This window comes from Dipodomys spectabilis, unplaced genomic scaffold (assembly GCF_019054845.1).
Source record: "Dipodomys spectabilis isolate Male_0828 unplaced genomic scaffold, ASM1905484v1 ptg000092l, whole genome shotgun sequence".
NCBI classification, from domain to species: domain Eukaryota; kingdom Metazoa; phylum Chordata; class Mammalia; order Rodentia; family Heteromyidae; genus Dipodomys; species Dipodomys spectabilis.
Genome location: NW_024870769.1, coordinates 15248164 through 15495335, shown reverse-complemented (window position 1 = coordinate 15495335; position 247172 = coordinate 15248164). Strand labels below are relative to the sequence as shown.

The following is a 247172-nucleotide window of genomic DNA, read 5'->3' as shown; positions in this document are numbered from 1 at the left end:
CAATGACCCTGCAGTTACACACCGCCTTGCCAACACACACCCTAGGAAGCACAAGGGAGATGGGTTGGAAGCTGTTGGAGTTGCCACCTTGAGAAGACACGAGGTGAAGAAGAAGCCTGGCAGTCAGAAGAAGCAGTTGGCCACCAGGGCTGGAATGCTCAGTCCCCGCAACGAAGTACGGGTGGGAGGGTTGGCATGGGAGCTGGGCTGTGCTCAGAAGGACAGAGGCCCAGGGGGCCTTGTGCAGCCACCTCCAATGTATGCAAGCCATCCCCACCCTGTGGGATCTAGTGAAGCCTGGAATTAAGTTCGGTGCAGGCACACACACACACACACACAGAGAGACAGAGTGAGAGAGAGAGAGAGAGAGAGAGAGAGAGAGAGAGAGAGAGAGAGAGAGAGAGAGATGGGAGAGAGAGAGAGAGAGGAAAGACAGAGCAATTGGTTTAGGGAGAGAATCAGCCCTCCCTTCGCGCAAACACAGAGTCACAGTGGTTTCAGGAGGCTGGCAAGGCTAGATTGGATGGACAGAAAGAGGACAAGGCACCAGCCTCACGCCCGTGCTTTCCCACACTGGGGACCTCCCATTCCATGTACCGTCCAAGGGAGTCCTGTCCTCCCTGGTTTTCCTTGCCGGGTTGGGGCCCTGGTGGCATCTAGAGACCTGCTGTGCAGGTCTTGATCAGAGGTTGGGCTGAAGGGTCCAATTAGGTGTTAGGGCGGGGGGTTCCGTTGGGCTTCAGCTTTTGGCTGTGAATTGGTGTCAGCATTGGCCTTAGGCTTGGGTTAGGTGAGGTTTAGGGAAGAGGTGGGGGACAGGGGTCAGGTGCGATTTCAGTATGGAAGATGGGGTTAGGGTGAGACTTGGGATAGGTTTGAGCTTAGGTGTAGACCTACTCCATGGGGTTGAGGGTTTGGGTGAGGGTTACTGGTGGGGTGAGGAATGGGCCTGTCCTGAGGACAGTTGTGGACCAGGTTTCTGGGTTAGGTGGTTCTGCACCGGCACTAGAGAGGTGACTTCCAGGATGCTCTGCAAAGCCCAGGCCTCTGCTGAGTGCATGGCCGGTGAGGGCAAAGCGAGGTGAGGGAGGGAGGGAGGCAAGCGCAGTGAGATGCAAAGCATCGGGAAGCAGCCAAATGCACAGCCATGCACCGAGAGATGGAAGCGGTCCCTCAGTAGCCTGGCGGCCGGAGAAGACAGGTGGGGAGCCTTGCAAGTGCACTTGCCTTAAGCGCTTGAATGTGCAAGGCTGACGCAGGCAGGCTGTGGGGGTAGGAGGGCAGGGCAGTGAGTCGCTGGGAAATCGGCCCGGTCTCCTTCTGGGCATTAGTGCGTGTGTGGGGGAAGGTTGGGTGGAAGGGGGGGGAGAGAGCGCTTGGGCGGCGAGAGCAGCAGGCTCGGCTTGCTGGCAGAGGCTGCGGTCCGTGCGTTGGTGCGAGCGTGCTCCGATGCAGTTGTGCGAGCAGGCAGGCGCAGCAGGTGTGTGTGAGGCGAGAGCCCCAGGCAGAGGCTGGCGGAGAGCGTGGAGAGCGGAGGCTGCAGAGGCGGCGAGCAGCATTTGGGGCTGCGCGCGCAGCGGCAGCAGGCGTCTACGGCCATACCACCCTGAACGCGCCCGATCTTGTCTGATCTCGTGAAGCTAAGCAGGGTCGGGCCTGGTTAGTACTTGGATGGGAGACCGCCTGGAAATACCGGGTGCTGTAGGCTTTTGCCTCCACCCGGCCCGGGGGCCGCCCCGGCCTTCCACCTCTCCACGCCCACCCCAGGCCTACTGCCTCCTCCGCCCCCCTCCGCCGCCGCCCTCCACCCCCCCCACCCCCCCCCCCCGCCCTCTTCTTTCATCCAAGCCAGCCCACCTTAGTCTGCTTCTTCACAACCCCAGCCCGCACCGCTCAGCCTGCCTTCTGCACACTTTCCCCACACATGCTCACACACCCCTCCTGGCACGCTGACTCCCTCACAGTCACAATCACAATCACCTGCTCCACACACACTCAAACCCTAGCTCCACTGTGCTCACAGCCCTGCCTAGGGAGCCCCTGCCCACCCCACACACTCTGACCACACCGCAGGCCCGTGCCACACCCCGCACTTCCGCACGGTGGCGCACTCACACCCATCCCACTGCTCTTGCCAGGCTCACTGGTTTCTCGCTTCTGGCTGCAAGCACATCTAGCCTGTGGCCAGCAGCTCCCCGGCCGGACCCGTTACCCACCCATCCACTCAGCCACTCCACCCGCCCCTCTACTGCCTGGCATGACTTCCTGTGGTACCTGAGGGGCTTCTTTGTGGCTTTGCCCAACCTTCTCTATGTGGGATGCCTACTCCTTGAATAGATGAATTGCTATCACTGAAATGAGGCTTGGCTCAAGTGTTCCAAGAAAGCCTTTCCTGCCTGCCTGCCTGCCTGCCGGCCTGCTTGCCTGTGGACTTTCCTAGCAGCTTGAAGACCCTGAGCTTCAATGCCAGGACAGACTAGCCAAGAGAAGGAGGGACACAGAGAAGCATAGAGCACACTCCAGCCATTTGCTTGACTAGAAAGCTGAGGCTCCTGGTATGCCTGCCATCTTGTTGAGCCCATGCACAAGCCCCCAGGAGGAGTCTCTGCTGTCAGCACATCCAGCAGGCAGACTAGACGGAGAGATTCCAGAGCCTCGCTGGGTGCCTACATGCGTTGCAGTGGGGAGGAAGGAGGGCTGGGACACAGTGTCTCCCCCTGGGAAGCACATACTGCAAAGTGGGATCCCACTTTGCAGGGTGAGAGGTGCGGGCTGCTGTTGTGAAGAAGAACCCCAGTGATTTGGGATCCTTGGGGGAAGGAGCCCAATGACCCTGCAGTTACACACCGCCTTGCCAACACACACCCTAGGAAGCACAAGGGAGATGGGTTGGAAGCTGTTGGAGTTGCCACCTTGAGAAGACACGAGGTGAAGAAGAAGCCTGGCAGTCAGAAGAAGCAGTTGGCCACCAGGGCTGGAATGCTCAGTCCCCGCAACGAAGTACGGTGGGAGGGTTGGCATGGGAGCTGGGCTGTGCTCAGAAGGACAGAGGCCCAGGGGGCCTTGTGCAGCCACCTCCAATGTATGCAAGCCATCCCCACCCTGTGGGATCTAGTGAAGCCTGGAATTAAGTTCGGTGCAGGCACACACACACACACACACACAGAGACAGAGTGAGAGAGAGAGAGAGAGAGAGAGAGAGAGAGAGAGAGGAGAGAGAGAGAGAGAGAGATGGGAGAGAGAGAGAGAGAGAAAGACAGAGCAATTGGTTTAGGGAGAGAATCAGCCCTCCCTTCGCGCAAACACAGAGTCACAGTGGTTTCAGGAGGCTGGCAAGGCTAGATTGGATGGACAGAAAGAGGACAAGGCACCAGCCTCACGCCCGTGCTTTCCCACACTGGGGACCTCCCATTCCATGTACCGTCCAAGGGAGTCCTGTCCTCCCTGGTTTTCCTTGCCGGGTTGGGGCCCTGGTGGCATCTAGAGACCTGCTGTGCAGGTCTTGATCAGAGGTTGGGCTGAAGGGTCCAATTAGGTGTTAGGGCGGGGGGTTCCGTTGGGCTTCAGCTTTTGGCTGTGAATTGGTGTCAGCATTGGCCTTAGGCTTGGGTTAGGTGAGGTTTAGGGAAGAGGTGGGGGACAGGGGTCAGGTGCGATTTCAGTATGGAAGATGGGGTTAGGGTGAGACTTGGGATAGGTTTGAGCTTAGGTGTAGACCTACTCCATGGGGTTGAGGGTTTGGGTGAGGGTTACTGGTGGGGTGAGGAATGGGCCTGTCCTGAGGACAGTTGTGGACCAGGTTTCTGGGTTAGGTGGTTCTGCACCGGCACTAGAGAGGTGACTTCCAGGATGCTCTGCAAAGCCCAGGCCTCTGCTGAGTGCATGGCCGGTGAGGGCAAAGCGAGGTGAGGGAGGAGGGAGGCAAGCGCAGTGAGATGCAAAGCATCGGGAAGCAGCCAAATGCACAGCCATGCACCGAGAGATGGAAGCGGTCCCTCAGTAGCCTGGCGGCCGGAGAAGACAGGTGGGGAGCCTTGCAAGTGCACTTGCCTTAAGCGCTTGAATGTGCAAGGCTGACGCAGGCAGGCTGTGGTGGTAGGAGGGCAGGGCAGTGAGTCGCTGGGAAATCGGCCCGGTCTCCTTCTGGGCATTAGTGCGTGTGTGGGGAAGGTTGGGTGGGGAAGGGGGGAGAGAGCGCTTGGCGGCGAGAGCAGCAGGCTCGGCTTGCTGGCAGAGGCTGCGGTCCGTGCGTTGGGTGCGAGCGTGCTCCGATGCAGTTGTGCGAGCAGGCAGGCGCAGCAGGTGTGTGTGAGGCGAGAGCCGCAGGCAGAGGCTGGCTGAGAGCGTGGAGAGCGGAGGCTGCAGAGGCGGCGAGCAGCATTTGGGGGCTGCGCGCAGCGGCAGCAGGTGTCTACGGCCATACCACCCTGAACGCGCCCGATCTCGTCTGATCTCGGAAGCTAAGCAGGGTCGGGCCTGGTTAGTACTTGGATGGGAGACCGCCTGGGAATACCGGGTGCTGTAGGCTTTTGCCTCCACCCGGCCCGGGGGCCCCGCCCCGGCCTTCCACCTCTCCACGCCCACCCCAGGCCTACTGCCTCCTCCGCCCCCCCCTCCGCCGCCCGCCCTCCACCCCCCCCACCCCCCCCCCCCCCCCCCCCCCCCCCCCGCCCTCTTCTTTCATCCAAGCAGCCCACCTTAGTCTGCTTCTTCACAACCCCAGCCCGCACCGCTCAGCCTGCCTTCTGCACACTTTCCCCACACATGCTCACACACCCTCCTGGCACGCTGACCTCCCTCACAGTCACAATCACAATCACCTGCTCCACACACACTCAAACCCTAGCTCCACTGTGCTCACAGCCCTGCCTAGGGAAGCCCCTGCCCACCCCACACACTCTGACCACACCGCAAGGGCCCGTGCCACACCCCGCACTTCCGCACGGTGGCGCACTCACACCCATCCCACTGCTCTTACCAGGCTCACTGGTTTCTCGCTTCTGGCTGCAAGCACATCTAGCCTGTGGCCAGCAGCTCCCCGGCCGGACCCGTACCCACCCATCACTCAGCCACCTCCCACCCGCCCCCCTCTACTGCCTGGCATGACTTCCTGTGGGTACCTGAGGGGCTTCTTTGTGGCTTTGCCCAACCTTCTCTATGTGGGATGCCTACTCCTTGAATAGATGAATTGCTATCACTGAAATGAGGCTTGGCTCAAGTGTTCCAAGAAAGCCTTTCCTGCCTGCCTGCCTGCCTGCCGGCCCTGCTTGCCTGTGGACTTTCCTAGCAGCTTGAAGACCCTGAGCTTCAATGCCAGGACAGACTAGCCAAGAGAAGGAGGGACACAGAGAAGCATAGAGCACACTCCAGCCATTTGCTTGACTAGAAAGCTGAGGCTCCTGGTATGCCTGCCATCTTGTTGAGCCCATGCACAAGCCCCCAGGAGGAGTCTCTGCTGTCAGCACATCCAGCAGGCAGACTAGACGGAGAGATTCCAGAGCCTCGCTGGGTGCCTACATGCGTGCAGTGGGGAGGAAGGAGGGCTGGGACACAGTGTCTCCCCCTGGGAAGCACATACTGCAAAGTGGGATCCCACTTTGCAGGGGTGAGAGGTGCGGGCTGCTGTTGTGAAGAAGAACCCCCAGTGATTTGGGATCCTTGGGGGAAGGAGCCCAATGACCCTGCAGTTACACACCGCCTTGCCAACACACACCCTAGGAAGCACAAGGGGAGATGGGTTGGAAGCTGTTGGAGTTGCCACCTTGAGAAGACACGAGGTGAAGAAGAAGCCTGGCAGTCAGAAGAAGCAGTTGGCCACCAGGGCTGGAATGCTCAGTCCCCGCAACGAAGTACGGTGGGAGGGTTGGCATGGGAGCTGGGCTGTGCTCAGAAGGACAGAGGCCCAGGGGGCCTTGTGCAGCCACCTCCAATGTATGCAAGCCATCCCCACCCTGTGGGATCTAGTGAAGCCTGGAATTAAGTTCGGTGCAGGCACACACACACACACACACACAGAGACAGAGTGAGAGAGAGAGAGAGAGAGAGAGAGAGAGAGAGAGAGAGAGAGAGAGAGAGAGAGATGGGAGAGAGAGAGAGAGAGAAAGACAGAGCAATTGGTTTAGGGAGAGAATCAGCCCTCCCTTCGCGCAAACACAGAGTCACAGTGGTTTCAGGAGGCTGGCAAGGCTAGATTGGATGGACAGAAAGAGGACAAGGCACCAGCCTCACGCCCGTGCTTTCCCACACTGGGGACCTCCCATTCCATGTACCGTCCAAGGGAGTCCTGTCCTCCCTGGTTTTCCTTGCCGGGTTGGGGGCCCTGGTGGCATCTAGAGACCTGCTGTGCAGGTCTTGATCAGAGGTTGGGCTGAAGGGTCCAATTAGGTGTTAGGGCGGGGGTTCCGTTGGGCTTCAGCTTTTGGCTGTGAATTGGTGTCAGCATTGGCCTTAGGCTTGGGTTAGGTGAGGTTTAGGGAAGAGGTGGGGGACAGGGGTCAGGTGCGATTTCAGTATGGAAGATGGGGTTAGGGTGAGACTTGGGATAGGTTTGAGCTTAGGTGTAGACCTACTCCATGGGGTTGAGGGTTTGGGTGAGGGTTACTGGTGGGGTGAGGAATGGGCCTGTCCTGAGGACAGTTGTGGACCAGGTTTCTGGGTTAGGTGGTTCTGCACCGGCACTAGAGAGGTGACTTCCAGGATGCTCTGCAAAGCCCAGGCCTCTGCTGAGTGCATGGCCGGTGAGGGCAAAGCGAGGTGAGGGAGGGAGGGAGGCAAGCGCAGTGAGATGCAAAGCATCGGGAAGCAGCCAAATGCACAGCCATGCACCGAGAGATGGAAGCGGTCCCTCAGTAGCCTGGCGGCCGGAGAAGACAGGTGGGGGAGCCTTGCAAGTGCACTTGCCTTAAGCGCTTGAATGTGCAAGGCTGACGCAGGCAGGCTGTGGGGTAGGAGGGCAGGGCAGTGAGTCGCTGGGAAATCGGCCCGGTCTCCTTCTGGGCATTAGTGCGTGTGTGGGGAAGGTTGGGTGGAAGGGGGGAGAGAGCGCTTGGCGGCGAGAGCAGCAGGCTCGGCTTGCTGGCAGAGGCTGCGGTCCGTGCGTTGGTGCGAGCGTGCTCCGATGCAGTTGTGCGAGCAGGCAGGCGCAGCAGGTGTGTGTGAGGCGAGAGCCGCAGGCAGAGGCTGGCTGGAGAGCGTGGAGAGCGGAGGCTGCAGAGGCGGCGAGCAGCATTTGGGGCTGCGCGCAGCGGCAGCAGGCGTTCTACGGCCATACCACCCTGAACGCGCCCGATCTCGTCTGATCTCGGAAGCTAAGCAGGGGTCGGGCCTGGTTAGTACTTGGATGGGAGACCGCCTGGGAATACCGGGTGCTGTAGGCTTTTGCCTCCACCCGGCCCGGGGGCCCGCCCCGGCCTTCCACCTCTCACGCCCACCCCAGGCCTACTGCCTCCTCCGCCCCCCTCCGCCGCCGCCCTCCACCCCCCCCCACCCCCCCCCCCCCCCGCCCTCTTCTTTCATCCAAGCCAGCCCACCTTAGTCTGCTTCTTCACAACCCCAGCCCGCACCGCTCAGCCTGCCTTCTGCACACTTTCCCCACACATGCTCACACACCCTCCTGGCACGCTGACTCCCTCACAGTCACAATCACAATCACCTGCTCCACACACACTCAAACCCTAGCTCCACTGTGCTCACAGCCCTGCCTAGGGAGCCCCTGCCCACCCCACACACTCTGACCACACCGCAGGCCCGTGCCACACCCCGCACTTCCGCACGGTGGCGCACTCACACCCATCCCACTGCTCTTACCAGGCTCACTGGTTTCTCGCTTCTGGCTGCAAGCACATCTAGCCTGTGGCCAGCAGCTCCCCGGCCGGACCCGTACCCACCCATCACTCAGCCCACTCCACCCGCCCCTCTACTGCCTGGCATGACTTCCTGTGGGTACCTGAGGGGCTTCTTTGTGGCTTTGCCCAACCTTCTCTATGTGGGATGCCTACTCCTTGAATAGATGAATTGCTATCACTGAAATGAGGCTTGGCTCAAGTGTTCCAAGAAAGCCTTTCCTGCCTGCCTGCCTGCCTGCCGGCCTGCTTGCCTGTGGACTTTCCTAGCAGCTTGAAGACCCTGAGCTTCAATGCCAGGACAGACTAGCCAAGAGAAGGAGGGACACAGAGAAGCATAGAGCACACTCCAGCCATTTGCTTGACTAGAAAGCTGAGGCTCCTGGTATGCCTGCCATCTTGTTGAGCCCATGCACAAGCCCCCAGGAGGAGTCTCTGCTGTCAGCACATCCAGCAGGCAGACTAGACGGAGAGATTCCAGAGCCTCGCTGGGTGCCTACATGCGTGCAGTGGGGAGGAAGGAGGGCTGGGACACAGTGGTCTCCCCCTGGGAAGCACATACTGCAAAGTGGGATCCCACTTTGCAGGGTGAGAGGTGCGGGCTGCTGTTGTGAAGAAGAACCCCCAGTGATTTGGGATCCTTGGGGGAAGGAGCCCAATGACCCTGCAGTTACACACCGCCTTGCCAACACACACCCTAGGAAGCACAAGGGAGATGGGTTGGAAGCTGTTGGAGTTGCCACCTTGAGAAGACACGAGGTGAAGAAGAAGCCTGGCAGTCAGAAGAAGCAGTTGGCCACCAGGGCTGGAATGCTCAGTCCCCGCAACGAAGTACGGTGGGAGGTTGGCATGGGAGCTGGGCTGTGCTCAGAAGGACAGAGGCCCAGGGGGCCTTGTGCAGCCACCTCCAATGTATGCAAGCCATCCCCACCCTGTGGGATCTAGTGAAGCCTGGAATTAAGTTCGGTGCAGGCACACACACACACACACACAGAGACAGAGTGAGAGAGGAGAGAGAGAGAGAGAGAGAGAGAGAGAGAGAGAGAGGAGAGAGAGAGAGAGATGGGAGAGAGAGAGAGAGAGAGAAAGACAGAGCAATTGGTTTAGGGAGAGAATCAGCCCTCCCTTCGCGCAAACACAGAGTCACAGTGGTTTCAGGAGGCTGGCAAGGCTAGATTGGATGGACAGAAAGAGGACAAGGCACCAGCCTCACGCCCGTGCTTTCCCACACTGGGGACCTCCCATTCCATGTACCGTCCAAGGGAGTCCTGTCCTCCCTGGTTTTCCTTGCCGGGTTGGGGCCCTGGTGGCATCTAGAGACCTGCTGTGCAGGTCTTGATCAGAGGTTGGGCTGAAGGGTCCAATTAGGTGTTAGGGCGGGGGGTTCCGTTGGGCTTCAGCTTTTGGCTGTGAATTGGTGTCAGCATTGGCCTTAGGCTTGGGTTAGGTGAGGTTTAGGGAAGAGGTGGGGGACAGGGGTCAGGTGCGATTTCAGTATGGAAGATGGGGTTAGGGGTGAGACTTGGGATAGGTTTGAGCTTAGGTGTAGACCTACTCCATGGGGTTGAGGGTTTGGGTGAGGGTTACTGGTGGGGTGAGGAATGGGCCTGTCCTGAGGACAGTTGTGGACCAGGTTTCTGGGTTAGGTGGTTCTGCACCGGCACTAGAGAGGTGACTTCCAGGATGCTCTGCAAAGCCCAGGCCTCTGCTGAGTGCATGGCCGGTGAGGGCAAAGCGAGGTGAGGGAGGGAGGGAGGCAAGCGCAGTGAGATGCAAAGCATCGGGAAGCAGCCAAATGCACAGCCATGCACCGAGAGATGGAAGCGGTCCCTCAGTAGCCTGGCGGCCGGAGAAGACAGGTGGGGAGCCTTGCAAGTGCACTTGCCTTAAGCGCTTGAATGTGCAAGGCTGACGCAGGCAGGCTGTGGGGTAGGAGGGCAGGGCAGTGAGTCGCTGGGAAATCGGCCCCGGTCTCCTTCTGGGCATTAGTGCGTGTGTGGGGAAGGTTGGGTGGAAGGGGGGGAGAGAGCGCTTGGCGGCGAGAGCAGCAGGCTCGGCTTGCTGGCAGAGGCTGCGGTCCGTGCGTTGGTGCGAGCGTGCTCCGATGCAGTTGTGCGAGCAGGCAGGCGCAGCAGGTGTGTGTGAGGCGAGAGCCGCAGGCAGAGGCTGGCGAGAGCGTGGAGAGCGGAGGCTGCAGAGGCGGCGAGCAGCATTTGGGGCTGCGCGCAGCGGCAGCAGGCGTCTACGGCCATACCACCCTGAACGCGCCCGATCTCGTCTGATCTCGGAAGCTAAGCAGGGTCGGGCCTGGTTAGTACTTGGATGGGAGACCGCCTGGGAATACCGGGTGCTGTAGGCTTTTGCCTCCACCCGGCCCGGGGGCCCGCCCCGGCCTTCCACCTCTCCACGCCCACCCCAGGCCTACTGCCTCCTCCGCCCCCCTCCGCCGCCGCCCTCCACCCCCCCCCACCCCCCCCCCCCCCGCCCTCTTCTTTCATCCAAGCCAGCCCACCTTAGTCTGCTTCTTCACAACCCCAGCCCGCACCGCTCAGCCTGCCTTCTGCACACTTTCCCCACACATGCTCACACACCCTCCTGGCACGCTGACCTCCCTCACAGTCACAATCACAATCACCTGCTCCACACACACTCAAACCCTAGCTCCACTGTGCTCACAGCCCTGCCTAGGGAGCCCCTGCCCACCCCACACACTCTGACCACACCGCAGGCCCGTGCCACACCCCGCACTTCCGCACGGTGGCGCACTCACACCCATCCCACTGCTCTTGCCAGGCTCACTGGTTTCTCGCTTCTGGCTGCAAGCACATCTAGCCTGTGGCCAGCAGCTCCCCGGCCGGACCCGTACCCACCCATCACTCAGCCACTCCACCCGCCCCTCTACTGCCTGGCATGACTTCCTGTGGGTACCTGAGGGGCTTCTTTGTGGCTTTGCCCAACCTTCTCTATGTGGGATGCCTACTCCTTGAATAGATGAATTGCTATCACTGAAATGAGGCTTGGCTCAAGTGTTCCAAGAAAGCCTTTCCTGCCTGCCTGCCTGCCTGCCGGCCTGCTTGCCTGTGGACTTTCCTAGCAGCTTGAAGACCCTGAGCTTCAATGCCAGGACAGACTAGCCAAGAGAAGGAGGGACACAGAGAAGCATAGAGCACACTCCAGCCATTTGCTTGACTAGAAAGCTGAGGCTCCTGGTATGCCTGCCATCTTGTTGAGCCCATGCACAAGCCCCCAGGAGGAGTCTCTGCTGTCAGCACATCCAGCAGGCAGACTAGACGGAGAGATTCCAGAGCCTCGCTGGGTGCCTACATGCGTGCAGTGGGGAGGAAGGAGGGCTGGGACACAGTGTCTCCCCCTGGGAAGCACATACTGCAAAGTGGGATCCCACTTTGCAGGGTGAGAGGTGCGGGCTGCTGTTGTGAAGAAGAACCCCCAGTGATTTGGGATCCTTGGGGGAAGGAGCCCAATGACCCTGCAGTTACACACCGCCTTGCCAACACACACCCTAGGAAGCACAAGGGAGATGGGTTGGAAGCTGTTGGAGTTGCCACCTTGAGAAGACACGAGGTGAAGAAGAAGCCTGGCAGTCAGAAGAAGCAGTTGGCCACCAGGGCTGGAATGCTCAGTCCCCGCAACGAAGTACGGTGGGAGGGTTGGCATGGGAGCTGGGCTGTGCTCAGAAGGACAGAGGCCCAGGGGGCCTTGTGCAGCCACCTCCAATGTATGCAAGCCATCCCCACCCTGTGGGATCTAGTGAAGCCTGGAATTAAGTTCGGTGCAGGCACACACACACACACACACACAGAGACAGAGTGAGAGAGAGAGAGAGAGAGAGAGAGAGAGAGAGAGAGAGAGAGAGAGAGAGAGAGATGGGAGAGAGAGAGAGAGAGAGAAAGACAGAGCAATTGGTTTAGGGAGAGAATCAGCCCTCCCTTCGCGCAAACACAGAGTCACAGTGGTTTCAGGAGGCTGGCAAGGCTAGATTGGATGGACAGAAAGAGGACAAGGCACCAGCCTCACGCCCGTGCTTTCCCACACTGGGGACCTCCCATTCCATGTACCGTCCAAGGGAGTCCTGTCCTCCCTGGTTTTCCTTGCCGGGTTGGGGCCCCTGGTGGCATCTAGAGACCTGCTGTGCAGGTCTTGATCAGAGGTTGGGCTGAAGGGTCCAATTAGGTGTTAGGGCGGGGGTTCCGTTGGGCTTCAGCTTTTGGCTGTGAATTGGTGTCAGCATTGGCCTTAGGCTTGGGTTAGGTGAGGTTTAGGGAAGAGGTGGGGGACAGGGGTCAGGTGCGATTTCAGTATGGAAGATGGGGTTAGGGTGAGACTTGGGATAGGTTTGAGCTTAGGTGTAGACCTACTCCATGGGGTTGAGGGTTTGGGTGAGGGTTACTGGTGGGGTGAGGAATGGGCCTGTCCTGAGGACAGTTGTGGACCAGGTTTCTGGGTTAGGTGGTTCTGCACCGGCACTAGAGAGGTGACTTCCAGGATGCTCTGCAAAGCCCAGGCCTCTGCTGAGTGCATGGCCGGTGAGGGCAAAGCGAGGTGAGGGAGGGAGGGAGGCAAGCGCAGTGAGATGCAAAGCATCGGGAAGCAGCCAAATGCACAGCCATGCACCGAGAGATGGAAGCGGTCCCTCAGTAGCCTGGCGGCCGGAGAAGACAGGTGGGGAGCCTTGCAAGTGCACTTGCCTTAAGCGCTTGAATGTGCAAGGCTGACGCAGGCAGGCTGTGGGGTAGGAGGGCAGGGCAGTGAGTCGCTGGGAAATCGGCCCGGTCTCCTTCTGGGCATTAGTGCGTGTGTGGGGAAGGTTGGGTGGAAGGGGGGGAGAGAGCGCTTGGCGGCGAGAGCAGCAGGCTCGGCTTGCTGGCAGAGGCTGCGGTCCGTGCGTTGGTGCGAGCGTGCTCCGATGCAGTTGTGCGAGCAGGCAGGCGCAGCAGGTGTGTGTGAGGCGAGAGCCGCAGGCAGAGGCTGGCGAGAGCGTGGAGAGCGGAGGCTGCAGAGGCGGCGAGCAGCATTTGGGGCTGCGCGCAGCGGCAGCAGGCGTCTACGGCCATACCACCCTGAACGCGCCCGATCTCGTCTGATCTCGGAAGCTAAGCAGGGTCGGGCCTGGGTTAGTACTTGGATGGGAGACCGCCTGGGAATACCGGGTGCTGTAGGCTTTTGCCTCCACCCGGCCCGGGGGCCCGCCCCGGCCTTCCACCTCTCCACGCCCACCCCAGGCCTACTGCCTCCTCCGCCCCCCTCCGCCGCCGCCCTCCACCCCCCCCCACCCCCCCCCCCCACCCGCCCCTCTTCTTTCATCCAAGCCAGCCCACCTTAGTCTGCTTCTTCACAACCCCAGCCCGCACCGCTCAGCCTGCCTTCTGCACACTTTCCCCACACATGCTCACACACCCTCCTGGCACGCTGACTCCCTCACAGTCACAATCACAATCACCTGCTCCACACACACTCAAACCCTAGCTCCACTGTGCTCACAGCCCTGCCTAGGGAGCCCCTGCCCACCCCACACACTCTGACCACACCGCAGGCCCGTGCCACACCCCGCACTTCCGCACGGTGGCGCACTCACACCCATCCCACTGCTCTTGCCAGGCTCACTGGTTTCTCGCTTCTGGCTGCAAGCACATCTAGCCTGTGGCCAGCAGCTCCCCGGCCGGACCCGTACCCACCCATCACTCAGCCACTCCACCCGCCCCTCTACTGCCTGGCATGACTTCCTGTGGGTACCTGAGGGGCTTCTTTGTGGCTTTGCCCAACCTTCTCTATGTGGGATGCCTACTCCTTGAATAGATGAATTGCTATCACTGAAATGAGGCTTGGCTCAAGTGTTCCAAGAAAGCCTTTCCTGCCTGCCTGCCTGCCTGCCGGCCTGCTTGCCTGTGGACTTTCCTAGCAGCTTGAAGACCCTGAGCTTCAATGCCAGGACAGACTAGCCAAGAGAAGGAGGGACACAGAGAAGCATAGAGCACACTCCAGCCATTTGCTTGACTAGAAAGCTGAGGCTCCTGGTATGCCTGCCATCTTGTTGAGCCCATGCACAAGCCCCCAGGAGGAGTCTCTGCTGTCAGCACATCCAGCAGGCAGACTAGACGGAGAGATTCCAGAGCCTCGCTGGGTGCCTACATGCGTGCAGTGGGGAGGAAGGAGGGCTGGGACACAGTGTCTCCCCCTGGGAAGCACATACTGCAAAGTGGGATCCCACTTTGCAGGGTGAGAGGTGCGGGCTGCTGTTGTGAAGAAGAACCCCCAGTGATTTGGGATCCTTGGGGGAAGGAGCCCAATGACCCTGCAGTTACACACCGCCTTGCCAACACACACCCTAGGAAGCACAAGGGAGATGGGTTGGAAGCTGTTGGAGTTGCCACCTTGAGAAGACACGAGGTGAAGAAGAAGCCTGGCAGTCAGAAGAAGCAGTTGGCCACCAGGGCTGGAATGCTCAGTCCCCGCAACGAAGTACGGTGGGAGGGTTGGCATGGGAGCTGGGCTGTGCTCAGAAGGACAGAGGCCCAGGGGGCCTTGTGCAGCCACCTCCAATGTATGCAAGCCATCCCCACCCTGTGGGATCTAGTGAAGCCTGGAATTAAGTTCGGTGCAGGCACACACACACACACACACACAGAGACAGAGTGAGAGAGAGAGAGAGAGAGAGAGAGAGAGAGAGAGAGAGAGAGAGAGAGAGAGATGGGAGAGAGAGAGAGAGAGAAAGACAGAGCAATTGGTTTAGGGAGAGAATCAGCCCTCCCTTCGCGCAAACACAGAGTCACAGTGGTTTCAGGAGGCTGGCAAGGCTAGATTGGATGGACAGAAAGAGGACAAGGCACCAGCCTCACGCCCGTGCTTTCCCACACTGGGGACCTCCCATTCCATGTACCGTCCAAGGGAGTCCTGTCCTCCCTGGTTTTCCTTGCCGGGTTGGGGCCCTGGTGGCATCTAGAGACCTGCTGTGCAGGTCTTGATCAGAGGTTGGGCTGAAGGGTCCAATTAGGTGTTAGGGCGGGGGTTCCGTTGGGCTTCAGCTTTTGGCTGTGAATTGGTGTCAGCATTGGCCTTAGGCTTGGGTTAGGTGAGGTTTAGGGAAGAGGTGGGGGACAGGGGTCAGGTGCGATTTCAGTATGGAAGATGGGGTTAGGGTGAGACTTGGGATAGGTTTGAGCTTAGGTGTAGACCTACTCCATGGGGTTGAGGGTTTGGGTGAGGGTTACTGGTGGGGTGAGGAATGGGCCTGTCCTGAGGACAGTTGTGGACCAGGTTTCTGGGTTAGGTGGTTCTGCACCGGCACTAGAGAGGTGACTTCCAGGATGCTCTGCAAAGCCCAGGCCTCTGCTGAGTGCATGGCCGGTGAGGGCAAAGCGAGGTGAGGGAGGGAGGGAGGCAAGCGCAGTGAGATGCAAAGCATCGGGAAGCAGCCAAATGCACAGCCATGCACCGAGAGATGGAAGCGGTCCCTCAGTAGCCTGGCGGCCGGAGAAGACAGGTGGGGAGCCTTGCAAGTGCACTTGCCTTAAGCGCTTGAATGTGCAAGGCTGACGCAGGCAGGCTGTGGGGTAGGAGGGCAGGGCAGTGAGTCGCTGGGAAATCGGCCCGGTCTCCTTCTGGGCATTAGTGCGTGTGTGGGGAAGGTTGGGTGGAAGGGGGGAGAGAGCGCTTGGCGGCGAGAGCAGCAGGCTCGGCTTGCTGGCAGAGGCTGCGGTCCGTGCGTTGGTGCGAGCGTGCTCCGATGCAGTTGTGCGAGCAGGCAGGCGCAGCAGGTGTGTGTGAGGCGAGAGCCGCAGGCAGAGGCTGGCGAGAGCGTGGAGAGCGGAGGCTGCAGAGGCGGCGAGCAGCATTTGGGGCTGCGCGCAGCGGCAGCAGGCGTCTACGGCCATACCACCCTGAACGCGCCCGATCTCGTCTGATCTCGGAAGCTAAGCAGGGTCGGGCCTGGTTAGTACTTGGATGGGAGACCGCCTGGGAATACCGGGTGCTGTAGGCTTTTGCCTCCACCCGGCCCGGGGGCCCGCCCCGGCCTTCCACCTCTCCACGCCCACCCCAGGCCTACTGCCTCCTCCGCCCCCCTCCGCCGCCGCCCTCCACCCCCCCCCACCCCCCCCCCCCCCCGCCCTCTTCTTTCATCCAAGCCAGCCCACCTTAGTCTGCTTCTTCACAACCCCAGCCCGCACCGCTCAGCCTGCCTTCTGCACACTTTCCCCACACATGCTCACACACCCTCCTGGCACGCTGACTCCCTCACAGTCACAATCACAATCACCTGCTCCACACACACTCAAACCCTAGCTCCACTGTGCTCACAGCCCTGCCTAGGGAGCCCCTGCCCACCCCACACACTCTGACCACACCGCAGGCCCGTGCCACACCCCGCACTTCCGCACGGTGGCGCACTCACACCCATCCCACTGCTCTTACCAGGCTCACTGGTTTCTCGCTTCTGGCTGCAAGCACATCTAGCCTGTGGCCAGCAGCTCCCCGGCCGGACCCGTACCCACCCATCACTCAGCCACTCCACCCGCCCCTCTACTGCCTGGCATGACTTCCTGTGGGTACCTGAGGGGCTTCTTTGTGGCTTTGCCCAACCTTCTCTATGTGGGATGCCTACTCCTTGAATAGATGAATTGCTATCACTGAAATGAGGCTTGGCTCAAGTGTTCCAAGAAAGCCTTTCCTGCCTGCCTGCCTGCCTGCCGGCCTGCTTGCCTGTGGACTTTCCTAGCAGCTTGAAGACCCTGAGCTTCAATGCCAGGACAGACTAGCCAAGAGAAGGAGGGACACAGAGAAGCATAGAGCACACTCCAGCCATTTGCTTGACTAGAAAGCTGAGGCTCCTGGTATGCCTGCCATCTTGTTGAGCCCATGCACAAGCCCCCAGGAGGAGTCTCTGCTGTCAGCACATCCAGCAGGCAGACTAGACGGAGAGATTCCAGAGCCTCGCTGGGTGCCTACATGCGTGCAGTGGGGAGGAAGGAGGGCTGGGACACAGTGTCTCCCCCTGGGAAGCACATACTGCAAAGTGGGATCCCACTTTGCAGGGTGAGAGGTGCGGGCTGCTGTTGTGAAGAAGAACCCCCAGTGATTTGGGATCCTTGGGGGAAGGAGCCCAATGACCCTGCAGTTACACACCGCCTTGCCAACACACACCCTAGGAAGCACAAGGGAGATGGGTTGGAAGCTGTTGGAGTTGCCACCTTGAGAAGACACGAGGTGAAGAAGAAGCCTGGCAGTCAGAAGAAGCAGTTGGCCACCAGGGCTGGAATGCTCAGTCCCCGCAACGAAGTACGGTGGGAGGGTTGGCATGGGAGCTGGGCTGTGCTCAGAAGGACAGAGGCCCAGGGGGCCTTGTGCAGCCACCTCCAATGTATGCAAGCCATCCCCACCCTGTGGGATCTAGTGAAGCCTGGAATTAAGTTCGGTGCAGGCACACACACACACACACACACAGAGACAGAGTGAGAGAGAGAGAGAGAGAGAGAGAGAGAGAGAGAGAGAGAGAGAGAGAGAGAGATGGGAGAGAGAGAGAGAGAGAAAGACAGAGCAATTGGTTTAGGGAGAGAATCAGCCCTCCCTTCGCGCAAACACAGAGTCACAGTGGTTTCAGGAGGCTGGCAAGGCTAGATTGGATGGACAGAAAGAGGACAAGGCACCAGCCTCACGCCCGTGCTTTCCCACACTGGGGACCTCCCATTCCATGTACCGTCCAAGGGAGTCCTGTCCTCCCTGGTTTTCCTTGCCGGGTTGGGGCCCTGGTGGCATCTAGAGACCTGCTGTGCAGGTCTTGATCAGAGGTTGGGCTGAAGGGTCCAATTAGGTGTTAGGGCGGGGGTTCCGTTGGGCTTCAGCTTTTGGCTGTGAATTGGTGTCAGCATTGGCCTTAGGCTTGGGTTAGGTGAGGTTTAGGGAAGAGGTGGGGGACAGGGGTCAGGTGCGATTTCAGTATGGAAGATGGGGTTAGGGTGAGACTTGGGATAGGTTTGAGCTTAGGTGTAGACCTACTCCATGGGGTTGAGGGTTTGGGTGAGGGTTACTGGTGGGGTGAGGAATGGGCCTGTCCTGAGGACAGTTGTGGACCAGGTTTCTGGGTTAGGTGGTTCTGCACCGGCACTAGAGAGGTGACTTCCAGGATGCTCTGCAAAGCCCAGGCCTCTGCTGAGTGCATGGCCGGTGAGGGCAAAGCGAGGTGAGGGAGGGAGGGAGGCAAGCGCAGTGAGATGCAAAGCATCGGGAAGCAGCCAAATGCACAGCCATGCACCGAGAGATGGAAGCGGTCCCTCAGTAGCCTGGCGGCCGGAGAAGACAGGTGGGGAGCCTTGCAAGTGCACTTGCCTTAAGCGCTTGAATGTGCAAGGCTGACGCAGGCAGGCTGTGGGGTAGGAGGGCAGGGCAGTGAGTCGCTGGGAAATCGGCCCGGTCTCCTTCTGGGCATTAGTGCGTGTGTGGGGAAGGTTGGGTGGAAGGGGGGAGAGAGCGCTTGGCGGCGAGAGCAGCAGGCTCGGCTTGCTGGCAGAGGCTGCGGTCCGTGCGTTGGTGCGAGCGTGCTCCGATGCAGTTGTGCGAGCAGGCAGGCGCAGCAGGTGTGTGTGAGGCGAGAGCCGCAGGCAGAGGCTGGCGAGAGCGTGGAGAGCGGAGGCTGCAGAGGCGGCGAGCAGCATTTGGGGCTGCGCGCAGCGGCAGCAGGCGTCTACGGCCATACCACCCTGAACGCGCCCGATCTCGTCTGATCTCGGAAGCTAAGCAGGGTCGGGCCTGGTTAGTACTTGGATGGGAGACCGCCTGGGAATACCGGGTGCTGTAGGCTTTTGCCTCCACCCGGCCCGGGGGCCCGCCCCGGCCTTCCACCTCTCCACGCCCACCCCAGGCCTACTGCCTCCTCCGCCCCCCTCCGCCGCCGCCCTCCACCCCCCCCACCCCCCCCCCCACCCGCCCTCTTCTTTCATCCAAGCCAGCCCACCTTAGTCTGCTTCTTCACAACCCCAGCCCGCACCGCTCAGCCTGCCTTCTGCACACTTTCCCCACACATGCTCACACACCCTCCTGGCACGCTGACTCCCTCACAGTCACAATCACAATCACCTGCTCCACACACACTCAAACCCTAGCTCCACTGTGCTCACAGCCCTGCCTAGGGAGCCCCTGCCCACCCCACACACTCTGACCACACCGCAGGCCCGTGCCACACCCCGCACTTCCGCACGGTGGCGCACTCACACCCATCCCACTGCTCTTGCCAGGCTCACTGGTTTCTCGCTTCTGGCTGCAAGCACATCTAGCCTGTGGCCAGCAGCTCCCCGGCCGGACCCGTACCCACCCATCACTCAGCCACTCCACCCGCCCCTCTACTGCCTGGCATGACTTCCTGTGGGTACCTGAGGGGCTTCTTTGTGGCTTTGCCCAACCTTCTCTATGTGGGATGCCTACTCCTTGAATAGATGAATTGCTATCACTGAAATGAGGCTTGGCTCAAGTGTTCCAAGAAAGCCTTTCCTGCCTGCCTGCCTGCCTGCCGGCCTGCTTGCCTGTGGACTTTCCTAGCAGCTTGAAGACCCTGAGCTTCAATGCCAGGACAGACTAGCCAAGAGAAGGAGGGACACAGAGAAGCATAGAGCACACTCCAGCCATTTGCTTGACTAGAAAGCTGAGGCTCCTGGTATGCCTGCCATCTTGTTGAGCCCATGCACAAGCCCCCAGGAGGAGTCTCTGCTGTCAGCACATCCAGCAGGCAGACTAGACGGAGAGATTCCAGAGCCTCGCTGGGTGCCTACATGCGTGCAGTGGGGAGGAAGGAGGGCTGGGACACAGTGTCTCCCCCTGGGAAGCACATACTGCAAAGTGGGATCCCACTTTGCAGGGTGAGAGGTGCGGGCTGCTGTTGTGAAGAAGAACCACCAGTGATTTGGGATCCTTGGGGGAAGGAGCCCAATGACCCTGCAGTTACACACCGCCTTGCCAACACACACCCTAGGAAGCACAAGGGAGATGGGTTGGAAGCTGTTGGAGTTGCCACCTTGAGAAGACACGAGGTGAAGAAGAAGCCTGGCAGTCAGAAGAAGCAGTTGGCCACCAGGGCTGGAATGCTCAGTCCCCGCAACGAAGTACGGTGGGAGGGTTGGCATGGGAGCTGGGCTGTGCTCAGAAGGACAGAGGCCCAGGGGGCCTTGTGCAGCCACCTCCAATGTATGCAAGCCATCCCCACCCTGTGGGATCTAGTGAAGCCTGGAATTAAGTTCGGTGCAGGCACACACACACACACACACACAGAGTGAGAGAGAGAGAGAGAGAGAGAGAGAGACAGAGACAGAGACAGAGAGAGAGATGGGAGAGAGAGAGAGAAAGACAGAGCAATTGGTTTAGGGAGAAAATCACCCCTCCCTTCGCGCAAACACAGAGTCACAGTGGTTTCAGGAGGCTGGCAAGGCTGGATTGGATGGACAGAAAGAGGACAAGGCACCAGCCTCACGCCCGTGCTTTCCCACACTGGGGACCTCCCATTCCATGTACCGTCCAAGGGAGTCCTGTCCTCCCTGGTTTTCCTTGCTGGGTTGGGGCCCTGGTGGCATCTAGAGACCTGCTGTGCAGGTCTTGATCAGAGGTTGGGCTGAAGGGTCCAATTAGGTGTTAGGGCGGGGGTTCCGTTGGGCTTCAGCTTTTGGCTGTGAATTGGGGTCAGCATTGGCCTTAGGCTTGGGTTAGGTGAGGTTTAGGGAAGAGGTGGGGGACAGGGGTCAGGTGAGATTTCAGTATGGAAGATGGGGTTAGGGTGAGACTTGGGATAGGTTTGAGCTTAGGTGTAGACCTACGCCATGGGGTTGAGGGTTTGGGTGAGGGTTACTGGTGGGGTGAGGAATGGGCCTGTCCTGAGGACAGTTGTGGACCAGGTTTCTGGGTTAGGTGGTTCTGCACCGGCACTAGAGAGGTGACTTCCAGGATGCTCTGCAAAGCCCAGGCCTCTGCTGAGTGCATGGCCGGTGAGGGCAAAGCGAGGTGAGGGAGGGAGGGAGGCAAGCGCAGTGAGATGCAAAGCATCGGGAAGCAGCCAAATGCACAGCCATGCACCGAGAGATGGAAGCGGTCCCTCAGTAGCCTGGCGGCCGGAGAAGACAGGTGGGGAGCCTTGCAAGTGCACTTGCCTTAAGCGCTTGAATGTGCAAGGCTGACGCAGGCAGGCTGTGGGGTAGGAGGGCAGGGCAGTGAGTCGCTGGGAAATCGGCCCGGTCTCCTTCTGGGCATTAGTGCGTGTGTGGGGAAGGTTGGGTGGAAGGGGGGAGAGAGCGCTTGGCGGCGAGAGCAGCAGGCTCGGCTTGCTGGCAGAGGCTGCGGTCCGTGCGTTGGTGCGAGCGTGCTCCGATGCAGTTGTGCGAGCAGGCAGGCGCAGCAGGTGTGTGTGAGGCGAGAGCCGCAGGCAGAGGCTGGCGAGAGCGTGGAGAGCGGAGGCTGCAGAGGCGGCGAGCAGCATTTGGGGCTGCGCGCAGCGGCAGCAGGCGTCTACGGCCATACCACCCTGAACGCGCCCGATCTCGTCTGATCTCGGAAGCTAAGCAGGGTCGGGCCTGGTTAGTACTTGGATGGGAGACCGCCTGGGAATACCGGGTGCTGTAGGCTTTTGCCTCCACCCGGCCCGGGGGCCCGCCCCGGCCTTCCACCTCTCCACGCCCACCCCAGGCCTACTGCCTCCTCCGCCCCCCTCCGCCGCCGCCCTCCACCCCCCCCCCCCCTCTTCTTTCATCCAAGCCAGCCCACCTTAGTCTGCTTCTTCACAACCCCAGCCCGCACCGCTCAGCCTGCCTTCTGCACACTTTCCCCACACATGCTCACACACCCTCCTGGCACGCTGACTCCCTCACAGTCACAATCACAATCACCTGCTCCACACACACTCAAACCCTAGCTCCACTGTGCTCACAGCCCTGCCTAGGGAGCCCCTGCCCACCCCACACACTCTGACCACACCGCAGGCCCGTGCCACACCCCGCACTTCCGCACGGTGGCGCACTCACACCCACCCCACTGCTCTTGCCAGGCTCACTGGTTTCTCGCTTCTGGCTGCAAGCACATCTAGCCTGTGGCCAGCAGCTCCCCGGCCGGACCCGTACCCACCCATCACTCAGCCACTCCACCCGCCCCTCTACTGCCTGGCATGACTTCCTGTGGGTACCTGAGGGGCTTCTTTGTGGCTTTGCCCAACCTTCTCTATGTGGGATGCCTACTCCTTGAATAGATGAATTGCTATCACTGAAATGAGGCTTGGCTCAAGTGTTCCAAGAAAGCCTTTCCTGCCTGCCTGCCTGCCTGCCGGCCTGCTTGCCTGTGGACTTTCCTAGCAGCTTGAAGACCCTGAGCTTCAATGCCAGGACAGACTAGCCAAGAGAAGGAGGGACACAGAGAAGCATAGAGCACACTCCAGCCATTTGCTTGACTAGAAAGCTGAGGCTCCTGGTATGCCTGCCATCTTGTTGAGCCCATGCACAAGCCCCCAGGAGGAGTCTCTGCTGTCAGCACATCCAGCAGGCAGACTAGACGGAGAGATTCCAGAGCCTCGCTGGGTGCCTACATGCGTGCAGTGGGGAGGAAGGAGGGCTGGGACACAGTGTCTCCCCCTGGGAAGCACATACTGCAAAGTGGGATCCCACTTTGCAGGGTGAGAGGTGCGGGCTGCTGTTGTGAAGAAGAACCCCCAGTGATTTGGGATCCTTGGGGGAAGGAGCCCAATGACCCTGCAGTTACACACCGCCTTGCCAACACACACCCTAGGAAGCACAAGGGAGATGGGTTGGAAGCTGTTGGAGTTGCCACCTTGAGAAGACACGAGGTGAAGAAGAAGCTTGGCAGTCAGAAGAAGCAGTTGGCCACCAGGGCTGGAATGCTCAGTCCCCGCAACGAAGTACGGTGGGAGGGTTGGCATGGGAGCTGGGCTGTGCTCAGAAGGACAGAGGCCCAGGGGGCCTTGTGCAGCCACCTCCAATGTATGCAAGCCATCCCCACCCTGTGGGATCTAGTGAAGCCTGGAATTAAGTTCGGTGCAGGCACACACAGACACACACACAGAGAGAGTGAGAGAGAGAGAGAGAGAGAGAGAGAGAGAGAGAGAGAGAAAGACAGAGAGAGAGATGGGAGAGAGAGAGAGAGAGAAAGACAGAGCAATTGGTTTAGGGAGAGAATCACCCCTCCCTTCGCGCAAACACAGAGTCACAGTGGTTTCAGGAGGCTGGCAAGGCTGGATTGGATGGACAGAAAGAGGACAAGGCACCAGCCTCACGCCCGTGCTTTCCCACACTGGGGACCTCCCATTCCATGTACCGTCCAAGGGAGTCCTGTCCTCCCTGGTTTTCCTTGCTGGGTTGGGGCCCTGGTGGCATCTAGAGACCTGCTGTGCAGGTCTTGATCAGAGGTTGGGCTGAAGGGTCCAATTAGGTGTTAGGGCGGGGGTTCCGTTGGGCTTCAGCTTTTGGCTGTGAATTGGGGTCAGCATTGGCCTTAGGCTTGGGTTAGGTGAGGTTTAGGGAAGAGGTGGGGGACAGGGGTCAGGTGCGATTTCAGTATGGAAGATGGGGTTAGGGTGAGACTTGGGATAGGTTTGAGCTTAGGTGTAGACCTACGCCATGGGGTTGAGGGTTTGGGTGAGGGTTACTGGTGGGGTGAGGAATGGGCCTGTCCTGAGGACAGTTGTGGACCAGGTTTCTGGGTTAGGTGGTTCTGCACCGGCACTAGAGAGGTGACTTCCAGGATGCTCTGCAAAGCCCAGGCCTCTGCTGAGTGCATGGCCGGTGAGGGCAAAGCGAGGTGAGGGAGGGAGGGAGGCAAGCGCAGTGAGATGCAAAGCATCGGGAAGCAGCCAAATGCACAGCCATGCACCGAGAGATGGAAGCGGTCCCTCAGTAGCCTGGCGGCCGGAGAAGACAGGTGGGGAGCCTTGCAAGTGCACTTGCCTTAAGCGCTTGAATGTGCAAGGCTGACGCAGGCAGGCTGTGGGGTAGGAGGGCAGGGCAGTGAGTCGCTGGGAAATCGGCCCGGTCTCCTTCTGGGCATTAGTGCGTGTGTGGGGAAGGTTGGGTGGAAGGGGGGAGAGAGCGCTTGGCGGCGAGAGCAGCAGGCTCGGCTTGCTGGCAGAGGCTGCGGTCCGTGCGTTGGTGCGAGCGTGCTCCGATGCAGTTGTGCGAGCAGGCAGGCGCAGCAGGTGTGTGTGAGGCGAGAGCCGCAGGCAGAGGCTGGCGAGAGCGTGGAGAGCGGAGGCTGCAGAGGCGGCGAGCAGCATTTGGGGCTGCGCGCAGCGGCAGCAGGCGTCTACGGCCATACCACCCTGAACGCGCCCGATCTCGTCTGATCTCGGAAGCTAAGCAGGGTCGGGCCTGGTTAGTACTTGGATGGGAGACCGCCTGGGAATACCGGGTGCTGTAGGCTTTTGCCTCCACCCGGCCCGGGGGCCCGCCCCGGCCTTCCACCTCTCCACGCCCACCCCAGGCCTACTGCCTCCTCCGCCCCCCTCCGCCGCCGCCCTCCACCCCCCCCCCCCCCCGCCCTCTTCTTTCATCCAAGCCAGCCCACCTTAGTCTGCTTCTTCACAACCCCAGCCCGCACCGCTCAGCCTGCCTTCTGCACACTTTCCCCACACATGCTCACACACCCTCCTGGCACGCTGACTCCCTCACAGTCACAATCACAATCACCTGCTCCACACACACTCAAACCCTAGCTCCACTGTGCTCACAGCCCTGCCTAGGGAGCCCCTGCCCACCCCACACACTCTGACCACACCGCAGGCCCGTGCCACACCCCGCACTTCCGCACGGTGGCGCACTCACACCCACCCCACTGCTCTTGCCAGGCTCACTGGTTTCTCGCTTCTGGCTGCAAGCACATCTAGCCTGTGGCCAGCAGCTCCCCGGCCGGACCCGTACCCACCCATCACTCAGCCACTCCACCCGCCCCTCTACTGCCTGGCATGACTTCCTGTGGGTACCTGAGGGGCTTCTTTGTGGCTTTGCCCAACCTTCTCTATGTGGGATGCCTACTCCTTGAATAGATGAATTGCTATCACTGAAATGAGGCTTGGCTCAAGTGTTCCAAGAAAGCCTTTCCTGCCTGCCTGCCTGCCTGCCGGCCTGCTTGCCTGTGGACTTTCCTAGCAGCTTGAAGACCCTGAGCTTCAATGCCAGGACAGACTAGCCAAGAGAAGGAGGGACACAGAGAAGCATAGAGCACACTCCAGCCATTTGCTTGACTAGAAAGCTGAGGCTCCTGGTATGCCTGCCATCTTGTTGAGCCCATGCACAAGCCCCCAGGAGGAGTCTCTGCTGTCAGCACATCCAGCAGGCAGACTAGACGGAGAGATTCCAGAGCCTCGCTGGGTGCCTACATGCGTGCAGTGGGGAGGAAGGAGGGCTGGGACACAGTGTCTCCCCCTGGGAAGCACATACTGCAAAGTGGGATCCCACTTTGCAGGGTGAGAGGTGCGGGCTGCTGTTGTGAAGAAGAACCCCCAGTGATTTGGGATCCTTGGGGGAAGGAGCCCAATGACCCTGCAGTTACACACCGCCTTGCCAACACACACCCTAGGAAGCACAAGGGAGATGGGTTGGAAGCTGTTGGAGTTGCCACCTTGAGAAGACACGAGGTGAAGAAGAAGCCTGGCAGTCAGAAGAAGCAGTTGGCCACCAGGGCTGGAATGCTCAGTCCCCGCAACGAAGTACGGTGGGAGGGTTGGCATGGGAGCTGGGCTGTGCTCAGAAGGACAGAGGCCCAGGGGGCCTTGTGCAGCCACCTCCAATGTATGCAAGCCATCCCCACCCTGTGGGATCTAGTGAAGCCTGGAATTAAGTTCGGTGCAGGCACACACAGACACACACACAGAGAGAGTGAGAGAGAGAGAGAGAGAGAGAGAGAGAGAGAGAGAGAGAGAAAGACAGAGAGAGAGATGGGAGAGAGAGAGAGAGAGAAAGACAGAGCAATTGGTTTAGGGAGAGAATCACCCCTCCCTTCGCGCAAACACAGAGTCACAGTGGTTTCAGGAGGCTGGCAAGGCTGGATTGGATGGACAGAAAGAGGACAAGGCACCAGCCTCACGCCCGTGCTTTCCCACACTGGGGACCTCCCATTCCATGTACCGTCCAAGGGAGTCCTGTCCTCCCTGGTTTTCCTTGCTGGGTTGGGGCCCTGGTGGCATCTAGAGACCTGCTGTGCAGGTCTTGATCAGAGGTTGGGCTGAAGGGTCCAATTAGGTGTTAGGGCGGGGGTTCCGTTGGGCTTCAGCTTTTGGCTGTGAATTGGGGTCAGCATTGGCCTTAGGCTTGGGTTAGGTGAGGTTTAGGGAAGAGGTGGGGGACAGGGGTCAGGTGCGATTTCAGTATGGAAGATGGGGTTAGGGTGAGACTTGGGATAGGTTTGAGCTTAGGTGTAGACCTACGCCATGGGGTTGAGGGTTTGGGTGAGGGTTACTGGTGGGGTGAGGAATGGGCCTGTCCTGAGGACAGTTGTGGACCAGGTTTCTGGGTTAGGTGGTTCTGCACCGGCACTAGAGAGGTGACTTCCAGGATGCTCTGCAAAGCCCAGGCCTCTGCTGAGTGCATGGCCGGTGAGGGCAAAGCGAGGTGAGGGAGGGAGGGAGGCAAGCGCAGTGAGATGCAAAGCATCGGGAAGCAGCCAAATGCACAGCCATGCACCGAGAGATGGAAGCGGTCCCTCAGTAGCCTGGCGGCCGGAGAAGACAGGTGGGGAGCCTTGCAAGTGCACTTGCCTTAAGCGCTTGAATGTGCAAGGCTGACGCAGGCAGGCTGTGGGGTAGGAGGGCAGGGCAGTGAGTCGCTGGGAAATCGGCCCGGTCTCCTTCTGGGCATTAGTGCGTGTGTGGGGAAGGTTGGGTGGAAGGGGGGAGAGAGCGCTTGGCGGCGAGAGCAGCAGGCTCGGCTTGCTGGCAGAGGCTGCGGTCCGTGCGTTGGTGCGAGCGTGCTCCGATGCAGTTGTGCGAGCAGGCAGGCGCAGCAGGTGTGTGTGAGGCGAGAGCCGCAGGCAGAGGCTGGCGAGAGCGTGGAGAGCGGAGGCTGCAGAGGCGGCGAGCAGCATTTGGGGCTGCGCGCAGCGGCAGCAGGCGTCTACGGCCATACCACCCTGAACGCGCCCGATCTCGTCTGATCTCGGAAGCTAAGCAGGGTCGGGCCTGGTTAGTACTTGGATGGGAGACCGCCTGGGAATACCGGGTGCTGTAGGCTTTTGCCTCCACCCGGCCCGGGGGCCCGCCCCGGCCTTCCACCTCTCCACGCCCACCCCAGGCCTACCTCCGCCGCCGCCCTCCACCCCCCCCCCCCGCCCTCTTCTTTCATCCAAGCCAGCCCACCTTAGTCTGCTTCTTCACAACCCCAGCCCGCACCGCTCAGCCTGCCTTCTGCACACTTTCCCCACACATGCTCACACACCCTCCTGGCACGCTGACTCCCTCACAGTCACAATCACAATCACCTGCTCCACACACACTCAAACCCTAGCTCCACTGTGCTCACAGCCCTGCCTAGGGAGCCCCTGCCCACCCCACACACTCTGACCACACCGCAGGCCCGTGCCACACCCCGCACTTCCGCACGGTGGCGCACTCACACCCACCCCACTGCTCTTGCCAGGCTCACTGGTTTCTCGCTTCTGGCTGCAAGCACATCTAGCCTGTGGCCAGCAGCTCCCCGGCCGGACCCGTACCCACCCATCACTCAGCCACTCCACCCGCCCCTCTACTGCCTGGCATGACTTCCTGTGGGTACCTGAGGGGCTTCTTTGTGGCTTTGCCCAACCTTCTCTATGTGGGATGCCTACTCCTTGAATAGATGAATTGCTATCACTGAAATGAGGCTTGGCTCAAGTGTTCCAAGAAAGCCTTTCCTGCCTGCCTGCCTGCCTGCCGGCCTGCTTGCCTGTGGACTTTCCTAGCAGCTTGAAGACCCTGAGCTTCAATGCCAGGACAGACTAGCCAAGAGAAGGAGGGACACAGAGAAGCATAGAGCACACTCCAGCCATTTGCTTGACTAGAAAGCTGAGGCTCCTGGTATGCCTGCCATCTTGTTGAGCCCATGCACAAGCCCCCAGGAGGAGTCTCTGCTGTCAGCACATCCAGCAGGCAGACTAGACGGAGAGATTCCAGAGCCTCGCTGGGTGCCTACATGCGTGCAGTGGGGAGGAAGGAGGGCTGGGACACAGTGTCTCCCCCTGGGAAGCACATACTGCAAAGTGGGATCCCACTTTGCAGGGTGAGAGGTGCGGGCTGCTGTTGTGAAGAAGAACCCCCAGTGATTTGGGATCCTTGGGGGAAGGAGCCCAATGACCCTGCAGTTACACACCGCCTTGCCAACACACACCCTAGGAAGCACAAGGGAGATGGGTTGGAAGCTGTTGGAGTTGCCACCTTGAGAAGACACGAGGTGAAGAAGAAGCCTGGCAGTCAGAAGAAGCAGTTGGCCACCAGGGCTGGAATGCTCAGTCCCCGCAACGAAGTACGGTGGGAGGGTTGGCATGGGAGCTGGGCTGTGCTCAGAAGGACAGAGGCCCAGGGGGCCTTGTGCAGCCACCTCCAATGTATGCAAGCCATCCCCACCCTGTGGGATCTAGTGAAGCCTGGAATTAAGTTCGGTGCAGGCACACACACACACACACACACAGAGAGAGTGAGAGAGAGAGAGAGAGAGAGAGAGAGAGAGAGAGAGAGAGAGAGAAAGACAGAGAGAGAGATGGGAGAGAGAGAGAGAGAGAAAGACAGAGCAATTGGTTTAGGGAGAGAATCACCCCTCCCTTCGCGCAAACACAGAGTCACAGTGGTTTCAGGAGGCTGGCAAGGCTGGATTGGATGGACAGAAAGAGGACAAGGCACCAGCCTCACGCCCGTGCTTTCCCACACTGGGGACCTCCCATTCCATGTACCGTCCAAGGGAGTCCTGTCCTCCCTGGTTTTCCTTGCTGGGTTGGGGCCCTGGTGGCATCTAGAGACCTGCTGTGCAGGTCTTGATCAGAGGTTGGGCTGAAGGGTCCAATTAGGTGTTAGGGCGGGGGTTCCGTTGGGCTTCAGCTTTTGGCTGTGAATTGGGGTCAGCATTGGCCTTAGGCTTGGGTTAGGTGAGGTTTAGGGAAGAGGTGGGGGACAGGGGTCAGGTGCGATTTCAGTATGGAAGATGGGGTTAGGGTGAGACTTGGGATAGGTTTGAGCTTAGGTGTAGACCTACGCCATGGGGTTGAGGGTTTGGGTGAGGGTTACTGGTGGGGTGAGGAATGGGCCTGTCCTGAGGACAGTTGTGGACCAGGTTTCTGGGTTAGGTGGTTCTGCACCGGCACTAGAGAGGTGACTTCCAGGATGCTCTGCAAAGCCCAGGCCTCTGCTGAGTGCATGGCCGGTGAGGGCAAAGCGAGGTGAGGGAGGGAGGGAGGCAAGCGCAGTGAGATGCAAAGCATCGGGAAGCAGCCAAATGCACAGCCATGCACCGAGAGATGGAAGCGGTCCCTCAGTAGCCTGGCGGCCGGAGAAGACAGGTGGGGAGCCTTGCAAGTGCACTTGCCTTAAGCGCTTGAATGTGCAAGGCTGACGCAGGCAGGCTGTGGGGTAGGAGGGCAGGGCAGTGAGTCGCTGGGAAATCGGCCCGGTCTCCTTCTGGGCATTAGTGCGTGTGTGGGGAAGGTTGGGTGGAAGGGGGGAGAGAGCGCTTGGCGGCGAGAGCAGCAGGCTCGGCTTGCTGGCAGAGGCTGCGGTCCGTGCGTTGGTGCGAGCGTGCTCCGATGCAGTTGTGCGAGCAGGCAGGCGCAGCAGGTGTGTGTGAGGCGAGAGCCGCAGGCAGAGGCTGGCGAGAGCGTGGAGAGCGGAGGCTGCAGAGGCGGCGAGCAGCATTTGGGGCTGCGCGCAGCGGCAGCAGGCGTCTACGGCCATACCACCCTGAACGCGCCCGATCTCGTCTGATCTCGGAAGCTAAGCAGGGTCGGGCCTGGTTAGTACTTGGATGGGAGACCGCCTGGGAATACCGGGTGCTGTAGGCTTTTGCCTCCACCCGGCCCGGGGGCCCGCCCCGGCCTTCCACCTCTCCACGCCCACCCCAGGCCTACTGCCTCCTCCGCCCCCCTCCGCCGCCGCCCTCCACCCCCCCCCCCGCCCTCTTCTTTCATCCAAGCCAGCCCACCTTAGTCTGCTTCTTCACAACCCCAGCCCGCACCGCTCAGCCTGCCTTCTGCACACTTTCCCCACACATGCTCACACACCCTCCTGGCACGCTGACTCCCTCACAGTCACAATCACAATCACCTGCTCCACACACACTCAAACCCTAGCTCCACTGTGCTCACAGCCCTGCCTAGGGAGCCCCTGCCCACCCCACACACTCTGACCACACCGCAGGCCCGTGCCACACCCCGCACTTCCGCACGGTGGCGCACTCACACCCACCCCACTGCTCTTGCCAGGCTCACTGGTTTCTCGCTTCTGGCTGCAAGCACATCTAGCCTGTGGCCAGCAGCTCCCCGGCCGGACCCGTACCCACCCATCACTCAGCCACTCCACCCGCCCCTCTACTGCCTGGCATGACTTCCTGTGGGTACCTGAGGGGCTTCTTTGTGGCTTTGCCCAACCTTCTCTATGTGGGATGCCTACTCCTTGAATAGATGAATTGCTATCACTGAAATGAGGCTTGGCTCAAGTGTTCCAAGAAAGCCTTTCCTGCCTGCCTGCCTGCCTGCCGGCCTGCTTGCCTGTGGACTTTCCTAGCAGCTTGAAGACCCTGAGCTTCAATGCCAGGACAGACTAGCCAAGAGAAGGAGGGACACAGAGAAGCATAGAGCACACTCCAGCCATTTGCTTGACTAGAAAGCTGAGGCTCCTGGTATGCCTGCCATCTTGTTGAGCCCATGCACAAGCCCCCAGGAGGAGTCTCTGCTGTCAGCACATCCAGCAGGCAGACTAGACGGAGAGATTCCAGAGCCTCGCTGGGTGCCTACATGCGTGCAGTGGGGAGGAAGGAGGGCTGGGACACAGTGTCTCCCCCTGGGAAGCACATACTGCAAAGTGGGATCCCACTTTGCAGGGTGAGAGGTGCGGGCTGCTGTTGTGAAGAAGAACCCCCAGTGATTTGGGATCCTTGGGGGAAGGAGCCCAATGACCCTGCAGTTACACACCGCCTTGCCAACACACACCCTAGGAAGCACAAGGGAGATGGGTTGGAAGCTGTTGGAGTTGCCACCTTGAGAAGACACGAGGTGAAGAAGAAGCCTGGCAGTCAGAAGAAGCAGTTGGCCACCAGGGCTGGAATGCTCAGTCCCCGCAACGAAGTACGGTGGGAGGGTTGGCATGGGAGCTGGGCTGTGCTCAGAAGGACAGAGGCCCAGGGGGCCTTGTGCAGCCACCTCCAATGTATGCAAGCCATCCCCACCCTGTGGGATCTAGTGAAGCCTGGAATTAAGTTCGGTGCAGGCACACACAGACACACACACAGAGAGAGTGAGAGAGAGAGAGAGAGAGAGAGAGAGAGAAAGACAGAGAGAGAGATGGGAGAGAGAGAGAGAGAGAAAGACAGAGCAATTGGTTTAGGGAGAGAATCACCCCTCCCTTTGCGCAAACACAGAGTCACAGTGGTTTCAGGAGGCTGGCAAGGCTGGATTGGATGGACAGAAAGAGGACAAGGCACCAGCCTCACGCCCGTGCTTTCCCACACTGGGGACCTCCCATTCCATGTACCGTCCAAGGGAGTCCTGTCCTCCCTGGTTTTCCTTGCTGGATTGGGGCCCTGGTGGCATCTAGAGACCTGCTGTGCAGGTCTTGATCAGAGGTTGGGCTGAAGGGTCCAATTAGGTGTTAGGGCGGGGGTTCCGTTGGGCTTCAGCTTTTGGCTGTGAATTGGGGTCAGCATTGGCCTTAGGCTTGGGTTAGGTGAGGTTTAGGGAAGAGGTGGGGGACAGGGGTCAGGTGCGATTTCAGTATGGAAGATGGGGTTAGGGTGAGACTTGGGATAGGTTTGAGCTTAGGTGTAGACCTACGCCATGGGGTTGAGGGTTTGGGTGAGGGTTACTGGTGGGGTGAGGAATGGGCCTGTCCTGAGGACAGTTGTGGACCAGGTTTCTGGGTTAGGTGGTTCTGCACCGGCACTAGAGAGGTGACTTCCAGGATGCTCTGCAAAGCCCAGGCCTCTGCTGAGTGCATGGCCGGTGAGGGCAAAGCGAGGTGAGGGAGGGAGGGAGGCAAGCGCAGTGAGATGCAAAGCATCGGGAAGCAGCCAAATGCACAGCCATGCACCGAGAGATGGAAGCGGTCCCTCAGTAGCCTGGCGGCCGGAGAAGACAGGTGGGGAGCCTTGCAAGTGCACTTGCCTTAAGCGCTTGAATGTGCAAGGCTGACGCAGGCAGGCTGTGGGGTAGGAGGGCAGGGCAGTGAGTCGCTGGGAAATCGGCCCGGTCTCCTTCTGGGCATTAGTGCGTGTGTGGGGAAGGTTGGGTGGAAGGGGGGAGAGAGCGCTTGGCGGCGAGAGCAGCAGGCTCGGCTTGCTGGCAGAGGCTGCGGTCCGTGCGTTGGTGCGAGCGTGCTCCGATGCAGTTGTGCGAGCAGGCAGGCGCAGCAGGTGTGTGTGAGGCGAGAGCCGCAGGCAGAGGCTGGCGAGAGCGTGGAGAGCGGAGGCTGCAGAGGCGGCGAGCAGCATTTGGGGCTGCGCGCAGCGGCAGCAGGCGTCTACGGCCATACCACCCTGAACGCGCCCGATCTCGTCTGATCTCGGAAGCTAAGCAGGGTCGGGCCTGGTTAGTACTTGGATGGGAGACCGCCTGGGAATACCGGGTGCTGTAGGCTTTTGCCTCCACCCGGCCCGGGGGCCCGCCCCGGCCTTCCACCTCTCCACGCCCACCCCAGGCCTACTGCCTCCTCCGCCCCCCTCCGCCGCCGCCCTCCACCCCCCCCCCCCCCGCCCTCTTCTTTCATCCAAGCCAGCCCACCTTAGTCTGCTTCTTCACAACCCCAGCCCGCACCGCTCAGCCTGCCTTCTGCACACTTTCCCCACACATGCTCACACACCCTCCTGGCACGCTGACTCCCTCACAGTCACAATCACAATCACCTGCTCCACACACACTCAAACCCTAGCTCCACTGTGCTCACAGCCCTGCCTAGGGAGCCCCTGCCCACCCCACACACTCTGACCACACCGCAGGCCCGTGCCACACCCCGCACTTCCGCACGGTGGCGCACTCACACCCACCCCACTGCTCTTGCCAGGCTCACTGGTTTCTCGCTTCTGGCTGCAAGCACATCTAGCCTGTGGCCAGCAGCTCCCCGGCCGGACCCGTACCCACCCATCACTCAGCCACTCCACCCGCCCCTCTACTGCCTGGCATGACTTCCTGTGGGTACCTGAGGGGCTTCTTTGTGGCTTTGCCCAACCTTCTCTATGTGGGATGCCTACTCCTTGAATAGATGAATTGCTATCACTGAAATGAGGCTTGGCTCAAGTGTTCCAAGAAAGCCTTTCCTGCCTGCCTGCCTGCCTGCCGGCCTGCTTGCCTGTGGACTTTCCTAGCAGCTTGAAGACCCTGAGCTTCAATGCCAGGACAGACTAGCCAAGAGAAGGAGGGACACAGAGAAGCATAGAGCACACTCCAGCCATTTGCTTGACTAGAAAGCTGAGGCTCCTGGTATGCCTGCCATCTTGTTGAGCCCATGCACAAGCCCCCAGGAGGAGTCTCTGCTGTCAGCACATCCAGCAGGCAGGCTAGACGGAGAGATTCCAGAGCCTCGCTGGGTGCCTACATGCGTGCAGTGGGGAGGAAGGAGGGCTGGGACACAGTGTCTCCCCCTGGGAAGCACATACTGCAAAGTGGGATCCCACTTTGCAGGGTGAGAGGTGCGGGCTGCTGTTGTGAAGAAGAACCCCCAGTGATTTGGGATCCTTGGGGGAAGGAGCCCAATGACCCTGCAGTTACACACCGCCTTGCCAACACACACCCTAGGAAGCACAAGGGAGATGGGTTGGAAGCTGTTGGAGTTGCCACCTTGAGAAGACACGAGGTGAAGAAGAAGCCTGGCAGTCAGAAGAAGCAGTTGGCCACCAGGGCTGGAATGCTCAGTCCCCGCAACGAAGTACGGTGGGAGGGTTGGCATGGGAGCTGGGCTGTGCTCAGAAGGACAGAGGCCCAGGGGGCCTTGTGCAGCCACCTCCAATGTATGCAAGCCATCCCCACCCTGTGGGATCTAGTGAAGCCTGGAATTAAGTTCGGTGCAGGCACACACACACACACACACAGAGAGAGAGAGAGAGAGAGAGAGAGAGAGAGAGAGAGAGAAAGACAGAGAGAGAGATGGGAGAGAGAGAGAGAGAGAAAGACAGAGCAATTGGTTTAGGGAGAGAATCACCCCTCCCTTCGCGCAAACACAGAGTCACAGTGGTTTCAGGAGGCTGGCAAGGCTGGATTGGATGGACAGAAAGAGGACAAGGCACCAGCCTCACGCCCGTGCTTTCCCACACTGGGGACCTCCCATTCCATGTACCGTCCAAGGGAGTCCTGTCCTCCCTGGTTTTCCTTGCTGGGTTGGGGCCCTGGTGGCATCTAGAGACCTGCTGTGCAGGTCTTGATCAGAGGTTGGGCTGAAGGGTCCAATTAGGTGTTAGGGCGGGGGTTCCGTTGGGCTTCAGCTTTTGGCTGTGAATTGGGGTCAGCATTGGCCTTAGGCTTGGGTTAGGTGAGGTTTAGGGAAGAGGTGGGGGACAGGGGTCAGGTGCGATTTCAGTATGGAAGATGGGGTTAGGGTGAGACTTGGGATAGGTTTGAGCTTAGGTGTAGACCTACGCCATGGGGTTGAGGGTTTGGGTGAGGGTTACTGGTGGGGTGAGGAATGGGCCTGTCCTGAGGACAGTTGTGGACCAGGTTTCTGGGTTAGGTGGTTCTGCACCGGCACTAGAGAGGTGACTTCCAGGATGCTCTGCAAAGCCCAGGCCTCTGCTGAGTGCATGGCCGGTGAGGGCAAAGCGAGGTGAGGGAGGGAGGGAGGCAAGCGCAGTGAGATGCAAAGCATCGGGAAGCAGCCAAATGCACAGCCATGCACCGAGAGATGGAAGCGGTCCCTCAGTAGCCTGGCGGCCGGAGAAGACAGGTGGGGAGCCTTGCAAGTGCACTTGCCTTAAGCGCTTGAATGTGCAAGGCTGACGCAGGCAGGCTGTGGGGTAGGAGGGCAGGGCAGTGAGTCGCTGGGAAATCGGCCCGGTCTCCTTCTGGGCATTAGTGCGTGTGTGGGGAAGGTTGGGTGGAAGGGGGGAGAGAGCGCTTGGCGGCGAGAGCAGCAGGCTCGGCTTGCTGGCAGAGGCTGCGGTCCGTGCGTTGGTGCGAGCGTGCTCCGATGCAGTTGTGCGAGCAGGCAGGCGCAGCAGGTGTGTGTGAGGCGAGAGCCGCAGGCAGAGGCTGGCGAGAGCGTGGAGAGCGGAGGCTGCAGAGGCGGCGAGCAGCATTTGGGGCTGCGCGCAGCGGCAGCAGGCGTCTACGGCCATACCACCCTGAACGCGCCCGATCTCGTCTGATCTCGGAAGCTAAGCAGGGTCGGGCCTGGTTAGTACTTGGATGGGAGACCGCCTGGGAATACCGGGTGCTGTAGGCTTTTGCCTCCACCCGGCCCGGGGGCCCGCCCCGGCCTTCCACCTCTCCACGCCCACCCCAGGCCTACTGCCTCCTCCGCCCCCCTCCGCCGCCGCCCTCCACCCCCCCCCCCCCCGCCCTCTTCTTTCATCCAAGCCAGCCCACCTTAGTCTGCTTCTTCACAACCCCAGCCCGCACCGCTCAGCCTGCCTTCTGCACACTTTCCCCACACATGCTCACACACCCTCCTGGCACGCTGACTCCCTCACAGTCACAATCACAATCACCTGCTCCACACACACTCAAACCCTAGCTCCACTGTGCTCACAGCCCTGCCTAGGGAGCCCCTGCCCACCCCACACACTCTGACCACACCGCAGGCCCGTGCCACACCCCGCACTTCCGCACGGTGGCGCACTCACACCCACCCCACTGCTCTTGCCAGGCTCACTGGTTTCTCGCTTCTGGCTGCAAGCACATCTAGCCTGTGGCCAGCAGCTCCCCGGCCGGACCCGTACCCACCCATCACTCAGCCACTCCACCCGCCCCTCTACTGCCTGGCATGACTTCCTGTGGGTACCTGAGGGGCTTCTTTGTGGCTTTGCCCAACCTTCTCTATGTGGGATGCCTACTCCTTGAATAGATGAATTGCTATCACTGAAATGAGGCTTGGCTCAAGTGTTCCAAGAAAGCCTTTCCTGCCTGCCTGCCTGCCTGCCGGCCTGCTTGCCTGTGGACTTTCCTAGCAGCTTGAAGACCCTGAGCTTCAATGCCAGGACAGACTAGCCAAGAGAAGGAGGGACACAGAGAAGCATAGAGCACACTCCAGCCATTTGCTTGACTAGAAAGCTGAGGCTCCTGGTATGCCTGCCATCTTGTTGAGCCCATGCACAAGCCCCCAGGAGGAGTCTCTGCTGTCAGCACATCCAGCAGGCAGGCTAGACGGAGAGATTCCAGAGCCTCGCTGGGTGCCTACATGCGTGCAGTGGGGAGGAAGGAGGGCTGGGACACAGTGTCTCCCCCTGGGAAGCACATACTGCAAAGTGGGATCCCACTTTGCAGGGTGAGAGGTGCGGGCTGCTGTTGTGAAGAAGAACCCCCAGTGATTTGGGATCCTTGGGGGAAGGAGCCCAATGACCCTGCAGTTACACACCGCCTTGCCAACACACACCCTAGGAAGCACAAGGGAGATGGGTTGGAAGCTGTTGGAGTTGCCACCTTGAGAAGACACGAGGTGAAGAAGAAGCCTGGCAGTCAGAAGAAGCAGTTGGCCACCAGGGCTGGAATGCTCAGTCCCCGCAACGAAGTACGGTGGGAGGGTTGGCATGGGAGCTGGGCTGTGCTCAGAAGGACAGAGGCCCAGGGGGCCTTGTGCAGCCACCTCCAATGTATGCAAGCCATCCCCACCCTGTGGGATCTAGTGAAGCCTGGAATTAAGTTCGGTGCAGGCACACACACACACACACACAGAGAGTGAGAGAGAGAGAGAGAGAGAGACAGAGAGAGAGAGACAGAGACAGAGAGAGAGATGGGAGAGAGAGAGAGAAAGACAGAGCAATTGGTTTAGGGAGAGAATCACCCCTCCCTTCGCGCAAACACAGAGTCACAGTGGTTTCAGGAGGCTGGCAAGGCTGGATTGGATGGACAGAAAGAGGACAAGGCACCAGCCTCACGCCCGTGCTTTCCCACACTGGGGACCTCCCATTCCATGTACCGTCCAAGGGAGTCCTGTCCTCCCTGGTTTTCCTTGCTGGGTTGGGGCCCTGGTGGCATCTAGAGACCTGCTGTGCAGGTCTTGATCAGAGGTTGGGCTGAAGGGTCCAATTAGGTGTTAGGGCGGGGGTTCCGTTGGGCTTCAGCTTTTGGCTGTGAATTGGGGTCAGCATTGGCCTTAGGCTTGGGTTAGGTGAGGTTTAGGGAAGAGGTGGGGGACAGGGGTCAGGTGCGATTTCAGTATGGAAGATGGGGTTAGGGTGAGACTTGGGATAGGTTTGAGCTTAGGTGTAGACCTACGCCATGGGGTTGAGGGTTTGGGTGAGGGTTACTGGTGGGGTGAGGAATGGGCCTGTCCTGAGGACAGTTGTGGACCAGGTTTCTGGGTTAGGTGGTTCTGCACCGGCACTAGAGAGGTGACTTCCAGGATGCTCTGCAAAGCCCAGGCCTCTGCTGAGTGCATGGCCGGTGAGGGCAAAGCGAGGTGAGGGAGAGAGGGAGGCAAGCGCAGTGAGATGCAAAGCATCGGGAAGCAGCCAAATGCACAGCCATGCACCGAGAGATGGAAGCGGTCCCTCAGTAGCCTGGCGGCCGGAGAAGACAGGTGGGGAGCCTTGCAAGTGCACTTGCCTTAAGCGCTTGAATGTGCAAGGCTGACGCAGGCAGGCTGTGGGGTAGGAGGGCAGGGCAGTGAGTCGCTGGGAAATCGGCCCGGTCTCCTTCTGGGCATTAGTGCGTGTGTGGGGAAGGTTGGGTGGAAGGGGGGAGAGAGCGCTTGGCGGCGAGAGCAGCAGGCTCGGCTTGCTGGCAGAGGCTGCGGTCCGTGCGTTGGTGCGAGCGTGCTCCGATGCAGTTGTGCGAGCAGGCAGGCGCAGCAGGTGTGTGTGAGGCGAGAGCCGCAGGCAGAGGCTGGCGAGAGCGTGGAGAGCGGAGGCTGCAGAGGCGGCGAGCAGCATTTGGGGCTGCGCGCAGCGGCAGCAGGCGTCTACGGCCATACCACCCTGAACGCGCCCGATCTCGTCTGATCTCGGAAGCTAAGCAGGGTCGGGCCTGGTTAGTACTTGGATGGGAGACCGCCTGGGAATACCGGGTGCTGTAGGCTTTTGCCTCCACCCGGCCCGGGGGCCCGCCCCGGCCTTCCACCTCTCCACGCCCACCCCAGGCCTACTGCCTCCTCCGCCCCCCTCCGCCGCCGCCCTCCACCCCCCCCCCCCCCCCGCCCTCTTCTTTCATCCAAGCCAGCCCACCTTAGTCTGCTTCTTCACAACCCCAGCCCGCACCGCTCAGCCTGCCTTCTGCACACTTTCCCCACACATGCTCACACACCCTCCTGGCACGCTGACTCCCTCACAGTCACAATCACAATCACCTGCTCCACACACACTCAAACCCTAGCTCCACTGTGCTCACAGCCCTGCCTAGGGAGCCCCTGCCCACCCCACACACTCTGACCACACCGCAGGCCCGTGCCACACCCCGCACTTCCGCACGGTGGCGCACTCACACCCACCCCACTGCTCTTGCCAGGCTCACTGGTTTCTCGCTTCTGGCTGCAAGCACATCTAGCCTGTGGCCAGCAGCTCCCCGGCCGGACCCGTACCCACCCATCACTCAGCCACTCCACCCGCCCCTCTACTGCCTGGCATGACTTCCTGTGGGTACCTGAGGGGCTTCTTTGTGGCTTTGCCCAACCTTCTCTATGTGGGATGCCTACTCCTTGAATAGATGAATTGCTATCACTGAAATGAGGCTTGGCTCAAGTGTTCCAAGAAAGCCTTTCCTGCCTGCCTGCCTGCCTGCCGGCCTGCTTGCCTGTGGACTTTCCTAGCAGCTTGAAGACCCTGAGCTTCAATGCCAGGACAGACTAGCCAAGAGAAGGAGGGACACAGAGAAGCATAGAGCACACTCCAGCCATTTGCTTGACTAGAAAGCTGAGGCTCCTGGTATGCCTGCCATCTTGTTGAGCCCATGCACAAGCCCCCAGGAGGAGTCTCTGCTGTCAGCACATCCAGCAGGCAGGCTAGACGGAGAGATTCCAGAGCCTCGCTGGGTGCCTACATGCGTGCAGTGGGGAGGAAGGAGGGCTGGGACACAGTGTCTCCCCCTGGGAAGCACATACTGCAAAGTGGGATCCCACTTTGCAGGGTGAGAGGTGCGGGCTGCTGTTGTGAAGAAGAACCCCCAGTGATTTGGGATCCTTGGGGGAAGGAGCCCAATGACCCTGCAGTTACACACCGCCTTGCCAACACACACCCTAGGAAGCACAAGGGAGATGGGTTGGAAGCTGTTGGAGTTGCCACCTTGAGAAGACACGAGGTGAAGAAGAAGCCTGGCAGTCAGAAGAAGCAGTTGGCCACCAGGGCTGGAATGCTCAGTCCCCGCAACGAAGTACGGTGGGAGGGTTGGCATGGGAGCTGGGCTGTGCTCAGAAGGACAGAGGCCCAGGGGGCCTTGTGCAGCCACCTCCAATGTATGCAAGCCATCCCCACCCTGTGGGATCTAGTGAAGCCTGGAATTAAGTTCGGTGCAGGCACACACACACACACAGAGAGAGAGAGAGAGAGAGAGAGAGAGAGAGAGAGAGAGAGAGAGAGAGAAAGACAGAGAGAGAGATGGGAGAGAGAGAGAGAGAGAAAGACAGAGCAATTGGTTTAGGGAGAGAATCACCCCTCCCTTCGCGCAAACACAGAGTCACAGTGGTTTCAGGAGGCTGGCAAGGCTGGATTGGATGGACAGAAAGAGGACAAGGCACCAGCCTCACGCCCGTGCTTTCCCACACTGGGGACCTCCCATTCCATGTACCGTCCAAGGGAGTCCTGTCCTCCCTGGTTTTCCTTGCTGGGTTGGGGCCCTGGTGGCATCTAGAGACCTGCTGTGCAGGTCTTGATCAGAGGTTGGGCTGAAGGGTCCAATTAGGTGTTAGGGCGGGGGTTCCGTTGGGCTTCAGCTTTTGGCTGTGAATTGGGGTCAGCATTGGCCTTAGGCTTGGGTTAGGTGAGGTTTAGGGAAGAGGTGGGGGACAGGGGTCAGGTGCGATTTCAGTATGGAAGATGGGGTTAGGGTGAGACTTGGGATAGGTTTGAGCTTAGGTGTAGACCTACGCCATGGGGTTGAGGGTTTGGGTGAGGGTTACTGGTGGGGTGAGGAATGGGCCTGTCCTGAGGACAGTTGTGGACCAGGTTTCTGGGTTAGGTGGTTCTGCACCGGCACTAGAGAGGTGACTTCCAGGATGCTCTGCAAAGCCCAGGCCTCTGCTGAGTGCATGGCCGGTGAGGGCAAAGCGAGGTGAGGGAGGGAGGGAGGCAAGCGCAGTGAGATGCAAAGCATCGGGAAGCAGCCAAATGCACAGCCATGCACCGAGAGATGGAAGCGGTCCCTCAGTAGCCTGGCGGCCGGAGAAGACAGGTGGGGAGCCTTGCAAGTGCACTTGCCTTAAGCGCTTGAATGTGCAAGGCTGACGCAGGCAGGCTGTGGGGTAGGAGGGCAGGGCAGTGAGTCGCTGGGAAATCGGCCCGGTCTCCTTCTGGGCATTAGTGCGTGTGTGGGGAAGGTTGGGTGGAAGGGGGGAGAGAGCGCTTGGCGGCGAGAGCAGCAGGCTCGGCTTGCTGGCAGAGGCTGCGGTCCGTGCGTTGGTGCGAGCGTGCTCCGATGCAGTTGTGCGAGCAGGCAGGCGCAGCAGGTGTGTGTGAGGCGAGAGCCGCAGGCAGAGGCTGGCGAGAGCGTGGAGAGCGGAGGCTGCAGAGGCGGCGAGCAGCATTTGGGGCTGCGCGCAGCGGCAGCAGGCGTCTACGGCCATACCACCCTGAACGCGCCCGATCTCGTCTGATCTCGGAAGCTAAGCAGGGTCGGGCCTGGTTAGTACTTGGATGGGAGACCGCCTGGGAATACCGGGTGCTGTAGGCTTTTGCCTCCACCCGGCCCGGGGGCCCGCCCCGGCCTTCCACCTCTCCACGCCCACCCCAGGCCTACTGCCTCCTCCGCCCCCCTCCGCCGCCGCCCTCCACCCCCCCCCCCCCCGCCCTCTTCTTTCATCCAAGCCAGCCCACCTTAGTCTGCTTCTTCACAACCCCAGCCCGCACCGCTCAGCCTGCCTTCTGCACACTTTCCCCACACATGCTCACACACCCTCCTGGCACGCTGACTCCCTCACAGTCACAATCACAATCACCTGCTCCACACACACTCAAACCCTAGCTCCACTGTGCTCACAGCCCTGCCTAGGGAGCCCCTGCCCACCCCACACACTCTGACCACACCGCAGGCCCGTGCCACACCCCGCACTTCCGCACGGTGGCGCACTCACACCCACCCCACTGCTCTTGCCAGGCTCACTGGTTTCTCGCTTCTGGCTGCAAGCACATCTAGCCTGTGGCCAGCAGCTCCCCGGCCGGACCCGTACCCACCCATCACTCAGCCACTCCACCCGCCCCTCTACTGCCTGGCATGACTTCCTGTGGGTACCTGAGGGGCTTCTTTGTGGCTTTGCCCAACCTTCTCTATGTGGGATGCCTACTCCTTGAATAGATGAATTGCTATCACTGAAATGAGGCTTGGCTCAAGTGTTCCAAGAAAGCCTTTCCTGCCTGCCTGCCTGCCTGCCGGCCTGCTTGCCTGTGGACTTTCCTAGCAGCTTGAAGACCCTGAGCTTCAATGCCAGGACAGACTAGCCAAGAGAAGGAGGGACACAGAGAAGCATAGAGCACACTCCAGCCATTTGCTTGACTAGAAAGCTGAGGCTCCTGGTATGCCTGCCATCTTGTTGAGCCCATGCACAAGCCCCCAGGAGGAGTCTCTGCTGTCAGCACATCCAGCAGGCAGGCTAGACGGAGAGATTCCAGAGCCTCGCTGGGTGCCTACATGCGTGCAGTGGGGAGGAAGGAGGGCTGGGACACAGTGTCTCCCCCTGGGAAGCACATACTGCAAAGTGGGATCCCACTTTGCAGGGTGAGAGGTGCGGGCTGCTGTTGTGAAGAAGAACCCCCAGTGATTTGGGATCCTTGGGGGAAGGAGCCCAATGACCCTGCAGTTACACACCGCCTTGCCAACACACACCCTAGGAAGCACAAGGGAGATGGGTTGGAAGCTGTTGGAGTTGCCACCTTGAGAAGACACGAGGTGAAGAAGAAGCCTGGCAGTCAGAAGAAGCAGTTGGCCACCAGGGCTGGAATGCTCAGTCCCCGCAACGAAGTACGGTGGGAGGGTTGGCATGGGAGCTGGGCTGTGCTCAGAAGGACAGAGGCCCAGGGGGCCTTGTGCAGCCACCTCCAATGTATGCAAGCCATCCCCACCCTGTGGGATCTAGTGAAGCCTGGAATTAAGTTCGGTGCAGGCACACACACACACACACACAGAGAGTGAGAGAGAGAGAGAGAGAGAGACAGAGAGAGAGAGACAGAGACAGAGAGAGAGATGGGAGAGAGAGAGAGAAAGACAGAGCAATTGGTTTAGGGAGAGAATCACCCCTCCCTTCGCGCAAACACAGAGTCACAGTGGTTTCAGGAGGCTGGCAAGGCTGGATTGGATGGACAGAAAGAGGACAAGGCACCAGCCTCACGCCCGTGCTTTCCCACACTGGGGACCTCCCATTCCATGTACCGTCCAAGGGAGTCCTGTCCTCCCTGGTTTTCCTTGCTGGGTTGGGGCCCTGGTGGCATCTAGAGACCTGCTGTGCAGGTCTTGATCAGAGGTTGGGCTGAAGGGTCCAATTAGGTGTTAGGGCGGGGGTTCCGTTGGGCTTCAGCTTTTGGCTGTGAATTGGGGTCAGCATTGGCCTTAGGCTTGGGTTAGGTGAGGTTTAGGGAAGAGGTGGGGGACAGGGGTCAGGTGCGATTTCAGTATGGAAGATGGGGTTAGGGTGAGACTTGGGATAGGTTTGAGCTTAGGTGTAGACCTACGCCATGGGGTTGAGGGTTTGGGTGAGGGTTACTGGTGGGGTGAGGAATGGGCCTGTCCTGAGGACAGTTGTGGACCAGGTTTCTGGGTTAGGTGGTTCTGCACCGGCACTAGAGAGGTGACTTCCAGGATGCTCTGCAAAGCCCAGGCCTCTGCTGAGTGCATGGCCGGTGAGGGCAAAGCGAGGTGAGGGAGGGAGGGAGGCAAGCGCAGTGAGATGCAAAGCATCGGGAAGCAGCCAAATGCACAGCCATGCACCGAGAGATGGAAGCGGTCCCTCAGTAGCCTGGCGGCCGGAGAAGACAGGTGGGGAGCCTTGCAAGTGCACTTGCCTTAAGCGCTTGAATGTGCAAGGCTGACGCAGGCAGGCTGTGGGGTAGGAGGGCAGGGCAGTGAGTCGCTGGGAAATCGGCCCGGTCTCCTTCTGGGCATTAGTGCGTGTGTGGGGAAGGTTGGGTGGAAGGGGGGAGAGAGCGCTTGGCGGCGAGAGCAGCAGGCTCGGCTTGCTGGCAGAGGCTGCGGTCCGTGCGTTGGTGCGAGCGTGCTCCGATGCAGTTGTGCGAGCAGGCAGGCGCAGCAGGTGTGTGTGAGGCGAGAGCCGCAGGCAGAGGCTGGCGAGAGCGTGGAGAGCGGAGGCTGCAGAGGCGGCGAGCAGCATTTGGGGCTGCGCGCAGCGGCAGCAGGCGTCTACGGCCATACCACCCTGAACGCGCCCGATCTCGTCTGATCTCGGAAGCTAAGCAGGGTCGGGCCTGGTTAGTACTTGGATGGGAGACCGCCTGGGAATACCGGGTGCTGTAGGCTTTTGCCTCCACCCGGCCCGGGGGCCCGCCCCGGCCTTCCACCTCTCCACGCCCACCCCAGGCCTACTGCCTCCTCCGCCCCCCTCCGCCGCCGCCCTCCACCCCCCCCCCCGCCCTCTTCTTTCATCCAAGCCAGCCCACCTTAGTCTGCTTCTTCACAACCCCAGCCCGCACCGCTCAGCCTGCCTTCTGCACACTTTCCCCACACATGCTCACACACCCTCCTGGCACGCTGACTCCCTCACAGTCACAATCACAATCACCTGCTCCACACACACTCAAACCCTAGCTCCACTGTGCTCACAGCCCTGCCTAGGGAGCCCCTGCCCACCCCACACACTCTGACCACACCGCAGGCCCGTGCCACACCCCGCACTTCCGCACGGTGGCGCACTCACACCCACCCCACTGCTCTTGCCAGGCTCACTGGTTTCTCGCTTCTGGCTGCAAGCACATCTAGCCTGTGGCCAGCAGCTCCCCGGCCGGACCCGTACCCACCCATCACTCAGCCACTCCACCCGCCCCTCTACTGCCTGGCATGACTTCCTGTGGGTACCTGAGGGGCTTCTTTGTGGCTTTGCCCAACCTTCTCTATGTGGGATGCCTACTCCTTGAATAGATGAATTGCTATCACTGAAATGAGGCTTGGCTCAAGTGTTCCAAGAAAGCCTTTCCTGCCTGCCTGCCTGCCTGCCGGCCTGCTTGCCTGTGGACTTTCCTAGCAGCTTGAAGACCCTGAGCTTCAATGCCAGGACAGACTAGCCAAGAGAAGGAGGGACACAGAGAAGCATAGAGCACACTCCAGCCATTTGCTTGACTAGAAAGCTGAGGCTCCTGGTATGCCTGCCATCTTGTTGAGCCCATGCACAAGCCCCCAGGAGGAGTCTCTGCTGTCAGCACATCCAGCAGGCAGGCTAGACGGAGAGATTCCAGAGCCTCGCTGGGTGCCTACATGCGTGCAGTGGGGAGGAAGGAGGGCTGGGACACAGTGTCTCCCCCTGGGAAGCACATACTGCAAAGTGGGATCCCACTTTGCAGGGTGAGAGGTGCGGGCTGCTGTTGTGAAGAAGAACCCCCAGTGATTTGGGATCCTTGGGGGAAGGAGCCCAATGACCCTGCAGTTACACACCGCCTTGCCAACACACACCCTAGGAAGCACAAGGGAGATGGGTTGGAAGCTGTTGGAGTTGCCACCTTGAGAAGACACGAGGTGAAGAAGAAGCCTGGCAGTCAGAAGAAGCAGTTGGCCACCAGGGCTGGAATGCTCAGTCCCCGCAACGAAGTACGGTGGGAGGGTTGGCATGGGAGCTGGGCTGTGCTCAGAAGGACAGAGGCCCAGGGGGCCTTGTGCAGCCACCTCCAATGTATGCAAGCCATCCCCACCCTGTGGGATCTAGTGAAGCCTGGAATTAAGTTCGGTGCAGGCACACACACACACACACACAGAGAGTGAGAGAGAGAGAGAGAGAGAGACAGAGAGAGAGAGACAGAGACAGAGAGAGAGATGGGAGAGAGAGAGAGAAAGACAGAGCAATTGGTTTAGGGAGAGAATCACCCCTCCCTTCGCGCAAACACAGAGTCACAGTGGTTTCAGGAGGCTGGCAAGGCTGGATTGGATGGACAGAAAGAGGACAAGGCACCAGCCTCACGCCCGTGCTTTCCCACACTGGGGACCTCCCATTCCATGTACCGTCCAAGGGAGTCCTGTCCTCCCTGGTTTTCCTTGCTGGGTTGGGGCCCTGGTGGCATCTAGAGACCTGCTGTGCAGGTCTTGATCAGAGGTTGGGCTGAAGGGTCCAATTAGGTGTTAGGGCGGGGGTTCCGTTGGGCTTCAGCTTTTGGCTGTGAATTGGGGTCAGCATTGGCCTTAGGCTTGGGTTAGGTGAGGTTTAGGGAAGAGGTGGGGGACAGGGGTCAGGTGCGATTTCAGTATGGAAGATGGGGTTAGGGTGAGACTTGGGATAGGTTTGAGCTTAGGTGTAGACCTACGCCATGGGGTTGAGGGTTTGGGTGAGGGTTACTGGTGGGGTGAGGAATGGGCCTGTCCTGAGGACAGTTGTGGACCAGGTTTCTGGGTTAGGTGGTTCTGCACCGGCACTAGAGAGGTGACTTCCAGGATGCTCTGCAAAGCCCAGGCCTCTGCTGAGTGCATGGCCGGTGAGGGCAAAGCGAGGTGAGGGAGGGAGGGAGGCAAGCGCAGTGAGATGCAAAGCATCGGGAAGCAGCCAAATGCACAGCCATGCACCGAGAGATGGAAGCGGTCCCTCAGTAGCCTGGCGGCCGGAGAAGACAGGTGGGGAGCCTTGCAAGTGCACTTGCCTTAAGCGCTTGAATGTGCAAGGCTGACGCAGGCAGGCTGTGGGGTAGGAGGGCAGGGCAGTGAGTCGCTGGGAAATCGGCCCGGTCTCCTTCTGGGCATTAGTGCGTGTGTGGGGAAGGTTGGGTGGAAGGGGGGAGAGAGCGCTTGGCGGCGAGAGCAGCAGGCTCGGCTTGCTGGCAGAGGCTGCGGTCCGTGCGTTGGTGCGAGCGTGCTCCGATGCAGTTGTGCGAGCAGGCAGGCGCAGCAGGTGTGTGTGAGGCGAGAGCCGCAGGCAGAGGCTGGCGAGAGCGTGGAGAGCGGAGGCTGCAGAGGCGGCGAGCAGCATTTGGGGCTGCGCGCAGCGGCAGCAGGCGTCTACGGCCATACCACCCTGAACGCGCCCGATCTCGTCTGATCTCGGAAGCTAAGCAGGGTCGGGCCTGGTTAGTACTTGGATGGGAGACCGCCTGGGAATACCGGGTGCTGTAGGCTTTTGCCTCCACCCGGCCCGGGGGCCCGCCCCGGCCTTCCACCTCTCCACGCCCACCCCAGGCCTACTGCCTCCTCCGCCCCCCTCCGCCGCCGCCCTCCACCCCCCCCCCCCCCCGCCCTCTTCTTTCATCCAAGCCAGCCCACCTTAGTCTGCTTCTTCACAACCCCAGCCCGCACCGCTCAGCCTGCCTTCTGCACACTTTCCCCACACATGCTCACACACCCTCCTGGCACGCTGACTCCCTCACAGTCACAATCACAATCACCTGCTCCACACACACTCAAACCCTAGCTCCACTGTGCTCACAGCCCTGCCTAGGGAGCCCCTGCCCACCCCACACACTCTGACCACACCGCAGGCCCGTGCCACACCCCGCACTTCCGCACGGTGGCGCACTCACACCCACCCCACTGCTCTTGCCAGGCTCACTGGTTTCTCGCTTCTGGCTGCAAGCACATCTAGCCTGTGGCCAGCAGCTCCCCGGCCGGACCCGTACCCACCCATCACTCAGCCACTCCACCCGCCCCTCTACTGCCTGGCATGACTTCCTGTGGGTACCTGAGGGGCTTCTTTGTGGCTTTGCCCAACCTTCTCTATGTGGGATGCCTACTCCTTGAATAGATGAATTGCTATCACTGAAATGAGGCTTGGCTCAAGTGTTCCAAGAAAGCCTTTCCTGCCTGCCTGCCTGCCTGCCGGCCTGCTTGCCTGTGGACTTTCCTAGCAGCTTGAAGACCCTGAGCTTCAATGCCAGGACAGACTAGCCAAGAGAAGGAGGGACACAGAGAAGCATAGAGCACACTCCAGCCATTTGCTTGACTAGAAAGCTGAGGCTCCTGGTATGCCTGCCATCTTGTTGAGCCCATGCACAAGCCCCCAGGAGGAGTCTCTGCTGTCAGCACATCCAGCAGGCAGACTAGATGGAGAGATTCCAGAGCCTCGCTGGGTGCCTACATGCGTGCAGTGGGGAGGAAGGAGGGCTGGGACACAGTGTCTCCCCCTGGGAAGCACATACTGCAAAGTGGGATCCCACTTTGCAGGGTGAGAGGTGCGGGCTGCTGTTGTGAAGAAGAACCCCCAGTGATTTGGGATCCTTGGGGGAAGGAGCCCAATGACCCTGCAGTTACACACCGCCTTGCCAACACACACCCTAGGAAGCACAAGGGAGATGGGTTGGAAGCTGTTGGAGTTGCCACCTTGAGAAGACACGAGGTGAAGAAGAAGCCTGGCAGTCAGAAGAAGCAGTTGGCCACCAGGGCTGGAATGCTCAGTCCCCGCAACGAAGTACGGTGGGAGGGTTGGCATGGGAGCTGGGCTGTGCTCAGAAGGACAGAGGCCCAGGGGGCCTTGTGCAGCCACCTCCAATGTATGCAAGCCATCCCCACCCTGTGGGATCTAGTGAAGCCTGGAATTAAGTTCGGTGCAGGCACACACAGACACACACACAGAGAGAGTGAGAGAGAGAGAGAGAGAGAGAGAGAGAGAGAGAGAGAAAGACAGAGAGAGAGATGGGAGAGAGAGAGAGAGAGAAAGACAGAGCAATTGGTTTAGGGAGAGAATCACCCCTCCCTTCGCGCAAACACAGAGTCACAGTGGTTTCAGGAGGCTGGCAAGGCTGGATTGGATGGACAGAAAGAGGACAAGGCACCAGCCTCACGCCCGTGCTTTCCCACACTGGGGACCTCCCATTCCATGTACCGTCCAAGGGAGTCCTGTCCTCCCTGGTTTTCCTTGCTGGGTTGGGGCCCTGGTGGCATCTAGAGACCTGCTGTGCAGGTCTTGATCAGAGGTTGGGCTGAAGGGTCCAATTAGGTGTTAGGGCGGGGGTTCCGTTGGGCTTCAGCTTTTGGCTGTGAATTGGGGTCAGCATTGGCCTTAGGCTTGGGTTAGGTGAGGTTTAGGGAAGAGGTGGGGGACAGGGGTCAGGTGCGATTTCAGTATGGAAGATGGGGTTAGGGTGAGACTTGGGATAGGTTTGAGCTTAGGTGTAGACCTACGCCATGGGGTTGAGGGTTTGGGTGAGGGTTACTGGTGGGGTGAGGAATGGGCCTGTCCTGAGGACAGTTGTGGACCAGGTTTCTGGGTTAGGTGGTTCTGCACCGGCACTAGAGAGGTGACTTCCAGGATGCTCTGCAAAGCCCAGGCCTCTGCTGAGTGCATGGCCGGTGAGGGCAAAGCGAGGTGAGGGAGGGAGGGAGGCAAGCGCAGTGAGATGCAAAGCATCGGGAAGCAGCCAAATGCACAGCCATGCACCGAGAGATGGAAGCGGTCCCTCAGTAGCCTGGCGGCCGGAGAAGACAGGTGGGGAGCCTTGCAAGTGCACTTGCCTTAAGCGCTTGAATGTGCAAGGCTGACGCAGGCAGGCTGTGGGGTAGGAGGGCAGGGCAGTGAGTCGCTGGGAAATCGGCCCGGTCTCCTTCTGGGCATTAGTGCGTGTGTGGGGAAGGTTGGGTGGAAGGGGGGAGAGAGCGCTTGGCGGCGAGAGCAGCAGGCTCGGCTTGCTGGCAGAGGCTGCGGTCCGTGCGTTGGTGCGAGCGTGCTCCGATGCAGTTGTGCGAGCAGGCAGGCGCAGCAGGTGTGTGTGAGGCGAGAGCCGCAGGCAGAGGCTGGCGAGAGCGTGGAGAGCGGAGGCTGCAGAGGCGGCGAGCAGCATTTGGGGCTGCGCGCAGCGGCAGCAGGCGTCTACGGCCATACCACCCTGAACGCGCCCGATCTCGTCTGATCTCGGAAGCTAAGCAGGGTCGGGCCTGGTTAGTACTTGGATGGGAGACCGCCTGGGAATACCGGGTGCTGTAGGCTTTTGCCTCCACCCGGCCCGGGGGCCGCCCCGGCCTTCCACCTCTCCACGCCCACCCCAGGCCTACTGCCTCCTCCGCCCCCCTCCGCCGCCGCCCTCCACCCCCCCCCCCCCCCCCCGCCCTCTTCTTTCATCCAAGCCAGCCCACCTTAGTCTGCTTCTTCACAACCCCAGCCCGCACCGCTCAGCCTGCCTTCTGCACACTTTCCCCACACATGCTCACACACCCTCCTGGCACGCTGACTCCCTCACAGTCACAATCACAATCACCTGCTCCACACACACTCAAACCCTAGCTCCACTGTGCTCACAGCCCTGCCTAGGGAGCCCCTGCCCACCCCACACACTCTGACCACACCGCAGGCCCGTGCCACACCCCGCACTTCCGCACGGTGGCGCACTCACACCCACCCCACTGCTCTTGCCAGGCTCACTGGTTTCTCGCTTCTGGCTGCAAGCACATCTAGCCTGTGGCCAGCAGCTCCCCGGCCGGACCCGTACCCACCCATCACTCAGCCACTCCACCCGCCCCTCTACTGCCTGGCATGACTTCCTGTGGGTACCTGAGGGGCTTCTTTGTGGCTTTGCCCAACCTTCTCTATGTGGGATGCCTACTCCTTGAATAGATGAATTGCTATCACTGAAATGAGGCTTGGCTCAAGTGTTCCAAGAAAGCCTTTCCTGCCTGCCTGCCTGCCTGCCGGCCTGCTTGCCTGTGGACTTTCCTAGCAGCTTGAAGACCCTGAGCTTCAATGCCAGGACAGACTAGCCAAGAGAAGGAGGGACACAGAGAAGCATAGAGCACACTCCAGCCATTTGCTTGACTAGAAAGCTGAGGCTCCTGGTATGCCTGCCATCTTGTTGAGCCCATGCACAAGCCCCCAGGAGGAGTCTCTGCTGTCAGCACATCCAGCAGGCAGACTAGACGGAGAGATTCCAGAGCCTCGCTGGGTGCCTACATGCGTGCAGTGGGGAGGAAGGAGGGCTGGGACACAGTGTCTCCCCCTGGGAAGCACATACTGCAAAGTGGGATCCCACTTTGCAGGGTGAGAGGTGCGGGCTGCTGTTGTGAAGAAGAACCCCCAGTGATTTGGGATCCTTGGGGGAAGGAGCCCAATGACCCTGCAGTTACACACCGCCTTGCCAACACACACCCTAGGAAGCACAAGGGAGATGGGTTGGAAGCTGTTGGAGTTGCCACCTTGAGAAGACACGAGGTGAAGAAGAAGCCTGGCAGTCAGAAGAAGCAGTTGGCCACCAGGGCTGGAATGCTCAGTCCCCGCAACGAAGTACGGTGGGAGGGTTGGCATGGGAGCTGGGCTGTGCTCAGAAGGACAGAGGCCCAGGGGGCCTTGTGCAGCCACCTCCAATGTATGCAAGCCATCCCCACCCTGTGGGATCTAGTGAAGCCTGGAATTAAGTTCGGTGCAGGCACACACACACACACACAGAGAGAGAGAGAGAGAGAGAGAGAGAGAGAGAGAGAGAGAGAGAGAGAGAGAGAGAGAGAGAGAAAGACAGAGAGAGAGATGGGAGAGAGAGAGAGAGAGAAAGACAGAGCAATTGGTTTAGGGAGAGAATCACCCCTCCCTTCGCGCAAACACAGAGTCACAGTGGTTTCAGGAGGCTGGCAAGGCTGGATTGGATGGACAGAAAGAGGACAAGGCACCAGCCTCACGCCCGTGCTTTCCCACACTGGGGACCTCCCATTCCATGTACCGTCCAAGGGAGTCCTGTCCTCCCTGGTTTTCCTTGCTGGGTTGGGGCCCTGGTGGCATCTAGAGACCTGCTGTGCAGGTCTTGATCAGAGGTTGGGCTGAAGGGTCCAATTAGGTGTTAGGGCGGGGGTTCCGTTGGGCTTCAGCTTTTGGCTGTGAATTGGGGTCAGCATTGGCCTTAGGCTTGGGTTAGGTGAGGTTTAGGGAAGAGGTGGGGGACAGGGGTCAGGTGCGATTTCAGTATGGAAGATGGGGTTAGGGTGAGACTTGGGATAGGTTTGAGCTTAGGTGTAGACCTACGCCATGGGGTTGAGGGTTTGGGTGAGGGTTACTGGTGGGGTGAGGAATGGGCCTGTCCTGAGGACAGTTGTGGACCAGGTTTCTGGGTTAGGTGGTTCTGCACCGGCACTAGAGAGGTGACTTCCAGGATGCTCTGCAAAGCCCAGGCCTCTGCTGAGTGCATGGCCGGTGAGGGCAAAGCGAGGTGAGGGAGGGAGGGAGGCAAGCGCAGTGAGATGCAAAGCATCGGGAAGCAGCCAAATGCACAGCCATGCACCGAGAGATGGAAGCGGTCCCTCAGTAGCCTGGCGGCCGGAGAAGACAGGTGGGGAGCCTTGCAAGTGCACTTGCCTTAAGCGCTTGAATGTGCAAGGCTGACGCAGGCAGGCTGTGGGGTAGGAGGGCAGGGCAGTGAGTCGCTGGGAAATCGGCCCGGTCTCCTTCTGGGCATTAGTGCGTGTGTGGGGAAGGTTGGGTGGAAGGGGGGGAGAGAGCGCTTGGCGGCGAGAGCAGCAGGCTCGGCTTGCTGGCAGAGGCTGCGGTCCGTGCGTTGGTGCGAGCGTGCTCCGATGCAGTTGTGCGAGCAGGCAGGCGCAGCAGGTGTGTGTGAGGCGAGAGCCGCAGGCAGAGGCTGGCGAGAGCGTGGAGAGCGGAGGCTGCAGAGGCGGCGAGCAGCATTTGGGGCTGCGCGCAGCGGCAGCAGGCGTCTACGGCCATACCACCCTGAACGCGCCCGATCTCGTCTGATCTCGGAAGCTAAGCAGGGTCGGGCCTGGTTAGTACTTGGATGGGAGACCGCCTGGGAATACCGGGTGCTGTAGGCTTTTGCCTCCACCCGGCCCGGGGGCCCGCCCCGGCCTTCCACCTCTCCACGCCCACCCCAGGCCTACTGCCTCCTCCGCCCCCCTCCGCCGCCGCCCTCCACCCCCCCCCCCCCCCCCGCCCTCTTCTTTCATCCAAGCCAGCCCACCTTAGTCTGCTTCTTCACAACCCCAGCCCGCACCGCTCAGCCTGCCTTCTGCACACTTTCCCCACACATGCTCACACACCCTCCTGGCACGCTGACTCCCTCACAGTCACAATCACAATCACCTGCTCCACACACACTCAAACCCTAGCTCCACTGTGCTCACAGCCCTGCCTAGGGAGCCCCTGCCCACCCCACACACTCTGACCACACCGCAGGCCCGTGCCACACCCCGCACTTCCGCACGGTGGCGCACTCACACCCACCCCACTGCTCTTGCCAGGCTCACTGGTTTCTCGCTTCTGGCTGCAAGCACATCTAGCCTGTGGCCAGCAGCTCCCCGGCCGGACCCGTACCCACCCATCACTCAGCCACTCCACCCGCCCCTCTACTGCCTGGCATGACTTCCTGTGGGTACCTGAGGGGCTTCTTTGTGGCTTTGCCCAACCTTCTCTATGTGGGATGCCTACTCCTTGAATAGATGAATTGCTATCACTGAAATGAGGCTTGGCTCAAGTGTTCCAAGAAAGCCTTTCCTGCCTGCCTGCCTGCCTGCCGGCCTGCTTGCCTGTGGACTTTCCTAGCAGCTTGAAGACCCTGAGCTTCAATGCCAGGACAGACTAGCCAAGAGAAGGAGGGACACAGAGAAGCATAGAGCACACTCCAGCCATTTGCTTGACTAGAAAGCTGAGGCTCCTGGTATGCCTGCCATCTTGTTGAGCCCATGCACAAGCCCCCAGGAGGAGTCTCTGCTGTCAGCACATCCAGCAGGCAGACTAGATGGAGAGATTCCAGAGCCTCGCTGGGTGCCTACATGCGTGCAGTGGGGAGGAAGGAGGGCTGGGACACAGTGTCTCCCCCTGGGAAGCACATACTGCAAAGTGGGATCCCACTTTGCAGGGTGAGAGGTGCGGGCTGCTGTTGTGAAGAAGAACCCCCAGTGATTTGGGATCCTTGGGGGAAGGAGCCCAATGACCCTGCAGTTACACACCGCCTTGCCAACACACACCCTAGGAAGCACAAGGGAGATGGGTTGGAAGCTGTTGGAGTTGCCACCTTGAGAAGACACGAGGTGAAGAAGAAGCCTGGCAGTCAGAAGAAGCAGTTGGCCACCAGGGCTGGAATGCTCAGTCCCCGCAACGAAGTACGGTGGGAGGGTTGGCATGGGAGCTGGGCTGTGCTCAGAAGGACAGAGGCCCAGGGGGCCTTGTGCAGCCACCTCCAATGTATGCAAGCCATCCCCACCCTGTGGGATCTAGTGAAGCCTGGAATTAAGTTCGGTGCAGGCACACACACACACACACACACAGAGAGAGAGAGAGAGAGAGAGAGAGAGATAGAGAGAGAGAGAGAGACAGAGAGAGAGACAGAGAGAGAGATGGGAGAGAGAGAGAGAGAGAAAGACAGAGCAATTGGTTTAGGGAGAGAATCACCCCTCCCTTCGCGCAAACACAGAGTCACAGTGGTTTCAGGAGGCTGGCAAGGCTGGATTGGATGGACAGAAAGAGGACAAGGCACCAGCCTCACGCCCGTGCTTTCCCACACTGGGGACCTCCCATTCCATGTACCGTCCAAGGGAGTCCTGTCCTCCCTGGTTTTCCTTGCTGGGTTGGGGCCCTGGTGGCATCTAGAGACCTGCTGTGCAGGTCTTGATCAGAGGTTGGGCTGAAGGGTCCAATTAGGTGTTAGGGCGGGGGTTCCGTTGGGCTTCAGCTTTTGGCTGTGAATTGGGGTCAGCATTGGCCTTAGGCTTGGGTTAGGTGAGGTTTAGGGAAGAGGTGGGGGACAGGGGTCAGGTGCGATTTCAGTATGGAAGATGGGGTTAGGGTGAGACTTGGGATAGGTTTGAGCTTAGGTGTAGACCTACGCCATGGGGTTGAGGGTTTGGGTGAGGGTTACTGGTGGGGTGAGGAATGGGCCTGTCCTGAGGACAGTTGTGGACCAGGTTTCTGGGTTAGGTGGTTCTGCACCGGCACTAGAGAGGTGACTTCCAGGATGCTCTGCAAAGCCCAGGCCTCTGCTGAGTGCATGGCCGGTGAGGGCAAAGCGAGGTGAGGGAGGGAGGGAGGCAAGCGCAGTGAGATGCAAAGCATCGGGAAGCAGCCAAATGCACAGCCATGCACCGAGAGATGGAAGCGGTCCCTCAGTAGCCTGGCGGCCGGAGAAGACAGGTGGGGAGCCTTGCAAGTGCACTTGCCTTAAGCGCTTGAATGTGCAAGGCTGACGCAGGCAGGCTGTGGGGTAGGAGGGCAGGGCAGTGAGTCGCTGGGAAATCGGCCCGGTCTCCTTCTGGGCATTAGTGCGTGTGTGGGGAAGGTTGGGTGGAAGGGGGGAGAGAGCGCTTGGCGGCGAGAGCAGCAGGCTCGGCTTGCTGGCAGAGGCTGCGGTCCGTGCGTTGGTGCGAGCGTGCTCCGATGCAGTTGTGCGAGCAGGCAGGCGCAGCAGGTGTGTGTGAGGCGAGAGCCGCAGGCAGAGGCTGGCGAGAGCGTGGAGAGCGGAGGCTGCAGAGGCGGCGAGCAGCATTTGGGGCTGCGCGCAGCGGCAGCAGGCGTCTACGGCCATACCACCCTGAACGCGCCCGATCTCGTCTGATCTCGGAAGCTAAGCAGGGTCGGGCCTGGTTAGTACTTGGATGGGAGACCGCCTGGGAATACCGGGTGCTGTAGGCTTTTGCCTCCACCCGGCCCGGGGGCCCGCCCCGGCCTTCCACCTCTCCACGCCCACCCCAGGCCTACTGCCTCCTCCGCCCCCCTCCGCCGCCGCCCTCCACCCCCCCCCCCCCCGCCCTCTTCTTTCATCCAAGCCAGCCCACCTTAGTCTGCTTCTTCACAACCCCAGCCCGCACCGCTCAGCCTGCCTTCTGCACACTTTCCCCACACATGCTCACACACCCTCCTGGCACGCTGACTCCCTCACAGTCACAATCACAATCACCTGCTCCACACACACTCAAACCCTAGCTCCACTGTGCTCACAGCCCTGCCTAGGGAGCCCCTGCCCACCCCACACACTCTGACCACACCGCAGGCCCGTGCCACACCCCGCACTTCCGCACGGTGGCGCACTCACACCCACCCCACTGCTCTTGCCAGGCTCACTGGTTTCTCGCTTCTGGCTGCAAGCACATCTAGCCTGTGGCCAGCAGCTCCCCGGCCGGACCCGTACCCACCCATCACTCAGCCACTCCACCCGCCCCTCTACTGCCTGGCATGACTTCCTGTGGGTACCTGAGGGGCTTCTTTGTGGCTTTGCCCAACCTTCTCTATGTGGGATGCCTACTCCTTGAATAGATGAATTGCTATCACTGAAATGAGGCTTGGCTCAAGTGTTCCAAGAAAGCCTTTCCTGCCTGCCTGCCTGCCTGCCGGCCTGCTTGCCTGTGGACTTTCCTAGCAGCTTGAAGACCCTGAGCTTCAATGCCAGGACAGACTAGCCAAGAGAAGGAGGGACACAGAGAAGCATAGAGCACACTCCAGCCATTTGCTTGACTAGAAAGCTGAGGCTCCTGGTATGCCTGCCATCTTGTTGAGCCCATGCACAAGCCCCCAGGAGGAGTCTCTGCTGTCAGCACATCCAGCAGGCAGACTAGATGGAGAGATTCCAGAGCCTCGCTGGGTGCCTACATGCGTGCAGTGGGGAGGAAGGAGGGCTGGGACACAGTGTCTCCCCCTGGGAAGCACATACTGCAAAGTGGGATCCCACTTTGCAGGGTGAGAGGTGCGGGCTGCTGTTGTGAAGAAGAACCCCCAGTGATTTGGGATCCTTGGGGGAAGGAGCCCAATGACCCTGCAGTTACACACCGCCTTGCCAACACACACCCTAGGAAGCACAAGGGAGATGGGTTGGAAGCTGTTGGAGTTGCCACCTTGAGAAGACACGAGGTGAAGAAGAAGCCTGGCAGTCAGAAGAAGCAGTTGGCCACCAGGGCTGGAATGCTCAGTCCCCGCAACGAAGTACGGTGGGAGGGTTGGCATGGGAGCTGGGCTGTGCTCAGAAGGACAGAGGCCCAGGGGGCCTTGTGCAGCCACCTCCAATGTATGCAAGCCATCCCCACCCTGTGGGATCTAGTGAAGCCTGGAATTAAGTTCGGTGCAGGCACACACACACACACACACACAGAGAGAGAGAGAGAGAGAGAGAGAGAGATAGAGAGAGAGAGAGAGACAGAGAGAGAGACAGAGAGAGAGATGGGAGAGAGAGAGAGAGAGAAAGACAGAGCAATTGGTTTAGGGAGAGAATCACCCCTCCCTTCGCGCAAACACAGAGTCACAGTGGTTTCAGGAGGCTGGCAAGGCTGGATTGGATGGACAGAAAGAGGACAAGGCACCAGCCTCACGCCCGTGCTTTCCCACACTGGGGACCTCCCATTCCATGTACCGTCCAAGGGAGTCCTGTCCTCCCTGGTTTTCCTTGCTGGGTTGGGGCCCTGGTGGCATCTAGAGACCTGCTGTGCAGGTCTTGATCAGAGGTTGGGCTGAAGGGTCCAATTAGGTGTTAGGGCGGGGGTTCCGTTGGGCTTCAGCTTTTGGCTGTGAATTGGGGTCAGCATTGGCCTTAGGCTTGGGTTAGGTGAGGTTTAGGGAAGAGGTGGGGGGACAGGGGTCAGGTGCGATTTCAGTATGGAAGATGGGGTTAGGGTGAGACTTGGGATAGGTTTGAGCTTAGGTGTAGACCTACGCCATGGGGTTGAGGGTTTGGGTGAGGGTTACTGGTGGGGTGAGGAATGGGCCTGTCCTGAGGACAGTTGTGGACCAGGTTTCTGGGTTAGGTGGTTCTGCACCGGCACTAGAGAGGTGACTTCCAGGATGCTCTGCAAAGCCCAGGCCTCTGCTGAGTGCATGGCCGGTGAGGGCAAAGCGAGGTGAGGGAGGGAGGGAGGCAAGCGCAGTGAGATGCAAAGCATCGGGAAGCAGCCAAATGCACAGCCATGCACCGAGAGATGGAAGCGGTCCCTCAGTAGCCTGGCGGCCGGAGAAGACAGGTGGGGAGCCTTGCAAGTGCACTTGCCTTAAGCGCTTGAATGTGCAAGGCTGACGCAGGCAGGCTGTGGGGTAGGAGGGCAGGGCAGTGAGTCGCTGGGAAATCGGCCCGGTCTCCTTCTGGGCATTAGTGCGTGTGTGGGGAAGGTTGGGTGGAAGGGGGGGAGAGAGCGCTTGGCGGCGAGAGCAGCAGGCTCGGCTTGCTGGCAGAGGCTGCGGTCCGTGCGTTGGTGCGAGCGTGCTCCGATGCAGTTGTGCGAGCAGGCAGGCGCAGCAGGTGTGTGTGAGGCGAGAGCCGCAGGCAGAGGCTGGCGAGAGCGTGGAGAGCGGAGGCTGCAGAGGCGGCGAGCAGCATTTGGGGCTGCGCGCAGCGGCAGCAGGCGTCTACGGCCATACCACCCTGAACGCGCCCGATCTCGTCTGATCTCGGAAGCTAAGCAGGGTCGGGCCTGGTTAGTACTTGGATGGGAGACCGCCTGGGAATACCGGGTGCTGTAGGCTTTTGCCTCCACCCGGCCCGGGGGCCCGCCCCGGCCTTCCACCTCTCCACGCCCACCCCAGGCCTACTGCCTCCTCCGCCCCCCTCCGCCGCCGCCCTCCACCCCCCCCCCCCCGCCCTCTTCTTTCATCCAAGCCAGCCCACCTTAGTCTGCTTCTTCACAACCCCAGCCCGCACCGCTCAGCCTGCCTTCTGCACACTTTCCCCACACATGCTCACACACCCTCCTGGCACGCTGACTCCCTCACAGTCACAATCACAATCACCTGCTCCACACACACTCAAACCCTAGCTCCACTGTGCTCACAGCCCTGCCTAGGGAGCCCCTGCCCACCCCACACACTCTGACCACACCGCAGGCCCGTGCCACACCCCGCACTTCCGCACGGTGGCGCACTCACACCCACCCCACTGCTCTTGCCAGGCTCACTGGTTTCTCGCTTCTGGCTGCAAGCACATCTAGCCTGTGGCCAGCAGCTCCCCGGCCGGACCCGTACCCACCCATCACTCAGCCACTCCACCCGCCCCTCTACTGCCTGGCATGACTTCCTGTGGGTACCTGAGGGGCTTCTTTGTGGCTTTGCCCAACCTTCTCTATGTGGGATGCCTACTCCTTGAATAGATGAATTGCTATCACTGAAATGAGGCTTGGCTCAAGTGTTCCAAGAAAGCCTTTCCTGCCTGCCTGCCTGCCTGCCGGCCTGCTTGCCTGTGGACTTTCCTAGCAGCTTGAAGACCCTGAGCTTCAATGCCAGGACAGACTAGCCAAGAGAAGGAGGGACACAGAGAAGCATAGAGCACACTCCAGCCATTTGCTTGACTAGAAAGCTGAGGCTCCTGGTATGCCTGCCATCTTGTTGAGCCCATGCACAAGCCCCCAGGAGGAGTCTCTGCTGTCAGCACATCCAGCAGGCAGACTAGACGGAGAGATTCCAGAGCCTCGCTGGGTGCCTACATGCGTGCAGTGGGGAGGAAGGAGGGCTGGGACACAGTGTCTCCCCCTGGGAAGCACATACTGCAAAGTGGGATCCCACTTTGCAGGGTGAGAGGTGCGGGCTGCTGTTGTGAAGAAGAACCCCCAGTGATTTGGGATCCTTGGGGGAAGGAGCCCAATGACCCTGCAGTTACACACCGCCTTGCCAACACACACCCTAGGAAGCACAAGGGAGATGGGTTGGAAGCTGTTGGAGTTGCCACCTTGAGAAGACACGAGGTGAAGAAGAAGCCTGGCAGTCAGAAGAAGCAGTTGGCCACCAGGGCTGGAATGCTCAGTCCCCGCAACGAAGTACGGTGGGAGGGTTGGCATGGGAGCTGGGCTGTGCTCAGAAGGACAGAGGCCCAGGGGGCCTTGTGCAGCCACCTCCAATGTATGCAAGCCATCCCCACCCTGTGGGATCTAGTGAAGCCTGGAATTAAGTTCGGTGCAGGCACACACACACACACACACAGAGAGAGAGAGAGAGAGAGAGAGAGAGAGAGAGAGAGAGAGAAAGACAGAGAGAGAGATGGGAGAGAGAGAGAGAGAGAAAGACAGAGCAATTGGTTTAGGGAGAGAATCACCCCTCCCTTCGCGCAAACACAGAGTCACAGTGGTTTCAGGAGGCTGGCAAGGCTGGATTGGATGGACAGAAAGAGGACAAGGCACCAGCCTCACGCCCGTGCTTTCCCACACTGGGGACCTCCCATTCCATGTACCGTCCAAGGGAGTCCTGTCCTCCCTGGTTTTCCTTGCTGGGTTGGGGCCCTGGTGGCATCTAGAGACCTGCTGTGCAGGTCTTGATCAGAGGTTGGGCTGAAGGGTCCAATTAGGTGTTAGGGCGGGGGTTCCGTTGGGCTTCAGCTTTTGGCTGTGAATTGGGGTCAGCATTGGCCTTAGGCTTGGGTTAGGTGAGGTTTAGGGAAGAGGTGGGGGACAGGGGTCAGGTGCGATTTCAGTATGGAAGATGGGGTTAGGGTGAGACTTGGGATAGGTTTGAGCTTAGGTGTAGACCTACGCCATGGGGTTGAGGGTTTGGGTGAGGGTTACTGGTGGGGTGAGGAATGGGCCTGTCCTGAGGACAGTTGTGGACCAGGTTTCTGGGTTAGGTGGTTCTGCACCGGCATTAGAGAGGTGACTTCCAGGATGCTCTGCAAAGCCCAGGCCTCTGCTGAGTGCATGGCCGGTGAGGGCAAAGCGAGGTGAGGGAGGGAGGGAGGCAAGCGCAGTGAGATGCAAAGCATCGGGAAGCAGCCAAATGCACAGCCATGCACCGAGAGATGGAAGCGGTCCCTCAGTAGCCTGGCGGCCGGAGAAGACAGGTGGGGAGCCTTGCAAGTGCACTTGCCTTAAGCGCTTGAATGTGCAAGGCTGACGCAGGCAGGCTGTGGGGTAGGAGGGCAGGGCAGTGAGTCGCTGGGAAATCGGCCCGGTCTCCTTCTGGGCATTAGTGCGTGTGTGGGGAAGGTTGGGTGGAAGGGGGGAGAGAGCCCTTGGCGGCGAGAGCAGCAGGCTCGGCTTGCTGGCAGAGGCTGCGGTCCGTGCGTTGGTGCGAGCGTGCTCCGATGCAGTTGTGCGAGCAGGCAGGCGCAGCAGGTGTGTGTGAGGCGAGAGCCGCAGGCAGAGGCTGGCGAGAGCGTGGAGAGCGGAGGCTGCAGAGGCGGCGAGCAGCATTTGGGGCTGCGCGCAGCGGCAGCAGGCGTCTACGGCCATACCACCCTGAACGCGCCCGATCTCGTCTGATCTCGGAAGCTAAGCAGGGTCGGGCCTGGTTAGTACTTGGATGGGAGACCGCCTGGGAATACCGGGTGCTGTAGGCTTTTGCCTCCACCCGGCCCGGGGGCCCGCCCCGGCCTTCCACCTCTCCACGCCCACCCCAGGCCTACTGCCTCCTCCGCCCCCCTCCGCCGCCGCCCTCCACCCCCCCCCCCCCCCCGCCCTCTTCTTTCATCCAAGCCAGCCCACCTTAGTCTGCTTCTTCACAACCCCAGCCCGCACCGCTCAGCCTGCCTTCTGCACACTTTCCCCACACATGCTCACACACCCTCCTGGCACGCTGACTCCCTCACAGTCACAATCACAATCACCTGCTCCACACACACTCAAACCCTAGCTCCACTGTGCTCACAGCCCTGCCTAGGGAGCCCCTGCCCACCCCACACACTCTGACCACACCGCAGGCCCGTGCCACACCCCGCACTTCCGCACGGTGGCGCACTCACACCCACCCCACTGCTCTTGCCAGGCTCACTGGTTTCTCGCTTCTGGCTGCAAGCACATCTAGCCTGTGGCCAGCAGCTCCCCGGCCGGACCCGTACCCACCCATCACTCAGCCACTCCACCCGCCCCTCTACTGCCTGGCATGACTTCCTGTGGGTACCTGAGGGGCTTCTTTGTGGCTTTGCCCAACCTTCTCTATGTGGGATGCCTACTCCTTGAATAGATGAATTGCTATCACTGAAATGAGGCTTGGCTCAAGTGTTCCAAGAAAGCCTTTCCTGCCTGCCTGCCTGCCTGCCGGCCTGCTTGCCTGTGGACTTTCCTAGCAGCTTGAAGACCCTGAGCTTCAATGCCAGGACAGACTAGCCAAGAGAAGGAGGGACACAGAGAAGCATAGAGCACACTCCAGCCATTTGCTTGACTAGAAAGCTGAGGCTCCTGGTATGCCTGCCATCTTGTTGAGCCCATGCACAAGCCCCCAGGAGGAGTCTCTGCTGTCAGCACATCCAGCAGGCAGACTAGACGGAGAGATTCCAGAGCCTCGCTGGGTGCCTACATGCGTGCAGTGGGGAGGAAGGAGGGCTGGGACACAGTGTCTCCCCCTGGGAAGCACATACTGCAAAGTGGGATCCCACTTTGCAGGGTGAGAGGTGCGGGCTGCTGTTGTGAAGAAGAACCCCCAGTGATTTGGGATCCTTGGGGGAAGGAGCCCAATGACCCTGCAGTTACACACCGCCTTGCCAACACACACCCTAGGAAGCACAAGGGAGATGGGTTGGAAGCTGTTGGAGTTGCCACCTTGAGAAGACACGAGGTGAAGAAGAAGCCTGGCAGTCAGAAGAAGCAGTTGGCCACCAGGGCTGGAATGCTCAGTCCCCGCAACGAAGTACGGTGGGAGGGTTGGCATGGGAGCTGGGCTGTGCTCAGAAGGACAGAGGCCCAGGGGGCCTTGTGCAGCCACCTCCAATGTATGCAAGCCATCCCCACCCTGTGGGATCTAGTGAAGCCTGGAATTAAGTTCGGTGCAGGCACACACACACACACACACACAGAGAGAGAGAGAGAGAGAGAGAGAGAGATAGAGAGAGAGAGAGAGAGAGAGAGAGAAAGACAGAGAGAGAGATGGGAGAGAGAGAGAGAGAGAAAGACAGAGCAATTGGTTTAGGGAGAGAATCACCCCTCCCTTCGCGCAAACACAGAGTCACAGTGGTTTCAGGAGGCTGGCAAGGCTGGATTGGATGGACAGAAAGAGGACAAGGCACCAGCCTCACGCCCGTGCTTTCCCACACTGGGGACCTCCCATTCCATGTACCGTCCAAGGGAGTCCTGTCCTCCCTGGTTTTCCTTGCTGGGTTGGGGCCCTGGTGGCATCTAGAGACCTGCTGTGCAGGTCTTGATCAGAGGTTGGGCTGAAGGGTCCAATTAGGTGTTAGGGCGGGGGTTCCGTTGGGCTTCAGCTTTTGGCTGTGAATTGGGGTCAGCATTGGCCTTAGGCTTGGGTTAGGTGAGGTTTAGGGAAGAGGTGGGGGACAGGGGTCAGGTGCGATTTCAGTATGGAAGATGGGGTTAGGGTGAGACTTGGGATAGGTTTGAGCTTAGGTGTAGACCTACGCCATGGGGTTGAGGGTTTGGGTGAGGGTTACTGGTGGGGTGAGGAATGGGCCTGTCCTGAGGACAGTTGTGGACCAGGTTTCTGGGTTAGGTGGTTCTGCACCGGCATTAGAGAGGTGACTTCCAGGATGCTCTGCAAAGCCCAGGCCTCTGCTGAGTGCATGGCCGGTGAGGGCAAAGCGAGGTGAGGGAGGGAGGGAGGCAAGCGCAGTGAGATGCAAAGCATCGGGAAGCAGCCAAATGCACAGCCATGCACCGAGAGATGGAAGCGGTCCCTCAGTAGCCTGGCGGCCGGAGAAGACAGGTGGGGAGCCTTGCAAGTGCACTTGCCTTAAGCGCTTGAATGTGCAAGGCTGACGCAGGCAGGCTGTGGGGTAGGAGGGCAGGGCAGTGAGTCGCTGGGAAATCGGCCCGGTCTCCTTCTGGGCATTAGTGCGTGTGTGGGGAAGGTTGGGTGGAAGGGGGGAGAGAGCCCTTGGCGGCGAGAGCAGCAGGCTCGGCTTGCTGGCAGAGGCTGCGGTCCGTGCGTTGGTGCGAGCGTGCTCCGATGCAGTTGTGCGAGCAGGCAGGCGCAGCAGGTGTGTGTGAGGCGAGAGCCGCAGGCAGAGGCTGGCGAGAGCGTGGAGAGCGGAGGCTGCAGAGGCGGCGAGCAGCATTTGGGGCTGCGCGCAGCGGCAGCAGGCGTCTACGGCCATACCACCCTGAACGCGCCCGATCTCGTCTGATCTCGGAAGCTAAGCAGGGTCGGGCCTGGTTAGTACTTGGATGGGAGACCGCCTGGGAATACCGGGTGCTGTAGGCTTTTGCCTCCACCCGGCCCGGGGGCCCGCCCCGGCCTTCCACCTCTCCACGCCCACCCCAGGCCTACTGCCTCCTCCGCCCCCCTCCGCCGCCGCCCTCCACCCCCCCCCCCCCCCGCCCTCTTCTTTCATCCAAGCCAGCCCACCTTAGTCTGCTTCTTCACAACCCCAGCCCGCACCGCTCAGCCTGCCTTCTGCACACTTTCCCCACACATGCTCACACACCCTCCTGGCACGCTGACTCCCTCACAGTCACAATCACAATCACCTGCTCCACACACACTCAAACCCTAGCTCCACTGTGCTCACAGCCCTGCCTAGGGAGCCCCTGCCCACCCCACACACTCTGACCACACCGCAGGCCCGTGCCACACCCCGCACTTCCGCACGGTGGCGCACTCACACCCACCCCACTGCTCTTGCCAGGCTCACTGGTTTCTCGCTTCTGGCTGCAAGCACATCTAGCCTGTGGCCAGCAGCTCCCCGGCCGGACCCGTACCCACCCATCACTCAGCCACTCCACCCGCCCCTCTACTGCCTGGCATGACTTCCTGTGGGTACCTGAGGGGCTTCTTTGTGGCTTTGCCCAACCTTCTCTATGTGGGATGCCTACTCCTTGAATAGATGAATTGCTATCACTGAAATGAGGCTTGGCTCAAGTGTTCCAAGAAAGCCTTTCCTGCCTGCCTGCCTGCCTGCCGGCCTGCTTGCCTGTGGACTTTCCTAGCAGCTTGAAGACCCTGAGCTTCAATGCCAGGACAGACTAGCCAAGAGAAGGAGGGACACAGAGAAGCATAGAGCACACTCCAGCCATTTGCTTGACTAGAAAGCTGAGGCTCCTGGTATGCCTGCCATCTTGTTGAGCCCATGCACAAGCCCCCAGGAGGAGTCTCTGCTGTCAGCACATCCAGCAGGCAGACTAGACGGAGAGATTCCAGAGCCTCGCTGGGTGCCTACATGCGTGCAGTGGGGAGGAAGGAGGGCTGGGACACAGTGTCTCCCCCTGGGAAGCACATACTGCAAAGTGGGATCCCACTTTGCAGGGTGAGAGGTGCGGGCTGCTGTTGTGAAGAAGAACCCCCAGTGATTTGGGATCCTTGGGGGAAGGAGCCCAATGACCCTGCAGTTACACACCGCCTTGCCAACACACACCCTAGGAAGCACAAGGGAGATGGGTTGGAAGCTGTTGGAGTTGCCACCTTGAGAAGACACGAGGTGAAGAAGAAGCCTGGCAGTCAGAAGAAGCAGTTGGCCACCAGGGCTGGAATGCTCAGTCCCCGCAACGAAGTACGGTGGGAGGGTTGGCATGGGAGCTGGGCTGTGCTCAGAAGGACAGAGGCCCAGGGGGCCTTGTGCAGCCACCTCCAATGTATGCAAGCCATCCCCACCCTGTGGGATCTAGTGAAGCCTGGAATTAAGTTCGGTGCAGGCACACACAGACACACACACAGAGAGAGTGAGAGAGAGAGAGAGAGAGAGAGAGAGAGAGAGAGAGAAAGACAGAGAGAGAGATGGGAGAGAGAGAGAGAGAGAAAGACAGAGCAATTGGTTTAGGGAGAGAATCACCCCTCCCTTCGCGCAAACACAGAGTCACAGTGGTTTCAGGAGGCTGGCAAGGCTGGATTGGATGGACAGAAAGAGGACAAGGCACCAGCCTCACGCCCGTGCTTTCCCACACTGGGGACCTCCCATTCCATGTACCGTCCAAGGGAGTCCTGTCCTCCCTGGTTTTCCTTGCTGGGTTGGGGCCCTGGTGGCATCTAGAGACCTGCTGTGCAGGTCTTGATCAGAGGTTGGGCTGAAGGGTCCAATTAGGTGTTAGGGCGGGGGTTCCGTTGGGCTTCAGCTTTTGGCTGTGAATTGGGGTCAGCATTGGCCTTAGGCTTGGGTTAGGTGAGGTTTAGGGAAGAGGTGGGGGACAGGGGTCAGGTGCGATTTCAGTATGGAAGATGGGGTTAGGGTGAGACTTGGGATAGGTTTGAGCTTAGGTGTAGACCTACGCCATGGGGTTGAGGGTTTGGGTGAGGGTTACTGGTGGGGTGAGGAATGGGCCTGTCCTGAGGACAGTTGTGGACCAGGTTTCTGGGTTAGGTGGTTCTGCACCGGCATTAGAGAGGTGACTTCCAGGATGCTCTGCAAAGCCCAGGCCTCTGCTGAGTGCATGGCCGGTGAGGGCAAAGCGAGGTGAGGGAGGGAGGGAGGCAAGCGCAGTGAGATGCAAAGCATCGGGAAGCAGCCAAATGCACAGCCATGCACCGAGAGATGGAAGCGGTCCCTCAGTAGCCTGGCGGCCGGAGAAGACAGGTGGGGAGCCTTGCAAGTGCACTTGCCTTAAGCGCTTGAATGTGCAAGGCTGACGCAGGCAGGCTGTGGGGTAGGAGGGCAGGGCAGTGAGTCGCTGGGAAATCGGCCCGGTCTCCTTCTGGGCATTAGTGCGTGTGTGGGGAAGGTTGGGTGGAAGGGGGGAGAGAGCGCTTGGCGGCGGCGAGAGCAGCAGGCTCGGCTTGCTGGCAGAGGCTGCGGTCCGTGCGTTGGTGCGAGCGTGCTCCGATGCAGTTGTGCGAGCAGGCAGGCGCAGCAGGTGTGTGTGAGGCGAGAGCCGCAGGCAGAGGCTGGCGAGAGCGTGGAGAGCGGAGGCTGCAGAGGCGGCGAGCAGCATTTGGGGCTGCGCGCAGCGGCAGCAGGCGTCTACGGCCATACCACCCTGAACGCGCCCGATCTCGTCTGATCTCGGAAGCTAAGCAGGGTCGGGCCTGGTTAGTACTTGGATGGGAGACCGCCTGGGAATACCGGGTGCTGTAGGCTTTTGCCTCCACCCGGCCCGGGGGCCCGCCCCGGCCTTCCACCTCTCCACGCCCACCCCAGGCCTACTGCCTCCTCCGCCCCCCTCCGCCGCCGCCCTCCACCCCCCCCCCCCCCGCCCTCTTCTTTCATCCAAGCCAGCCCACCTTAGTCTGCTTCTTCACAACCCCAGCCCGCACCGCTCAGCCTGCCTTCTGCACACTTTCCCCACACATGCTCACACACCCTCCTGGCACGCTGACTCCCTCACAGTCACAATCACAATCACCTGCTCCACACACACTCAAACCCTAGCTCCACTGTGCTCACAGCCCTGCCTAGGGAGCCCCTGCCCACCCCACACACTCTGACCACACCGCAGGCCCGTGCCACACCCCGCACTTCCGCACGGTGGCGCACTCACACCCACCCCACTGCTCTTGCCAGGCTCACTGGTTTCTCGCTTCTGGCTGCAAGCACATCTAGCCTGTGGCCAGCAGCTCCCCGGCCGGACCCGTACCCACCCATCACTCAGCCACTCCACCCGCCCCTCTACTGCCTGGCATGACTTCCTGTGGGTACCTGAGGGGCTTCTTTGTGGCTTTGCCCAACCTTCTCTATGTGGGATGCCTACTCCTTGAATAGATGAATTGCTATCACTGAAATGAGGCTTGGCTCAAGTGTTCCAAGAAAGCCTTTCCTGCCTGCCTGCCTGCCTGCCGGCCTGCTTGCCTGTGGACTTTCCTAGCAGCTTGAAGACCCTGAGCTTCAATGCCAGGACAGACTAGCCAAGAGAAGGAGGGACACAGAGAAGCATAGAGCACACTCCAGCCATTTGCTTGACTAGAAAGCTGAGGCTCCTGGTATGCCTGCCATCTTGTTGAGCCCATGCACAAGCCCCCAGGAGGAGTCTCTGCTGTCAGCACATCCAGCAGGCAGACTAGACGGAGAGATTCCAGAGCCTCGCTGGGTGCCTACATGCGTGCAGTGGGGAGGAAGGAGGGCTGGGACACAGTGTCTCCCCCTGGGAAGCACATACTGCAAAGTGGGATCCCACTTTGCAGGGTGAGAGGTGCGGGCTGCTGTTGTGAAGAAGAACCCCCAGTGATTTGGGATCCTTGGGGGAAGGAGCCCAATGACCCTGCAGTTACACACCGCCTTGCCAACACACACCCTAGGAAGCACAAGGGAGATGGGTTGGAAGCTGTTGGAGTTGCCACCTTGAGAAGACACGAGGTGAAGAAGAAGCCTGGCAGTCAGAAGAAGCAGTTGGCCACCAGGGCTGGAATGCTCAGTCCCCGCAACGAAGTACGGTGGGAGGGTTGGCATGGGAGCTGGGCTGTGCTCAGAAGGACAGAGGCCCAGGGGGCCTTGTGCAGCCACCTCCAATGTATGCAAGCCATCCCCACCCTGTGGGATCTAGTGAAGCCTGGAATTAAGTTCGGTGCAGGCACACACACACACACACACACACAGAGAGAGAGAGAGAGAGAGAGAGAGAGAGAGAGATGGGAGAGAGAGATGGGAGAGAGAGAGAGAGAGAAAGACAGAGCAATTGGTTTAGGGAGAGAATCACCCCTCCCTTCGCGCAAACACAGAGTCACAGTGGTTTCAGGAGGCTGGCAAGGCTGGATTGGATGGACAGAAAGAGGACAAGGCACCAGCCTCACGCCCGTGCTTTCCCACACTGGGGACCTCCCATTCCATGTACCGTCCAAGGGAGTCCTGTCCTCCCTGGTTTTCCTTGCTGGGTTGGGGCCCTGGTGGCATCTAGAGACCTGCTGTGCAGGTCTTGATCAGAGGTTGGGCTGAAGGGTCCAATTAGGTGTTAGGGCGGGGGTTCCGTTGGGCTTCAGCTTTTGGCTGTGAATTGGGGTCAGCATTGGCCTTAGGCTTGGGTTAGGTGAGGTTTAGGGAAGAGGTGGGGGACAGGGGTCAGGTGCGATTTCAGTATGGAAGATGGGGTTAGGGTGAGACTTGGGATAGGTTTGAGCTTAGGTGTAGACCTACGCCATGGGGTTGAGGGTTTGGGTGAGGGTTACTGGTGGGGTGAGGAATGGGCCTGTCCTGAGGACAGTTGTGGACCAGGTTTCTGGGTTAGGTGGTTCTGCACCGGCACTAGAGAGGTGACTTCCAGGATGCTCTGCAAAGCCCAGGCCTCTGCTGAGTGCATGGCCGGTGAGGGCAAAGCGAGGTGAGGGAGGGAGGGAGGCAAGCGCAGTGAGATGCAAAGCATCGGGAAGCAGCCAAATGCACAGCCATGCACCGAGAGATGGAAGCGGTCCCTCAGTAGCCTGGCGGCCGGAGAAGACAGGTGGGGAGCCTTGCAAGTGCACTTGCCTTAAGCGCTTGAATGTGCAAGGCTGACGCAGGCAGGCTGTGGGGTAGGAGGGCAGGGCAGTGAGTCGCTGGGAAATCGGCCCGGTCTCCTTCTGGGCATTAGTGCGTGTGTGGGGAAGGTTGGGTGGAAGGGGGGAGAGAGCGCTTGGCGGCGGCGAGAGCAGCAGGCTCGGCTTGCTGGCAGAGGCTGCGGTCCGTGCGTTGGTGCGAGCGTGCTCCGATGCAGTTGTGCGAGCAGGCAGGCGCAGCAGGTGTGTGTGAGGCGAGAGCCGCAGGCAGAGGCTGGCGAGAGCGTGGAGAGCGGAGGCTGCAGAGGCGGCGAGCAGCATTTGGGGCTGCGCGCAGCGGCAGCAGGCGTCTACGGCCATACCACCCTGAACGCGCCCGATCTCGTCTGATCTCGGAAGCTAAGCAGGGTCGGGCCTGGTTAGTACTTGGATGGGAGACCGCCTGGGAATACCGGGTGCTGTAGGCTTTTGCCTCCACCCGGCCCGGGGGCCCGCCCCGGCCTTCCACCTCTCCACGCCCACCCCAGGCCTACTGCCTCCTCCGCCCCCCTCCGCCGCCGCCCTCCACCCCCCCCCCCCCGCCCTCTTCTTTCATCCAAGCCAGCCCACCTTAGTCTGCTTCTTCACAACCCCAGCCCGCACCGCTCAGCCTGCCTTCTGCACACTTTCCCCACACATGCTCACACACCCTCCTGGCACGCTGACTCCCTCACAGTCACAATCACAATCACCTGCTCCACACACACTCAAACCCTAGCTCCACTGTGCTCACAGCCCTGCCTAGGGAGCCCCTGCCCACCCCACACACTCTGACCACACCGCAGGCCCGTGCCACACCCCGCACTTCCGCACGGTGGCGCACTCACACCCACCCCACTGCTCTTGCCAGGCTCACTGGTTTCTCGCTTCTGGCTGCAAGCACATCTAGCCTGTGGCCAGCAGCTCCCCGGCCGGACCCGTACCCACCCATCACTCAGCCACTCCACCCGCCCCTCTACTGCCTGGCATGACTTCCTGTGGGTACCTGAGGGGCTTCTTTGTGGCTTTGCCCAACCTTCTCTATGTGGGATGCCTACTCCTTGAATAGATGAATTGCTATCACTGAAATGAGGCTTGGCTCAAGTGTTCCAAGAAAGCCTTTCCTGCCTGCCTGCCTGCCTGCCGGCCTGCTTGCCTGTGGACTTTCCTAGCAGCTTGAAGACCCTGAGCTTCAATGCCAGGACAGACTAGCCAAGAGAAGGAGGGACACAGAGAAGCATAGAGCACACTCCAGCCATTTGCTTGACTAGAAAGCTGAGGCTCCTGGTATGCCTGCCATCTTGTTGAGCCCATGCACAAGCCCCCAGGAGGAGTCTCTGCTGTCAGCACATCCAGCAGGCAGACTAGACGGAGAGATTCCAGAGCCTCGCTGGGTGCCTACATGCGTGCAGTGGGGAGGAAGGAGGGCTGGGACACAGTGTCTCCCCCTGGGAAGCACATACTGCAAAGTGGGATCCCACTTTGCAGGGTGAGAGGTGCGGGCTGCTGTTGTGAAGAAGAACCCCCAGTGATTTGGGATCCTTGGGGGAAGGAGCCCAATGACCCTGCAGTTACACACCGCCTTGCCAACACACACCCTAGGAAGCACAAGGGAGATGGGTTGGAAGCTGTTGGAGTTGCCACCTTGAGAAGACACGAGGTGAAGAAGAAGCCTGGCAGTCAGAAGAAGCAGTTGGCCACCAGGGCTGGAATGCTCAGTCCCCGCAACGAAGTACGGTGGGAGGGTTGGCATGGGAGCTGGGCTGTGCTCAGAAGGACAGAGGCCCAGGGGGCCTTGTGCAGCCACCTCCAATGTATGCAAGCCATCCCCACCCTGTGGGATCTAGTGAAGCCTGGAATTAAGTTCGGTGCAGGCACACACACACACACACACACACAGAGAGAGAGAGAGAGAGAGAGAGAGAGATAGAGAGAGAGAGAGAGAGAGAGAGAGAAAGACAGAGAGAGAGATGGGAGAGAGAGAGAGAGAGAAAGACAGAGCAATTGGTTTAGGGAGAGAATCACCCCTCCCTTCGCGCAAACACAGAGTCACAGTGGTTTCAGGAGGCTGGCAAGGCTGGATTGGATGGACAGAAAGAGGACAAGGCACCAGCCTCACGCCCGTGCTTTCCCACACTGGGGACCTCCCATTCCATGTACCGTCCAAGGGAGTCCTGTCCTCCCTGGTTTTCCTTGCTGGGTTGGGGCCCTGGTGGCATCTAGAGACCTGCTGTGCAGGTCTTGATCAGAGGTTGGGCTGAAGGGTCCAATTAGGTGTTAGGGCGGGGGTTCCGTTGGGCTTCAGCTTTTGGCTGTGAATTGGGGTCAGCATTGGCCTTAGGCTTGGGTTAGGTGAGGTTTAGGGAAGAGGTGGGGGACAGGGGTCAGGTGCGATTTCAGTATGGAAGATGGGGTTAGGGTGAGACTTGGGATAGGTTTGAGCTTAGGTGTAGACCTACGCCATGGGGTTGAGGGTTTGGGTGAGGGTTACTGGTGGGGTGAGGAATGGGCCTGTCCTGAGGACAGTTGTGGACCAGGTTTCTGGGTTAGGTGGTTCTGCACCGGCACTAGAGAGGTGACTTCCAGGATGCTCTGCAAAGCCCAGGCCTCTGCTGAGTGCATGGCCGGTGAGGGCAAAGCGAGGTGAGGGAGGGAGGGAGGCAAGCGCAGTGAGATGCAAAGCATCGGGAAGCAGCCAAATGCACAGCCATGCACCGAGAGATGGAAGCGGTCCCTCAGTAGCCTGGCGGCCGGAGAAGACAGGTGGGGAGCCTTGCAAGTGCACTTGCCTTAAGCGCTTGAATGTGCAAGGCTGACGCAGGCAGGCTGTGGGGTAGGAGGGCAGGGCAGTGAGTCGCTGGGAAATCGGCCCGGTCTCCTTCTGGGCATTAGTGCGTGTGTGGGGAAGGTTGGGTGGAAGGGGGGAGAGAGCGCTTGGCGGCGGCGAGAGCAGCAGGCTCGGCTTGCTGGCAGAGGCTGCGGTCCGTGCGTTGGTGCGAGCGTGCTCCGATGCAGTTGTGCGAGCAGGCAGGCGCAGCAGGTGTGTGTGAGGCGAGAGCCGCAGGCAGAGGCTGGCGAGAGCGTGGAGAGCGGAGGCTGCAGAGGCGGCGAGCAGCATTTGGTGCTGCGCGCAGCGGCAGCAGGCGTCTACGGCCATACCACCCTGAACGCGCCCGATCTCGTCTGATCTCGGAAGCTAAGCAGGGTCGGGCCTGGTTAGTACTTGGATGGGAGACCGCCTGGGAATACCGGGTGCTGTAGGCTTTTGCCTCCACCCGGCCCGGGGGCCCGCCCCGGCCTTCCACCTCTCCACGCCCACCCCAGGCCTACTGCCTCCTCCGCCCCCCTCCGCCGCCGCCCTCCACCCCCCCCCCCCCGCCCTCTTCTTTCATCCAAGCCAGCCCACCTTAGTCTGCTTCTTCACAACCCCAGCCCGCACCGCTCAGCCTGCCTTCTGCACACTTTCCCCACACATGCTCACACACCCTCCTGGCACGCTGACTCCCTCACAGTCACAATCACAATCACCTGCTCCACACACACTCAAACCCTAGCTCCACTGTGCTCACAGCCCTGCCTAGGGAGCCCCTGCCCACCCCACACACTCTGACCACACCGCAGGCCCGTGCCACACCCCGCACTTCCGCACGGTGGCGCACTCACACCCACCCCACTGCTCTTGCCAGGCTCACTGGTTTCTCGCTTCTGGCTGCAAGCACATCTAGCCTGTGGCCAGCAGCTCCCCGGCCGGACCCGTACCCACCCATCACTCAGCCACTCCACCCGCCCCTCTACTGCCTGGCATGACTTCCTGTGGGTACCTGAGGGGCTTCTTTGTGGCTTTGCCCAACCTTCTCTATGTGGGATGCCTACTCCTTGAATAGATGAATTGCTATCACTGAAATGAGGCTTGGCTCAAGTGTTCCAAGAAAGCCTTTCCTGCCTGCCTGCCTGCCTGCCGGCCTGCTTGCCTGTGGACTTTCCTAGCAGCTTGAAGACCCTGAGCTTCAATGCCAGGACAGACTAGCCAAGAGAAGGAGGGACACAGAGAAGCATAGAGCACACTCCAGCCATTTGCTTGACTAGAAAGCTGAGGCTCCTGGTATGCCTGCCATCTTGTTGAGCCCATGCACAAGCCCCCAGGAGGAGTCTCTGCTGTCAGCACATCCAGCAGGCAGACTAGACGGAGAGATTCCAGAGCCTCGCTGGGTGCCTACATGCGTGCAGTGGGGAGGAAGGAGGGCTGGGACACAGTGTCTCCCCCTGGGAAGCACATACTGCAAAGTGGGATCCCACTTTGCAGGGTGAGAGGTGCGGGCTGCTGTTGTGAAGAAGAACCCCCAGTGATTTGGGATCCTTGGGGGAAGGAGCCCAATGACCCTGCAGTTACACACCGCCTTGCCAACACACACCCTAGGAAGCACAAGGGAGATGGGTTGGAAGCTGTTGGAGTTGCCACCTTGAGAAGACACGAGGTGAAGAAGAAGCCTGGCAGTCAGAAGAAGCAGTTGGCCACCAGGGCTGGAATGCTCAGTCCCCGCAACGAAGTACGGTGGGAGGGTTGGCATGGGAGCTGGGCTGTGCTCAGAAGGACAGAGGCCCAGGGGGCCTTGTGCAGCCACCTCCAATGTATGCAAGCCATCCCCACCCTGTGGGATCTAGTGAAGCCTGGAATTAAGTTCGGTGCAGGCACACACAGACACACACACAGAGAGAGAGAGAGAGAGAGAGAGAGAGAGATAGAGAGAGAGAGAGAGAGAGAGAGAGAGAGAAAGACAGAGAGAGAGATGGGAGAGAGAGAGAGAGAGAAAGACAGAGCAATTGGTTTAGGGAGAGAATCACCCCTCCCTTCGTGCAAACACAGAGTCACAGTGGTTTCAGGAGGCTGGCAAGGCTGGATTGGATGGACAGAAAGAGGACAAGGCACCAGCCTCACGCCCGTGCTTTCCCACACTGGGGACCTCCCATTCCATGTACCGTCCAAGGGAGTCCTGTCCTCCCTGGTTTTCCTTGCTGGGTTGGGGCCCTGGTGGCATCTAGAGACCTGCTGTGCAGGTCTTGATCAGAGGTTGGGCTGAAGGGTCCAATTAGGTGTTAGGGCGGGGGTTCCGTTGGGCTTCAGCTTTTGGCTGTGAATTGGGGTCAGCATTGGCCTTAGGCTTGGGTTAGGTGAGGTTTAGGGAAGAGGTGGGGGACAGGGGTCAGGTGCGATTTCAGTATGGAAGATGGGGTTAGGGTGAGACTTGGGATAGGTTTGAGCTTAGGTGTAGACCTACGCCATGGGGTTGAGGGTTTGGGTGAGGGTTACTGGTGGGGTGAGGAATGGGCCTGTCCTGAGGACAGTTGTGGACCAGGTTTCTGGGTTAGGTGGTTCTGCACCGGCACTAGAGAGGTGACTTCCAGGATGCTCTGCAAAGCCCAGGCCTCTGCTGAGTGCATGGCCGGTGAGGGCAAAGCGAGGTGAGGGAGGGAGGGAGGCAAGCGCAGTGAGATGCAAAGCATCGGGAAGCAGCCAAATGCACAGCCATGCACCGAGAGATGGAAGCGGTCCCTCAGTAGCCTGGCGGCCGGAGAAGACAGGTGGGGAGCCTTGCAAGTGCACTTGCCTTAAGCGCTTGAATGTGCAAGGCTGACGCAGGCAGGCTGTGGGGTAGGAGGGCAGGGCAGTGAGTCGCTGGGAAATCGGCCCGGTCTCCTTCTGGGCATTAGTGCGTGTGTGGGGAAGGTTGGGTGGAAGGGGGGAGAGAGCGCTTGGCGGCGGCGAGAGCAGCAGGCTCGGCTTGCTGGCAGAGGCTGCGGTCCGTGCGTTGGTGCGAGCGTGCTCCGATGCAGTTGTGCGAGCAGGCAGGCGCAGCAGGTGTGTGTGAGGCGAGAGCCGCAGGCAGAGGCTGGCGAGAGCGTGGAGAGCGGAGGCTGCAGAGGCGGCGAGCAGCATTTGGGGCTGCGCGCAGCGGCAGCAGGCGTCTACGGCCATACCACCCTGAACGCGCCCGATCTCGTCTGATCTCGGAAGCTAAGCAGGGTCGGGCCTGGTTAGTACTTGGATGGGAGACCGCCTGGGAATACCGGGTGCTGTAGGCTTTTGCCTCCACCCGGCCCGGGGGCCCGCCCCGGCCTTCCACCTCTCCACGCCCACCCCAGGCCTACTGCCTCCTCCGCCCCCCTCCGCCGCCGCCCTCCACCCCCCCCCCCGCCCTCTTCTTTCATCCAAGCCAGCCCACCTTAGTCTGCTTCTTCACAACCCCAGCCCGCACCGCTCAGCCTGCCTTCTGCACACTTTCCCCACACATGCTCACACACCCTCCTGGCACGCTGACTCCCTCACAGTCACAATCACAATCACCTGCTCCACACACACTCAAACCCTAGCTCCACTGTGCTCACAGCCCTGCCTAGGGAGCCCCTGCCCACCCCACACACTCTGACCACACCGCAGGCCCGTGCCACACCCCGCACTTCCGCACGGTGGCGCACTCACACCCACCCCACTGCTCTTGCCAGGCTCACTGGTTTCTCGCTTCTGGCTGCAAGCACATCTAGCCTGTGGCCAGCAGCTCCCCGGCCGGACCCGTACCCACCCATCACTCAGCCACTCCACCCGCCCCTCTACTGCCTGGCATGACTTCCTGTGGGTACCTGAGGGGCTTCTTTGTGGCTTTGCCCAACCTTCTCTATGTGGGATGCCTACTCCTTGAATAGATGAATTGCTATCACTGAAATGAGGCTTGGCTCAAGTGTTCCAAGAAAGCCTTTCCTGCCTGCCTGCCTGCCTGCCGGCCTGCTTGCCTGTGGACTTTCCTAGCAGCTTGAAGACCCTGAGCTTCAATGCCAGGACAGACTAGCCAAGAGAAGGAGGGACACAGAGAAGCATAGAGCACACTCCAGCCATTTGCTTGACTAGAAAGCTGAGGCTCCTGGTATGCCTGCCATCTTGTTGAGCCCATGCACAAGCCCCCAGGAGGAGTCTCTGCTGTCAGCACATCCAGCAGGCAGACTAGACGGAGAGATTCCAGAGCCTCGCTGGGTGCCTACATGCGTGCAGTGGGGAGGAAGGAGGGCTGGGACACAGTGTCTCCCCCTGGGAAGCACATACTGCAAAGTGGGATCCCACTTTGCAGGGTGAGAGGTGCGGGCTGCTGTTGTGAAGAAGAACCCCCAGTGATTTGGGATCCTTGGGGGAAGGAGCCCAATGACCCTGCAGTTACACACCGCCTTGCCAACACACACCCTAGGAAGCACAAGGGAGATGGGTTGGAAGCTGTTGGAGTTGCCACCTTGAGAAGACACGAGGTGAAGAAGAAGCCTGGCAGTCAGAAGAAGCAGTTGGCCACCAGGGCTGGAATGCTCAGTCCCCGCAACGAAGTACGGTGGGAGGGTTGGCATGGGAGCTGGGCTGTGCTCAGAAGGACAGAGGCCCAGGGGGCCTTGTGCAGCCACCTCCAATGTATGCAAGCCATCCCCACCCTGTGGGATCTAGTGAAGCCTGGAATTAAGTTCGGTGCAGGCACACACACACACACACACACACAGAGAGAGAGAGAGAGAGAGAGAGAGAGAGAGATGGGAGAGAGAGATGGGAGAGAGAGAGAGAGAGAAAGACAGAGCAATTGGTTTAGGGAGAGAATCACCCCTCCCTTCGCGCAAACACAGAGTCACAGTGGTTTCAGGAGGCTGGCAAGGCTGGATTGGATGGACAGAAAGAGGACAAGGCACCAGCCTCACGCCCGTGCTTTCCCACACTGGGGACCTCCCATTCCATGTACCGTCCAAGGGAGTCCTGTCCTCCCTGGTTTTCCTTGCTGGGTTGGGGCCCTGGTGGCATCTAGAGACCTGCTGTGCAGGTCTTGATCAGAGGTTGGGCTGAAGGGTCCAATTAGGTGTTAGGGCGGGGGTTCCGTTGGGCTTCAGCTTTTGGCTGTGAATTGGGGTCAGCATTGGCCTTAGGCTTGGGTTAGGTGAGGTTTAGGGAAGAGGTGGGGGACAGGGGTCAGGTGCGATTTCAGTATGGAAGATGGGGTTAGGGTGAGACTTGGGATAGGTTTGAGCTTAGGTGTAGACCTACGCCATGGGGTTGAGGGTTTGGGTGAGGGTTACTGGTGGGGTGAGGAATGGGCCTGTCCTGAGGACAGTTGTGGACCAGGTTTCTGGGTTAGGTGGTTCTGCACCGGCACTAGAGAGGTGACTTCCAGGATGCTCTGCAAAGCCCAGGCCTCTGCTGAGTGCATGGCCGGTGAGGGCAAAGCGAGGTGAGGGAGGGAGGGAGGCAAGCGCAGTGAGATGCAAAGCATCGGGAAGCAGCCAAATGCACAGCCATGCACCGAGAGATGGAAGCGGTCCCTCAGTAGCCTGGCGGCCGGAGAAGACAGGTGGGGAGCCTTGCAAGTGCACTTGCCTTAAGCGCTTGAATGTGCAAGGCTGACGCAGGCAGGCTGTGGGGTAGGAGGGCAGGGCAGTGAGTCGCTGGGAAATCGGCCCGGTCTCCTTCTGGGCATTAGTGCGTGTGTGGGGAAGGTTGGGTGGAAGGGGGGAGAGAGCGCTTGGCGGCGGCGAGAGCAGCAGGCTCGGCTTGCTGGCAGAGGCTGCGGTCCGTGCGTTGGTGCGAGCGTGCTCCGATGCAGTTGTGCGAGCAGGCAGGCGCAGCAGGTGTGTGTGAGGCGAGAGCCGCAGGCAGAGGCTGGCGAGAGCGTGGAGAGCGGAGGCTGCAGAGGCGGCGAGCAGCATTTGGGGCTGCGCGCAGCGGCAGCAGGCGTCTACGGCCATACCACCCTGAACGCGCCCGATCTCGTCTGATCTCGGAAGCTAAGCAGGGTCGGGCCTGGTTAGTACTTGGATGGGAGACCGCCTGGGAATACCGGGTGCTGTAGGCTTTTGCCTCCACCCGGCCCGGGGGCCCGCCCCGGCCTTCCACCTCTCCACGCCCACCCCAGGCCTACTGCCTCCTCCGCCCCCCTCCGCCGCCGCCCTCCACCCCCCCCCCCCCCCGCCCTCTTCTTTCATCCAAGCCAGCCCACCTTAGTCTGCTTCTTCACAACCCCAGCCCGCACCGCTCAGCCTGCCTTCTGCACACTTTCCCCACACATGCTCACACACCCTCCTGGCACGCTGACTCCCTCACAGTCACAATCACAATCACCTGCTCCACACACACTCAAACCCTAGCTCCACTGTGCTCACAGCCCTGCCTAGGGAGCCCCTGCCCACCCCACACACTCTGACCACACCGCAGGCCCGTGCCACACCCCGCACTTCCGCACGGTGGCGCACTCACACCCACCCCACTGCTCTTGCCAGGCTCACTGGTTTCTCGCTTCTGGCTGCAAGCACATCTAGCCTGTGGCCAGCAGCTCCCCGGCCGGACCCGTACCCACCCATCACTCAGCCACTCCACCCGCCCCTCTACTGCCTGGCATGACTTCCTGTGGGTACCTGAGGGGCTTCTTTGTGGCTTTGCCCAACCTTCTCTATGTGGGATGCCTACTCCTTGAATAGATGAATTGCTATCACTGAAATGAGGCTTGGCTCAAGTGTTCCAAGAAAGCCTTTCCTGCCTGCCTGCCTGCCTGCCGGCCTGCTTGCCTGTGGACTTTCCTAGCAGCTTGAAGACCCTGAGCTTCAATGCCAGGACAGACTAGCCAAGAGAAGGAGGGACACAGAGAAGCATAGAGCACACTCCAGCCATTTGCTTGACTAGAAAGCTGAGGCTCCTGGTATGCCTGCCATCTTGTTGAGCCCATGCACAAGCCCCCAGGAGGAGTCTCTGCTGTCAGCACATCCAGCAGGCAGACTAGACGGAGAGATTCCAGAGCCTCGCTGGGTGCCTACATGCGTGCAGTGGGGAGGAAGGAGGGCTGGGACACAGTGTCTCCCCCTGGGAAGCACATACTGCAAAGTGGGATCCCACTTTGCAGGGTGAGAGGTGCGGGCTGCTGTTGTGAAGAAGAACCCCCAGTGATTTGGGATCCTTGGGGGAAGGAGCCCAATGACCCTGCAGTTACACACCGCCTTGCCAACACACACCCTAGGAAGCACAAGGGAGATGGGTTGGAAGCTGTTGGAGTTGCCACCTTGAGAAGACACGAGGTGAAGAAGAAGCCTGGCAGTCAGAAGAAGCAGTTGGCCACCAGGGCTGGAATGCTCAGTCCCCGCAACGAAGTACGGTGGGAGGGTTGGCATGGGAGCTGGGCTGTGCTCAGAAGGACAGAGGCCCAGGGGGCCTTGTGCAGCCACCTCCAATGTATGCAAGCCATCCCCACCCTGTGGGATCTAGTGAAGCCTGGAATTAAGTTCGGTGCAGGCACACACACACACACACACACACACACAGAGAGTGAGTGAGAGAGAGAGAGAGAGAGAGAGACAGAGAGAGAGATGGGAGAGAGAGATGGGAGAGAGAGAGAGAGAGAAAGACAGAGCAATTGGTTTACGGAGAGAATCACCCCTCCCTTCGCGCAAACACAGAGTCACAGTGGTTTCAGGAGGCTGGCAAGGCTGGATTGGATGGACAGAAAGAGGACAAGGCACCAGCCTCACGCCCGTGCTTTCCCACACTGGGGACCTCCCATTCCATGTACCGTCCAAGGGAGTCCTGTCCTCCCTGGTTTTCCTTGCTGGGTTGGGGCCCTGGTGGCATCTAGAGACCTGCTGTGCAGGTCTTGATCAGAGGTTGGGCTGAAGGGTCCAATTAGGTGTTAGGGCGGGGGTTCCGTTGGGCTTCAGCTTTTGGCTGTGAATTGGGGTCAGCATTGGCCTTAGGCTTGGGTTAGGTGAGGTTTAGGGAAGAGGTGGGGGACAGGGGTCAGGTGCGATTTCAGTATGGAAGATGGGGTTAGGGTGAGACTTGGGATAGGTTTGAGCTTAGGTGTAGACCTACGCCATGGGGTTGAGGGTTTGGGTGAGGGTTACTGGTGGGGTGAGGAATGGGCCTGTCCTGAGGACAGTTGTGGACCAGGTTTCTGGGTTAGGTGGTTCTGCACCGGCATTAGAGAGGTGACTTCCAGGATGCTCTGCAAAGCCCAGGCCTCTGCTGAGTGCATGGCCGGTGAGGGCAAAGCGAGGTGAGGGAGGGAGGGAGGCAAGCGCAGTGAGATGCAAAGCATCGGGAAGCAGCCAAATGCACAGCCATGCACCGAGAGATGGAAGCGGTCCCTCAGTAGCCTGGCGGCCGGAGAAGACAGGTGGGGAGCCTTGCAAGTGCACTTGCCTTAAGCGCTTGAATGTGCAAGGCTGACGCAGGCAGGCTGTGGGGTAGGAGGGCAGGGCAGTGAGTCGCTGGGAAATCGGCCCGGTCTCCTTCTGGGCATTAGTGCGTGTGTGGGGAAGGTTGGGTGGAAGGGGGGAGAGAGCGCTTGGCGGCGGCGAGAGCAGCAGGCTCGGCTTGCTGGCAGAGGCTGCGGTCCGTGCGTTGGTGCGAGCGTGCTCCGATGCAGTTGTGCGAGCAGGCAGGCGCAGCAGGTGTGTGTGAGGCGAGAGCCGCAGGCAGAGGCTGGCGAGAGCGTGGAGAGCGGAGGCTGCAGAGGCGGCGAGCAGCATTTGGTGCTGCGCGCAGCGGCAGCAGGCGTCTACGGCCATACCACCCTGAACGCGCCCGATCTCGTCTGATCTCGGAAGCTAAGCAGGGTCGGGCCTGGTTAGTACTTGGATGGGAGACCGCCTGGGAATACCGGGTGCTGTAGGCTTTTGCCTCCACCCGGCCCGGGGGCCCGCCCCGGCCTTCCACCTCTCCACGCCCACCCCAGGCCTACTGCCTCCTCCGCCCCCCTCCGCCGCCGCCCTCCACCCCCCCCCCCGCCCTCTTCTTTCATCCAAGCCAGCCCACCTTAGTCTGCTTCTTCACAACCCCAGCCCGCACCGCTCAGCCTGCCTTCTGCACACTTTCCCCACACATGCTCACACACCCTCCTGGCACGCTGACTCCCTCACAGTCACAATCACAATCACCTGCTCCACACACACTCAAACCCTAGCTCCACTGTGCTCACAGCCCTGCCTAGGGAGCCCCTGCCCACCCCACACACTCTGACCACACCGCAGGCCCGTGCCACACCCCGCACTTCCGCACGGTGGCGCACTCACACCCACCCCACTGCTCTTGCCAGGCTCACTGGTTTCTCGCTTCTGGCTGCAAGCACATCTAGCCTGTGGCCAGCAGCTCCCCGGCCGGACCCGTACCCACCCATCACTCAGCCACTCCACCCGCCCCTCTACTGCCTGGCATGACTTCCTGTGGGTACCTGAGGGGCTTCTTTGTGGCTTTGCCCAACCTTCTCTATGTGGGATGCCTACTCCTTGAATAGATGAATTGCTATCACTGAAATGAGGCTTGGCTCAAGTGTTCCAAGAAAGCCTTTCCTGCCTGCCTGCCTGCCTGCCGGCCTGCTTGCCTGTGGACTTTCCTAGCAGCTTGAAGACCCTGAGCTTCAATGCCAGGACAGACTAGCCAAGAGAAGGAGGGACACAGAGAAGCATAGAGCACACTCCAGCCATTTGCTTGACTAGAAAGCTGAGGCTCCTGGTATGCCTGCCATCTTGTTGAGCCCATGCACAAGCCCCCAGGAGGAGTCTCTGCTGTCAGCACATCCAGCAGGCAGACTAGACGGAGAGATTCCAGAGCCTCGCTGGGTGCCTACATGCGTGCAGTGGGGAGGAAGGAGGGCTGGGACACAGTGTCTCCCCCTGGGAAGCACATACTGCAAAGTGGGATCCCACTTTGCAGGGTGAGAGGTGCGGGCTGCTGTTGTGAAGAAGAACCCCCAGTGATTTGGGATCCTTGGGGGAAGGAGCCCAATGACCCTGCAGTTACACACCGCCTTGCCAACACACACCCTAGGAAGCACAAGGGAGATGGGTTGGAAGCTGTTGGAGTTGCCACCTTGAGAAGACACGAGGTGAAGAAGAAGCCTGGCAGTCAGAAGAAGCAGTTGGCCACCAGGGCTGGAATGCTCAGTCCCCGCAACGAAGTACGGTGGGAGGGTTGGCATGGGAGCTGGGCTGTGCTCAGAAGGACAGAGGCCCAGGGGGCCTTGTGCAGCCACCTCCAATGTATGCAAGCCATCCCCACCCTGTGGGATCTAGTGAAGCCTGGAATTAAGTTCGGTGCAGGCACACACACACACACACACACACAGAGAGAGTGAGTGAGAGAGAGAGAGAGAGAGAGAGAGAGAGAGAGATGGGAGAGAGAGATGGGAGAGAGAGAGAGAGAGAAAGACAGAGCAATTGGTTTAGGGAGAGAATCACCCCTCCCTTCGCGCAAACACAGAGTCACAGTGGTTTCAGGAGGCTGGCAAGGCTGGATTGGATGGACAGAAAGAGGACAAGGCACCAGCCTCACGCCCGTGCTTTCCCACACTGGGGACCTCCCATTCCATGTACCGTCCAAGGGAGTCCTGTCCTCCCTGGTTTTCCTTGCTGGGTTGGGGCCCTGGTGGCATCTAGAGACCTGCTGTGCAGGTCTTGATCAGAGGTTGGGCTGAAGGGTCCAATTAGGTGTTAGGGCGGGGGTTCCGTTGGGCTTCAGCTTTTGGCTGTGAATTGGGGTCAGCATTGGCCTTAGGCTTGGGTTAGGTGAGGTTTAGGGAAGAGGTGGGGGACAGGGGTCAGGTGCGATTTCAGTATGGAAGATGGGGTTAGGGTGAGACTTGGGATAGGTTTGAGCTTAGGTGTAGACCTACGCCATGGGGTTGAGGGTTTGGGTGAGGGTTACTGGTGGGGTGAGGAATGGGCCTGTCCTGAGGACAGTTGTGGACCAGGTTTCTGGGTTAGGTGGTTCTGCACCGGCACTAGAGAGGTGACTTCCAGGATGCTCTGCAAAGCCCAGGCCTCTGCTGAGTGCATGGCCGGTGAGGGCAAAGCGAGGTGAGGGAGGGAGGGAGGCAAGCGCAGTGAGATGCAAAGCATCGGGAAGCAGCCAAATGCACAGCCATGCACCGAGAGATGGAAGCGGTCCCTCAGTAGCCTGGCGGCCGGAGAAGACAGGTGGGGAGCCTTGCAAGTGCACTTGCCTTAAGCGCTTGAATGTGCAAGGCTGACGCAGGCAGGCTGTGGGGTAGGAGGGCAGGGCAGTGAGTCGCTGGGAAATCGGCCCGGTCTCCTTCTGGGCATTAGTGCGTGTGTGGGGAAGGTTGGGTGGAAGGGGGGAGAGAGCGCTTGGCGGCGGCGAGAGCAGCAGGCTCGGCTTGCTGGCAGAGGCTGCGGTCCGTGCGTTGGTGCGAGCGTGCTCCGATGCAGTTGTGCGAGCAGGCAGGCGCAGCAGGTGTGTGTGAGGCGAGAGCCGCAGGCAGAGGCTGGCGAGAGCGTGGAGAGCGGAGGCTGCAGAGGCGGCGAGCAGCATTTGGGGCTGCGCGCAGCGGCAGCAGGCGTCTACGGCCATACCACCCTGAACGCGCCCGATCTCGTCTGATCTCGGAAGCTAAGCAGGGTCGGGCCTGGTTAGTACTTGGATGGGAGACCGCCTGGGAATACCGGGTGCTGTAGGCTTTTGCCTCCACCCGGCCCGGGGGCCCGCCCCGGCCTTCCACCTCTCCACGCCCACCCCAGGCCTACTGCCTCCTCCGCCCCCCTCCGCCGCCGCCCTCCACCCCCCCCCCCCCCGCCCTCTTCTTTCATCCAAGCCAGCCCACCTTAGTCTGCTTCTTCACAACCCCAGCCCGCACCGCTCAGCCTGCCTTCTGCACACTTTCCCCACACATGCTCACACACCCTCCTGGCACGCTGACTCCCTCACAGTCACAATCACAATCACCTGCTCCACACACACTCAAACCCTAGCTCCACTGTGCTCACAGCCCTGCCTAGGGAGCCCCTGCCCACCCCACACACTCTGACCACACCGCAGGCCCGTGCCACACCCCGCACTTCCGCACGGTGGCGCACTCACACCCACCCCACTGCTCTTGCCAGGCTCACTGGTTTCTCGCTTCTGGCTGCAAGCACATCTAGCCTGTGGCCAGCAGCTCCCCGGCCGGACCCGTACCCACCCATCACTCAGCCACTCCACCCGCCCCTCTACTGCCTGGCATGACTTCCTGTGGGTACCTGAGGGGCTTCTTTGTGGCTTTGCCCAACCTTCTCTATGTGGGATGCCTACTCCTTGAATAGATGAATTGCTATCACTGAAATGAGGCTTGGCTCAAGTGTTCCAAGAAAGCCTTTCCTGCCTGCCTGCCTGCCTGCCGGCCTGCTTGCCTGTGGACTTTCCTAGCAGCTTGAAGACCCTGAGCTTCAATGCCAGGACAGACTAGCCAAGAGAAGGAGGGACACAGAGAAGCATAGAGCACACTCCAGCCATTTGCTTGACTAGAAAGCTGAGGCTCCTGGTATGCCTGCCATCTTGTTGAGCCCATGCACAAGCCCCCAGGAGGAGTCTCTGCTGTCAGCACATCCAGCAGGCAGACTAGACGGAGAGATTCCAGAGCCTCGCTGGGTGCCTACATGCGTGCAGTGGGGAGGAAGGAGGGCTGGGACACAGTGTCTCCCCCTGGGAAGCACATACTGCAAAGTGGGATCCCACTTTGCAGGGTGAGAGGTGCGGGCTGCTGTTGTGAAGAAGAACCCCCAGTGATTTGGGATCCTTGGGGGAAGGAGCCCAATGACCCTGCAGTTACACACCGCCTTGCCAACACACACCCTAGGAAGCACAAGGGAGATGGGTTGGAAGCTGTTGGAGTTGCCACCTTGAGAAGACACGAGGTGAAGAAGAAGCCTGGCAGTCAGAAGAAGCAGTTGGCCACCAGGGCTGGAATGCTCAGTCCCCGCAACGAAGTACGGTGGGAGGGTTGGCATGGGAGCTGGGCTGTGCTCAGAAGGACAGAGGCCCAGGGGGCCTTGTGCAGCCACCTCCAATGTATGCAAGCCATCCCCACCCTGTGGGATCTAGTGAAGCCTGGAATTAAGTTCGGTGCAGGCACACACACACACACACAGATTGAGAGAGAGAGAGAGAGAGAGAGAGAGAGAGAGAGAGAGAGAGAGAGAAAGACAGAGAGAGAGATGGGAGAGAGAGAGAGAGAGAAAGACAGAGCAATTGGTTTAGGGAGAGAATCACCCCTCCCTTCGCGCAAACACAGAGTCACAGTGGTTTCAGGAGGCTGGCAAGGCTGGATTGGATGGACAGAAAGAGGACAAGGCACCAGCCTCACGCCCGTGCTTTCCCACACTGGGGACCTCCCATTCCATGTACCGTCCAAGGGAGTCCTGTCCTCCCTGGTTTTCCTTGCTGGGTTGGGGCCCTGGTGGCATCTAGAGACCTGCTGTGCAGGTCTTGATCAGAGGTTGGGCTGAAGGGTCCAATTAGGTGTTAGGGCGGGGGTTCCGTTGGGCTTCAGCTTTTGGCTGTGAATTGGGGTCAGCATTGGCCTTAGGCTTGGGTTAGGTGAGGTTTAGGGAAGAGGTGGGGGACAGGGGTCAGGTGCGATTTCAGTATGGAAGATGGGGTTAGGGTGAGACTTGGGATAGGTTTGAGCTTAGGTGTAGACCTACGCCATGGGGTTGAGGGTTTGGGTGAGGGTTACTGGTGGGGTGAGGAATGGGCCTGTCCTGAGGACAGTTGTGGACCAGGTTTCTGGGTTAGGTGGTTCTGCACCGGCACTAGAGAGGTGACTTCCAGGATGCTCTGCAAAGCCCAGGCCTCTGCTGAGTGCATGGCCGGTGAGGGCAAAGCGAGGTGAGGGAGGGAGGGAGGCAAGCGCAGTGAGATGCAAAGCATCGGGAAGCAGCCAAATGCACAGCCATGCACCGAGAGATGGAAGCGGTCCCTCAGTAGCCTGGCGGCCGGAGAAGACAGGTGGGGAGCCTTGCAAGTGCACTTGCCTTAAGCGCTTGAATGTGCAAGGCTGACGCAGGCAGGCTGTGGGGTAGGAGGGCAGGGCAGTGAGTCGCTGGGAAATCGGCCCGGTCTCCTTCTGGGCATTAGTGCGTGTGTGGGGAAGGTTGGGTGGAAGGGGGGAGAGAGCGCTTGGCGGCGGCGAGAGCAGCAGGCTCGGCTTGCTGGCAGAGGCTGCGGTCCGTGCGTTGGTGCGAGCGTGCTCCGATGCAGTTGTGCGAGCAGGCAGGCGCAGCAGGTGTGTGTGAGGCGAGAGCCGCAGGCAGAGGCTGGCGAGAGCGTGGAGAGCGGAGGCTGCAGAGGCGGCGAGCAGCATTTGGGGCTGCGCGCAGCGGCAGCAGGCGTCTACGGCCATACCACCCTGAACGCGCCCGATCTCGTCTGATCTCGGAAGCTAAGCAGGGTCGGGCCTGGTTAGTACTTGGATGGGAGACCGCCTGGGAATACCGGGTGCTGTAGGCTTTTGCCTCCACCCGGCCCGGGGGCCCGCCCCGGCCTTCCACCTCTCCACGCCCACCCCAGGCCTACTGCCTCCTCCGCCCCCCTCCGCCGCCGCCCTCCACCCCCCCCCCCGCCCTCTTCTTTCATCCAAGCCAGCCCACCTTAGTCTGCTTCTTCACAACCCCAGCCCGCACCGCTCAGCCTGCCTTCTGCACACTTTCCCCACACATGCTCACACACCCTCCTGGCACGCTGACTCCCTCACAGTCACAATCACAATCACCTGCTCCACACACACTCAAACCCTAGCTCCACTGTGCTCACAGCCCTGCCTAGGGAGCCCCTGCCCACCCCACACACTCTGACCACACCGCAGGCCCGTGCCACACCCCGCACTTCCGCACGGTGGCGCACTCACACCCACCCCACTGCTCTTGCCAGGCTCACTGGTTTCTCGCTTCTGGCTGCAAGCACATCTAGCCTGTGGCCAGCAGCTCCCCGGCCGGACCCGTACCCACCCATCACTCAGCCACTCCACCCGCCCCTCTACTGCCTGGCATGACTTCCTGTGGGTACCTGAGGGGCTTCTTTGTGGCTTTGCCCAACCTTCTCTATGTGGGATGCCTACTCCTTGAATAGATGAATTGCTATCACTGAAATGAGGCTTGGCTCAAGTGTTCCAAGAAAGCCTTTCCTGCCTGCCTGCCTGCCTGCCGGCCTGCTTGCCTGTGGACTTTCCTAGCAGCTTGAAGACCCTGAGCTTCAATGCCAGGACAGACTAGCCAAGAGAAGGAGGGACACAGAGAAGCATAGAGCACACTCCAGCCATTTGCTTGACTAGAAAGCTGAGGCTCCTGGTATGCCTGCCATCTTGTTGAGCCCATGCACAAGCCCCCAGGAGGAGTCTCTGCTGTCAGCACATCCAGCAGGCAGACTAGACGGAGAGATTCCAGAGCCTCGCTGGGTGCCTACATGCGTGCAGTGGGGAGGAAGGAGGGCTGGGACACAGTGTCTCCCCCTGGGAAGCACATACTGCAAAGTGGGATCCCACTTTGCAGGGTGAGAGGTGCGGGCTGCTGTTGTGAAGAAGAACCCCCAGTGATTTGGGATCCTTGGGGGAAGGAGCCCAATGACCCTGCAGTTACACACCGCCTTGCCAACACACACCCTAGGAAGCACAAGGGAGATGGGTTGGAAGCTGTTGGAGTTGCCACCTTGAGAAGACACGAGGTGAAGAAGAAGCCTGGCAGTCAGAAGAAGCAGTTGGCCACCAGGGCTGGAATGCTCAGTCCCCGCAACGAAGTACGGTGGGAGGGTTGGCATGGGAGCTGGGCTGTGCTCAGAAGGACAGAGGCCCAGGGGGCCTTGTGCAGCCACCTCCAATGTATGCAAGCCATCCCCACCCTGTGGGATCTAGTGAAGCCTGGAATTAAGTTCGGTGCAGGCACACACACACACACACACAGAGAGAGAGTGAGTGAGAGAGAGAGAGAGAGAGAGAGAGAGAGAGAGAGATGGGAGAGAGAGATGGGAGAGAGAGAGAGAGAGAGAAAGACAGAGCAATTGGTTTAGGGAGAGAATCACCCCTCCCTTCGCGCAAACACAGAGTCACAGTGGTTTCAGGAGGCTGGCAAGGCTGGATTGGATGGACAGAAAGAGGACAAGGCACCAGCCTCACGCCCGTGCTTTCCCACACTGGGGACCTCCCATTCCATGTACCGTCCAAGGGAGTCCTGTCCTCCCTGGTTTTCCTTGCTGGGTTGGGGCCCTGGTGGCATCTAGAGACCTGCTGTGCAGGTCTTGATCAGAGGTTGGGCTGAAGGGTCCAATTAGGTGTTAGGGCGGGGGTTCCGTTGGGCTTCAGCTTTTGGCTGTGAATTGGGGTCAGCATTGGCCTTAGGCTTGGGTTAGGTGAGGTTTAGGGAAGAGGTGGGGGACAGGGGTCAGGTGCGATTTCAGTATGGAAGATGGGGTTAGGGTGAGACTTGGGATAGGTTTGAGCTTAGGTGTAGACCTACGCCATGGGGTTGAGGGTTTGGGTGAGGGTTACTGGTGGGGTGAGGAATGGGCCTGTCCTGAGGACAGTTGTGGACCAGGTTTCTGGGTTAGGTGGTTCTGCACCGGCACTAGAGAGGTGACTTCCAGGATGCTCTGCAAAGCCCAGGCCTCTGCTGAGTGCATGGCCGGTGAGGGCAAAGCGAGGTGAGGGAGGGAGGGAGGCAAGCGCAGTGAGATGCAAAGCATCGGGAAGCAGCCAAATGCACAGCCATGCACCGAGAGATGGAAGCGGTCCCTCAGTAGCCTGGCGGCCGGAGAAGACAGGTGGGGAGCCTTGCAAGTGCACTTGCCTTAAGCGCTTGAATGTGCAAGGCTGACGCAGGCAGGCTGTGGGGTAGGAGGGCAGGGCAGTGAGTCGCTGGGAAATCGGCCCGGTCTCCTTCTGGGCATTAGTGCGTGTGTGGGGAAGGTTGGGTGGAAGGGGGGAGAGAGCGCTTGGCGGCGAGAGCAGCAGGCTCGGCTTGCTGGCAGAGGCTGCGGTCCGTGCGTTGGTGCGAGCGTGCTCCGATGCAGTTGTGCGAGCAGGCAGGCGCAGCAGGTGTGTGTGAGGCGAGAGCCGCAGGCAGAGGCTGGCGAGAGCGTGGAGAGCGGAGGCTGCAGAGGCGGCGAGCAGCATTTGGGGCTGCGCGCAGCGGCAGCAGGCGTCTACGGCCATACCACCCTGAACGCGCCCGATCTCGTCTGATCTCGGAAGCTAAGCAGGGTCGGGCCTGGTTAGTACTTGGATGGGAGACCGCCTGGGAATACCGGGTGCTGTAGGCTTTTGCCTCCACCCGGCCCGGGGGCCCGCCCCGGCCTTCCACCTCTCCACGCCCACCCCAGGCCTACCTCCGCCGCCGCCCTCCACCCCCCCCCCCCCGCCCTCTTCTTTCATCCAAGCCAGCCCACCTTAGTCTGCTTCTTCACAACCCCAGCCCGCACCGCTCAGCCTGCCTTCTGCACACTTTCCCCACACATGCTCACACACCCTCCTGGCACGCTGACTCCCTCACAGTCACAATCACAATCACCTGCTCCACACACACTCAAACCCTAGCTCCACTGTGCTCACAGCCCTGCCTAGGGAGCCCCTGCCCACCCCACACACTCTGACCACACCGCAGGCCCGTGCCACACCCCGCACTTCCGCACGGTGGCGCACTCACACCCACCCCACTGCTCTTGCCAGGCTCACTGGTTTCTCGCTTCTGGCTGCAAGCACATCTAGCCTGTGGCCAGCAGCTCCCCGGCCGGACCCGTACCCACCCATCACTCAGCCACTCCACCCGCCCCTCTACTGCCTGGCATGACTTCCTGTGGGTACCTGAGGGGCTTCTTTGTGGCTTTGCCCAACCTTCTCTATGTGGGATGCCTACTCCTTGAATAGATGAATTGCTATCACTGAAATGAGGCTTGGCTCAAGTGTTCCAAGAAAGCCTTTCCTGCCTGCCTGCCTGCCTGCCGGCCTGCTTGCCTGTGGACTTTCCTAGCAGCTTGAAGACCCTGAGCTTCAATGCCAGGACAGACTAGCCAAGAGAAGGAGGGACACAGAGAAGCATAGAGCACACTCCAGCCATTTGCTTGACTAGAAAGCTGAGGCTCCTGGTATGCCTGCCATCTTGTTGAGCCCATGCACAAGCCCCCAGGAGGAGTCTCTGCTGTCAGCACATCCAGCAGGCAGACTAGACGGAGAGATTCCAGAGCCTCGCTGGGTGCCTACATGCGTGCAGTGGGGAGGAAGGAGGGCTGGGACACAGTGTCTCCCCCTGGGAAGCACATACTGCAAAGTGGGATCCCACTTTGCAGGGTGAGAGGTGCGGGCTGCTGTTGTGAAGAAGAACCCCCAGTGATTTGGGATCCTTGGGGGAAGGAGCCCAATGACCCTGCAGTTACACACCGCCTTGCCAACACACACCCTAGGAAGCACAAGGGAGATGGGTTGGAAGCTGTTGGAGTTGCCACCTTGAGAAGACACGAGGTGAAGAAGAAGCCTGGCAGTCAGAAGAAGCAGTTGGCCACCAGGGCTGGAATGCTCAGTCCCCGCAACGAAGTACGGTGGGAGGGTTGGCATGGGAGCTGGGCTGTGCTCAGAAGGACAGAGGCCCAGGGGGCCTTGTGCAGCCACCTCCAATGTATGCAAGCCATCCCCACCCTGTGGGATCTAGTGAAGCCTGGAATTAAGTTCGGTGCAGGCACACACACACACACACAGATTGAGAGAGAGAGAGAGAGAGAGAGAGAGAGAGAGAGAGAGAGAGAGAGAGAGAGAGAGAGAGAAAGACAGAGAGAGAGATGGGAGAGAGAGAGAGAGAGAAAGACAGAGCAATTGGTTTAGGGAGAGAATCACCCCTCCCTTCGCGCAAACACAGAGTCACAGTGGTTTCAGGAGGCTGGCAAGGCTGGATTGGATGGACAGAAAGAGGACAAGGCACCAGCCTCACGCCCGTGCTTTCCCACACTGGGGACCTCCCATTCCATGTACCGTCCAAGGGAGTCCTGTCCTCCCTGGTTTTCCTTGCTGGGTTGGGGCCCTGGTGGCATCTAGAGACCTGCTGTGCAGGTCTTGATCAGAGGTTGGGCTGAAGGGTCCAATTAGGTGTTAGGGCGGGGGTTCCGTTGGGCTTCAGCTTTTGGCTGTGAATTGGGGTCAGCATTGGCCTTAGGCTTGGGTTAGGTGAGGTTTAGGGAAGAGGTGGGGGACAGGGGTCAGGTGCGATTTCAGTATGGAAGATGGGGTTAGGGTGAGACTTGGGATAGGTTTGAGCTTAGGTGTAGACCTACACCATGGGGTTGAGGGTTTGGGTGAGGGTTACTGGTGGGGTGAGGAATGGGCCTGTCCTGAGGACAGTTGTGGACCAGGTTTCTGGGTTAGGTGGTTCTGCACCGGCACTAGAGAGGTGACTTCCAGGATGCTCTGCAAAGCCCAGGCCTCTGCTGAGTGCATGGCCGGTGAGGGCAAAGCGAGGTGAGGGAGGGAGGGAGGCAAGCGCAGTGAGATGCAAAGCATCGGGAAGCAGCCAAATGCACAGCCATGCACCGAGAGATGGAAGCGGTCCCTCAGTAGCCTGGCGGCCGGAGAAGACAGGTGGGGAGCCTTGCAAGTGCACTTGCCTTAAGCGCTTGAATGTGCAAGGCTGACGCAGGCAGGCTGTGGGGTAGGAGGGCAGGGCAGTGAGTCGCTGGGAAATCGGCCCGGTCTCCTTCTGGGCATTAGTGCGTGTGTGGGGAAGGTTGGGTGGAAGGGGGGAGAGAGCGCTTGGCGGCGAGAGCAGCAGGCTCGGCTTGCTGGCAGAGGCTGCGGTCCGTGCGTTGGTGCGAGCGTGCTCCGATGCAGTTGTGCGAGCAGGCAGGCGCAGCAGGTGTGTGTGAGGCGAGAGCCGCAGGCAGAGGCTGGCGAGAGCGTGGAGAGCGGAGGCTGCAGAGGCGGCGAGCAGCATTTGGGGCTGCGCGCAGCGGCAGCAGGCGTCTACGGCCATACCACCCTGAACGCGCCCGATCTCGTCTGATCTCGGAAGCTAAGCAGGGTCGGGCCTGGTTAGTACTTGGATGGGAGACCGCCTGGGAATACCGGGTGCTGTAGGCTTTTGCCTCCACCCGGCCCGGGGGCCCGCCCCGGCCTTCCACCTCTCCACGCCCACCCCAGGCCTACCTCCGCCGCCGCCCTCCACCCCCCCCCCCCCCGCCCTCTTCTTTCATCCAAGCCAGCCCACCTTAGTCTGCTTCTTCACAACCCCAGCCCGCACCGCTCAGCCTGCCTTCTGCACACTTTCCCCACACATGCTCACACACCCTCCTGGCACGCTGACTCCCTCACAGTCACAATCACAATCACCTGCTCCACACACACTCAAACCCTAGCTCCACTGTGCTCACAGCCCTGCCTAGGGAGCCCCTGCCCACCCCACACACTCTGACCACACCGCAGGCCCGTGCCACACCCCGCACTTCCGCACGGTGGCGCACTCACACCCACCCCACTGCTCTTGCCAGGCTCACTGGTTTCTCGCTTCTGGCTGCAAGCACATCTAGCCTGTGGCCAGCAGCTCCCCGGCCGGACCCGTACCCACCCATCACTCAGCCACTCCACCCGCCCCTCTACTGCCTGGCATGACTTCCTGTGGGTACCTGAGGGGCTTCTTTGTGGCTTTGCCCAACCTTCTCTATGTGGGATGCCTACTCCTTGAATAGATGAATTGCTATCACTGAAATGAGGCTTGGCTCAAGTGTTCCAAGAAAGCCTTTCCTGCCTGCCTGCCTGCCTGCCGGCCTGCTTGCCTGTGGACTTTCCTAGCAGCTTGAAGACCCTGAGCTTCAATGCCAGGACAGACTAGCCAAGAGAAGGAGGGACACAGAGAAGCATAGAGCACACTCCAGCCATTTGCTTGACTAGAAAGCTGAGGCTCCTGGTATGCCTGCCATCTTGTTGAGCCCATGCACAAGCCCCCAGGAGGAGTCTCTGCTGTCAGCACATCCAGCAGGCAGACTAGACGGAGAGATTCCAGAGCCTCGCTGGGTGCCTACATGCGTGCAGTGGGGAGGAAGGAGGGCTGGGACACAGTGTCTCCCCCTGGGAAGCACATACTGCAAAGTGGGATCCCACTTTGCAGGGTGAGAGGTGCGGGCTGCTGTTGTGAAGAAGAACCCCCAGTGATTTGGGATCCTTGGGGGAAGGAGCCCAATGACCCTGCAGTTACACACCGCCTTGCCAACACACACCCTAGGAAGCACAAGGGAGATGGGTTGGAAGCTGTTGGAGTTGCCACCTTGAGAAGACACGAGGTGAAGAAGAAGCCTGGCAGTCAGAAGAAGCAGTTGGCCACCAGGGCTGGAATGCTCAGTCCCCGCAACGAAGTACGGTGGGAGGGTTGGCATGGGAGCTGGGCTGTGCTCAGAAGGACAGAGGCCCAGGGGGCCTTGTGCAGCCACCTCCAATGTATGCAAGCCATCCCCACCCTGTGGGATCTAGTGAAGCCTGGAATTAAGTTCGGTGCAGGCACACACACACACACACAGATTGAGAGAGAGAGAGAGAGAGAGAGAGAGAGAGAGAGAGAGAGAGAGAGAGAGAGAGAGAAAGACAGAGAGAGAGATGGGAGAGAGAGAGAGAGAGAAAGACAGAGCAATTGGTTTAGGGAGAGAATCACCCCTCCCTTCGCGCAAACACAGAGTCACAGTGGTTTCAGGAGGCTGGCAAGGCTGGATTGGATGGACAGAAAGAGGACAAGGCACCAGCCTCACGCCCGTGCTTTCCCACACTGGGGACCTCCCATTCCATGTACCGTCCAAGGGAGTCCTGTCCTCCCTGGTTTTCCTTGCTGGGTTGGGGCCCTGGTGGCATCTAGAGACCTGCTGTGCAGGTCTTGATCAGAGGTTGGGCTGAAGGGTCCAATTAGGTGTTAGGGCGGGGGTTCCGTTGGGCTTCAGCTTTTGGCTGTGAATTGGGGTCAGCATTGGCCTTAGGCTTGGGTTAGGTGAGGTTTAGGGAAGAGGTGGGGGACAGGGGTCAGGTGCGATTTCAGTATGGAAGATGGGGTTAGGGTGAGACTTGGGATAGGTTTGAGCTTAGGTGTAGACCTACACCATGGGGTTGAGGGTTTGGGTGAGGGTTACTGGTGGGGTGAGGAATGGGCCTGTCCTGAGGACAGTTGTGGACCAGGTTTCTGGGTTAGGTGGTTCTGCACCGGCACTAGAGAGGTGACTTCCAGGATGCTCTGCAAAGCCCAGGCCTCTGCTGAGTGCATGGCCGGTGAGGGCAAAGCGAGGTGAGGGAGGGAGGGAGGCAAGCGCAGTGAGATGCAAAGCATCGGGAAGCAGCCAAATGCACAGCCATGCACCGAGAGATGGAAGCGGTCCCTCAGTAGCCTGGCGGCCGGAGAAGACAGGTGGGGAGCCTTGCAAGTGCACTTGCCTTAAGCGCTTGAATGTGCAAGGCTGACGCAGGCAGGCTGTGGGGTAGGAGGGCAGGGCAGTGAGTCGCTGGGAAATCGGCCCGGTCTCCTTCTGGGCATTAGTGCGTGTGTGGGGAAGGTTGGGTGGAAGGGGGGAGAGAGCGCTTGGCGGCGGCGAGAGCAGCAGGCTCGGCTTGCTGGCAGAGGCTGCGGTCCGTGCGTTGGTGCGAGCGTGCTCCGATGCAGTTGTGCGAGCAGGCAGGCGCAGCAGGTGTGTGTGAGGCGAGAGCCGCAGGCAGAGGCTGGCGAGAGCGTGGAGAGCGGAGGCTGCAGAGGCGGCGAGCAGCATTTGGGGCTGCGCGCAGCGGCAGCAGGCGTCTACGGCCATACCACCCTGAACGCGCCCGATCTCGTCTGATCTCGGAAGCTAAGCAGGGTCGGGCCTGGTTAGTACTTGAATGGGAGACCGCCTGGGAATACCGGGTGCTGTAGGCTTTTGCCTCCACCCGGCCCGGGGGCCCGCCCCGGCCTTCCACCTCTCCACGCCCACCCCAGGCCTACTGCCTCCTCCGCCCCCCTCCGCCGCCGCCCTCCACCCCCCCCCCCCCCGCCCTCTTCTTTCATCCAAGCCAGCCCACCTTAGTCTGCTTCTTCACAACCCCAGCCCGCACCGCTCAGCCTGCCTTCTGCACACTTTCCCCACACATGCTCACACACCCTCCTGGCACGCTGACTCCCTCACAGTCACAATCACAATCACCTGCTCCACACACACTCAAACCCTAGCTCCACTGTGCTCACAGCCCTGCCTAGGGAGCCCCTGCCCACCCCACACACTCTGACCACACCGCAGGCCCGTGCCACACCCCGCACTTCCGCACGGTGGCGCACTCACACCCACCCCACTGCTCTTGCCAGGCTCACTGGTTTCTCGCTTCTGGCTGCAAGCACATCTAGCCTGTGGCCAGCAGCTCCCCGGCCGGACCCGTACCCACCCATCACTCAGCCACTCCACCCGCCCCTCTACTGCCTGGCATGACTTCCTGTGGGTACCTGAGGGGCTTCTTTGTGGCTTTGCCCAACCTTCTCTATGTGGGATGCCTACTCCTTGAATAGATGAATTGCTATCACTGAAATGAGGCTTGGCTCAAGTGTTCCAAGAAAGCCTTTCCTGCCTGCCTGCCTGCCTGCCGGCCTGCTTGCCTGTGGACTTTCCTAGCAGCTTGAAGACCCTGAGCTTCAATGCCAGGACAGACTAGCCAAGAGAAGGAGGGACACAGAGAAGCATAGAGCACACTCCAGCCATTTGCTTGACTAGAAAGCTGAGGCTCCTGGTATGCCTGCCATCTTGTTGAGCCCATGCACAAGCCCCCAGGAGGAGTCTCTGCTGTCAGCACATCCAGCAGGCAGACTAGACGGAGAGATTCCAGAGCCTCGCTGGGTGCCTACATGCGTGCAGTGGGGAGGAAGGAGGGCTGGGACACAGTGTCTCCCCCTGGGAAGCACATACTGCAAAGTGGGATCCCACTTTGCAGGGTGAGAGGTGCGGGCTGCTGTTGTGAAGAAGAACCCCCAGTGATTTGGGATCCTTGGGGGAAGGAGCCCAATGACCCTGCAGTTACACACCGCCTTGCCAACACACACCCTAGGAAGCACAAGGGAGATGGGTTGGAAGCTGTTGGAGTTGCCACCTTGAGAAGACACGAGGTGAAGAAGAAGCCTGGCAGTCAGAAGAAGCAGTTGGCCACCAGGGCTGGAATGCTCAGTCCCCGCAACGAAGTACGGTGGGAGGGTTGGCATGGGAGCTGGGCTGTGCTCAGAAGGACAGAGGCCCAGGGGGCCTTGTGCAGCCACCTCCAATGTATGCAAGCCATCCCCACCCTGTGGGATCTAGTGAAGCCTGGAATTAAGTTCGGTGCAGGCACACACACACACACACACAGAGAGAGAGTGAGTGAGAGAGAGAGAGAGAGAGAGAGAGAGAGAGAGAGAGAGAGAGAGAGAGATGGGAGAGAGAGATGGGAGAGAGAGAGAGAGAGAGAAAGACAGAGCAATTGGTTTAGGGAGAGAATCACCCCTCCCTTCGCGCAAACACAGAGTCACAGTGGTTTCAGGAGGCTGGCAAGGCTGGATTGGATGGACAGAAAGAGGACAAGGCACCAGCCTCACGCCCGTGCTTTCCCACACTGGGGACCTCCCATTCCATGTACCGTCCAAGGGAGTCCTGTCCTCCCTGGTTTTCCTTGCTGGGTTGGGGCCCTGGTGGCATCTAGAGACCTGCTGTGCAGGTCTTGATCAGAGGTTGGGCTGAAGGGTCCAATTAGGTGTTAGGGCGGGGGTTCCGTTGGGCTTCAGCTTTTGGCTGTGAATTGGGGTCAGCATTGGCCTTAGGCTTGGGTTAGGTGAGGTTTAGGGAAGAGGTGGGGGACAGGGGTCAGGTGCGATTTCAGTATGGAAGATGGGGTTAGGGTGAGACTTGGGATAGGTTTGAGCTTAGGTGTAGACCTACGCCATGGGGTTGAGGGTTTGGGTGAGGGTTACTGGTGGGGTGAGGAATGGGCCTGTCCTGAGGACAGTTGTGGACCAGGTTTCTGGGTTAGGTGGTTCTGCACCGGCACTAGAGAGGTGACTTCCAGGATGCTCTGCAAAGCCCAGGCCTCTGCTGAGTGCATGGCCGGTGAGGGCAAAGCGAGGTGAGGGAGGGAGGGAGGCAAGCGCAGTGAGATGCAAAGCATCGGGAAGCAGCCAAATGCACAGCCATGCACCGAGAGATGGAAGCGGTCCCTCAGTAGCCTGGCGGCCGGAGAAGACAGGTGGGGAGCCTTGCAAGTGCACTTGCCTTAAGCGCTTGAATGTGCAAGGCTGACGCAGGCAGGCTGTGGGGTAGGAGGGCAGGGCAGTGAGTCGCTGGGAAATCGGCCCGGTCTCCTTCTGGGCATTAGTGCGTGTGTGGGGAAGGTTGGGTGGAAGGGGGGAGAGAGCGCTTGGCGGCGAGAGCAGCAGGCTCGGCTTGCTGGCAGAGGCTGCGGTCCGTGCGTTGGTGCGAGCGTGCTCCGATGCAGTTGTGCGAGCAGGCAGGCGCAGCAGGTGTGTGTGAGGCGAGAGCCGCAGGCAGAGGCTGGCGAGAGCGTGGAGAGCGGAGGCTGCAGAGGCGGCGAGCAGCATTTGGGGCTGCGCGCAGCGGCAGCAGGCGTCTACGGCCATACCACCCTGAACGCGCCCGATCTCGTCTGATCTCGGAAGCTAAGCAGGGTCGGGCCTGGTTAGTACTTGGATGGGAGACCGCCTGGGAATACCGGGTGCTGTAGGCTTTTGCCTCCACCCGGCCCGGGGGCCCGCCCCGGCCTTCCACCTCTCCACGCCCACCCCAGGCCTACCTCCGCCGCCGCCCTCCACCCCCCCCCCCCCCCCCCCTCTTCTTTCATCCAAGCCAGCCCACCTTAGTCTGCTTCTTCACAACCCCAGCCCGCACCGCTCAGCCTGCCTTCTGCACACTTTCCCCACACATGCTCACACACCCTCCTGGCACGCTGACTCCCTCACAGTCACAATCACAATCACCTGCTCCACACACACTCAAACCCTAGCTCCACTGTGCTCACAGCCCTGCCTAGGGAGCCCCTGCCCACCCCACACACTCTGACCACACCGCAGGCCCGTGCCACACCCCGCACTTCCGCACGGTGGCGCACTCACACCCACCCCACTGCTCTTGCCAGGCTCACTGGTTTCTCGCTTCTGGCTGCAAGCACATCTAGCCTGTGGCCAGCAGCTCCCCGGCCGGACCCGTACCCACCCATCACTCAGCCACTCCACCCGCCCCTCTACTGCCTGGCATGACTTCCTGTGGGTACCTGAGGGGCTTCTTTGTGGCTTTGCCCAACCTTCTCTATGTGGGATGCCTACTCCTTGAATAGATGAATTGCTATCACTGAAATGAGGCTTGGCTCAAGTGTTCCAAGAAAGCCTTTCCTGCCTGCCTGCCTGCCTGCCGGCCTGCTTGCCTGTGGACTTTCCTAGCAGCTTGAAGACCCTGAGCTTCAATGCCAGGACAGACTAGCCAAGAGAAGGAGGGACACAGAGAAGCATAGAGCACACTCCAGCCATTTGCTTGACTAGAAAGCTGAGGCTCCTGGTATGCCTGCCATCTTGTTGAGCCCATGCACAAGCCCCCAGGAGGAGTCTCTGCTGTCAGCACATCCAGCAGGCAGGCTAGACGGAGAGATTCCAGAGCCTCGCTGGGTGCCTACATGCGTGCAGTGGGGAGGAAGGAGGGCTGGGACACAGTGTCTCCCCCTGGGAAGCACATACTGCAAAGTGGGATCCCACTTTGCAGGGTGAGAGGTGCGGGCTGCTGTTGTGAAGAAGAACCCCCAGTGATTTGGGATCCTTGGGGGAAGGAGCCCAATGACCCTGCAGTTACACACCGCCTTGCCAACACACACCCTAGGAAGCACAAGGGAGATGGGTTGGAAGCTGTTGGAGTTGCCACCTTGAGAAGACACGAGGTGAAGAAGAAGCCTGGCAGTCAGAAGAAGCAGTTGGCCACCAGGGCTGGAATGCTCAGTCCCCGCAACGAAGTACGGTGGGAGGGTTGGCATGGGAGCTGGGCTGTGCTCAGAAGGACAGAGGCCCAGGGGGCCTTGTGCAGCCACCTCCAATGTATGCAAGCCATCCCCACCCTGTGGGATCTAGTGAAGCCTGGAATTAAGTTCGGTGCAGGCACACACACACACACACACAGAGAGTGAGAGAGAGAGAGAGAGAGAGAGAGAGAGAGACAGAGACAGAGAGAGAGATGGGAGAGAGAGAGAGAAAGACAGAGCAATTGGTTTAGGGAGAGAATCACCCCTCCCTTCGCGCAAACACAGAGTCACAGTGGTTTCAGGAGGCTGGCAAGGCTGGATTGGATGGACAGAAAGAGGACAAGGCACCAGCCTCACGCCCGTGCTTTCCCACACTGGGGACCTCCCATTCCATGTACCGTCCAAGGGAGTCCTGTCCTCCCTGGTTTTCCTTGCTGGGTTGGGGCCCTGGTGGCATCTAGAGACCTGCTGTGCAGGTCTTGATCAGAGGTTGGGCTGAAGGGTCCAATTAGGTGTTAGGGCGGGGGTTCCGTTGGGCTTCAGCTTTTGGCTGTGAATTGGGGTCAGCATTGGCCTTAGGCTTGGGTTAGGTGAGGTTTAGGGAAGAGGTGGGGGACAGGGGTCAGGTGCGATTTCAGTATGGAAGATGGGGTTAGGGTGAGACTTGGGATAGGTTTGAGCTTAGGTGTAGACCTACGCCATGGGGTTGAGGGTTTGGGTGAGGGTTACTGGTGGGGTGAGGAATGGGCCTGTCCTGAGGACAGTTGTGGACCAGGTTTCTGGGTTAGGTGGTTCTGCACCGGCACTAGAGAGGTGACTTCCAGGATGCTCTGCAAAGCCCAGGCCTCTGCTGAGTGCATGGCCGGTGAGGGCAAAGCGAGGTGAGGGAGGGAGGGAGGCAAGCGCAGTGAGATGCAAAGCATCGGGAAGCAGCCAAATGCACAGCCATGCACCGAGAGATGGAAGCGGTCCCTCAGTAGCCTGGCGGCCGGAGAAGACAGGTGGGGAGCCTTGCAAGTGCACTTGCCTTAAGCGCTTGAATGTGCAAGGCTGACGCAGGCAGGCTGTGGGGTAGGAGGGCAGGGCAGTGAGTCGCTGGGAAATCGGCCCGGTCTCCTTCTGGGCATTAGTGCGTGTGTGGGGAAGGTTGGGTGGAAGGGGGGAGAGAGCGCTTGGCGGCGAGAGCAGCAGGCTCGGCTTGCTGGCAGAGGCTGCGGTCCGTGCGTTGGTGCGAGCGTGCTCCGATGCAGTTGTGCGAGCAGGCAGGCGCAGCAGGTGTGTGTGAGGCGAGAGCCGCAGGCAGAGGCTGGCGAGAGCGTGGAGAGCGGAGGCTGCAGAGGCGACGAGCAGCATTTGGGGCTGCGCGCAGCGGCAGCAGGCGTCTACGGCCATACCACCCTGAACGCGCCCGATCTCATCTGATCTCGTGAAGCTAAGCAGGGTCGGGCCTGGTTAGTACTTGGATGGGAGACCGCCTGGGAATACCGGGTGCTGTAGGCTTTTGCCTCCACCCGGCCCGGGGGCCCGCCCCGGCCTTCCACCTCTCCACGCCCACCCCAGGCCTACTGCCTCCTCCGCCCCCCTCCGCCGCCGCCCTCCACCCCCCCCCCCCCCCGCCCTCTTCTTTCATCCAAGCCAGCCCACCTTAGTCTGCTTCTTCACAACCCCAGCCCGCACCGCTCAGCCTGCCTTCTGCACACTTTCCCCACACATGCTCACACACCCTCCTGGCACGCTGACTCCCTCACAGTCACAATCACAATCACCTGCTCCACACACACTCAAACCCTAGCTCCACTGTGCTCACAGCCCTGCCTAGGGAGCCCCTGCCCACCCCACACACTCTGACCACACCGCAGGCCCGTGCCACACCCCGCACTTCCGCACGGTGGCGCACTCACACCCACCCCACTGCTCTTGCCAGGCTCACTGGTTTCTCGCTTCTGGCTGCAAGCACATCTAGCCTGTGGCCAGCAGCTCCCCGGCCGGACCCGTACCCACCCATCACTCAGCCACTCCACCCGCCCCTCTACTGCCTGGCATGACTTCCTGTGGGTACCTGAGGGGCTTCTTTGTGGCTTTGCCCAACCTTCTCTATGTGGGATGCCTACTCCTTGAATAGATGAATTGCTATCACTGAAATGAGGCTTGGCTCAAGTGTTCCAAGAAAGCCTTTCCTGCCTGCCTGCCTGCCTGCCGGCCTGCTTGCCTGTGGACTTTCCTAGCAGCTTGAAGACCCTGAGCTTCAATGCCAGGACAGACTAGCCAAGAGAAGGAGGGACACAGAGAAGCATAGAGCACACTCCAGCCATTTGCTTGACTAGAAAGCTGAGGCTCCTGGTATGCCTGCCATCTTGTTGAGCCCATGCACAAGCCCCCAGGAGGAGTCTCTGCTGTCAGCACATCCAGCAGGCAGACTAGACGGAGAGATTCCAGAGCCTCGCTGGGTGCCTACATGCGTGCAGTGGGGAGGAAGGAGGGCTGGGACACAGTGTCTCCCCCTGGGAAGCACATACTGCAAAGTGGGATCCCACTTTGCAGGGTGAGAGGTGCGGGCTGCTGTTGTGAAGAAGAACCCCCAGTGATTTGGGATCCTTGGGGGAAGGAGCCCAATGACCCTGCAGTTACACACCGCCTTGCCAACACACACCCTAGGAAGCACAAGGGAGATGGGTTGGAAGCTGTTGGAGTTGCCACCTTGAGAAGACACGAGGTGAAGAAGAAGCCTGGCAGTCAGAAGAAGCAGTTGGCCACCAGGGCTGGAATGCTCAGTCCCCGCAACGAAGTACGGTGGGAGGGTTGGCATGGGAGCTGGGCTGTGCTCAGAAGGACAGAGGCCCAGGGGGCCTTGTGCAGCCACCTCCAATGTATGCAAGCCATCCCAACCCTGTGGGATCTAGTGAAGCCTGGAATTAAGTTCGGTGCAGGCACACACACACACACACACACACACACAGAGAGAGTGAGTGAGAGAGAGAGAGAGAGAGAGAGAGAGAGAGAGAGAGAGATGGAGAGAGAGATGGGAGAGAGAGAGAGAGAGAAAGACAGAGCAATTGGTTTAGGGAGAGAATCACCCCTCCCTTCGCGCAAACACAGAGTCACAGTGGTTTCAGGAGGCTGGCAAGGCTGGATTGGATGGACAGAAAGAGGACAAGGCACCAGCCTCACGCCCGTGCTTTCCCACACTGGGGACCTCCCATTCCATGTACCGTCCAAGGGAGTCCTGTCCTCCCTGGTTTTCCTTGCTGGGTTGGGGCCCTGGTGGCATCTAGAGACCTGCTGTGCAGGTCTTGATCAGAGGTTGGGCTGAAGGGTCCAATTAGGTGTTAGGGCGGGGGTTCCGTTGGGCTTCAGCTTTTGGCTGTGAATTGGGGTCAGCATTGGCCTTAGGCTTGGGTTAGGTGAGGTTTAGGGAAGAGGTGGGGGACAGGGGTCAGGTGCGATTTCAGTATGGAAGATGGGGTTAGGGTGAGACTTGGGATAGGTTTGAGCTTAGGTGTAGACCTACGCCATGGGGTTGAGGGTTTGGGTGAGGGTTACTGGTGGGGTGAGGAATGGGCCTGTCCTGAGGACAGTTGTGGACCAGGTTTCTGGGTTAGGTGGTTCTGCACCGGCACTAGAGAGGTGACTTCCAGGATGCTCTGCAAAGCCCAGGCCTCTGCTGAGTGCATGGCCGGTGAGGGCAAAGCGAGGTGAGGGAGGGAGGGAGGCAAGCGCAGTGAGATGCAAAGCATCGGGAAGCAGCCAAATGCACAGCCATGCACCGAGAGATGGAAGCGGTCCCTCAGTAGCCTGGCGGCCGGAGAAGACAGGTGGGGAGCCTTGCAAGTGCACTTGCCTTAAGCGCTTGAATGTGCAAGGCTGACGCAGGCAGGCTGTGGGGTAGGAGGGCAGGGCAGTGAGTCGCTGGGAAATCGGCCCGGTCTCCTTCTGGGCATTAGTGCGTGTGTGGGGAAGGTTGGGTGGAAGGGGGGAGAGAGCGCTTGGCGGCGAGAGCAGCAGGCTCGGCTTGCTGGCAGAGGCTGCGGTCCGTGCGTTGGTGCGAGCGTGCTCCGATGCAGTTGTGCGAGCAGGCAGGCGCAGCAGGTGTGTGTGAGGCGAGAGCCGCAGGCAGAGGCTGGCGAGAGCGTGGAGAGCGGAGGCTGCAGAGGCGGCGAGCAGCATTTGGGGCTGCGCGCAGCGGCAGCAGGCGTCTACGGCCATACCACCCTGAACGCGCCCGATCTCGTCTGATCTCGGAAGCTAAGCAGGGTCGGGCCTGGTTAGTACTTGGATGGGAGACCGCCTGGGAATACCGGGTGCTGTAGGCTTTTGCCTCCACCCGGCCCGGGGGCCCGCCCCGGCCTTCCACCTCTCCACGCCCACCCCAGGCCTACTGCCTCCTCCGCCCCCCTCCGCCGCCGCCCTCCACCCCCCCCCCCGCCCTCTTCTTTCATCCAAGCCAGCCCACCTTAGTCTGCTTCTTCACAACCCCAGCCCGCACCGCTCAGCCTGCCTTCTGCACACTTTCCCCACACATGCTCACACACCCTCCTGGCACGCTGACTCCCTCACAGTCACAATCACAATCACCTGCTCCACACACACTCAAACCCTAGCTCCACTGTGCTCACAGCCCTGCCTAGGGAGCCCCTGCCCACCCCACACACTCTGACCACACCGCAGGCCCGTGCCACACCCCGCACTTCCGCACGGTGGCGCACTCACACCCACCCCACTGCTCTTGCCAGGCTCACTGGTTTCTCGCTTCTGGCTGCAAGCACATCTAGCCTGTGGCCAGCAGCTCCCCGGCCGGACCCGTACCCACCCATCACTCAGCCACTCCACCCGCCCCTCTACTGCCTGGCATGACTTCCTGTGGGTACCTGAGGGGCTTCTTTGTGGCTTTGCCCAACCTTCTCTATGTGGGATGCCTACTCCTTGAATAGATGAATTGCTATCACTGAAATGAGGCTTGGCTCAAGTGTTCCAAGAAAGCCTTTCCTGCCTGCCTGCCTGCCTGCCGGCCTGCTTGCCTGTGGACTTTCCTAGCAGCTTGAAGACCCTGAGCTTCAATGCCAGGACAGACTAGCCAAGAGAAGGAGGGACACAGAGAAGCATAGAGCACACTCCAGCCATTTGCTTGACTAGAAAGCTGAGGCTCCTGGTATGCCTGCCATCTTGTTGAGCCCATGCACAAGCCCCCAGGAGGAGTCTCTGCTGTCAGCACATCCAGCAGGCAGACTAGACGGAGAGATTCCAGAGCCTCGCTGGGTGCCTACATGCGTGCAGTGGGGAGGAAGGAGGGCTGGGACACAGTGTCTCCCCCTGGGAAGCACATACTGCAAAGTGGGATCCCACTTTGCAGGGTGAGAGGTGCGGGCTGCTGTTGTGAAGAAGAACCCCCAGTGATTTGGGATCCTTGGGGGAAGGAGCCCAATGACCCTGCAGTTACACACCGCCTTGCCAACACACACCCTAGGAAGCACAAGGGAGATGGGTTGGAAGCTGTTGGAGTTGCCACCTTGAGAAGACACGAGGTGAAGAAGAAGCCTGGCAGTCAGAAGAAGCAGTTGGCCACCAGGGCTGGAATGCTCAGTCCCCGCAACGAAGTACGGTGGGAGGGTTGGCATGGGAGCTGGGCTGTGCTCAGAAGGACAGAGGCCCAGGGGGCCTTGTGCAGCCACCTCCAATGTATGCAAGCCATCCCCACCCTGTGGGATCTAGTGAAGCCTGGAATTAAGTTCGGTGCAGGCACACACACACACACACACACAGAGACAGAGTGAGAGAGAGAGAGAGAGAGAGAGAGAGAGAGAGAGAGAGAGAGAGAGATGGGAGAGAGAGAGAGAGAGAAAGACAGAGCAATTGGTTTAGGGAGAGAATCAGCCCTCCCTTCGCGCAAACACAGAGTCACAGTGGTTTCAGGAGGCTGGCAAGGCTGGATTGGATGGACAGAAAGAGGACAAGGCACCAGCCTCACGCCCGTGCTTTCCCACACTGGGGACCTCCCATTCCATGTACCGTCCAAGGGAGTCCTGTCCTCCCTGGTTTTCCTTGCTGGGTTGGGGCCCTGGTGGCATCTAGAGACCTGCTGTGCAGGTCTTGATCAGAGGTTGGGCTGAAGGGTCCAATTAGGTGTTAGGGCGGGGGTTCCGTTGGGCTTCAGCTTTTGGCTGTGAATTGGGGTCAGCATTGGCCTTAGGCTTGGGTTAGGTGAGGTTTAGGGAAGAGGTGGGGGACAGGGGTCAGGTGCGATTTCAGTATGGAAGATGGGGTTAGGGTGAGACTTGGGATAGGTTTGAGCTTAGGTGTAGACCTACGCCATGGGGTTGAGGGTTTGGGTGAGGGTTACTGGTGGGGTGAGGAATGGGCCTGTCCTGAGGACAGTTGTGGACCAGGTTTCTGGGTTAGGTGGTTCTGCACCGGCACTAGAGAGGTGACTTCCAGGATGCTCTGCAAAGCCCAGGCCTCTGCTGAGTGCATGGCCGGTGAGGGCAAAGCGAGGTGAGGGAGGGAGGGAGGCAAGCGCAGTGAGATGCAAAGCATCGGGAAGCAGCCAAATGCACAGCCATGCACCGAGAGATGGAAGCGGTCCCTCAGTAGCCTGGCGGCCGGAGAAGACAGGTGGGGAGCCTTGCAAGTGCACTTGCCTTAAGCGCTTGAATGTGCAAGGCTGACGCAGGCAGGCTGTGGGGTAGGAGGGCAGGGCAGTGAGTCGCTGGGAAATCGGCCCGGTCTCCTTCTGGGCATTAGTGCGTGTGTGGGGAAGGTTGGGTGGAAGGGGGGAGAGAGCGCTTGGCGGCGAGAGCAGCAGGCTCGGCTTGCTGGCAGAGGCTGCGGTCCGTGCGTTGGTGCGAGCGTGCTCCGATGCAGTTGTGCGAGCAGGCAGGCGCAGCAGGTGTGTGTGAGGCGAGAGCCGCAGGCAGAGGCTGGCGAGAGCGTGGAGAGCGGAGGCTGCAGAGGCGGCGAGCAGCATTTGGGGCTGCGCGCAGCGGCAGCAGGCGTCTACGGCCATACCACCCTGAACGCGCCCGATCTCGTCTGATCTCGGAAGCTAAGCAGGGTCGGGCCTGGTTAGTACTTGGATGGGAGACCGCCTGGGAATACCGGGTGCTGTAGGCTTTTGCCTCCACCCGGCCCGGGGGCCCGCCCCGGCCTTCCACCTCTCCACGCCCACCCCAGGCCTACTGCCTCCTCCGCCCCCCTCCGCCGCCGCCCTCCACCCCCCCCCCCCCGCCCTCTTCTTTCATCCAAGCCAGCCCACCTTAGTCTGCTTCTTCACAACCCCAGCCCGCACCGCTCAGCCTGCCTTCTGCACACTTTCCCCACACATGCTCACACACCCTCCTGGCACGCTGACTCCCTCACAGTCACAATCACAATCACCTGCTCCACACACACTCAAACCCTAGCTCCACTGTGCTCACAGCCCTGCCTAGGGAGCCCCTGCCCACCCCACACACTCTGACCACACCGCAGGCCCGTGCCACACCCCGCACTTCCGCACGGTGGCGCACTCACACCCACCCCACTGCTCTTGCCAGGCTCACTGGTTTCTCGCTTCTGGCTGCAAGCACATCTAGCCTGTGGCCAGCAGCTCCCCGGCCGGACCCGTACCCACCCATCACTCAGCCACTCCACCCGCCCCTCTACTGCCTGGCATGACTTCCTGTGGGTACCTGAGGGGCTTCTTTGTGGCTTTGCCCAACCTTCTCTATGTGGGATGCCTACTCCTTGAATAGATGAATTGCTATCACTGAAATGAGGCTTGGCTCAAGTGTTCCAAGAAAGCCTTTCCTGCCTGCCTGCCTGCCTGCCGGCCTGCTTGCCTGTGGACTTTCCTAGCAGCTTGAAGACCCTGAGCTTCAATGCCAGGACAGACTAGCCAAGAGAAGGAGGGACACAGAGAAGCATAGAGCACACTCCAGCCATTTGCTTGACTAGAAAGCTGAGGCTCCTGGTATGCCTGCCATCTTGTTGAGCCCATGCACAAGCCCCCAGGAGGAGTCTCTGCTGTCAGCACATCCAGCAGGCAGACTAGACGGAGAGATTCCAGAGCCTCGCTGGGTGCCTACATGCGTGCAGTGGGGAGGAAGGAGGGCTGGGACACAGTGTCTCCCCCTGGGAAGCACATACTGCAAAGTGGGATCCCACTTTGCAGGGTGAGAGGTGCGGGCTGCTGTTGTGAAGAAGAACCCCCAGTGATTTGGGATCCTTGGGGGAAGGAGCCCAATGACCCTGCAGTTACACACCGCCTTGCCAACACACACCCTAGGAAGCACAAGGGAGATGGGTTGGAAGCTGTTGGAGTTGCCACCTTGAGAAGACACGAGGTGAAGAAGAAGCCTGGCAGTCAGAAGAAGCAGTTGGCCACCAGGGCTGGAATGCTCAGTCCCCGCAACGAAGTACGGTGGGAGGGTTGGCATGGGAGCTGGGCTGTGCTCAGAAGGACAGAGGCCCAGGGGGCCTTGTGCAGCCACCTCCAATGTATGCAAGCCATCCCCACCCTGTGGGATCTAGTGAAGCCTGGAATTAAGTTCGGTGCAGGCACACACACACACACACACAGAGAGAGAGAGAGAGAGAGAGAGAGAGAGAGAGAGAGAGAGAGAGAGAGAGAGAGAAAGACAGAGAGAGAGATGGGAGAGAGAGAGAGAGAGAAAGACAGAGCAATTGGTTTAGGGAGAGAATCACCCCTCCCTTCGCGCAAACACAGAGTCACAGTGGTTTCAGGAGGCTGGCAAGGCTGGATTGGATGGACAGAAAGAGGACAAGGCACCAGCCTCACGCCCGTGCTTTCCCACACTGGGGACCTCCCATTCCATGTACCGTCCAAGGGAGTCCTGTCCTCCCTGGTTTTCCTTGCTGGGTTGGGGCCCTGGTGGCATCTAGAGACCTGCTGTGCAGGTCTTGATCAGAGGTTGGGCTGAAGGGTCCAATTAGGTGTTAGGGCGGGGGTTCCGTTGGGCTTCAGCTTTTGGCTGTGAATTGGGGTCAGCATTGGCCTTAGGCTTGGGTTAGGTGAGGTTTAGGGAAGAGGTGGGGGACAGGGGTCAGGTGCGATTTCAGTATGGAAGATGGGGTTAGGGTGAGACTTGGGATAGGTTTGAGCTTAGGTGTAGACCTACGCCATGGGGTTGAGGGTTTGGGTGAGGGTTACTGGTGGGGTGAGGAATGGGCCTGTCCTGAGGACAGTTGTGGACCAGGTTTCTGGGTTAGGTGGTTCTGCACCGGCACTAGAGAGGTGACTTCCAGGATGCTCTGCAAAGCCCAGGCCTCTGCTGAGTGCATGGCCGGTGAGGGCAAAGCGAGGTGAGGGAGGGAGGGAGGCAAGCGCAGTGAGATGCAAAGCATCGGGAAGCAGCCAAATGCACAGCCATGCACCGAGAGATGGAAGCGGTCCCTCAGTAGCCTGGCGGCCGGAGAAGACAGGTGGGGAGCCTTGCAAGTGCACTTGCCTTAAGCGCTTGAATGTGCAAGGCTGACGCAGGCAGGCTGTGGGGTAGGAGGGCAGGGCAGTGAGTCGCTGGGAAATCGGCCCGGTCTCCTTCTGGGCATTAGTGCGTGTGTGGGGAAGGTTGGGTGGAAGGGGGGAGAGAGCGCTTGGCGGCGGCGAGAGCAGCAGGCTCGGCTTGCTGGCAGAGGCTGCGGTCCGTGCGTTGGTGCGAGCGTGCTCCGATGCAGTTGTGCGAGCAGGCAGGCGCAGCAGGTGTGTGTGAGGCGAGAGCCGCAGGCAGAGGCTGGCGAGAGCGTGGAGAGCGGAGGCTGCAGAGGCGGCGAGCAGCATTTGGGGCTGCGCGCAGCGGCAGCAGGCGTCTACGGCCATACCACCCTGAACGCGCCCGATCTCGTCTGATCTCGGAAGCTAAGCAGGGTCGGGCCTGGTTAGTACTTGGATGGGAGACCGCCTGGGAATACCGGGTGCTGTAGGCTTTTGCCTCCACCCGGCCCGGGGGCCCGCCCCGGCCTTCCACCTCTCCACGCCCACCCCAGGCCTACTGCCTCCTCCGCCCCCCTCCGCCGCCGCCCTCCACCCCCCCCCCCCGCCCTCTTCTTTCATCCAAGCCAGCCCACCTTAGTCTGCTTCTTCACAACCCCAGCCCGCACCGCTCAGCCTGCCTTCTGCACACTTTCCCCACACATGCTCACACACCCTCCTGGCACGCTGACTCCCTCACAGTCACAATCACAATCACCTGCTCCACACACACTCAAACCCTAGCTCCACTGTGCTCACAGCCCTGCCTAGGGAGCCCCTGCCCACCCCACACACTCTGACCACACCGCAGGCCCGTGCCACACCCCGCACTTCCGCACGGTGGCGCACTCACACCCACCCCACTGCTCTTGCCAGGCTCACTGGTTTCTCGCTTCTGGCTGCAAGCACATCTAGCCTGTGGCCAGCAGCTCCCCGGCCGGACCCGTACCCACCCATCACTCAGCCACTCCACCCGCCCCTCTACTGCCTGGCATGACTTCCTGTGGGTACCTGAGGGGCTTCTTTGTGGCTTTGCCCAACCTTCTCTATGTGGGATGCCTACTCCTTGAATAGATGAATTGCTATCACTGAAATGAGGCTTGGCTCAAGTGTTCCAAGAAAGCCTTTCCTGCCTGCCTGCCTGCCTGCCGGCCTGCTTGCCTGTGGACTTTCCTAGCAGCTTGAAGACCCTGAGCTTCAATGCCAGGACAGACTAGCCAAGAGAAGGAGGGACACAGAGAAGCATAGAGCACACTCCAGCCATTTGCTTGACTAGAAAGCTGAGGCTCCTGGTATGCCTGCCATCTTGTTGAGCCCATGCACAAGCCCCCAGGAGGAGTCTCTGCTGTCAGCACATCCAGCAGGCAGACTAGACGGAGAGATTCCAGAGCCTCGCTGGGTGCCTACATGCGTGCAGTGGGGAGGAAGGAGGGCTGGGACACAGTGTCTCCCCCTGGGAAGCACATACTGCAAAGTGGGATCCCACTTTGCAGGGTGAGAGGTGCGGGCTGCTGTTGTGAAGAAGAACCCCCAGTGATTTGGGATCCTTGGGGGAAGGAGCCCAATGACCCTGCAGTTACACACCGCCTTGCCAACACACACCCTAGGAAGCACAAGGGAGATGGGTTGGAAGCTGTTGGAGTTGCCACCTTGAGAAGACACGAGGTGAAGAAGAAGCCTGGCAGTCAGAAGAAGCAGTTGGCCACCAGGGCTGGAATGCTCAGTCCCCGCAACGAAGTACGGTGGGAGGGTTGGCATGGGAGCTGGGCTGTGCTCAGAAGGACAGAGGCCCAGGGGGCCTTGTGCAGCCACCTCCAATGTATGCAAGCCATCCCCACCCTGTGGGATCTAGTGAAGCCTGGAATTAAGTTCGGTGCAGGCACACACACACACACACACAGAGAGAGAGTGAGTGAGAGAGAGAGAGAGAGAGAGAGAGAGAGAGAGAGAGATGGGAGAGAGAGATGGGAGAGAGAGAGAGAGAGAGAAAGACAGAGCAATTGGTTTAGGGAGAGAATCACCCCTCCCTTCGCGCAAACACAGAGTCACAGTGGTTTCAGGAGGCTGGCAAGGCTGGATTGGATGGACAGAAAGAGGACAAGGCACCAGCCTCACGCCCGTGCTTTCCCACACTGGGGACCTCCCATTCCATGTACCGTCCAAGGGAGTCCTGTCCTCCCTGGTTTTCCTTGCTGGGTTGGGGCCCTGGTGGCATCTAGAGACCTGCTGTGCAGGTCTTGATCAGAGGTTGGGCTGAAGGGTCCAATTAGGTGTTAGGGCGGGGGTTCCGTTGGGCTTCAGCTTTTGGCTGTGAATTGGGGTCAGCATTGGCCTTAGGCTTGGGTTAGGTGAGGTTTAGGGAAGAGGTGGGGGACAGGGGTCAGGTGCGATTTCAGTATGGAAGATGGGGTTAGGGTGAGACTTGGGATAGGTTTGAGCTTAGGTGTAGACCTACGCCATGGGGTTGAGGGTTTGGGTGAGGGTTACTGGTGGGGTGAGGAATGGGCCTGTCCTGAGGACAGTTGTGGACCAGGTTTCTGGGTTAGGTGGTTCTGCACCGGCACTAGAGAGGTGACTTCCAGGATGCTCTGCAAAGCCCAGGCCTCTGCTGAGTGCATGGCCGGTGAGGGCAAAGCGAGGTGAGGGAGGGAGGGAGGCAAGCGCAGTGAGATGCAAAGCATCGGGAAGCAGCCAAATGCACAGCCATGCACCGAGAGATGGAAGCGGTCCCTCAGTAGCCTGGCGGCCGGAGAAGACAGGTGGGGAGCCTTGCAAGTGCACTTGCCTTAAGCGCTTGAATGTGCAAGGCTGACGCAGGCAGGCTGTGGGGTAGGAGGGCAGGGCAGTGAGTCGCTGGGAAATCGGCCCGGTCTCCTTCTGGGCATTAGTGCGTGTGTGGGGAAGGTTGGGTGGAAGGGGGGAGAGAGCGCTTGGCGGCGAGAGCAGCAGGCTCGGCTTGCTGGCAGAGGCTGCGGTCCGTGCGTTGGTGCGAGCGTGCTCCGATGCAGTTGTGCGAGCAGGCAGGCGCAGCAGGTGTGTGTGAGGCGAGAGCCGCAGGCAGAGGCTGGCGAGAGCGTGGAGAGCGGAGGCTGCAGAGGCGGCGAGCAGCATTTGGGGCTGCGCGCAGCGGCAGCAGGCGTCTACGGCCATACCACCCTGAACGCGCCCGATCTCGTCTGATCTCGGAAGCTAAGCAGGGTCGGGCCTGGTTAGTACTTGGATGGGAGACCGCCTGGGAATACCGGGTGCTGTAGGCTTTTGCCTCCACCCGGCCCGGGGGCCCGCCCCGGCCTTCCACCTCTCCACGCCCACCCCAGGCCTACTGCCTCCTCCGCCCCCCTCCGCCGCCGCCCTCCACCCCCCCCCCCCCCCCCCCCGCCCTCTTCTTTCATCCAAGCCAGCCCACCTTAGTCTGCTTCTTCACAACCCCAGCCCGCACCGCTCAGCCTGCCTTCTGCACACTTTCCCCACACATGCTCACACACCCTCCTGGCACGCTGACTCCCTCACAGTCACAATCACAATCACCTGCTCCACACACACTCAAACCCTAGCTCCACTGTGCTCACAGCCCTGCCTAGGGAGCCCCTGCCCACCCCACACACTCTGACCACACCGCAGGCCCGTGCCACACCCCGCACTTCCGCACGGTGGCGCACTCACACCCACCCCACTGCTCTTGCCAGGCTCACTGGTTTCTCGCTTCTGGCTGCAAGCACATCTAGCCTGTGGCCAGCAGCTCCCCGGCCGGACCCGTACCCACCCATCACTCAGCCACTCCACCCGCCCCTCTACTGCCTGGCATGACTTCCTGTGGGTACCTGAGGGGCTTCTTTGTGGCTTTGCCCAACCTTCTCTATGTGGGATGCCTACTCCTTGAATAGATGAATTGCTATCACTGAAATGAGGCTTGGCTCAAGTGTTCCAAGAAAGCCTTTCCTGCCTGCCTGCCTGCCTGCCGGCCTGCTTGCCTGTGGACTTTCCTAGCAGCTTGAAGACCCTGAGCTTCAATGCCAGGACAGACTAGCCAAGAGAAGGAGGGACACAGAGAAGCATAGAGCACACTCCAGCCATTTGCTTGACTAGAAAGCTGAGGCTCCTGGTATGCCTGCCATCTTGTTGAGCCCATGCACAAGCCCCCAGGAGGAGTCTCTGCTGTCAGCACATCCAGCAGGCAGACTAGACGGAGAGATTCCAGAGCCTCGCTGGGTGCCTACATGCGTGCAGTGGGGAGGAAGGAGGGCTGGGACACAGTGTCTCCCCCTGGGAAGCACATACTGCAAAGTGGGATCCCACTTTGCAGGGTGAGAGGTGCGGGCTGCTGTTGTGAAGAAGAACCCCCAGTGATTTGGGATCCTTGGGGGAAGGAGCCCAATGACCCTGCAGTTACACACCGCCTTGCCAACACACACCCTAGGAAGCACAAGGGAGATGGGTTGGAAGCTGTTGGAGTTGCCACCTTGAGAAGACACGAGGTGAAGAAGAAGCCTGGCAGTCAGAAGAAGCAGTTGGCCACCAGGGCTGGAATGCTCAGTCCCCGCAACGAAGTACGGTGGGAGGGTTGGCATGGGAGCTGGGCTGTGCTCAGAAGGACAGAGGCCCAGGGGGCCTTGTGCAGCCACCTCCAATGTATGCAAGCCATCCCCACCCTGTGGGATCTAGTGAAGCCTGGAATTAAGTTCGGTGCAGGCACACACACACACACACACACAGAGAGAGAGAGAGAGAGAGAGAGAGAGAGAGAGAGAGAGAGAGAGAGAAAGACAGAGAGAGAGATGGGAGAGAGAGAGAGAGAAAGACAGAGCAATTGGTTTAGGGAGAGAATCACCCCTCCCTTCGCGCAAACACAGAGTCACAGTGGTTTCAGGAGGCTGGCAAGGCTGGATTGGATGGACAGAAAGAGGACAAGGCACCAGCCTCACGCCCGTGCTTTCCCACACTGGGGACCTCCCATTCCATGTACCGTCCAAGGGAGTCCTGTCCTCCCTGGTTTTCCTTGCTGGGTTGGGGCCCTGGTGGCATCTAGAGACCTGCTGTGCAGGTCTTGATCAGAGGTTGGGCTGAAGGGTCCAATTAGGTGTTAGGGCGGGGGTTCCGTTGGGCTTCAGCTTTTGGCTGTGAATTGGGGTCAGCATTGGCCTTAGGCTTGGGTTAGGTGAGGTTTAGGGAAGAGGTGGGGGACAGGGGTCAGGTGCGATTTCAGTATGGAAGATGGGGTTAGGGTGAGACTTGGGATAGGTTTGAGCTTAGGTGTAGACCTACGCCATGGGGTTGAGGGTTTGGGTGAGGGTTACTGGTGGGGTGAGGAATGGGCCTGTCCTGAGGACAGTTGTGGACCAGGTTTCTGGGTTAGGTGGTTCTGCACCGGCACTAGAGAGGTGACTTCCAGGATGCTCTGCAAAGCCCAGGCCTCTGCTGAGTGCATGGCCGGTGAGGGCAAAGCGAGGTGAGGGAGGGAGGGAGGCAAGCGCAGTGAGATGCAAAGCATCGGGAAGCAGCCAAATGCACAGCCATGCACCGAGAGATGGAAGCGGTCCCTCAGTAGCCTGGCGGCCGGAGAAGACAGGTGGGGAGCCTTGCAAGTGCACTTGCCTTAAGCGCTTGAATGTGCAAGGCTGACGCAGGCAGGCTGTGGGGTAGGAGGGCAGGGCAGTGAGTCGCTGGGAAATCGGCCCGGTCTCCTTCTGGGCATTAGTGCGTGTGTGGGGAAGGTTGGGTGGAAGGGGGGAGAGAGCGCTTGGCGGCGAGAGCAGCAGGCTCGGCTTGCTGGCAGAGGCTGCGGTCCGTGCGTTGGTGCGAGCGTGCTCCGATGCAGTTGTGCGAGCAGGCAGGCGCAGCAGGTGTGTGTGAGGCGAGAGCCGCAGGCAGAGGCTGGCGAGAGCGTGGAGAGCGGAGGCTGCAGAGGCGGCGAGCAGCATTTGGGGCTGCGCGCAGCAGCAGCAGGCGTCTACGGCCATACCACCCTGAACGTGCCCGATCTCGTCTGATCTCGGAAGCTAAGCAGGGTCGGGCCTGGTTAGTACTTGGATGGGAGACCGCCTGGGAATACCGGGTGCTGTAGGCTTTTGCCTCCACCCGGCCCGGGGGCCCGCCCCGGCCTTCCACCTCTCCACGCCCACCCCAGGCCTACTGCCTCCTCCGCCGCCCTCCACCCCCCCCCCCCGCCCTCTTCTTTCATCCAAGCCAGCCCACCTTAGTCTGCTTCTTCACAACCCCAGCCCGCACCGCTCAGCCTGCCTTCTGCACACTTTCCCCACACATGCTCACACACCCTCCTGGCACGCTGACTCCCTCACAGTCACAATCACAATCACCTGCTCCACACACACTCAAACCCTAGCTCCACTGTGCTCACAGCCCTGCCTAGGGAGCCCCTGCCCACCCCACACACTCTGACCACACCGCAGGCCCGTGCCACACCCCGCACTTCCGCACGGTGGCGCACTCACACCCACCCCACTGCTCTTGCCAGGCTCACTGGTTTCTCGCTTCTGGCTGCAAGCACATCTAGCCTGTGGCCAGCAGCTCCCCGGCCGGACCCGTACCCACCCATCACTCAGCCACTCCACCCGCCCCTCTACTGCCTGGCATGACTTCCTGTGGGTACCTGAGGGGCTTCTTTGTGGCTTTGCCCAACCTTCTCTATGTGGGATGCCTACTCCTTGAATAGATGAATTGCTATCACTGAAATGAGGCTTGGCTCAAGTGTTCCAAGAAAGCCTTTCCTGCCTGCCTGCCTGCCTGCCGGCCTGCTTGCCTGTGGACTTTCCTAGCAGCTTGAAGACCCTGAGCTTCAATGCCAGGACAGACTAGCCAAGAGAAGGAGGGACACAGAGAAGCATAGAGCACACTCCAGCCATTTGCTTGACTAGAAAGCTGAGGCTCCTGGTATGCCTGCCATCTTGTTGAGCCCATGCACAAGCCCCCAGGAGGAGTCTCTGCTGTCAGCACATCCAGCAGGCAGACTAGACGGAGAGATTCCAGAGCCTCGCTGGGTGCCTACATGCGTGCAGTGGGGAGGAAGGAGGGCTGGGACACAGTGTCTCCCCCTGGGAAGCACATACTGCAAAGTGGGATCCCACTTTGCAGGGTGAGAGGTGCGGGCTGCTGTTGTGAAGAAGAACCCCCAGTGATTTGGGATCCTTGGGGGAAGGAGCCCAATGACCCTGCAGTTACACACCGCCTTGCCAACACACACCCTAGGAAGCACAAGGGAGATGGGTTGGAAGCTGTTGGAGTTGCCACCTTGAGAAGACACGAGGTGAAGAAGAAGCCTGGCAGTCAGAAGAAGCAGTTGGCCACCAGGGCTGGAATGCTCAGTCCCCGCAACGAAGTACGGTGGGAGGGTTGGCATGGGAGCTGGGCTGTGCTCAGAAGGACAGAGGCCCAGGGGGCCTTGTGCAGCCACCTCCAATGTATGCAAGCCATCCCCACCCTGTGGGATCTAGTGAAGCCTGGAATTAAGTTCGGTGCAGGCACACACACACACACACACAGAGAGAGAGAGAGAGAGAGAGAGAGAGAGAGAGAGAGAGAGAGAGAGAGAGAGAGAGAGAGAGAAAGACAGAGAGAGAGATGGGAGAGAGAGAGAGAGAAAGACAGAGCAATTGGTTTAGGGAGAGAATCACCCCTCCCTTCGCGCAAACACAGAGTCACAGTGGTTTCAGGAGGCTGGCAAGGCTGGATTGGATGGACAGAAAGAGGACAAGGCACCAGCCTCACGCCCGTGCTTTCCCACACTGGGGACCTCCCATTCCATGTACCGTCCAAGGGAGTCCTGTCCTCCCTGGTTTTCCTTGCTGGGTTGGGGCCCTGGTGGCATCTAGAGACCTGCTGTGCAGGTCTTGATCAGAGGTTGGGCTGAAGGGTCCAATTAGGTGTTAGGGCGGGGGTTCCGTTGGGCTTCAGCTTTTGGCTGTGAATTGGGGTCAGCATTGGCCTTAGGCTTGGGTTAGGTGAGGTTTAGGGAAGAGGTGGGGGACAGGGGTCAGGTGCGATTTCAGTATGGAAGATGGGGTTAGGGTGAGACTTGGGATAGGTTTGAGCTTAGGTGTAGACCTACGCCATGGGGTTGAGGGTTTGGGTGAGGGTTACTGGTGGGGTGAGGAATGGGCCTGTCCTGAGGACAGTTGTGGACCAGGTTTCTGGGTTAGGTGGTTCTGCACCGGCACTAGAGAGGTGACTTCCAGGATGCTCTGCAAAGCCCAGGCCTCTGCTGAGTGCATGGCCGGTGAGGGCAAAGCGAGGTGAGGGAGGGAGGGAGGCAAGCGCAGTGAGATGCAAAGCATCGGGAAGCAGCCAAATGCACAGCCATGCACCGAGAGATGGAAGCGGTCCCTCAGTAGCCTGGCGGCCGGAGAAGACAGGTGGGGAGCCTTGCAAGTGCACTTGCCTTAAGCGCTTGAATGTGCAAGGCTGACGCAGGCAGGCTGTGGGGTAGGAGGGCAGGGCAGTGAGTCGCTGGGAAATCGGCCCGGTCTCCTTCTGGGCATTAGTGCGTGTGTGGGGAAGGTTGGGTGGAAGGGGGGAGAGAGCGCTTGGCGGCGGCGAGAGCAGCAGGCTCGGCTTGCTGGCAGAGGCTGCGGTCCGTGCGTTGGTGCGAGCGTGCTCCGATGCAGTTGTGCGAGCAGGCAGGCGCAGCAGGTGTGTGTGAGGCGAGAGCCGCAGGCAGAGGCTGGCGAGAGCGTGGAGAGCGGAGGCTGCAGAGGCGGCGAGCAGCATTTGGGGCTGCGCGCAGCGGCAGCAGGCGTCTACGGCCATACCACCCTGAACGCGCCCGATCTCGTCTGATCTCGGAAGCTAAGCAGGGTCGGGCCTGGTTAGTACTTGGATGGGAGACCGCCTGGGAATACCGGGTGCTGTAGGCTTTTGCCTCCACCCGGCCCGGGGGCCCGCCCCGGCCTTCCACCTCTCCACGCCCACCCCAGGCCTACTGCCTCCTCCGCCCCCCTCCGCCGCCGCCCTCCACCCCCCCCCCCCCCCGCCCTCTTCTTTCATCCAAGCCAGCCCACCTTAGTCTGCTTCTTCACAACCCCAGCCCGCACCGCTCAGCCTGCCTTCTGCACACTTTCCCCACACATGCTCACACACCCTCCTGGCATGCTGACTCCCTCACAGTCACAATCACAATCACCTGCTCCACACACACTCAAACCCTAGCTCCACTGTGCTCACAGCCCTGCCTAGGGAGCCCCTGCCCACCCCACACACTCTGACCACACCGCAGGCCCGTGCCACACCCCGCACTTCCGCACGGTGGCGCACTCACACCCACCCCACTGCTCTTGCCAGGCTCACTGGTTTCTCGCTTCTGGCTGCAAGCACATCTAGCCTGTGGCCAGCAGCTCCCCGGCCGGACCCGTACCCACCCATCACTCAGCCACTCCACCCGCCCCTCTACTGCCTGGCATGACTTCCTGTGGGTACCTGAGGGGCTTCTTTGTGGCTTTGCCCAACCTTCTCTATGTGGGATGCCTACTCCTTGAATAGATGAATTGCTATCACTGAAATGAGGCTTGGCTCAAGTGTTCCAAGAAAGCCTTTCCTGCCTGCCTGCCTGCCTGCCGGCCTGCTTGCCTGTGGACTTTCCTAGCAGCTTGAAGACCCTGAGCTTCAATGCCAGGACAGACTAGCCAAGAGAAGGAGGGACACAGAGAAGCATAGAGCACACTCCAGCCATTTGCTTGACTAGAAAGCTGAGGCTCCTGGTATGCCTGCCATCTTGTTGAGCCCATGCACAAGCCCCCAGGAGGAGTCTCTGCTGTCAGCACATCCAGCAGGCAGACTAGACGGAGAGATTCCAGAGCCTCGCTGGGTGCCTACATGCGTGCAGTGGGGAGGAAGGAGGGCTGGGACACAGTGTCTCCCCCTGGGAAGCACATACTGCAAAGTGGGATCCCACTTTGCAGGGTGAGAGGTGCGGGCTGCTGTTGTGAAGAAGAACCCCCAGTGATTTGGGATCCTTGGGGGAAGGAGCCCAATGACCCTGCAGTTACACACCGCCTTGCCAACACACACCCTAGGAAGCACAAGGGAGATGGGTTGGAAGCTGTTGGAGTTGCCACCTTGAGAAGACACGAGGTGAAGAAGAAGCCTGGCAGTCAGAAGAAGCAGTTGGCCACCAGGGCTGGAATGCTCAGTCCCCGCAACGAAGTACGGTGGGAGGGTTGGCATGGGAGCTGGGCTGTGCTCAGAAGGACAGAGGCCCAGGGGGCCTTGTGCAGCCACCTCCAATGTATGCAAGCCATCCCCACCCTGTGGGATCTAGTGAAGCCTGGAATTAAGTTCGGTGCAGGCACACACACACACACACACAGAGAGAGAGAGAGAGAGAGAGAGAGAGAGAGAGAGAGAGAGAGAGAGAGAGAGAGAGAGAAAGACAGAGAGAGAGATGGGAGAGAGAGAGAGAGAAAGACAGAGCAATTGGTTTAGGGAGAGAATCACCCCTCCCTTCGCGCAAACACAGAGTCACAGTGGTTTCAGGAGGCTGGCAAGGCTGGATTGGATGGACAGAAAGAGGACAAGGCACCAGCCTCACGCCCGTGCTTTCCCACACTGGGGACCTCCCATTCCATGTACCGTCCAAGGGAGTCCTGTCCTCCCTGGTTTTCCTTGCTGGGTTGGGGCCCTGGTGGCATCTAGAGACCTGCTGTGCAGGTCTTGATCAGAGGTTGGGCTGAAGGGTCCAATTAGGTGTTAGGGCGGGGGTTCCGTTGGGCTTCAGCTTTTGGCTGTGAATTGGGGTCAGCATTGGCCTTAGGCTTGGGTTAGGTGAGGTTTAGGGAAGAGGTGGGGGACAGGGGTCAGGTGCGATTTCAGTATGGAAGATGGGGTTAGGGTGAGACTTGGGATAGGTTTGAGCTTAGGTGTAGACCTACGCCATGGGGTTGAGGGTTTGGGTGAGGGTTACTGGTGGGGTGAGGAATGGGCCTGTCCTGAGGACAGTTGTGGACCAGGTTTCTGGGTTAGGTGGTTCTGCACCGGCACTAGAGAGGTGACTTCCAGGATGCTCTGCAAAGCCCAGGCCTCTGCTGAGTGCATGGCCGGTGAGGGCAAAGCGAGGTGAGGGAGGGAGGGAGGCAAGCGCAGTGAGATGCAAAGCATCGGGAAGCAGCCAAATGCACAGCCATGCACCGAGAGATGGAAGCGGTCCCTCAGTAGCCTGGCGGCCGGAGAAGACAGGTGGGGAGCCTTGCAAGTGCACTTGCCTTAAGCGCTTGAATGTGCAAGGCTGACGCAGGCAGGCTGTGGGGTAGGAGGGCAGGGCAGTGAGTCGCTGGGAAATCGGCCCGGTCTCCTTCTGGGCATTAGTGCGTGTGTGGGGAAGGTTGGGTGGAAGGGGGGAGAGAGCGCTTGGCGGCGGCGAGAGCAGCAGGCTCGGCTTGCTGGCAGAGGCTGCGGTCCGTGCGTTGGTGCGAGCGTGCTCCGATGCAGTTGTGCGAGCAGGCAGGCGCAGCAGGTGTGTGTGAGGCGAGAGCCGCAGGCAGAGGCTGGCGAGAGCGTGGAGAGCGGAGGCTGCAGAGGCGGCGAGCAGCATTTGGGGCTGCGCGCAGCAGCAGCAGGCGTCTACGGCCATACCACCCTGAACGTGCCCGATCTCGTCTGATCTCGGAAGCTAAGCAGGGTCGGGCCTGGTTAGTACTTGGATGGGAGACCGCCTGGGAATACCGGGTGCTGTAGGCTTTTGCCTCCACCCGGCCCGGGGGCCCGCCCCGGCCTTCCACCTCTCCACGCCCACCCCAGGCCTACTGCCTCCTCCGCCCCCCTCCGCCGCCGCCCTCCACCCCCCCCCCCGCCCTCTTCTTTCATCCAAGCCAGCCCACCTTAGTCTGCTTCTTCACAACCCCAGCCCGCACCGCTCAGCCTGCCTTCTGCACACTTTCCCCACACATGCTCACACACCCTCCTGGCACGCTGACTCCCTCACAGTCACAATCACAATCACCTGCTCCACACACACTCAAACCCTAGCTCCACTGTGCTCACAGCCCTGCCTAGGGAGCCCCTGCCCACCCCACACACTCTGACCACACCGCAGGCCCGTGCCACACCCCGCACTTCCGCACGGTGGCGCACTCACACCCACCCCACTGCTCTTGCCAGGCTCACTGGTTTCTCGCTTCTGGCTGCAAGCACATCTAGCCTGTGGCCAGCAGCTCCCCGGCCGGACCCGTACCCACCCATCACTCAGCCACTCCACCCGCCCCTCTACTGCCTGGCATGACTTCCTGTGGGTACCTGAGGGGCTTCTTTGTGGCTTTGCCCAACCTTCTCTATGTGGGATGCCTACTCCTTGAATAGATGAATTGCTATCACTGAAATGAGGCTTGGCTCAAGTGTTCCAAGAAAGCCTTTCCTGCCTGCCTGCCTGCCTGCCGGCCTGCTTGCCTGTGGACTTTCCTAGCAGCTTGAAGACCCTGAGCTTCAATGCCAGGACAGACTAGCCAAGAGAAGGAGGGACACAGAGAAGCATAGAGCACACTCCAGCCATTTGCTTGACTAGAAAGCTGAGGCTCCTGGTATGCCTGCCATCTTGTTGAGCCCATGCACAAGCCCCCAGGAGGAGTCTCTGCTGTCAGCACATCCAGCAGGCAGACTAGACGGAGAGATTCCAGAGCCTCGCTGGGTGCCTACATGCGTGCAGTGGGGAGGAAGGAGGGCTGGGACACAGTGTCTCCCCCTGGGAAGCACATACTGCAAAGTGGGATCCCACTTTGCAGGGTGAGAGGTGCGGGCTGCTGTTGTGAAGAAGAACCCCCAGTGATTTGGGATCCTTGGGGGAAGGAGCCCAATGACCCTGCAGTTACACACCGCCTTGCCAACACACACCCTAGGAAGCACAAGGGAGATGGGTTGGAAGCTGTTGGAGTTGCCACCTTGAGAAGACACGAGGTGAAGAAGAAGCCTGGCAGTCAGAAGAAGCAGTTGGCCACCAGGGCTGGAATGCTCAGTCCCCGCAACGAAGTACGGTGGGAGGGTTGGCATGGGAGCTGGGCTGTGCTCAGAAGGACAGAGGCCCAGGGGGCCTTGTGCAGCCACCTCCAATGTATGCAAGCCATCCCCACCCTGTGGGATCTAGTGAAGCCTGGAATTAAGTTCGGTGCAGGCACACACACACACACACACACACAGAGAGAGAGAGAGAGAGAGAGAGAGAGATAGAGAGAGAGAGAGAGAGAGAGAGAGAAAGACAGAGAGAGAGATGGGAGAGAGAGAGAGAGAAAGACAGAGCAATTGGTTTAGGGAGAGAATCACCCCTCCCTTCGCGCAAACACAGAGTCACAGTGGTTTCAGGAGGCTGGCAAGGCTGGATTGGATGGACAGAAAGAGGACAAGGCACCAGCCTCACGCCCGTGCTTTCCCACACTGGGGACCTCCCATTCCATGTACCGTCCAAGGGAGTCCTGTCCTCCCTGGTTTTCCTTGCTGGGTTGGGGCCCTGGTGGCATCTAGAGACCTGCTGTGCAGGTCTTGATCAGAGGTTGGGCTGAAGGGTCCAATTAGGTGTTAGGGCGGGGGTTCCGTTGGGCTTCAGCTTTTGGCTGTGAATTGGGGTCAGCATTGGCCTTAGGCTTGGGTTAGGTGAGGTTTAGGGAAGAGGTGGGGGACAGGGGTCAGGTGCGATTTCAGTATGGAAGATGGGGTTAGGGTGAGACTTGGGATAGGTTTGAGCTTAGGTGTAGACCTACGCCATGGGGTTGAGGGTTTGGGTGAGGGTTACTGGTGGGGTGAGGAATGGGCCTGTCCTGAGGACAGTTGTGGACCAGGTTTCTGGGTTAGGTGGTTCTGCACCGGCACTAGAGAGGTGACTTCCAGGATGCTCTGCAAAGCCCAGGCCTCTGCTGAGTGCATGGCCGGTGAGGGCAAAGCGAGGTGAGGGAGGGAGGGAGGCAAGCGCAGTGAGATGCAAAGCATCGGGAAGCAGCCAAATGCACAGCCATGCACCGAGAGATGGAAGCGGTCCCTCAGTAGCCTGGCGGCCGGAGAAGACAGGTGGGGAGCCTTGCAAGTGCACTTGCCTTAAGCGCTTGAATGTGCAAGGCTGACGCAGGCAGGCTGTGGGGTAGGAGGGCAGGGCAGTGAGTCGCTGGGAAATCGGCCCGGTCTCCTTCTGGGCATTAGTGCGTGTGTGGGGAAGGTTGGGTGGAAGGGGGGAGAGAGCGCTTGGCGGCGGCGAGAGCAGCAGGCTCGGCTTGCTGGCAGAGGCTGCGGTCCGTGCGTTGGTGCGAGCGTGCTCCGATGCAGTTGTGCGAGCAGGCAGGCGCAGCAGGTGTGTGTGAGGCGAGAGCCGCAGGCAGAGGCTGGCGAGAGCGTGGAGAGCGGAGGCTGCAGAGGCGGCGAGCAGCATTTGGGGCTGCGCGCAGCGGCAGCAGGCGTCTACGGCCATACCACCCTGAACGCGCCCGATCTCGTCTGATCTCGGAAGCTAAGCAGGGTCGGGCCTGGTTAGTACTTGGATGGGAGACCGCCTGGGAATACCGGGTGCTGTAGGCTTTTGCCTCCACCCGGCCCGGGGGCCCGCCCCGGCCTTCCACCTCTCCACGCCCACCCCAGGCCTACTGCCTCCTCCGCCCCCCTCCGCCGCCGCCCTCCACCCCTCCCCCCCCCCCCCCCGCCCTCTTCTTTCATCCAAGCCAGCCCACCTTAGTCTGCTTCTTCACAACCCCAGCCCGCACCGCTCAGCCTGCCTTCTGCACACTTTCCCCACACATGCTCACACACCCTCCTGGCACGCTGACTCCCTCACAGTCACAATCACAATCACCTGCTCCACACACACTCAAACCCTAGCTCCACTGTGCTCACAGCCCTGCCTAGGGAGCCCCTGCCCACCCCACACACTCTGACCACACCGCAGGCCCGTGCCACACCCCGCACTTCCGCACGGTGGCGCACTCACACCCACCCCACTGCTCTTGCCAGGCTCACTGGTTTCTCGCTTCTGGCTGCAAGCACATCTAGCCTGTGGCCAGCAGCTCCCCGGCCGGACCCGTACCCACCCATCACTCAGCCACTCCACCCGCCCCTCTACTGCCTGGCATGACTTCCTGTGGGTACCTGAGGGGCTTCTTTGTGGCTTTGCCCAACCTTCTCTATGTGGGATGCCTACTCCTTGAATAGATGAATTGCTATCACTGAAATGAGGCTTGGCTCAAGTGTTCCAAGAAAGCCTTTCCTGCCTGCCTGCCTGCCTGCCGGCCTGCTTGCCTGTGGACTTTCCTAGCAGCTTGAAGACCCTGAGCTTCAATGCCAGGACAGACTAGCCAAGAGAAGGAGGGACACAGAGAAGCATAGAGCACACTCCAGCCATTTGCTTGACTAGAAAGCTGAGGCTCCTGGTATGCCTGCCATCTTGTTGAGCCCATGCACAAGCCCCCAGGAGGAGTCTCTGCTGTCAGCACATCCAGCAGGCAGACTAGACGGAGAGATTCCAGAGCCTCGCTGGGTGCCTACATGCGTGCAGTGGGGAGGAAGGAGGGCTGGGACACAGTGTCTCCCCCTGGGAAGCACATACTGCAAAGTGGGATCCCACTTTGCAGGGTGAGAGGTGCGGGCTGCTGTTGTGAAGAAGAACCCCCAGTGATTTGGGATCCTTGGGGGAAGGAGCCCAATGACCCTGCAGTTACACACCGCCTTGCCAACACACACCCTAGGAAGCACAAGGGAGATGGGTTGGAAGCTGTTGGAGTTGCCACCTTGAGAAGACACGAGGTGAAGAAGAAGCCTGGCAGTCAGAAGAAGCAGTTGGCCACCAGGGCTGGAATGCTCAGTCCCCGCAACGAAGTACGGTGGGAGGGTTGGCATGGGAGCTGGGCTGTGCTCAGAAGGACAGAGGCCCAGGGGGCCTTGTGCAGCCACCTCCAATGTATGCAAGCCATCCCAACCCTGTGGGATCTAGTGAAGCCTGGAATTAAGTTCGGTGCAGGCACACACACACACACACACACACAGAGAGAGAGTGAGTGAGAGAGAGAGAGAGAGAGAGAGAGAGAGAGAGAGATGGGAGAGAGAGATGGGAGAGAGAGAGAGAGAGAAAGACAGAGCAATTGGTTTAGGGAGAGAATCACCCCTCCCTTCGCGCAAACACAGAGTCACAGTGGTTTCAGGAGGCTGGCAAGGCTGGATTGGATGGACAGAAAGAGGAAAAGGCACCAGCCTCACGCCCGTGCTTTCCCACACTGGGGACCTCCCATTCCATGTACCGTCCAAGGGAGTCCTGTCCTCCCTGGTTTTCCTTGCTGGGTTGGGGCCCTGGTGGCATCTAGAGACCTGCTGTGCAGGTCTTGATCAGAGGTTGGGCTGAAGGGTCCAATTAGGTGTTAGGGCGGGGGTTCCGTTGGGCTTCAGCTTTTGGCTGTGAATTGGGGTCAGCATTGGCCTTAGGCTTGGGTTAGGTGAGGTTTAGGGAAGAGGTGGGGGACAGGGGTCAGGTGCGATTTCAGTATGGAAGATGGGGTTAGGGTGAGACTTGGGATAGGTTTGAGCTTAGGTGTAGACCTACGCCATGGGGTTGAGGGTTTGGGTGAGGGTTACTGGTGGGGTGAGGAATGGGCCTGTCCTGAGGACAGTTGTGGACCAGGTTTCTGGGTTAGGTGGTTCTGCACCGGCACTAGAGAGGTGACTTCCAGGATGCTCTGCAAAGCCCAGGCCTCTGCTGAGTGCATGGCCGGTGAGGGCAAAGCGAGGTGAGGGAGGGAGGGAGGCAAGCGCAGTGAGATGCAAAGCATCGGGAAGCAGCCAAATGCACAGCCATGCACCGAGAGATGGAAGCGGTCCCTCAGTAGCCTGGCGGCCGGAGAAGACAGGTGGGGAGCCTTGCAAGTGCACTTGCCTTAAGCGCTTGAATGTGCAAGGCTGACGCAGGCAGGCTGTGGGGTAGGAGGGCAGGGCAGTGAGTCGCTGGGAAATCGGCCCGGTCTCCTTCTGGGCATTAGTGCGTGTGTGGGGAAGGTTGGGTGGAAGGGGGGAGAGAGCGCTTGGCGGCGAGAGCAGCAGGCTCGGCTTGCTGGCAGAGGCTGCGGTCCGTGCGTTGGTGCGAGCGTGCTCCGATGCAGTTGTGCGAGCAGGCAGGCGCAGCAGGTGTGTGTGAGGCGAGAGCCGCAGGCAGAGGCTAGCGAGAGCGTGGAGAGCGGAGGCTGCAGAGGCGGCGAGCAGCATTTGGGGCTGCGCGCAGCGGCAGCAGGCGTCTACGGCCATACCACCCTGAACGCGCCCGATCTCGTCTGATCTCGGAAGCTAAGCAGGGTCGGGCCTGGTTAGTACTTGGATGGGAGACCGCCTGGGAATACCGGGTGCTGTAGGCTTTTGCCTCCACCCGGCCCGGGGGCCCGCCCCGGCCTTCCACCTCTCCACGCCCACCCCAGGCCTACTGCCTCCTCCGCCCCCCTCCGCCGCCGCCCTCCACCCCCCCCCCCCCCCCCCGCCCTCTTCTTTCATCCAAGCCAGCCCACCTTAGTCTGCTTCTTCACAACCCCAGCCCGCACCGCTCAGCCTGCCTTCTGCACACTTTCCCCACACATGCTCACACACCCTCCTGGCACGCTGACTCCCTCACAGTCACAATCACAATCACCTGCTCCACACACACTCAAACCCTAGCTCCACTGTGCTCACAGCCCTGCCTAGGGAGCCCCTGCCCACCCCACACACTCTGACCACACCGCAGGCCCGTGCCACACCCCGCACTTCCGCACGGTGGCGCACTCACACCCACCCCACTGCTCTTGCCAGGCTCACTGGTTTCTCGCTTCTGGCTGCAAGCACATCTAGCCTGTGGCCAGCAGCTCCCCGGCCGGACCCGTACCCACCCATCACTCAGCCACTCCACCCGCCCCTCTACTGCCTGGCATGACTTCCTGTGGGTACCTGAGGGGCTTCTTTGTGGCTTTGCCCAACCTTCTCTATGTGGGATGCCTACTCCTTGAATAGATGAATTGCTATCACTGAAATGAGGCTTGGCTCAAGTGTTCCAAGAAAGCCTTTCCTGCCTGCCTGCCTGCCTGCCGGCCTGCTTGCCTGTGGACTTTCCTAGCAGCTTGAAGACCCTGAGCTTCAATGCCAGGACAGACTAGCCAAGAGAAGGAGGGACACAGAGAAGCATAGAGCACACTCCAGCCATTTGCTTGACTAGAAAGCTGAGGCTCCTGGTATGCCTGCCATCTTGTTGAGCCCATGCACAAGCCCCCAGGAGGAGTCTCTGCTGTCAGCACATCCAGCAGGCAGACTAGACGGAGAGATTCCAGAGCCTCGCTGGGTGCCTACATGCGTGCAGTGGGGAGGAAGGAGGGCTGGGACACAGTGTCTCCCCCTGGGAAGCACATACTGCAAAGTGGGATCCCACTTTGCAGGGTGAGAGGTGCGGGCTGCTGTTGTGAAGAAGAACCCCCAGTGATTTGGGATCCTTGGGGGAAGGAGCCCAATGACCCTGCAGTTACACACCGCCTTGCCAACACACACCCTAGGAAGCACAAGGGAGATGGGTTGGAAGCTGTTGGAGTTGCCACCTTGAGAAGACACGAGGTGAAGAAGAAGCCTGGCAGTCAGAAGAAGCAGTTGGCCACCAGGGCTGGAATGCTCAGTCCCCGCAACGAAGTACGGTGGGAGGGTTGGCATGGGAGCTGGGCTGTGCTCAGAAGGACAGAGGCCCAGGGGGCCTTGTGCAGCCACCTCCAATGTATGCAAGCCATCCCCACCCTGTGGGATCTAGTGAAGCCTGGAATTAAGTTCGGTGCAGGCACACACACACACACACACAGAGAGAGAGTGAGTGAGAGAGAGAGAGAGAGAGAGAGAGAGAGAGAGATGGGAGAGAGAGATGGGAGAGAGAGATGGGAGAGAGAGAGAGAGAGAAAGACAGAGCAATTGGTTTAGGGAGAGAATCACCCCTCCCTTCGCGCAAACACAGAGTCACAGTGGTTTCAGGAGGCTGGCAAGGCTGGATTGGATGGACAGAAAGAGGACAAGGCACCAGCCTCACGCCCGTGCTTTCCCACACTGGGGACCTCCCATTCCATGTACCGTCCAAGGGAGTCCTGTCCTCCCTGGTTTTCCTTGCTGGGTTGGGGCCCTGGTGGCATCTAGAGACCTGCTGTGCAGGTCTTGATCAGAGGTTGGGCTGAAGGGTCCAATTAGGTGTTAGGGCGGGGGTTCCGTTGGGCTTCAGCTTTTGGCTGTGAATTGGGGTCAGCATTGGCCTTAGGCTTGGGTTAGGTGAGGTTTAGGGAAGAGGTGGGGGACAGGGGTCAGGTGCGATTTCAGTATGGAAGATGGGGTTAGGGTGAGACTTGGGATAGGTTTGAGCTTAGGTGTAGACCTACGCCATGGGGTTGAGGGTTTGGGTGAGGGTTACTGGTGGGGTGAGGAATGGGCCTGTCCTGAGGACAGTTGTGGACCAGGTTTCTGGGTTAGGTGGTTCTGCACCGGCACTAGAGAGGTGACTTCCAGGATGCTCTGCAAAGCCCAGGCCTCTGCTGAGTGCATGGCCGGTGAGGGCAAAGCGAGGTGAGGGAGGGAGGGAGGCAAGCGCAGTGAGATGCAAAGCATCGGGAAGCAGCCAAATGCACAGCCATGCACCGAGAGATGGAAGCGGTCCCTCAGTAGCCTGGCGGCCGGAGAAGACAGGTGGGGAGCCTTGCAAGTGCACTTGCCTTAAGCGCTTGAATGTGCAAGGCTGACGCAGGCAGGCTGTGGGGTAGGAGGGCAGGGCAGTGAGTCGCTGGGAAATCGGCCCGGTCTCCTTCTGGGCATTAGTGCGTGTGTGGGGAAGGTTGGGTGGAAGGGGGGAGAGAGCGCTTGGCGGCGAGAGCAGCAGGCTCGGCTTGCTGGCAGAGGCTGCGGTCCGTGCGTTGGTGCGAGCGTGCTCCGATGCAGTTGTGCGAGCAGGCAGGCGCAGCAGGTGTGTGTGAGGCGAGAGCCGCAGGCAGAGGCTGGCGAGAGCGTGGAGAGCGGAGGCTGCAGAGGCGGCGAGCAGCATTTGGGGCTGCGCGCAGCGGCAGCAGGCGTCTACGGCCATACCACCCTGAACGCGCCCGATCTCGTCTGATCTCGGAAGCTAAGCAGGGTCGGGCCTGGTTAGTACTTGGATGGGAGACCGCCTGGGAATACCGGGTGCTGTAGGCTTTTGCCTCCACCCGGCCCGGGGGCCCGCCCCGGCCTTCCACCTCTCCACGCCCACCCCAGGCCTACTGCCTCCTCCGCCCCCCTCCGCCGCCGCCCTCCACCCCCCCCCCCGCCCTCTTCTTTCATCCAAGCCAGCCCACCTTAGTCTGCTTCTTCACAACCCCAGCCCGCACCGCTCAGCCTGCCTTCTGCACACTTTCCCCACACATGCTCACACACCCTCCTGGCACGCTGACTCCCTCACAGTCACAATCACAATCACCTGCTCCACACACACTCAAACCCTAGCTCCACTGTGCTCACAGCCCTGCCTAGGGAGCCCCTGCCCACCCCACACACTCTGACCACACCGCAGGCCCGTGCCACACCCCGCACTTCCGCACGGTGGCGCACTCACACCCACCCCACTGCTCTTGCCAGGCTCACTGGTTTCTCGCTTCTGGCTGCAAGCACATCTAGCCTGTGGCCAGCAGCTCCCCGGCCGGACCCGTACCCACCCATCACTCAGCCACTCCACCCGCCCCTCTACTGCCTGGCATGACTTCCTGTGGGTACCTGAGGGGCTTCTTTGTGGCTTTGCCCAACCTTCTCTATGTGGGATGCCTACTCCTTGAATAGATGAATTGCTATCACTGAAATGAGGCTTGGCTCAAGTGTTCCAAGAAAGCCTTTCCTGCCTGCCTGCCTGCCTGCCGGCCTGCTTGCCTGTGGACTTTCCTAGCAGCTTGAAGACCCTGAGCTTCAATGCCAGGACAGACTAGCCAAGAGAAGGAGGGACACAGAGAAGCATAGAGCACACTCCAGCCATTTGCTTGACTAGAAAGCTGAGGCTCCTGGTATGCCTGCCATCTTGTTGAGCCCATGCACAAGCCCCCAGGAGGAGTCTCTGCTGTCAGCACATCCAGCAGGCAGACTAGACGGAGAGATTCCAGAGCCTCGCTGGGTGCCTACATGCGTGCAGTGGGGAGGAAGGAGGGCTGGGACACAGTGTCTCCCCCTGGGAAGCACATACTGCAAAGTGGGATCCCACTTTGCAGGGTGAGAGGTGCGGGCTGCTGTTGTGAAGAAGAACCCCCAGTGATTTGGGATCCTTGGGGGAAGGAGCCCAATGACCCTGCAGTTACACACCGCCTTGCCAACACACACCCTAGGAAGCACAAGGGAGATGGGTTGGAAGCTGTTGGAGTTGCCACCTTGAGAAGACACGAGGTGAAGAAGAAGCCTGGCAGTCAGAAGAAGCAGTTGGCCACCAGGGCTGGAATGCTCAGTCCCCGCAACGAAGTACGGTGGGAGGGTTGGCATGGGAGCTGGGCTGTGCTCAGAAGGACAGAGGCCCAGGGGGCCTTGTGCAGCCACCTCCAATGTATGCAAGCCATCCCCACCCTGTGGGATCTAGTGAAGCCTGGAATTAAGTTCGGTGCAGGCACACACACACACACACACACACAGAGAGTGAGTGAGAGAGAGAGAGAGAGAGAGAGAGAGAGAGAGATGGGAGAGAGAGATGGGAGAGAGAGAGAGAGAGAAAGACAGAGCAATTGGTTTAGGGAGAGAATCACCCCTCCCTTCGCGCAAACACAGAGTCACAGTGGTTTCAGGAGGCTGGCAAGGCTGGATTGGATGGACAGAAAGAGGACAAGGCACCAGCCTCACGCCCGTGCTTTCCCACACTGGGGACCTCCCATTCCATGTACCGTCCAAGGGAGTCCTGTCCTCCCTGGTTTTCCTTGCTGGGTTGGGGCCCTGGTGGCATCTAGAGACCTGCTGTGCAGGTCTTGATCAGAGGTTGGGCTGAAGGGTCCAATTAGGTGTTAGGGCGGGGGTTCCGTTGGGCTTCAGCTTTTGGCTGTGAATTGGGGTCAGCATTGGCCTTAGGCTTGGGTTAGGTGAGGTTTAGGGAAGAGGTGGGGGACAGGGGCCAGGTGCGATTTCAGTATGGAAGATGGGGTTAGGGTGAGACTTGGGATAGGTTTGAGCTTAGGTGTAGACCTACGCCATGGGGTTGAGGGTTTGGGTGAGGGTTACTGGTGGGGTGAGGAATGGGCCTGTCCTGAGGACAGTTGTGGACCAGGTTTCTGGGTTAGGTGGTTCTGCACCGGCACTAGAGAGGTGACTTCCAGGATGCTCTGCAAAGCCCAGGCCTCTGCTGAGTGCATGGCCGGTGAGGGCAAAGCGAGGTGAGGGAGGGAGGGAGGCAAGCGCAGTGAGATGCAAAGCATCGGGAAGCAGCCAAATGCACAGCCATGCACCGAGAGATGGAAGCGGTCCCTCAGTAGCCTGGCGGCCGGAGAAGACAGGTGGGGAGCCTTGCAAGTGCACTTGCCTTAAGCGCTTGAATGTGCAAGGCTGACGCAGGCAGGCTGTGGGGTAGGAGGGCAGGGCAGTGAGTCGCTGGGAAATCGGCCCGGTCTCCTTCTGGGCATTAGTGCGTGTGTGGGGAAGGTTGGGTGGAAGGGGGGAGAGAGCGCTTGGCGGCGAGAGCAGCAGGCTCGGCTTGCTGGCAGAGGCTGCGGTCCGTGCGTTGGTGCGAGCGTGCTCCGATGCAGTTGTGCGAGCAGGCAGGCGCAGCAGGTGTGTGTGAGGCGAGAGCCGCAGGCAGAGGCTGGCGAGAGCGTGGAGAGCGGAGGCTGCAGAGGCGGCGAGCAGCATTTGGGGCTGCGCGCAGCGGCAGCAGGCGTCTACGGCCATACCACCCTGAACGCGCCCGATCTCGTCTGATCTCGGAAGCTAAGCAGGGTCGGGCCTGGTTAGTACTTGGATGGGAGACCGCCTGGGAATACCGGGTGCTGTAGGCTTTTGCCTCCACCCGGCCCGGGGGCCCGCCCCGGCCTTCCACCTCTCCACGCCCACCCCAGGCCTACTGCCTCCTCCGCCCCCCTCCGCCGCCGCCCTCCACCCCCCCCCCCGCCCTCTTCTTTCATCCAAGCCAGCCCACCTTAGTCTGCTTCTTCACAACCCCAGCCCGCACCGCTCAGCCTGCCTTCTGCACACTTTCCCCACACATGCTCACACACCCTCCTGGCACGCTGACTCCCTCACAGTCACAATCACAATCACCTGCTCCACACACACTCAAACCCTAGCTCCACTGTGCTCACAGCCCTGCCTAGGGAGCCCCTGCCCACCCCACACACTCTGACCACACCGCAGGCCCGTGCCACACCCCGCACTTCCGCACGGTGGCGCACTCACACCCACCCCACTGCTCTTGCCAGGCTCACTGGTTTCTCGCTTCTGGCTGCAAGCACATCTAGCCTGTGGCCAGCAGCTCCCCGGCCGGACCCGTACCCACCCATCACTCAGCCACTCCACCCGCCCCTCTACTGCCTGGCATGACTTCCTGTGGGTACCTGAGGGGCTTCTTTGTGGCTTTGCCCAACCTTCTCTATGTGGGATGCCTACTCCTTGAATAGATGAATTGCTATCACTGAAATGAGGCTTGGCTCAAGTGTTCCAAGAAAGCCTTTCCTGCCTGCCTGCCTGCCTGCCGGCCTGCTTGCCTGTGGACTTTCCTAGCAGCTTGAAGACCCTGAGCTTCAATGCCAGGACAGACTAGCCAAGAGAAGGAGGGACACAGAGAAGCATAGAGCACACTCCAGCCATTTGCTTGACTAGAAAGCTGAGGCTCCTGGTATGCCTGCCATCTTGTTGAGCCCATGCACAAGCCCCCAGGAGGAGTCTCTGCTGTCAGCACATCCAGCAGGCAGACTAGACGGAGAGATTCCAGAGCCTCGCTGGGTGCCTACATGCGTGCAGTGGGGAGGAAGGAGGGCTGGGACACAGTGTCTCCCCCTGGGAAGCACATACTGCAAAGTGGGATCCCACTTTGCAGGGTGAGAGGTGCGGGCTGCTGTTGTGAAGAAGAACCCCCAGTGATTTGGGATCCTTGGGGGAAGGAGCCCAATGACCCTGCAGTTACACACCGCCTTGCCAACACACACCCTAGGAAGCACAAGGGAGATGGGTTGGAAGCTGTTGGAGTTGCCACCTTGAGAAGACACGAGGTGAAGAAGAAGCCTGGCAGTCAGAAGAAGCAGTTGGCCACCAGGGCTGGAATGCTCAGTCCCCGCAACGAAGTACGGTGGGAGGGTTGGCATGGGAGCTGGGCTGTGCTCAGAAGGACAGAGGCCCAGGGGGCCTTGTGCAGCCACCTCCAATGTATGCAAGCCATCCCCACCCTGTGGGATCTAGTGAAGCCTGGAATTAAGTTCGGTGCAGGCACACACACACACACACACACAGAGAGAGTGAGTGAGAGAGAGAGAGAGAGAGAGAGAGAGAGAGATGGGAGAGAGAGATGGGAGAGAGAGAGAGAGAGAAAGACAGAGCAATTGGTTTAGGGAGAGAATCACCCCTCCCTTCGCGCAAACACAGAGTCACAGTGGTTTCAGGAGGCTGGCAAGGCTGGATTGGATGGACAGAAAGAGGACAAGGCACCAGCCTCACGCCCGTGCTTTCCCACACTGGGGACCTCCCATTCCATGTACCGTCCAAGGGAGTCCTGTCCTCCCTGGTTTTCCTTGCTGGGTTGGGGCCCTGGTGGCATCTAGAGACCTGCTGTGCAGGTCTTGATCAGAGGTTGGGCTGAAGGGTCCAATTAGGTGTTAGGGCGGGGGTTCCGTTGGGCTTCAGCTTTTGGCTGTGAATTGGGGTCAGCATTGGCCTTAGGCTTGGGTTAGGTGAGGTTTAGGGAAGAGGTGGGGGACAGGGGCCAGGTGCGATTTCAGTATGGAAGATGGGGTTAGGGTGAGACTTGGGATAGGTTTGAGCTTAGGTGTAGACCTACGCCATGGGGTTGAGGGTTTGGGTGAGGGTTACTGGTGGGGTGAGGAATGGGCCTGTCCTGAGGACAGTTGTGGACCAGGTTTCTGGGTTAGGTGGTTCTGCACCGGCACTAGAGAGGTGACTTCCAGGATGCTCTGCAAAGCCCAGGCCTCTGCTGAGTGCATGGCCGGTGAGGGCAAAGCGAGGTGAGGGAGGGAGGGAGGCAAGCGCAGTGAGATGCAAAGCATCGGGAAGCAGCCAAATGCACAGCCATGCACCGAGAGATGGAAGCGGTCCCTCAGTAGCCTGGCGGCCGGAGAAGACAGGTGGGGAGCCTTGCAAGTGCACTTGCCTTAAGCGCTTGAATGTGCAAGGCTGACGCAGGCAGGCTGTGGGGTAGGAGGGCAGGGCAGTGAGTCGCTGGGAAATCGGCCCGGTCTCCTTCTGGGCATTAGTGCGTGTGTGGGGAAGGTTGGGTGGAAGGGGGGAGAGAGCGCTTGGCGGCGAGAGCAGCAGGCTCGGCTTGCTGGCAGAGGCTGCGGTCCGTGCGTTGGTGCGAGCGTGCTCCGATGCAGTTGTGCGAGCAGGCAGGCGCAGCAGGTGTGTGTGAGGCGAGAGCCGCAGGCAGAGGCTGGCGAGAGCGTGGAGAGCGGAGGCTGCAGAGGCGGCGAGCAGCATTTGGGGCTGCGCGCAGCGGCAGCAGGCGTCTACGGCCATACCACCCTGAACGCGCCCGATCTCGTCTGATCTCGGAAGCTAAGCAGGGTCGGGCCTGGTTAGTACTTGGATGGGAGACCGCCTGGGAATACCGGGTTCTGTAGGCTTTTGCCTCCACCCGGCCCGGGGGCCCGCCCCGGCCTTCCACCTCTCCACGCCCACCCCAGGCCTACTGCCTCCTCCGCCCCCCTCCGCCGCCGCCCTCCACCCCCCCCCCCCGCCCTCTTCTTTCATCCAAGCCAGCCCACCTTAGTCTGCTTCTTCACAACCCCAGCCCGCACCGCTCAGCCTGCCTTCTGCACACTTTCCCCACACATGCTCACACACCCTCCTGGCACGCTGACTCCCTCACAGTCACAATCACAATCACCTGCTCCACACACACTCAAACCCTAGCTCCACTGTGCTCACAGCCCTGCCTAGGGAGCCCCTGCCCACCCCACACACTCTGACCACACCGCAGGCCCGTGCCACACCCCGCACTTCCGCACGGTGGCGCACTCACACCCACCCCACTGCTCTTGCCAGGCTCACTGGTTTCTCGCTTCTGGCTGCAAGCACATCTAGCCTGTGGCCAGCAGCTCCCCGGCCGGACCCGTACCCACCCATCACTCAGCCACTCCACCCGCCCCTCTACTGCCTGGCATGACTTCCTGTGGGTACCTGAGGGGCTTCTTTGTGGCTTTGCCCAACCTTCTCTATGTGGGATGCCTACTCCTTGAATAGATGAATTGCTATCACTGAAATGAGGCTTGGCTCAAGTGTTCCAAGAAAGCCTTTCCTGCCTGCCTGCCTGCCTGCCGGCCTGCTTGCCTGTGGACTTTCCTAGCAGCTTGAAGACCCTGAGCTTCAATGCCAGGACAGACTAGCCAAGAGAAGGAGGGACACAGAGAAGCATAGAGCACACTCCAGCCATTTGCTTGACTAGAAAGCTGAGGCTCCTGGTATGCCTGCCATCTTGTTGAGCCCATGCACAAGCCCCCAGGAGGAGTCTCTGCTGTCAGCACATCCAGCAGGCAGACTAGACGGAGAGATTCCAGAGCCTCGCTGGGTGCCTACATGCGTGCAGTGGGGAGGAAGGAGGGCTGGGACACAGTGTCTCCCCCTGGGAAGCACATACTGCAAAGTGGGATCCCACTTTGCAGGGTGAGAGGTGCGGGCTGCTGTTGTGAAGAAGAACCCCCAGTGATTTGGGATCCTTGGGGGAAGGAGCCCAATGACCCTGCAGTTACACACCGCCTTGCCAACACACACCCTAGGAAGCACAAGGGAGATGGGTTGGAAGCTGTTGGAGTTGCCACCTTGAGAAGACACGAGGTGAAGAAGAAGCCTGGCAGTCAGAAGAAGCAGTTGGCCACCAGGGCTGGAATGCTCAGTCCCCGCAACGAAGTACGGTGGGAGGGTTGGCATGGGAGCTGGGCTGTGCTCAGAAGGACAGAGGCCCAGGGGGCCTTGTGCAGCCACCTCCAATGTATGCAAGCCATCCCCACCCTGTGGGATCTAGTGAAGCCTGGAATTAAGTTCGGTGCAGGCACACACACACACACACACACAGAGAGAGTGAGTGAGAGAGAGAGAGAGAGAGAGAGAGAGAGAGATGGGAGAGAGAGATGGGAGAGAGAGAGAGAGAGAAAGACAGAGCAATTGGTTTAGGGAGAGAATCACCCCTCCCTTCGCGCAAACACAGAGTCACAGTGGTTTCAGGAGGCTGGCAAGGCTGGATTGGATGGACAGAAAGAGGACAAGGCACCAGCCTCACGCCCGTGCTTTCCCACACTGGGGGACCTCCCATTCCATGTACCGTCCAAGGGAGTCCTGTCCTCCCTGGTTTTCCTTGCTGGTTGGGGCCCTGGTGGCATCTAGAGACCTGCTGTGCAGGTCTTGATCAGAGGTTGGGCTGAAGGGTCCAATTAGGTGTTAGGGCGGGGGTTCCGTTGGGCTTCAGCTTTTGGCTGTGAATTGGGGTCAGCATGGCCTTAGGCTTGGGTTAGGTGAGGTTTAGGGAAGAGGTGGGGGACAGGGGCCAGGTGCGATTTCAGTATGGAAGATGGGGTTAGGGTGAGACTTGGGATAGGTTTGAGCTTAGGTGTAGACCTACGCCATGGGGTTGAGGGTTTTGGGTGAGGGTTACTGGTGGGGTGAGGAATGGGCCTGTCCTGAGGACAGTTGTGGACCAGGTTTCTGGGTTAGGTGGTTCTGCACCGGCACTAGAGAGGTGACTTCCAGGATGCTCTGCAAAGCCCAGGCCTCTGCTGAGTGCATGGCCGGTGAGGGCAAAGCGAGGTGAGGGAGGGAGGGAGGCAGCGCAGTGAGATGCAAAGCATCGGGAAGCAGCCAAATGCACAGCCATGCACCGAGAGATGGAAGCGGTCCCTCAGTAGCCTGGCGGCCGGAGAAGACAGGTGGGGAGCCTTGCAAGTGCACTTGCCTTAAGCGCTTGAATGTGCAAGGCTGACGCAGGCAGGCTGTGGGGTAGGAGGGCAGGGCAGTGAGTCGCTGGGAAATCGGCCCGGTCCTCCTTCTGGGCATTAGTGCGTGTGTGGGGAAGGTTGGGTGGAAGGGGGGAGAGAGCGCTTGGCGGCGAGAGCAGCAGGCTCGGCTTGCTGGCAGAGGCTGCGGTCCGTGCGTTGGTGCGAGCGTGCTCCGATGCAGTTGTGCGAGCAGGCAGGCGCAGCAGGTGTGTGTGAGGCGAGAGCCGCAGGCAGAGGCTGGCGAGAGCGTGGAGAGCGGAGGCTGCAGAGGCGGCGAGCAGCATTTGGGGCTGCGCGCAGCGGCAGCAGGCGTCTACGGCCATACCACCCTGAACGCGCCCGATCTCGTCTGATCTCGGAAGCTAAGCAGGGTCGGGCCTGGTTAGTACTTGGATGGGAGACCGCCTGGGAATACCGGGTTCTGTAGGCTTTTGCCTCCACCCGGCCCGGGGGCCCGCCCCGGCCTTCCACCTCTCCACGCCCACCCCAGGCCTACTGCCTCCTCCGCCCCCCTCCGCCGCCGCCCTCCACCCCTCCCCCCCCCCCCCCCCCCGCCCTCTTCTTTTCATCCAAGCCAGCCCACCTTAGTCTGCTTCTTCACAACCCCAGCCCGCACCGCTCAGCCTGCCTTCTGCACACTTTCCCCACACATGCTCACACACCCTCCTGGCACGCTGACTCCCTCACAGTCACAATCACAATCACCTGCTCCACACACACTCAAACCCTAGCTCCACTGTGCTCACAGCCCTGCCTAGGGAGCCCCTGCCCACCCCACACACTCTGACCACACCGCAGGCCCGTGCCACACCCCGCACTTCCGCACGGTGGCGCACTCACACCACCCACCCCACTGCTCTTGCCAGGCTCACTGGTTTCTCGCTTCTGGCTGCAAGCACATCTAGCCTGTGGCCAGCAGCTCCCCGGCCGGACCCGTACCCACCCATCACTCAGCCACTCCACCCGCCCCTCTACTGCCTGGCATGACTTCCTGTGGGTACCTGAGGGGCTTCTTTGTGGCTTTGCCCAACCTTCTCTATGTGGGATGCCTACTCCTTGAATAGATGAATTGCTATCACTGAAATGAGGCTTGGCTCAAGTGTTCCAAGAAAGCCTTTCCTGCCTGCCTGCCTGCCTGCCGGCCTGCTTGCCTGTGGACTTTCCTAGCAGCTTGAAGACCCTGAGCTTCAATGCCAGGACAGACTAGCCAAGAGAAGGAGGGACACAGAGAAGCATAGAGCACACTCCAGCCATTTTGCTTGACTAGAAAGCTGAGGCTCCTGGTATGCCTGCCATCTTGTTGAGCCCATGCACAAGCCCCCAGGAGGAGTCTCTGCTGTCAGCACATCCAGCAGGCAGACTAGACGGAGAGATTCCAGAGCCTCGCTGGGTGCCTACATGCGTGCAGTGGGGAGGAAGGAGGGCTGGGACACAGTGTCTCCCCCTGGGAAGCACATACTGCAAAGTGGGATCCCACTTTGCAGGGTGAGAGGTGCGGGCTGCTGTTGTGAAGAAGAACCCCCAGTGATTTGGGATCCTTGGGGAAGGAGCCCAATGACCCTGCAGTTACACACCGCCTTGCCAACACACACCCTAGGAAGCACAAGGGAGATGGGTTGGAAGCTGTTGGAGTTGCCACCTTGAGAAGACACGAGGTGAAGAAGAAGCCTGGCAGTCAGAAGAAGCAGTTGGCCACCAGGGCTGGAATGCTCAGTCCCCGCAACGAAGTACGGTGGGAGGGTTGGCATGGGAGCTGGGCTGTGCTCAGAAGGACAGAGGCCCAGGGGGCCTTGTGCAGCCACCTCCAATGTATGCAAGCCATCCCCACCCTGTGGGATCTAGTGAAGCCTGGAATTAAGTTCGGTGCAGGCACACACACACACACACACACAGAGAGAGTGAGTGAGAGAGAGAGAGAGAGAGAGAGATGGGAGAGAGAGATGGGAGAGAGAGAGAGAGAGAAAGACAGAGCAATTGGTTTAGGGAGAGAATCACCCCTCCCTTCGCGCAAACACAGAGTCACAGTGGTTTCAGGAGGCTGGCAAGGCTGGATTGGATGGACAGAAAGAGGACAAGGCACCAGCCTCACGCCCGTGCTTTCCCACACTGGGGACCTCCCATTCCATGTACCGTCCAAGGGAGTCCTGTCCTCCCTGGTTTTCCTTGCTGGGTTGGGGCCCTGGTGGCATCTAGAGACCTGCTGTGCAGGTCTTGATCAGAGGTTGGGCTGAAGGGTCCAATTAGGTGTTAGGGCGGGGGTTCCGTTGGGCTTCAGCTTTTGGCTGTGAATTGGGGTCAGCATTGGCCTTAGGCTTGGGTTAGGTGAGGTTTAGGGAAGAGGTGGGGGACAGGGGCCAGGTGCGATTTCAGTATGGAAGATGGGGTTAGGGTGAGACTTGGGATAGGTTTGAGCTTAGGTGTAGACCTACGCCATGGGGTTGAGGGTTTGGGTGAGGGTTACTGGTGGGGTGAGGAATGGGCCTGTCCTGAGGACAGTTGTGGACCAGGTTTCTGGGTTAGGTGGTTCTGCACCGGCACTAGAGAGGTGACTTCCAGGATGCTCTGCAAAGCCCAGGCCTCTGCTGAGTGCATGGCCGGTGAGGGCAAAGCGAGGTGAGGGAGGGAGGGAGGCAAGCGCAGTGAGATGCAAAGCATCGGGAAGCAGCCAAATGCACAGCCATGCACCGAGAGATGGAAGCGGTCCCTCAGTAGCCTGGCGGCCGGAGAAGACAGGTGGGGAGCCTTGCAAGTGCACTTGCCTTAAGCGCTTGAATGTGCAAGGCTGACGCAGGCAGGCTGTGGGGTAGGAGGGCAGGGCAGTGAGTCGCTGGGAAATCGGCCCGGTCTCCTTCTGGGCATTAGTGCGTGTGTGGGGAAGGTTGGGTGGAAGGGGGGAGAGAGCGCTTGGCGGCGAGAGCAGCAGGCTCGGCTTGCTGGCAGAGGCTGCGGTCCGTGCGTTGGTGCGAGCGTGCTCCGATGCAGTTGTGCGAGCAGGCAGGCGCAGCAGGTGTGTGTGAGGCGAGAGCCGCAGGCAGAGGCTGGCGAGAGCGTGGAGAGCGGAGGCTGCAGAGGCGGCGAGCAGCATTTGGGGCTGCGCGCAGCGGCAGCAGGCGTCTACGGCCATACCACCCTGAACGCGCCCGATCTCGTCTGATCTCGGAAGCTAAGCAGGGTCGGGCCTGGTTAGTACTTGGATGGGAGACCGCCTGGGAATACTGGGTGCTGTAGGCTTTTGCCTCCACCCGGCCCGGGGGCCCGCCCCGGCCTTCCACCTCTCCACGCCCACCCCAGGCCTACTGCCTCCTCCGCCCCCCTCCGCCGCCGCCCTCCACCCCCCCCCCCCCGCCCTCTTCTTTCATCCAAGCCAGCCCACCTTAGTCTGCTTCTTCACAACCCCAGCCCGCACCGCTCAGCCTGCCTTCTGCACACTTTCCCCACACATGCTCACACACCCTCCTGGCACGCTGACTCCCTCACAGTCACAATCACAATCACCTGCTCCACACACACTCAAACCCTAGCTCCACTGTGCTCACAGCCCTGCCTAGGGAGCCCCTGCCCACCCCACACACTCTGACCACACCGCAGGCCCGTGCCACACCCCGCACTTTCCGCACGGTGGCGCACTCACACCCACCCCACTGCTCTTGCCAGGCTCACTGGTTTCTCGCTTCTGGCTGCAAGCACATCTAGCCTGTGGCCAGCAGCTCCCCGGCCGGACCCGTACCCACCCATCACTCAGCCACTCCACCCGCCCCTCTACTGCCTGGCATGACTTCCTGTGGGTACCTGAGGGGCTTCTTTGTGGCTTTGCCCAACCTTCTCTATGTGGGATGCCTACTCCTTGAATAGATGAATTGCTATCACTGAAATGAGGCTTGGCTCAAGTGTTCCAAGAAAGCCTTTCCTGCCTGCCTGCCTGCCTGCCGGCCTGCTTGCCTGTGGACTTTCCTAGCAGCTTGAAGACCCTGAGCTTCAATGCCAGGACAGACTAGCCAAGAGAAGGAGGGACACAGAGAAGCATAGAGCACACTCCAGCCATTTGCTTGACTAGAAAGCTGAGGCTCCTGGTATGCCTGCCATCTTGTTGAGCCCATGCACAAGCCCCCAGGAGGAGTCTCTGCTGTCAGCACATCCAGCAGGCAGACTAGACGGAGAGATTCCAGAGCCTCGCTGGGTGCCTACATGCGTGCAGTGGGGAGGAAGGAGGGCTGGGACACAGTGTCTCCCCCTGGGAAGCACATACTGCAAAGTGGGATCCCACTTTGCAGGGTGAGAGGTGCGGGCTGCTGTTGTGAAGAAGAACCCCCAGTGATTTGGGATCCTTGGGGGAAGGAGCCCAATGACCCTGCAGTTACACACCGCCTTGCCAACACACACCCTAGGAAGCACAAGGGAGATGGGTTGGAAGCTGTTGGAGTTGCCACCTTGAGAAGACACGAGGTGAAGAAGAAGCCTGGCAGTCAGAAGAAGCAGTTGGCCACCAGGGCTGGAATGCTCAGTCCCCCGCAACGAAGTACGGTGGGAGGGTTGGCATGGGAGCTGGGCTGTGCTCAGAAGGACAGAGGCCCAGGGGGCCTTGTGCAGCCACCTCCAATGTATGCAAGCCATCCCCACCCTGTGGGATCTAGTGAAGCCTGGAATTAAGTTCGGTGCAGGCACACACACACACACACACAGAGAGAGAGTGAGTGAGAGAGAGAGAGAGAGAGAGAGAAGGGAGAGAGAGATGGGAGAGAGAGAGAGAGAGAAAGACAGAGCAATTGGTTTAGGGAGAGAATCACCCCTCCCTTCGCGCAAACACAGAGTCACAGTGGTTTCAGGAGGCTGGCAAGGCTGGATTGGATGGACAGGAAAGAGGACAAGGCACCAGCCTCACGCCCGTGCTTTCCCACACTGGGGACCTCCCATTCCATGTACCGTCCAAGGGAGTCCTGTCCTCCCTGGTTTTCCTTGCTGGGTTGGGGCCCTGGTGGCATCTAGAGACCTGCTGTGCAGGTCTTGATCAGAGGTTGGGCTGAAGGGTCCAATTAGGTGTTAGGGCGGGGGTTCCGTTGGGCTTCAGCTTTTGGCTGTGAATTGGGGTCAGCATTGGCCTTAGGCTTGGGTTAGGTGAGGTTTAGGGAAGAGGTGGGGGACAGGGGCCAGGTGCGATTTCAGTATGGAAGATGGGGTTAGGGTGAGACTTGGGATAGGTTTGAGCTTAGGTGTAGACCTACGCCATGGGGTTGAGGGTTTGGGTGAGGGTTACTGGTGGGGTGAGGAATGGGCCTGTCCTGAGGACAGTTGTGGACCAGGTTTCTGGGTTAGGTGGTTCTGCACCGGCACTAGAGAGGTGACTTCCAGGATGCTCTGCAAAGCCCAGGCCTCTGCTGAGTGCATGGCCGGTGAGGGCAAAGCGAGGTGAGGGAGGGAGGGAGGCAAGCGCAGTGAGATGCAAAGCATCGGGAAGCAGCCAAATGCACAGCCATGCACCGAGAGATGGAAGCGGTCCCTCAGTAGCCTGGCGGCCGGAGAAGACAGGTGGGGAGCCTTGCAAGTGCACTTGCCTTAAGCGCTTGAATGTGCAAGGCTGACGCAGGCAGGCTGTGGGGTAGGAGGGGCAGGGCAGTGAGTCGCTGGGAAATCGGCCCGGTCTCCTTCTGGGCATTAGTGCGTGTGTGGGGAAGGTTGGGTGGAAGGGGGGAGAGAGCGCTTGGCGGCGAGAGCAGCAGGCTCGGCTTGCTGGCAGAGGCTGCGGTCCGTGCGTTGGTGCGAGCGTGCTCCGATTGCAGTTGTGCGAGCAGGCAGGCGCAGCAGGTGTGTGTGAGGCGAGAGCCGCAGGCAGAGGCTGGCGAGAGCGTGGAGAGCGGAGGCTGCAGAGGCGGCGAGCAGCATTTGGGGCTGCGCGCAGCGGCAGCAGGCGTCTACGGCCATACCACCCTGAACGCGCCCGATCTCGTCTGATCTCGGAAGCTAAGCAGGGTCGGGCCTGGTTAGTACTTGGATGGGAGACCGCCTGGGAATACCGGGTGCTGTAGGCTTTTGCCTCCACCCGGCCCGGGGGCCCGCCCCGGCCTTCCACCTCTCCACGCCCACCCCAGGCCTACTGCCTCCTCCGCCCCCCTCCGCCGCCGCCCTCCACCCCCCCCCCCCGCCCTCTTCTTTCATCCAAGCCAGCCCACCTTAGTCTGCTTCTTCACAACCCCAGCCCGCACCGCTCAGCCTGCCTTCTGCACACTTTCCCCACACATGCTCACACACCCTCCTGGCACGCTGACTCCCTCACAGTCACAATCACAATCACCTGCTCCAACACTCAAACCCTAGCTCCACTGTGCTCACAGCCCTGCCTAGGGAGCCCCTGCCCACCCCACACACTCTGACCACACCGCAGGCCCGTGCCACACCCCGCACTTCCGCACGGTGGCGCACTCACACCCACCCCACTGCTCTTGCCAGGCTCACTGGTTTCTCGCTTCTGGCTGCAAGCACATCTAGCCTGTGGCCAGCAGCTCCCCGGCCGGACCCGTACCCACCCATCACTCAGCCACTCCACCCGCCCCTCTACTGCCTGGCATGACTTCCTGTGGGTACCTGAGGGGCTTCTTTGTGGCTTTGCCCAACCTTCTCTATGTGGGATGCCTACTCCTTGAATAGATGAATTGCTATCACTGAAATGAGGCTTGGCTCAAGTGTTCCAAGAAAGCCTTTCCTGCCTGCCTGCCTGCCTGCCGGCCTGCTTGCCTGTGGACTTTCCTAGCAGCTTGAAGACCCTGAGCTTCAATGCCAGGACAGACTAGCCAAGAGAAGGAGGGACACAGAGAAGCATAGAGCACACTCCAGCCATTTGCTTGACTAGAAAGCTGAGGCTCCTGGTATGCCTGCCATCTTGTTGAGCCCATGCACAAGCCCCCAGGAGGAGTCTCTGCTGTCAGCACATCCAGCAGGCAGACTAGACGGAGAGATTCCAGAGCCTCGCTGGGTGCCTACATGCGTGCAGTGGGGAGGAAGGAGGGCTGGGACACAGTGTCTCCCCCTGGGAAGCACATACTGCAAAGTGGGATCCCACTTTGCAGGGTGAGAGGTGCGGGCTGCTGTTGTGAAGAAGAACCCCCAGTGATTTGGGATCCTTGGGGGAAGGAGCCCAATGACCCTGCAGTTACACACCGCCTTGCCAACACACACCCTAGGAAGCACAAGGGAGATGGGTTGGAAGCTGTTGGAGTTGCCACCTTGAGAAGACACGAGGTGAAGAAGAAGCCTGGCAGTCAGAAGAAGCAGTTGGCCACCAGGGCTGGAATGCTCAGTCCCCGCAACGAAGTACGGTGGGAGGGTTGGCATGGGAGCTGGGCTGTGCTCAGAAGGACAGAGGCCCAGGGGGCCTTGTGCAGCCACCTCCAATGTATGCAAGCCATCCCCACCCTGTGGGATCTAGTGAAGCCTGGAATTAAGTTCGGTGCAGGCACACACACACACACACACACAGAGGAGAGAGAGAGAGAGAGAGAGAGAGAGAGAGAGAGAGAGAGAGAGAGAAAGACAGAGAGAGAGATGGGAGAGAGAGAGAGAGAAAGACAGAGCAATTGGTTTAGGGAGAGAATCACCCCTCCCTTCGCGCAAACACAGAGTCACAGTGGTTTCAGGAGGCTGGCAAGGCTGGATTGGATGGACAGAAAGAGGACAAGGCACCAGCCTCACGCCCGTGCTTTCCCACACTGGGGACCTCCCATTCCATGTACCGTCCAAGGGAGTCCTGTCCTCCCTGGTTTTCCTTGCTGGGTTGGGGCCCTGGTGGCATCTAGAGACCTGCTGTGCAGGTCTTGATCAGAGGTTGGGCTGAAGGGTCCAATTAGGTGTTAGGGCGGGGGTTCCGTTGGGCTTCAGCTTTTGGCTGTGAATTGGGGTCAGCATTGGCCTTAGGCTTGGGTTAGGTGAGGTTTAGGGAAGAGGTGGGGGACAGGGGTCAGGTGCGATTTCAGTATGGAAGATGGGGTTAGGGTGAGACTTGGGATAGGTTTGAGCTTAGGTGTAGACCTACGCCATGGGGTTGAGGGTTTGGGTGAGGGTTACTGGTGGGGTGAGGAATGGGCCTGTCCTGAGGACAGTTGTGGACCAGGTTTCTGGGTTAGGTGGTTCTGCACCGGCACTAGAGAGGTGACTTCCAGGATGCTCTGCAAAGCCCAGGCCTCTGCTGAGTGCATGGCCGGTGAGGGCAAAGCGAGGTGAGGGAGGGAGGGAGGCAAGCGCAGTGAGATGCAAAGCATCGGGAAGCAGCCAAATGCACAGCCATGCACCGAGAGATGGAAGCGGTCCCTCAGTAGCCTGGCGGCCGGAGAAGACAGGTGGGGAGCCTTGCAAGTGCACTTGCCTTGAGCGCTTGAATGTGCAAGGCTGACGCAGGCAGGCTGTGGGGTAGGAGGGCAGGGCAGTGAGTCGCTGGGAAATCGGCCCGGTCTCCTTCTGGGCATTAGTGCGTGTGTGGGGAAGGTTGGGTGGAAGGGGGGAGAGAGCGCTTGGCGGCGAGAGCAGCAGGCTCGGCTTGCTGGCAGAGACTGCGGTCCGTGCGTTGGTGCGAGCTTGCTCCGATGCAGTTGTGCGAGCAGGCAGGCGCAGCAGGTGTGTGTGAGGCGAGAGCCGCAGGCAGAGGCTGGCGAGAGCGTGGAGAGCGGAGGCTGCAGAGGCGGCGAGCAGCATTTGGGGCTGCGCGCAGCGGCAGCAGGCGTCTACGGCCATACCACCCTGAACGCGCCCGATCTCGTCTGATCTCGGAAGCTAAGCAGGGTCGGGCCTGGTTAGTACTTGGATGGGAGACCGCCTGGGAATACCGGGTGCTGTAGGCTTTTGCCTCCACCCGGCCCGGGGGCCCGCCCCGGCCTTCCACCTCTCCACGCCCACCCCAGGCCTACTGCCTCCTCCGCCCCCCTCCGCCGCCGCCCTCCCCCCCCTCCCCCCCCCCCCCCCCCCGCCCTCTTCTTTCATCCAAGCCAGCCCACCTTAGTCTGCTTCTTCACAACCGCAGCCCGCACCGCTCAGCCTGCCTTCTGCACACTTTCCCCACACATGCTCACACACCCTCCTGGCACGCTGACTCCCTCACAGTCACAATCACAATCACCTGCTCCACACACACTCAAACCCTAGCTCCACTGTGCTCACAGCCCTGCCTAGGGAGCCCCTGCCCACCCCACACACTCTGACCACACCGCAGGCCCGTGCCACACCCCGCACTTCCGCACGGTGGCGCACTCACACCCACCCCACTGCTCTTGCCAGGCTCACTGGTTTCTCGCTTCTGGCTGCAAGCACATCTAGCCTGTGGCCAGCAGCTCCCCGGCCGGACCCGTACCCACCCATCACTCAGCCACTCCACCCGCCCCTCTACTGCCTGGCATGACTTCCTGTGGGTACCTGAGGGGCTTCTTTGTCCCTCTGCCCAACCATCTGTATGTGTGAAGCCTACTCCTTCAATAGATGAATTGTAATCACTGAAATGAGGATTGGCTCAAGTGTTCTTTCATCAAATCAGCCCCCCTTAGCCTGCTTCTTCACAACTCCAGCCTGCACCGGTCACCCTCCCTTCTCCACATGTGCTTACACACCTTCTGGCATGCTGAGTCCCTCAGAGTGACAATCTCCTGCTCCACACACTCAACCTTTATCTTCGTTATGTTCAAAGACCTGTCAAGTGAGTCCTTTCTGTACACTGATAGTAGGTGTGGATCTTTGCAAATGCACTTTTCTTTAGTGTTTATATTTTTAACCCTCAGGCAACACATGTTTTAAGATGGAGGAGGATTTGTCAGAAAAATACAGAGCCCTGAGCACTTCTGTTCAAGGCTAGTTTGTTGAATTCTCAATTTAAATCATATATATATGTATATATTCACACAGACACACATTTTTTTTTTTTTTGGTTGGATAAGCAGAAGCCATGGGTAGGCTTCCTGTTTCTGGGTGACACAGTGCTAGCTTGACCTGTGTATCTATGTTAGATCTGGATAGTGCAGGCATTATCCACCAACTGGCTTTTTTTCTTTTCCAGGTAAGGGATAGGTTTATTCAGTAGACCTCCTGGGACCAGGCAAAGTTCGCACTCTATGTGGCTGGGAAAGGCCTGGGAATGAGAGAGAGCTGGGAAAGAGAGGAAAGAGTGAGGAAAGAGCTCGAAAAGAGCAGAGAGAGCACAGAGAGAGGGCATTTGGGCCTGGGGCAGGCCTTATCTAGGGTACCAGTGGAGAAAGGTGTGGCCACATCAAATTCATACGTGACCTCTTCTAGGTGTCCCAGTTGCCTAGGTAAGGCAAGTACTGGGTGGAGACTTTGCTGTGAGGAGGGTGAAGTCTGATAGCCATACAGGAGCAGACCTTACATTCCAGCCTTTTAATAATCATGAAATAGGGTGTGGATTCTCTCTGGCTTCTTCCTGCTGACAAGGGGTGTCAACAAAAGGCTGGAATTTGGTCCCCTCCCAGAGAAGGCTGTGAGCAGCAGCTGTCACTTGTTGGCGTGAGTCCTTAGATGAAGTCTGGAGAAGTCTCATGAGCATTGAGGGGCTGGAAAAAAAAATACTAGAGAGCAAATAAATGGCTAGAGAAGGACTTGGGGCTGAAAATGTTGGTAGAAATGTCCCTAGCTACTTCTGACAGCTGATGACTAGGTAGAGGAGAAGTTAGGTAACAAAGGCAAGAATATAAATTCTTGTCCAGTTAATAGGTAGACAGGTATGGACACTAGATTGGCAGGCTTCTTACTTCTACTAATCTCCCAGCTCTGGTTAATTTTGAAAGGGCAGGCACAAAGTGGCTGATGTGACATCATCTCCTCTTACTCCTCTCCATGTTCCCTTCTTTTCCAGTGTCGGGAGCCAAAAGTTGAGTCTCTCAACATAATAGGCTTGACTATCTCACTGGAACATCTTGAGGCTGTTTACAGAATCCGACCTTTTCACCCTGCCCTAAGCAAACACCCTGCAGCTGCTAAAGGCAGACCACCTTTTCACCTTGACATAAGCAAACATCCTACAGCTGCTTCAGCCAATGAAAAAGCTTCCTTAATGGCCAATGAAAAAGCTTCCATGCATATAAATACCCCTGTGTGAAAAATAAAAATTTGCAGCTTGATCAGAATCCTTGTCTTGCTGTCATTCTTCGTGTCTCTTGTCCCTTTATTCCTTCTAGCTTAGGTTCACTGCCCTGGTTGATGTCCTGCGGGTTGGGACACCCAGACTGGCTGAGTCTAGGTGCTCGTTGCTGGGATGGCTTGTCCCTCCCAGTTGGTATTCAAGGAGGTTTGAACTCAAGGCCTAGGCAATGTCCCTGAGCACTTCTGCTCAAGGCTAGCACTGAACCACTTTGAGTTATAGTACCACTTGCAGAGTAGAGCCTTGAGCTATGCTTCCAGCCTGGCTCTTTGCAGGTTAGTTGGGAGATGGAATCTTAGGGATTTTTCAGCCTGGGCTGGCTTTGAACTGCAATCTTTGCCACAAAAGCCCTTTATTATTTCCAATTAAAGCAACAAGGAGATCAAATAGAACAAGTAGAGCTTACCTAGTCCTTATCAAGAATTGCCAACAAATATTCTGAAATGACAAAATTCATTAGATGTAATGAGAATTATAGCACAGATATGCCCAGTATTTTAGAACCATGTAGGCAAAACTCAAAATCTAAAATTTTGACAACAATGTTTAGACATCTTTGCTAACAAACCACATCACATGGTTGGGCCTCAGTTGCCAGGGCCTGTGAAAAGAGCAACTTGTTAGCAAGGCATCTTAGAATAGCTGGATGGCGTAGTAAGTTTGGTGAAAGGTTAAGGATCAGATGGGGCCAAACCCTTAACCCACCATGTGGCCAAGATGGAGAATTCAAGATGGCGAATTTCTGAAAAATGCAAAGAAACCCTGAACAAATAGATCAAGCCTATATTGGCTAGCCTTTGAGAGGGAACCTAGAGGGGGGTCCCCAGGACCCAGCCTGCATCGGACCCTTCAGGGCACAAGCCAAAATGTAGAAAAGAGAAAGGGAGAGATAGGGAAAGTTGGACATGAATGGCAGAGAGAGCAAAGAGAGCCCGAAAGTAAACAGACTTCTGATCATTTACCATTGCAGTGGCAAAAACTGTGTACATCTGAGAATGGCATAAAAATGAGGTGCTCTGGCTTTCCAGGAAGCGCAGGAGGCATTTTAAAGGGGTTTCACTGCGTGGGCGTGACTCGCAGCACCCCATTAAATGAGTAGGAGAGTCAGTCTGGTGAATGAAGGAGAGCGCTGACCAGGCAGAAGCAGCGTACCAACTTCCCCCAGAGCCCTCTAGAGAGAAATGGCCAACCCCCCAAAACCAAGCGTCCTCGGCTTCAGAGGTGACCGGCCTTTCAGCTAAAGGCCGTAGGAGCTCTCTGGCGTGGCACCACATCTGAACAGAGACTTTGCAACAGAGAGTCATAGAGAGTAGTTTCACTCACCAGAGTAGAGAAATGGTGTGGATGTGGATATGAAGGCAGCAATGGTATCGATGTGCTGTGTCCACAGCAGACAGACGGGTTCGCAAAAGGCCGTCAGAACTGTGGGTATTCCTCAGAGCAAAAAGGGAAAAACAGAAAAAGAAAAAAGAGGAAAAAAAACCAGAGAGGAATCCCACCTATCCTGACTTTAAGCCCTTTATCCGAGTCATGGCACCATTTATGTTTGGTTTTTAAAAAGAGGTAGCCGAGTAAGAACAGCAGCACGCACGTGGTATTCAGGTAAGGGGTAGGTTTATTCAGTAGACCTGCTGGGACCAGGCAAGGTTGGCACTCCACGTGGCTGGGAAAGGCCTGGGAATGAGAGAGAGCTGGGAAAGAGAGGAAAGAGAGAGGAAAGAGCTAGAAAAGAGCAGAGAGAGCAGAGAGAGCGCAGAGAGAGGGCGTCTGGGCCTGGGCTAGGCCTTATCTAGGGTCCAACTGGCTTCTTCTGGGCAGCTAAAAGGCACATGTCCTTGTTTTGCTCATGGACTTGTGACCAAACCTTGCCCCCTTTTGAATAGTAAGTCATTAAAAACAAAATCTAAAGAAACAAAGAAGAACCAAGAAAAAAACAACTGTTAGGGTTGTGGCTCATGAACTGAAACGCCTGTCTAGGAAGAATTAGATGTGAGCTTCTAAAAAAAATTTCTGGGACACCTCATGGTTTGGTTGCTAGCTTGAACATATTGTTGTTGATGCTTTTTAAATTCTTTGTTTAGTTGGATGGATGGGTAGATGGGTCCACTGAGCTATCCACACAGTCTGTGGTGCGTTCTGTTAGCTTTAAGTTTGCCCAACGTTGGCAAGGCCCATAATTTTATTCCCAGACTGGGAAAATAGACAAACACTGGCTGCTTCATTATTCTTTTAATTCCACCTATTGCACCACACACCTTTTCATGTCTCTAGAACTGTGAAAAAGATGATAGATCAGGGAAAAGGAGGCCAGGGAAACCAGCATTGCCTGCATGTCCGACACCAATGGTGCTAGACTCAGGAATTGTTAGATTCAGAGCACAGACCACCCTTTTCTTTGTTTGAAGGCCTCTTCATGTTAGAGTGAGGCTTTTGCTTAGGTTAGGCTTATTGGTGGCCTCAGCAGTATAGACAAGGGTTTTGAGTGGTCTTAGGTAGTAAGGCTAGGGTTCTGCTTAGAGGTAGAATCACAAGTTGTGCTAGGCTGGGCATTAGCAATGGAATGAGGCTTGAACAGAGGTTCGACTGAAGGCTCCAATCAGGTGTGAGGGTTGAGGTTCAGTTAGGGTTTACATTTTGGCTGTGGTTAGGGTCAGAATTGGGTTAGGTTTAGCATTAGGTAGAGTTAGGGGATAGAGTTAAGATGTCATGTCAGTATGATTGTTTGGGCTAAGGTGAGATTTGGGATCCCCTAGAGTAATTACATTCAGATGAGTTAAGGTATTAATAGTAAATATTTCACAACCTTCATTAAAATCCTAGTCAATGTAAGATAATATTCAAAAATGACACATGGTGCCAATTTTATTTGCAGCTATTATCATAGTATTTTAACTCAAGCTCACAAGTTACACTTTAACCCCTGCTCTGGATATATGTTGAACTACTGTAGAATTCACCTGTGTTAAAATGCTGTTGACAGGCCTACATGAAGCATAGTCATTGGTTTTGGTTTTTTGTTGTTTTTTTTTTTTGGTCATGGGGCCTGAACTCTGGGCCTGGGTGCTGTCCCTCAGCTGTTCAGCTTAAGGCTAGCGGTCTACCTCTTGAGCCTCAGCACCACTTCCGGTTTTTTCTGCTTATGTGGTGCTGAGGAATTGGACCCAGGGCCTCAGGCATGCAAGGGAAGCACTCTACCACTCAGCCATCTTCCCAGCCTCACATACTTGTTCTTGAGAGTCATGTTGAAAGCCACCTTCACCATGAGTATGTCCTTAGCAAGGTGCTGTGTAGTAAGGGGAGATTCCTTAGTGTAAAACAGGTAATTCTGAAGAGGTAGTGTCTATTTACCATCATCAGGAACTTCTAGGGCAAAGCAAAAGGCTCCTACTGGAATTTGAGGAGGAAAGTGCACCATTTCATAATCTAATATAGACAGTTCCATCAGGTAGTTCACCAAAGTATGCTGCTCAACATCAACTTCTCTAATTCTGATGCTCTATGAAGGAGGTACAGGGTTAAAAGGTGGCTCAGAATAAAGTTCAAAACTCTTTTTCTTTTAAATTTTATTTTATTTTTTTGTGAACATACTGTACAGAGAGGTTACAATTACATGGGCAGGATAATGCATACATTTCTTATCAAGCATTGCAGCCTCCTCCTTTGTTTACCCTTCACATCCCTTCCCTACCTCCCCCCTACCTCCCCACCACTCAATCCTCCCCCCCACACCAATGTTGTAAAGCTCATTTTCGACATGACAACTTGACAACTTGTACTTCTCATTGTTGCAACAGGTCCACCTGTATCCTTAAATGACTTGTTTTTCCCCATCTCCTCCACAAGTTATACTGACATCAAATATAGTGAAAGCAGGGGTTACACTGTGGGGGAGGGACATACATAGCAACAAAGAGATAATCTTATAAATGCATTAGAAACAAATCGATGAAATAAAAAAGCATTAAAATACATGTTCAAAACTCTTATAATCCTCATTTCCATCTGTCTGATTTGGTGCTGATTTCTCTCCTGTGCAAACTCTGATGTCTGCTAAGATCTGACTTGTAAGTGAAAGACTTTCCACATTTGCAACATTCATAAGGTTTCTCTCCTGTGTGAATGCTCTGATGCACACTCAGATTAAACTTCTGCTTGAAAGACCTTCCACAATTGTTACATTCATAAGGTTTCGCTCCTGTCTGTATTCTCAGATGAACATTGAGGTTTGACTTGTAGTGGACTTTCTACATTTGTTACATTTCTAATATTTCTTTTCTCTGTGTTCTCTGATGCTTGAGGAGATTTGATATATCTGAAGGCTTTCCACATGTGTTCGATTAATATAGCGTGTCCCTTATGTGTTCTCTGATGCCTCTTGAAGGATGAATTGTGCTATTCATATGGCTTTTCTCCTGAGTGTGTTCTCTGATGGGTACTGAGGTGTGACTTGGTAATGAAAGACCCCAGACTCCTGTGATACTTTCGTCTGCGGGAAGGCGCCCCAGAAACCAAGACTCCAAACCAGCAGATGCAACAAACAAGAGTTTATTCAGCGTTTGCACAATCGGTCTCTCTGCCTTGGCAAGAGAGAGAGCCCTGCCCAGTGGTTACAGGCATTTTTAAAGGCAAAAACCACAGGATTAGCATAAGAAACCAGGTGCCCCGGGATTGGTCCATCTACAAGTCACTGTGTACTCCAGCAATCATTTTGCTACGAGGGAAACTTTGTAACATTCTTCGTAAAATGGTTCGCTCAGGGCAAATCTAGGGGGAGCGGTCACCCTGGAGGGGAGTTCACATAGTTGCAGGCTTGCGATTGGTTGATGTTTGACTTAGTTTGCTGGACTCGCCAGATGGTCCTTATCTTGGGTCCCATTTGGTGAATTTTCAAACAAGAACTTAGAAAAACACACTCTTTTGTTCTTTATCTTTAACCACAGACCTTGTCCCGGGGCCGGCATCTAGAGTCTGAAACTTTTTACTTATTTCCAGGGAGGGGAAGGGTCAGTGCTAGTGCAAGCAAGTTTACAGAAGCAAAATCAGCAGTTAGCAATTGTAAAATGTAACTCTAATTTTTAATCTTTCAGTAAGATTTTCCACGTGTTACATTCATATGGTTTCTTTATGTGTGCTCTGATGAATGCAGAGACGAGACCTCTGGCTGAAAGACTTTGCACATAAATTACATTCATATGGTTTCTCTCCTGTATGGGTTTTCTGATGCATACTGAAGTATGACTTCGTGAGAAAAGACTTTCCACATCTGTTACATTTATATGGTTTCTCTCCTGTGTGCGTTTTCTGGTGTAAACTGAGGGATGACTTGTAGACAAAATACTTTCCACATTTGTTACACTCATAAGGCTTCTCTCCTGTATGAATTGGCTGGTGATAATTGAGGATTGCCTTTGTGGTGAAAGACTTTCCACAGATGTTACATTCATATGGTTTTTCTCCTGTGTGTGTTTTCTGATGTGTATTGAGGTGTGACTTTATGAGAAAAGACTTTCCACATGTGTCACATTCATATGGTTTCTCTCCTGTATGTGTTTTCTGATGCACACTGAAGTATGACTTTGTGAGAAAAGACTTTCCACATCTGTTACATTTATATGGTTTCTCTCCTGTGTGTGTTGTCTGGTGTAAACTGAGGGATGACTTGTAGACAAAATACTTTCCACATTTGTTACACTCATAAGGCTTCTCTCCTGTATGAATTGTCTGGTGATAATTGAGGATTGCCTTCTTGGTGAAAGACTTTCCACAGATGTTACATTCATATGGTTTTTCTCCTGTGTGTGTTTTCTGATGTGTATTGAGGTGTGACTTCATGAGAAAAGACTTTCCACATGTGTCACATTCATATGGTTTCTCTCCTGTGTGTATTTTCTGATGGTCAGTGAGGTTTGACTTGTAGAAGAAAGACTTTCCACATGTGTTGCAGTTATAAGATTTCTCTCCTGTGTGTTTATTCTGATGGCTACAGAGATGTGACATCCGTCTAAAAGATTTTCCACATGATTTACATTCATATGGTTTCTCCCCTGTGTGTGTTCTCTGATGCCTAGTGAGGTTGGACTTGATGACAAAAGACTTTCCACATGTGTTACATTCATATGGTTTCTCCCCTGTGTGTGTGCTCTGATGCATGCGGAGATGTGAAATCACTATGAAAGACTTCCCACACGTGTTACATTCATAAGGTTTCTCTCCTGTGTGTGTTTTCTGATGTCTGTGGAGATACCACATCTGGGTGAAAGACTTTCCACATGTGTTACATTCATATGGTTTCCCTCTTGTATGTGTAAGCTGATGCTTGAGGAGATAAGACATCTTGCCGAAAGACTTTTCACATGACTCACATTCATATGGTTTCTCCTCTGTGTGTGTGTTCTGATTCCTCTTTAGGTTTGATTCGATGACAAAAGAATTTCCACATGCATTACGTTCAGATTGTTTCTCTCCTGTATGTGTGCTCTGATGTTTGCAGAGATAAGACATCTGGCTAAAAGACCTTCCACACACGTTACATTTATGTGGTTTCTCCCCTGTATGTTCTCTGATGCACCTCGAGCTATGATTTCCTTTTGAAAGACTTTGCACATGGGTTATATTCATAAGATTTCTCTCCTCTGTGTCTTTTCTGATAAACATTGAGGTATGGGTTTTGCTTGAAAGACTTTCCACATGTGTTACACTCATGTGATTTGTTTCCTGCTTGAGTTCTCTGAGGCTTGCTGAGATCTGATTTCTGGTAATTACATTCATTATATTCATAGGGTATCTCTCCTGAGAGAGTTTCCCGCTGTACACTGAGATCTGGTTTGTAGTAAGAAGATTTGTTTCATTTTTTACACCTAAAAAACGAACTCTTTCCTCCACTATGTTGCTACTTTTGATTATGACTTGTAACAGATGTCTGTCTGGACTTTCCTGGCACATTTCACCGAAGACATCTACTTGCTGGACATCTAAAATGTTTAACAAATAAGTAGATTAAAATCATGATGGCATCCAAGAATTACTTAGAGAATACTCAAGTAAAGGTAAACACATTTCCGCCCATTCTACTTACTAAAGATAATACTACTAGGAATGGAATTATGAGAATTGAATGCATTCCTCCCTAAGGAGTTACTTAACAAATACTAATAAAATCATATTCTTCTCTGGTTCTTAAAGTTTTATTGTGTGTTTAAATATCAGAGGAAATATTTGGTCAAAATACTCAATAACTGCTATTGCTTTTAAACTGAAGACAAATAATCTGCAATTATTTCTCTTCCTTTCTTTTCTTTCAATTTTTTTTTTTTATTTTTGGTCTGTTGCAGGGCTTGAACTCTAGGTCTGGGCACTGTCCCTGAGGTCTTCAGCTCTACCACTTGAGCCACAGTATCATTTCCAGTTTTCTGGTGGTTAACTGGAGATAAGAGTCTCATGGACTTTCCTGCCTGGGCTGGCTTTGAACTGAGATCTTCAGTCTTCAGCCGTCTGAGTAGCTAGGATTACAGGCATGAGCCACCAGCACCCGGCTCAATTTTGTTTTGTTTTAGGGAAGTTTTTATATATTTTGCAAAAATTATGTGCTACTTTCCTTCTGAAACCTTTAGATTTGAAGACAGCATTCCAGGTTCAGAGAACCTAAGGATATATAAAAGGGTAAATTACCTGTCACCTAATCAGGAGTGGTTCCTGAAGGGAGGATTCATGCTTATCTTTGAGAAACTCTCCGCCCAGAAAATTCTACCTGGTACCTATGGGGATTTTCAAGTCTCTTTTTTTTTGTATGTTCTAAAAAATATCTTCCACATTCCTATTTTCATAGCATTGCCCACATGGGTGACACTAAACCCCCAAACTTGGTTACATTTTTTAAAAGCTTTGGTTCTGAATCCTAGGTTTCTGCTCCACCATTGAGAAGTTTCTTTTCTGACTTATCTGAGGCTGCAAATATCCTGTCCTCCTTAGTTCCTGATACCATCTATCTTCAGGGTTAACAGAAAATGGAGTTCCTGTAAGTTTTCCATTTTCTTTTTTTGTTTCAGAATGAGTTCCAAAGATAAAAGAGAAATGCTAACCTTAAATACTCTCACACAGATTTTAGGATACTCCACATTAGTGTTGGTTCACTTAGACTTGAGTTCAAAGAACTTCTTTTCTGCCACACACAGTATGGGGACCCTCATCCCGATGGGAACTGTGAATATTTGCAGAGTGACTGATCTTAGAAGAAAACTTATTGTTTTATGGTTCTTTATCCTGTGTTTAAGACAGGATTTTTTTTGGGGGTGTGTGTGGTGCTGGTAGTGGGGCTTGAACTCTGGGCCTGGGCCTGAGCTCTTCAGCTCAAAGCTAGCACTGTACCACATGAGCCACCGTGCCACTTCTGGTTTCCTGGTGGTTAACTGGAAATAAGAATCTCACAAAATTTCCTGCCATGGCTTGTTTTGAACCACAGTCCTCAGATCTCAGCCTTTTGAGTAGCTAGGATTACAGGCACCTGATTTATACAAGATCAATTTTTCTAATCTTCCTGTCAAAGACAGGAAAAGTGCCTTTGTGTACTCACATTACTGCCTTCTGATATCTTATTTCTTTTTTTTTGGCTGGTCGTGGGACCTGAACTCCGGGCCTGGGCACTGTCCCTCAGCTCTTCAGCTCAAGGCCAGCACCGTACCACTTGAGCCACAGCACCACTTCCAGCTTTTTCTGCTTATGTGGTGCTAAGGAATCGAACCCAGGGTATCATGCAAGCAAGGCAAGCACTCTACTGAGCCACCTTCCCAACCCCCCGATATCTTATTTCTTATTGCTTAGAATATGCCTATTTGATCTGTTCCTGTAATTCCCATAAGCTAGCCTTGGTAAAATCTGATGATATAGAGGCAAAAAAAGGAGAGACATTGTCTATTAAGTCACGTAGGTTAGTTACATTCATTCCTCCTCTTATGATGTTATTACAAAACTATAGTATGTCTTCATCCATTACCCTAGTACCTGCTGGAAAGAATCAGGAACACAGGAATCCAGGAGATGGGATAGGAATGAGAACATCTCAATATAGTCACATCTTCTGAGCTCTCTCTTTTTAACATCCATGTCCAGCAAATGCTGACTCACCTGTGACATTCTTATCTAGGGCTTCTCCCAGCCATGGTTCTGCTCCTTGCTCCAGCTTAACAATCACTTTAGGTTTAGGTACACAGTGTCCTGTTAATGGGGAATATAGAACTTTGGTCTGGTGTAATGATCTCACACAACCTGGTAGAAGGCTACTTTTGAATCTATTTTCTTATTTCTCATCAATTCTAAAGAAGACCTCAAATATGTGCTTTTGATTTTAAATACCAGTTTTAAATTACTGAATTCCAAATTCGTGTCTATAATAGTGATGTACACTTTATATTAGATTGTATATCAACCTATATATCATATGGCAAATTTAGAAAAGCATCACATAAAAATTAAGTTATCCTGGGGGAAACAGGGAGAGAAAATGAGGTATTGCATAACACTTTCCAACAGCAATGTCCTCATTTCCTGACAAATGTAACTGTAACTACTCTGTACATCGTGTTTACAATAAAATTTTAAATATTAAAATAGGGGCTGGGAAGGTGGCTCAGTGGTAGAGCGCTTGCTTTGCATGCCTGAGGCCCTGGGTTCGATTCCTCAGCACCACATAAGCAAAAAGAAAAAAGCCAGAAGTGGCACTGTGGCTCAAGAGGTAGAGTGTTAGCCTTGAGCTGAAGAGCTGAAGGACAGCGCCCAGGCCCAGAGTTCAGGCCCCACAACCGGACCCAAAACACAAAAAACAACAAAAATAAATAAATAAATATTAAAATAAAATCAAGTTTTCTTAAGTAAATAATATCTATTGGGCTGGGAAGGTGGCTCAGTGGTAGAGTGCTTGCCTTATAAGCATGAGGCCCTGGGTTCGATTCTTCAGCACCACATAAGCAGAAAAAGCCAGAAGTGGCGCTGTGGCTCAAGTGGTAGAGGACTAACCTTGAGCTGAAGAGTTGAGGGACAGTGTCCATGCCCACAGTTCAGGCCCACAACTGACAAAAAAAAAAAAAAAACATAAAAATAAATAATAATATCTCTTATTCAATATTTTCCTCAGTCTCATCCAGGTAAAACTTCTTTGTGGAAGCTGGGCGCCAGTGGCTCACACCTGTAATCCTAGCTTCTTAGGAGGATGTGATCTGAGGATCGCCATTCAAAGTCAGCCCCATCAAAACTCCATGAGACTCTTATCTCCAATAAACCACTCAGAAAACTGGAAGTGGTGCTGTAACTCAAGTGGTAGAGCGCTTGCTTTGAGCTGGAGAGCTCAGGCCCAGAGTTCAAGCGCCATGACGGACAAAAGAAAAACAAAAACTTCTTTGTGGATCTCATCTCACAACTAAACATATTTGTTTTGTTTGTGTCTGTTCTGAAAATAGTATTAAGTTCATTAAAAGGAAATATATTTGATTTTTCTTGTGATCTACACGTCACAAAAATAAAAGCACATGCAAATTATTCTACTAACCAACCTTGAAGGAATTTATGAAGTATTAGTAAATGTTTAGGGGGAAAGATTTTATAATTGGATAGAGAAAAAGTAACTGAAAATATAGAAAAACTAACCAAGAAGAAAGTCTAAGAGCCAGAACATGACTAGAGTCTCAGTAATACTTAAAGAAACAAAAATGAGGAGGTACATTTATAAAAGAGATACCAATGAAGACTGCAGAGGGCAGATGTCCAATGCATGACAGGATCTGTCTTCAGGTGAAGAAACTGTGGGAACTGTGGAGAACAGCTCAACACAGCCACACTGGCTCTGATCTTCACAACCTCCCTGTCTAAACTGCACTGAATCACCTGGGAAGCCCTGTTTAGAGTATCCTTCTTCCATCAATGGCTCTGCTGTTTGCTCTGGCTTCAGAAGTAAGTCAGATTTGGGAAACTAGTGCCCTGTTATTGGGTAATAGTATAGAACTTTCACCAAACTACTTTGAAGAATGAACTTTCTCTTATGGTGACATGATGGTCCTCAAAAAACAGAATATTGGGCTGGGAAGGTGGCTCAGTGGTAGAGCGCTTGCCTTGCATGCTCAAGGCCCTGGGTTCGATTCCTCAGCACCACATAAGCAAAAAGAAAAAAAGCCGGAAGTGGCGCTGTGGCTCAAGTGGCAGAGCACTAGTCTTGAGCTGAAGAGCTGAGGGACAGTGCCCAAGGCCAGAGTTCAGGCCCCATGACCGGACCCCCCCCCCCCAAAAAAAAAAAAACAGAATATTACATCTAAATAGCATTAAATCTGATCCATATTCATATATCTATCAAGAACAAAGCACTTGCTCATGAGAATTAATGTGACCTTTGCTCACCCAAGGACACCAGGTTGCTATAGATCTCCAGCATTACATCCTTATACAGGGTCCTCTGAGCATCATCCAGGTCCTTCCACTCCTCCCAGCTGAAGTCCACAGACACATCCTCAAATGATACCAACCCCTGTAACGGCATATTTAAGAAGTCATTAGCCATGAGTCATGAGATAACCAACTCTGAGGACTCTATTTCTCTACATGCATGTTTCTGTCTTACATAAAATGGTTGGAGAGCCAGGAATGTTGCTTATTGGTAGAGGGCTGGCCTAGCATGAATGAAGCCCTGGGTTTAATTCCTCAGTACCACATAAACAGAAAAAGCTGGAAATGGCACTGGGGCTCAAGTGATAGTGTGCTAGCCTTGAACAAAAGCAGCTCAGAGACAATGCCCAGGCCCTGAGTTCAAGCCTCAGGACTGGAAAAAAAAAATGACTGGACCTTGCTCTGTTATCTATGCAATACAGGAAAGAAAAGTCAAAGTATGAATAGCTGCCTCTATACAAACTTATTAATTATTAAAATAAGTTACCTTATTAATCAGGAAGTGTTTCTGGTGCTAGCAATAGAAACAAGATAAGATTCCTCTTTTAAAGAGCTACTGACCTTCACTACTGGCATCAATTGTAACTAGATGCCTAGAATCTAGATCGTCCAGAGCTCAGTCAAGAAATCACAAGGGGTTATTTTATTTTATTTTTTTTTGGGTCTGGTCGTGGGGCCTGAACTCTGGGCCTGGGCGCTGTCCCTCAGCTCTTCAGCTCAAGGCTAGCGCTCTACCACTTGAGCCACAGCGCCACTTCCGGCTTTTTTCTTTTTGCTTATGTGGTGCTGAGGAATCAAACCCAGGGCCTTGAGCATGCAAGGCAAGCGCTCTACCATTGAGCCACCTTCCCAGCCACAAGGGGCTATTTCTTTGTTGCTTTGTATGTCCCTTCCCCACAGTATAACCCCTGCTTTCACTGTATTTGATGTGGGTATAATTTGTGGAGGGGAAGGAGAAAAACAAATTGTTTAAATAGGGATACAGGTGGACCCATTGCAACAATGCAATGTACAAGTCGTTATGTCAAAAATGAACTTTACAGCTCTGGTGGGGGGGAAGTGGGGAGGATTGGGTGGAGGGGTGGGGGGAGGATGGGAAGGGATGGGAAGGGGAAACAAAGGAGGCTACAATGCTTGATAAGAAATGTACTCATTATCTTGCCCATGTAATTGTAACCCCTCTGTATTTTCACAATAAAAAAAAATGAACATTAAAAAAAAAAGAGGGCTGGGAAGGTGGCTCAGTGGTAGAGCGCTTGCCTTGCATGCATGAGGCCCTGGGTTCGATTCCTCAGCACCACATAAGCAGGGGAAAAAATCCGGAAGTGGCTCTGTGGCTCAAGAGGTAGAGCACTAGCCTTGAGCCTAAGAGCTGAGGGACAGCGCCCAGGCCCAGAGTTCAGGCCCACGACTGGACCAAAAAAAAAATAAAGAAAGAAATAACAAGGGGTACCAACCACATTAGCAGATCTATAAAAACACAGTTCCTAGGTAAGTTTAAAGAAAGTAACAGTACTCAAGAAACTGATTAGTAAAATCTGGAACACAGAATATTTTACTTAGTTCTCACAATAAACGTCTCATTATTAGTATAACCCTAAAGATGTTCTGAAGCCTTCTTATATGTCATTCCCAAAAACCATAGAACTGGTAGCATTAACTATTATGACATCACCCTCCTTCTGCATTATAAAACATTAATCATAATGAAATAAAATGTGTCTTGACCATATTTGCATTTACTGGTACCTCATGGAAGGATGGAAGGACATGGAAAAAGAACTAAGAGAGAGAATATCAGAAAGCACTGTCAGACCTAGCAACCCCCAGCAAGGCAAAGAAAAATAAGAATAAAGATCAGGGAAGGGCTGGGAAGGTGGTCAGTGGTAGAGTGCTGGCCTAACATACATGAAGAAAAGGCCAGAAGTGGCGCTATAGCTCAAGTGGTAGAGTGAACTAGCCTTAAGCAAAACAAGCTCAGGGATAGTTTCCACACCCTGAGTTTAAGCATTAGGAAAAAAACCAAAAAAGCCGGTGCCTCCTAGCTATTCAGGAGGCTGAGATTTTGAGGATTGCGGTTCAAGGCCAGCCCAGGCAGGAAAGTCTGTGAGACTCTTATCTCCAATAAACAACCAGAAAACTGGAAGTGGCGGTGTAGCTCCAGTGATAGAGTGCTAGCCTTAAGCTGAAGAGCTGAGGGACAGCACCCAGGCCCAGAGTTCAAGCCCCACAACCAACAAAAATGAAGAAAAAAAGAAAAGAAAAGAAAAAAAATCAGGGAAACGATCCAAAATGTGGAAGAAAATAAAAGAGGGTACAACAGTATTTGGTACTAATGTCTTATGCAGAAGGCACAAGGAAAGATAAACTCCCATGCTGAGTCTCACTACAAAAAAAGAATGACTAACCATTTTTCTACTTCACTATGCTTAACAATACCAGAAATGAATGATGACCCCCCAATACACCAAAAGGAAATATGTGTATAAAGTATTAAAAGAAAATAACTTCCCTCACTCCAACAGTTCCAGAGGAACTATTCTAAAAATATGTATTGAATATATTTTCTGATTAAGCTAATTTATCAGCAACACACCTGCATTACCAGAGTGCTACATGAAAAGGCGCTACATCACAATATGTGCTAACTTAGACGCACTCATAGAATCAGGATCACAGAAATAGTGAAATTGTAGGTAAGCATAAAGGACTACTCCTCTACACACACACACACACACACACACACACACACACACACACACACACACAGATATGGATACAAACACATATTTATTTTATGTAATTTTTTAAATGATGGCTTAATGCAAAAATACAATAGTATATAGGTGATTCATATAATTGACAATTCAATATGTGCATACATACATGTATTGAATACAAAAGTACATGCACTAGGGATAAAGAACCAATATCCAGCTGCTACTGCACTTGCTTTGTACATGTCATGCCCTAAGTTCAAAGCCACAATATAGCCAATTTTTTAAAGGTATTAAGCATAAAGCTTATATATAGAGCTATTCCCTTGTAAAGCACCTATAGATTTTGATGCAGTAAAACAGTACTCTAAGCATATTCAAAACTCAGAGTAACTAATAATAATGCAATGCATTACAGTATATTAGTTTCCTAGGCTGCCATATCAAAACAGAATTGAGGGGGTTAGGAAGGTGGCTCAGTGGTAGAGCGCTTGCCTTGCATGCCTGAGGCCCTGGGTTCAATTCCTCAGCACCACATAAGCAAAAAAGAAAAAAACCTGGAAGTGGTACGGTGGCTCAAGTGGTAGAGCGCTAGCCTTGAGCTGAAGAGCTGAGGGACAGCACCCAGGCCCAGAGTTCAGGCCCCACAACCGGATCCCCTCCCCCCCCCAAAAAAAAACAGAATTGAGAGAGAAATATATTTTCTTGTAGTTCTAGAGATGAGAACTCAAGAACAATAGAACAATTGCCTGTAGGTTTGGCTTCTTCTAAAACATCATGCTTCAGGCTGAGGATGAACTTCCAGTAAATGTAAAATCACTCATTTTTCATTCATGAGGGAAAATGTAGTACCACACTCCATTAGTGCTCATCCATGATAACCTTAAAATACAGTGGGCCTTGCATATTTGTGAGTCCCACAAATTCAACCAACTATGGATCCAGAACTTTGAAAACACATAGCTACTGTACTGAATATGTACAGTCCTAAAATTTTGTGATAATACGCTGGAAAATACCAAATAACAACGACTTACATTGCATTTAATTTGTACTAGATGTCAGAGGTGATTTTAAGTATATAGATGGATGTGTGCTGCTTATATGAAATCACAACACAGTTTTACATAAGAAACATGAACATCTATTTTGCTATTTGTGGATACCCAGAGATGACTACGCTAGAAAGATATGATCACACCCCTAAAAAGATAGAAAGTAACAAATAAATATCAGATAAAGCAAGGAGAAAGTAAGTAGCAAAATGGTAGACATAAATGAAACCATATTAGTATGTAATGTAAATGGAGTAAAGATATATGCCATTGCCTGACATGAGAAAAAAGGGAAACAATTCAATAATATATCACTCATAAAAGCATACTTTTAAGAATACAAAAATAGGGCTGGGAAGGTGACTCAGTGGTAAAGCGCTTGCCTTGCATGCCTGAGGCCCCGGGTTCGATTCCTCAGCACCACATAAACAAAAAGAAAAAAGCCGGAAGTGACACTGTGGATCAAGCGGTAGAGCGCTAGCCTTGAGCTGAAGAGCTGAGGGACAGTGCCCAGGCCCAGGGTTCAGGCCACACGACCGGACCCCCCCCCCCCAAAAAAAGAATACAAAAATAAACACAAGATGAAATAAGCAAAAACCCAATTGTTAGGTCCAGCTTAGCCAAAGTAACTCCATTTTGTAAAGGCAGCCATCTGGTTTGTAAAGTATAAGTATGAGCTGACCTTGCCCGCACCTGTTCTTTGTGCAGTAAGGGCAAACCGACTCTGTCTGTAAGGGAACTGTAAGGTCTGCACAGGGACACCTCTCTCCTTTTTGGCTAAGTTTCCACCCAGTATATGTTACCCAGGTAACTGGCAGACCTGGAAGCAGTCACCTTCCCCTCCTACTAGGTCATATCCTGGGCCACCTCTGGTCACATGCCTTCCATCTGACCCTAGGAGGGTCCCAGACCCTGAGGTCACATCCAGATCCAGTGTGACCACACCTCTTCCTGCCCCAGGCCTAGATAAGTCCTGGCTCACAGGGGGGTCACAGCTCTTCCTCCCCTACCCCCCTTTTCCTTTTCAGCTGTGCTTCTCCACCAACCATGGTGGGGGAGAGGGGAGGCAGCAGTTCGGTAAATAAACTTCTTTTCCTGCCTCAATAGCTCATGGTGTTCTCTTGATCGGCTACCTAATGAAACCTACTTAGTTAATATACCTTACAGAACCAAAAGAAAAAAAGAAAAACAATTTCCAAAAACGGCCAGTTAGCAGAAATGAAGCCTGGGGGGAGGGGGGGAGGGAAGGGCAGGCCAGGCGGAGGTGTCCAATCAGTAAAAAGCACATATGTAACCCTTCTGTTTTAACCAATAAGAGTAAAATTAGCTACATGTAGTTTGCTGTTTTGCCCTATAAAAGCTAGCCTGTGAGACTAGGTGGGGGTCACTCTCCACAGACACGGCCCTGACCAGTTAGTTTGATTCTTGATACTTGGCAGGGAATAAAGCTTTGCTTGACTTCACTTTGTATTAGTTTCGTTCCTTTGATCAAGGACCCTTATCACCAATGTCTCTATTTTCAAATAAAAGGAAAGCAATGGTACTCACTGGAAACAGTGTTGAAAATGAACTATAGAACTTGTGGGTATGAAGGGAGGAAAAAAACTGGGGAAAAGTGAGGGAGGGAGTGACATTATCCAAAAGGATATCTCTTTGCCTGACTTACGTAAGTGTAAACTTTTGTTTAATTAAAAAATAATAATAAGGGGCTGGGAAGGTGGCTCAGTGGTAGAGCGCTTGCCTTGCATGCATGAGGCCCTGGGTTCGATTCCTTAGCACCACATAAACAAAAAGAAAAAAAAAAAGCCGGAAGTAGTGCTGTGGCTCAAGTGGTAAAGCGCTAACCTTGAGCTGAAGAGCTGAGGGATAGCGCCCAGGCCCCACTACTGGACCCCCCCCCCAAAAAAAGAAAAAATAATAATAAAAGGAAAGAAAGAGAGTAATGGAGGAAAATAGCGTAGGAGGTCAATTTAAAAGTGAATACAAACATATTTCTAGAAAGGCCACAGACAAAGTCTTTAAATATAGCACAACAGTCAAGTAAGAAAAACAATAAATGCAGTCATGGGGTTTGACAGTAATTTAAGCAATTGATGAGCTTTGGAAAAAAATACAACTCCATGCAGCCTGTTCCACTCCCTATAGAAAAGACCCAACAGCCAAGGGTTATATGTGGACAGTCATTTAAGTATATATGAAAGACCCCAGACTCACTGGGATACTTTCTTCAATGGGAGGGCACCCCAGGAACCAAGACTCCAAACCAGCAGATGCAACAAGCAAGAGGAGTTTATTTGGCGTTTGCGCAAACGGACTCTCGGTCCTGGGCAGACAGGGAGCCCTGAGCAGCCATTACAGGCACTTTTAAAGGCAAAAACCACAGGATTAGCATAAGACACCGGGTGCCCCGGGATTGGCTCAATTTAAAAATCATCATATACTCCAGCAATCATTTTGTTGCTCAGGAAGTCTTGTAACACTCGTCATAAACTGGTTGGCTCTCTAGGGGGAGGCTTCCCTGGAGGGGAGGCTACATAGTTACAGGCTCGTGATTGGTTGACATTTGACCTAGTTTGCTGGGCTTGCCAGATGGTCTTTATCTTGAGTCCCTTGCTGAGAGTTTCTAAACAGGAATTTAGAAGAACATACTCTTTTGTTCTTTATCTATGTCTGCAGACCTTGTCCCAGGGCCTGTATCTGGACTCTGAAACTTTTTTACTTATTTCCCGGGAGGGTCTGTGCTAGCACAAGCAAGTTTACAGAAGCAGAATCGGCAGTTATTAAATTGTAAAATGGACGCAGTCCTAATTTTTCTAATTCTTCATGTAGATGGCTTACTCAGGCCTTTAACATTCAAAGATACTTGGAATCATACTAATTCATTTACTCCAAAAATAATCACTACCCAGTTTAGCATCATGAAGATAGTTTAATTTGTGTCTAATAAGGGTAAGATTTCTGACCAAGGGCCAGCAAATCTACATTCCATAAGAAGTTAGCATACTACCTCCTAAGTGTCAGTGGATCATGTAGCGCTTGCTACTTTTTCTCACATCAGTAAAAACAGAGACAAATTTGAGGTAAACTTGTATTCAAACTCAGTTTGACTCTTTTTTTTTGAGGGTGGCCTGAACTCTGGGTGGGTGCTGTCCCTCAGCTCTTCAGCTCAAGGCTAGCACTCTACCAACTTGAGCCACAGTGTCACTTCTGGCTTTTTATTTTTCTGCTTATGTGGTGCTGAGGAATCGAACCCAGGGCCTCATGCATGCATGGCAAGCACTCTACCACTGAGCTACTTCCCAGCCCCCTCCCTCAGTTTGACTCTTAAGAACATATAATCTACTAAATCTAAAAGCCATCTTTATCTTATTTATGAATGTTTTCCTGAGGCTAAATATTTTCTATTCTTCCATTTTAATTTTGGAGCACATTGTTAATAAAAAGTTCCTAAAAAGCAAAGAAAGACATAAGCAAAAAACTCACCAGGGATCCACTCATTTTTTGTTGCTGTTGGCAATGCAGAGATGATTATGAAAGCAAAGCTGGAAAAGAAAGCAAATGAAATGGAATCAGGAAAGAACCAATATGAATTTTGAAAGATCCCAGACTCCTGGGATACTTTCGTCTATGGGAGGGTGCTCCAGAAACCAAGACTCCAAACCAGTAGATGCAACAAGCAAGAGGAGTTAATTCAGCGTTTGTGCAAATGGTCTCTCTGCACCAGCAAGGGAGAGATCCCTGAGCAGTGGTTACAGGCATTCTTAAAGGCAAAAACCACAAGATTAGCATATAACACCAGGTGTCCCAGGAGTGGCCCATTTAAAAGTCACTATACAATCTGCGGGGAAGTTTATAACACTCTTTGTAAAACAGTTGGCTTGGGGCAAGTCTAGGGGGAGCATCACCCTGGAGGGGAGTTTACATAGTTACAGGCTTGAGATTGATTAACATTTGGCTTAGTTTGCTGGACTTGCCAGGTGGTCCTTATCTTGGGTCCTTATCTTGGGTCCCATTCTTGTATCCCATTTGGCCACTTGGGGAATTTACTTGTTTGTTCTTTATCTATGACCACAGATCTAGTCCCAGGGCAGGCATCTGGGCTCCGAAACTTTTTACTCAATTCCTTGTTTCCAGAAAGGGGGATGGGGGTAGGGGTTAGTGCTAGCGCGAGCAAGTTTACAAAAGAAAAATCAGCAATTAGCAATTGTAAAATATAACTCTAATTTTTAATCTTTCAAATTTGTCTTAAATTTTCCTGCTCAAGGCAATACATTCACATGAATTGGAAAAGAAAAGAAAAGAAAAAACCACCTTCCTGTACAGAAGACCTTTTCGCTAAAAAATTGTTGAATAATCTAAGTCAAGAGAGACATATAATCTCTGTACTAAAATTAGAAATTACAGAATTGCACTTAGGAATCTATGAACTATTTTCTGGTTAATGTAAAGATATCACATAGGACTCCATTGAGTATTTTACTATATCTCATGTTTTGGAATATTTAAACATCATGCAAAATGTTGGTTACAACTCAGTATTTTAAATTCAGAATTACAGGAGAAAGTGAATAGAATATATATTTCTTGTGGCTTCCTGTTTCAATAATGGATCCCAGATAGCTCATCTTTCTCTAACAAAGTAGCCTCAAGCATTGATCTGGACTTTGTCATTTAACTTGCTTTGGCCAAAAAGATGTCAATGAATATTGTGTGAACAAAGTTTTGAAAATTCTTTAGTGACGGCCTCCCTTAACACAATATATTGTTAAGAATCTTGGCTATTCTGCTGGATATACACAGCCTAATCAAGAACATAACTTACTTTTAATAGGAATGATATCATCCTAAACCAACTATCCTCAGTAAGAAAATGACATGAGTAAAGCCTCATCTGTTCAACAATCAATACTAACAGAAATGCAATGCTGAGTCCAGCCTAAAATGTAGCTTCTCAAAACTTTAAATGAATGAAATGACTGCATATTTTTGCCAGTATATATTGGTGGTAAATTATATAGGAAATTCTAGGTCATCTACAGCTTTGTTTTTAATAAAACTATGTAGGAGACAAATTTCTGAAGTACAATGAAGTGAACTTTTCAACCAGTGGATGAATAATGCAAATCACCACAAAAGTCAATTGCCTAGAATTCAGTGAGTTTGCTTTTGCAAGTAAAGACTGCTATGCCCAGATAAGGATCCCCAAAGACCACCAATGAACCGATTCTGATGCAAGCACAGGAGAGTCATTTATTGCAAGCTCCAGCCTGGACTCATAACCTTCACCAACACAGCGGGTCAGAGTTGAGAGCCCTGACTTCCAATTCAGCAGGGTTTTTATTGTGGTTTTAGCAAGGATAGGAGGTTTCCAACTTAGTGGTTACATGATTGGTAAGTCTTGTAACAATCTTATTGGCTAAAGTGCTCAGGCTAAGCAGTTGAGCAGCAAAATATGTTAACTATGCTATCTTAAAAATCTGGAGTTTTACTTTCCTGCTAGTTACTGATTGACTGTTGCTAGGGAGTTACCAGTAGAGCGGTTTTGGTCCTGCCATTTTTCTAGGAACCTGAACTTGTGTTAGTAAAAGCCTTTTTTACAAAATGGCCTTAATATCCAATATGGTTGCACTTTGGCCAGGCCAGCCTTCTCAAGACCAAGTGAATCATTAAAGGGCAATGTATGAATTCTAGTTTTAACTTTTTCTGCATTACAATAGTTTGTTTTTTACTTTAAAAAACATAAAATAGGGGGCTGGGAAGGTGGCTCAGTGGTAGAGCACTTGCCTTGCATGCCTGAGGCCCTGGGTTCGATTCCTCAGCACCACATAAGCAAAAAGAAAAAAGCCGGAAGTGGCGCTGTGGCTCAAGTGGTAGAGCCCTATCCTTGAGCTGAAGAGCTGAGGGACAGCCCCCAGGCCCAGAGTTCAGGCCCCAGGACCGGACCCCCCCCACCCAAAAAAAAGGGGCTGGGAAGGTGGCTCAGTGGTAGAGCGCTTGCCTTGCATGCCTGAGGCCCTGGGTTCAATTCCTCAGCACCACATAAGCAAAAAGAAAAATGCCGGAAGTGGCGCTGTGGCTCAAGTGGTAGAGCCCTATCCTTGAGCTGAAGAGCTGAGGGACAGCGCCCAGGCCCAGAGTTCAGGCCCCACAACCGGACCCCCCCCCCCCCAAAAAAAAAACACAAAAAAATAAAATAAAATAAATTTGTTATAGGCTGAATATCTCAATTTATGGGAATGAAATTTTCATATATTTCATGAGGACTTTTTCTTTTTGTTTTTCTTTTGGACATCCCTAGAGCAAAAAAAAAAAAATCATATTATGGAATTTCTGCCTACAAATGTTATCTCCAATTAACCACCAGAAAAGTGGAGGTGGTGCTGTGGCTCAGGTGGTAGAGTACTTGCCTTGAGTTCAGGAACTTAGGAACAGTGCCCAGGCCAAGTTCAAGCCTCACCACTGGCAAAAGACAAAAAGAAAAAAAAAACAAGAGGGAGGGAATCAGGGTTAGGACAAAAGTATATGCAGTCCACTCTATTTTAAGTAATGTAAAATAAGTTCATTATTGTACTGAAGAATATGTAATATTTCAAGAACATATTAAAAGTGCAATATATCCATATTAGTAATATTTTTCAGTCACAAAAGCCACAGGAAATGCTGAGGATATGAAAAGGAGCAGAATCTTTCAAGTGAAATATTTTCAAGCAATGTTTGTGCGACATTGACTTCATTCACTTCCCTCACCCCTGTCCCCACAAAAATTTCCAAAGTGATACAATATCTTCCAAAGTGAAACAAGATCTTCCCCTTCTAGTGCTTCTCTGCCTCTGCTCTTTAGGGCTAGTGACAGTTCACAAGGACAGTGTTCTTTCAGGATGCACACTCCTGTTCAGAATCTGCCCTCCTTCGAATCTGCCACGCTTACTTAATTCCAAGGAATACAGGTCCATCAGCCAGTCGTGTACAAACATGTGTGAACTGGAGCCAGGAGTGCTAAGAGGGCTACAGCGCCCTGAAGGACTAGAAACGTCCTACAAGAAACAACACAGAACCCCACCAACACAACTGCCATAGCACATGACTCGGCCAGCACACCCTTCACAACCTCACTAGAATTGTGACTCGTCCATCGTTCAGCTGGACAAATGATGTCATCACACTGGCTCACAGCAGAATCAGGCGTGGAACAGAAGCGCAGGCCTCCCCAGCTCTCCTAGTCTGGACAACCTTCTAGCCTGCCCGCGAGCCTTCCCGAGCCAGCTAGGTTCCGGCACCTGGAAGGACACTGACTCTGGCAGAACCGACTCTGACAAAGCAATCACGACCCCAGGCACAGTCACCCAGACCGGAGGGACTGGCAGTGCGTGGAGCCTCCAGGCTACCCGCCCGGCTCCAGCTGCCGCTTGCAGCCCGTTTTCCTGCCTGCCTGCCATCCACTCACATTTCAGGTCCCCACGTTGGCCAGGCACGGCGGGGCCGCTTGCCACCCCGGCTCAGGCATTCAGAACTCTGAACTTCACTCCAGAAACTTCCCAGGAGCTTGGCTCAGCGCCAGAAACGCAGAAAACGCCGCGAGTGGGCGGGGAGACGCATGCAGAGGAGGAGCCTGAAAGAGCCCTGCCAATGTGTCTGTGCCTGGGGAAGACTACATTTCCCACTATGCTTTGCGCTACACTAGTGGAAGTGGACGTTTAGAGTTGTTACCCAGAGTTAGATCTAATGTCTTAGCTTTCTGTGGGCTGGCTGAGGACCTAACTCTTCCAGCTAAGCCAGGTGAGAGGAAGCACTTTCTGGAAATCCTGTTTTTCCCCTGCGATGTTGTGAGACCAAATACAAATTCAAATGTGGGCACAGCACAAAATAATCTTAAATAATAATAATTTTAAATAATAATATTCAATCTTAATAATTTATTATTTAAGATTTAATTTAAATTATTTATTTAAGTATCTAGTTGTATTAAGGTAATGGAGGCAATTTTTCCATATCTTCTTTTTCCTAACAGTATGTGTTAGCAAATTTAAGATTAATAGACTTTGCCAGAGAACCACACAGATATCCACGTACAGAGAACAAAGAAAGGTTTATTGCCAAGGCTTATTGCCAGGAGAGGGAAGCCAGCAAGACTCATTTTCATGAGGGAGGAATGAGAAGAAGCACAGGCTATTGTCTGGGATCACCTATATAACCTAGGAGGATTAGGAGGGGCTACAAAGGGCTAGCAGGCGAAGGCACTGGTGTGGGCCAGGGGCTTCATTCACCATGTCGGACTAGGATTTATGGCTGCCATCCAAGTGGTAGATAAGGGTCCTGCAACTGCCAAGATCTGAAGGTCACTCTAAGGGGCTCTTGTTACCTTATATGGTGGTAGCTGCCCCAGAGAAGTGCCATGCCAAGGTAAAGGGGGTTGGAAGATGATTATTTACTGCCTTTACTACATGGGCCTGGTGTTGCCTAGGAAGGGAGGATGCTAAGCTGTGGAGAGGGAAGGAGTGGACTAAGCTATGGGAAGGGACCCATTTCACTAACAGTATGTTCTGAAGAGTGACAGTTGTGTCTCCGTTTGCCTTAAATTTTCTAATGGTAACTGTTAACGGTTTTGGGGGAGGAGATTCTACATACCACCAGAGTCCACTATGCAGAGACAGTCTCATACAAAAAGATGAATTTATTGGGGAAGTGGATAGCTGACTGGCCAGGGACGCAGCACAGACTAAACTTGGATTTTTAAGGGCCAAATACCACGTGGTCAAGCCTGGCCACATGCAGAAAGATTGCAGTGGCCAGTGGAGTTACAGTCTGCCTCATAGTAACTGTTTGAACTAACCTATCATGTGGTTTAAATTGGTGTGTGAATTTGGCCACCTTCCCAGCCCCACAGTGTTAGGTTTTTAAAAAGGAGTTAGATTAAGAAGTACACCACGGGGGCTGGGAAGGGGCTCAGTGGTAGAGTGCTTGCCTTTCATGCCTGAGGCCCTGGGTTCGATTTCTCAGCACCACATAAGCAAAAAGAAAAAAAAGCCGGAAGTGGCACTGTGGCTCAAGTGGTAGAGCACTAGCCTTGAGCTGAAGAGCTGAGGGACAGCATCCAGGCCCAGAGTTCAGGCCCCACGACCCCCCCCCCCCAAAAAAAAAAATAGAAGTGCACCATGCAGTGGTATTCAGATAAGGTTTATTCATTGTTCTGGCTGGCACCTGGCCATGTTAGCACTGTGCAGCTGGGAAAGAGGGTCTGGTCCTGGGCTAGGCCTTCTCTAAGGTAGGGGCAGGAAAAGGTGTGGCCACATCCAGTCCAGATGTGACCTCAGCAGATGCAGATGTGACCTCTTCCAGGTGTGCCAGTGTCTAGGCAATGCAGGTATTGGGCAAAAACTTGGCTGCAAGGAGGGCAGAGTCTGCTTGCCATCCAGGAGTGAACCTTACAAAAATTTTATTGGGGTACGCTCCCAGATGAACTCCCTGGTTGGAATCAGAGAGGTCGCACAGAGTCTGGCTGTAGCAGGGTTTATATGGCTGGGGTCAGCAGGAACTTTTAGCATGCAACCTGTTTTGTGAGTTGGAGCAGTTTCAGGCTAGTGCCCCCAAGGTACGATTGGTTCAGGTGGTGTATAATTGGGACAGGTGGTGTAAAAGGAAGTGGCTTTTCTGGGCTACCTCTGCCCTCCAGCGGCCTGTCATGGATTATATTTTGCAAAGGATGTTACTGTTCTAATGTACACACTAGAATAAAATAGTAGTACTGAAAAACATTTGTCTCAGTTTACATTTCTAAAGGCTCATAATAATTTTCCCATATATTTCAATTTCTGCTTATCACATGTTAGCAATTTTTGGTTGTTTGTTTCTAAGATGGACCTGGATTTTGCCTTGCTTCTTCCAATGTCTTCTACAAACTAGGGGAAAGTTTCTACATGGAGATTTCTTAGAGCTCCTTTCTGTTGGGACCCCATCTTAATGTTAGGACCCAGTGAGCATATGTGACTCCAGCCTGGTTAAACATCCATCTTGTTGTTTGTGCAGCAAACCTAAAATTAACCCTAATCCCCCAAAGGAACTGAATCAGCCTAGAGGAACTAACTTAGAGAAACAAGTCTAGGAAGCCAGTAAAAAAATGTGTTTTGCAAGTCCCTGATAACAGAGCCTAAAGAATAAAGATGAGAGGCCAGGTGGACACATCCAATCAGTAGTGAGTGCATCTGTAACCCCCTGCCCACCAAGAAATGCAAACCCCGCCTTTTGCCTGCCAAATCCACTCACCAAAACTGACCAAAGTGCTAAGCTAGTTTAAACAACTGTTTAGGAATAAGTTGTAACCTCATCGGCCATCTGTGTGTAACTCGACTGTGCAATTTTGTGAGTGTTACAATACTATTGGCCACCTGCGTGTGGCCAGCCTAAACTGCTTGGCCTGTTCCCAATAAAAGTTAGCCCATGCAGCTGGGTGGGTTCTCTCTCTGCCAAGGCGGCCCTGACCAGTCAGTTTCTAGGTGCTTCAAGGGAAATATAGCTTTGTCCGACTTCCTCTTTGTTTAAGTCTCATTCCTTTGATCACAGACCCCAATATTGAGGAGCCACCCCAATACTTTCTAGATTCTTACAGAAATTTCATTGCTCTTCCAACAGAAGTTGGTTTTTGGTGATCAGCCTGGGCTTAGTTGGAGGAATGAAGATTTGTGTAGGTCTATTACCATGTGTAGCTTGACAATGGGCCCAAAGTCAGCCTGCTTTAGCCTTTCTGAGTTGTATGCTCTGCATTGTTTGATTTCCTGTATTCTTGCTATTTCTACAAGTTACTCCAAATACTATAACTCCAGGTTGCAAATCTAGGGAACTCAGACTTGACTTCCCAGAGTTTCTTCCATTAGACTGTGGAATGTAAGGTATATTAACTAAGTAGGTTTCATTAGGTAGCCGATTAAGAGAACACCACGCGCTGTTTAGGCAGGAGAAGTTTATTTACCCAACTGCTGCCACCAGCCACCTCCCCTCCCCCCGTGCATGGTGGAGAAGCATGGTTGGAAAGGAAAGCAGGGGAGGTGGAGAGGAGCCACCCACCTCTGGGCCAGGACTTATCTTGGCCTGGGACAGGAAGAGGTGTGGCCAGGTGGGGGAAAGGTGTGGCCACACTGGATCTGGTTGTGATCTCAGGGTCTGGGACCCTCCTAAGGTAAGACAGGAGGCATGTGACCAGAGGTGGTCCAGGATGTGACCTAGACAGAGGGGAAAGTGACTACTTCCAGGTCTGCCAGTTACCTAGGTAACAGATACTTGGTGGAAACTTATCCAAGAGGGAGGGAGGTGTTCCTGTGCAGACCTTACATGGAAGAAATCCTTTCTCTTCTTCCCTCATTCCTCCTGACACTGTGATTCTTCCTTAAACATTTATGGGTGTGAATTCTGAGGATCCTTTACACACAACATGATTAGAAAGGGTTGTATGGGGCATTTTCGTGTCTTCATTCACCTTCTACTATACAGTATCTCCTTTCTCCTCTTTGTGGACCTGAGGCTGTTATTTATGAAGATAGTGAAAGTAAGGTGATAAGGGTCCTTGATCTAAGGAACGAGACCAATAAAAAGCAAAAGTCAAGCATTGAGAATCAAACTGACGGGTCAGGGCCATCTCTATGGTGAGTGCGACCCTGCCTAGTCTCACAGGCTAGCTTTTATAGGGAAAAACTGAAAATCATAAACTAACTGTAAACATATAGCTAATTTTACTCTTATTGGTTAAAACAGAGGGGTTACATGTGTGCTTTTACTGAGTGGACACCTCCACCTGGCCTGCTGACCTTGTTGTTCAGGCTTTGTTTCTGGGAACTGGCTGTTTTGGAAATTGTTTTTTTCTCTTTCTTTCTTTCTTTCTTTTTGGCTCACTTACAGACAGGGTCGGCTTGCCCTTACTGCACAAACAATGGATGTGGGTGTAGTAGGAAGACCCTACTCAGGCAGGCAAGCCCACCTAGTTATCTGTGTTAGATTTTTAAAAAGAGGTAGCCGAGTTAAGAACAGCACCACCCACGTGGTATTCAGGTAAGGGGTAGGTTTATTCATCGTTCCAGCTGGCACCAGGCCATCTTGGTCCTCCACGTGGTGGGGAAAGGCCTGGAAAAGAAAGCTGGGAGAGCTGGGAAAGAGAAGAGAAGGAAAGATTTAAGAAAGAGCTAGGAAAGAGCAGAGAGAGGGCGTCTGGGCCTGGGCTAGGCCTTATCTAGGGTATGGGCGGAGAAAGGTGTGGCCACATCAAATTCAGATGTGACCTAAGTGGATGCAGAAGTGACCTCTTCCAGGTGTCCCAGTTGCCTAGGTAACGCAGGTACTGGTGGAGACTTTGCTGCGAGGAGGGGAGCGGACCTTACATTCTGGGGTGACAGAGCCCACTGCAACAAAGTTGTTAACAAAGAAACAACTACACTGACCGGCCAGGGTCACAGCACAGGCTCGGGAGCTGACATTGCAACCCAAGCCGACCATGTACTTTGTTTTGTTTTTTTGGGGGGTCCAGTCGTGGGGCTTGAACTCTGGGCCTGGGCGCTGTCCCTCAACTCTTCAGTTCAAGGCTAGCGCTCAACCACTTGAACCACAGCGCCACTCCCAGCTTTTTTCTTTTTGCTTATGTGGTGCTGAGGAATCGAACCCAGGGCCTCATTCATGCAAGGCAAGCGCTCTACCACTGAGCCACCTTCCCAGCCCCCTTCCCAGCCCCTGTACTTTGGTTTTTAAAGGTAAAATTCACGAGGTCAAGCCTGGTCACACAGGTGACCAATGAGATTGTCACACATGCAAAAGATTGCACAGTCACACCAGACCACACGCAGGTGGCCAATGAGGTTACAGTTTGTCACATAATGGCTGTTTAAACCAGCCTATCACTTTTGGTTTAAATGACTCACAAATTCAGTGGGTAAGGCAGAGTTTATGGTAAGCATGCACAAAGGAGGAGTTTAGTGGTGTTTACCATAAGCTTGTGAAAAAAGGCCGAGTTTAAGGTAAACTCATGAAGTTGCCAGTTTGAGCCAGATTACAACCTATCTGTTTTATCGGGTCAGTCCTTAACTGAACAATCAAGCTAGGTTAGGTTGTTAAGGGGAGGGGGACCTAGAAGCCTTCTTTCCATTTCAGGAACTGGGCCGGTTGGAGCCAAGGTCTAGTTAACCTTGTTTAAAGGTTTTGTTTTGTTTTGTTTTTTTTTCCCCCCTAAAATCCCTAAAACAAAGGCAAGGCCTGGAAAGAAGCTGTACCAGCTCAAGTCTCCTCTCAGGGCCTACTTCACGGGCAAGGTCAGTTCTTACTTATACTTTACAAACCAGGTGGACAAAATGGAGTTAGGCTAAAGTGGTCCTAACATAAGATATATTCAGATGTGTACATTAAACATGAGAATACCTCTAGTAATATAAAGGACAACAACGGAATCACTTTCTGTAACAGTAAATTCATCAGAGGCAAGGAGAAGAGGATGGTGAACAAAATGGGGTATTTCCAAAGTAGCTGTTATTTTAGTTTTCAATGTTCAAGGTTAGACTTTCTTGAAATTTGTTTTGTTTTTGTTTTTTGTTCTGGGGCTTGAACTCTGGGCCTGGCACTGTCCCTGAGCTCTTTAGCATAAGGCTAGCACTCTACCACTGAAGTGGACCCTGAGATGGGGCCCAAGCTGGTATGATTCTATTTTAAGCTTTGCCTTTGTTTTAGGGATTTTAGACTTGATGGGCCTAGTTTCCCGAATGAAAAAAATGCATCTGGTCCCCCTCCCCTTAACAACCTAATCCACCCTTGATTGTTCAGTTAAAGACTGACCAATAAAACAGGTTGTAATCTGGCTCAAACTGGTGACACCACACACAGTAAACCCCGCCTATTGCACATGACTATGGTAAACTCTGCCTTTTGCCCGCCAAAAGGTAGACCCCCGCCTTACCCGCTAAATTTGCATGCCACTTTAAACCAAGGTGATAGGCTGGTTTAAACAGCCATTACAGACAAACTGCAACCTCATTGGCCACCTGTGTGTGTGGTCTGGTATGACTGTACAATCCTTTGTGTGTGTTACAATCCTATTGGTCACCTGTGCATGACCGGGCTCATGACTTTTGCCTTTAAAAACTGAAATATGTGGGCCACTTGGGATCGCAATATCAGCTTCTGAGCCTGTACTATGACCCTGACTGGTCAGTGTAGGAACCTTCTCCATAAAGTTGCTTCTCTGTTAACAACTTTGTTGCCGCGGGGTCTGTCACTCCAGATGACTAGGTGGGCTTGCCTGCCTGAGCAGGGGTCTTCCTACTACAACACTTGAGCCACAGAGCCATTTCTGGTTTTCTGGTGGTTAATTGGAAATGAGTCTCCTGGACATTCCTGCCCTGGCTGGCTTTGGACTATGATCCTCAGATCTCAGCCTCCAGAGTAGCTAGGATTACAGGCATGAGCCACGGGTCCCTGGCAAGTGTTTTGTTTTTGATACCACTGAAAATAGAATTGACTTTTAATATTTGTGTGCAGGTCTTGAGACTTGATCTGTGGTCCCGGATGCTGTCTCTGAGATTTTGAGCTTCAGATTACTGCTCTACTATTTAAGCAACAACTCCACTTCTGGCTATTTTGGTGATTAATTGGAGTTAAGATTCCTTTCTGCCTGGACTGACTTCAAACAGTGGTCCTCAGATCTCAGCCTCCTGAGTAGCTAGGATAACAAGTGTGAGCCACTGGCACCAGGCAAAATTATTTTTATATGAATCCTACATCCTGTTAGGTTTTTTTTTTTTTTTTTTGGGTCCAGTCGTGGGGCCTGAACTCTGGGCCTGGTGCTGTCCCTCAGCTCTTCAGCTCAAGGCTAGCACTCTACCACTTGAGCCACAGCACCACTTCTGGCTTTTTTTCTTTTTGCTTATGTGGTGCTGAGAAATCAATCGAACCGAGGCATGCAAGGCAAGCGCTCTACCACTGAGCCACCTTCCCAGCTAGTTTTTTTTTAACCACAATTATTGAGTATTTTTTCACTGAAATCCCTATCACTATCTCAATAAACTATATCTTCTGCAAATAATGACAATTATACTTCTTCCTTTCAGCCTGGATAGTTTTTGTAATATCTGAGTTGCTATATACTGGCAGAAAGTTCCTCCTATGTCTGGCCTCAGTCCCTCCTGCTGTTGGAAATGTACTCTCTTCCCTGAACCCCCTTTTCCCTTGGAAAAGAATATCCATGGGAACAAAAATGTGAAATCAAAAAACAAAACAAGATTATTGATAAAGGGCAAAAAGTCTTGGTAAAGGAAAACCCCAGACAAAGGCTGACCACTAGTCAGCCTTTGCCCCTTCTCCATCCTTGCTAAAAAGCAAAAGAACATCTCTCCCTCACTCATTTACCAGGCTGGCAGCTTTACAGAAGGCTGTTGACAACCATGAGGCTTATCACCAGCTGCACTGAGTTGCTGTATTAGTCAGGAGGTTATAATAAAAATAATTTCTGTAATATTGTCAATAGCATTGATAGTTTTGGTCATGCTGACCAAGTCAAGATTATATTTTGCCTTTCTTCCTGTGACTCAAGGCTGTGCTTTTGCTGTTTTGCTTCTGTAATCTTGCTTGCTTGCCTCAGTAACAGGACCTTAAGACCACCAATTGAAGACCACCACTGAGTAGTCCCAATTATTACATATGATATTTACCATAAAGAACAAATGACTTTAAAGGCCATAATACTATAATCAATGAAAATGTGCCAAACCTGCCTTGCATGAGTCGTCTATGTAACCTACCTCTATAAAAACGCATCCTACCCTGAGCTCAATGCCTTTCTCCTACTTTCCCAGTGGTAGGCAGCCATCCCTGCGTGATGGTAATAAGGTTCCTAGCTCCTTTAACTGGGTATCTTGGAGTCTCTTTTGGATGCAGAATATTATAGTTTTATTTCTGCTGTAAAATTGACTCTGCTAGCAACTCCAGTAATAAATAAAATGAGTTAGAGTACATATATTTTTGTCCTGTTATTATGTTGTGATATTTGATATCAATAGTTATTAAAAGAGTTTTATTTTTAAAGAAAAATATTTTTGATACATGAGAATTGTTCAGGGGAGTTTCACAGTGACATTACAATAGAGGCTTATATTTTACTTTATCCAAATCACCCACTAGCCAGGCATTGGTGGCTCATGCCTATAATCCTAGCTACTCGGAAGGCTGAGATCTGGGAATCACAGATTGAAGCCAACCCAGGTAGGAAGTCCATGAGACTCTTATCTTTAATAAACTACTCTGAAAAGGCCAGAAGTGGTGCAATGGCTCAAGTAGAGCCACTAGCCTTGAACACAAAGAGGCTCAGGGACAGCACCCAGGCTGGGTTAAAGCCTCAGGACTGCCCATCCAAAAAAAAAAAATCACCCCCTCCAAAATTCTCCATCATCTAGTGCTCTTCTTAGAATAATTTCTGCAGGTCCATTGTTCTGTTTTCAAACATGTTTGTAAATGGCCAACGTTGTTTGTTTGCATGTGTAAGAATAAAACATTTAAATCTGTTGGTACTGTTTTGGAAAGGGGAAAGGGACGGTGATAAAGAGGGTGAGATGGGCACATTATAAACATCTGAGAACCTCACCTCTTTGTACAACTAATATATAGTCTTTTTTTTTAAATAGGTATATTATATACTCAGTATGCCTCTCCATTGCCCCATCCTCAGCTCCCAAAAGAGATGTTTTACCCAACTGTTTTTATTTGGTGCTTTTTTGTTTTCGGTACATATCAATTACTTAATTATATTTCCCCATGGAATTTCACACATGCATATATAATAATGGATTAAACTCATCTATTCCTTTTTCCCTGTGTCCCTTTTCTGCCTATTGTTCATATTTCTCAGTGAGTTTCCTTATGCCATCTTCAAACAGACACAATGTGTTTTGCAACTTTTGTTCCTCCATCATTCTCTTTCCCTTTGTCCTTCTAAAGAATCCCACTGTGGCAATCATGTTTTAAATAGGTGCTTGTTTATGTAGTGTATGTGTCTGTGTGTGTCCAGATTCCACAAATGAGTGGAAATACATCCTATTTGGCTTTCTGTGCTTGGCTTATCTTTTCTAGCCCCATCTGGTTTCCTGAATATGCTATCCTTTCATTTTTCTTTTGGGGGGGGGGGGGTCCAGTCGTGTGCCTGAACTCTGGGCCTGGGCGCTGTCCATCAGCTCTTCAGCTCAAGGCTAGCGCTCTACCACTTGAACCACAGTACCACTGGCTTTTTTCTTTTTTCCTATGTGGTGCTGAGGACTCGAACCCAGGGGCTGGGAAGATGGCTCAGTGGTAGAGCATTTGCCTTGCATGCCTTCATTTTTCTGTATCATTAAACTACAAGTACTTTTGGAAGGAATTTTAGTTTAGGAATTTTACTGCTTGTGTGTCTGAGACTTTTCAAAGAAAATCTCCACTACATGACAGACATTTGAACTAATACAGAATTTTTTTGGGGGGGGGGGGGGAGTTGATCGTGGAGCTTGAACTCTGGGCCTGAGCGCTATCCCTCAGCTCTTCAGCTCAAGGCTAGTGCTACAGCACCACTTCCAGTTTTATCCAATTTTTTTTTTTAAGTACTCACTATTGAAAACCATATGTTGAAGAGCAGTATCAGCAAGAATTGGGGATCCAGATAAAGCAAGGTTTTGGAAGGCCCCATTTGTCAGCCTCAGGTACAACTCAGGCCTGACTCACTGGCCTGGTCATCCCTGCAGGGCAGATTTCTTCTTGCATTTGTCAGCTTCCATGTGGGTCTGGCTTTTGCTTCTACACTGTTGACATCCCAAAACTGTGAGAGCTAAAATCCCATTCTATGTTTATCTGATGTGTGTAAGTATCTTTTTTAGTTCTTACATCATGCCCATTTTATGAGCTAGGACTGTTTTTGTATTTCCAGAGTTGGGTGACCATTATAGTAGTTAATTGTAGGACATTCTCCTCACCTCAAAAAAAAAAAAAAAAAAGAAACAAAAAAATAAAAAGACAACCTTTGTTAACCTCCCCCTCCTTCTCCAGCCCTCAGTAATAGTCAGTCTGCCCTCTGTTTCTACAGTTGATAACTTCTTCTAAGCAGAACTCATCGTACACAGGCATGTAAGTGGCATTTTTCACTTAATCTATATCCAGGTTCATCTAAGTAGTATTATGTCTGTCCTTTATTTCATTGCCAAATCATATTGTATTGTATAGATGTATCATATCATTGATCATTCATTGGTGGAAGGTCATTTACCTTACTTCCACATTACTACTGTGAAAATATCTCTAGATGACTTTCTGTAGCACTGTGTTTTCTTCTGGTATCATTTTCTCATCCCAGGACAGCTCTGCCCTCAGTCCTAACTGTTCCTCTCAACTATGTTGGGTTTCTTTTTCCTACTTTATTAAACCTGATAGCTGCATTCTCTCAGAGTAGGTGTTTTTATCCTCTACTCACACTGTTTCAAATAATTTTCCTCACCATTTTTGGTGAAAATTGAATATTTTGAATGCTATAATGTAGCAACTCTGGACCCTCGTCCACCAGGACTTGTTTATATCTCTGAAGACTTAAAGATCCTAAAGTGATGTTTCAAGGGTCCAGCCTGAGTATGCACATACACTCTTGAGTGACGGCCTAGCAAGCTTTTGCTTCTATCATTCAACTTTCAAGTTCCACTTATTGCTGATAATTATCTTGTTTCTGTGAAGAAAACACAAGTACAGGAATTTCAGAGTTGCCTGAGCCTACTTTTATGTAGGCACGCCTTCTGCAATTGCAGATGTTGGGGAGAATAAATATGTATACCTAGCTCCCACTGCCCTGTAGAGTTTCTATCCCTTGCAGTAAGAGGCCATATGTGCTTATTCACGTGTCTCTCCCTCCCCTACCCCCTCGCAAATAGACATAACTAAAACACTAAAATATTCTCAAAAGACTCGGTGTTTTTACCAATGCTTTGTGTTTTCTTCATCTTCTGTATGCCATTCTGTGAGTTCCAGATTTTAAATGGAAGTCCTTGGTTTTATAAATGGTAGATAGGGCTGGGAAGTTGGCTCAGTGATAGCGTGCTTGCCTCACATTAATGAGGCCCTGGGTTCAATTCCTCAGTACCACATAAACAGAAAAAAGCCAGCAGTGGCACTGTGGCTCAAATGGCAGGGCACTAGCCTTGAGCTGAAGAGCTGAGGGACAGCACCCACGCCTGAGCTCTGGGTTCAGCCCCCATGACCAACAAAAAATAATAAAAATGGTAGATAATGACCCATATGATTTTTATAGACACTACTACAATCAACACTACCACCACCAACAGCCCATTACTGAGCATTTTGGGTCAACTGCAGGTGTGAATCACACCAGTGGCATTGAGTCTAAGTGAATACCTCTTCTCTACTTTCACTAGCCAGAGCAGTCATATTGGTAGCCAGAATCTTGATACTATGAACTAAGTTCTGAGGCCTGCTTTATAAGTTGCTTGTTCTGTCCTTCAAGCAAGTCAAGTGTAGTGTTTGGCACTTAGTAAAACATTACAATACTTGTTTAGAAGATTGCTTAGTGGTAGTAGAAAGAGAGACAAGCAGAAGAATTGGGAAAATTATTTTCTGGGATAGTCTATTTTTGTTAGCATTACAAAATTGCAATTCCTTTAAATGAAACCGTCTACTTGGTATTTACAGTACAAAATTGAGACTTTTCAAAAATAGATTGTTGGGGCTGGGAAGGTGGCTCAGTGACCTTGTATGCATGAGGCCCTGAGTTTGATTCCTAGCACCACACAAACAGAAAAAGCCCAAACTGGTGCTGTGGCTCAGGTGGTAGAGCACTAGCCTTGAGCTGAAGAGCACAGGGAGAGCTCCCAGGCCCAGAGACCAGGCCCCATGATCAACACACACACACATGCACACACACACACACACATACATGATTGTTGGTGCCAGTCTGCACAGACAAATCCCTGGAGCAAAAGCAACAAGTAAAATATACATACAAGTTTAAAAGGAGTTTGATGATACTATAGACATCTCCCACTAGTGAAGAATAAAGGTGGCAGAGTGTAGATGATTGTAGTATCAACTCAACCTGGGAAGAAGTAATGCTAGATCTCAACTTCATTCTTTAAATGAGTATAAACCCCAGATCCAAATATAATAACCTATTTAAAAGACTCTTTATTGCCTGGTTCTGGTGGTTCAGTCCTGTAAAGCTAACTGCTCAGGATGGTGAGATCTGAGGATGTCAGTTTAAAACCAGCTGTGGCAGTAAAGTTTGTGAAACACTTATCTCCAAAAGTGGCCAAAAAAAGCCAGAGTGGAGCTAAGGTTCAAATGGCAGAGTGCTTGCCTAGAGCAAAAAAGAACTCAGGGATAGGAATCAGGCCCTGATTTCAACCCCCAGGATGAATAGAAAATGTTTTATTATGGAAAATTTCAGACATATAATGTGTAATATCTCCCCACATTCACCAGCCAACTTAAGCAATCATTGTCCACTTATGATCAGTCTATTCAATCTATGGTCATATTCATTTCTTTTTCCAGTGTTATTTGGGATCAGACCTCAGAATGATAATTTTTCTCCATAAGTTAGGTACCATTGACACCCTTCAGCAGTAGCTGTATCTACTTCCTTAAAATCATCAAATAGGGTCGAGTTGGGTGGGCAATGTCTGTATCTGTTTTAGTTGTCTTAATTTGTTTGAGTTAGGCAAATATGATCCACACACAATGATGTATGGATGACTTGTTAGTATCTGTTCACTCCTAGGTTCCTGACTCCTTTACTCTACCACACTTCAGAAATGATAATCCACAATTTGGATTTTGTTTTTTGTGTTGTCCTTTGGATTTTTTTTTGTTTCTTTGGGTTTTCTTTCTTTTTCTTTTTTTATTGTGAAAATACCATACAGAGGGGTTACAATTACATGGACAAGGTAATGAGTGCATTTCTTATCAAGCATTGTTGCTTCCTCCTTTGTTTCCCCTTACCATCTCTTCCCATCTCCTACCCCCCCCCCCCCTTCTTTGGGTTTTCTTAAGACTAGGTATCACATCATAGCCAATCTGGCCTTGAACTTGTGATCCAACTCATAATCCTCCTGCCTCAGCCACCTAGTTTTTACCTGTTGTTCTCCACACTGTCATCTGTCATCCAGTGAATCTCATCTAATATAAAGGTTTGAGTACATACAGAGGGCTTGAGTTTAATCTAATGTATTTTATCATGGTTTGGTCTGGCTTGATCCAATCTGTCTAATCACAGTTGCTTTCAACAGGAAGGATATAATGCCTGATTGTGATATCAACAGTCCCTGGTGACAATTAAGGCCATTCACACAGGATCACAGCCATAAAGCCATGCAAGTGGCTGATACAAGGATTCTAACCTTAAGTCCCGTATTCAGAACAAGAAGCAAAATCAGGAACAACCATAACAGGGCTGCCCTTGGCACATACCTGTTGTCAGCATGCCCTCCATCTCAGGGCTTCAGCCCCTTCTACTTCACTTCCTGCAGCACCAGAATTTCACCCTTATACTCCCAGGGTACCCACCAGTTTCTCCTAGATAGTCCAGCATTTCTACTCTCTGCTCAGTCCCAGCTGACCCTCAGAGTACCTCCCACCTCTAGCCCCAGTGTTAGCCCCCTGAATAGGCATGGGTGCCACGTTGCTCACTCTCCCTTGAGGAAGATGGCTTTGTCAGCCCCTCTGATAAACCTCCTTTATAAACTTCCTTCTCCTATATGTGATTGTATCCACATGATCTTCTGGGATGGATGCTTTCACCTGTAATCAGTAAAAATGAGAGATCAGTCTGTGTCAGTACCATCATCACTAGATTCAACTTCATACTCAAGGTGGATAGCAGCCAATTTTATCAAGGTCAATGTTAAACCTAAGTGCCACCAGAAGGAGAGTCATGTAGAACAATGTCCCCATGGTTTATTGACACTTATTTTCCCTGCCAATAGGAGACTTAAGAAACCCCTGAGGACCAATGATTCTCATGGTAAAACTTCTGCCCCAATGGTCCCTGATGCTCACATGGTTCCCCTAGCCAACTCACCATGCCCTGACCTTTCAGAGCAAGAGCAAAGTTTGCAAGTGACAACAAGCATTGTTGGACGTGGTATCTCAAATAAGGAGGACAGAAGACTCAGGTGACAATACAAAAATGACCACCAAGTCACAAAGGGCTCTGTTGATACTCTATGTAGACTCTGGAATGGTTTTTACAAACTACAGCAAAGCCAGAGGGCAACTCACAACCACCTATGGACTGTGGTGCCCTTAGACTAGGCCTAAAACAGAGTCCTGGTAATGTCTCTATAGTCCCAGAGTTCGAGCCAAGTTCTCCAAGCTGTGGTTGCAAGTTACTTGGCGTAGCCAGGGTGGGGGCGAGTCAACCAGAGCTTAGCTCCAGATGGATCTTTGGGTTCAGGAAGGGGTCACAGACTCCAAGACCCTCATCCTTTCCCATTCCATCCTTGCATAACTTCATTGGGTTCTCTCTCTTACCAGGCCATCTAAGCTTGTCCCCCAGGCTTTGTCACAGGGGTTATATAAACACAGGAGCCTGTTCTGCATGGGATCACTGAAGGCAACCTGGGGTAGTGCCTTTCATTCTGACTTCTTATCTGAAGAAGGTTATCAAGGAGACTCAGCAATATGGAGGGAAATTTCAGATGTCACCAGAGGAAACATTCCTTGTAGTCTAGAATCTAGAGACTATGACGGGTACTAATTCATGGGAGGCATGGGAAACAACAGGGCCATGTAGAGCACCCAAAATGTTCTGTCCTCTGAATGATTTGGAGGGGAAAAGAGACATAAACACTGGCACCTGTTCTTCAATTCAAGAAGGGGCTGGATTCCCCTTGCAGCTGGCAAAAGCAGGTGCATTGAAACAGAGATAAATCTCTAGAAGATGAGACCACAACATTGTAGTTGCACAAAGGAAGGAAGGTCACCTTCTGTTCTCTGCAGTTCAGGCCGCAAAGATTATATTCACAGGGAAGTCATGAAATTGCTTGGTGTGCTCTGGGGCTGGCTCAGGCAGCACCCACTTCACTTCTCCACCAGTGACCAGCCACTTTACCCTGGGTCATCCATGTTGCGCTCAGCCTCACTTACCTTCATTTTTTTAAATTATTCGTTCCCCATCATGGTGGCTGCTGAATGTCCTTAGTGAATTTTTTTTTTATTGCTTTTCTTAACTTGGCATCCAGAATGTTTGGTTTCTGTTTGTTCCAATGTCCATAGTGGAATCTCCAGTGGCTGAAATGTCCTCTAATGATGGTGGACACTGGTCTCTCTCTTAATGTCATGAATACAAAAGAAATAGTCAATGGGCTCATGCCAAAATGATACAGCAGCATGCAGTGAAGACAACTCAGTCACATATTTAAAAAGCAAAGTTTTCTTCTTTGCTTTATTCCAGCAAGAGCTGAAGGAAATAGAGGGTAACTATGAGATCACAATATTTTTCAACTTCACAACTTTGACCCTTACCATAATGAATTGTAACAGGCTGTCACATACTGTTTTTGTGTGTCTATGCCAGTACTGGAGCTTAAACTCAGGGCCTGGGCTGTTTTTGGTATTCAAGGCTGGTGTTCTACCACTTGAGCCAAAATTTCAGTTCTGCCTTTTGCTGCTTAATGGAGATAAGAGTCTCATAGACTTCTTCACCTGGAAAGCCCTGAATCTCAATCCTCAGATTTCTGTGGGGCTGGGAAGGTGGCTCAGTGGTAGAGCGCTTGCCTTGCATGCCTGAGGCCCTGGGTTTGATTCCTCAGCACCACATAAGCAAAAAGAAAAAAGCCGGAAGTGGCGCTGTGGCTCAAGTGGTAGAGCGCTAGCCTTGAGCTGAAGAGCTGAGGGACAGCGCCCAGGCCTAGAGTTCAGGTCCCACGACCGGACCCCCCCCCAAAAGAAAGACCTCTGTGTATGTGACATGTGACATGCAATGTCTGATGTTTGGGTGCTTTTGCTTTTGCTGTTCTTGGGGCTTGAACCAAGGCCTGGGTGCTGTCCCTGAGCTCTTTTGTTCAAGGCTAGCACTCTACCACTTGGAGCCACAGCTCCACTTCTGGTTTTTGAGTGGTTAATTGGAGAAGAGTCTCATGGGGACTTTTCTGCCCAGACTGGCTTTGAACCATGATCTTCAGATCTCAGCTTCCTCAGTAGCTAGGTTACAAGCATGAGCCACTGGTGTCCCAGCTTTGGGTGTCTTTGAAAAAGTAACTAATACAGCCAAATTGGCAGAGTGGAAGCCCCAGTGTCTTTCCAGGTAAATATCTATTGCACTGAGGGCCAGAGGTGGTGGTGAGAATCCACACATTGTGACCTCTGTGAAGAGATCAGGCTTGATAATCAGGGATAGAAGCCTGGAACCTTCAGCAAGGCACTAAACCAAACTCATGAGGGGGGAAATCTCTTTCTCAGGGTGACCAGGTTGCAATACTCAACATTCACTTCTCAAAAAAACTATAAAGCCTAGAGAGGAAAGCATGGCTCATGCACAGGGATCATGGTTTTGACAAAAGCTATCCAGGAGGAATCACAGACATTGGGACTAGTACTCGAAGAAAAAAATTCGTTTAGTAATACTCAGTGACTTGAAGGAAACTAGGGGCCCTGCCATTCCAGGGACTGAGAAGACATTTCAGCCACTTAGGATTTCAACGTGGAGACTCAAATGATGAACAGAAACCACACATTCTGGATGCGAGATAAGATATGAAATGAAAATTTCACTAGGGATATCCAGCAGCATCATTAAAATAAATATTACAGAGGCTGAGAATGAGTGCTGCCTAATCCAGCCTCAAAGAACTCTAAGCAGACTTGCTGCTTCCCTGTGTATATAACCTTTGAGACCAGACTTCTCCGAGGACATAAGTGATCTTACAACTGTCTTGGTGTGACTGTGGCTTTGTGGCCTCATCCAGTGATTTGTCTCTGCCCTGAAGGCGACATCTGTGTCAGCTTCTGAGTTCCAACTGCAAGGGGACCTCAGCCCCTCCTTGACCTGATGGGTAGAAGGTCATGTTTGTCTTCTCCCATTCATCCAGAGGAGGGCACATTCTGGGTGCTGGAATAGAAGCTTGGAACCTTCAGCAAGGCACTAAACCAAACTCATGAGGTTTCCCAGAGTGACCACATTGTAATATTCAATGTTCACCTCTCAAAAAACTATAAAGCCTAGAGAGGAAAGTATGGCTCATACACAGGCATGTACATGGCTCTGGGAGCTATAGGACCTCTCATGAATTTGGTGCCCCTGCCATGCTCTCTAGATTTAGACTTAAAAGGACCATTCCCTTGCTGGTATCTGAAGTACACCTTGCTATGAATGAGTCTTTCTGCCAGCCCTCATAAGAAATCAGAATGAAAGGTACTATCCCAGGTCACCTTCTGTGACCCCACTCAGAACAGCTTGTTTATGTAACCCCTGTGACAATGCCTAGTGGACATGCCTAGGTGGCCACCTGCTGGCCTTCTAAAGGAAGGTCTTTTTTTCTGCCCTCCTATGAAAGAGCTCTACCTGTCCATGTGTTCTGAACCATCCAATGCAGCATTTTCTCTGGACTGACATTGCCAATCATTAATTTGCCTCATTAAGGCAAATGACTAGTGCTTTTTCCTCCTATTCTTTTATTTAGGGTCTTTATAATTACTATGAATCCATAGTCCAGTAAAAATGCATAATTATTTGCATTTTCTTGCAGGAAAACAGGTAAAAGGAAGTAGTGATTTACATACATTCAGATAAGCTTCCTAAGAGTTTAATTTCTGAGTGTGAGTGTATGGAGGAGAGACTTTCCACAAGTTAGCTTTTTATGTGACTTCATTTGCTAGTACTGGGGCTTGAATGTAGAGCTTCATGTTCTCACTTCACTTTGTCCCTCCAAGTTGGCACAACACGATTTGAGCCAATTTTCTACTTTTAACATCTTCATTTTAATTAGAAATAAGGGCTTTGTAGATCTGTTTGTAAACGTGTCTGACCAGGCTGGCTATGAATCACAATTTCATATCTTGGCCTTTTGAATAGCTAGGATTCTATTGAGCGACCAGTGAGTGCCTTGATGTGTCTTTAAATAAAATAAGTGCTTCTTTGGCTCATGTTCCTCTCCAGGATTATTGGGAATCAGATATTTTTGTGGCAAATAGTTGTTCAAGGTCTAATTTCAATTTACTTGACAAGGAAATTGAACCTCATCTCTTCAGTTACTTGGTAGAATGTGTTTGTATGTGTATGTATTTCCCTGTATTATCTAAATCTTTTTCTTTACATGATTCATGGGTTTTATTTTTCTCTTCACTTAGTTTTCCATGTATAAGTAATCATGGTTACTGAAAAAAAGAAAACAAGAAAAAATGAAAAGGCCAGGGAAAAACTAGGCACTGGTAACTTATGCCTATAATCCTAGCTACTAAGAAGGCTGAGATCTGAGGATCATGGTTTGAAACCAGCCTGGGCATAAAAGGCTGCGAGACTGTTATCTACAATTAACTATCTGAAAACTGGAAGTGGAACTGCAGCTCAATGTGATAGAGCACTAGCCTAGAGCAAGAAAGCTCAGAGACAGCATCCAGGCCCATGACCTACAAACAAAAAACAAAAAGCAAAAGATAAACTCTACAAACACATCAACCACAAAACCTTAGGTAAGAAATGAGCCCAGTGGGGCTGGGAAGGTGGCTCAGTGGTAGAGCGCTTGCCTTGCATGCTTGAGGCCCTGGGAAAAAGCTGGAAGTGGCGCTGTGGCTCAAGTGGTAGAGCGCTAGCCTTGAGCTGAAGAGCTGAGGGACAGCGCCCAGGCCCAGAGTTCAGGCCCCACGGCCGGACCCCCCCTCCAAAAAAAAAGAAATGAGCCCAAGAAATACCCTATCTTTGGAAGGAAGTAGGTATCACCAGGGGGTGATGCATTCACAAAGATTTAAGACAGATTACATTCAGCTTTAACAAAGATACAGAGAAAACACTGGTGTACACTGCTGATGACATCTGACAAATTCATTTGGCTCTGCCTGAACACATACATATACTTTGGGAAATGTATCACATCAAGAAAAAATGGTATAAAATAATTTTTAACCAACACTGTACAGGCAATGAGCAAATGCGGTCTGAATGTCAACAGGGCAATATATGTCTACATTACATTTCGTACATGCATAGTATGTGAAGTATTAAATATAAAAAGGGCTACACATGCTGGACGGAATTTTGCTGTATAGTGAATAGACCCATGAAAAACGCTCCACAACAACTCATATATATGGATGTTTATAGAGGGTATGGGAGCTAGATGTTTCTTAATCTGTCAATATCCTTCAGGAGGATAAGATTCAGAAAGGTAGGATAAATTAGCTTATTTGTTCTGAACATCCTATTTACTTCCCTAACCAATAAACAAAAATACATAAAATGAAAACTGGATTTAGAATGCACTTATGACTTACAAGTTAGAGTAGGAAATAACCACATTTAGACAAGTTAAGCTATTAAAAGTAAAAATGGCCACAACCTCCATTAAAATCCCAGTCAATGTAGTATAGTATATACAAGTGGCACATGGTGCCAATTTTATTTGCAGTTATTATCATAGTACACCAAAACAAGTTGACAAGTTTGAGACCTTTGTCACTACTATAGAATCCAGCTGTGGTAGATGCTGATGTTCGCATGTCTATGTGTAGCATACTCTTCTCAAAAGTCATGTGCTTTGGAAGCGCCAACTGTCCATGACTATGTTGTTAGCCAGGTGCTGCATAAGAGGAAGAGATTCCCAATGTAAGACAGGTAATGCTAGAGAAGTCATGTCCATTCACCATCAAGAATTTCCAGTGCAAATCGAAGAGCTCCTGCTGCAATTTGAGGAGGAATGTGCACCATTCCATAATCTATCATAGTCAGTTCCTTAGGTATCTGGCCAAAGTACGCTGCTTCAAAGCATGCTTGTCAACCTCTGTAATTTTCAATGCTCTATGAAGGAGGTAGAGAGGTAGAGGCTGACCCAGACCAAAGTTCAAAGCTCCTAGAATTTTCATTTCCATTTTTCTGATGGTACTGATTTCTCTCCAGTGTAAACTCTGATGTCTAAGATCTGACTTGCTGGTGAAAGACTTTCCACATGTTATATTCACGTTTGTCTCCTGTGTGAATTCTCAGATGCCTGTGGAGACTTGAAATATTGCTGAAAGATTTTCCACTTGTGTTGCATTCATATGGTTTCTCTCTTGTGTGTTCTTTGATGAATATTGAGGCTTGACTTGTAGTGAAAAGACTTTCCACATTTGTTACATTCATAAGGTTTCTCTCCTGTGTGAATTCTCTGATGATCATTGAGGGATGACTTGGTGACAAAAGTCTTTCCACATGTGTTACATTCATATGGTTTCTCTCCTGTGTGTGTCTTCTGATGAGCATTGAGGTATGACTTGTTGGTAAAAGACTTTCCACATTTGTTACATTCATAAGGTTTTTCTCCTGTGTGAATTCTCTGATGCCTACAGAGACTTGCCATATAGCTGAAAGACTTTCCACATGTGTTACATTGATATGGTTTCTCCCCTGTGTGTATTGTCCGATGCTCATTGAGGCTTGACTTGAAAACAAAAGACTTTCCACATTTGTTACATTCATAAGGTTTCTCTCCTGTGTGAATTCTCTGATGATCATTGAGGAATGACTTGGTGACAAAAGATTTTCCACATGTGTTACATTCGTATGGTTTCTCTCCTGTGTGTGTTCTCTGATGAACATTGAGGTATGACTTGTAGTGGAAAGACTTTCCACATTTGTTACATTCATAAGGTTTCTCTCCTGTGTGAATTCTCTTATGCTTGCTAAGACTTGATTTCTGGCCAAAAGACTTTCCACATGTGTTACATTCATATGGTTTCTCTCCTGTGTGTGTTGTCTGATGCTCATTGAGGTTTGATTTGAAAACAAAAGACTTTCCACATTTGTGACATTCATAAGGTTTTTCTCCTGTGTGAATTCTCTGATGCCTGAGAAGACTTGATTTCCTGCTGAAAGACTTTCTACATTTGTTACATTCGTAAGGCCTCTCTTTTGTGTGAATTCTCTGATGATCATTGAGGAATGACTTGATGACAAAAGACTTTCCACATGTGTTACATTCATATGGTTTCTCTCCTGTGTGTGTTCTCTGGTGCACACTGAGGTGGGACTTATAGTAGAAAGACTTTCCACATTTGTTGCATTCATAAGATTTCACTCCTGTGTGTGTGCTCTGATGCATATGGAGACGTGACATCTGTCTGAAAGACTTTCCACATATGTTACATTCAAATTGTTTCTCTCCTGTGTGTGTTCTTTGATGTGCCTTGAGGTTTGCATTCAGTATGAAAGACTTTCCACACGTGTTATATTCATATGGTTTCTCCCTTGTATGTTCTTTGATGCACACTTGGCTGTGATTTTCACTTACAAGACTTTCCACATATGTCATATTCATAAGATTTCTCTTCTGTGTGTCTTCTCTGAGACATACTGAGGATTGAGTTTTGCTTGAAAGACTTTCCACAGTCATGTCATTTGTCTCCTGTGTGAGTTCTCTGAGTTTTGATGAGTTTTGACTTCTGGGAATTACATTCATTATATTCATAGGGTATCTCTCCTGTGTGAGTTTCCTGTTACACAGTGAGGTCTGGTTTGTAGCAAGATTTGATACATTTTTTATACCTAAAACCCTAACTCTTTCCTCCACTGTGTTATTATTGGTGATTACAATTTGCAACAGATGTGTGTCTGGACATTCCTGGCACATTTCAATGAAACCATCAACTTGCTGGACATCTAAAATGTTTAACAAAAAGGCAGAATAAAATCATGATGGTATGTAAGAATTTCTTAATGAATACTCATGTAAAGGTAAAGTCATTTCTTCCCATCCTCCTTACTGAAGATTCAAAAACAATAGCACTAGGAATGGATTCATGAGAACTGTATGCATTTCTCCCTAATAAGTTACTTAACAAATACTGATACAGTCGTGCTCTTCTTAAGTTTTGTTCTCTGTTTTATTATCAGAAGGGATATTTAGTCAAAATACTCAATAACTCACTGCTAGTGCTTTTAAGTTTAGGACATATTATCTGCCACTTACTCTAGTAGAAAACTGGTGGTTTTATGATTCCTTATCCTGTGTTTAATTAAAGACAGGATTATGTCTGTCTAAAGTTCTGCAATAATCCTATCAAAGACAGGAAAATTGCCTTTGTGCACTTAACCTTACTGCCTTTTAGTATCTTGTTCTTTAGTGCTTAGAAGATTCCCTTTTGATCTGTTCCTGCAATTCCCTTAAACTAGCCCTGTTAAAATCTGACCATATAGAAGCAAAAAAAGAGAGACATTTTCTCTTGACACCTCTCATGGTGTCATTATGACATGTCTTTATCCATTGGCACAGTTGCTGGAAAGAACCAGCAACACAGGAATCCGGGAGCTGGAACATGAATGAGAACATCTCAATATAGTCACCTCTTCTGAGCTCTGCTCTTTTTTTTTGTCGGTAGTGGGTTTGAACTCTGGGCTTGGGCGCTGTCCCTGTGCTCTTCAGCTCAAGGCCAGCACTCTACCGCTTGAGCAACAGCACCACTTCTGGTTTTCTAGTGGTTTATTGGAGATAAGAGTCTCACGGACTTTCCTGCCCGGGCTGGCTTTGAACCACAATCCTCAGATCTCAGCCTCCTGAGTAGCTAGGATTACAGGCATGAGCCACCGGCACCTGGCAAGCTCTGCTCTTTTTAACATTCATGTCCAGTAAATGCTGACTCACCTGTGATACTCTTATCTGGGGCTTCTCCCAGCCATGGCTCTGCCCCTTGCTCCAGCTTCACAATCACTTCAGGTTTAGGAATGCAGTACCCTGTTAATAGGAAACAGTACAGAACTATGGCCTGGTGTAATGATCTCAGACAACCTGGTAGAGAAAGTATATTCTCATTTCTCCTCAATTCTATAGATGACTTCCTCCCTAAATATGTGCTTTTCATTTTAAATACCAGCTTTAAATTACTGATTTCCACATTCTTGTCTCCAATAGGGATGTATACTTCATTGGAAATGGTATATCAACCTATTATATGATATGTCAAATTTGAGAAGTAAATATAAGTAAATTATATTTCTCATCCTATTTATTTCTCTGCCTCATCCAGGTAAAATTTTGCTTGTGGATCCCATCTCATCATTAAACATATTTAATTTTTTTGTTCTAATTTACAAAGTAGTATAATATTCTTTAAAAGGAAATACATTTGATTTATATTTTTATCTGCAGTCATTAAAATACCAGCACATGTGAATTATCCAACTAACAAGAATTGAAGGAATTTATGAAGTATTAATAAATGCTCAGGGGAAAAGATTTTAGAAATGAACAGTAAAAAAAACACTGAACATGGGGCTGGGAAGGTGGCTCAATGGTAGAGTGCTTGCATTGCATGCCTGAGGCCCTGGGTTCGATTCCTCAGCACCACATAAGCAAAAATAAAAAAGCCGGAAGTGGCGCTGTGGCCCAAGTGGTAGAGTGCTAGCCTTGAGCTGAAGAGCTGAGGGACAGCGCCCAGGCCCAGAGTTCAGGCCCCATGACCGGACCCCAAAAAAACAAAAACAAACACAAAAAACACTGAACAGACTTAGCGGTAGAGTGCTTGCCTAGCATGCATAAAGCGCTGGGTTTGATTGTTCAGTACCACATAAAAAGAAAAATACAGAAGTGGTCTGAGGCTCAGGGGGTAGAGTTCTAGCCTTGAGCAAAAAAAGAAGATGAGGGACAGTGCTTAGGCCTTGAGTTCAAGCCCCAGGACTGGCAAAAAAAAAAAAAAAAAGCAACTGAACATATAGAAAGTCTAAGACTCAGAAAGTGACTGGAGTCCTAGGTAAGACTTCAACAAACAAAAATGGGGGATACAGTTATACAAGAGACACCAATGAAGACTACATAAGACAGCAATGCATAGGAGCTGTCCTTGGGTATAGAAGCTATGGAAACTGCTGGAACAGCCACACTGGCTCTGATCTTCACAACTTCCCTATCCAGAATTTACTGAATCACCTCGGAAGCCCTATTCTGAGGGTTCTTCTGGTGTTTGCTCCAGCTTCATAATTAACTCAGATTTGAGAACATAGTGCCCTTTCACCAAACTACTCACTTAGCACCATGAAGAATGACAAGAAGATGGTTTCAGGAGTTGTGCAACCAAATTGAACTTTGTTATGGGGACATGATGGTCCTCAAAGACTAGAATATTACATCTAAATAGAATTAAATCTGATCCATATTCCTATATCTATTAAGAACAAAGCCCTTAGCCAGGTACTAGTGGTTCATGCCTGTAATCCTAGCTACTCAGGAGGCTGAGATCTGAGGATTGCAGTTCAAAGCCAGCCTGGGCAAGCAAGTCCGTAAGACTCTTATCTCCAATAAAATACCAGAGCACTAGCCTTGAGCTGAAGAGCTGAGAAACAGCACCCAGGCCCAGAGTTCAAGCCCCTCAACCAACAAAAAAAAAGAGAAAAAAAAAAGAACAAAGTTCTTGTTCCTAGTAATTGATGTGATCTTTGCTCACCCAAGGATACCATGTTGCTATAGGTCTCCAGCATTACATCCCTATACAGGGTCCTCTGGGCACCATCCAGGTCCTTCCACTCCTCCCAGCTGAAGTCCATAGACACATCCTCAAAGGATACCAACCCCTGAAACGGCACATTTCAAAAAGTCATTAACCCTGAGTCATGAGAAAACCAACTCTGAGGATTTCATTCCTTTACATGTATGTTTCTGTCGTGCATAAAATGGTTCAAGCTTGCTCTGTTACCTATGCAGTATGGAAAAGTAAAGTTCAAGTAGAAATATCTGCCTCTATACTAACTTATAAATTACTAAAGCAAAGTTTCCCTTATCAATCAGGAAATGTTTTTTGTTGCTAGCAAGAGAAGATAAGGTAAAAATGATCTTCCAGGACCCAATGATCTGCACTAAAGACATCAACTACAAATAGATGCCTAGAATCTAAACTATACAGAGCTCCATCAGGCAATCACAAGAGTTGCATACCACATTAGCTTATCAAAAAAACACAGTGTCCAGGTAAATGTTAAAGAAAGTAACAGTAATCAAGAAATTGATTACTAATGATTTAGGACATAGAAAATTTTACTTAAGTTTTATGTGCTCATTGTTGTTAGTATATCCCTAAAGATGTTTTGAGGCCTCCCTTATATTTCATTCCTAAATACTAAATAACTGGTAGCATTACCCACCATCTGTAATACAGAACATAAATGAGAGGGAATAAAATGTGCCTTGACCATATATGCATTACTAGTTCCTCTTGGAAGGATGGAAGGGATATGGAAAGAAATAAGAAGCAGAATATAAGAAAGCAGTGTGAGACATGACTACCCACAGCAGAGCAAAAAAAAAAAAAAGTAAAATTGGGGAATTGATCAAAAAAATTTGGAAGAAAATAAAGGAGGATACAACAGAATTTGGTACTAATATGTTGTGCACAGGGCACAAGGAGAGTTTTATTCCCATGTTGAGTCTCACTACAAAGAAAGAATGTCCAACCCTCTTTCTACTTTTGCTATGTTTAGCAACATTAGAAATAAATGTTGACCCCAAACACACAGAAAGGAAATATATCTGTAAAGGGTTCACAGAACACAACCTTCAATTCACAATCTTCTGCCCAGAGGAGCTATTCTAATAATGTAGGTTGAACATATTTTCAGATAAAGATCAACAGTATACTTGCACTCCCAGAGTGCTACAAGAAATTGTCCTGCTTAGAAAATGACAAAAGGTGCAAACTTAGACATACTGATGGGACCAGGACCAGATCTGTCAGTAAGTATAAAAGAACAACTACACACATACACACACATTCAAACATACACATACACAGGTACATATATATTTGTTTTATGTAATTTTTTAAATGATGGCTTCAAGTAAAAATGACAATAGAGCCAGGTGCTGGTGGCTCATGCCTGTAATCCTAGCTACTCAGGAGGCTGAAATCTGAGGATCATGGTTCAAAGTCAGCCTGGGCAAAAAGTCCACGAAACTCTTTTTTTTTTTTTTGGGTCTGGTCGTGGGGCCTGAACTCTGGGCCTGGGCGCTGTCCCTCAGCTCTTCAGCTCAAGGCTAGCACTCTACCACTTGAGCCACAGCGCCACTTCCGGCTTTTTTCATTTTGCTTATGTGGTGCTGAGGAATCGAACCCACGGCCTCAGGCATGCAAAGCAAGTGCTCTACCACTGAACCACCTTCCAGCCCTCCAGGAAACTCTTATCTCCAATTAAACACCAGAAAACTGGAAGTGGTGCTGTGGCTCAAGTGGTAGAATGCTAGCCTTGAGCTGAAAAATGCAGGGACAGCACCCAAGCCCAGCATTTAAGCCCCATGACTAACAACAGCAACAACAAAGACAATAGACTATAGGTAACTCACATAAATGAAGATTCAATATTTACATACATGCATGTATTAAAAACAAAAGTACAAGAACTAGGGCTACAGATCAAATATGTAATTGCTATAGTACTTGCCTTGCATGTATCATGCTCTAAGTTCAAATCTATAATATCACCAATATCTTTAAATGTATAAAAGATCAAGCTTATATATGGAACTATTCCCTTAAAAAGTACCTATACACTATGATGCAGTATGACAGTGCTCTTAAGTATATTTACTTTCCTATGGCTGTCATACCAAAACAGATGGTGAAAGAAATACATTTTCTTGAAGTTATAGAAATGAGACCTCAAGAACAAGCTGCCTGCAGTTTTGGCTTCTTCTTCTTCTTCTTCTTTTTTTTTGGTCCAGTCATGGGGCCTGAACTCTGGGCCTGAGCGCTGTTCCTCAGCTCTTCAGCTCAAGGCCAGTGCTCTACCACTTGAGCCACAACACCACTTCCGGCTTTTTTCTTTTTGCTTATTTGGTGCTGAGGAATTGAACCCATGGCCTCATGCATGCAAGGCAAGCGCTCTACCACTGAGCCACCTTCCCAGCCCCCAATCTTAAAATTTTAAAATATATAGCTTCTTACTGAACATGTACAGACTTAAAAAAATTGTGATAATTCCCTGAAAAATGCCAAGTAACAACTACTTGCATTGCATTTAATTTGTACTAAGTAACAGGGGTAGTTCAGAGGTGATTTGAAGTATACAGATGTATGTGTGCTGGTTGTATAAAATCACAATACAGTTTTATATAAGGAACTTGAGCATCTATTTTGGTATGTGTAAGGATTTCTTTTTAATTTTTTTTGTGTCCCAATGTGTGGCCTGAACTCTGAGCCTGGGTGCTGTCCCTCAGTTCTTCAGCTCAAGGCTAGCGCTCTACCACTTGAGCCACAGTGCCACTTCCGGCTTTTTTCTTTTTGCTTATGTGGTGCTGAGGAATCGAACCCAGGGCCATATGCATGCGAAGCAAGTGCTCTACCACTGAGCCACCTTCCCAGCGCCTGTGTAAGGATTTTTGGAACCATTCCTGTGGATACTAGAGAGGACTATGCTAGAAATATTTAGTTAACACGCTCTAAAAAGATAAATAAGGAAAAAATACCAGATTGAGAAGGAGAAAATAAGTAGCAAAATGGTAGATATAAATGTAATTGTATTAGTATTTTAATGTAAGTGGAGTAAAGACAGAGGCATTGTCTGGCATGACCAAAAAAAAAAAAAAAAAACCTAAAAAAAAAAATCAAAGACTCAATAATATATTACTTACAAAGGCATAACCTAAAGGATATGAAAATAAATAAACAAATACAAAGGTGACATAAGCAAAAATCAATAGTGAGAAGCTCAAATAAAGATAGTAGGAAAGGAACAAATGTCCACACAAACTGTATGACCACAGATAGAGACATAATAATAACATCAAATCATACATCAGAATAATACAAGTTATATGCTTAAAAATGAAGTCTCCCAAAACATGCAACAAAGCCATGGAATTAAAAAGGGATTATTTTAACATTGAACACTACAATTGGATAATTAATATTTCTCAATTACCAATAGAACAACTAAACAAAAACCAACAGCAGGAACATACACACACATAGGGCTGGGAAGGTGGCTCAGTGGTAGAGCACTTGCCTTGCATGCTTAAGGTTCTGGGTTCGATTCTTCAGCACCACATAAGAAAAAAGCCGGAAGTCACACTGTGGCTCAAGTGGTAGAGCACTAGCCTTGAGCTGAAGAGGCCCAGAGTTCAGGCCCACAACTGGACCCCCCCCCAAAAAAAAAGGAACACACACATAGATAACATTATCTTGATGTCACTGTTGTTCATCAAGCATTGTGTGTTACATTTACTAAGACACACTGAAAGTGAAAATAAATCCCTTGGCAAAATGTTGTGAGTACATTCCCTGAGAGGTACAAATCAAAAAGGAGAACCATAATTTGCAAATACATCATAATTACATACACATTTCTAATAATCTATGATTCAAAAACCTTGCAGAGAAATTAGGATGGGTCCAGAGCACAATGAATTGTAATAATGCCATTTATTTTTCATTCATGGTGGCAACAAACTCAATTTTTCCACCTTTGAGGTGAAAATAAATTCCTCCTTGGAGATGGACTAGACTTGCCAATTCATTCACTAAAGAAAACCTATCAGAAGAAAACAGTTAAAATTATTAGAGATGAAAGACAGCAGTTTCTTTGAAACATGGACTATTGTAGGTTAGGTTGGATATATATTTCTACATAAACCACTAATAATAATCCTGTTTTATTGTAGTATTAAATTAATGATGACTGGCTGGGAAGTGGTAGAGTGCTTGCTTCGCATGCATGAAGCCCTGGGTTTGATTCCTCAGCACCACATAAGCAGAAAAAAGCCAGAAGTGGCACTGTGGCTCAAGTGGTAGAGCACTAGCCTTGAGCTGAAGAGCTGAGGGACAGTGCCCAGGCCTAGAGTTCAGCCCCCACGATCAACAAAAAACCCGAAAAACAAAAAAAACAGTATGAAGGAGAAAGAGTTTCATTAAATTTGACAATTATTTCTTGGATATACCACCAAAAGTGCATGGTACAAAAACCAGACAAGGTCAAATATATACAATTGAAATATGGTACATGAAAGGCCCAATGACAAATGTATTCATGAAATTTGAGAAAATATTTGCTTATATCTCGTAATAGATTAATAAACAGAATTCATTTAAAAGATTATAAAATAAAATCCTGTAACTCAAAAACAAACAAAGGGCTGGGAATGTGGCTTCATGGTTAACCTGGGTTCAATTCCTCAGTACCACATAAACAGAAAAGAAGTGGTGCTGTGTTTCAGGTGGTAGAATACTAGGCTTGAGCAAAAAAAAGCTCAGATATAGTGCTCATGCCCTGAATTCAAGCCCCAGGACTGGTGGGGAACAAAAAAAAATGAAAATGGATTTTAATATGGGAAAGAGACCTTCCCACAGTAATATAGATAAATGGTTAATTAAAAGGTGTTCAATATTAGTAGTAACAAAAGAAACTTTCAAATAAAAATCACAATGAAATGCCTAGTTTACCTCAGGGCTATGGATACATTAAAAATAAAAACTTCAAAACTATGACGGAGATTTGGAAAAGTATGAAATTTGGTGGATTTCTGGCAGGAGTGAAAAATGGTCAAAGACGCTAATAAGAACTAAATATAGAAGTACACAGAAATATGGTTTAGCAGTTCTAGCTTTGTAACCAACCAAAGAGAAAGTAGGGGTTTGAACAGGTATTGGGAGAATCATTTAATAGCAATTATAATAACCAAAGACAGAAGCAAACCACTCATCCACCAATAGATAGATTTTTTTTAAAGAAATTCTAATACATGCTATAGCATTGATGAATCATGAACACAATTAGCTAAAAAAAAAAACACACAAGTCACAAAAGGACAGCCATGTTAAGTTGCGTGCCAGTGCTTCAAACCTGTATTCCTGGCTGAGATTTGAGGATTGTGATTTGGAGGCGGTCTGGGTAGCAGAGTCTCTGAGAGTCTTACCTCCAATTAACTACTAAAAAAGATATATGTAGAGTTGTTGTTGAAGTGGTAGCATGCTAGCCTTGAGGAAAGTCCCTAAGATCAAATGCCAAGACTGGCACACATGACCCCTCACTCTTCTCCCCTATCCCCACTTTCCCTCTCTCACTCACCCCTGCCCTCCCACCCTCTCTCACACACACAAAGAACAGCCATGGTAGAATTTCCTGTACTGAGGTTCCCAGGGTCAACAAATGCATAGAGACAAAAAAGTAGAATGATGATCGCAAGAGACTGGGGTAGAATGGGAACTGCATATTTCATGAATATATACAGCTTCATACAAGGAAGAAGAAAAATATTATAGAAAAACATTATGGAAAAGCAGGTTGCACAACAATATAATATATGCAATATCAATAAACTGTACATTTAAGAATAGTGGGATTGGAGGCATGGCTCACATGGTAAAATCCAGCCAAAAATCAGTGTCAGATCCTGAGCTCAAGATAATAATGATGATGATGATGATGATGATGATGATGATGTTGCCAGGCATGGAAATAAATACCTAAAATCCATGATTATGGGAGTTTGAAGCAAGATTACAAGATAGCCTATGCTATATATCAAGTTAAGAAAAGCTTTGCCAGGAGCTGGTGGCTCATGCTTGTAATCCTAGCTACTCAGGAGGCTAAGATCTGAGGATCATGGTTCAAAGCTAGCCTGGGCAAGAAAGTCCGTGAGACTCTTATCTGCAATAAACCACCAGAAAACCGGAAGTGGCACTGTGGCTCAAGTGGTAGAGCACTTGCCTTGAGCTGAAGAGCCCAGATCCAGAGTTCAAGCCCCACGACCGACAAAAAAAAAAAGAAGAAGAAACAAAACAAAACAAAACAAAACAACTTGTACTACACAGCAAACCTGTCTTCAAATTAACATAAGCCGGGCACCAGTGGCTCTTGCCTGTAATCCTAGCTACTAAGGGGGCTGAGGTCCGAGGATCACAGGTCAAAACCAGCCCAGGCAGGAAAGTCCATGAGACTCTTATCTCCAATAAACCACCAGAAAACCAGAAGTGGTGCTGTGGCTCAAGTGGCAGAGTGTTAGCCCTGAGCTGAAGAGTTGAGGGGCAGTGCTTAGGCCTAGAGTTCAAGCCCCATGACTGATTAAAAACAAAAACACAACACTGAAAGAGTAATGTGACAAATATTAGGTTATAGGAATTATATCAGAAATATATGTGATATATGTATCTATTTTCCTTACTGACTTTAAGTAATTAATGGAAATTACAAAGGAAAAAGAAAAAAAGAAATTTAGAAGAGTTTGAAAGAAGGGCATCAGTGGCTCACATCTGCAATGATGGCAAGTCAGGAGGCTGAGAGCTGAGAGCAGCAGTTTGAATTCAGCCCAGACAGAAACGTCCGTGAGACTCTTATCTCCAATTAAACAGCGGAAAGCTGAAAGTGGAGCCAAGGCTCAAGTGGGAGAGTATTTTTTTTTTTTTTTTTTTTTTTTTTTTATTTTTGCTTATGTGGTGCTGAGGAATCGAACCCAGGGCCTCTGGCATGCAAGGCAAGCGCTCTACCACTGAGCCAACTTCCCAGCCCCAAGTGGGAGAGTATTAAGGGCAGTGTCCAGCTGTGAGCTTAAGCCCCAGGACTGGCAGCAAAAAAGAGAGAGAAGGGCTGGGAAGGTGGCTCAGTGGTAGAGCGCTTGCCTTGCATGCCTGAGGCCCTGGGCTCGATTCCTCAGCACCACATAAGCAAAAAGAAAAAAGCCGGAAGTGGCGCTGTGGCTCAAGTAGTAGAGCGCTAGCCTTGAGCTGAAGAGCTGAGGAACAGCGCCCAGGCCCAGAGTTCAGGCCCCACAACTGGACCCCCCCCCCCCCCAAAAAAAGAGAGAGAGAAATAGAATTTGAAAAACATGTTGTCAAAGTTAGTGGAAATGCAATGACATAATACAAACTTTGAACAGTTATGAACAAATACACAGGATAGAGACAAAAGTTGTTAAGACTCTTATGCATTTTTATTTTATCCTTGTATAACTTTTCATTGACTGCATTACAAATGTGTTCCACTAACTCCTAAATGCTTTCACCTAGCAGAGTTCTAAGGAGATGTTGCCATAAATATTGGCTCAAAGCAGAGTTCCTAAGAGCCCAAACCTTATTACTGAGTAAATGTCCTCCAGATTTGTGAACAGTGACACTTCTAATGTAATAAACCAAGTCAAAAGTTTACCAGAACTATCAGCTTCTGTTCTTATACATCCAATGAATGAAAATATTCAATAATGTGAGAAGAGCAAGCAAAAAAAAGCAGCATCACATTAAATGAGGTTAGACCTAATAGAATGAAATTAGGAAAAATCTATTTGATTGCAGATGGTAACTTTAGTGATTTTCCTATATAAGATATAAGAGAAAGTCAGTTCAGAAAGTGTCCTAAGAGAAGGAAAACTGGAGTGAGAAGTCAGCCCATGATAGAACATATGGAGAGGAAAGAAGGAAAGAAAGAAAGGGGATGGATGCAGTGAGGAAAGGAAGTAAGTATGGAACAGAGATAAGAAGGAAGGAAGGAAGGTATTTTGAGAAAAAGTGATCTTTTTTGATCCAAGTGGGTTGCTTAAAAGTTCTTGACTTGGGGCTGGGAAGGTAGCTCAGCGGTAGACTACATGCCTTGCAAGCATGAGGCCCTGGGTGCAATTCCTCAGCACCACATAAACAGAAAAAGCCGGAAGTGGTGCTTGGCTCCAGTGGTAGAGCGCTAGCCTTGAGCTGAAGAGCTGAGGGACAGAGCCCTGACCCAGAGTTCAGGCCCCATGACAGGCAAAAAAAAAAAAAAAAAAAAGTTCTTGACTTGTGCTGGGCACAGGAGGTTCAAGCCTGTAATCCTAGCTACTAAGGAGGCTGAGATCTGAGGATCACAGTTCAAAGCCAGCCCAGGCAGGAAAGTCCATGAGACTCTTATCTCCAATAAACCAACAGAAAACCAGAAGTAGCGCTATGGCTCAAGTGGTACAGTGCTAGCCTTGAGCTGAAAAGCTGAGGGACAGAGCCCAGGCCCAGAGTTCAGGCCCCACGACCTGCAAAACACACACACACACATACACACACACACAGAAAGGCCATAGACAACATCATCAAATATAGCATAAGTTCAAGTTAAAAAAACAACACTAAAAAGACTGTAATTTAAGTCACTAATGAGCTTTTGGAAAAACATGCAACTCTATGCAGTCTGTTGCATTCTTTACAGAAAATACACACCAGCCAAGGGTTATGTGTGGACAGTCATTTGAGTATATAGCTTACTCAGGACTCTAACATTCAGAGATGTTTGGGATCACATTAATTCAGTAATTCCAGAAAAATGTCACTAACATAGTTTAACATCATTAAGATAGTTTAATGTATAATGAATGAGGATGAGTTTTCAGACCAATGGCTAGCAAATATTTGCATTCCATAAGATGTTAGCATGCTGAGTTCCTAGGTGTCACTGGATTATGTATAACTACTCTTTCTCACATCAGAAACATGGAAGACAAATTTGAGATAAATTTGCATTCAACTTAAACTGACTCAAGATTTCATAATCTGCTAAATCTACAAGCCATCTTTATCTTATTTATGAACATTTTCCTGAGACTAAATCTTTTCTATTTTTCCATTTTAATTCTTGGACCCCACTAAGTTTATTAAAAGTTCCTAAAAAGCAAAGAAATAAATGAAAGCAACTCACCAGAGATTCATTCATTTTTCTGTTGCTGTTGACAATGTAGAGAAGATTTTGAGAGTATAGCTGGGAGAGAAGGCAAATAAAATGGAGTCAGGAAAGAGCCAATGTGGCTTTGTCCCAGATTCTTGCTCAAGACACTACACACGGAAGGGGAAAAAAAAAAAAAGACCTTCCTGTGGGAGAAGACCCTTTCATGGCTGAAGTAGACACAATATATTCTCCATTAAAGATGTATCCACAGAACATTAATTGGTAGATATCATAAATGTAATTCATTTCTAGATGAGGGAACAATTAATGTTCCCTCAAAAATAATTAAATAATATAAATCAAAGAAAGAGATACAATATCTTATATTAATATTAGTAATTATAGAAATGCACTTAGGAAAGTATGAGTTATTTTCCTGTTAATGTAAGGATATCACATAAGACTCTATTGAATATTTCACTCTGTTTTGGAATACTTAAGTATCAGGGAAAGCATGTTTGTTACAACTTAGCATTTTTCACTCAGAATTTAGGGAAAAAATATATAGGCTTCCTCTTCCAATAATGGCTCCCAGATAGCACATCTTTCTCTACCCAAAGTAGCCTGAAGCATTTGGTCTGGATTTGCCATTTAAATTGCTTTAGGCAAAGGTATATCAATAAATATGGGAACAAAAGTTTGAAAAATTCCTTACTGCCTCCTCCCTGAACACAATTATACTGTGAAGAACCTTGCTATTCTGCTGGATATACAGGAGCCAGCACATATAGCAAAACATCCCGCCATTTCACTTGTTTAAAGTTTTGTGGAGCTACATTTTGGGCCGGACTCATTATTGCATTTCTGTTAGGATTATTTCTTTAGAAGATTAGGCCTTAATCATCTGGTTTCCTTACTCAGGATGGTTGGTTTTGGATGCTATCACTAGTAATTTCTGCTGGCTCTTGGACTTTCCTGCCTGGGCTGGCTTTGAACTGTGATCCTCATATCTCAGTCTCCTTAGTAGCTAGGATTACAGGCGTGAGCCACAGACGCCCCGCACAAGTCAAGAACTTTTAAGCAACCCACTTGGATCAAAAAGATCACTTTTTCTCAAAATACCTTCCTTCCTTCTTATCTCTGTTCCATACTTCCTTCCCTTCCTCACTGCATCCATCCCCTTTCTTTCCTTCTTTCTTCTCCATATGCTCTATCATGGGCCGTATGTGCTGGGTGGTTTACTACATAGTGCTGATATCATCCATGCCTCTGTGTTTTTTTTAACAAAATTATGTAGGAGACAAAGTTTTGGGATAATATGAAGTGAACTTTCCAGCCACAAGGAGGAAAAATCCAAATTATCATGAAAGTCTATTATGGGGAATTCACTGAGGTTGCTGCTGCTAGTAAACACTAAGTGAATCATTAAAAACACTAAGTGAATCATTCCCATAAAAAACATATGGGAAGTGGTGCCATGGCTCAAGCGGTAGAGCACTTGCCTTGAGCTGAAGACCACAAGGACAGCGCCCAAGCCCAGAGTTCAAGCCCCACAACTGACAAAAAACGAAACAAAATAAAAAGCAACATATGCATTTTAGTCTTAACATTTTCTCCATCACAATAAAGTTTTGTTTTTTTTTTAACTTCACAAAACATAAAATAGCTGGGCACTGTTGGCTCACACCTATAATCCTAACTACTCAGGAAGCTGAGATCTGAGGATTGCAGTTAGAAGTCAACCTGGGCAAAAAGTCCCCGTGAGACTCTTATTTCTAATTAACCACTCAAAAGCTGGAAGTGGTACTGTGGTAGAAGGCTAGCCTTGAACACAAAGAGGCTCAGAGACAGCACTCAGGCCCTGAGTTCAACCTCCACAACCAACAAAAATAAGTAAAATAAAATAAATTTGTTATAGGCTAAATATCCCAATTAGGGGACTGGAATTTTCATAGATTTCATGGGGGAGTGTATTTTTATTTTGTTTTCAATTCTAGGCAGCCATACAGCAAAAACTTTACAGTTTCATGTTACAGAATTTCCATTTTAAAATGTAATCTTTAGCCAGGCCCTGGGCTCATGCCTGTAATCCTAGCTACTCAAGAGGCCGAGATTTGAGGATTGAGGTTCAAAGCCAGCCCAGGCAGGAAAGACCATGAGACTCTTATCTCCAATGAACCACAAGAAAACCAGAAGTGGCACTGGCTCAAGTGGTAGAGTACTAGCCTTAAGCTGAAGAGCTCAGGGACAGAACCCAGGCCCAGAGTTCAAGCCCCATGAATGACAAAAACAAAAACAAAAAAGAAAAAGAAAAAAAAAGAAAGGAAATAAAATCAGCATATTTCAAGTAAAGTATTTTGAAACATTGACTTCAATCACCTCCCTCACTTCAAAAAAAATCCCTAGGGGCTGGGAAGGTGGCTCAGTGGTAGAGTGCTTGCCTTGCATGCCTGAGGCCCTGGGTTTGATTCCTCAGCACCACATAAGCAAAAAGAAAAAAGCCCAAAGTGGCGCTGTGGCTCAATTGGTAGAGCGCTAGCCTTGAGCTGAAGAGCTGAGGGACAGCGACCAGGCCCAGAGTTCAGGACCCACGACCGACCCCCCAAAAAAATCCCTAAACTGAAAAAATACTACTTTTGAGAGATTTTAACAAAATGGGTAACACTAGCTAAATCTTCGGGTTACTTAACATCTACAAACAATACAATCTTGAGCTAGCTATATCAACTTAAGTTTTATTTTTATCATTTTTGTTATAAAGCATTAAGGTCCCTAGCAAGCATTTCCTGAATTGTCAGACCAATCATCAGGTAAAACCAAATACCAGTACATCTCTAAAAGGCATATTTAATAACAAGATACGTTTGAGAGAGCTTGCATTCTAGAAATGATACTGGGGTTGACTGAATCAATGAGACTGGAATTAGGGTACTTGTAGAGACAGATTCTTTCAGGTGTGACAAGGTGTCTCTCCACTACAAACCACAAACCACTGCCTCCTACCCCTCTGAGAATTCAGCTCTGGCTCATTCCTCAGTCTAGCTCACTTCTCCTCTCGCCAAGTTGGAGAGTTGGGAGCTTTGCAGAAGAGTCCCACGTGAATCTTGCGCTATGGAAAGCAGCGGCAATAATTACTAAGTTAATGAGATCCTTCCTTCTTGTGCTTCTCTGCCTCTGTCCTTTAGGATAGCAAGTGTTCGTTCTTTCAGGATGCACACTCCTATTCAGAATCTGCCCTCCTTCAAATTTACCATGCTTACTTAATTCCAAAGAATACAAGTCCATCAGCCAGTTCTCAAATATCCTATAAACAACTTTCTCTAGAAACTAGGTCGTGTACAAACATGTGTAAACTGGAGCCAGGAGTGCTAAGCGGGCTACGTGGTGTAGGAGGGAATTAGAAACGTTCCTAGAAGAAACAACACAGAACCACGGTAATTCCACAGCCATATCACATGACTCGTCCAACACACATTTCACAACTGCACTACAGTTGTGACTGCGTCCATCTTTCAGCAGGGCAAGAGCAATGAGGATGTCACCTCGGTTCACAGCAGAATCAGGCGTGGAACAGAAGCGCAGGCCTCCCCAGCTCTCCTAGTCTGGACAACCTTCTAGCCTGCCCGCGAGCCTTCCCGAGCCAGCTAGGTTCCGGCACCTGGAAGGACACTGATTCTGGCAGAACCGACTCTGACAAAGCAATCACGACCCCAGGTACAGTCACCCAGACCGGAGGGACCGGCAGTGCGTGGAGCCTCCAGGCTACCCGCCCGGCTCCAGCTGCCGCCTGCAGCCCGTTTTCCTGCCTGCCTGCCATCCACTCACATTTCAGGTCCCCAGGTTCGCCAGGCACAGCGGGGCCTCTTGCCACCCGGGCTCCGGCACTCACAACACTGAACTTTACTTCGGAAACTTCCCAGGAGCGCGGCACAACGCCAGGAACCGGAATTTCTGAGCGGAAAATGCCCTAAATGGGCGCGGAAGCGCATGCACGGGAGGAGCCTGAAAGAGCCCCGCCCAATGGTTCTGTGCCCGAGAGGAGACTACATTTCCCACTATGCATTGCGTCATACGGGAGGAAGTGGACATGTAGGTTTCTTACTCAACCTGTGACTGGAGGTCCGTGGCCTGCCGCAGGTGTGTGGGGACCTAACTATCCCAGCTGGGCCAGGTGAGTGGAAGTACTTCCTGGAAATCCTGGTTTTCCTCTGAGACCAACTACAAAATTCAGCACTAAATAAGCTTGCCTATAAATTTCTAGTTTTCATACGGTGATCATGGCAATCATCCGCACATTTCTTTTTCTAACTATACCTTTTGGTGCACCTTATAGTGTGTATACATGTATATACATGTATCTATATATTATAGATATAGACATATACATATATATACTATCTATACTATCTATATGTATAGTATATATATCTCTCTATATACTATATAATATAGATATAGATACTAGCATCGTAATATACATATATATGCTAGTACCATATACTAGTACAATGTGTATGTATATGCATATATATACACTTATATACATATATATATATACACTATATATATACTATAGTATATATATACTATGTGTTTCTATATCCTATACATAGTACATGTATGCATATATACATATGTATGTTGTATACTATGTATAGACTTGTAGATATATCAATACATATACAATACATATACTATACTATGTATAGATATGTAGATATATGTATATATAGATATATATCTATAGCTATATCTATACATATATAGAATGCATAGATATATAAAATACATATACACATAGAATACATATACATATAGTATATACATATGTATACCATAAGTTCATGTGCTTCTGTCTCATGCACTCACCCATGGGAGAGATCTGGAGCCCAGGCATTCTTAGGAACTGAAGAGTAGAAAGGAAATAAATTAGTGCCTTTACCCACAAGGACTAGGAGCACATGTTTTCTGTCATATGAACATCTTGGACAACAACTAACACTTCCCATGTAAACACACATGGGAGCATGTGCACATATACTTGACCAAGTTTACTAAAGCATAATATACCAAAAGTAAAACCATTTCCACAAAGAATTCAACTAAATGAATACAAATGCTGAAATGTTTGAATGTGGAATTAGTGGGATGGGGGAAGATGAATGGAAAAGCAAAGGTAGGCAAATGTAGTTCTTATTCCCAAGTACATATGTTAAAACAAAAGTGGGAAGCTTCTCATGGCTGTTGGGGAAGGAGAATGAAGAAAGGGGTGACAGATCAAGATGCCCTATACACATAGTTATAAGTTGTAACAGACTTGGACAAGCACTTGAAGATAAAAAATTAAATTTAAAATGACAAAATAATGGCATTTGCAGGGAAATGGATGGAGCTAGAAGGAATCATGTTGAGCGAGTTAAGCCAAGAGCAAACAGACAAACAGTACATGGTCTCCCTGATAAGTTAATGCTAAATCCAAAATGTTAGGTGATACGACAAAACTAACAGGACTTAAGAAACCAAGAACTCCCACTCATCTGGTCGAACCACTACTAAATATCCCCATGCTGCTGATCACTGTATGGTGTATATGTGTACACCGTTATATGTTATAGACTGTGATAGACAATTTGATCCAGGAAAGTTAGAATGAACTTGTGACTCTAAATGAGCATCATTATTCCACAATACTGTGAAATTCCGGAAATTATGTAATCACTTAATCACAATTAAAAAAAAAAAAGAACCTCAGGGAAGGTAGGGAGGGAAGGGAGGTAGGGGGAAAACAATGGAGGGGGTAACAATGCTCAATAGGAAGTGTACTCATTACCTTGCTCATGTAACTATAATCCTCTGTATAGTATCTTTACAATAAAAAAATTTAAAAAATTAAATCTAAAAGTTGAAATTGAAAAAAAAAAGACAAGAGGGCTGGGAAGGTGGCTCAGTGGTAGAGCGCTTGCCTTGCATGCCTGAGGCCCAGGGTTCGATTCCTCAGCACCACATAAGCAAAAAGAAAAAAGCCGGAAGTGGTGCTGTGGCTCAAGTAGTAGAGTGCTAGCCTTGAGCTGAAGAGCTGAGGGACAGCACCCAAGCCCAGAGTCAGGCCCCACGACCAGACCCAAAAAAAAAAAAGAAGAAATTGAGAACTTTGCGCCAGTGTCTCTTGTCTGTAATCCTAGCTAGTCAGAAAGCAGGAACCTGGCTCAAAGCCAATCAACCAACAGAGAAAAGTCTCTGGGCTACCAACTACAAGAAAGGACTGCTATGCACTAGAGCAAAATAAAGTTGTCTTCAGGATATCTCAGAAATTGGCTAAATTCTAGCCATCTGCAAATGAAAATACCTTAAGGCAGGGCTTTTCCTCCCTTTTAGAATGGAAATATCTAATCACATTTTTATCTCATGGGGGGTATAACCTGTGTTTGACTTTACAGGAACTCACAAGAGCTTTCCTCCAGTGTATGAAGAAATTTTGAGCTGCTGTGGGGAACTAGAGAAGATGGACAAAAGTCCAAAGGGCAAAGAGTGGAATCATATAGTTATGAAGAATTTGGGGTTCCAAGTTAACAAAACTTGTGATGGATGTATTGAATATCAATAGGATTGGATTGAGAAGCAGCTAGGAGATTAGGAACGCACTCCTGTTAAGTTAGTAAGGGTTGTTCCAAGAAGAATTAACAGTGTTTGAGAAGATAGGCACTAAATGAGAACACTACCATCAGATTTTGGGATCCTGATAGAAAGAAACAGGCAAAAAGCAGAATGCCAGGAATGTAGATTTGTTCTCATTCTCATTCCCTCCCTCTACCTCTACTTCTAAGGCATCATTAAGTGAGAAGCTTCGCTTTGCTAAAAACCTCCCCAAATATGAGCAAACTAAATCTTTCCTAAGTTGTTTATATCAGACCTGTCCTCAGACATCCAACCCTGGCAAACCAGATGGTGGGTAGCTTGGTCTTCAGAACAGACGAACCATGGCATTTGCAATTCCGTGAATGGCCTCTCTAATCTCTAGGCTTTTCAGCACTGGGCAGAGAGCCCCCTCCACCTACAAGGCACCAGGATGACTGTGAGAAGTTACTAAGACTCAGCCTCCTCACAACAAAACATTCCTTGTAGCCTAGAATCTAGAGAGTGTGACGGGCACTAAGTAATGTAAGGCCATAGGAATCAGTAGGGTCATATAGAACACCCAGAATGATATATCCCCTGGATGAGCTGGAGGAGAGAAAAATAGACAATTCAATTCAAGAAGAGGCTGGAGTCCCCTTGCAGCTAGCAACTCAGAAGCTGGAAGAGCAGATGCATCAAGGGCAGAGATAATTCTCTAGAAGGTGAGACCATAACATTATAGGTGCACAAGGCAGTAAGGTCATCTTCTGCCATCTGCAGGTCAGGCCTTAAAGATCACACTCACAGGGAAGTAGTGAGTTTGCTTGGTGTGTCCTATGGCTGCATCAGGCAGCACCCACTTCCCTGCTCCACCAGTGACCAGCCATTGTACCCTTGGCCATCCACATCACTCTCAGCCTCACTTATCTTTGTTAATTATTCTGCCCCCTCATGGCTGCTGTTGAATGTCCCTACTGATTTTTTTTTAATAACATTCCTAAACTCTGCATCCAGACTGTTTGGTTTCTGTCCATTTCAATGTCCATTTGGAAGCTTCAATAGTTGAAATATCCTCCAATGGAGGTGGATGCTGGTCTCTCAGAATGTCATACAAAAATCAAATAGTCAATGAGTGTGTCTGGAAATGATGCAACAGGATGCAATAAAGACAACTCAGCTACATATTTCAAAATAGAAAATTCTTCTTCAAGGCTGGGAAGGTAGCTCAGTGGTAGAGCGCTTGCCTTGCATGCATGATGTCCTGCGTTCAATTCCTCAGCACCACATAAGTAAAAAGAAAAAAGCCAGAAGTGGCGCTGTGCCTCAAGTGGTAGATCGCTAGCCTTGAGCTGAAGACCTGAGGGACAGTGCCCATGCCCAGAGTTCAGGCCCCACGACTGGACCAAAAAAAAAAAATTTCTTCTTCACTACTTGATTCCAGCAAGAGCAGAAAGAAACAGTATAACTATGAGATCACAATAGTTTTTAACTATGCAACTTTGATCCTTACCATGATGAATTGTAACAGGATCTCATATATGTTTTTGTTTTTTTGGGGGGTCCGGTCGTGGGACCTTGAACTCTGGGCTTGGGCGCTGTCCCTCAGCTCTTCAGCTCAAGGATAGCACTCTACCTCTTGAGCCACAGCGCCACTTACAGCTTTTTCCTTTTTGCTTATGTGGTGTTGAGGAATCGAACCCAGGGCCTCATGCATGCAAGGCAAGCGCTCTACCACTGAGCCACCTTCCCAACCCCTCATATACTGTTTGTGTGTGTGTGTGTGTGTGTGTGTGTGTGCCAATAGTGAAACTTAAACTAAGGGCCTGGATACTCTCACTTTTTTGCTGTGCAAGGCTGGTCTTCTACCACTTGATCCAAAGCTTCAACTTCTACCTTTTTCTCCTTAATGGAGATGAGAGTCTCACAGAATTCTTTGCCTGGCAATCTCCAAACCTCAATCCCTAGATCTCAATCACTTAAATATCTACAATTACAAGGGTGAGCCATTAGCTCCCTGCTATCACATACTTTTCAAAGGATTTCAAGATAATGAGTCAAGACACAAATTTTTTCCGCCCATACACAATTTCAGGAAATTGATTTCTGTATTCATTTAACAAATATTCACTGAAAACGTCCTATGGGAGCCTCAAAGGCAGAATAGGAGACCACCCTACATACACATCAGAAGTGGTAGAACAGGACAGTGCCATCTTGGCCATGTGGTAGGAATGGTAGGGAGTTGAGTTTAACTGGCACCATCTTGTTTTCCTGGTAGAGGCAAGACAGTTTCACAAACCAGATAATGGGCATGCCTGAATTCCTAGAGGCAGAGGCAGAAGCAAGGACTTGGGCCATAGGTTACTAGACCTGCCAGTCTTGGGTCATGAACTTTGAGATTCCTGTGACCTTGCCCCTTGATATGGACTCTATTTAGGCCCAGACAAGCTCAGGCACCATTATGCCATGCCTTGAGTTTCCTGTCTTCATGTCTCCTGGCTCTGCTCAGTCATCATGGCATCCCACTTCAGCTCTCCATTAGAGTTGATCTGGTTTGTTGGTATTATTTTTCTGATCTTTTCTTTCCTTTCCTGCTCTCATGGCTAAGTTTTCTAACAGTGTAAAGTGTATTCATGAGACTGCAGGTCTTTGTGACAAGAGTCTACCTGCTATTGCCAACTTTCCAGTAGACTACCAATTCCACCTTTCAAAACATGGCTTCTCTGTTTTCTTGCCATACAACAGTAAGTCTGGAGGATGAGGAAAACAGAAAAGTCTGGTCTTAATTCTAGGAAGGAAGTCTGGGACTGTGGGCCACTGGTAGAGCATGTGCTTAGCATGCTCAAAGCCCTGTGTTGACAAGTTCATACCTGCAATCCTATTGCTGCAGGCTCACACCTATAGGTGCACACCTGTAATTTCAGTTACCTAGAAGGCTCTGAAGACTTCAAGACTAAGTCAGTCCAGACCAGGTTGCTGTGGCTCATGCCTGTAATCCTACCTCCTTAGGAGACTGAGATCTAGGGATTGCAGTTTGAAGACAGCCAGGGCTGTCTGTGAGTCTCTTACCTTCACTACATTACAAAATGTCAGATATGTAATGTGGCTCAAGTGGTAGATCAATAGCCTTGTGAAAAAAACTAATGGACAGCACCCAGTCCCTGAATTCAAGCCACAAGACTGTCACAAAAAAAAAAAAAAAAAGAAAAACAAAGAAAGAAAAGAAACAGAAAGGAAGTTATTTCAAAAGTAGCCTGTTAGAGCTATGTAATTCCAAGGAAATGAAAAGGAAAGCAGGCAAAAAAAAAATTGGAATTCTCACTAAATTGTAGGTTGGACAGAAGCAATCATTGAGTAACTTTGGCTAAAGAAAATGACTCAGGTAATGGTGCTGTGGCTCAAGTGGTAAAGCGCTCACCTTGAGCTGAAGAGCTCAGGGACAGCGCCCAGGCCCAGAGTTCAAGCCCCACAACCAAAAAAAAAAAAAAAAAAAAACCCAACCAACCAAACAACAATAATAACAACAACAAAAACCACACACGCAAAACAAAAAAAGAAAATGACTCACTCTGCCCTGGGGTGAAACCTCCACCCTCGGAACTAGATGCCCCAGTAGACTTATATTGATAGTAATTCTGCTCTTTGGTGGTATACTCTGCATTCTAAGATGCATTTCATTAAGAAGTTCTTGACTGAATTCTCCCCCACATCCCACTTCGTTCATCTACTCATCTCCCCTCAACCCCATCCCCTGTTTGGCAAGTACCCATTTCCTGTTATTGATTTGTTGGGCTTTGACTTAGTCCTAAAAATGATACTAATTGAGCTTTTCATAGAGCCTATTATACTTCAGTTAATTCTTTTATAATCACTTACATATTGCCCAATATGTATATTTATAGTTTTTTTTTTCCAGGGCTGAGGACCGAACCCAGGGCCTTGCGCACACCAGGCGGGCGCCCTTCCTCTGGGCTAAACCCCCAGCCCCTACTTATAGATTTATAGATACGTTCTATCTACTACGAATGAGAAAAACCATGCATATCCTATTTTGAAAAAAATACAGAGGTTTTTATAGCATTCTGCTCATACCATTTGAAGAGCATCAATGCATGTTACCATTTACAAGAACTGTCTGGAACTGCACAGGAAAAAAGAAGAAAATGAGTAAAGGTTCCATGGAACACAAGTGCAATTCAAGCAAGCATATCCTACAACCCAGAAGAAAGCCCTGCAGGTTTATATAAGTGGTATTTCATATTCACTGTTATTTTGTAGTGACATGGATAGATTGGTGGATTGATTGTTCCATGCACACATCCATCTATTCATCTATCCACCCATCCATCTATTCATCCATCTATCCATCCACCCACCCATCCATCTATTCATCCATCCAAAAATAAAAAGATCAACTAATAGAACAATGAAGCAACTAAGCCAGCAACCAAGCCATGAGGTGTACCGGGGTTTAACACAGGGTCTTACTTCAGGCTTGCTAGGCAGGCCTTTCAGTCCTTGAGCCGCAATCCTAGCGTTTTCTTTTGTTTGTTGGTTGGTTTCTAAAATGACTGACTTTTCAAGAGTTGGGAGGGTCTGGTCACAAGACAAGGACAGGTGCCTTTCAGCTGCCTGGAAGAACCAGGTTGGTGGCTACCTCCTGCACTATCAAGATCTGACCTGGGCACAGGGGCCAAGCTAGCACTGTGTTACCATGCAACAGGAAGCCAAGCCATGGCTTTTTCTGCTTTTCCTGGCTGGAAAACATGCCTGGTCTATTGCCACCTTGATGAGTTTCTTCTACTGGACTGCAGCACACAAAATATAAACAAAACACAGTAGCCACTCCAGCCCATGTTATATTTCAAGACCCTCTATGGATGGAAAACCTTATATCTACTGTTTATTTTCCCTATATAATATATAAACTAGGCACAACAATAGATGAACAACAATAACTTACAACAGATTTAATTATAGCAATATACTGTACTAAAATCATGTGAGCTAGGCACAGTGGCTCAACTCTGTATGCAATTCTTGCTTCTTGGGAGATGGAGAGTGATGCATCACAGTTCAAGTCCAGACCAGCCCTGCTGACCTCCCCACTTCCAATTTGGAGGACTAGTGGCTGAGCACCTAGTCATTACAGATAGTCCAAATAGGATGATCACAGTCCAGGCTGGCTCAAAAGTAAAGTGAGACTCCATCTCAAAAATTACCAATGACTAAGGTATTGACTCAGCTTTACCATTTTCTATAGTTCTACATGCATCGGTATTCCATTCATCTCTATCATGCTATATGAGCTTATCCAGCTGCTGTATCATTCCAGGAGTACAATGTCACCATCATATGAATCGGCACTTATGGGGGATAGGTAAGGACTTGGCGAGGGACGGGAGCTCCTTGTAGAAGCATCTTCATGGTGTGGGATTGGGTAGAAAGGTTCCCACCTTGGCTTGGTTGAAGAAAAGCTTATTAATAGAGTGGAAAGGAAGCTTGTTCTGTCACTTTTGTCTACCCTGTCCTCCAGCTGAGCCCCAGACATTGGTAGCAGAAAGGAGACATGCCTTCCACATACAGTAGTGTGTCCTCTGAGGCTCCACACTTGGTACCTTCTTACTTGCCTGGTTCCCCTTTTATTCTTTCTCCTCTCCTCTGTTCCCTGTTGCTCCTCCTTGTTCTCCTATGCATTGGGAGCACCTGATGAGAAAACCACAATGTTACCTAAGAGGGAAGGACAGGCAGATACAAAACTAAGGAAACAGTCCTTAAATGAGCCCTGAAAGAAGTTCCTAAGGAGAAGGAGACTCTGGTGGTTTGTGTCTATAATCCTAACTACTCAGGAGACTGAGATTTGAGGATCACAGTTTGAAGCCAGCCCAGGAAAGAAAGTCCATGAGACTTTTTTCTCCATGTAAGTCAAAAGCTAAAGGTGGAGCTGTGGTCCAAGTGGTAGAGTGCCAGCCTTGAGTGATAAAGTTAAGTGACATCACTCAGGCCCTGAGTTCCAGCCTCAGTACTAACATGTACATGTGCATGAGGCCCTGGGTTCGATTCCTCAGCACCACATAAGCAGAAAAAAGCTGGAAGTGGCACTGTGTCTCAAGTGGTAGAGCCAGCCTTGAGCTAAAGAGCTGAGGAACAGCACCCAGGCCCAGAGTTAAGGCCCCATGACCGACAATAAATAAATGACAATACATAAATAAATAAATAAATAAATGAAAACTGGAGCTGGGTAGTGGTGGGTCATACCTGTAATCTTAGCTACTTAAGAGGCTGAGATATGAGAATCTCAGTTAGATGCCAGGCAGGCAGGAAAGGTTCTGAGACTTATCTCCAATTAATCTCCTAAAAACCAGAAGTGGAGCTTGGCCCGAAGTGGTAGAGACCTAGCCTTGAGCAAAAAATCCTCAGGGACAGCACCCAAACCCTGAGTCAAATCCCATGACTGACAGAGGAAAAGGAAAAGAAAAATGACACATAAAGAAAATGAAGAATAGAATGAGAAAGAGAAAGAATGAGAAAGAAAAATGATAAAGATTGTTGAAATGCACCTCTGATACTAGTCATGAAAAACATACTGGGTAACTTATAAAACAAGCTATTTGTTTGGTCTCATGATTATGGCTCAAGGTTGTGAGGAGACTTTTGATGACAGATCATCCTGATGACAGATGACAGATGACAGATGACAGATCCTGATGACAGATCATCCTGGCAGAGGCCTAATATTGTAGAAGGACCCTCACATGGTGATAGACTCAGAGTATTAGACATATGCTGACTTACTCTAATCTAATTTTATCTAAGCCCACCATACCTAATATGATGTACAGGTGGTATGGATTGTTGTCTTGTTATATAGATTGCTATACTCTGTTGTTTAGGGAATAATATATATATATATATATATATATATATATGTATATATATATATATATATTATTTATTTATTTATTTATTTTGTGGGTCGTGGAGCTTGGACTCTGGGCCTGGGCACTGTCCCTCAGCTCTTCAGCTGATAGCACTCTACAACTTGAGCCACAGCATCCACTTCTGGCTTTTTCTGTTTATGTGGTACTGAGGAATTGAACCCAGAGCAACATGCATGCCAGGCAAGCATTCTACCACCGAGCCCTTCCCAGCCCCATAATATATATTTTAAAATGAGGAAGTCTACACATGTTCAAAATATATGCAGTTTCCTTATAGGATTCAATTCAAAGCCAGGTCTGGCAGGAAATGAGCTACCAAAAAGTCAGAGTTCAAGACCCAGGACCAGGACGGGGAGGGGGAAGAAAGTGTCTGTACTGGGAGACAATGACAAGCTATAGTATCTATTAACAAAACTTCTTTACTTTGAAACTAATTGTACATAAGCTCATATCTTTTTTGTTGTTGGTTATAGGGCTTGAACTCTGGGCTTGGGCATTATCCCTCAGCTCTTCAGCACAAGGTGAGTGCTCTACTGCTTGAGCCACAGTGCCACTTTCAGTTTTCTGGTGGTTTATTGGAGATAAGAGTCTCATGGACTTTCACTCCTGGGCTGGCTTTGAACCGCGATCCTCAGATCTTAACTCCTGAGTAGCTAGGATTACAGGCATGAGCCACCAGGACCCGGCAGCTCATATCTTTCTTAAAAAATAGATTCTGCTTTTCTTTTGTCCCTCTTTTTTTATTATTATCTTTACGTAGCTATACAAAAAAAAGTTACCATTTAACAAAGCAATATATATATACTTATATATATAAATAAAGCAATTTATATATATTGTATCTTGAGCAATGTTATTCTTGTACATCTAAGGGATACATTGCAAATATTCACAATAAAAAGGCTTTATTTAATTAATTAATTTATTTAATTTTGGTCAGTCATGGGGCTTGAACTCTGGGCCTGGGTGCTGTCCCTCAGCTCTTCAGCTCAAGGCAAGTGCTCTATCTCTTTAGCCAGAGCCACTTCCAGTTTTCTGAGTGGTTGATTGGAGATGAGAGTCTCATGGACTTTCAAACTTCCTGGGCTGGCTTTGAACCGTGATCCTCAGGTCTCAGCCTTTTGAGTAGCTAGGATTACAGGTGTGAGCTAACAGCTCCTGGCTAAAAGACTTACTTTATAGTTTAAAAAAGACTGTGGATTGTATAGGAAATGCTAAGTTTGCCTGGTCTTACAAATCTTTGACAACAAGAACTTTGAATGCATTCACTAATTAAAGCTCTTATTGAGGGGCTGGGAAGGTGGCTCAGGGGTAGAGCGCTTGCCTTGCATGCCTGAGGCCCTGGGTTCGATTCCTCAGTACCACATAAGCAAAAAGAAAAAAGCCGGAAGTGGTGCTGTGGCTCAAGTGGTAGAGTGCTAGCATTGAGCTGAAGAGCTGAGGGACAGTGCCCAGGCCCAGAGTTCAGGCCCCATGACCGGACCCCCCCCTAAAAAAAAAACAACTCCTATTGAACTCAGGGCCTGGGTATTGTTCTTGAGCTCTTTGTGCTTACAGCCAGCACTCTCACTTGAGCCACAGCATCACTACTGGCTTTTTCTGAGTAGTTAATTAGAGGTAGGAATTGCATGGACTTTTCTCCCTGTGATGCCTTTGAACTGCGATCCTCAGACCTCAGCCTCCTGAGTGGCTAGGATTATAGGCATGAGCCACTGCCACCTAGCTATGTTTACTTCTTAAAGGGTAAGGGAAAGGATTTTTTTTCCCCCTGGCACTTGCATATTAGTCATTAAACTCTATATAGGGAGAATTAATTTAATGAAGAGTTTCTGTAGGATAGCTAGGCATTAGGGGCTCATGCCTGTAATTTTAGCTACTTAGGAGGCTGAGATCTGAGGATTGAAGATCATAGCTAGCCCAAACAAGAAGGCTTGTGAGACTCTTGTTTCTAATTAATCACCAAAAAGCCAAAAGTGGAGCTGTGGCTGAAGTGATAGAGCATTAGCCTTGAGCACAAAAGCTCAGGGACAGTGCCCAGTTCCTGAGTTCAAGCTCCACTACTGGCATACCAAAAAATTAAATTAAATTAAAAAAAAAATAAAAATTAAGGGGCTGGGAAGGTGGCTCAGTGGTAGAGCGCTTGCCTTGCGTGCCTGAGGCCCTGGGTTCGATTCCTCAGCACCACATAAGCAAAAAAAAAAAATTAAGTTAAAAAGTGGAGGAGGAAGAAAGGGCCATAATTATGGCTACTTCTGGGCTGGCTGGTATCTTGCACCTAGAGAACCATTTGGGAATGTGAGTGAGTGAGAGTTCTAAAAGTTGGATGAAAAGGGTAAAAAAGGGCTGGGAAGTTGGCTCAGTGGTAGAGCGCTTGCCTTGCATGCCAGAGGCCCTGGGTTCGATTCCACAGCACCACATAAGCAAAAAGAAAACAAGCCGGAAGTGGCGCTGTGGTTCAAGTGGTAGAGTGCTAGCCTTGAGCTGAAGAGATGAGGGACAGTGCCCAGGCCCAGAGTTCAGGCCCCACGACCGGACCCCCCCAAAAAAAAAAAAAGAAAAAAAAAAAAAAGAAAAGGGTAAAAAAATGGAGGGTGAGAACTTGGAGCAGGCCTGGAGAATGTGGCAAAGCCGAACCATCTCGTGTCTGCCAGAGCTTTTGAGGAACTTTTTCTTTACACTTCTACCAGTCTGCTAGTTTCTCATGTCACAAACCACACACAAGCACTGCCCTTTCCCTTTCTTTTTTTTTTTGGGGGGGGGTCTGGTCGTGGGCCTGAACTCTGGGCCAGGGCGCTGTCCCTCAGCTCTTCAACTCAAGGCTAGCACTCTACCACTTGAGCCACAGTGCCACTTCCGGCTTTTTTTTTCCTGCTTATGTGGTGCTGAGGAATGGAACCCAGAGACTCATGCTTGAAAGGCAAGTGCTCTTCCATTGAGCGACCTTCCCAGCACCCCTTTCCCCTTCTTTTGACCAGATCAATTCTAATGGTAATTTTTAAATCTAAGTTTATGCAAGGAAAGTTTTTTTTGTTTTTGTTTTTTCAGGTAAGGGGAAGGTTTATTCATGGTTCTGGCTGGCACCAGGCCATCTTGGGGAAAGGCCTGGGAAAGAGAGCTGGGTGAGCTGGGAAAGAGAAAGAGCTGGGAAAGAGAGAGAAAAGAGCTAGAAAAGAGAGAAAAGAGCTAGAAAAGAGAGTGTCTGGGAAAGGTGGGAAAGAGAGAGCTAGGAAAGAGAAGGGAGCTGGGAAAGAGAAGAGAAGGAAAGAGCTGAGAAAGCTAGAAAAGAGCAGAGAGAGAAGGAAAGGTTTTTCCATCAGACCTGAGTCAAATTTTGTTTAGGTTCATTATAGCTCTGGAAATTGTATAGTTTAGATTAGACTTTTAGTGAATATTTATTCTAAAACTATCTTTAAAAACAAAGTATATCTTTATAAAAATCAACACGGTAGCTAGGAAAATTCGTTTGGCATAGGCAGGAGTGTTCAGCCACAAGTGCTCCTGACTTCCAAGATGAACCAAATAAAACTCGACAGCAAGGCAAAACATTTTATGGGCAAAGTGACACTTTATAATGCTGGAATGATAACTGCAGAAGGGGGAAAATGAACTAAGACTGGAAGACCACTTCAGACTGCTTGGATACAAAAAGGCAGTGAATTTCAACCAGATGTTTCCTGGTTTTCTTACACTGGAAAAGAGGTTGTCCAGGACTGCAGCATGCTCAGTCTTATTAGAGAGCCTCAGGTTTCAAAGCTGCTTGTCACAAATCTCCAATCACCTGTCCATGTGGAATGCACGTGATGCCTTAGTAACACGTTGCTATGGATGGATGCAGGATGAACACGGTACTTAATCAAGCACTTCAATTGGGAAAAAAATCAAGCAATGCTTAAATGCTGCTGCTGACCGCAAGCTGCCCACAACACATCTACATCTTGGCACTCCATCAGATTACAAATGGGGTTAATAATGAGCACATAAATAAATGTAATGATCTACCTTCCTCTTTTTCCTTACTCCACTCAGAAACTCCATTTTTGTCCATTGTGGAGAAACCAGCACAGTTCTAGCCATCACTTTTCTATTCCATTGGACACAAATTATAAAGAGAGTAGAACAACACTGCTGTTTAACTCCTGAAAAAAAAGAAACAGCAAAGACTGGGTTTAACAAAGTCTTGTCGAAAGAATAAAGGAGAGCCAGGAGAGAGCAGCTGGTGTGTGCATCCTCCCCTGTGCCCACAGACAGGTTAGTCTTTCTTCAATTCCAGGAAGATGATCTTTTGGTCCACAGTAGTCTCCTGGCTGGGAAAAACCCATTGGATCTCCTTTCTCTCACTAGGTAAGACCAGTTCCCAAAAAAGATGGTGTGGTATAATATACAAGAAATAACTCAAGCCAACAAAGACCCCACAAGCATCAAATCCATAGAATAAAAAAGACTTAGCTCATGTCTTTGTTTGCATAGGTATGGGTGCTGAATTTAGGGACAATCAGAAGAGACCTAAGGAAACATTTCACCTCTGGACCTTCTAGGTAATTTTTGTTGTTGTTTTTTTGTTTGTTTGGGTTTTGGTGGTGGTGTGCGCATGCTTCTGTGAGTATATGTATGTGCGTGTATGTATGTGTGTGTGTGTGTGTGTGTGTGTGTGTGTGTGTGTGTGCGCGTGCGCGCACATGCGCGCCAAGCCTGGGGCTTGAACTCAGGGCCTTGGCACTGTCCCTTAGTTTCTTTGGCTCTAGGTGAGTGCTCTACCACTTGACCCACAGCTCCACTTCTCTCTCTCTCTCTCTCTCTCTCTCTCTCTCTCTCTCTCTCTCTCTCTCTCTCTGTTATTTTTAAAGTTAAATGGAGTTGAGTCTCACATACTTTCCTGCACAGGCTGGCTTTGAATCACAGTTCTCAGATTCCAGCCTCTTGAATAACTAGGAATACAGGCATGAGCCACTAGTACCCAGAAATGCCCTTCAGTTTTATTAGTGGCATGTAGGCTAGTAAAAGGTAAGTGTTTTTAAACTCTGAGATAATATATCATCAAGTTTGGAGCCCACTGATTTGAAACAGTGATTCTCAATCTCAGGGCTACCTGGCAGGACAGGCAGGAGCACATGGCTGTGTTCAGAGCTGGAAGATAAAGAATTAATAATAAGTCAGGTGCCTGTGGCCCACACTTGAATCCCAGCTATTCTGAAGGTTGGGATCTCAGGATCACAGTTCTAAACCAGCCCATACAGGAAAGTCCAGGAGACTCTTATCTCTAATAAACTACTTAGAAAAAGCCAGAAATGGTGCTGTGGCTCAAGTAGTAGAATGCTAGCATTGAGGAAAAAAAAGAAGTTCAGAGACAGCTCCTAGGCCCTGAGTTCAAGCCCCAGGACTGGCAAAAAGAAATAAAAATAAAAACAAAAAAGAATTAATAGTAACTCCAGTCTTCATGTCAGTAGTCTAGTATCTCTACAGTGTGCAATAGAGAAAAGACTCAGAACTTTGGATCAGAACATGATATTGCTGCTTAGAAACTATGAGTCCATAAAGAAGAGGTCAAAGATTCCCCAAGGATGACCACACCACCTCTTAAAAATCCATAGCACTCTTTTCCCGATGCCTGTCCATCTCAGCTACAATGTTAGACTCTGCTTCTGTCCCTCCATTCTCTCACTTGTACCCTCCTTGTTTTCTTTCTTTCTTTTTTTTTTTTAAACTTTAAATTGTTTTGTTTTTATTCTCCACAATCCAGTTCCAACCCACAGTGGGGCAGAATGACCCTTCTCAGCGTCTTACCAGACCCAGGGACCTCCCTCTTCTATATCCCTAATACCCTTACCTTGGGTGTCTCACACACGGAGACTGAAATATTGTTCATTTATTGCATAACAATGAAATCAGTATCATTACAGGAGTGAAAAATAATTCACCAGATACTGTTTTCTTCTATTGAGGTGCAATGGATTATCCAAATTACCTGTTGGGCTGCTGCTGCTGCTGAAGATGTCCAAGGAGTGGAAAAAAAATTCTCTTGGGCATGATCAGAGGAGACTGCTCCACACAAGGCTGCCACCGCCTCTGGTAGGCATTAGTATTCTGAAATAATCATCCTCACACTAGACTCCTTCCCTACCCACTCACTGATTTTGCTAGGGGAAAAATGCAAAATCTGTACTTTGAGAGAGCCAGACCTTTCTCTATACAGAGCGAATGCATGTCTGTGTTCAGCATCCCAATGTGACGATTATACATTATGTTTACTGTGTGGCTAAATCTTACATTCTTCTACGCAAACACAAAGGAGTGACTACACAGTGTGTCTCGCCCTTGCTTTTCCATTGTGACTTTTTCCTCCCTCTCATCCAGATTGCCCTCATGCTGAAATGTGCTCATAAAAATAACTGAGAAATTTTCAAACACATAGGTAACTTGAAAGGTGGAAAAAGAATGAATTGCAGGAGTGGTGTGTGTGTGTGTGTGTGTGTGTGTGTGTGTCCATGTGCCTGTGGATGAAGCAGAATTTATTTAAAAACGCAAAACAAAAGCTGGGTTATGTAAGCAACACTGAATGGGCTTGTATAGCAAGAATGAAAACAAGATATGAACATTCACAAGTAAAATAGAAGAGTTCATTTGCTAGTGTCAAGAAGGAGGCAGAGATGAAATTATTCTAAAGATTGTTTGACCACAATATTATCCAGGAGACATTATGTAGATCATATAAGATGTCATAAAACACAAAGCTCACTGGATTTGTTGTCCAAATTTTCCCATTCTTTGACATCAATAGTTTATTAATGTTTCCATGTGACATTTTCACATCAACAATTAGTTCAGTAAATAATTTGATTTCATTTTTTTCCCTGCCAGTCATGGTGCTTGAACTCAGGGTCTGTGCTCCGTCCTTGAGCTCTTTTGCTCAAAGCTAACATTCTACCACTTTGAGCCACAGTGCCACTTCCAGTTTTCTAGTGGTTAATTGGAGATAAGAATCTCACAGACTTTCCTGCTTAGGCTGACTTTGAACCATGCTTATCCGATCTCAGCCTTCTGAGTAGCTAGGATTACAGGTGTGGTGCACCAGCATCCAGCTTTGATTTCATCTTTTAAGACCTAAAAATGAAAAGGAAAATAAAATAGCCATACTTAAAAACCTTACACAACAATTAACTTCAAGCAACTCAAAAGTCTAAATGTGGGCTGGGAAGGTGGTTCAGTGGTAAAGTGCTTGCCTCGCATGCATGAGGCCTTGGGTTCGATTTCTCAGCACCACATAAGCAGTAAAAGCTGGAAGTGGCGCTGTGGCTCAAGTGGTAGAGTGCTAGCCTTGAGCTGAAGAGCTGAGGAACAGCACCCAGGCCCAGAGATCAGGCCCCACGACTGACCAAAAAAAAAAAAAAATTAAATTAAAAGTCTAAATGTAAGAAAACATGGAGGTAAACTTCTGAGACCTTGGATTTTGCAATGGATTCTTATTAAATAACACTAAATACACAAGTAACAAATGGAACACATGTGTAAGTTGGACTTTGTCAAAATGCAAAACTTTTAGGCTCAAAACAGGTTGTAAAGGGTAGAAAAATAGCCACAGAATAGGAGAAAATGTTTGCAAATCATATATCAGATATAGATATCGTAGTCAGCATGTATAAAGAACCCTTACAACCCAGTAATAGTGAGATACAAATAAAAACAAACCTAAAAATGACCAGAGGAGAGCTGGGCAGTAGTAGCTCAGTCCTGTAATCCTAGCTACTCAGGAGGCTGAGATCTGAGGATCATGTGCTTCTCCGAATTTATAAGAAAATGCTCCTGGGGTAGAATTAAGCTTCATTTCCAACTCTTACCTGCCAGAAAGGTGACTTAGATATGCTGATGATGGCAAGAGAGCTCTGTCCATCTGGTGGTGGAAATCCAGCTTGATGTGTCACAGTTGCTCCTATTGATCAATGAAAGCACAGAGCCTTAGAGAGAAGAGTGTGCAATCAGTTTTTACCTTCCTTTCCCTTTTCTTCCCTTTCATTCCCTTCTCTTCCCCTTCCCTTTCCTTTCCCTTCCCTTCTCTTCCCCTTTCCCCCCCTCACTCCCCCTCTCTCTCTTTCTCTCTCTCTCTCTTTCTTTCTTTCTTTTCTTTCTTTCTTTCTTTCTTTCTTTCTTTCTTTCTTTCTTTCTTTCTTTCTTTCTTTCTTTCTTTCTTTCTTTCTTTCTTTCTCTCTCTCTCTCTCTCTCTCATTCTTTCTTTCTCGTTCGTCATGGGGCTTGAACTCTGGGCCTGGGCACTGTCCCAGAGCTCTTCAGCTCAAGGCTAGTGCTCTACCATAGCGCCACTTCTGGTTTTCTGAGTTGTTTGTTGGAGATAAGAGTCTTATGGCCTTTCCTGCCCAGGCTGGCTTTGAACTGCGATCCTCAGATCTCAGCCTCCTGAATAGCTAGGATTACAGGTGTGAGCCACCAGCACCCAGCAGGAAGTTATTTTCATGGTTGATGTTACTGTTTTGGATATAAAGTCTTCCCTCAAAAGGTTCAAGTATGAAGTAGGTCACTGACACTGAGTCCTTGGGGGCTTGTCCTGGGGGGGGGAGGGGGACTTGTCCTAGGAAGGATTGTGTTTGGAGGGGCTTGTCTTTGAGAGGGGCTTGTTCTAGTGGGGTATCATCCTCAGGGGTGCATCCACAGGACTCTTCTCCATCTGTTTCTCTAATTCCTGGCCACCATGAACTAATCAGCTTTCTTCCTTCCTCCCATGATGCACTGCCATGACACAGACACAACAGAGCCAGCTGATCACAGGCTACTACAGCCTCTGAAACCATGAATCCAAATCTCTCTTGTCCTTTAACTGAGATAGCAGTAAACAAAACTGACATCAGTTTCTTGGTTCCCAAAGTGGCAATTGCAAGCTTAGGAAAATTCAGTACAGATGAAAATGTGAGAGGAAGAGGGAATATTAGGCATCATCAAATACCATGCTTTGCTATTGTCCACTGGTACTGAAAATTACAAACCCTGGATCTGGTTCTTTATCCCTGTTGTCTTGATGATTGAGGGCCACAGACACAGTGGGAGAAGTGAAACCAGCAAAGATTTGTTGAAGAAAAAGATAAGCAGAGCTCCTGATAGACAAGAGGGCCCCAAGAGTGGGCATGGCCTGGGGTGTGTTGTGCAGGAGTGAATAAGGTCCAAGGACTCTTGAGATCTGCATCCTTACTCCCTCTGACCAGTTGCTCGGTCCTGGATAACTCTGGGGTTCCCTCAGTCTGCTGTTCACATGCAGGTCTTCCAGGACAATGGGCTATGATGTGATGCCTAGTGGACTGCACGTGTGACAGCTCATGATGCTATGCTGTAGGGCCCACGGGCCTGCACAGAGGACCACTCAGGGCCATGGTGAGGGGTGTAGAACCTCAGGGGAGGGGGTTGTCCTGATGGACCTAGATGTCCCTTTTTCTGCTCTTATTGTGATTGGCTTTTATAATACATCTCTTAATTCTGAAGCTGATGAGATTGGATAGGAGAACATAATCATATTTTATCCAGGGAGATTAAAAGAGATTTCTTCATCTGCATCCTTTTCTTGCCTAGTTGCCACACTGGCAATTGGAACAAAACAGAAAAAGATGAAATAGGAAAATAAAGAATAGAAGAATCTGAGATGTTAAGGGGGAAATGTGTGTTGAGGAAAGTACTCAAGAAAACATAAAACTTTGGTCATAGAACTCCAAATCACAGCAATTATGAGGGGAGGGAAACCCTGACAATTCAGAAAAATCAAATCAGTGCCCCAGAGGGTGAGAGTAAGAAATGCTCAAAAACATAGACAAAGAATAACAGAGCGGAAAATGTTGGCAATGGAGATGAAAAAAGTGGTGCAAGAGCAAGAATCACACATAATTGTAGAATTCTTTCTCCTTCTGAAAAAAAAAATCACTGGGAAGTGAATCTCAATAAGTTTCACCACATTCCTACAAAAATTAGATTACATCTTGACAAATACTCAATTTATAAAAACTTCAAAGAGATTAAAGACAAGCCTGTAGTGGGTAAGTAGGTTATGCAGTATAGGACTGGAAAAAACAATCACTCAGGTCTCCGTGACACTAAATGCCAAAGCCACATAATTGGAAGAGTTCTTCTTGAGGGGAGAAAATTGTGCCATAAATTTACCATATGCAAGTTAATCTTCCAGTGTGAAATCAATAGTCTCAGATTTGCAATTATTCTAAAAGATGAATCTGAGCTGGAGTGTGGCTCAAGTGGCACGGCACCTGCCTAGCAAGGGCTAAGTTCTGAGTTTAATCCCTACCACAATCAAAAAAATTCTTTTTGTTTGCTCTAAGAAAGTTATGTAATCCAGTTAAGTGAAAGAGAAAGTGAAGACTCAATAATGTATTTATGTATTAATTTATTTATCTATTTATGTATTTGTGTTGGTCCTGGGGCTTGAATTCTGGGACTGGGCACTTCCTCTGAACTTCTCTTGCTCAAGGTTGGCACTTGAGCCACAGTTCTATTTCTGGCCTTCTGGAGATTACTTGGAGATGAGTCTAATATACTTTTCTGCACCAGCTGGCTTTGAACCAGGACCCTCAGATCTCAGCCTCCCAAGTAGCAATGATTACAGGTATGAGACACCTGCACCTAACAAGTGTTAGGTTTTTAAAAAGAGGTTGCTGAGTAAGAACTGCAGCAGCATGTGGTATTCAGGTAAGGGGTAGGTTTATTCAGTAGACCTGCTGGGACCAGGCAAGGTTGGCACTCCACGTGGCTGGGAAAGGCCTGGGAATGAGAGAGAGCTGGGAAAGAGAGGAAAGAGCTAGAAAAGAGCAGAGAGAGGGGTAAGAACAGTAGCACTCACGTGGTATTCAGGTAAGGGGTAGGTTTATTCAGTAGACCTGCTGGGACCAGGCAAGGTTGGCACTCCACGTGGCTGGGAAAGGCCTGGGAATGAGAGAGAGCTGGGAAAGAGAGGAAAGAGCTAGAAAAGAGCAGAGAGATGGGTAAGAACAGTAGCACTCATGTGGTATTCAGGTAAGGGGTACGTTTATTCAGTAGACCTGCTGGGACCAGGCAAGGTTGGCACTCCACGTGGCTGGGAAAGAGAGAGGAAAGAGCTAGAGCAGAGAGAGAGCAGAGAGAGCTAGAAAAGAAGAGCAAGAGAGCGTCTGGGCCTGGGCTAGGCCTTATGTACAGTATGGGCGGGGAAAGGTGTGGCCACATCAAATTCAGATGTGACCTCAGCGGATGCAGATGTGACCTCTTCCAGGTGTCCCAGTTGCCTAGGTAACACAGGTAATGGGTGGAGACTTTGCTGCGAGGAGGGTGGAGTCTGCTAGCCATCCAGGAGTGGACCTTACATTCCAGCCTTTTAATAATCATGAAATAGGGGGTGGATTCGCTCTGGCTACTTCCTGCTGACATGGGGCGTCGACAATAGGGGTAAAAGGCTGGAATTTGGTCCCTTCCCAGAGAAGGCAGTGAGCAGCAGCTGTCCCTTGGTGGCGTTGAATCCTTAGATGAAGTCAGGAGAAGTCTCATGAGCATTGAGGGGCTGGAAAAAAAATACTAGACAGCAAATAAATGGCAAGAGGAAAGATTTGGGGCTGAAAATGTTGGTAGAAATGTCCCTAGCTAATTCTGACATCTGGCTACTAGGTAGAGAAGTCAGGTGACAAAGGCAAGAATATAAATTCCTGTTCAGTTAATAGGTAGACAGGTATAGACATTGGCTGGGTAGGCTTCTTACTTCCACTGACCTCCCGGCTCTGGTTAATTTTGAAAGGGCAGGCACAAAGTAGCTGATGTGACATCATCTCCTCTTACTCTTCTCCATGTTCCCTTGTTCCCCAGACTGGCTGAGTCTAGGTGCTCGTTGCTGGGATGGCTTATCCCAGTTGGTATTCAAGGAGGTTTGAACTCAAGGCCTGGGCACTGTCCCTGAGCACTTCTGCTCAAGGCTAGCACTGAACCACTTTGAGTTATAGTACCACTTGCAGAGTTTGGCTGGTTAGAGATAAGAGTCTTGAGCCATGCTTCCAGCCTGGCTCTTTGCTGGTTAGTTGGGAGATGGAGACTTAGGGATTTTTCAGCCTGGGCTGGCTTTGAACTGCAGTCTTTGCCTCAAAAGCCCTTTATTATTTCCAATTAAAGCAACAAGGAGATCAAGTAGAGTAAGTAGAGCTTACCTGGTTCTTATCAAGAATTGACCAACAAATATTCTGAAATGACAAAACTCATTAGATGTGATGAGAATTTTAGCACAGATATGCCCAGTATTTTAGAACCATGTAGTCAGTAGTAGAATACACAACACAAAACACAAAAGGCAAAACTCAAAACCTAAAATTTTGACAACGTTTAGACATCTTTGCTAACAAAGCACATCAGATTGTTGGGCCTCAGTTACCAGGGCCTGTGAAAAGAGCAACTTGTTAGCAAGGCACCTTAGAATAGATGGATGGAGTAGTAAACTTAGTGGAAGATTAAGGGTCAGATGGGGCCAAACCCTTAATCCACCACGTGGCCAAGATGGTGAATTTCTGAAAGAATGCAAAGAAACCCTGAACAAATAGATCAAGCCTACATTGGCTAGCCTTTGAGAGGGAACCTAGAGGGGGGTCCCTGGGACCCAGCCTGCATCGCACTCTTCAGGGCACAAGCCAAAATGTAGAAAAGAGAAAGGGAGACATGGGAATGTTGGACATGACTGGCAGAGAGAGAGAGGAAAGAGCTAGAGCAGAGAGAGAGCAGAGAGAGCTAGAAAAGAAGAGCAAGAGAGCGTCTGGGCCTGGGCTAGGCCTTATGTACAGTATGGGCGGGGAAAGGTGTGGCCACATCAAATTCAGATGTGACCTCAGCGGATGCAGATGTGACCTCTTCCAGGTGTCCCAGTTGCCTAGGTAACACAGGTACTGGGTGGAGACTTTGCTGCGAGGAGGGTGGAGTCTGCTAGCCATCCAGGAGCGGACCTTACAACAAGAATAAATATTTTTGTGCCTGAGACAGGCTGCAAGACGGGGTACCACTGAATTCAAACAAATGCTGAAAATTTACTTCAAAAACCAAAAGCAAATCTCAATAAAAATAAAAATAATATTTTTTGCAAAGAAAATATATATGCCAAAAAAATTTGTTTATGGGGGCCGGGAAGGTGGCTCAGTGGTAGAGTGCTTGCTTTGCATGCATGAGGCCCTGGGTTTGATTCCTCAGCACCACATAAGCAGAAAAAGCCAGAAGTGGTGCTGCAGCTCCAGTGGTAGAGTGCTAGCCTTGAGCTAAAGAGCTGAGGGACAGCGCCCAGGCCCAGAGTTCAGGCCCCACGACTGGCAAAAAAAAAGAAAAAAAAGAAAAAAAATTTGTTTGTCAGAAATCTTAGTCACAAACAGAATTATGTTACAAAAGCCAGGAATTAAGGTGATTATGACAGAAAGGAAAAGCTTTGTAAATTCCACCTTTCATGTAAAGATGATTCAAACAATTGGTTTTCATGCTGAATATTCATAGAAGATGATTCTGCTGTTTTATTTTTAAAACATAAAGATAGCAACCCAGTAACAAAATCAAAACACCGGGGCTGGGAAGGTGGCTCAGTGGTAGAATGCTTGCCTTGCATGCATGAGACCCTGGGTTCGATTCCTCAGCACCACATAAGCAGAAAATGCCGGAAGTGGTGTTGTGGCTCAAGTGGTAGGAGGCTAGCCTTGAGCTGAAGAACTGAAGGACAGCGCCCAGGCCCAGAGTTCAGGCCCCACGACCGACCAAAAAAAAAAAAAATCAAAACACAGCAAGCAACCTTAGGTTCATGGTATCATTCTACTTGTGCTTTTCAAAATGCCTGTTAAAGATTTATATTTAACATATGGCATGTTACACATATGGGATGTTTTATATTTTGTTTATTTTTAATTTTTAGTGTTGTCTACAATAAGCATATATTTATTCATTTAAAACATAAAATGAAATTTAATGCAATGCCTACATAAATTTAAAAAAGATGTAAAATAAACTAAAATTTTATGCAATGCCTACATAAATTTTTTAAAAAAGATGTAAGCCAATTCCCAAGGAGTCACAGTTGTTTGCCCTGTGAAACTCACTATCAGAAATCTTTCTTATTATATGCACACTCAATAAAACATGCATCAGAAAATGAGTTTAAGGCAAACTTCTAGTTAGAGCTTTTTCTAAATTGGTCATAGAGCTTGAACTCAGGTCCTGGGTGCTGTCCCTAAGCAAATTTGCTCAAGGCTAGTGCTCAGATTCTTTGAGCTACAGCACCCCTTCTAGTTTTCTGGTGGTTAATTGAAGATAAGAGTCCCAAGGACATTCTTGCCCAGACTAGTTTTGAACCTGGATCCTCAGATCTCAGCCTCCTGAGTAGCTCAGAGCTACCAGCACCTGGCCCCAGTTCTTTTAAGTCTTAGGATAACAATTTTTCTAAATCCTAAATTGGCAGTGATTTGCATACCTTTTCTGTCTTTAATTAGATGATGGTTTCTTGGAGATCCAATGTAATCTCTTTGTTATTTTCTCTTCTTAACTCAGAGGCAATGTATATGTTGGTCAAATGGAACTGCTATAAATAAGATTCTTTTCTCAGATGGTCATTAGAACATCCATCGTTGTTATTGGCTAAAAAGCATTAAACTCGCTGGGTGCTCATGGATTACATCTGTAACCCTAGCTACCCAGGAGGCTGAGATATGAGGATCATAAAAGCCTGGCTTTTAAGCCAGGCTGTGCAGAAAAGTCTGTGTGAGATGCTTATCTCCAGTTAACCAACAAAAAGCTGGAAGTGGAGGTATGGCTCCAGTGGTAAAGAGCTAGCCTTGAGCAAAAAGTGCTCAGGGACAGCCCTCAGGCCCTGATTTCAAGCCCTAGAACAAGCCCAACATAAAATAAAATAAAAGCATTGGACTCAAGTTTTTAATCTTGAGTGGAGCCCTTTCAAAACATACTTCCCTACATGTATTTAAAGTTGACTCCCACCTGCAAAACCAGGTTAGTTTTGTTTTGTTTTGTTTTTTTAAATTTTCAGTAGCTTCAATGAACCACAGTTGTGAAATTGCACTTTCTACTTAAAATTTTAAACTCTCCATCAAGTGACTATCTAGGTCTTGGCTCCCCACTCCCTCAAGTTTTATGGATCTGCATTCATCTTGTTTTCATTGGAAAAGTTATTCAAGCGAATAATCGAAACAGAGCATGCTTTCTTTCTTTTTTTGTGCACTGATCCTGGGGCTTGAACTCAGAGCCTGATGATGCTTTTGAAGATTAGACCTGTTTCTCTCCCCCCTCCCTCCCTCTCTCTCTCTCTTTCTCTCTCTCTCTCTTTCTTTCTCTCCTCTTCCCTCTCTCTCCCTCTCTCTCTCTCCTCCTTTTTCCCTTCCTTACCAACCCCCTCCCCCAGCCAGGAGGTGAACAGCCTCCTGTCCATATGTGCCTCCATCCATGATACTTTCATTCACCTCAGCCCCAAAGAAATGGAGCAAGCCTACCAGTACAGGCTGAAGCCATGACAGAAAAGAATCTGTCTCCTCTCACTCTTCCCTTAAGTTGTTTGTGTTATGTATCAAAGTCAAGCAATCAGAGGAACATCAACAGACCAAGGAGTACTAGCTCTAGGCAATAAATGAGTTGTAATAGCTAGTGGGGGAGTGGGGGAGAGGCCTTCTGATCATTACTCTCTTGTCACCTTCTGGTCTATCCTACACAATGGAGCTAAGAATAGCTGACATTTCATTCAACATTTGAAGCTAGCATGGGAGACTAGTATTCAGATGATTCTGGTTTATAGAATGATTAGGGATTAACAGAGATCCAGTGGTTCACACCTGTAATCCTGAGTATTAGGATTACTGATTATTAGGAGGCTGAGATCTGAAGATCACAATTTACACTCAGCCCAGACAGGAAGGTTTATGACTCTTTTTTGTTTTTTTTTTTTGGGTCCGGTCGTGGGGCTTGAACTCTGGGCCTGGGCGCTGTCCCTCAGCTCTTCAGCTCAAGGCTAGCACTCTACCACTTGAGCCACAGCACCACTTCTGGCTTTTTTCTTTTTGCTTATGTGGTGCTGAGGAATCGAACCCAGGGCCTCAGGCATGCAAGGCAAGCATTCTACAACTGAGCCACCTTCCCAACCCCCCAGGACTCTTATCTGTGGCTGTGGCTCAAATGGTAGAGCACCAACCTTGATGGAGAAAGCTAAGCTAAGCTAAGCAAGGCCCTGAGTACAAGCCCCAATACCTGTAATCTTCCCCCAAAGAGAGAGATTGGTGATCAAAATCTCGAAGAATTAAAAGATTGCATCAAGATGTAGCTACTGGTGGCTCACGCTTGTAAGCTATGCTTGTAAGCATAGCTACTTGAGAGGCTGAGAATGGGAAGATTATAGATCAAGTCCAGCCCTGGCAAGAAAGATTGTGAAACCCCTTTCAACCTATGCCTGTCATTCCATGCTAGATGGGAGGCTGACATTGGATGGGTCTTGGTACCTGGCTAGCCTGGGCAAAGCAAATCCCTGAGACCCCCTCCCCCCCCCATCTCCATGGAGGGAAGTGGGATGCAGTGATGCATGCCTGTGACTCCAGTCATGATGCTAAGTCATGGGGCTTGAACTCTGGCCTGAGTGCTGTCCCTCTGCTCTTCAGCTCAAGGTTAGCACTTTACCACTTGAGCCACAGTGCCACTTCTGGTTTTCTGGTGGTTTATTGATGATAAAGATTTTCACAGCTTTTCCTGCCCAGGATGGCTTTGAACTTCGAACCTCAGTTCTCAGCCTCCTGAGTAGCTAGGATTCCAGGTGTGAGCCATCAGTGCCCAGTGACAACAAAGATTCTTTTCCCAGGTCCAGTTTAGTCATGTGACAGACTTTGGATGGAAGACTTCTGCAGTCTCCACCAGACTGGGTGGATTTCTGTATGGTGCTATTGCAGCGTGACCGTCACTGGCTTGGAACTGAGAAATCTGACTACACTTCCATTCTGCCATTTGATAACACCATCAGTTGGGCAAGCCACTGAACCTCTTGGGCTGTTTCATTTATAAAATGGGTATAATGAAAGATCTTTCCTCAGGTTGCTGTGGAATTGAACTTCAGTAAAAGAAACCCTTTCTTTACTTCATTTTTGTGTCTTCATATGTAAAATTTCAGACAAGGAATGTTAGTGTCTACAGTGCTTCCTTATTATTTATCTTTATTAAAAAGCAACATAGCAAACAGACTGCCTTCCTGAATGTTGAATTCTTTTTCCCTTATAATTAGTCTTTTTGGAATAAACTACAGAATTATCTTTCCCAAATATTGTTTTTGGGGGGGTCTGGTCGTGAGGCCTGAACTCTGGGCCTGGGCGCTGTCGCTTAGCTCTTCAGCTCAAGGTTAGCGCTCTACCACTTGAGCCACAGCGTCACTTCTGGCTTTTTTCTTTTTGCTTATGTGGTGCTGAGGAATCGAACCCAGGGCCTCAGGCATGCAAGGCAAGCACTCTACCACTGAGCTACCTTCCCAGCCCATCTTTCCCAAATATTACAAAACTTTCCTATTTTCCATGATGAATATGCAAATGAAAGAGATTCTTACCTCAATTATTCATGTGACCTACCCCTTTCTTATATTCAAATCCATAGTGTATTTTTCTAAAAGGAGGCTTCCCTTCTTTATGTGTGTGTATTCATGTACGTGCGTGTGCATGAGCGTGCACACACATGTGCGTGTGTGTGTGTGTGTGTGTGTGTAAAACATTTTGCTTATGGATATAAAAGGCTATTTAAGCATTCTGCCTTCAGGCAAAACAACAACAACAAAAAACACAACCTAGTGATTTTTCCTTACCCTTGACTTTCCTCACTCATGCCCCAAATTCTAGACTCATTAGAGTCTTGACAAAACCAAGGACTAAGAGATTTCTTTGAGGGTCGCTAATAAACATGGAGAAGGGAATGAATCCATAAATGCCACTGAAATTGGACGAGCACTAAACTCAGTGGGTGCTGCCTTAGGTTGAAGAGATTCAGAAAATGAAGAGAAGTCATCATGAAATAGAGTTAACAGGGTGAAAATTTGAAAGTGCCCTTATTAAGCTCACAGCAATAGAAGAGGTTACATCCATTAAACAAGAGCGGATATATTAGGTCAGGTTTCCTAGGAAACAGATTCTGAGACAGGCTGACACATGGGAGGTTGACCTTGGAGTGTCCTTAAGAGCTATATTTGAGAAAGCCGGAAGGAAGCAGTAGTGGGTATAGGGAGGAGTTGAGCTGCAAGACCCCCATTAGAGACCTCTGAACAGCCAGAGGTGAAAGGTGACTAAACCACCCAGCCCTTGGGTACTCAGAGATGTGGTACCAAAATGGTACATATAGCACCCCACAGAGGTAATTAGAAAGAAATAATTAGATGATTGGAAAATGTAAATGATAATCATCAGCATAAAATCCCATTAAAGTATGTTGAGAGAAAGAACAGAGAAAGTGGAAGAAGAATTTGCACCCTTGCAAGGCTGGGAGCCTTTTTTTTCTGCCCAGGTCCATTGGGACATTTGTAACATCATTAAGGGGTCATATGTATGGAGGTATACAGACAAGTCTCTGACAGTCTAAGAAAGCCTATGAGGACCAAATCTTGTCATGTCCTGTGGAGAGGATGTTCCTTGTGCCTGGGGATTCTTTTTTATAAAACCCTCAGGGACAGAATAATGACAGAAAAGTTAAGTCACAGAAATGCAGGTATCAGAAAATTCAGGTAACAGAAAATCCAACGCTAAACAACATTCGATGATATGATCAAAGAAAAGAGAATTGAGAAAGATAGGGGTAATAGATGAAGTAAATAAAGTGAGAACATATTAATAGAATCATGGCATTTCATCATTAAATGAATTCAAAATAGGATGATTAAATGTATTGATTGCAAGGAACTAGAGCTGGAGATGGGATGGGGAGTAGCTTTATTTTTCTTTTACTATTTTCTACACTTGAAAAATATACAATATTATTGTTATTATTAAGGTGTTTGTTGTACAGAGGGGTGACCATTTCATAAGTCAGATAATGACTACATTTTCTTTTTTTGGACAATGTCACTATTTCCTTCACTTTCCTCCAATTTCCTCCTCCTTTCCCTGCCCACAAGTTATTTCTATACTTTTTACAAGAGACATATTGAATAAGATTTTTACCTGAGTTATCCTACAATACATTAGTAGCAATTATAAACACTGTTCCCATTGGCTTCATCTTTTGGGCATTTAGTATGTGCTCAGCTCTGTCTCAGAGAAGCATTCTAATCCCAACATTCCTCATCTTAGGTCTCAGAAGAAAAGACAAAGACCAAAAAATGTCCAAGGTCACATGGCTACAAGTACAGGTAGGATTTCCATCCTGTGCCCTCCAATACATGGGCCTTGAAATATTCTGCATAATTTCTCTGATAAGACTGGATGATAAGACTGTTGGCATTCATTGTAAGGTTGGAAGGATTCTTATGTTTTGTATTTGTTTTTAAAGTTATGTTATTACAATTTTTAGACACTATTACTACTTTTAAGTAGTTATGCAAGAAGGTTTCAATTTAGCATACGAGTTTAGGAGTAAAGTGCATCTTTTTTTTTTTTGTGTCCAGTCATGGGGCCTGAACTCTGGGCCTGGGCGCCGTCCCTCAGCTCTTTAGCTCAAGGCTAGTGCTCTACCACTTGAGCCACAGCACCACTTCCGGCTTTTTTCTTTTTGCTTATGTGGTGCTGAGGAATCGAACCCAGGGCCTCATGCATGCAAGGCAAGCGTTCTACCACTGAGCCACCTTCCCAGCCCTCAAGTGCATCTTAATCAATGTTATCCTTCCCATCAAAGTATCAGTGCAATTTTCTTGGCCACTGGCCATTGAACAGATGGATTAGACAATGGGTATAGCACTGGGTAAAAACACATTCTGTTCAACAGTATAGTGAAAGAACTAGAGAGAAGGGGTGGAGGTAGTACACAAAATAATTTTCTGTTTGGAAGCAGATGATGGGAATGTGTTGGAGATGAATTCAGGATAATAGTGCCACAAAGAGGACCAGGAGTCTAACAAGAATGGTGTCATCCTTTTTATTTCCTGTGCAGGTCACTGACATGGGGGCAGATGTAGGTGTAAGTATGTTGGTCTTCAGGTACCAAGAAAGCAGACCAAGTTCAGTGTTCTTTTCAGCCAACACAGAAACAGAAAAACTTGCTCATTTGTGCATGTCTCCATCCCACATGGCTATCTCCCGGACCACACCTGAATTTCTCTTATTGTCCCAGCCCTTCCTTCAGTTGAAGCAGGACACCTTTTCATTATTTCCAGACTCACTTTACTACAATAACTTTCTTTGAGATATAGATTTATGTTGTTTAAGTCATCTAGTCTATGGACTGTTGCTAGGACAGACCCAGGCTGAATAAAGTACTGTTCTTCCCACATGCATTTTTGTCTCTGCCTTAATCCATTCTCTGCCCAATAGTATAGTCAGCCTTAGCAACAAAACTGACCAGCAGATTCCCTAGTGTAGAACATTTCAGTGGAAGCACAGAACAAGCAGAAAACCTACAGTGCCTTTCTACTAATGTGCTCAGATTCTGTGAGATGACTCTCCAGGGCTTCCAAATTTGGGGTTTTGAATGCCCCTCTTATTTATCTTGTATTGGTATTATCACACTTCAGCCACATTGACTTTTTCCCATTTGTGTGACTTGAATTCAGAGCCTAGGCTCTGTCTCTGAGCCATTTTACTCAAGGCTAGCACTCTACCACTTTGAGCTACAGCTCCACTTCTTGTTTTTAGGTGATTAACTGGAGATGAGAGTCTTATGGACTTTCTTGCCTGGGCTAGCTTTGAACTGTGATTCTTAGATCTCAGCCTCCTGCATAGTGTAGGATTATAGGCATGAACCATCAGTCCTCTGTTAACATTGACTTTCAAGGTGCCTCTTATACTGCGATTTCTATAGACTTCCTACAAAGGCATGTGTTTGCTGAGAATCCTCCCTATCACCAATCTACTTCCTTTCCTTGCTTGAGTCTCACATTGCCTCACTTACCTGAAAGTCAGGCCTCACCTCAGGTGGAGACCATAGAGGGCAGGCTATCTATTGCAATCTCCTCTCCTTCCCCAGATATTACATTCCTTATTGTTGTTTCCATTTGAATCTATCATCTTAGAATGGAAGTGCCAGAAGCGCATATGCCACGTTTCTTTTGTCAGTCCTGGGGCCTCCTTATGCCCTGCTAGCAGTTATCTTTAAGGCATTTTCTGCATGTTGAAGTAGTGAATGACCAGTGAAGAAATGCTTGCTTGCTTGCAGCAGAACTTTCTGCCTTCCTGCTTGTTCTAAGGAATGCAGGTCAGGTGCCTGCTACATAGACTTATCTCTGGTGCACAAGCTTCCTGGAACTGTTTTTTTTTCTCTCTCTCTCTGTCTCCTCTCTCTCTCTCTCTGTCTCCTCTCAGTCTCTGTCTTGCTCTGTCTCTCTCTCTCTCCCCGCAAGGTATGAGAACTGGGACAAATAGGAGAAGCCTTATTTCCAACACAGGAAAGATGAACAAACTCATGATTGAACCTGACTGTGAGCTGGGGCAGAGTTCTGAAGCTATTTACTAAATGTATTATTAAATACATGGGTCCTATTTGGAGCCCCATAAGTGTTTTTACTTAATAGATTGTGAATGAGTGTTTGTGAGCGATCAATACCTGTCATCATTGATTAAAAATGTAAAGGCCAGTTGTGCACTTAAGGAGTTTCATGGTGACATTCTGTTAATGTCCCACTACTCATTTTAAAATTCTGAATCCCCAGAAAGGGTAAAGACCTGTTTAAATCTGAATACCTCTCCATCCATCAACAATGAACAAAGCACTTTTTTGTTTGTTTGTTTTCTTTTTGGTGCTAATCCTGGGGCTTTAAATCAGGGCTTAGGTATGTCCCTGAACTTTTTTTGCTAGGGTGATTACACTACAACTTGACCTATAGCTCTACTTTAAGCTTTTCTGGTGTTAATTGGAGACAAGAGTCTCATGGACATTCCTGCCCAGGCTGGCTTCAAACTGTGATCCTCAGATCTTTCTCTAGTCATCTGTCCCTACTTGCTCTCTTTTTTCCTCTCAACAGGAGACTGATATGGGTGGGTCCTACAGAGGAGATCTGGGATGAACTTACCTATACACTCAAGTGTCCATAAAAATGGGCCATCTGTTCAGAGTCCAGGCCCTGCCCAAGTTGTCTGACTAAAGGTGCAGATCATCAGTCCACTTGGAGTCTGCTTCCCACCAACAGTACAATACATGGACCCCATGGCTGAATGTCCCAGGCTCCAACCAGTACTGAGACAGGATTGTTAAATCTGCAGTGGACAGAGGCTGACATAGTAAGTCTGCCTTACTTGTGGATTTAGCAAGCAAGGTTTGACCCAGTGCAACTAAAAAAAGAAAAAAAAATTCAAACACAGAAGTTGAAACTCCCAGTGCCCATTCTGAAGCTGGGTGGAGGCAGGCACTCAAGGCAGCGCTGGCCTGTGGTCAGTTGTGTCTACATCCTTGTATCAGCTGCTGAGTGTCTGTTTCCCTGGCCTTCATTTTATGAAAATTTGCTTCCAAAAAATCAAGTGGGGCTCTGAAAGCAAGAAAAAAGTGAATGTGTTTTGCTGAAATGATCAAGTGGAAATTTTACATTTGTTGAAAGGTGGCATGACTCTATAGAAAAATGAACCACGCATCAACGATACAAGACTGAATTCTAGGCATCCTGTGCATGCACAGTGTTTCCTCAGTGGCAGGCTCCTTGCTACCACAAACCTGAAGACAGCAAGGTGGAAAGAGTGGGCAGATATTGCTCTTTTTTGCAACTCTGTTGATGTTTCTTGCATATCAGTGTGTATTAGCAGACTGGTGTAGACACGCAATAGCTCACATTTACTGAGTGTTTTCTTGGGTTGTAGAACTCGACAGAGTTAAGTCATTTTGTCTTTGTGCAGTGTTTGCAGTTGGGGGGGTAGTTTTCATCCGTGGGCCTGCTGTTTTGCATAGAATAACAACCTAGGGGCATGCAAGGATTTATATTCATCAGCCAGGTGGTGAGATGAGCCCTTATCCGTGAGAACATGACATTGTCCACCCTACAGTGATATTCCTGACCACCAGTGAATTCCTTCAGGACACCCGACAGTGTGTCTAAATGTCTTCATCAGGAAAATGAGGTTTGGAAAATGTACTGTTAAGAGCATTAAGAGCATTGCTAATATTGGAATGAACCTGAGGATTGGAGAATGCTGTTTCTCCCCTTTGGCAGCAGGAACCCCAGAATCCTCCACTGGGATATCACATGGTATCTAACTTTTTGTTTGTTTTTTAACCTAATGTGTGGTGGGGGGGGGGAGGAGAGACACTTGCTAGTTTTCACCCAAGAGACCACAGAGAAGGGGGATGAAACAAGGATGCAACTTAAGCCATCTTGATTGCCTAGGGCAGAGTTACAGGGAGATAGACTACAGTAGTCCCACCACCTGATGGCTCACAGGTAGCTGAACTGAAGATGAGGTCTCTGCAAGCCTTAGCTAGACAGCTATTGACCAGATGCATATTGCTCACTTCATGCATCTCATTGTACCACTAGCAAACTCACTACTGACTGGTTGCTTCTAAAATGTTCTCTCGTCCTTTTTAGCAACTCTGTTCACAGTTAATATTATGGCATTACTATTCAGTTCCTTTCCTTTCCTAGAATCTTCCTACTTTAAGTACTTGGCTTACAGCTACCTTGGACTCAGGCATTCCCACTTGTAAGCCTGCCTCCCTATATTCAGGGCCTTGATCACTGCCATTCCCTAGTAATGCATTAGAATGTGTGGAACATAACTGAAGAAATCTATTTAAATTCTATATATTTATATCTTACGCTGATATATTAACTCTGTTGACCTTTTAGTTCCAAATTGTAAGCATTTTCAGTTACTGAAATGATAGAATCAACATGAAAATAAGTTCAGCTAGGTTGCATTCCGTTTATTTTACACTCAATCTTGGGCTTGTTCTACACCTACAAAACTTTTCAGGACGCTGCTCATTTCAAGTATTCAATAGTGGCTAGCAAACAGGGTTAAAATTTAAATCGTGTGTATGTGTGTATGTGCAGGAGTGTGCAGGAGAGAGAAAGAGAGGGAGAGGGAGAAAGGCAGAGAGCGTTGCCTTCTTCTCCCCTAGACTCTGATCCCTCAAGGCTGTGCTTCCTTACCACCTTCATCATTAGCAGAGAAAGTCTAGCCAGCACCTGGGCCTTTTCCAGAGAAGCAGGGATTTCCGCATTTGCACAGCACAGGTGTTTCTCCTGAGTGTTCCAGCAGCTGTCATTCCTCTGTGCCAGCTAGGCTGGGCCTCACTGCTTTGAAAATAGGTTGTTTGGATGAAAGAATTTACCCTAAATCCAGTTCTGGGCAGGTGGGGGGAACACATGGTTTTCTATGGAAGGTGCAAACTTCAGGAGGCCCCTGCTTGGTGGAGAGACATGCTGGTCGTTCCAGTGACTGAGCACACGCAGGACAACCGGCTCTGTGTTGTTTCTGCCCTGCTGAAGGGGAGGAGCTGAATGAAGCTCCGCAGTCGTCTCCAAGTGCGAGGCGGAATGGAAGCCTGTGCAGAGCTGCAGGCGCTGCTGGCGGCCCCGGCGACCCCGGGGGCGGAGGTGGACGGTGGCCGGCCTTCTCCCTGCGCCCTCGGTGCATGAGCGCAGTCTGGGCGCGGGCTGTGACCCTTCCCTCTGTGTGAGGTGGGGATGTCGTGCCCCGCCCTCGGCGCGGTGGGCGGCGGGCGGGGGCGCGAGCGCCTGGCGGGCGGGGCCGGCGGTTGGCTGGAGTTCGCCCGGGAGCGCGTGGTGCTCATCGCAGGTGCAAACGGAGCCCGCGGCCGAGGAAGAGGAGGTGAGAGCCGCGGCGCCGCCCGACCCGCAGAGTGAGTGCGAGCTGAGCGGCAGGACCGGTGGGGAGCAGCGATTTGCCGCCCGCTCGGCCGGGCCGCTGAGCCGCGAGTTCGCAATTCACTGCGCGTGGAGTCGTTAGGGCTCAGCATGCCGGGAACCCCGCCTCCGCCTCCGCAGCCGCCGCCGCTGTCCGGAGACCCCGAGGCGCCGCGCCGGGTCGCTGACCTCGGGCCGGCTGGGAGGGGAGACGGCTGCCGGGCCGACCAGGAGGGGCCGGGGCCGGGGTTCGGCGTGGAGGGCTCCGAGGTGCGAGGGGCGGGGACCGGCGTGGGCCAGTCGGGATGGCGGGCTGGAGGCTCCAGGGGGAATAGCGGGACTGGAGCGGGGCAGGGTCTGGGGAGCGGCGGGAGGGGGCCTGGTCCGGGGTGGGCGTGGACCCGGCGGGCGCGCCCCGCAGGACGAGGCCGCCGCGCTAGCGTTCCCGGAGCCGGAGCAGAAGCGCGGCCTGGTGACCCTGGGGCGGCTTCGAGAGCTGAGAAACATAACGACTCCGGTCCCAGGCCGAGCCCTGGCAGGAGCGCGCTAGGAGGCGGGTGCACAAGGCTGGCTGACCACACAGGGGGCTCTGCCGCCAGGGCCTCCCCTCCCACTGATCCTGTCGCCCGTGGAAGTTGGTCAGGAGGGTCAGGGGCCTTTGGTTTCAGGAGCAGCCCTGGCTTATCGCCAAAGGGCCTTCCTGCAGCAGGGCAGGTCCCCGCAGGGCCCAGCCCAGGGCCCTGGACAGCTCCCCAGGCCTCAGCCTGCACAGGCCTCCCACCTCTGCTGGGGACTCTTGGAGCTCACTGTCAGGGGTAGGATGTCCCAGAACCCTAGAGAGGGGGTTGTGGCCCAGAGGCAAAGGCTCCTGCCTGTGACTTGAGGTTAGGGACACTGGAAAAATTTGATCATTGAAAGAAGATAGCTAGAAAACAAGAGTAATTAAGAGTCTGCAGTCTCTGAGAGCAATTTAGGGACCCGAGGGCCTGGTCCAGTCCTCTGCACCTGGAGTTTGCAAAGGCTGCCAGAAGTTATTGAGGCCTTCTCTGCTCCAGGTTTGCATGGTTCCAAGGTTGTTTCAAGGATTTGTGTTCCCTCATTTGCAGAACTGGGGAGCCTGCTAAGTTAGCAGGTCAGATCTTCAGCAGACATACAACACACTTAATTTTAACCAGTCATCTCTGTCCTATGTATTGAAGTGTAGATTGAACAGATCGTGTGGCCTGCTGCCTTTCCCATTACACATGTCCTCAGTTTCTGGTGTGCTTGTTGTTAATTAGGTGAACTGGTAATCTGTGAAAGAATAAGGATGAGGACTCCAGGTGGGGCTGGGGCTGGGGCTGGACTTGTGGGGAAAGGTAGGAACCGGACTCTTGGGTGGTGTCAGCCAGGGGTAGGCTCAGGCAGCAGTCTGGGGAAACTCAGGACCTGCTACTGGCTGCAGTGCTGGATGGCATGTGTCCAGTACAGCCATGCTGAGCACATCCCATTTTTCTCGTTCACTGAGTTCTCAGCCCAGGGCCTTTGCATATTCTGTATTTGCACGTGAGTCGCTTTCTCCCACAAGGCAGGCTCATTCCCTTATTTCCTTTACTTTAGTCTGCTGAATTGTGGGTTTGCAAAGTTTCTCTGACCATTCCATCTAAAACAGCTACTAGAAGTCAGGTGTCTGTGGCTCATGCCTCCAATCATAGCTACTCGAGAAGCCAAAATCTGAGGATCTCAGTTCAAAGGTATCCTAAGGAAGAAAGTCCTTGAGGCTCTTAACTCCAATTAGCCAGAAAAAACCTGAAGTGGAAGTGTGTCTCATATGGTAGAACAGCATCCTGGAGCAGACTGAAGCTCAGCAACCACATTTGAGTGCCCCCAGCCACCAAGCAGATGGCTTGGCTTAGCAGACATCCTGTGAATTTGGAAAAGGTTGGGAATTGTTCAACCTGGCTGCCTTTTTTTTTTTTTTTTTGTAAAAATACTGTACAGAGGGGTTAGATATGGGCAAGGTAATGAGTACATTTCTTATCAAACATTGTAGCCTCCTCCTTTGTTTCCCCTTCCCACCCCTTCCCATCCTTACTGCACCCCCCAACCCTCCCCCCCCACCAAAGTTGTAAAGTTCATTTTCGACATGACGACTTGTACATCTCAGTGTTGCAATGGGTCCACCTTGCAGATCAGAAGGTGCTTGGGACAGCTGGGCACATTCAGTTTGGCTTCTGTCTACTAGGCTAGGGCTTGCAAGCTTAAGGAGTATGTGACGTGATAATACTAATTTGGGTGGTTCAGACTAGCATTGACTAACACATGCAGTAGGCCCAGCATAGGTGTTCTTGTCTGTAATTCTAACTATTCAGGAAGCTGAGATCTGAGGACAGATGTTTGAGGCCAGCACAAGCAGGAGAATCCAAGAGATCCTTATCTCCAATTAAACATCAAAAAGCCTAAAGTGGAGGTGTGGCTCTCAAGGGTTAGAGCACCAACACAAGGGACAGGGCCTGGGACCTAATTAAAGCCCCAGTACTGGCACAATAAACAAAGAAAACCAAATGATAAAACCTGCAGTGGAGGTGAGCAGAGGAGAAATTGTTTCACAAAATATACACTGAGGTTTTTTTTTTTAAAGAAAATATTACCATAAAGGTGATGTACAGAGGGGTCACAGTTACATAAGTCAGGTAACGAGTGTATTCCTTTTTGGACAATGTCATCCCTTCTCTTGCGTTCTCCCCACTTTTCCCTCTAGTCCCCACCCAATAAGTTGTAGAGTCCATTTTCAACATTGCCTATTGAATACTCCTGCTGCGTTTGTTCACTCTTTGTCCCTCCATTTTGGTGTTCCACCTTACCCTCCCAAAGACAGATAAATGAACAAGACAAGAGGAAAGGAAAATGAAAACAGCAACAAAGGAAAAAAAACCATTTTTCCTGGAGTTCATTTTGATAAATACTATTTTATATGACCAGATGTACATAGTTGTTGAGCCTCTGTGACCCTCTCCTAAGAATATCCTCCTGGTGTCACTCTGTGCATTCACTCCATCTTATTGACCAATGTATGGCTTGATATGTGGTATGAGTGTGTGTGTGTGTGTGTGTGTGTGTGTGTGTGTGTGTGTGTGTGTTTAATACCATGCTGGGATTTAAACTGAGAGCCTTGTGATATTGCTTGGAATTTGTCTGCTAATGCTGGCTCCAGACCTCGATTCTCAGCTCTCAGCCTCTTTAGCAGCTAGAATTTTACATAAGAGCAGCAATGTGTCTTTTCTTTTCTTTCTTTACTTTTTTTTCTTTTTTTTTGCCAGTCCTGGGGCTTGAACTCAGGGCCTGCCCACTGTTGCTGAGCTTCTTTTGCTGAAGGCAAGTAATCTACCACTTGAGCCACAGCACAACTTCTGGCTCTTTCTGTTTATGTGTTAGTGAGGAATCAAACCCAGGGCTTCATGCATGCTTAGCAAGCACTGAACCACAGGGCCTTATTCTAGGCCCCTGCTTTATTAACTCTTTTTTTTTAAATAATCCATGAAATTCTAGGAATTTATACTTTTTATCAACTTTGTAGTGACTCTGTGAGAATATTGACATAAGAAAGACGTAGTTGTGTCCTGTATAGCACGTCCTGTTGCTTTAATCTGTAAAAGTCACTATTTCTAAAGGTTGAAGCAGCAGCAGTAAGTGTCAGTCATTGGCTTAACTTTAAAAAATGCCTCTTTTGAGGCAATTTTTTTCTTCTACACTGGAGTTTGAAGTCAGCACTTTGTGTTGCAAGGCAGGCATACTACCATGTGACCCAGGCCCTTATTTCTTTATTTTCTGTAGTTATGTTTTGAGATAGGGTCTCACTTTTCATCCCTGCTGGCATGAATGGACTGCTGGTCCTAGGCTGGCAGGTGCACACTGCTGCTCCCTGCTGAATTTTCTGTTCAGGTGGGATCTCAACATCTTTTGGGCCTGGTGCTGACCTGAACCCTTGATCCTCCCGATTTTTCTGTCTGCTTATGGAACACAGCAGTGTGCTAGGCCCAAACATCACCCTCCTGGAGGCATCAGAGATCCAAGGACATGCTTTTCACTGTGGTGATAACAGAATTACTTAGTTACTGCACTTAGAAGTATATCTGCTAGTTTAGAACTTTGGAGATCTTTGGAAAGTTACTCTGCGATGCCTTTCGTTTCCTATTTTATGCTGAGCAGTCACCATATCTGCAATTTTAATTAAGAGATGGGTGGCATTGTCAGACATTTTGTACTCATACACTGTTTTATAGAATGGGAACTTCTTTGTACAACTACTTAAAGATAATAATAATAAAAAGAATGTTTCTATCAAAAAAAAGAGAAGTGAGCAGTTGTGTGATATCAGAGCATCTAAACTTTCTACAGCAGGTGTAAGCTCCGTTTTCATTCTTAGGAGCCTAAAAGGAGGATTCCCCTATAGAAGATTCCCACATGGCAGATTTGCCCTTAATGTTCACTTAATTTTCCTTGGGTTCTTTGCCCTTTGTGTTGCTTTATTTTTCCATAGGTTCTTCACATTTCCTCCCCAGTTTTCTTCACTCTTAAAAGGCTATTCTTTGTCTTCCTAACACTCCCTAAATGGTTTGCAATTTTGACCTTCCTGTTTCTTTCTCTTACTTACCTATATGATGGTGGAAGGGAGAAGCGGTGACTGGTGAGTTTGAGTTTGAGTTTTCTAGCAAGGTTTGG

General features: G+C 52.8%; 3 protein-coding genes, 1 long non-coding RNA gene and 52 other non-coding genes across 57 annotated transcripts; 53 read left to right on the top strand and 3 right to left on the bottom strand.

Moving 5' to 3' along the window:
- Window positions 1-1588: 1588 nt before the first annotated feature.
- On the top strand, window positions 1589-1708 carry LOC122112232. Its single transcript, XR_006148128.1, has one exon. It is a non-coding gene; the product is annotated as a 5S ribosomal RNA (ribosomal RNA).
- A 2701-nt stretch (window positions 1709-4409) lies between these two features.
- On the top strand, window positions 4410-4528 carry LOC122112293. Its single transcript, XR_006148186.1, has one exon. It is a non-coding gene; the product is annotated as a 5S ribosomal RNA (ribosomal RNA).
- Window positions 4529-7256: 2728 nt separating this feature from the next.
- LOC122112230 lies at window positions 7257-7376 on the top strand. The gene has a single exon (XR_006148126.1). It is a non-coding gene; the product is annotated as a 5S ribosomal RNA (ribosomal RNA).
- A 2705-nt stretch (window positions 7377-10081) lies between these two features.
- Window positions 10082-10200, top strand: LOC122112292. Its single transcript, XR_006148185.1, has one exon. It is a non-coding gene; the product is annotated as a 5S ribosomal RNA (ribosomal RNA).
- A 2701-nt stretch (window positions 10201-12901) lies between these two features.
- Window positions 12902-13021, top strand: LOC122112300. Its single transcript, XR_006148192.1, has one exon. It is a non-coding gene; the product is annotated as a 5S ribosomal RNA (ribosomal RNA).
- Window positions 13022-15718: 2697 nt separating this feature from the next.
- Window positions 15719-15837, top strand: LOC122112291. The gene has a single exon (XR_006148184.1). It is a non-coding gene; the product is annotated as a 5S ribosomal RNA (ribosomal RNA).
- Window positions 15838-18532: 2695 nt separating this feature from the next.
- Window positions 18533-18651, top strand: LOC122112290. The gene has a single exon (XR_006148183.1). It is a non-coding gene; the product is annotated as a 5S ribosomal RNA (ribosomal RNA).
- Window positions 18652-21333: 2682 nt separating this feature from the next.
- LOC122112289 lies at window positions 21334-21452 on the top strand. Its single transcript, XR_006148182.1, has one exon. It is a non-coding gene; the product is annotated as a 5S ribosomal RNA (ribosomal RNA).
- Window positions 21453-24129: 2677 nt separating this feature from the next.
- On the top strand, window positions 24130-24248 carry LOC122112288. The gene has a single exon (XR_006148181.1). It is a non-coding gene; the product is annotated as a 5S ribosomal RNA (ribosomal RNA).
- A 2685-nt stretch (window positions 24249-26933) lies between these two features.
- On the top strand, window positions 26934-27052 carry LOC122112287. The gene has a single exon (XR_006148180.1). It is a non-coding gene; the product is annotated as a 5S ribosomal RNA (ribosomal RNA).
- A 2672-nt stretch (window positions 27053-29724) lies between these two features.
- On the top strand, window positions 29725-29843 carry LOC122112285. Its single transcript, XR_006148178.1, has one exon. It is a non-coding gene; the product is annotated as a 5S ribosomal RNA (ribosomal RNA).
- A 2669-nt stretch (window positions 29844-32512) lies between these two features.
- Window positions 32513-32631, top strand: LOC122112284. Its single transcript, XR_006148177.1, has one exon. It is a non-coding gene; the product is annotated as a 5S ribosomal RNA (ribosomal RNA).
- A 2674-nt stretch (window positions 32632-35305) lies between these two features.
- Window positions 35306-35424, top strand: LOC122112283. Its single transcript, XR_006148176.1, has one exon. It is a non-coding gene; the product is annotated as a 5S ribosomal RNA (ribosomal RNA).
- Window positions 35425-38098: 2674 nt separating this feature from the next.
- Window positions 38099-38217, top strand: LOC122112282. The gene has a single exon (XR_006148175.1). It is a non-coding gene; the product is annotated as a 5S ribosomal RNA (ribosomal RNA).
- A 2682-nt stretch (window positions 38218-40899) lies between these two features.
- On the top strand, window positions 40900-41018 carry LOC122112281. The gene has a single exon (XR_006148174.1). It is a non-coding gene; the product is annotated as a 5S ribosomal RNA (ribosomal RNA).
- Window positions 41019-43692: 2674 nt separating this feature from the next.
- On the top strand, window positions 43693-43811 carry LOC122112280. The gene has a single exon (XR_006148173.1). It is a non-coding gene; the product is annotated as a 5S ribosomal RNA (ribosomal RNA).
- A 2671-nt stretch (window positions 43812-46482) lies between these two features.
- On the top strand, window positions 46483-46601 carry LOC122112278. The gene has a single exon (XR_006148172.1). It is a non-coding gene; the product is annotated as a 5S ribosomal RNA (ribosomal RNA).
- A 2681-nt stretch (window positions 46602-49282) lies between these two features.
- Window positions 49283-49401, top strand: LOC122112277. Its single transcript, XR_006148171.1, has one exon. It is a non-coding gene; the product is annotated as a 5S ribosomal RNA (ribosomal RNA).
- A 2700-nt stretch (window positions 49402-52101) lies between these two features.
- LOC122112276 lies at window positions 52102-52220 on the top strand. Its single transcript, XR_006148170.1, has one exon. It is a non-coding gene; the product is annotated as a 5S ribosomal RNA (ribosomal RNA).
- Window positions 52221-54913: 2693 nt separating this feature from the next.
- LOC122112275 lies at window positions 54914-55032 on the top strand. Its single transcript, XR_006148169.1, has one exon. It is a non-coding gene; the product is annotated as a 5S ribosomal RNA (ribosomal RNA).
- A 2692-nt stretch (window positions 55033-57724) lies between these two features.
- LOC122112273 lies at window positions 57725-57843 on the top strand. Its single transcript, XR_006148167.1, has one exon. It is a non-coding gene; the product is annotated as a 5S ribosomal RNA (ribosomal RNA).
- A 2675-nt stretch (window positions 57844-60518) lies between these two features.
- On the top strand, window positions 60519-60637 carry LOC122112272. The gene has a single exon (XR_006148166.1). It is a non-coding gene; the product is annotated as a 5S ribosomal RNA (ribosomal RNA).
- Window positions 60638-63331: 2694 nt separating this feature from the next.
- Window positions 63332-63450, top strand: LOC122112271. The gene has a single exon (XR_006148165.1). It is a non-coding gene; the product is annotated as a 5S ribosomal RNA (ribosomal RNA).
- A 2684-nt stretch (window positions 63451-66134) lies between these two features.
- On the top strand, window positions 66135-66253 carry LOC122112270. The gene has a single exon (XR_006148164.1). It is a non-coding gene; the product is annotated as a 5S ribosomal RNA (ribosomal RNA).
- Window positions 66254-68925: 2672 nt separating this feature from the next.
- Window positions 68926-69044, top strand: LOC122112269. The gene has a single exon (XR_006148163.1). It is a non-coding gene; the product is annotated as a 5S ribosomal RNA (ribosomal RNA).
- A 2696-nt stretch (window positions 69045-71740) lies between these two features.
- On the top strand, window positions 71741-71859 carry LOC122112268. Its single transcript, XR_006148162.1, has one exon. It is a non-coding gene; the product is annotated as a 5S ribosomal RNA (ribosomal RNA).
- Window positions 71860-74557: 2698 nt separating this feature from the next.
- Window positions 74558-74676, top strand: LOC122112267. Its single transcript, XR_006148161.1, has one exon. It is a non-coding gene; the product is annotated as a 5S ribosomal RNA (ribosomal RNA).
- A 2667-nt stretch (window positions 74677-77343) lies between these two features.
- LOC122112266 lies at window positions 77344-77462 on the top strand. The gene has a single exon (XR_006148160.1). It is a non-coding gene; the product is annotated as a 5S ribosomal RNA (ribosomal RNA).
- Window positions 77463-80151: 2689 nt separating this feature from the next.
- LOC122112265 lies at window positions 80152-80270 on the top strand. The gene has a single exon (XR_006148159.1). It is a non-coding gene; the product is annotated as a 5S ribosomal RNA (ribosomal RNA).
- A 2681-nt stretch (window positions 80271-82951) lies between these two features.
- On the top strand, window positions 82952-83070 carry LOC122112264. Its single transcript, XR_006148158.1, has one exon. It is a non-coding gene; the product is annotated as a 5S ribosomal RNA (ribosomal RNA).
- A 2687-nt stretch (window positions 83071-85757) lies between these two features.
- Window positions 85758-85876, top strand: LOC122112262. Its single transcript, XR_006148156.1, has one exon. It is a non-coding gene; the product is annotated as a 5S ribosomal RNA (ribosomal RNA).
- A 2680-nt stretch (window positions 85877-88556) lies between these two features.
- Window positions 88557-88675, top strand: LOC122112261. Its single transcript, XR_006148155.1, has one exon. It is a non-coding gene; the product is annotated as a 5S ribosomal RNA (ribosomal RNA).
- Window positions 88676-91356: 2681 nt separating this feature from the next.
- Window positions 91357-91475, top strand: LOC122112260. Its single transcript, XR_006148154.1, has one exon. It is a non-coding gene; the product is annotated as a 5S ribosomal RNA (ribosomal RNA).
- A 2681-nt stretch (window positions 91476-94156) lies between these two features.
- On the top strand, window positions 94157-94275 carry LOC122112294. The gene has a single exon (XR_006148187.1). It is a non-coding gene; the product is annotated as a 5S ribosomal RNA (ribosomal RNA).
- Window positions 94276-96972: 2697 nt separating this feature from the next.
- On the top strand, window positions 96973-97091 carry LOC122112259. Its single transcript, XR_006148153.1, has one exon. It is a non-coding gene; the product is annotated as a 5S ribosomal RNA (ribosomal RNA).
- A 2655-nt stretch (window positions 97092-99746) lies between these two features.
- LOC122112303 lies at window positions 99747-99866 on the top strand. The gene has a single exon (XR_006148195.1). It is a non-coding gene; the product is annotated as a 5S ribosomal RNA (ribosomal RNA).
- A 2691-nt stretch (window positions 99867-102557) lies between these two features.
- On the top strand, window positions 102558-102676 carry LOC122112258. Its single transcript, XR_006148152.1, has one exon. It is a non-coding gene; the product is annotated as a 5S ribosomal RNA (ribosomal RNA).
- Window positions 102677-105351: 2675 nt separating this feature from the next.
- Window positions 105352-105470, top strand: LOC122112257. Its single transcript, XR_006148151.1, has one exon. It is a non-coding gene; the product is annotated as a 5S ribosomal RNA (ribosomal RNA).
- A 2692-nt stretch (window positions 105471-108162) lies between these two features.
- On the top strand, window positions 108163-108281 carry LOC122112256. The gene has a single exon (XR_006148150.1). It is a non-coding gene; the product is annotated as a 5S ribosomal RNA (ribosomal RNA).
- Window positions 108282-110964: 2683 nt separating this feature from the next.
- On the top strand, window positions 110965-111083 carry LOC122112255. The gene has a single exon (XR_006148149.1). It is a non-coding gene; the product is annotated as a 5S ribosomal RNA (ribosomal RNA).
- A 2688-nt stretch (window positions 111084-113771) lies between these two features.
- LOC122112297 lies at window positions 113772-113890 on the top strand. The gene has a single exon (XR_006148189.1). It is a non-coding gene; the product is annotated as a 5S ribosomal RNA (ribosomal RNA).
- Window positions 113891-116574: 2684 nt separating this feature from the next.
- On the top strand, window positions 116575-116693 carry LOC122112245. Its single transcript, XR_006148140.1, has one exon. It is a non-coding gene; the product is annotated as a 5S ribosomal RNA (ribosomal RNA).
- A 2696-nt stretch (window positions 116694-119389) lies between these two features.
- Window positions 119390-119508, top strand: LOC122112296. The gene has a single exon (XR_006148188.1). It is a non-coding gene; the product is annotated as a 5S ribosomal RNA (ribosomal RNA).
- Window positions 119509-122200: 2692 nt separating this feature from the next.
- On the top strand, window positions 122201-122319 carry LOC122112235. The gene has a single exon (XR_006148131.1). It is a non-coding gene; the product is annotated as a 5S ribosomal RNA (ribosomal RNA).
- A 2691-nt stretch (window positions 122320-125010) lies between these two features.
- Window positions 125011-125129, top strand: LOC122112298. Its single transcript, XR_006148190.1, has one exon. It is a non-coding gene; the product is annotated as a 5S ribosomal RNA (ribosomal RNA).
- Window positions 125130-127825: 2696 nt separating this feature from the next.
- Window positions 127826-127944, top strand: LOC122112286. Its single transcript, XR_006148179.1, has one exon. It is a non-coding gene; the product is annotated as a 5S ribosomal RNA (ribosomal RNA).
- A 2676-nt stretch (window positions 127945-130620) lies between these two features.
- On the top strand, window positions 130621-130739 carry LOC122112274. The gene has a single exon (XR_006148168.1). It is a non-coding gene; the product is annotated as a 5S ribosomal RNA (ribosomal RNA).
- Window positions 130740-133413: 2674 nt separating this feature from the next.
- On the top strand, window positions 133414-133532 carry LOC122112302. Its single transcript, XR_006148194.1, has one exon. It is a non-coding gene; the product is annotated as a 5S ribosomal RNA (ribosomal RNA).
- Window positions 133533-136207: 2675 nt separating this feature from the next.
- Window positions 136208-136326, top strand: LOC122112301. The gene has a single exon (XR_006148193.1). It is a non-coding gene; the product is annotated as a 5S ribosomal RNA (ribosomal RNA).
- A 2682-nt stretch (window positions 136327-139008) lies between these two features.
- LOC122112299 lies at window positions 139009-139127 on the top strand. The gene has a single exon (XR_006148191.1). It is a non-coding gene; the product is annotated as a 5S ribosomal RNA (ribosomal RNA).
- Window positions 139128-141800: 2673 nt separating this feature from the next.
- LOC122112263 lies at window positions 141801-141919 on the top strand. The gene has a single exon (XR_006148157.1). It is a non-coding gene; the product is annotated as a 5S ribosomal RNA (ribosomal RNA).
- A 2680-nt stretch (window positions 141920-144599) lies between these two features.
- Window positions 144600-144718, top strand: LOC122112229. The gene has a single exon (XR_006148125.1). It is a non-coding gene; the product is annotated as a 5S ribosomal RNA (ribosomal RNA).
- Window positions 144719-150922: 6204 nt separating this feature from the next.
- On the bottom strand, window positions 150923-169707 carry LOC122112168 (zinc finger protein 567-like). Of its 2 annotated transcripts, XM_042685029.1 has the most exons (6): window positions 169659-169707; window positions 165698-165756; window positions 158398-158524; window positions 156139-156228; window positions 152886-153989; window positions 150923-152549 (listed from the first exon to the last, which is right to left on the bottom strand). In XM_042685029.1, the coding sequence occupies exons 2-6, from the start codon at window positions 165710-165712 to the stop codon at window positions 152128-152130; spliced, it is 1758 nt and encodes a 585-aa protein (XP_042540963.1). In that variant the 5' UTR covers window positions 165713-165756; window positions 169659-169707; the 3' UTR covers window positions 150923-152127. The 2 variants fall into 2 exon arrangements, with proteins under 2 accessions (XP_042540963.1, XP_042540961.1); XM_042685027.1 differs by lacking the exon at window positions 169659-169707 and having other exon boundaries at window positions 150923-152558; window positions 152895-153989; window positions 165698-165868.
- Window positions 151244-152942, top strand: LOC122112170. Its single transcript, XR_006148115.1, has 3 exons — window positions 151244-151253; window positions 152039-152041; window positions 152854-152942. It is a non-coding gene; the product is annotated as an uncharacterized LOC122112170 (long non-coding RNA).
- A 15710-nt stretch (window positions 169708-185417) lies between the features above and the next one.
- Window positions 185418-207905, bottom strand: LOC122112127 (zinc finger protein 809-like). Its single transcript, XM_042684970.1, has 5 exons — window positions 207798-207905; window positions 204006-204065; window positions 194819-194945; window positions 193024-193113; window positions 185418-185521 (listed from the first exon to the last, which is right to left on the bottom strand). Exons 2-5 carry the CDS (start codon window positions 204018-204020, stop codon window positions 185418-185420), a joined length of 336 nt encoding a protein of 111 aa, XP_042540904.1. The 5' UTR covers window positions 204021-204065; window positions 207798-207905.
- On the bottom strand, window positions 189595-191454 carry LOC122112169 (zinc finger protein 135-like; the record flags this gene model as incomplete). Its single annotated transcript, XM_042685030.1, has 1 exon — window positions 189595-191454. A coding segment is annotated over one exon (1014 nt), but the record flags the coding sequence as incomplete, so codon positions are not given.
- Window positions 207906-247172: the final 39267 nt, after the last annotated feature.

What these genes read in the sequence shown, in the direction of transcription:
- LOC122112168 (XM_042685029.1), bottom strand. An exon ending in TAGCAACCTGGTGTCCTTGG is followed by an intron (nt 156,229 to 158,397) that starts GTGAGCAAAGGT and finishes CCCCATTAACAG; the next exon opens with GACACTGTGTACCTAAACCT. An exon ending in CCTAGATAAGAATGTCACAG is followed by an intron (nt 153,990 to 156,138) that starts GTGAGTCAGCAT and finishes TAAACATTTTAG; the next exon opens with ATGTCCAGCAAGTAGATGTC.
- LOC122112127 (XM_042684970.1), bottom strand. An exon ending in TAGCAACATGGTATCCTTGG is followed by an intron (nt 193,114 to 194,818) that starts GTGAGCAAAGAT and finishes TCCTATTAACAG; the next exon opens with GGTACTGCATTCCTAAACCT. An exon ending in CCCAGATAAGAGTATCACAG is followed by an intron (nt 185,522 to 193,023) that starts GTGAGTCAGCAT and finishes CATGACATTAAG; the next exon opens with AGAGAGACCAGTGTCCACCA.